The 242,153-nt window shown below is 50.6% G+C and overlaps 14 protein-coding genes and 6 long non-coding RNA genes across 39 annotated transcripts; 9 read left to right on the top strand and 11 right to left on the bottom strand.

Moving 5' to 3' along the window:
• The first annotated feature begins 16,333 nt into the window (after positions 1 to 16,333).
• CD34 (CD34 molecule) lies at positions 16,334 to 28,224 on the top strand. 2 transcript variants are annotated; one of them, XM_084498202.1, is made up of 8 exons: positions 16,334 to 16,594; positions 21,220 to 21,351; positions 22,083 to 22,372; positions 22,812 to 22,889; positions 25,109 to 25,256; positions 25,570 to 25,610; positions 26,379 to 26,543; positions 28,035 to 28,224. In XM_084498202.1, the coding sequence occupies exons 1-8, from the start codon at positions 16,516 to 16,518 to the stop codon at positions 28,200 to 28,202; spliced, it is 1,101 nt and encodes a 366-aa protein (XP_084354328.1). In that variant the 5' UTR covers positions 16,334 to 16,515; the 3' UTR covers positions 28,203 to 28,224. The 2 variants fall into 2 exon arrangements, with proteins under 2 accessions (XP_084354328.1, XP_084354329.1); XM_084498203.1 differs by lacking the exon at positions 28,035 to 28,224 and adding an exon at positions 26,854 to 26,939.
• A 7,127-nt stretch (positions 28,225 to 35,351) lies between these two features.
• LOC311423737 lies at positions 35,352 to 64,516 on the top strand. Of its 2 annotated transcripts, XR_014685839.1 has the most exons (3): positions 35,364 to 35,812; positions 37,283 to 38,416; positions 63,241 to 64,516. It is a non-coding gene; the product is annotated as an uncharacterized lncRNA (long non-coding RNA). The 2 variants fall into 2 exon arrangements; XR_014685840.1 differs by lacking the exon at positions 63,241 to 64,516 and having other exon boundaries at positions 35,352 to 35,812; positions 37,283 to 38,786.
• On the bottom strand, positions 50,072 to 77,515 carry LOC311423736 (membrane cofactor protein-like). 6 transcript variants are annotated; one of them, XR_014685836.1, is made up of 14 exons: positions 77,350 to 77,515; positions 76,334 to 76,525; positions 76,036 to 76,132; positions 75,283 to 75,368; positions 74,920 to 75,126; positions 74,253 to 74,435; positions 73,049 to 73,237; positions 72,235 to 72,426; positions 71,870 to 71,896; positions 71,067 to 71,133; positions 56,364 to 56,514; positions 54,922 to 55,460; positions 53,434 to 54,513; positions 50,072 to 51,170 (listed from the first exon to the last, which is right to left on the bottom strand). XR_014685836.1 is itself a non-coding variant. In XM_084498114.1 (12 exons), the coding sequence occupies exons 1-11, from the start codon at positions 77,456 to 77,458 to the stop codon at positions 69,208 to 69,210; spliced, it is 1,440 nt and encodes a 479-aa protein (XP_084354240.1). In that variant the 5' UTR covers positions 77,459 to 77,515; the 3' UTR covers positions 65,586 to 67,514; positions 69,194 to 69,207. The 6 variants fall into 6 exon arrangements, 3 of the variants coding, with proteins under 3 accessions (XP_084354240.1, XP_084354242.1, XP_084354241.1); XR_014685837.1 differs by having other exon boundaries at positions 52,291 to 54,513; positions 55,271 to 55,460; XR_014685838.1 differs by having other exon boundaries at positions 55,271 to 55,460.
• On the top strand, positions 52,689 to 54,978 carry LOC311423738. The gene is made up of 2 exons (XR_014685841.1): positions 52,689 to 52,827; positions 54,702 to 54,978. It is a non-coding gene; the product is annotated as an uncharacterized lncRNA (long non-coding RNA).
• Positions 77,516 to 77,993: 478 nt separating the features above from the next.
• Positions 77,994 to 100,752, bottom strand: CR1 (complement C3b/C4b receptor 1 (Knops blood group)). 2 transcript variants are annotated; one of them, XM_084498112.1, is made up of 43 exons: positions 100,578 to 100,752; positions 99,319 to 99,501; positions 98,515 to 98,697; positions 98,209 to 98,388; positions 97,897 to 98,082; positions 97,216 to 97,398; positions 96,910 to 97,089; positions 96,601 to 96,783; positions 96,130 to 96,351; positions 95,638 to 95,829; positions 95,290 to 95,389; positions 94,858 to 94,943; positions 93,711 to 93,905; positions 93,223 to 93,405; positions 92,925 to 93,116; positions 92,647 to 92,746; positions 92,391 to 92,476; positions 91,581 to 91,763; positions 91,065 to 91,244; positions 90,362 to 90,544; positions 89,954 to 90,136; positions 89,512 to 89,694; positions 88,842 to 89,033; positions 88,557 to 88,656; positions 87,921 to 88,012; positions 87,536 to 87,730; positions 87,124 to 87,306; positions 86,811 to 86,996; positions 86,279 to 86,470; positions 85,854 to 86,045; positions 85,477 to 85,576; positions 84,840 to 84,925; positions 84,060 to 84,239; positions 83,606 to 83,653; positions 83,260 to 83,442; positions 82,890 to 83,066; positions 82,198 to 82,380; positions 81,668 to 81,850; positions 80,313 to 80,492; positions 79,654 to 79,683; positions 79,428 to 79,503; positions 79,097 to 79,181; positions 77,994 to 78,288 (listed from the first exon to the last, which is right to left on the bottom strand). In XM_084498112.1, exons 1-42 carry the CDS (start codon positions 100,648 to 100,650, stop codon positions 79,100 to 79,102), a joined length of 6,459 nt encoding a protein of 2,152 aa, XP_084354238.1. In that variant the 5' UTR covers positions 100,651 to 100,752; the 3' UTR covers positions 77,994 to 78,288; positions 79,097 to 79,099. The 2 variants fall into 2 exon arrangements, with proteins under 2 accessions (XP_084354238.1, XP_084354239.1); XM_084498113.1 differs by having other exon boundaries at positions 86,811 to 86,993.
• Positions 100,753 to 101,162: 410 nt separating this feature from the next.
• LOC311423733 (complement component receptor 1-like protein) lies at positions 101,163 to 112,383 on the bottom strand. 3 transcript variants are annotated; one of them, XM_084498109.1, is made up of 14 exons: positions 112,127 to 112,383; positions 111,824 to 112,009; positions 111,097 to 111,193; positions 110,291 to 110,373; positions 109,238 to 109,429; positions 108,401 to 108,583; positions 107,807 to 107,992; positions 106,918 to 107,011; positions 106,507 to 106,592; positions 105,394 to 105,579; positions 104,496 to 104,589; positions 104,084 to 104,169; positions 103,698 to 103,721; positions 101,163 to 103,440 (listed from the first exon to the last, which is right to left on the bottom strand). In XM_084498109.1, the coding sequence occupies exons 1-14, from the start codon at positions 112,176 to 112,178 to the stop codon at positions 103,397 to 103,399; spliced, it is 1,593 nt and encodes a 530-aa protein (XP_084354235.1). In that variant the 5' UTR covers positions 112,179 to 112,383; the 3' UTR covers positions 101,163 to 103,396. The 3 variants fall into 3 exon arrangements, with proteins under 3 accessions (XP_084354235.1, XP_084354237.1, XP_084354236.1); XM_084498111.1 differs by lacking the exons at positions 104,084 to 104,169; positions 104,496 to 104,589; positions 105,394 to 105,579 and having other exon boundaries at positions 112,127 to 112,305; XM_084498110.1 differs by lacking the exons at positions 106,507 to 106,592; positions 106,918 to 107,011; positions 107,807 to 107,992 and having other exon boundaries at positions 112,127 to 112,305.
• A 456-nt stretch (positions 112,384 to 112,839) lies between these two features.
• On the bottom strand, positions 112,840 to 127,544 carry CD55 (CD55 molecule (Cromer blood group)). Its single transcript, XM_084498108.1, has 16 exons — positions 127,321 to 127,544; positions 126,892 to 127,080; positions 126,235 to 126,426; positions 125,400 to 125,499; positions 123,806 to 123,888; positions 123,171 to 123,365; positions 122,903 to 122,962; positions 122,651 to 122,779; positions 116,450 to 116,641; positions 115,844 to 116,035; positions 115,525 to 115,621; positions 115,273 to 115,367; positions 114,844 to 114,945; positions 114,323 to 114,349; positions 113,574 to 113,628; positions 112,840 to 113,382 (listed from the first exon to the last, which is right to left on the bottom strand). The coding sequence occupies exons 1-16, from the start codon at positions 127,454 to 127,456 to the stop codon at positions 113,304 to 113,306; spliced, it is 1,923 nt and encodes a 640-aa protein (XP_084354234.1). The 5' UTR covers positions 127,457 to 127,544; the 3' UTR covers positions 112,840 to 113,303.
• Positions 118,189 to 123,476, top strand: LOC311423734. The gene is made up of 2 exons (XR_014685835.1): positions 118,189 to 118,292; positions 121,946 to 123,476. It is a non-coding gene; the product is annotated as an uncharacterized lncRNA (long non-coding RNA).
• Positions 127,545 to 128,623: 1,079 nt separating the features above from the next.
• Positions 128,624 to 134,219, bottom strand: LOC311423731 (membrane cofactor protein-like). Its single transcript, XM_084498107.1, has 8 exons — positions 134,018 to 134,219; positions 132,338 to 132,514; positions 131,982 to 132,161; positions 131,334 to 131,516; positions 130,632 to 130,820; positions 130,205 to 130,384; positions 129,797 to 129,996; positions 128,624 to 129,556 (listed from the first exon to the last, which is right to left on the bottom strand). Exons 1-8 carry the CDS (start codon positions 134,091 to 134,093, stop codon positions 129,386 to 129,388), a joined length of 1,356 nt encoding a protein of 451 aa, XP_084354233.1. The 5' UTR covers positions 134,094 to 134,219; the 3' UTR covers positions 128,624 to 129,385.
• Positions 134,220 to 134,606: 387 nt separating this feature from the next.
• LOC311423730 (C4b-binding protein alpha chain-like) lies at positions 134,607 to 142,522 on the bottom strand. The gene is made up of 14 exons (XM_084498106.1): positions 142,345 to 142,522; positions 141,081 to 141,221; positions 140,414 to 140,602; positions 139,852 to 139,951; positions 139,680 to 139,765; positions 139,100 to 139,312; positions 138,503 to 138,685; positions 137,629 to 137,817; positions 137,082 to 137,279; positions 136,674 to 136,856; positions 136,253 to 136,441; positions 135,826 to 136,005; positions 135,565 to 135,734; positions 134,607 to 135,373 (listed from the first exon to the last, which is right to left on the bottom strand). The coding sequence occupies exons 2-14, from the start codon at positions 141,175 to 141,177 to the stop codon at positions 135,218 to 135,220; spliced, it is 2,133 nt and encodes a 710-aa protein (XP_084354232.1). The 5' UTR covers positions 141,178 to 141,221; positions 142,345 to 142,522; the 3' UTR covers positions 134,607 to 135,217.
• A 1,532-nt stretch (positions 142,523 to 144,054) lies between these two features.
• PFKFB2 (6-phosphofructo-2-kinase/fructose-2,6-biphosphatase 2) lies at positions 144,055 to 160,174 on the bottom strand. Of its 7 annotated transcripts, none has more exons than XM_084498102.1 (16): positions 160,056 to 160,174; positions 159,409 to 159,534; positions 159,223 to 159,319; positions 158,525 to 158,591; positions 158,294 to 158,368; positions 158,132 to 158,188; positions 157,325 to 157,449; positions 156,755 to 156,962; positions 156,421 to 156,567; positions 155,461 to 155,565; positions 154,827 to 154,956; positions 153,930 to 153,992; positions 153,200 to 153,273; positions 151,199 to 151,390; positions 149,787 to 149,850; positions 147,181 to 149,309 (listed from the first exon to the last, which is right to left on the bottom strand). In XM_084498102.1, exons 1-15 carry the CDS (start codon positions 160,126 to 160,128, stop codon positions 149,824 to 149,826), a joined length of 1,566 nt encoding a protein of 521 aa, XP_084354228.1. In that variant the 5' UTR covers positions 160,129 to 160,174; the 3' UTR covers positions 147,181 to 149,309; positions 149,787 to 149,823. The 7 variants fall into 7 exon arrangements, with proteins under 7 accessions (XP_084354231.1, XP_084354228.1, XP_084354227.1 ...); XM_084498101.1 differs by having other exon boundaries at positions 149,828 to 149,850; XM_084498104.1 differs by lacking the exon at positions 151,199 to 151,390.
• Positions 160,175 to 160,461: 287 nt separating this feature from the next.
• On the top strand, positions 160,462 to 163,503 carry YOD1 (YOD1 deubiquitinase). The gene is made up of 2 exons (XM_084498148.1): positions 160,462 to 160,707; positions 160,986 to 163,503. Exons 1-2 carry the CDS (start codon positions 160,500 to 160,502, stop codon positions 161,690 to 161,692), a joined length of 915 nt encoding a protein of 304 aa, XP_084354274.1. The 5' UTR covers positions 160,462 to 160,499; the 3' UTR covers positions 161,693 to 163,503.
• Positions 163,504 to 168,808: 5,305 nt separating this feature from the next.
• Positions 168,809 to 175,213, top strand: LOC311423721 (specifically androgen-regulated gene protein). 3 transcript variants are annotated; one of them, XM_084498089.1, is made up of 4 exons: positions 168,809 to 169,048; positions 171,513 to 171,649; positions 172,990 to 173,158; positions 173,619 to 175,213. In XM_084498089.1, the coding sequence occupies exons 2-4, from the start codon at positions 171,557 to 171,559 to the stop codon at positions 174,875 to 174,877; spliced, it is 1,521 nt and encodes a 506-aa protein (XP_084354215.1). In that variant the 5' UTR covers positions 168,809 to 169,048; positions 171,513 to 171,556; the 3' UTR covers positions 174,878 to 175,213. The 3 variants fall into 3 exon arrangements, with proteins under 3 accessions (XP_084354215.1, XP_084354213.1, XP_084354214.1); XM_084498087.1 differs by having other exon boundaries at positions 168,809 to 169,225; XM_084498088.1 differs by having other exon boundaries at positions 168,809 to 169,298.
• Positions 174,340 to 180,475, bottom strand: LOC311423722. Its single transcript, XR_014685804.1, has 2 exons — positions 179,890 to 180,475; positions 174,340 to 179,810 (listed from the first exon to the last, which is right to left on the bottom strand). It is a non-coding gene; the product is annotated as an uncharacterized lncRNA (long non-coding RNA).
• A 2,441-nt stretch (positions 180,476 to 182,916) lies between these two features.
• Positions 182,917 to 192,853, top strand: LOC311423593 (polymeric immunoglobulin receptor-like). Of its 2 annotated transcripts, XM_084497811.1 has the most exons (10): positions 182,972 to 183,667; positions 186,438 to 186,546; positions 187,122 to 187,463; positions 187,650 to 187,979; positions 188,084 to 188,413; positions 189,054 to 189,474; positions 190,800 to 190,912; positions 191,529 to 191,664; positions 192,110 to 192,155; positions 192,571 to 192,853. In XM_084497811.1, the coding sequence occupies exons 2-10, from the start codon at positions 186,510 to 186,512 to the stop codon at positions 192,607 to 192,609; spliced, it is 1,794 nt and encodes a 597-aa protein (XP_084353937.1). In that variant the 5' UTR covers positions 182,972 to 183,667; positions 186,438 to 186,509; the 3' UTR covers positions 192,610 to 192,853. The 2 variants fall into 2 exon arrangements, with proteins under 2 accessions (XP_084353936.1, XP_084353937.1); XM_084497810.1 differs by lacking the exon at positions 192,571 to 192,853 and having other exon boundaries at positions 182,917 to 183,667; positions 192,110 to 192,536.
• Positions 192,854 to 194,459: 1,606 nt separating this feature from the next.
• On the top strand, positions 194,460 to 207,911 carry PIGR (polymeric immunoglobulin receptor). Its single transcript, XM_084497809.1, has 11 exons — positions 194,460 to 194,755; positions 200,981 to 201,076; positions 201,301 to 201,633; positions 202,010 to 202,339; positions 202,965 to 203,288; positions 203,699 to 204,013; positions 204,928 to 205,225; positions 205,757 to 205,875; positions 206,055 to 206,180; positions 206,289 to 206,347; positions 207,167 to 207,911. The coding sequence occupies exons 2-11, from the start codon at positions 200,995 to 200,997 to the stop codon at positions 207,296 to 207,298; spliced, it is 2,118 nt and encodes a 705-aa protein (XP_084353935.1). The 5' UTR covers positions 194,460 to 194,755; positions 200,981 to 200,994; the 3' UTR covers positions 207,299 to 207,911.
• Positions 194,913 to 200,947, bottom strand: LOC311423595. Its single transcript, XR_014685751.1, has 2 exons — positions 198,842 to 200,947; positions 194,913 to 197,116 (listed from the first exon to the last, which is right to left on the bottom strand). It is a non-coding gene; the product is annotated as an uncharacterized lncRNA (long non-coding RNA).
• Positions 207,375 to 214,400, bottom strand: LOC311423594 (interleukin-20-like). The gene is made up of 6 exons (XM_084497812.1): positions 214,160 to 214,400; positions 213,282 to 213,490; positions 213,109 to 213,174; positions 212,284 to 212,436; positions 211,818 to 211,892; positions 207,375 to 211,718 (listed from the first exon to the last, which is right to left on the bottom strand). The coding sequence occupies exons 2-6, from the start codon at positions 213,438 to 213,440 to the stop codon at positions 211,641 to 211,643; spliced, it is 531 nt and encodes a 176-aa protein (XP_084353938.1). The 5' UTR covers positions 213,441 to 213,490; positions 214,160 to 214,400; the 3' UTR covers positions 207,375 to 211,640.
• Positions 214,401 to 217,263: 2,863 nt separating this feature from the next.
• On the bottom strand, positions 217,264 to 230,068 carry LOC311423535. Its single transcript, XR_014685737.1, has 5 exons — positions 229,774 to 230,068; positions 223,891 to 223,982; positions 223,192 to 223,274; positions 220,093 to 220,208; positions 217,264 to 217,608 (listed from the first exon to the last, which is right to left on the bottom strand). It is a non-coding gene; the product is annotated as an uncharacterized lncRNA (long non-coding RNA).
• Positions 227,477 to 232,257, top strand: IL10 (interleukin 10). Its single transcript, XM_084497638.1, has 5 exons — positions 227,477 to 227,710; positions 229,027 to 229,089; positions 229,311 to 229,463; positions 230,104 to 230,169; positions 230,459 to 232,257. The coding sequence occupies exons 1-5, from the start codon at positions 227,552 to 227,554 to the stop codon at positions 230,549 to 230,551; spliced, it is 534 nt and encodes a 177-aa protein (XP_084353764.1). The 5' UTR covers positions 227,477 to 227,551; the 3' UTR covers positions 230,552 to 232,257.
• The last annotated feature ends 9,896 nt before the right edge of the window (positions 232,258 to 242,153 follow it).

Below are 242,153 nucleotides of genomic sequence, written 5' to 3'. Positions count from 1 at the left end.
AAATCCACTTTAACAGATAAATCAAAGGATTGCTTTGTTCGTGGTCTGGTCTTCCTGCCAACACAGGTAGCAGCAGGAGGATGGCCCCGTGGCTGCAGCAGCGCTGTGCTGGCTGCGAGGCTGGCACCGAAATTACCGCCCTGGCCAGCAGCTCCTGGGTTCACCTGTCCCACTACAGCCATATAAAAGAGCTCGGTGCTTCGAGAAGATAAAGCCACCCCTGCTGAGCTGAATCGCCCTCTGGTGCTGCTGCAGATCCCTGTCTGGCACACGAGAGCCTTGGGTGTCCCGCTGGGGCCGGACCAGCTGGGTGCTGCTGGGGCTTGGTGCGCACTGGCACAGCATCCACAGTGGTCTCAGTGCTGTGCTAATTGCAAGCATCAGCCAAAGCCATCATTCAGGCACACAATACATCCACTGCCTTTTGATACGGAGCTGCCAAACGGGGGCTCTGCCAGGAGCTGGCTCCCAAGGCCTCACCTCTGAAACGGTGCAAAGTCCTCCTCCATCTGCAAGGGAGCAGCGAGGAGCTGGCTGGGGGGAGCTGATACCCCTGTGCATGGGCTGGAGGATTAGCTGCTTGGTAATGACTCTGAGTTGAGTAATAATCTGTGGAGTGATTAATATGGATACGATCTTTGGATTAATAAGGATGCAGCAGAACTGCCCGCTCAGGAAAGAAGTTTGCAGTCACCAGTCTTGACAAAAACGCACCCACACGCACCTCCGATGGGTTGTGTTTTCCCATCTCTGTTGAGCCCTGCAGCTGAGGGTGTCCTCCTGGCATCAAAAGGTGCTTAAACCTGCAGCTAGCCCCCTAGAAGGGAAGGAGCCCTCCAGCTGCCTGGTTCCCTGTCCTGCAGCCCAAAGCTACAGGCCACATCTCCCTCAGTCACCCTTCCTGGCTGTCAGGACAGAAGTGCTCTCTGGCAGAGGGGACAGGAGCACCGAGGGGCTGCAGATCCTCACGGACAAGTACCACGGGTCACCCTGGGAGGGACAGAGGGGACCTGCCACCTGCCCAAAGCCACCCCACCCCACACACCTGTGTGCACGCAGGCACATGCCCTCTGCCTGTTGTAAAACATTTTTTTTTTTAATTTTCTGGTTGGTTTGGCAAATCACAGCTGCTCCTTCCCCAGAGCTCAGCAGAACATTTGCCTGGGTTGCCATTTGCATACAGTGGGGCTTTTAATTTCCTTCTCACCGTGTGTTTCACAAATAAGCCACCTGAAATATTGCAGATGGCCAGGACAGGAGCAGGGTGTGGGACACGGCAGGGCTGAGGAGCACAGCTTGAGGTTTGCTGTGGCTGGAGGAGTTCACCAGGTTCACTTTCTGCTTGTTTTTGCTTTAATTCTGTGGCTTTGCATTCACCAGGGCTGAGCCAAGGTGCTTGAGTATTAATTGATTCTTGCTGCTGAGTGAGGCTCATTAAGCAGCAGCTTTGGGGTGCAAGTGGCAGCTCGCAGAGGCCGTAATGAGCAGGACGAGGTCCAGGATTAAAACTTTTCTCTCCTCCAGCATCTGTTACCGCAATCACAACCCAGAAACGCAGCAGCAGCCACACAACACACACACCTGCACAAAGAGCCTCATTAAGCCATATGGCTCTCGCCAGAACCTCCCATTCAGGGCAAGGAATGGGATTTCTCAGCGGGGCCACCTCCAGCCCCATTGGGGAGCTGTGTCCGGGGGCCGGGTGATGGTGGGCGGTGCTGTGGGGTGCTTCACCTCTGGAGCAATGATGGGTTAACCGGTGCATTCAGCTGGTAACTGCCCAGCCTGCTTGCTGCTGTTCTGGGGTTCCCAGGGCCCGGCTCAGCCGTTCCTGGGGGGTCCCGGGCGTTTTGCAGAGAGAACCGAGCCCCGGGGGTGCTGCGAGCGCAGGCACCGGGCAAGGGGAGCGCGGGGCAGCGCGGCCTGGCGGCGGCTGCTGCTGCTCCTCCTACTGCTGGTGGTGCTCCTCCTGCTCCTCCTCCTTCTCCTCCTTCTCCTCTTCCTCCTCCTGCTCCCCACCGCCCTCTCGCGGCCCCCCGAGAGGTTCCCGCAGCCCTGCAGTCGCTCCCTGCCTGAACCAGGCGAATAAACAGCAGCTGGCGCAGGGTTCGTGTTTTGCGGGGTGAAATGGGACCTCTATTCCTAAAGCACGTTGCTGCAGGATGTTTGCCGTTGTCCAGCTCTGCTTTTCCCCGGTTTGTGCCCGCCTTGGCCGTGTGTCTGCCCCCCCTGTCTGCAGACAATGAAACACAATCCTTGCACAGCCCCTTCTGTGCGGGTAAGGAGATGTTAATGATGGGCTCAGGGATTCATGCAGAGCGAGCCGCGTGCCATGGCTTTAATCCTGATAATCCCAAAGATTAAAATAATAATAATAGCCTGAATTTGGCAGTCCCCTCAAATAACGAGAAGGAAGGTGTATATGAGGGACTATGTGAAAAACAAGCAAACCAAACACTTCTGCTTCTACATCCCCAGATAAATAAGTTTGATCTGACCATGCTTTCCTCATGCTTCTCTGTATATAGATGAGTGTCTGTTTGCTTAGATGTCTGACAAAAGAATGGCTAACTTGAATAATGCTGAAAATTGCAGTATTCTCTACCCTCTCCTTCCCGTTCTTTCTTTGAAAGAGTCACAGAGATGAAGGGGGCTGTGTTCACTCCTGTGACCCGAGATGCTGTCATTGCAAGATGCTTGGGGTCTGACTTGTAGCTGCACACCAGGGCAAACAGTAAATGAAACCAAAACATCATACGGAGGGGCAAAGGATCATAAATAAACTGGCTTTAGAAGTATTTGAATTTTTCTCTGTGAAAGGCTTGTGCTGTGTTTAATGCAAGCTGGGAACAAGGCTGGGACATCACAAGAAGTGATGGCTGGTGCAGCACGAGTGAGATGTGTCCAAGCGGTGGGGTAAGCGTGTGTTGGGGCACCAGCGTCCCCAGGGAGCAGGCTGAGCACAGGGAAGGTTCGACTCAAGTCTGCCCTGGTGATGGCTGCTCCTCTCTACTGAGGGATGTGAGCCTCAGAACTGAGTCTGAAGCAGCTTGAATTCCCTGAAGGGAACATGCTGCATGAATGTACAAGAATCCTATTTCGAGCCTGGCTTCGTGGTGTGTTATTAGCAGAGGCTCTGAGAGGCACAGACATCAGCGTAAATGTGACCATCTTAAAGACAGCTGATGATGCAAAGGTCAAAAAAGTGATTGACGGGGAGAAAAGTACATGCTAATATTTCTCCAAGAGGAGAAAGAATTACATATAATGGGTGTAATATTCTAAGAGAGCTAGCACATATGGTGAGTGATGCCAGCATTTTAAAGGCACTTAAGCCTTAAATTTCCCCTTGATAAAAGTTATGTCATTCTTCCACCGTGCATCATACTGACATGTTTTGTGGGCAAAGTGTCATGCAAACATACCCAAAGGAGAGAGGAAATGCCAGCATAAACAGCAGTGCTGCAGGAGGAGCAGGCGGGGAGGTAACCTGCTCCCTGCTCGGGACTGGCAGCTCCCGCAGGTGGAAGCCTCTCGGGTCCCCTGGGTTTTTCCTTGAATGTAAGAAAGCAGGCCACAAAAAAAAAAAAAAAAAAAAAAAAAAAAAAAAAAAAAAATCCCTTTCTGCTCCCCCTCAGGCACTTGGCAGCTGGGTCTGACAATTATCCACAGCATCACTCCCTGAGCTTGGCATTGCCCAGTGGTGGGACCCCACCTCATAAATCCTCAGCTTGCCTTTTGTCCGAGCCCGACGTCTTTGTGTCAGAGCTCTCTGTTGCTAATTGAGGAGTAGAGGCTGGCATGAATTCAGTGTGTTGGGCAGAACCGGGCGCACGATGCAGGGCAGAGGCTGCGGCAGCGTGCTGGGGCACCAAGCACCACCTGGTCAGATCCAGGTTTTTGCATCCAGGGGCAGAGACAGAGCACCAGAAACCCCCACGGAGATTTATTGGCTTCCAAGCTGGATGCACAAAAAAAGTCAGGGTAGTAATCAAAGTGATAAACTTTACTCTTCTCTATCACAATGAAATAATTGTTCTGCCTGAGCATCATTATCCTGCCATTTTTCTGCTCCCATGTCACTTACTGAAAATAAAGACTCGCTTCTACTATTATAATGAGCTACAATTTCAATAATTCACAAGGATTTTTACTGGGCTTTATTTTTTAATCTTCATCACAAGGTTATAAAATTTGTGCCACTCTAAGTATTACTGAAGCAGTGGCAGAAGGAGAAGGCAAGCACAACTTTGCTGCAGTTCAGTTAGAGGGATTTTCTTATATATTGGAACACCTCTGAATTTTCTGCTGTTATTGTTCCCCCCAGTAGGAGCTATGACTAAGTCTGGGAAGACAAATATGGATGTGGCTTACTGTGAGATCTGGGCAACAAAGATGCCATCAAGGCTACTGGTTTAGAGGCTTTTTGTATTCCTGGTTACTTTGCTAGCTAGAGAAGTTTCTGACGCACTGTAATCCTTGCACAATTTTTCTAGGCTAAAGAGTTTTTCTATCCCACTTCCATTTCTTAGCAATTTTGATGTACAATACGTCCATATATGCTCAGGACATACATATTTAATTTTCCATATATAAATTTCCATATATAAAGTTCTGTCTCTTTTCAGGAAAAGGGTATGGAATTTTATTGTCATTAATCTGGTAGCATCTTGAATTATGGTGCTGTTTCTGAAAGCTTTCTTAATACATATGAAATTATTATTTGACAGAACAACATTCAATATTGTTGGAATAATTATTATGCCTGTTTTAATACATCAATTTAAGCTGTTATCATGGGTTCTTTGAAATGCTGGATAATTACATAAATAATTATAAAACATTCTATCAATGCATCTTAATGCAAAGTATTGTTGTTGATCATTTATAGACCCAGAAATACAAATTGCATTTGTGAAAGGGAGAGGGAATCTGTGGCGCCGTGCCGAGTGGGTTGTTTCCCTCGTGCACCTATCTGAATACCAGGCGATTCCAGCATCAGCTACGGACAAAACACATCTTTGCTCCTGCTTCCCCTCTCTGCACTTTTAAAAATAAAGTTTCAGTTTTTTTTTACTGGTGCTGCCCAGGTACATAGCCAAGAGCCACCTCTTGCTGAACATTGCTTCCCCACCTTCAGAGGCTGTTGGGCATCACCCCGTGGGTTGAACGGTTTGTCTGGTTGGTCTCTTCTCTCCAAAGCTGATTATTGAGGTGGCAATGGGGACTCTGAGCAGCATGCCAAACTCACTGCTGTGCTGGTGGTGGTCCTGGGGGCAGTGGGAGCCCTGGGTGGGGGCTGTGGGCTGTGCCAGCTCCTGTGCTGCTGACAAAGTGTGTCCCCAAAACCGCTGGGTGTCAGCTTGTGGCCGGGCCCCCTGCTCCAGCGAGTGCGCTCAGCAGAGTGCTGTGTTGGACCTGGTGCTGCAGGGCGTTGGGCAGGGCCTGGAAACGCAGCAGTCTTATTGATCTGTGTTCTTCTGGAGGTTTATTAACACATTATTAATTAGCACACGAGGCCAAGGGGAGGTTTGTTAGCACTTCCAGCTGCCATTTCTAAGCTTGTCATCACTCTCCTCTATTTGCACTGGCACTTAAGAAATGGCTTTATTATTATTATTATTATTATTATTATTATATAATTTTTAAACCAAACAGATGTATGGGTTGAGCGTTTAGCAAGCCTTAAAAGAGGAGTTGTGAATTTGGGAACAGTGGGGGAAAGGAGGCTCCGCTGCCAGCTCAGCTGTGGGCAGCGCTTCCAGCAGTAGGTTTTGCAATGACGCCTCACTGCTTCGGATTCGGGAGAGTCTCAGCTTTGACAGAAAAGAATTTTCCTTTCCTTTGTTCAAACCTGAGCACGGCGAGGGGGCGGGAGCAGCCCCTCCAGCGGGAGGCAGCAGCTGGTGCTGGCGGCTGAGCAGTCCGTCACCGCGCCGCTGCCACGGGGAGACGCGGTGGAACGAAAACAAAAGACGTGACAAATTTGTCCTTTTCTCTTTTATAATTAACCAAAATATCTCGTTGTGTAGCAAAGCATGGCTCCTAATTAACAGACAGGCGAGAGGCTATTTTTAAAACCCAGACCCCCAGTAATTATATTTGCGGCAGAGAATGATATTTCAGTCAAATGCGACAGACAGTGAGCCAAGCTCCCATGTGAGGCAATTAATATTTCACACCTGCCAAGCAAATCAGCGGTGGGGAGAGGAGGGGATGGCATTGAAAAGGGGCTGCTGTGCTGGCGGGGGCCGCAGCTTTTGACACAGACCAAAAATCCTTTACTTGGGTGTATGGTGGCTGGTGAAGGAGCACTCGCTGCTGTGAGACTTGCAAAGAGGAGCTGGACAAATCTGGTGTGGGCAGAGAGGAGCCTGAGCCCTGCAGGAACCCCATGCCCAGTCCCAGGGCAGGAAAGGAAAGGGAAAGACATAATCAAAACCTCAACAGTAACTTGGTTTATGTGGGAAAACGGGTTGAAAGCTTTCTCAGCTGGCAGCACAGAGCCAACTGCCTGGCAAGTGTGGGCAGCGCCTTCACCGCTGCTCTTAAACAGGTGCGAGCAGGATTCTCCTGCAGCCCTTCAGAAATATCTGAGGTTCTACACCAGGAAGAAGCCTAGCTGACAAACCACAGGCATTTGATCTAGTTCACAGCATATGGTACCTGGGGTGCAATTTGCCGTTGAATTCTCCATTGGCACGTGGTCATTCCAGACGGAGTATTTCTTGTTTGCATGTGGTGTTTGTTCTTTTTGGCTGTGCACGTCCTCCCAGTGCCTCCAAGCTCTGCTGCTTGTTCTCCACGCTCATCACAGACATAGCTTCACCTCTCCTGTGAGTTGTACATATTAGCGTGTTCATTTTCCCTGTTATGGAGACAAAAGCATGTATTTTCCTTCCCACTGTTTTTGCTGTTCAGGATTAATCTGCCCATTAATGGATAATCTGTCAGCATTTAGATGCATTGAAGTTGGGAGGAGATTTACAGGCTTGTGATACCATCTGCTTTATTAGAGCGGGTTGAAAACCTGACGTTCAATTTGCTCTGCGGGATTTGACAACAGATTATTCTCTAGATTCCAAAATAATTAACAAAACCGAACACCAGAGAGAGTGGAGACGAGAAGGATGGGGAGAGGGAGGGGAGCAGGCTCTTGACCTGCCCTCTCTGTACGACTAACCTCAGCAAAGCAGCCTGGGGCGCAGAGGTTTCTGCTCCTCTTTGTTCCTGTCCTTGGGAACAAAATGTCATCAGAAGCATGGTTCGGAGAGCATTTAGCTAGAAATCCTGAGGCTGGAGAGCAGCAGAGCCCAAATCTGTCCATTAGGCCTTGATATTTAGTAGAAAGCTTTTGTGCTTGAGGAGGAGGCTGGCAGAGGGAGGTGGCTGCGTGCTCCGTAGTGCTCTTTGAAAGGCAGAGGAACAGCGGTGAGCTCAGGAATGGACTCTGAACACTGCACATCCCAAAGTTTCCCTTTCAAATTACGGACAAATCTCGCTCAGACAGGGGACTCTATTGACCTCCTGCCACTGTCCTAATGAGAAAAGATGATGGTAAAACTCCAGGGTTGGGAAAAAAACACAAATCTCCTTTCCTCCATAAAAACAAACCAACAAACCTGTAACAATTAATCTGAAACCATCTAGGAGAGGTCTCAGGAGAGGGCTCGCATTTCCAAAGCGCTCTCTGAAGCACTTCTTATAAGTAATGGAGCCTCGGCCTCCGTGTATCGATCGTGTGCCCCGTGTCGCTGGAGCGCTTTAGCTAAATGATGCGGCGTCACTTCTCATCTCCGATGCTCTCCCGAAGATTACAAATGCTGCTGAAGGGGCCACGTCCCGAAGGGTCAGAAGTTTTTGGCAGTGGGGGAAAAAAAGTAGACTTCTGGTATTCCTCATCCAAACAAACAGGGTGAATCGCTTTGGTCTTCTCACTGCCCCGATGCCGTCCTGAGCAGCACTGAAAGCTGTGCCCATCGTGATCCTCCCCATGGGGTGTGATGGCAAAGCAGTTCCTGGTCCTTACGGGAGGTTCTGCACGCTGCTGGGCTCCTCACGAAGCTGATGTTTGCTCTCATGTCTCCACATCATGCATGAGCCATCCTGCTCCTCTCATTCCCATGGTGGCATCTCCCCAGCTCTAACCACAGTGTCCCCCAGGGCCTCCCCTTGTCCCCTCTGAGCAGAGCCCTGCCTTCTGCCTGTATAAAATGCTCCTTCCTAATAATTGCTTGAGATCCTTGCAGAAAAGACTTTCTGTAAGCACAGAGCAGAAATATTTGCACATTGGAGAGTCCTGCTGCTCACAAAGCAGCTGACAAAGGCTGTTCTGCATCATGCCAGGACCTTCAGCAGGAGTGAGGCCTGGGTGGTACTACAGGAGAAATGCATTTGAAGGGGCTAGGAATTAAATATCTGAAGGAAAATGTAACTGGAAAAACCAGAGGGTCTGTTATTAGTGATAGGGTGGAAGGAGGCAGCCCACCTGGGTCAGGGTCCCAGTGTGGACCTCCTGTAATGCCGGTCAGGCATGAAAATGCACACGTGTTGGATCTCAGTGGTCCCCAGCATTAAGAACTGATGGATCAGGGGCCTGTTGTGAGCCAGCCACACTCTGCTGGAAGGAAAAGGCCAGCTGGTGGGTTATATTGACAGGAGAGGCTTGTGGTGCTGCTAGTTTAAGCGCAGCCCGGCAGTTGGCTTGGCTGTGTGCGCACAGCCTCACCCCCAGATATATGGCACTGCTGTTCAGCTTGGGCTCAAACCACAGAGAAACGGGTCGGTCCTGCAGGAGGCTGTTCCCAGCAGAACCCCAGCTGTGGAAAAGGAAAGAGGCCAAGGAGGTGCCATCCTGAGCATGGGCAGGACAAAGGTGCTGTGCCTGGAAACTCCGCTCGGGGCTGAAATCCTTCCCGCAGCTCTGGGATAAACCAGGCTCGTTACCTCTCTTACTCCGGGAAGTTTCTTCATCTTGCTTATTTCTAATACATCTTTCATTGCCTCATAAGTAGATATTTTTTCCCCTAGATCATCATAGTACTGGGAATGCAGGTTTGGGTTTGTACCCACAATTCGGATGTCTTCCCTGTGCCTCATCCTCAGCTGGACCTTATCCATAGCACTGTGTCAGATAATCTACAGTTTGTGTGGTGAAATATGGTGAAATAGCACATATAATTTTAAGATCTAATATTGTTGGCTGCTTAGATTTTAATGCAACTGTCCTGTAATATCCATCTCCTCCTTTGGCAAGAGCCAGGCTCATAAGATGCCCCTCACTCCCCTTCCCAGGAGGTTTAACTGGATAGCATCTGATTGCATATGCGCTTTGATTTTCAGTGATACTGGAAGCTTTTTGTTCTATTATTCACTGTAGGTCTGTGTTGTCTGTGCTTATTATGTGCCATCAGAAGGTACCTAGGAGTCTGCAGCCTTCCCAGCCACTCCTATTGTACAAACACATCAATAAATAAGTGGTGTCTGAATTTAGCTGTGTGCTTGGAACTGTTAGCAGAGCCCTGTCATTTTTTCAGGTCATCTAGCACAGAAGTTGAAATAGTTTTGCTGTTGCATCCTTCTCTTCAGGAGACAACCAAAGAAGTGGCTCTTAGATTTCTGTTTCGTTTTATTTATCCCTCCAAGACCATGGAGACGACTTTAAAATCAGAACAAAAGGCTGTTTTGGAGGAGGGCTGTTACTGCTTCCCGTGCGGAGGGTCAGTAGCAGCAGGAGTTGGTAATGACTGGGGATGCTCCTGTCTGTGTATTTGAACAAACCCTCCTTTGAAAAATGGAAAGACTCGTACCTCTGGGACCTCATTTCCCAGGTAGAAAACAGCAGCACTTTATTATCAGCAATTGCCAGGGTGGAGATGAGAACCCTTTCCAGTCCTTTTCCCCTGGTGCTTTTAAAGCTGCCTTTCATCGCTGCCACTGATGAGTTTTACATCTCATCTGATGCTTCAGTAACACCTGGCTCTAACCTGATATTTACTCAGTAAAAGCCAATCCTTTATTTCATAATTACAGTTTGGGTTTCTTCTCTGAGAAATACCATCCTAGTTTTTAGGCTGGAGGGGCTGCTCTCCCTGGACACGGAGGCGATGCAGAGCTCTAGCCCCCTCCCTGTGTCCCAGCCCAGTGACCCCCATTCCCTGTTCCATGGCCAGGAGCCACCCGTGGTGGGGCTGAGGGCTCCCTGGTAGGACCATAGTGCTTGTTCGGACTCAAAGCTCACTCCAAGCATCACATCTGTCCCTGGTGCTCATCACTCGGAGCATCAGCAGGACTGGCTCGCAGCCCTGGTGATGGATGGAAGGCCTGAGCAATGAATCCGGCTCACATGTTTATATGACATCCATAAATGGGAGAAATAAATTGCAATCAGCAATGTGTAGATCTGGATGGAGAAGCTAATCTTTGTACTAAATTGCGAGACTTATGCTTTAATGATTTTTATTGGTGTTTTGTGGTGCCGCTGTTTATTATAGTTAAGTACCTTGGATGGTGCTGCAATGAAAAGCAGTCAATGAAAGCAGCCAGGTTAATGAGACTCTGATTCAGACCCAAAGTAGTGATGGATAGTAATAGGAACATGACTAGTTCATCTCTGTCTTCTCCTGTTCCTTCTCTTGCATTGCTGCAAGAAATGCCCCTCGGCCCCTTTCTTTCCACCCTTTTCCAGAAATACAAAAATCAGACCTTGAGGACATCTCATTGCTTCACAGCACAGGCAGTAGTCACTTAAAAACATATTTCTGTGTGTTAGGCTGCACTTAGCTCAGAGAAGGGGAACAGCAGTGTCCTGGGCAGGCATGTAATGAGCTAATGTTCTCTTTCTGAGTCATTGCCATGACGTTAGTGAAAGCAAGTTCTCTTTGACTGACAAACCCGGTGTTACCAAGACTTTTCAGCTAGGTTTCGTGGCCGCTGGTGGTTTTTCTTCGCCCTGCTGGCTCTCGCAGGCTCCCTGAGCGCTGGCTGCTTTCCCTTGAAGGCAGGGCCCGGGGGTGCTGCAGGGCTCCTGCACTGCTGCTTCTGTCCGGCCGGTGGCGAGGTGCAAGCTCCGTGCCTCTGGTTGTTCCATCACGGAACCGGGAGGATTTACACTCAAATACAAAGGTTTTTATTTAGCACTTCTGCCGGGGCAGCGCTGAGGCGGTTGCAGGGTTTCTGCCTGCGGTGCTCACGGTTTCCAGGTCACGGCAGCAGCTCCGGCCAAGGCCCTGCTGGCCCTTTGCCCATCCTGTGCTGGAGAATTGCTTTCCTCCCAGTCAGGCCCCTGCTCTTGCAGCTGAGGAGAGCTACAGCATTTTGGTTTTGCAGGTCCTCGCCTTGTTTTCCATAACAATTCTTTCTGACTCGTTCAACCTCCCGTATTGCTGTGGAAAATATGCATCTAGGGAGCGGTTTTCATGGAAAATGCTTAAGTGTCTTGATTTACATTGCAGCCTGCCCCTTAAAACTAGATTAAGGACCTAGTAATACCCTGCAAAGCGCTGAGCAGACAGAAGGTAGTAAATGAGCGTAGCCTTGATTAGATTTGAACCAACAATCTTGAAGTAAAAGTTTGAGGCATAAAACTGTTAAACAATGTATTTGCCATATGGTTTGTTGAAATGTAGTCATGTGTATGCCTCATATCCAGTTATTATTTGAAGATATTGATTTTTAGTGGAGTAATCATACTAAGTGATTTGTTTTAATACACCATTTTTGTAAGCAGTATGTTATAGTTAAAACAACCATGAATCTTATTTTTTCAGATTTCCAAAAGCTTTTTAAAAGAAAATAGATGATCAATGAATCAAAACACTTCTTGGTGTTTGTTTATTTTTTTTCAGCTGTCTCTCTGAGGAATAGCTCTGCTGAGTGTAAATGAATAAGCAGTAGCTGTGCAAGGGCATAATAAATAACAAAGGCACCCATTAAATGTAGTTGCAGGGTTTATGAAGAGGCAGGGCTTTGCATGAGTTAAAATATATACATATATACATGCACACATACTATATATATTTTTATATGGGCTTTAATTCTGAAAACTGTACTTAAGACTTGGGAAAAGAATGCAAACACAGATAAATATATAGATAAATGGTGGTGTAGCAAGGCAGTGCTCTGTAAATGATGGTTTTTAACAGCTCTGTGGACTCTGAAAGTGAATCTAGGAGCACAGACAAGCCGAGCACTTCTTGCTGAAGCAGGAAGTTTTCTTCTGAGGTTACAAAGAAGGGAGGAGAGGAGGAACCTTCATTTAAGGTTGTAGGGAAAGGTGAGGTGAAGGGGCAATGGAGGTGTTGTCCAGCACCCTCTGCTAATGGAGGGCAGCATCCCACGCAGCCACAGGGGTGTCACTTCAAGGGTGAGCAGCTCCTACAAGACTGGGGGACACCGGGGACTCCAGGGGTTTGGGTGAAGCTCTGATGTGGAAATTCAGGCAGTAATCTCTCGAGCAGCCCTTGCACAAAGGGTGCCCTGCTAAAACTCTCAGTCTCTAGCTGAAACGCTAATCAAGGAAGCATTTCCTGCACCAAGAGTTACAGAATAAATATATGTGTGAAATCAGAGATAAAACAAATAGATGACAAGATTTTAAGGAAATAGTGATGAGGGTGATCAGTACTAGGGAAGCATTTGGGCTCTTTGCCCTTCGGATCACAATTGCACTCAGGGCTGTCAGCTCAGAGCAGTGTGCTTACATCCTGTGCTCATGGACAAGGCTGCCCCGTGCCTCCTGTTAACACAAAGGCAGTGGTTGTTCCAGCAGCATCTTGGAAGCTTTACGAGGAGAAATAGCCCAGGCTTCACTCAAATACCATTTCATTTGCACCTTTTTACACTGCTCTGGTATCCCACCCAGTAGGGGTGCAGGGTGCTCTGCTCAGCACCCCTCCAGTGCAGGAGTTGGGGTGCAATTTCCCCAAAGCACAGCTCTGTCTGGGCAGAGCAGTGGTTGGGTTGCTGAGGCTGAGGACTGAGAGGCAAAAATTTGGGGTTTTGGCTGTGGTGTGGCACTGCTCCAGGTGCTTCCACATGCCTCTGTTCTGCCTGAGCAGGGGGAATGCCGTGAGGTGCTGACACTCGCCTGCTGGTGATTTAAGTGGGAAAGTTGTTGAAGTGCTTTGAAACTCTTCAATGGGAATGCATAGGTGAGGGTAAGATTTGGTTCCTTTGATGGGTTTTTGTACAGAAATTGTTCTCTAACACTGCGCATCCTCTGGGTCAGTAGTGCTGGTGTCTTGGGAGGACGGTGGGAATTTAATTATTTCTTCTGTCCAAAATAGCAACTTTTAAGAGGTGGGGAAATGACTACACCAAAACTATTGTGTGCCATCTGCCTGTTAAAATACTTATAGAAAACATGCTTCCTGGCATATAACTTCCTAGCCATATGTCTATTGCATCATTCACAATTAAATTAAATCACCCTTAAATATTTGGACAGATTCCCAGCCTATGTGAACAAGTCTTCATCACTGATATGTTTGAAATTTGGACACTTGATCCTATAAATGGTTAGGTCAAATTGCCTCAGCCATTGTTAACCTTAGACAGCTGATGCTGACTACTTCAAGATAATTCAAGTGCGCGTTCCCCATTTTGGTCCTTAAATTTTCAACTGTAAAAATGTTATAGGTCTGAAAGGAGGAAATAATTTTGCACTATTCATTTGCAATGTGCTCAAGCCCCTTTAAGCAGAGGTTTAAATGGGGACTCATGTTAATGAGAAAAAGTATTATATTCTGCTCATTGAGTAAACAGAGGGAAATAGCTGAAGCAGGGGGTTACAGCTGGATATTCTGAATACCCAGCGTGTGCTTGGGGGTGTGCACAACCCAAACCACAACCAAGGAGCTTGCCCATGCCATGGGAAGGGACAGCAGACACCTTGACCTGACCTGTCCCTGCTCCAGCTGGTGGTGCTGTGTGGGTACCCAGCGGGTGCACACAGTGATGCCCACCTGCAGGCCCTATTTCTGTGCTGTGTTATAAAACCAGACTTCTGAAAATTGAGTTTTTAGCTGACTCTTCCCCAAGAATGTACTTGTCTTCAGTGTCTCGGCAGCCTGGATGGGTGGAAGCATCCCTAGGTAGCCCATCTAAAACCCTCCAGGACAGTGCTCTCGATTACAGAGAGCCCTTCCCAAGCACGTCAGCTTTTTCTTCGGTTCCTCCTTGCCAGGATGTGCTCGGTTTAGCCGTTGTGCCACACAAAGCTGAGTCACCGCCCTGAAATGAGTTGTACGGCGTGATCTGACACACTCGGTGCACGCAGTGGCAGTGGGGATTAACAAAAACCTACATCTTTGTCACGGGAAATTTCATTTGAACGCAGCCTGGCTTCCACTGGAAGCTGAGCAGGCTCAGGTCGGTGGTTCCCAAGCTCGCCGTCTGGCAGCCCCGGCCGTCGCCTATTTTTAGCCCCGCTCGCTATTTTTAGTTTGTTTGTGAAAGGTGAGATAAAACCGGCAGCCAAGCCCAGATGATGCTGTTGGTTTCTTTCATTGACGAGCCCCGAGCAGCGCTGGAGGAGAATGGCAGGAAGCGGGGCCGGGCGGATGGGAGAGCCCCGTGCTGGGCAGGAAGGGGCTGCCGGGGGCTCGGCGGGACAGGGGGCGCCGGGGGGCTGCCCCTGGCTGGCGGCACCACTTAATTACATTAATTCAATTTAACTTTACTGCAGCGCAGAAGAATGCTGCTTTGTTTTACTCTTTCCCTACAGTTCATTATTTTTTTGTGTGTACTTTCTGTGCATTTCTGAGTGTTTGCTGTGTGGGTGTGTGCAGTTTGTTTTTTTTTTTTTTTTTTCCTTCATTGCACAAGAGTGGTCCCGAGCCCTGCTCTGCCAAAGGCAGCTCAGCAGCTTTTCTTGACGCTTTTCAGTGTGGTGGGATTCTGGTCCTCACCAGATCATCTCTCTTCCTAGAGGCTGGTACTTTGAAACTTCAAGTTTTTATTTTCAGTTGTACCACTCAAGCCAAATGCTCACTTAAATGGTAATAATAATAGAAAGAAAAAGTTAGACAGTGTAGCAGGAATCTTTATATAGAGGTTGGAGCACATTTCTTAGCTACAGATGTTTCCTTCCAAGAGACTTTTTCCTGTCTAAAAACAAAAGCTACTGGAATTTTGTCATACCAATAAATGCATATAATGGAAGTGCTATTTGGGGATTTCCAATAATATCATCATTTCTTTCTTTTTCTTCCATTTAATCCCTTTTTCTGACTGGAGCCATGTGACTGCAGAGTGTAGTGGGGCATCCACAAAAAGATAACACAGAGTTTTATTGCCCTTCCTCCCGTGGCTGTTCTCCCAGCCACCTCGTTTTCGATTTCCTGCCGGCAGTGACTCCCACAGTGACTGCACCGTTTAACTGTACAAGGAAAGGAAGAATTCTGACTTAACCAGGGTTTGATTCCTCAAATGACCAAACCTTTCCTTTTTCCCCCAAAGGCTGAAACAATTACCCAGACATTTCCATTGTCTTTGGATTTAAAAATCAAGAAATGAGAACATCAAAGCATTTTTAATGCAAAAATCAATCATTTTGGACACAGTCATGCTTCCAAGGCCACGTTCTGTTGCCTGTTGCATAAACCCATGGGTCAGGCAGTGCCAGGCTGGGCAGAGCTGCCTCCTCCTGGGGCAGGAGCGGTTCCCACACCAGTACCGCTCCCAGCACTGGTCCCAGTTCCCCCCAGTGGTGCGGCCGCTGCAGCACAGGGCCAGGACTGGCTGCTTGCACACAGTGATGTTCAGCCTGGTAAGAAGGGAGAATTCGGTGTTTCTGTACTGGCATTCATGTTTCTATAACGTGTGCTTAATGGGGATGAGCTCCAGGAAGTTATTTATTAGTCTCAAGTCCCTCTTCTGCTCCAGGTTTTACGCGGAGTAAATCCTGTGAATCCTGCTCTCCCCCAGACCTCCCCTAAACCACCCCACTCACGCTCTCTGTTTGACCGAAGTAAATTTAGTGAAGCTAATGGAGTTACTTCTCTCCAGGTCAGTGGTGATTTCACATCCTTGAGTTCCTTGCTTAATTTGCTGAGAAAATCTTGGATTCAAAAGCCAGTTTTTGGAGTTTCCCTCTTCCCATGGCACAGCTGGTGCCTGGTGGCTGCTCCCTGGGGCTGGGGCTCTCAGGAGTGGGGCAGCAGCTCTCAGGAAAGGGTTAAGCATGGCCAGGGCTTTGGGCTCCTTTGCTGGGGGAGACGGTTGCTCGTTTGTTTGTTTGGAAGTGCTGGCAGGAAAGCGGGGAGGAGAAAATTACCTAAGTGATAGTGAGGTTGCCATGAACTATATAAAACTGTGAAATCAAATCAGACAAAACTCCACCTCGCAGTCTTGAACCAGAAGCACAACCCCTGAAGAGAAACCCACCCCAGCACTGAGTGATCTCAAGGACTTGAACTCAAACCAAGCTATATGAGCTCAGCAGAGCTGCTGCAGAGCTGAAAATCCAAGTGCTGTCAAAGCAACCTCCAGTTGTACTGGGAGCTGCGAGCAGGAATGCTGTTCTGGGGAAGTTTTAAAATAATGAAGTGGAGGCAGCTTTTCTGGATTGCATTCTGTGTTGTGAAGTTGTCTGGTGAGTATGGACCGCAGAAAATAATCAGGGTTACAGTCACCGAGGAATAGCACAGCATGGGGATAGTGCATGGGGCAACTGCTTTGTAACTTCTGAAAGAGCAAGTTTGGGGGAATGCATTTTAATGAGTGCTTAGTGGGACTGGAGCAGATTGCAATTTCACATAAAGAACTCTGTAATGACATTTTACAGAGCAACGCTGCATTAGACATCCTGCCCAACACATTTACAGCAATGTGCTGCAAACAGAATGCTGCTGATTTGAAAAGGAGAGCAATCAAGATATGAGAGCTCCCTAAAAGGAGACATATTCAAGATAACACGAGGGGATGCAGGCGCAGCGTGCGAAGCTGTGGAGTGCATCCACAGTTCAAGTCACTCCTCAGTCTGCATTGGTGTAAAATTAGCCTTGCTTTTGTTTTGTGGTGGGAACTAAACATTTTCTGAAAATTAGATGAGTCTCTATAAATATTAAAATCTCCTATTTCAGCTCTTCTAATATTCATCATATGAAAAAAAAAATAAATGAATAAAGGGCTATATTTTATGGAAATATTATCATTTTTGTCCCAAACCCAACAACCATGAAGTAATAAAAAGGGACTAAAATGTGAAGCAGCACTCCATGTGCTGCATAGTGTGCTGGGACAGGAGCCAAGAACCTGCGGGTGTCTCGTCAAATGCAATTTTTCCTTACTCCCGTGAATGTGAGTGACTGGCTCTATTGAAAGAATTTGCTATATTCTGTTCTTCTGTTTCGTGGCGCTCCTTTCATGTTCCCTTTGCTGCCAGGGTGGATTGCTCACCCAGCCATTGTGCCTGACCTGCCAGTCTATGTTAATTTTACAGGAAGGGAAAAACAAAGCCTCTCAGGTGAAATTCAGGAATATCTGGTGGTCTGCAGTGAGCGAGGTGTGAGACAAAAGTGTTTACCTGAAATGAGAAATCTGAGTTGCTTGTAGTACAAAGCAGAAGTGATACAATAGTGATAAAAAGCTTTGTCTTTGCAAAGACAGAGCTACTGGGCGACAGGGGGTTGGCTTAATGCTGCAAAATGTCATTCTTCTTGCTGGCACAGGCAATGTTCTACATTTCTATAGGTTATGGCATTGCTTTATTAACACTTCCAGCTCTCCGGCAAGTCGGGGAGGTTGATTTCTGCCCGGTGTAACTGCAATGCAGAGCAAGGGAAATGAGGAAGCTCATCCCAGGAGCTGTGCGGGCTCCTCACCCCTTTGGGGAGCCCGAGGGAATTCAGTGAAGGCTTCAGTTGTGCAGCTCCCAATGGAAACCCTGATTCTGGGGATTCTGTGCTCAGGGCGGCTCCTGGCAGCACCTCTGAGGGTGGCCCTGTCCCTGGGATGCCCTCCAGCACAGCTCTGGCTGATGCTGCTTCTTTTTACGGAAGAAAAAGCCCTTTGCCAACCCGGGGCTGCTGCGGGTCTTCTACAAACACCTCTGTAGGTGCGGAGCGAGGAGGATGAAGCCCTGTGCCTAACATCTGCCAGGTGCAGTTCGGCTCCAGAGCAACAAGCAGCCTTGCCGAGCCTCAATGGGAGCAAATTGCCTGTGAAATGCTCAGTGCTGGGCTTTGCCTGGTCCTTCGGGGAGCTGCTGAGCTGCACTGAAGCTGCAGAGAAGGAGGGAAGGTGCCACAGGACTGGAGCCACTGGAAATAGGGTGCTGATAAACCACATGGCTTGGCTTGATGCCTGTATGGAGAAGAAAACTGTGTTCTACTTGTTCCAATATGAGCACTTTTGGCCCATGTCATTTTTATTAATTTCTGCCAGGCTTGATGTTTTTCCTTCTTAAGTCTCCTGTCACTGTGAAGCGTTCTTTCTTTCCTTATTTTCTTTTGCAAGAACTAGAAAAGGGTTGAAAATCAGGGAAGCAAAAGGGATTTTTGAAGCCCCAGTCATGCAAGCACCATGCCCTGCGGAGGGCTGCACACCATGGCCGTGCCAGGCAGGGGTAGCAGTGGGCACCAAGCGAGAACCAGACCCAGGCTGCTCATGGGGAGGCCGTGGGGGGAGCCCCCAGCTCCCCACAGCCCCTCCGTGCCTCGGCCCCACACCCATATCCTGTCTGGGGCTGCCGGAGAAGGGAACGGGGGCGGGAAGGGATTTTATCAGATATTTCCAGAGGGAAGAGGGCTCCGCCCGCCTGAGTTCCTGCCACATGGCTGGGAGCAGTGAAGCTGGAAACGTGTGAGTAATGCAGGCTGGAGCCCTCCGAGCAGCGGCTCCGAGAGCTGTGCCCTGCTCCGTGCCCCACTGGATCCCACGGCGCTGGCTCGCTGCGTCGGGGATGCTCAGCTGCAGCCCTGCCCTGGGGATGGCTTTCTCAAAGTCTTTGTTAAACGCAGAGCTTGAGAAGCGACCGTGCCAGGAATTCTGTGTCAGAGCACTGAAGTAGGCACCCCACCAGCAGCAGGTTCACCAGAAGAGCTGGTGGCAGCGCGGAGCAGCTGCTCTCAGCACAGAGTCTGGGGAATGTCCCGGGGGCTGCCCCTTCTGCCTTGTGGGATGCAGGTGCAGGGGAGAAAACACTGCCGTTAGTTTGCTGGGGGTGCTAAGTAAGGCACAAAGTATGGAAACTTGTCTTGTATTTTCTGAGTTTTTGCCATTGTGGAGTTTTGCCTTCTACAGCGGTATAGCACCGCGGGATGAGTACTGGACCCAGTCATCTGCTTTAACATCTATAATGTTGCCTTTTTTCAGCTGATTTGAGCTGGGATCATTCCTAAACCCCATTATTAGCGTATCATTAACAACAGTAATGTACATCAGAAGCATTTACCTTTTTTAACTTATTTTACTAAGAGGTAAATTAGATACTATGAGGTATGGTTTTCTTCCACATACGTACAACCTTTCACTCGTGCATGTGCTAGCACTACCAGGTGATGATTTCTCTGAGGTTAATAAATGGCTTGGCTTAACCTCTCAAACCCTTAATACTAACAAATTGACAAAGTTTAGCAAAGCTAGTAAAAATGTATGGTGCAATAAATGACCCACTTTAGTGGAGCACCATGTGGATTATCCAGCTCACATCTGGATCATTATTTATCTCATGAGTCCTAAGGCTTGAAAAAAAACTTAGCCCTGTTTTCTATAAAATTGCCTGCATATGCTACAATAAAGGGAAGAAAAAGAAATGCTATGCAACAAGTCTTCTTGCAAATTGCACCGAGCAGTAATCCAGGCTCCAATTTATGATATTCAGTGGTGAAAAGGCTTTGATTAGAAATACCTCTGGTTCTGTGCAAACATCTGGAATAGTTCAAAGGTGCTTGGGTGGCTGTGGCTCTTTGGGAGGTCAAGTCCAGTTCCAATGATGTAAAGTTTCCGGCTAATGTCCATGCAAACACAAAGCCGTATGCAAAGAGTGGATTTCACTTCGTGCTACTTACAGTTCTGGGCACGCAGTCATGCCTCCTGGTTTTGATTTGTTAAAATTCATCAGAAAAACGTGGTGACTTAACCGGCTGGAACTGAACTGCCTGTGGAGGGGAGAGAGACCCCTCCCTTAAACAAGAGCCCTGCCAGAGCCCCGAATCCCAGCTCCGGCCCACCTGCACCGGCCCTCGGCAGGGCCCCGCGCTGCAGCCCCACAGCAGCGTACGGGCTTCTCGCACACCCCCGGCTCCTTTGGGCCTCCGCCAGCACATTGCTGATATCTCCATGTAGAAACACAGCAGCCAGGGTGCTGCCGAGGTGCCTGGTGCCGAGGTGCCCAGCACCCAAAGGCGCGTGCGGGGCCTTCGGCCTGGCGCTGGCCAGGCTGGTGCCGCTCGCTGTCGGGAAGGGTGAGGTAACGCTCCTTGGAGCGCGGGCCGCTGGGCAGTGATACAAGTGAAACAACGCGTTTTATATTATTTTCTCTTTAGCGTCCGGATAAGAGTCTTAAGCAGAAACAGCCCTGGAGTAGGGACCGAAGCTGCTTGTGAAAAGTGGGAGTAGATCTCGGGAATGTAAAAGGTTAACAGATGCATTTTCACTGACTCATAAAGTTCACGGCAGAAGGGAAAGCTGGAAGTGTCATCTTTGTAACATACCAGGAAGCAATATATAAACTTTAAGTTAGAGCAACAAGCGATTCTCCAAACATTCTGCTTTTACCTCCAAAGATGTTTTTGCTCATGAGTCAGAGCCTGATCCCAAGCCAATGGGAATGTTTCTATTTACTTTGAGACTGTGCCTGCAACTGCAAATCCAACTTATTTTTCCTGAGGCACACAAGTGATCTCTTCCAAGACCTGAGTCTTCCCTCCAAGGATTATAAACTCCAACTGCTGTACAATCCAGCTTTGTGCTGAGCTCTGCTCGCTTGTGCATCCCTTGATAAGGCCGAGGATGCACAGGCCAGGGGCAGAAACGATCCTGCCCTCCTCCAGCGCTGCCCCCGGAGCCTCTGCAGGGGCTGTGCTGAGCCTTTGATGCTCGCCCCGCTGACCTGTTTAGTCTCTGGACTTCCCCCATGCAAGCTCAAGGCAGCCTGCCATTTTGGGGCAAGAAGAAAGCGAATCTGTGAAAGCAGCTGACCCCTCCCTGTGCTGCAGGCACCCAGGGGCCGGGTGGGGGCCGGCTGCAGCCCCTATAACGCTCCCTCTCCTCTAGGCACCACTGCTGACAGCCTGATGGAGGCCCCGGCTCCAACATCCCCATCCACAGAGACAGAACTGAGCGGAACTGGCAGCTTGGCAGCCACCGGCGCCCTGGGCAGCACCCTGCCAACGTCGGAGAGCCTGGGTAATTGTGCCCCTGCATTCCCCATAGCAGCTGTGGTGTTGATCAGGTTTATTTAGTGCACAGGTGCAGCAAGCCCTAAGTAACCGTGCGGTCAGGGCGTGGGTTGTGCTCTCAAAAAGAGGCTGCTAGGAATGTGCAATGCTTTATTGACATACAAAAATCACACCTGGGCAGTCTGGCGTTGTCTGTATTCAGGCCTGGTGGTGGCTTAGACCCATTCCCTTCACTAAGCAGCCAGGAGGTGATGGGATGAAGTGCTGGTTAATCTTTTATCCCAGCGTACCTACAGCACGCTCAGCAAATGGCACCTGTAAGAGGCCTGCCAGCCTTGCTGATGAGAGGCCAATGCTGTGGCGGGCATGAAGCAGAGACCCTCGAACAGCTGAATGTTGTCTGTCACTGTGATGTCAGAAATTGGAGCAGCTCTTTGAGGACTCTGGGTCAAGAGGGTTGGGGGGGAAAGCAGGGAGGTCAGGCAATGGCATCTTCGCTGTGTTGCAGCGTGTGCCCAGGAAATTAGGCAATTGTAAACAGATTACAAAGTGCATGTAACAATTAGGTAACTGAAGCAAGTCTAATGTGTGTTTCTTATACAGCCAGTAACATGTTCTGGTGCTGCTGGCTATGACAAATCGATATTGTACTTCAGTCATCGCAATGCCACGCACTGATTGTACAGGACTTAAGCTTTCCCCTGCATCTTTTTTCACTGCATTTCTTCCAAACTGCAGACACGGCCAGACCCGCAACAGCCACCCCCAGCTCCCCAGGGCTCAGCACTGTTCAGACGAGCCCGCAGCAGAGCTCACAGCCCAGCAAAGCCCCCACGCAGGTGCCGGCCACCTCCCCAGAGGCCGCAAGCATAGGGGTGCCCACGACACCGACCCCAGAGGTTGATGCCAACACAACAGAAGCCACCCAAGAAGGCACACCGGCCCCGCTGAGCTCTACGGCCACCTCTGAGCTGATGCCTGTCTCAGAGGCCAGCACAGAGCCACACGTGGCAAGCGGTGTCCCCAAGGTGAGAGGAGGTGGCTGGAGCTGCAGCTCGCTTGCACCTCTTGCACTGGTCCTGACTGGTGCTCCCGCGCAGCAGGGAGGGTGGGTGGCTTTGCCTCAGGGCTGTAAGTGATTAAGAAGCCTTGCTCCCAGCCCCGTCTGGATGTGTGGTGTAGGCTGCGTGGTTAGGTGGGGCTGAACCTCGGTGAAAGCCAGTGACGGAGCTTGTGCAGCCCGGCCTGGACCAGCGGGCACCGCAGAGCCCTGCAGCCGGCAGCACCCTGCATGCAGGAGGTAACTGGGGACTTCAGCATGAGCTGGGGCTTGCAGCTGTTGAGCGGGGGTGAGACAGGCACAGGCTTTCTGGAGGGTCTGTCTTTAAAAGCATGCAGCTGTGCGTTTTGGACATCATGCAAAACCCCAGCAGTTCACTAAGCCTAGCACTGCTTTTTGCCTTCCAGCCCATCACATGCCACAATGTCAAAGATGTGAGTGACACTGGAGCCATCTGCTTGCGCCTCAACGAGTCCAACACCTGCGTGAGTTCAGCACCGTGTTTCTAAGGGGGTGGTGAGCAGGAGGAGATGGGGGGCAAGCAGACACCAAGGGCAGGGTCCTGCAATGCTCTTGGGCTGGTAGCAATGGGGTCACCGTACCTGGGAGTCGGTCTGGGGTGGAGTGCTTGCCCCATTATTTGGGCTGTGCCCAGCTGACTGAGATGGGGATGACTGCAGCAGTCTCAGGAAGATCCCAAGGGGACAATCGCAGCAGTCCCAGGGGAATCCAGCCTCCAGGTTGCATAAAGCCTCCTTTTTCATCGTTAAGCTCTGGGGACGATTTAGCTTCTGAAGTCTCTTCAACCATGTTCAACGGGAAATCGCCTTTGTTGTTGTTCTTCCTCTTCCCCATTGGGAACGCAGTTGCTGTTTTTTGTCTTGCCAGCTGCCCTAGGAAGGTGACCAGGCCATCTGAAGGAGCACAGCTAGCAGCGCAGCGTCCCCATCCGTGCTCCTTCCCAAGGGAATCCCGGGTGCTCTGAACTGCCCTTGGCTTTTTGCACAAACCCAAACTATTTCTAAAAGCAAGGCAGGGTTGGCTGAGGTGCTGCTGAGGGTGGGAGGAGAGAAACCTTTGGTGCAGGAGGTGGAACCCGCAGCAGGGGCCAGATGGCGTTGGACCTTGTTGGACTTGGCGATGCTCTGGGTGTGGAACGGCAGTGATTAATTTTACTTCTGCTGGCCAGCCGTGCTGCGACCGCTTAGGATGAGTGAATTCCTACTTGCCCTCTCTCCGTAAATGGCCTGTTAAATAAAAGCCGTTTCGGCTTGCTCGTGTTTATGGTGGCTGCGGTTTAGCGAGGATTCGTATGGAAACCCCAGCGGGAGGGAGAGGCCCGATCTCAGCTGCCATCTAGTGGCAACGGCACCTCCTGGCTCAGCCTTGTGGGTGGCAGAGACAGAGATGGGTGCGCACATACCATGCAGAATGTCCCGTGTCACCGTGTCTCCTGTCACCACGAGCTCTTAGCCCTCCTTCTGTGCTCAGGGAGCCCAGCAGCCCCGCTAAATCCATGCGTGCGGGGCAGCCCTCGCCCGCAGCCCACCTCCCGGTGCCCCCCAGCTCGTGCCCCGGCTGTGGAGGTGGCCTCTGGACCTTGGAAACTGATAAGAGCGTCTGAGAAGGGGGCAGATAAGAGGGACCGGCCGTGTGTCTCTTTCCTGCTGGCCTTTCCCAAAGCAAATGAGCAATGAGCTGGCACCCAGCGGTGCTAATTGCAAAGGGAAATTCTGACACGCGGATGAGTTCTTTCCACAGCGGAGAAAGGAAAACACGCGCCCGAGCCTCTTGTTCCATCTTGGCCTTCCTAGCTCCAAGCCAAGCTTCACAGAGACAGCTGAAACTGATTTGCTTGTTATTCTCCCCCAGATAGGTCTCTGCAGTTCTGCATGCTACGCGTGCGTGCCGGCAGGGGATCCCGAGGCCAACCCAGGGGGCACGGAGCTGTGGGGCAGCAGGGGCTGCGAAGCCCCCCATCGCTGGGCAGGTCGAGGCCAGGGCAGGGCAGGGGGTTCGGCTGCTCTGTTAGCAGCTGGGGGCTGTGCCTCCGAAAATAGATGCGAGGAGAAGGCCTGTCCTGTCTGAGGCAGGGACTGCCCCTGCAGCTCCGCTCCACTCTTCCTCTTCCACCCCAGAGTCGGTTCAGCTCTAAAAAGTGAGAAATTTGTATTTTTTTTTTTTTGACTAGCCTTTGATCAGCAACCTAGCAAAAACACTGAAGACATTTCCTAAACAGGAAGGCTAAATGCTTCTTTGTTATTTCCCTCCTTTCCCAGCCCCTGCCTGGGATTCTGAAACAATAGGGCTCTTCAGGCTGCTTGCTCTGTCCAAAAACTGGAGGGACTTGCCTTGCAACACAGATCCTAAATTTAGCTTTGCTTAAATGCCGCTTGGAGGATTGCTATTAATGTCTTAATTTCATTTATTCTCATTAAGTTAGGAATCAGGATATAAACATCTCTATTTTTTGGCTGTCGGTATTGGGGCACGAAGCAGCGTTGAGGTGGGATTTGAAGGTCTGCCACCCCGGTGCTGTTTGACACCTGTGACTGCCTCTGCTCAGCTGTGCACAGCACAGATAAGCCACCAAAACACAGAGGGTGAATGCGCCTTACAACGCAGAGGCACATCACAAGTGTGGGTGGGATGGAGGCGTAGTCGCGTGGCTGGTTTAATGGCTGTGTGCTTGAAAATTTTGCAGAAACAATTTTTAGAGATGAAGGGGTCGGACTTGTGGAGTGCAATATGTGAGGAGAGCACCCACCCCGTTCCCTCCCCCTGCCACATTAAACTCGCTAAGTCTGAGGTGGACCACGACTGTCTGCTCCTCATCCTCGTCAATGAGACAGGTGAGTGGTGGTAATTCCTTCGGCTGGTGGTGCTGCTGCGTGGGCCGTGGGAGAGGGGGTGGTTTGTGGGAAGGGGCTGGTGGTCTCTGCAGGACACAAATCCTCACTCGCAGCCTGCGAGGAGATGTCTCTCTGCAGCCACGGATCTTTCTTCCTGGGTTTTGCTAAAGCCACAGAGCTGTGGCATTGCCTCCAGCACGGTGAAGGGGCTCAGAGCTCCGCTGTGCTCAGCACCAGCCAGGCTGTCCAAGGCTGACGTTACCTGCAGTGTTACCTTTGGCATAACGTGCTTCTCCTGTGTTAAAAATTGCAGATCCTGCTACAGATATGCTCCAGGAGTCTCACTGGGAAAAGGTAAATTCTAGGGGTGTATCTGGCTGGAGGGGCTGGGTGGTCTGAGAGGCTGGGGAAAGGAGACCTTGAGGCTGCAAGTTGAGCCCAGGGCAGGTTGCTGGTGCCCACCACGAGCAGGCAGCACTCGGCCCTGTGCTGGGCAGAGCTGAGCCTGCTGATCAGGACATGCCATCCTAAATTTCTGCACACAGCAGTGCTCTCAGACCACTGGTACAAGCACTGAAGGCAGAAATGCTAGAAATAGTTGTCATCAAATTCTGTAGTACTTTTTTTAAACAGGACTGGTTCCCAACAACAACTCTTAGGATGTAATTGGCACTCTGCATCTTCAAAGTACCACGCTGACGTTAATTAATTCCTTCTCTCAACACTGCAGTGAGGCTGCCATCGGCTTGTAAAGCTGAACTCCAGGTGCCTATAGAAATGGCAGCCAACAGAACTAAACCAGCAGTGCACAGAGAGAGTTCCCCTGTGCAGATGCATGCCCTAAATCTCCGGGCCTGAGCGCTCCTGTCCGAGGCAGAAAGCCTGGGTGTGCTGCAGCAGGTGCTGGGATGGGGGTGAGCCCACGCAGCCCCCCCAGCTGAGGATGCACGAGCTCACAGCACAAGGGCAAAGCTCTTCTCTCGGGCAGTGAAGCCCGGCTCTGTTTATGTGCAGTTTACAAGGGAGGTGAAGAGCAGCATTGTTTGAGGGCCTGGTGCCTGTGGACCAGATGCACACGCTTCCTGTTTGGGAGACTCTTGGCTCTCTTTGGTGTTTTTCCAGTTCGGAATAAAATCCCTTCAGCGAGGGAGTGTGAGGAGCCACCAGGACTTTTCTCGGAAGACCCTGACTGCTTTGGTCACTTCTGGCCTCTTGCTGGCGTTCCTGGGCATGGCCGGATACTTCCTGATGAAGCGGCGGAGCTGGAGCCCCGCGGGACAGAGGCTGGTTAGTGCTTACAGGTGGCAAAATGCCCGATAGCGAGGAGCCGGCGGGGTGCCCCTGGGTGACCCTGCACCCTGCGGTTCCTTTCCTTCAGCCCCTGTGTGTCCCCAGCGTGGCAGGACAGCCACCGAGCCAGCCCCGGCTGTCTGCCACCTGGGGATGGTGGCTCGAGGCTGGGTCAGCCTGGGCACGGGGACGGGAGTGAGATGCAGGGCGAAGGGAACCCGCTCTGCCCTTCAGGAAGGAGCTCCCTGCTGGGGAAAACCGCCCCTTCCCTCCCGTGCCTCTAGGTCTAACACTTGCTTTTGCTCAGCAGTCAGAACTCATCCAGCAAGACCCCTCCAGAGACACCGAAACCTTATGAATTTGTCATTAAAAGTGACACACTTTAACTTTCCATTCGCTGCTTTTGAGTTGTGTGTCTGTCTTGTACCGATGCTGTAATAAAGGCTATCTCTCCCCTCACATCACAAGAAATGGTAATAAAATATATCAAGAAAGAAAGAAAAAATACTTTCTCCTGTATTCCCCCCTCCAGGCAGGCTGTGCGCTCAGGGCCCCACTTTGCCAGTAATTCTGGGGACTCCGCAGCAAGGATGGGCCGGGCTTTTCCCATGTTGCTGCTCAAGCCGTTAGTGTTTCATTGCCAGGAGGGACTTGATCCAATGTGCAGCCGTGGAGTCGAGCACGTGTGCAAGATGTGAGCAGCACAGCCTGGGCCGTGGTCCCCTGGATGCCGGAGCCAAGGCGTGCACGTGGCTGGGAGCTGCCTGTGTAGATGCGTGGCAGTGTCAGTCCGGTTCCCAGCACAAAGACCTCGCTGCCACGGGCATGAGCCTCAGCCAAGGGCCCTGCTGCTGCTCCCCCTCGCTGCAGAGGAGATGAAGAGTTAATGAAGGGCTGGGAGATGCAAGTGGGGTGTGTGGGGCTGGCACCCAGCTCCCTGTTCTCCTCTGCTGCCGGCCGTGATCTTCACCCACAGTCCAGGGCCACCAGTGCCTGCTGCAGCATCACGGCTGTGTGGGTAACGAGCTGCAGAGCACAGCTTTGCATTTATAGCTGCACACATCTCCAGCCTTCGGCTGCTGGAGAGCAGTCCCGAACTGCTAGCGTGCTGCTGTGAGCTGCAAACCTGTTTGCAATCTGAAGGACAGAAGGACAGGGAAAGGAAACTAGGAAGTTCCCTCAGCTTTAATTCCATGACGAGTCTTGGCCAAGGTGGAAGCAGAGCAGGTCTGTAGGAGGTAGCTCTGCAGTCCTGAGGCAGGTCCAAAGCCTGGTTACCCCAAAATAACCTGACGGCTTCTTTTTTCAGGTCCAGGAGAAAAAGACAAAGCAGCTTGTGGCTGGCATTCTGGCTTGGAGCACGGCGTGGCTCAGGCCCTCTGCTCCCATCCCCGTGCCCGTGGGAGGCCACAGCTCAGCGGCAGAACTGGGTGCTGCCGGCCCTCATCCTCCTCTAACGCTGCCTTTCTTATCGATGCCCCCGTTTAGGACGAAGACCAGTACGACATGGAGGACGGCAGCCAGGGAAGCCCCGCGCTGACGGTGGCCGGCCCCGAGCCGCAGGAGAAGCCCAGCCTGAACGGGGCGCAGGAGAACGGCGCCTCCCGCAACGGCCGCTCCGCCGCGCAGCGCGGCCTCGCCGACACCCCGATGTGACCCCGCGGACAGGGGCTCCGGGGGGTGCCGGGGGGCAAAGGGGGGGGGCAGGAGTTTTCTGTGGACAGCGAGGGACTGCAGACTATTTTTTTTTTTTTTTATCTATGCAATTTCTGTGAAGAACTTTCAAATCCGCCTAAAGCACGTTAAACTCCAGCGCTACCCAAGCGCTGCTGCTCTGCTGCCTCCCACTTCTCCTGATGACCACACAGGAAACTTTTTTACTGCCGTTCTCTGCTTTTGTTGTTAAAAGCACATAATGAGAAACGCAAGTGCACTTAGCCCCCGAGCAGCTTCTCAGCAGAGGCAGGCTGAGGCCTTGATCCAGGCTCCAAACAGCCACGGTTTTTGGTGGCAGAGTGATAGGCTGATTAAAGCAGTTAAATCGGGATTTCAGTGACACAAACCTCTCAGGTTTCAGGGAATTATGGTTAACAGAGTTGTTTTTATCTCATCTTTAAGTGCAGGACTTCTTCCTCTTTCAAGAACATCAGGCATTTAATCCCCTCCTTGTGCTTTGTGCCTTCTTTAGCATTTCCTTCTCCTGTAAAATCTGCTGAAGCTCTGTGTAAAACTTTCCATGGGGAATTGGAGGCTGAAGTGTGACCAGACCTTGAACTTGTTTTTGTTAGTCCTACCACTGTGCAGGTAGTTGTTTTAGAGTGACGCCTTCCCCGGTCTCCTCATCTCCCGGCTTGGAGACAGCATTTGATGAGACCCAGCAAGTATCCCGTCCCTGGGGCGCAGGGGAGGTGCGAGCAGCTGAAATGGCTCTGGACAGCTCTGCCTGTGCCCAGGGGCATCGCCCTCACCCGGGCACAACCCTTGCGTATAGGACATTGGGAATAAAAAACACCAAAGGGCTCTGTCTGACAAGCACTAGACAGAAACCCTGGTTCTGCTGCGGATGTTTCTCCTTCTGCATTTGGCAGCGGGTAGGTGGGGGGGGAAAAAAAAGAGAGAAGTATTTTCACTTCGGTAACAAAAGGCCAATGCTGAAATGCCAACAGCGGGAGCGAGTCCTCCCTGGTTCCGCTTCTCTGCAAGTTGCTCCTCTCAAACCTAATTGTTCATAATCTCAGTGGGGAAAAGGAAAAAAAAAAAAAAAGTGAGTGTTTTAAATGAACTTCTCGGCCGTGTCCTTGGAACAACAGCGTGTTTATCCCCCTGGGACGCGTGGCTCTGGCTGCGCCGTGTGCCAGCACGGCGAGCGGACAACGCCTCTCGGAGACCTTGTTTTCCAGCAGCAGCGCGATGACTAAAAGCTGTGGCTTGTTCTGTGCGCCTTCTCCCCGTCTTTCAACAAACACGTTTGCAGGACAAGTGACGTACATCAAATTATTAAACCTCGTTTGTTTGATTTTCTGATGTTTACGATGTGCTGCTAATTCCTGGATAAATAAACGAGGCTGCAGTCTCACGGCGTGATCCCCTGGCTGAGGGCTGACCTGGCAGCAGGGCTGTGCATGTGTGTGTGTGAGTGAAGGTGAAGGTGAAGGTGGAGGCTTCCTCTGGGCACTCAGGGAGTTGTGATTTCACTGGGTTTTCCACCTCCATCCCTCCTCTATGCGGGTGGAGGGGCTGAGCACCTGGGGCAGACCCGTGGGCAGTGACCAGGCTGTAGGGTGCTGGTGCAGGGGGGCTGCTGGCTAATTATTTCCTGAGTTAACACTTGGTGGGTGATTTGTCTAATGATCCCAGCTCAGACCTGGGAGCATTGCAGCTTTGACTCGGTTGAGCTGAGCAGCTCTGTTTGTTTGCTGGTGCCCTGCAAAAGGGCTGGAGCAGGGCAAACAGAGGCGCTCAGCCCCTGGCCCTGGCTCTGCCAGCAGGGGAGGAAGAAGGGCTAGCTCCTCCCTGTGCACTGAGAGGGAAGAAGTCCCACAGAAGCAGTGGTATTTATTTTTTTTTTCTCTCAGTATATGGTTAGGAGGCTTTGTTATTTGGAATTGCTCTTTGTGGCCCCAAGAGCTGCTGTCTGATGCTCGGTGTCTGGCTGCAGGAGGAGCTGGCTGGGTCCCTGCACACCCTGCCCCAGCAAAAAGCATGCACAGTGGTCACTTAAATCCCTTCTTCCTGCAGCTCCCGTGCCTTCTCACATTTTTTTCTCACATTTTTTACACCAAATGATTTTAATTGCTGTGCAGGCGGTGCCCTCAAAGGTACTGGTAGGGCTGGCCAGGGTCATGCAACATCCCAGCGATGGGCTGTGGGGAAATGAAAGGACTTTCCTGGGAGCCCCGGCCCCTGCAGAGCACAGGGGACACTCTCCTGGAGGCTTCATTGTTGCTGCAGCACAGAACAGGGGTAGGCGTGCACTTTTTGTGTGTGAGATGTGTTGCTGTGTTGCTTTTTTTTTTTTTCTTTTCCCTTTTGGCAGCTGTTTATCTAATCAGCACTATTTGCTGCATCACAAGTGAGAGATCTAATCAAAAGTCAGGTGCATTTTTCACAGCTCAGGGTATGTCCGACAGCCAAACCGAGACAATAAAACCGCGGTCAATTGATGTGGCGAAACAAAAGCATTCTCTAAAACATCCTGACGGGAGGAAATGCTGAGTGCGCCGTGGCCAGGCAGGGAGCGAGGGAGCGAGCCCGGCGGAAAGGGCTGCACAACGGCTCAGGAAGCTTTCTGCTCATGTGCAAACACAGGCGGGCTCAGCCCCGGCCAAACCGAGGGCTTGTTGTTATTCCTTCCTTATCAACCCCCTCGCATCCCTTCCTTGCCGGCCCCGCCGCCAGCCCTTGCAGGGCCGTGCAGCTGCTGCGCTGCCGCCGGCTTTTCTTCTGTTAGCAGTCGCCAAATCTGCCTCGGCTTCCCCCAGCACCTCGCTCGGCCACCAAAGAGCAGGGTTCAGGGCTGTCCCTGCTTCGTGCTCTTGTCCTGCTCATCTCCGGTGTGTGCACGGTCTCTGTAGCTGCTGGGAGCTCTCCTAGCGGCATCAAGTGCCCCGCTGAAAATAATCGGCATGAAAGCATCCTCTGGGAAAGAGGGGTGGCAAATGTAAATACAAGGTGTTAAATACAAATATAAATATCTCGTGTTGCAGCTTAATGGTGGCTGCATTTCAGTGTCAGCTGGAGTGACATGAACGACATGAGCAAGTGCCAGCAACATAGGGAGGGAGCATTAAAAACTGGGTGCAAGTTGAGTTTTTTCTTTGTTTTATTCTACGTGTATTACCTCCGTCCTAGTGCTTTGAAGTGCTTTAAGCCTCACAGAACTTCTGCTGAGTATAGATGGAGATACTCCCCCATTTATGGGTGGCTCAGCAGTGACACAGCCATTAAATGTCATGTCCGTGTCCCAGCCTGAACCAGAGGCTCTGGCACCCATCCAGGCAGCCCCAAGTCCTTCCCGAGGCTGAAATCGCAGACTTTTTTCGGGAGTAAAGGAACACCTTTGTATAGGAATGGCCGTAAAGTGCTACTGAGAACTTTATAGCTTGCTCTGTGCATTGCTGAAAGCAATCAAATTTATCAGAGCAAACAAGCTTTAATTTAACAGTTGGACTTGATGATCTTAGAGGTCTTTTCCAACCTAAATGATTCTGTAACTCTGTAATTGTATTATTAACTATATCTTCCAGGTCGAGCACAGTAAAAACAGCACAACCCTCTCAGGTGAGCAGACTCCTGCCCATCAGCACCGCAAACCCTTCACAGCAAAGCAGAAAGTCCCAGGCCATGGAAAATCATCTTCCTTTCTCTGCTGCTGGTTCTTTATTTCTTTTTCATTGATGTAGCATGGGGAAGACCCGTCCTGGCGGCAGAGGCCCCTCAGTGGCAGGATCTGTCACACACAAGCACGTCCTCATGGTGCTGTCCTGCAGCACCCACCAAGCATTCGTCTGCATCTTGTGCTGAAGTTCCTGGTTAAGGGTAGGAGCCTCCCATGCCCATTGCACTGTGGCAGCCACCAAAACCAAAGCCAGATCCTGGGAAAATTCCCAGGCACCGCTAGGAAAATGCCCAAGATCTAGGGCAAAACTCGTGTGCAGATTTTCTCCCCCTGGGAATGCACATTCCTCTGTTCGAGGCAATTTAGTTTAGAGGGTGCAGAAGTACTATTCCTCATTAATTTTAACAGGTAAGCGTTTGAAGCCCCAGCACATGCTGCAGCCAGATCGGATGCTTGCTGTGTGGCTGCCCACCACAGAGCGGAGCCAGGGCTCAGGCCATCACTGAAGTTCCTGCATGACTTTGAAACCGCAGCAGGAGCAGCCTGAGGTATATACATACATATGTATAGCAATGCTGCTATCTGCTGGCTGTGCTTTGCTAAAACATTTAACGCCTTGCTCTCGAATGGGGCTGGTACTTGGGCAATGGTGTACTTGGTACTTGGGCCCAGGCAGAAGCAGCACCCACTCCTGCTCCACTGTCTGCTGTGCCCCGGGGAGCAGGACATTCCCCCCAGAGGTGGCTGTAGCATATGAAATCATGCAAGAAATACACACATACAACAGGCTTTGAAGATGATGTTCTAGGAGCTGCAAACACCTGAGATGAAATTTCTAAAATGAATTTCCCATCGATGCATTTTTACACCTGCTTGTTGTGAGCCGTGTTCTGCAGGAGTGGTGTGGGAGGTCTGCGACGGGCCCCGCGAGCTTTGCAGCCCCAGCACCGTGAAGGCAGAAATGCAGGCGGCTTCCCAAAACGTCCTGGGTCCAACTCCAGGCGCCTGACAGAAAAAAACAAGGAGCCAGCCAAAGAGGAGCGTGGAGGTTCCTGTGACCGACCAGCCCTGGGCACGGCGCTGCAGCCCCTGGGTGCCCTGTGTTACACCACGGTTGAGCCGTGCAGTGCCGTGAGGACCTGCGTGTGGTGAGACAGCAGCTCTGCCTTCACCTTCAGGAGCAGCGTTTGTGTGGAGCTTTTCCATCCCCTAGGAAAAAAAATAATTATTATATTTACAACTATTGGTGTTGCAAGCGCCTCACAGGTGTTTTAATTCTAAGGCTTTAATCTTAGCCTTCAGATCCATTTAATTTGCCGGTGTTTTGATTTGTAGTAGCAGACATAAATGAGATTATCTGTCCCTCGAGATAAACTGTCAAAGACGAACGCTGAAGAGTTGGGCTTTAAAACCACTTTAGCACACTGTTGCTGTGAGCCCCGGCACGGAGCCGCAGCTGAGCACAGATCGGTGTAAGGCGTGCATCACCCCCCCGAGCGGGGACAGAACAGGGCACGGGACAGGGCTTCTTGGAAAAAAATTGTTGAAAGTTTATCTGTTATTTTTTAATAGAAAGCTATTTTGTTTTGGAAAAAGGAGCCTAGCTCTGTCTTCTCACTCTACTTGTAGAAAACAAACAGCCTGAAGACAGCTACGCTTCTTTTGTCTTGCGTAAAAGCTGTCCCGAGGGCCTCTACAAGGCAAGTTTGTTTTCAGGTTGCACTTTTTTTATTTTATTCCTGTAAATTAAACAATGCTTTACTTAGCCTGCATTATTTATTTGCTATTTCTGGTTCTTTTAATTGTGATTATTATTTCTTCATTTTTTTAATTTTTATGTTTGCATCTTCCTTCTTTTCTTATCTTTTGCCTGCCCCAGAGGCTCATTGCTGCTTTGGCAACATGTTAACGTGTTTAGGAATGATAAGACATCTAATTAATAGTTTAATTAACAGTACAAGGTCCTAATAGCTTATTAAAGGAAAATCATTCAGAAAATTATTTTTCTTTCCTTGTGTTGGTACACTATAATTTATGAGCAAATGATAAAATGGTTTTGAACGGTGTTCAGACTTTCAGTAAGGAAAGTGGCACTGGATTCCAGATTTCATGGGGGATTTTGCACCACTAATTCCATTATTTTTTCTTGTTTGAAAACAATTTAACAGATTAACAGAACCAATTCTGAAGGAACAATGCTGCTCTGGCATGGCTGGCAGAAGTCTGATGCTTCTGAGAGAGGAATTAAGTAAAACTGCCCTCCCTACTGCGGCGTAAAAACAAATCCCGGGGGAAGTAAACTTGCTCTGGAAGAGGCTGAAGGGTTGGAGCTGGGGCAGCGTGGAGCCCACGGCTCTCCCCGGCCCTCTCAACCTTCTCCACAAATATGCATTAAAAGTAATCATTTGTACCTGCAGGACTCCTTGGTTTGCCATCTCCAGAGGAGTTTAGGAAAACCTGAAAGCCCTGAGGGCCCTCCTGCTTTCCCAGCAAGGAGCTCAGCACGAAGCCCTGGCAGAAGGCAGGAGCACCGAAGGGAACCAGGCCACGGCGCCGCAGCTCGGATTCCAGCGGCCGCGGTGTTTTTCCTCTGACCCACACAAAGATTTCTTTCTAAATTTATCTCGCCGTTCATCGACAGTCCCACTTAGCAGCAGATTACGAGGCCGGGCAGGCCGGGCCAATTCAAACGAGGGCAGGGGAGCCCGAAGAGCCCGCGGCCCAGGCGGCAGCGGGTGCTGCAGGAGGCTGGGTGGGAACACTGGGGGCTCGCTGCGTGGGGGCTGCAGCACCCAAACCCCAAGGATCCCGGAGCCTGGTTTGTTCTCCCCTCTAGGATTTTTGCAGGGCTGTGAAAGGAGCTGAGGGACCCTCGTGTGCTTCCATGTGAATTGCCAGGCGTGAAGCAGCGCTCGGCTCCGGCCATGAGTATTGGCAGGGGGCTGTGCAGCACCCACGCAGCCGAGCATCCCTCGGTCCCCTGGCTCCACACCTGCATGGGACAGACCCGAGATGCTTTGACACAGCCTGGGGGATCACCAAGACTGCTATTCTGTGCTGAATATGCAGCGTGGTGTAACCCGTCCTGCCGTGAATGCGTGGGTGCCAACGCTGTCCGCGTGTTTTGCAGGCAGAACTGCAGCCCGACACGGGGAGTTTGCTCCGTGTTTGGAATCACAGAGGGAAATTATGCAGTTACAAGGATGGCATAATTGAGAGAATGCTTGACTAGCGCAATTTTCTTATGTGCCTGTCAGCAAATCACTTAATCTGTGCTGTGCCAAGTTTCCCATCCGTTAAATGGGGAATGATTATCCCCCTGCTTCCTAGGAGGGAGCGCGAATAATACCCACTAATGACTGTGGAGGTGCTGGAAGGTGGCCACGGAGACGCGCGGTGACACACGGAGTAGCTGCAGAACTGGAGAGAGCGAGCAGCGCTTCAAAACCAACCTTCACAAACGGATTCCTCCTCCTGCTGCTCTTTTATTTTTATTTTTTTTTTAAACGTATTTATTGAAGAAGATCCCAAAATAGGTTTGCCTCTCCCGCTCCGGATTTTTGAAGCTTTCTCAGGCATTCCTGGGCCAGGACACCCCGGGTCCTATGTGCAAGAACAGGAAAATGCGGCCGAGAAGGAGCACCCCGGGCAGCGAGGAGCTCTGCCTCCGCCCGTCCGACGGCCCCCCCGGCCCCCCCATCGAGCCGGGCCCGGGGGGGGGCGATGCCCGGCGCCTCCCGGGAGCTGCAGGCGGCGCGGGGTCACCTTGGCCGCATCGAGCCGGGGTTGGGGGGGCCCCGGGGGCCCCGGGAGGGGTCCCGCTACCGCCCCCCCGCCTCCGTTCCTGCTCCGGCTGCATCCTGCACGGCCAGGGGCAGCCGCTGCTGGTTCCCCCCCCCGGAGCCGTGGGGATGCTGCGAGCAGCCAGGCAGGTACCGGGGGGGCATTGGGGGGATGTGGGGGGGATGCAGGGGGTGCACGAGGGGGAATGGGGCTGTGGGGGGGGGCGGCTGCGGCACGGCACAGCCCGGGAGCATCCCGGGTGTGCACAGCCCGCGCACATCCAGTCCCAGCCCACCCCCTGCACGTCCCATCCCATCCCATAACAGCAATAATAATAACAGATATACATAATATACATAAGAATGCAAGTAATGCATAAGAATAATATATATATATAAGAATAATAATAAAAAGCTAATTATCTTGCATTTAATATAATAATAACAATTATATATAAGAATAATAGGTATACATAATATATATAAGAAGAATTGATATGCATAAGAATAATATATAATAATAATAATAATAAAAGCTAATTATGTTGCGTTTAAACACGCGGACCTGCACAGAAGAAGTCTCGGACAACTCTGCCCAGGCTCACTCCTTCCTACCGGATCAGTGGGACCGTCCATCTGGGGCTAAATGGGAGCAGGAGGAGGGCTTGAAGGGGTCTCTCACTCATTTCTGCTTTAACGGAAGGCCACGGAGGTTGAAAGTGGCTGCTTTGCAGCTTTGTGCTTTCTCTGCTTTTCTATTTAGGGATAATTGTTCCATAAAGCATTGTATGTTCTAGGCAATGGGTTGTTATGTTCTTTTTTTTTTTTTTTTTCCTTTCAGAACGTATGATGTCGTTTCTGTTTGTAGACTATTTTAATAGCGAGGTGGCAGAGACAAACTTTACTCAATAAAGTTGCCTTTCCCTCGGGCAGCTTTAGCCCAGATAAACAGGCTTTAAAGTCCCGGTTTAGCCTGGGACTAGGACTGTTTACCATTCATCATTGTTAGTTAATTGCTGTTTGGCTAAATATTTAGTTTGGATTAAGTTCTTCTGTGCTTTTTTCTTACAAAATAATAAATAAAGGTGTGCTTAGTAACATGATAAAGGGCTTTCTAGAAGGCTTTTTAAAGATACTCTGCAATAGAAGAGCTTCATAAAGTTATTTTCTATATTTTTCTTACTTGTAGTTTGTTGTGGTACCATTTGCAATTAGCCAAGCTAAAGTAGCAGGGGTATTTGATTCCTGCCTACTTTTTCTCCTAAAGTTATGCCAAGCTGCATTTCTCACATTATTGTGTTGTTTTCTGGAGTGTTTCTAGAGACTTCATTACCAGTTTCATTCCTTATTCTGAAAAGAAAAAAAAAAAAATACAGCTTGCATCATTGTTTAAATCCACAAAATTGAACTTGTGGTCTACAAATTGACCTGCTCGATAGAAGAGGACAGTGCAACAGGACAGATTTGAGAAAGGCGCTGAGAAGGAACTGCACTTAGCACCTTTAGCAGCAGCACGCCTGCTTTTCCAACCCTTTCACCCCAGTGGAGGTTTTAATGAGCAGCAAGGATGAGGATCGGTTTTAGGGTTAATTCTCAAGGCAGCCCTTTGTTTGCAGGTACCCAGAAGACCTGGATCCCCGCCCTGCAGAGGTGGAGGGCAGCCGAAACCAGCTGGATTTGTGTTTGGAGGTGGCTCCGGAGCAGCTCCCTGCCTGCGCAGAGCCCGGCCGGCGTTGGAGCTCACGGGGTTGCTGTATGAGACCACGCTGTGCAGGCTGAGCGAGTGGATCAGGTGTGGATATTAACGGGGCAGGGGGCCCGGGAGAGACAGAAATGAGCAGAAATCCCCCACTGCAGAGGCTGCTTCTGCAGGAGACTCGGTGCCCCGTGGAAAGGTCTGTGCTTCGCAGTGCCTTTTTTGGTACAATGCTGCCAACTCCCGTGTTCTGCTGCAGTGACCCAATCGTTATATAAACAAGGGTTTAATTTTGGAACTTTAATATTTAAGAGGCTTAAGTTTCTTTTGCTCAGACTTATTTTCATACGCTGCCCATCTGACAAAACACTTCTTACCTACATTATCAGCTGCTAACAAAGTATCCTGCAGCTGTGTTCATGGTCCATTTGAGCGAGTATTTTACTTGAGATAATTCCTTGCCTTAGGATCGCTGTCAGACTGGAGCAGGGCTTAGAGGACTGCATGGCCCTGGCTGGCCCTTCTGAGTTCTCAGCCTGCCTACCTCCTTTGAAAAACAAAAGGCAAGTAACACAGAAGGGTGTGCTAATGCTAAGAGCAGCAAAGGCTGACACGGATGGTTGCCTATAAAAATATTACCCTTACAAACCAGCATCCTTTGGAGTATAACCACAGGACTCCTTCCTGAGATGGGACCTCTACTAGAAGCGACTTGTGTAACTCATATGCACCGGCTCCTGCAAGGAGAGAGGCTGGAGCAGCGTTGATCCCTTCTTGCTGTCTTCTGCAGAAGAGTAGTTTGCTTTTTTCTGCAGTCGGTAAACATTCAGTTTAGCGATGGTAACACAGATGTCTCCCTGGTGGGACAGAAGCTCAGCTCATCACGTGCTGTCAGAGACGAAGATGTAGTTTCTCATCTGCCGTCCTGCTGCAGGTGTGCTACCAGCTCTCCAGCCTTGACTGTTCTGTTCTAAAGCCTGCAAAGAAGCTAGAGGAACAGGAAACAACTTAAAAGTGCTTTGAAGGAAGGAGTTACCATGGAAATGGAAGCCAGGTATTTTTTTCACATTCTATTAGAAGGCAGTAGGTCTTTCTCAATCAAACTTTCATGCCCTTGATAACATGACTTCTGTCTCTTTTTCTTTGCAATGGTCCAAAGTTGTAAGGCATCTGCATGTTGTTTTTAGGGCTCTCCAGTCATTGAACGACTAAATGTGCAGTGCTGAAGCTCACTGACACACTAACCCTGCACTACTCAAAGTAGCTCCCTTCAAATACCAGTTACCTAAGCGTGATAGATTTCCCCACCTCGTGGTCGCTGTGAAATGGGTTTACAGAAGGAAGCTTTTGTTCTTTGTTCCGTAGGAATTACACTAGTTTTCTGGGAAATAAATATCTGCCTTTAAAGCAGGACTTCACATTTCTATTACGGTCCTATGCTTTCTTACCTGGGTCCACTTTCATGTGGTGGCCTTTCCACAGCATACCAGTTGTACAACGTTGATGGAAAGAAAGTACAACTTGCACCCTTTAAAATGTTTTAATGGTGCTGGCTATGCTGGACTGTGAAATGAGTAAGACCTGGGGCTGGATGCAACACAAAGCTGCTCTCTGGAGTGTTTATCCAGCGTCCTGCAGTTTCACGGTGCCCTGTGGCCGTGGACTGTCACGCTGCCTGCTCAGTACAGTTCGTCACGTAAACAGAATGATGCAAAGGCAAGAGTTAGCCCTGCCCTGCTGGGGCTGCACAAATCCATCATGCCAAGAGCTGGCCTTTTCCCCTGCCTGGCAGGGAGCACCTCGGGAAGCCGGCAGGCACAGCGTTTATCTACCTATCTACCGTCATTCCCACATCCCACTTGGAAGCCTTCAGTTAGGGGTACATTTTTTAACCTATCCCTTTGAGCATGCCTACAAATTCTGAAGTCAATCAGTTCGTTTTTTTCCCCAGCCCACTGCCTATCGTGAGATCCTTCCTTTACTCCTCCCTGTTTTATTGTGGATGAGCCCCGCTGGTTTTGTACCATCGCTAAATGCTGCCAGCTCATTCTCCACACCCTGAATGCTCAAGTGACTTTCAGCATCCTGGCTGCGTGTTAATGCACACTCCAGCACCCAGCATTTCGGTTTTCCCCTCTGCCCAGGGTCCGGTCCAAGCACCAGATTGTCCTTCAGAGCCGGCTGCAGGCCACAGTCAGCTCCCATCTTGGACGACCTCATTTTAACCTCCCCGTTTCGAGGCAGCAGTGGCATTATATAACCTGGATTTCAGCGGGTTTGGTAGTGAGGCTGTGCAGAAACAAATGCGCACTCGCAGGAGTCAGGGCAAAACGGGCGCCTTCTGCTGCTGCCCTTGCCCATGTGCCCCCTCCCAGCTGCTGGAGGAAGCCTCCAGCTCCCAGCTCCAGCACGGCAGCCGCAGGTCTCCAGGCTGACATTGCAGAAAGCATTCGCTGCATCTCGGGGAGGGCATTGCTAAGGAGGGAGGCTCTTAGCAGCTCAAAAGCAAACCCTCGGGGAGCCCGGGGCTCCCCCAGGTAGCCTTGTTGAAAGCGCGTGTGTCAGAGGGAAGGCTGAGACTTAGGTCTCGCTCATTCTTGGCTCGTTGATGTGCAGCTCTGATGGCCTTATTTTCACCTGTCATATCCAAGCTGTTTCCCTATATTCCCCTTCAGCATCTCCCTCTTCTCACCCAAGGCTTATTACTGATGGAAACAGGGTATGCTAAATGCCAGAAGACAGTTTCCCGCACAAGCTTCCATTTCACAGACTCCTTGACTTTTTATAAATACCCTGGACCTTTTACCCTGCTGTAGATTTACCTCTTTGAAAGCTAACTGTCCTACAGATGTGGGCAGTAAAGTGAGACAGTTTTTCCAAAAGGAGAGAACCTCTGTTACTAGGCTGTGGTCGTTTGGGGACTGTAGGAAAATGATCAAAACAGAGCAGCAAGGTTAATGCAGATGCTGTTGTTGGAGTCACAGCTCCCCTCACTGCCCCGAAGCATGCAGAATTTCCTTGTGTCCTTGCACTGGGAGGCAGAATTACCACCATATGCTGACATGCCACTCTTGCGTGCCTCATCCAGCACACTGTTTCCCCAGGCATTGCTTGCTTTGGCTGCCAGTCCTTCAGAGTTAATAGCCTGGTCTGGGTGCCCATCGCATCTCCTGGGCAGCTCTGCTGGTGTGTAGGTGATGCTCAATAGCTCATTTACATCAGGCTTTGCTTTTCTGTGCAATCCTTTGCCTCAGAGATGAAACCAACCCCTCTAGTACTGTTGTGCAACAAAGAAACGAGTATGGAAACTATGTTTATATGTTTACAAAAGAATATAGGTGTGTTTTTTGTCCTCCTTCTTGAGTAAGGTGAAATATTCAATTTAAAGCAAATTGGAATTCAAGTCTTGGTGCCTCAATGCAACCAGGACAGTTGCAGTGTAAGACTGTCAGCTCAGCAGTCCCTGACTGCTCAGAAATGACTTTTCTTCTAATATTACTACTGAGTTAGAATCCACTCAATAATAATTTTAGAATCCATTTTCTTTTCATTATTTAAGACGCGTGTGTGTCTCTTCCCTTTATCTTGATTTAAAAGAATTTATGAGGAAAACTTTTAAAGTCTCTCTTTGGTTTTGACTTTGCTTTTTAACTTCTTGGGGCTGATAATTTTGTGTACAATGCAGCAGACTTTCCAATGATTTAGGTCTCAGGAAATCTGGAGGTCTTTTCCTCTTTTGAGGAATACCGTTTGTTAGGATCGAGCCAATCCGCAGCACCTCCAGAGCTGTGGCAAGCATGAAATCCCTCGGGACAGCCTAAATGATGGAGGCATCTGTGCTGTCCCTGGCTGGGTGAGACGGCTCCGTGTAGGCAGAGGGTCAGGACAGGCAACTTTCTTTCTGGTGAACCAAGTGCTGTTGCTTGAAAAACATTTTCTGAGAATGGGCAGCAAGGGACCTGACGCTGTTTTATAACGTGCTCGGTGGGAGGTTGCTTCCAGGTGTTACTTAATTCTTGCCTTTTATGTGCTCCATGGCAAAACCAGGCGAGCCGTACTGGCCGTGAGTTTCCTCTCTTCTGGAGCTGTTGCTGGGGCTGGCGTGTTTGTGTCCCATCCCCTCTGACACACCTTGCTCTCGTTGCCAAGTAACTAATCATATTGCTGAGAGCCAGCATTGTGCCTGAACCGCTCTGGCATTCCTACTCTTCCTCTTCCTTCTCCCCACCTCCCGCTCTGCCCTGGCTGGGATCGTGTTGTAATGGCAAAGGCGACCTCCCATTCCGCACGGCTTCAGGCACCTCGGATCCGCTGGTGAGCGGAGCGTGCCCAGCGGTGGGCTTCGATGTGCGGTTGCGGCAAACAGGGCTAATGCACACCTCTGCGAGATAATTTGGGTTACCATGGTTACGTGTGGAAAATAGGGCTGTGGGTGAACCCAGGACAGCAGCGCATGAAGCGCACCTCACGCCGTGGCGAGCCCTCGCCTCACGGCACACTGAGGTGATGGAGGCCGAGCGGCGGCCATCTTCTGGCCTGCAGCAACTCCCCCAGGCTTCCCGGCCCATATCGGCCTGTATTGAGGAGCTGGCCAGGGGCAAGGGACCCTCTATGGGCTCCCAAGTGACCCCCAGGTGGCTCCCTGGCCTCCATGTGCAGCATGGGGACCTGAGCAGGAAGGTCCATGCTGCAGCACTGAGGTCTGTGTGTTGAGAGCGAGGGTCCAAGTCTGCTGGAAATGTTCGAAACCACAGCACATAGATCAGAGGGGAATGTTTGCTATTGCTGTGGGAAAAGAGAAAGCTCACCTATTCCTCCAAAATAGAGTTCCTTCAGCTGAACTCTGAAGCCCTCATAAACTATCAGCCCATGGGCATCTGCTGGCCCTCAGTACTGTAGCAAGCTTCAACAACCTATGACAGAAAACCCAGGATGAATATAGCATCTAGAAACGGCTTTAGTAGTGCGGAAAGACAGTGTTTGTGTGACTGCTGATATGAGCTGTGTGCTGGAGGCAAAGCAGATGGCTTCAGCTGGGCTCAGGAGAGCTCGAGGTGATGCTGTGCAGAAAATGGTCCCCACCTTCCCTGGAGGGACGGAGCCAACGCAACCCATGGGATCTGCCCAACCCGCAAGTGATGCAACGTTTCTGGCAGCCCTGAGCGTACCTGGAACACAATCATCTCAACGACTTGGTGAAATACCTTCCTGTTGGAGAAAAACCCATCAAAAAAAGGGGCAAATGAAGCCTGGAGTGAGCTACAGTTTAAAAAAAAAAAAAAAAAAAAAAAAAAGTGCAAAGTTCCTACACCAAGCAGAGCTTTTACTGACAGAAGGTTTTGGAAACTCCATTAAATCACGTCGGGACTCGGCTATTTATCTTTCACAGTAACCTACTCAGAGAATGCGGCAGTGGATGGCAGCACAAAAGCCTCACAAGGCGAGTTTCTGCCAGGCTGGTTTCGGTGTGTTAAAGTGCACCGAGCTATTGCTGACTTCCAAAGAGAGAAACTGCTCAGCACAGGTATAAATGAGAAGGAGGTAAAGGCCTGCTAGAAATACTACTCTTGTCTTTTTGAAGTATTAAATGCCTCCTTTTCCGGGCCCGGTTGTGAGGAACACAAAATGACAGTGTGGGAAAAAAATTAAAAAGTGGTGGCCTGTGTCCAGCACAGCCAACAGGCAAATAAATCGTGTTCACGCTATTAATCTCTTAATAATATGGTTGATCTTTGTGCTGTTCAAAATAGTTGTTTAAAAAAGGCTTCAAACTTAATATATTAGTTACAATATATTCTTAATGCTTTATTTTTGGGGGGAGAAATAGCATTAGAGGCTGGCTCAGAGGCTTAAACCCTGTCCTTGCTGTCCCGTTGGTGCTGGCGCTGCCAGCAGGCTGACCGCTCATCCTCGGCCGTGCTTTCCCCTTTAAAGCAGTAAAATGATACAGTCCTGTACAGGCTGAGAAGGGGCTGGGTTGTTTTTTGTTTTCTTTAAAAAGAAAAATAGTTGGCAGGGACATGAGCAAAGCTGAAAGTGTTTTCATCTGTTTTGTTTTGTAATGTTTAATTTTTTTTTTCTTTTTTTCTACTTTACGAATTATCCAAAGCACTCAAAGCAAAGGTATCCCGTTCTGGAAAGGGAAAAAAAATCTACAGGCAGACTGATATGGCTAATCAGAATTGGTCAAATATGAATAATGAAAATATACTGAAAAATACTATATCTATTTTTTCTTAGGAAGAAAAAATTAGAAAATTCAACTTCTAATCAAGAGTGGTTTGCAAAATAGTTCTGGGCTGGGAAAAATAACCAGCTCTTGCACAAAAATATTTTTGTGATTTATTTTTATTCTGTTAATGGTAATTTGGATTTTAGAACTTAATTGTGGTATCCAAATGAATCTTGTTTTCTAAGTGCAAAGTACCCATCCTAACTTTTAAACTGTTGTGCACCCTTATTTTAAGAAAGGCTACAGAAGAGAACTGACAAAAAGACAAGCAGATTTTTAAAAATGTGTTGGTAGTTGGGGGAGAGAACAGATGGGAAATGAGTCTCTTCTTGCTTCCTCTTTTTAACAAGTATTTTTAAGAGATAATACCTTATAATTACTTATTTTTAGAAGCGGTGAGAAGCCTCAGCCGGGACCCAGGGGCCAGAGTGGCTCAGTGCTGTACAAGCAAAGGCAGTTTATCACCAGCCAAAATAATTTACAATCCCAGTTTCAAGGACGAGACAGCAGGAAGCTACAAAACTCAGGCAGGACTTGCCACCATCTGAACCAGCGTGAAAGGCAAAAACGCCCCGGTTAGTGATGGTGAGGGTTTATTCAAATGAAACCACTCTGAATATCACAATTTCATTCCAGGCAGGGGCTGGCATATTCAGTGAGAGGAGCCCTCGTGTTCGTTGGTCTCTAAGGCACCACCAGGCTGCTTTTCACTCGAGCTGCTTTTCTGCTTGGGTATCCTGCAAAGCACGGGCAGGAGGCAGAGGTCTTGCTTCAGGTGAGGGACGGTGATGCTGAGAAAGCTGCCTGGGAAAGTCCTTAATCAGAGGTTCCCCCCCCCCACCCCTCCTTTTTTTTTTTTTTTTTTTTTTTTTTTCTTTTTCTCCCAACTGGAAAGTTTTGCTTTGTCATGAAGGTTGGTTAAACTTTTAATAGGTATACAGGACGTAGCCTCAGCAAGTTGGGAGGAGGCAGCAGGACTGACAACCCTGGGCTGCAGAACAGCCAAAAACTGCTACAAGGGCAGCCGGGACATGGCAGACTCAATGCGTGTGGCCATCTTGTGTGAGAATCAAACCAGGGACGTGCAGATGAATTTCTGTCAGCCCAGGTGAGCAGCCCTAAGCCCAGCAATACGGCCGTTCTGGAGTCGGTATTTCCCATTTAATGAAAAATGTGACAAAGCAGCCCTGAATCCCAGATCTTCGCTTCAGTGGGGAGATGAGTGCCAAAAATGTATAATGAAATCTCTCAAAAGCTGTTAAGAAAAATAATATTTACCAATGCTCAAAACAAGGGAGGTTTTCCCAGACAGATGCCTGCCTCCTTCCCCACCAGAATTTCTCTCCGCCCCGGTGCCGCCTGCCCGGCCGACCTCGGCGTGGTGCTGACAGCGCTCGGATCCTGCCCGCTTTGATGGCTGCGTCCTAAAATTTGTCAGGACTTGCTCTATTTTTTCTATGGCATCCAAACAAGCTCAGTTAGGTGCTTTGAATGGAATCCTCGGTGTTTCCCCTGTAGTTGTGGGAGCTTTGTTTCTCAGTTATGTAAATCCTTTATATTGAGGAAATGTTTGATGAAGTTTTCCCTTGTTTTAGTGGCCCAGAAGGGCTTTCAGTTGCTGGCTGTTTGTCACCACAGAGGCGATCTGTGCAGACCCAAATGCATCCCTTCTGCTCACCTAGTGATTACTGCATTAAGTCCTGCTTTCTGATAAAACTACGTAATTATAGCAATACATTTTCTGGCTAAATATTTAAATTGGTAATTAGCAGACATCTTCAGGATAGGAAAATAGTTGTTTTCCATAGTTTCATTGGCTTTATGTGAGAAAAGAACTCCTGTTGTTTGGAAAGCAGAGTCTTAAGTATGTGTATTTTTATCTAAATATTTTGTAATTCTGCTTATGAGGTAGTAGCTCGGCTCTCTATATGCCTGCTGTCATAAATAAACAAGCAGGGATTTACGGACATTCCTCTGGAGTCCTATGGGATGCACTGGCACCAGGGACCCTCCTCGGGGCTTTAACCACGCCGTGCAACCCGTCCCAGGAGCGTAATCCTCGGGGGGCTGCGGGCAGCACAAGAAGCCTGCAGGCAGGCTGTGATCTTTTACATTTCCAACCCCAAACCCGCATGTTACCTGACCCTATTTTCCAGCGGTTTGCTTGGGCTGTTTCTCCTGCTATTGCCAACTGCAAGAGCCGGATTTCCAGGGCAGGAGGCTGAGGCCAGACCGTGTCAGCCCGTCCCGAGCCGGGGCAGCCCGAGGTGGGTGAGGAGGGGGCTGCCACCAACACCCGCTGCCCCCCGAGGACGGTGCCCGGCTGGAGCCCGGCACAACCCGGCACTGTGTGACCCCGGCCCCCTGTCCATTCACAGCCTCGTGTCCCCATGTGAAACGGGAAACCCTGCAAAAGTAGAAGTGTGGCTGTAATTAGGATTAATCTATTTTTAGCAAGTCTGTCTGCTGCCCTGTCCGTGCTCCAGCTGCGATGTTTAATTCTGCCCAGCTTGACTTTCTGCAGTTGCACCCGGGACTGATACGAAAGAAATCTTTTAAATTTCAGTTTGTGGGGTTTTGTTGTTTTTTGTTGTTGTTGTTTTGTCTTGGGTTGGGTTGGGTATGGTGTTTTTTACAAAACAGTTTTTTTTTTTTTCTTTTTTAATTCCATGTACAAAGGCCGGGAAAACCCAGCACTAAAGCAACACAAAGATTGCCGCATAAAAACAGTTGTACAACTTTTACTATCGTTATTATTCATTTTACTATGCAGTTTGGAATCCTAGTCATAGATCAGGAATGTGTTGTACCCAGAGCTGCACAAACAGCACGAAAGGAAAATCGCCTCTTACAAACTATATTGAGGAAAAACACGAAGTGGTATCGCCACGGTTTGTCCTGAGCAGCACCGGGACACGACGGTAAAGGTGTGTGTGAGCCGCCAGCCCAGCACCTGGTCATTTACCAGTCCTGTATTTAAATACCTGCCGTTCGTGTGTTTAACCATTTATCAGGTATTTGTAAAGGGAACTTTAAGTGAGATTAGCAGTTGGGAAAACACAATGAAACACAGCTGGACCGAGATCACTCGATTCCCCCGCCCCGCCACCCCTTCCCCGGTAATGTTTGGCTTTTGCAAATATTCGAGAACCACCGAGAGACGGAGCCCGGGCACGGGGCTGAGACCTGGGGGGGCCACACAGGGCTAGGGCCGGGCTGCCCCTTGGGTGGGCTCGTGCTGGACATCTGCTGGGGCAGGAGGATGCCCTCCTTGGTCAGAAACGCTGCTCTCCCCCCAGAACACCCAGCGTTCAGCCCAGGGGCATGTTCTGCTCCGCATGTACGGGCCGGGGGTAATTTCCTCTCCCCCTGCCCGTCCCCCCACCATGTATTTTGGTGACTCACGCAGCTTCAGAGTGCTGAGCGTGGAGAGCGGCTATTTCTGGGCTTCCACCGCCATCCCTGCTACCTCCAACTGTGCTGTCAGTGCACCTCAGCCATGCACAGCACCCCCGCGGGCTCTATTCTTAGCAGCTAATAGCTGAAATAATTACTTTTGTCTCAGCTCCTTCGCTTTGGAACCGAGCACAACCTGCAGCTCAGGAGCCTGCCCGCTCGCCCCTGCCTGGACCTCAGCAGCCTCCCTTCCCCGGGAGGGCTACAAGGCAGAGCTGGCGTCAGGATGCCAAATTCCTTGAACCCAGCTTCAGCGTGGGGCACACGCTCTGCTTGGAAGCAGCTTGCATGCTGACATGGTGCCACCCCTCTGAAAAGGAGCTCGGTTCTTCCAGCTGGGATTTTCTTAGACTTCGCAGGGAAAATGCCAGGACTGCAGCTCTCCGGAGGGGCGGCCAGGTTTTTCACCTGCAGGTTTCCATTTCGGTGCCTGCTTTTTGTGTGGGCTGGATTGCTACAGAGCATGCAAGTATTTTATGCAAATCCAACTACTCAACACATCCCTGACGGTTGTTGGGAACTAATCCACGCCTCTCGTTTTTGATCTCAGTGCCAGCTCCTTCCCCTGGGCCACCCCTGGGGACTGGGCACCCACCCCAGCAGCTGAACGGCCCCGCAGCAGGGGGAGAGCAGAGGGAACTTGTGAGCAGTCAGCTGGGCGCACCTGAGCAGGTCAGAACCAAGTTTAAAACTGCTCCAGAAAGGGGTTTTATTGCCATTTTTATGCCTGCCCGTTCTTCCTCCTGCCGGCAGGGACCACAGCGAGAGGATCAGCACGTGCATGTGCTGGGCTGGCAGAGGTGTGTGAGGCTGTTCGAGCCACTCAAAGCGAGGAGTTACTGAAACTACCGCAGAAGCCATTTCCCTGGCATTACTAATGAAACTTGTCTGGGTAACAATAAACCTTTCAGGAAAAAAAAAAAATACACACACTGAACCTAAATGTTTGTTGTGACTCAGTAGCTTTTCTATTATTGTCACAGCATAAAACAATGCACTGTGCATGTAGAGAATATTCCCTCACGAACTTTGGTGGCTGTGTTAGCAGACATCATCCCTGTTAGGGAGCTGCACGCTGCCAGCTTCCCAAAATCCTGCAGGTTTTGGGGCTCACTGGGACGGCGCTGCAGGACTGCAGCTTGTCTGTCGGCGTCAAAGATGTATTTCTGCTTTTCTTCCAGAAACTAAGGAAGTACCTCCTCTAAATAATTGTTTCCTACCAATTTCCTCCCAAAGCCACGCTGCTCCGGCAGCTCCTCTTTCAGATGGCGATTAAGTCTCGCTAATTGACTGGGGGCCTTCTGGGCAATAAGGAGTGTAATTAAGCAAGAGGCACAGCTTGAGTAAAATCTGGGAGCAAGGAACTCCCGAATTTCTGTAGAGCTTTATTCCACGTACAATCTGGGTCAAATTATTAAGCCTGTACTTAATTCAGCCTTCCCATATGCAAAATTGTATTGATTTTAAATAAGCAAACATTAAAAACTTGCCAGTTTCCCTAGGCTAACAACTACCATTACTTCACTTGCAGTTAACTTAGAGAATTGTTTTACTACAGCAAAGAATTAAGTAGTTTTGTCGTTGCTGATGATTTTAAGGCTGACTTACAACAAGCAGATTAAAAGAATTTTAATGAATCACCTTCTGGTTGGTGAAGGTTAGGGGAAGCAGTCCCAGCAGATGAGCTATCGTGGTATTGTTTAAGGGGGTATTTCTTGAATCAAGCTGGCTGGGAATTCTGTGCTGAAATAGACTTTTGTTGGAAAACATCTTGCTGAGGGTTTAGCATTTTGAGAAGCAGCAGCAGCTTTGACAAATTTCACATTTGGAAAAAAAGCTTTTAAAGTAGCCAGGATCCCGTGTAGGTATATGAAAAACGTTACCGGTTTGCTTTCAGTACAATGGTTGGTAAACTGAAGACCTTTGTGCTAAGTGATACTAGTCAGTAAATTTGGCATTTACCTGTCCACATTTGCCTGAGTCTTTGCGTCATCAGCTTATAACCAGCTGCTCCCCAGGGTGACACGCCGAGATGTCACTTACACGATCGAGGTCGGGGCGTTACGCAGATCCACAGCTGTGCAGACTTGCAAAGTCCTGGGCAGGAATTCGTTTGGCATTGCCGAGGCCGTTGGCTTATTTGATCTCAACCTTTTAGTTAAACAGGAACATGCCCTGATTTTAACAATCGCAGTTTCCTGCAGTCAGGAGGAAGGTGTGGCTGATGGCATTTAAACCGGAGCCGGAGCCAAGACTTCACCAGCAGGAAGCCGAGAGGGCCGTGTAGTACCACCGGGGCTTCATTCGTCACTAAAAACACCAAGGAGATTCCTCTGTGGCCAGCCAGAGTTATTTTATCACCCACAATACCACAAGGCATTAGATGACGTTCGTGAGTGTTAGATTTTCGTAACTCCAGACTCGGTATGTTATCCCTATTAAGGTCATTGTAGCATGACAGCAGAGAATAACAGGGTAGGTGCCAGGGAACCGAGGATGCACATTTATGTACTGCTTGCATACAAGCAACGGCAAGCCTGCGCTCCTCCGTTCTCTGATGAGTTGCTTCCTGACCCTTTCATGCTGCTGGGGTCCCCACACACCCACCCCAATTTAGAGTGGACACTGACACAACCGTGTGTGTGCTGAGACTCTTCTCCCCTACCTCCCGTCACCCCTGCGGACTATTTCCATCTCCCAGGCTTGCTTGCTACCCTGGGACTTTGCTTATTTCTTTTTCTTCCAAAACCAAAGTTCTGCCTCCTGCTTGGGGAGGGGGAAAAAAGAAAGGAAATAGTGAAGAAAAAACAAACAAACAAAAAACCACAAACAAACAAACAAACAAAAAAACAAAACAAAACAAAACAAAACAAAAAAAACCAGTAACAAAATACGTACACAGGCTCCACTTAAACCAGGAGCATTGATTTCTACCACGGAATCATAGTTTGTATTTCAGCCCTTTGCTTGCTTCAGCTCAGAGACCATGCCAAATTCTAACCAAAGGTTAACAAATTCAACTACGTGAGCAGATGACTTTATTTTTTCTGGGCCCCACTATTCGGTTCCGACTGATGAAGCTTTCCCTTATGTTCTGTTTTTTTCCGTTACGTCCCTGAGTGCTTCCCAGGGCAGCGTGGCTTTGATTCTTCTTGGGAGCTTAAGTGCTGCCATAAAGTAAATACTTATGATCAGGTAAAGACAGCTGGTAAATTTGGCTGGTAATTTCCAAACAAAAGTAAACCATAAAACAAACGCTGCCTTTCCCCTGAAAACACCCCAAAGTACAGTGTTTTAAATAAATCAAAGCTCTGTTTTACTTTCTTCATATACCCTGGGACTGACACAGCCGCTGGGCGCTGACAGCACCAGCCGAGTGTCCCACTTCCGAGGCTCCTCGTCTTTCAGCCCGCTGCCAGCGCAGCTCACGGCCGCCCTCGGCGCTCTGCTGGGTCCAGCCGTGTGGCCGCTGCCCTGCCTCTGTCCTGCCTCTGTCCCCTGGTGAAAGCAGCAGCACGCGAGGGGCACACGGGGAACGGGGAAAATCCGCTCCGATGCCGCGTGGTGGTGGAGCCTCTGAGATAACCGAGGGGTAACTGAAACCAGCAGGCTGCATAACAGCACCCAAACCCTGGCCTACTTTAGAGCATCGCTGCCGAGTGACTCATTTAAGTAGCCGTGGCACTGTCACAATTTTACCTTCGTTAACTGAAAGAGTTAATGCTTGCAGCTTTGGCTGCAGAACATGTATGTGAGGCTCGAAGTCCCATGTGCTTGGTTGCATAAGGAACCCTGTCTTGTGGCACCGAGTCAATCGAGCACTACTTCTCTTGGTCACACAGAGGTCTGATTTCCTCTTGCATCAGACAGAACAAACCGTTTACATTTCTTCTATCCGTGTCTGACTGCTCAATGCACAAGGGTCAGCCTCTTCACCCCCGCTGAGAGCCTGCGCTGCTCTCCCACATCCCTGGCTCATACGATTTTTTTTTTTCTTTTTGGTAGAATCCGATCTGAGAAACCGGGAGCCTGCAATTCTCCTCATTTGTGTCTGCGTGTAACAGGTGTCATTTTCAGTGTAGTACAGACAAATCCCAAAATAGCTCAGGCTCTTCAGACGCTGTGAAGAGAAAAAAAAATAGTGGTTACTTCAGCTTTGGTTGTAGTGAAACACCCGAAGCTCCCAGCCAGCTCCGGAGTCCAGAATTAAAATGGCAGATGCGTCCGTGGAGCAATCCCTCTCCTGATGCTGTCCCTCGGACGGCCTGCTGGCTCTCTCGCCGTGCCGTACGCGCAGGCTGACGCATGCACTCCCTCGTACAGCGCCGGCTTTCCATTAGCTGCGCTTTGAGTCCCAGCTGCTCCATCTACCACTGATCCTCCTCCACATTTTCCGGTTTCGAGGCTCCGGGAGCTTCCCCTGCCTCGTGCTGCAGGTGCCTGCCCCGGATCGATGCGAGGGATTGTCCTGCGGGGCAGGGGCAGGCAGAGGGGGCTCAGTGGCATCGTCTGTGTGCCTGGCTCTGCTGCACTGAAATACGGAGCTGCTGGGGAACTTTCTGTGGCAGAGATGACTGGATTCTGGTGACTCCCAGAACGCAGCTATTAGTTCCCCTGCCTACACTGAGCGTTTTGAATCTGTGTGTGTGTGATAACACTTATTAATACCGTCCAGATTAAGAGGAGCCTATACCTTCCCAGCACTTTCAGTACCTTATCTGACACAATGCATCTGCCCAGCGGCTGAACCACATTCTGATCAATGTCTTGTGGCCAGCAGAGCAGGGGCGTGTGGATCCCACAGCAGTTTCGTGCTTTTAGGTCCAGAAAAGCGTGTCCTGGTGTGAGCAGCTCCTGTTAAGTCGCGTGGTGCTACCAGGCAACTGCCGGCCGAGTACCTGCAGGACGTGGGCCTAGATCACTTTATTTTAGGAGGTGAGGCAGTGGTTCCTGTCACCGAAACAGTTAATTGCGAAGCACTAACTCTCTACTGGAACGTGTGTGTGTGTGTGTGTGTTTTTGTTTTTTAGAGCCAAGATGATTTGCTTTGGGTTTTTTAAAGCAGAAACCACCACAAAGTTGGCTGTGGTTTCAGCTGCGCTTGTTCGAGATTTGTCCTGCTGACTACCAATCCTAAAAGAGTTAACCTAGCGAGCGTGACTCAGAAACAGAGAAGGAGATGTGAGGCTGAGCGGCTCGGAAGGCAGCACAGAAGCCGAGGTGAGGAACATAATAATTACCAAAAAAAAAGGTGCAGAGTCCAGGAGCGACGCTCCCCTCGGTGTGCCTGGCCCTGGCACTGCTGGCACGGGCTCCCTGGAAGGCTGCAGTTCCGCTGTTATAACACAGGGAGCAGGCTGGAGAATTTAGAGCTGCGTCACAGAGCTCAGCGAGAGAGCGAGAGAGCAAGCTCCGTCGATAGGTCTACCAGCAACAGCCCTGCTGCAGCAAGAGGGGAGAGAGGCAGCCAGAGAGGGAGAAAGGGCTCAAGAAAGAGAAGTAACACCAACACCAGGGACTGGGCTCCTGTCACCATCCGGAGTCATTTAGAAAGCATATTTGGGCTCGGTTGGCGTAGGAGGCTTCGCCCTTTGACGATGCTGGAGACCCGGCGCGCTTAATCCCACGGGGAGGGAGAGTGGGCAGACACCGAAAGGGTTAACGGAAAGGAAATTTCTGGAACCTTCTATTCTGCGGCGCTACACAGCAAGCGGAGGGCTGAAGACTGCGCAGATGGTGCACGGGCAGAGCTCTTCGGTCCGGTTCGTCTTTCCCACGTACGTACCCTTTGATCAGGATGGGGCTCGAGCTGCATCTGCGTTTTGTGATTGTTTGCTGGGTGTCCCCTTCCCCCCTCGTCCCTCACTTCGGCTCCCCGAGTGCCTTTATTATTATTTTGGCTGGGTACGACTGCTCTGCTCTGCGTCAGAGCTGTTTTCTCAATGGAGCGACGGCGCAGGTTGTACTAACGCCACTCTCGCCGGCATTGCCGTAATGCAGAGGAGGGAAGTAGTCGTGGGGGAAGAGATGACAACTTTGCAAAGACTGCTGCTTCCCTGCGCTGCTCGGGCTTTTTATTCCCTCCCGTCTCCCCGAGGGCTGGCGTGCCGGCGAGGATTTGGCGCGGGGGTTAACAGCCGCCCTGCGCTCCCCAGCTCGCAGCTCTGTCACTGCGCAGCTCGCTGAGCGGGGAGCGCTGACGCAGTGAGCATTGCAGGGCACGCCGGGCGGCTTCCCCCAGCCCCCGGGGGGGGGGCACACAGGTAGGCGCTGCCTTCCAGACGCTTCCACGCCGGCCGAAAGGGGTTAAGGGGCCGAGTCGAGCCGGGAAGGCAGCGCTCGGGGATTGAATGTCATCATTTTGGCGTTGGGGAGTTGTTTACCTTGCTCGCGCCGTGTCTCCGTGCTGGCAGCCGCCCAGCTCGCATGTGATCGTCCTGCCCCGGACTGCTGCATCATGAACCGGGGGCCGGGGCCGGCTCCCCATTGGCCGGGGGAGGGCTCTGGGCGCCGAGGAGCCCCGCGATTGGCGGAGGGAAGGGCTGGCAGGTGAAAAGCCCTCGCGGATTGGACGGCGCCGGGGTGTCAAATCTGAATGTTGGCTGCGAGGCTGCGAGCGGGGCGGCCGGCTGCGGGGAGGGGGGGGCAGGGGGAGGGCATAGGGAAGGGTATAGGGGCAGGTATAGGGGCAGGTAGGGGTGAGGGTAGGGGTGCGAGTATGGGTGTGGGTATAGGTGCGGGTATAGGTCCAAGTATAGGCGCGGGTATGGGGGAGAATCTAAGTGCGAGTATGGGTGTGGGTACGGGTCCAAGTATAGGTGTGAGTATAGGTGCGGGTATGGGGGAGGGTATGGGGGAGGTTATGGGTGCAGGTATAGGTCCAAGTATAGGTGTGGGTATGGGTGCAAGTACGGCTGCAGGAATGGGTGCGGGTATAGGTGCGGAATGGGTGTGGGTCTGGGTACGGGTACAGGGTACAGGTATAGATCTGGGTACGGGTGCAGGTATAGGTGGAGGGATAGGTGCGGGTATAGGTGCAGGTGCGGGTACGGGTGCAGGGATAGGTGCTGGGATGGGTGCGGGTATGGGGCCAGGCACAGGGCCCTGCCCGCCCACGCGCCCCGCGTCACCCCGTGCCGGTGCCGGTGTGGTTTCGCTTTGCTGCGCGGCTGTGGCGATGACGTGTCAGAGCTGCCAACCTCGGCCAGGGGAACTTGCTCGGGTTTGGGGCTTTTGTTTTTCTCCTTTCTCTCCTGTTTTCTCTCTTCTGTCGGTGGGAGTTGAGTGCTGGTCGCGCTGTGAGCCGCTCGGGGCAGGGACCGAATGTGGCAATCGCGTGGCGGGATTAACGAAGCGGAGAAGGCTCCTGCCCAAACGCCGTCATGCTGCCCGGGCAGGAGTTGGTTGATGTGGGCGAGGCGAGGGAGCGCTGCCGGCAGCCCCGAGCCGGGGCTCTGCAAGGTCTGCAAAAGGAACCAGAGCGTTAGGAAGAAGGCAGGCAGAAAGGACGACTGGGACAGGCTGGGGAAGGAGGGATGGGAGACCGCAGACAGACAGCGGCTCCGGCAAGGATGAGGAAATGAAGATGAGGAGGAGGACGTTTTTCTCTCTTAACCATTTACTATACTATTTTTTCACCTCTCTTCTTAAGTGACCAACAATGAAGATGGGCAACTGTGCCTGGAAGTTCTGAGGACACAACCAGCTTTGAGCTTGGTCCCTCTGGCTGAGGAAGTCGCCTGGTTATGCAGTGGAGTGGTAACTTTGCTTTCTCATATAGCAGGGAACATTATTCCACAGCCTTTCATCATACCAAGGCTTAAACAAGTTTAAGGCCGTGCTAGCATAAGCATTTAATCTATATTACTCACTCACTGACATCGCAGGCGTCAGGTCTGGTTGTTTAGCAACAACCACTGGGTTTAGAACCAGCTCAAACGAACTGCGGGTGTCTCGGTTACTCCGGCAGGAGCCTGTCCTCCGAACGGCAGGCGGAGAGGGGAGAGAGGCCGTGTTGACACACGGACACCCGCCCCGACCGAATTTTGGCTGCTATAAAGGCCATACGCGTTGCAGTTTTATCCCCGACCGTTTCTTTGCGCAGTAACCCAGAGGGGAGGATACCGTTTCCAACGGCAGTGCGGTGGCAGGAACAGGGAGGGAAGAAGCAAACAGACAGTAGGTGCCACTCCCCAGATCCTTCCTCTTTCCCATCTCTACCTTCCTTGCTTCCCCTCCTTTCCTGCCGGATTCCGTGGGGAGTTTCAGGCTCTTGCTGCAGTCGTCACAACCCCTACTGACTCAGAGCCCTCGCTGGCTGTAGCTGGCTCCCTCGGAGCATCCTCGCCTCCTGCAGCGCCAGTTCCGCAGAGCAGGGGAACAACGGGAACAGCAGCAACAGCGGTGGTCCCTGCAGCAAGACGGACAGGCAGAAAGACACAGTTACACAGGAGCAGTGCAAGGCAGCCGCGGAGGTCAGTGTGCACGGCCAGGAGCTGGCCTAAGAAATGATGCTTGCTTTTCCCGGGAGAGCGGAGGGTTAAGTGGGTCCGAGCGGACAGCCCTTTGCATTCCTCCCCACCACAGCTGCGTGGTGGAGGCCCCGTTAGTTTGCAAAGGTAGCGCTGCGTAATGGCAGTTCTCAGCCCTTTGGACGTAGGTGCAACTGGCAGCCAGGCACACGCATAATTTGAGTATCAGTGTTCAGTGTAGGGATGTGTTTATTTTTGCTCCTTTCGCTACCATCTTTTGGCCACGGTGATAGTTTAATTGTGACTAAGCACAGGCAGGAAAAGGAGACCGAGAGACGAGAGGTATTTCAATGTTAAACTTTAGCTGTAAATGTCATTATTCGGGAATTGAGGTTACTGTCAGCAGGTAAATCTGGGGGAATTGCAAGAAACAAGGCTAAGAAGGGGACACGGCATATTTCTGTAGGACAGAAGCGATTTTGTGCATGTGATACTGTATGTGAGGTCTACGTGGCAAACTGTTCCGTAATGTTTTTCTGTGTATTGCCTCGAAAGGACTTGGAAAAGCTATGATTTCTTACTCCCTCTGACACTCAAGTGTGTGATATTGTGTAAGCTGATTCATTTCTCAGTATTTTGGTTCCCTTCCTTTGTAAAGTAGGGTTTATTCTATCTCCCAGCCTTGGTGCGGCATTGTGACGCAGTGATCGTTAGTGCTTTGGGTCTGCTGGCAAAATACGTGCAATTTTCCTGGGAGTTTAGACTGTTCGAGGATGCAAAATTTGGTAAAGTTAAGAATTGCAAATGCTCGGGACATAAATTTAAAAGCAGGAAAGCATTACCAGCTTATTCTTCTGCGATACTGAGAGAAAGCTGTCGGAGCGATGAGACAGCCATGATATCTTTCTGCACTTGTTTTGCCGATGGTCATGTTACAGCTGTGACGCAGTCCGTTTTTGCTGCTCGTTCCTGTCTCTGCTCTGTGGAGTTGAGCTGATCAGGGCACAGGCAAGAAGACGGTTAGAAACATTAATTTAATACCGATGTTAAAGTTTGCAGCCCTACCTGACGTGGCAGGGATTTCGGCGTCCACCTATTTTACCACCCACGATCGGTGAAGGAATTCAGATGAACGCGACAGCACCCCTAGCCATTTTGTTGCACGCAGAGTAGACTCTAAGCCTGCAGTGCTGCTGCTGCTGTTAATTTCCATGTCATACAAATACAGCGCTGGGCTCTGTGTCAGGAGCTTTACTGATGCTGTGAAAAGCTTGCAGTCTATGAGGAAACGTTTCTCTTTTCTTATTTGGGAAAATTCGCTAGAACGTCCAGATGCCAAGTATTGCATCCTCACTCCTCTTACAAATCACTTCCAGACCTACTCAGAAAATTCACGGCTGCCTTGCATGTTTTCTAAAACTTGTTCATGGCATTTTCTTACAGTTTAATAAGGGTGTGGCTGGGGGGGAGGCTGAGCTTTAAGCTGCATCAGTTCAGTATCGGTATTACCGATGCTAACGGAGAGTTGTATACAAGAGCTAGCCGAACTGCTGCTATTCTCCATATACCTGTCCATAGATCCAGAGAGTCCCAAGCCCAGGTGACAAAGCTGCCCTTGTTATAGCACAGGAAGCAATACCCTACCCTGTTCTCACGCACTCAAAAGTTTTGGTGCAAAGCCGGCATAGAAATGGCCAACCTGGGAATCTCACAAAATGGTTTCAGCAGCGCTGCGAGGCACGCGCCGTTTATACTGGCACGGCTCCGGGAGAGGGACAGGCGCGCTGCAAGGTCACTCCCCTGCCTCCTCGTCACTGCCCACTTGGTCCTGGAACTCCAGCTCCCTGGTTCTTAAAACAGTGGCAGTACTGGAGCCCTGAACCTGGAAGTGAGGCTTGAAAATTAATGCTACTGCGGGAGGGGGTACACCGGGTCTGAAAGTATAGATCCAGAAAAATCCTGGATCTCAGAAGCATTTGAAGTTCAGATCTGTAATTTGCTTCTTGAGCAAACTACAGAAACTTGCTTGAAAAGGCTTCCTCTGGCCTGCTGGGAGTTGGGAGTAGCATATTTTTAAGGACTACGCATCAACTCACACCATGTTCCAGACGAGAAAAAAAAAAAAAAAGTCTCTGCATATATCCGAATTTCTGTTCCCGCAGTCTTTATCAGGTGGACTCCGCAGGCTGCTCGGAGCTCCCCGGTGTCTGTCTCTCCTGGGCTTTTAGTTTCAGGCACCACAGCTCCACGGCTGCCTTTTTCCCTGCCAGATTTCCCCATTTTCTCAGGGGTTTCTATCTGTCCACATCGCTAGCATTTTCAGTGGGTGCAAGGCAGCACCAGCCCTGGGTGTGCTGCGGGCAGCACCGCGCGGCCAACGCCTGGAGGATCTAGGGCAGAATAACTTTGTGCCACCTTTGCAGTAACAAAGTTCAGCTCAGGGGCACGTTCTCAGGTCCTGTTACAAGGAGAGGAACACGGGGCTCCAGCAGAGCCAGCAGAGGCCCAGCAGGGCTGCAGGGGGACCCTTCCCCCTGGCAATTTTGCCGGCCCCCTCCCCAGCAATCCTGCCCCAACCGTGCTCAAAGCCTGCTCCAGCCTCCGGTGGCATTATTCTCTAGTTTCTCTCTAGTTTCCAAAGGAAAAGAACCTGGCTGCTAATCCTGATGCCAGTGACGACTCTTCGCCTACAGGGAGGCATATGTGATAGCTTGTCTGCTAAAAACTGAGCCAACACAGTGTGATTCAGACCTTCAGCTTTCCAAGGAAGAGAGCTATTTCTGAGTTAAGCACATCTCTTCAGCTCCCCACACAAACAATCTTTACCCAGTGCAAATGGTGCACAGTGCGTGTCCACCAGCAGCCGAGGGGTTTGCATTTGGCTGCACAGCCCAAACGCTTCCTAAACACCGAGGAGGGCTCCCAAACACAGCGAAGCTGCTGTGAGAGGAAGGATGATGGAAATTGTGGGAACAGACACAAACCAAACAGCTCAGGTGCTGGGGGAGCCGGGTCCGTGCTTTTCTCCAGCTTTTTTTGCCAGGGCCTCCTGCTGTGGGTACCGAGCATGCTTTCAAATGTCAGGTTTAAGGGCAGGTTACACTTCTGTAAACATCTGGCAGTATCCTCGTCCTTATGCTCCTCACTGGCACAGGACATTGTTTTCTCTTTTCAATGACAACGAGAAGCGTGACTTCCCTTGACATTACCTAGAACTGCAGTGGTGGGGAAACACCATGTTCCTGCACTGCCTATACAAATCACAACAATAACCTCCCTGTGACTTCGTTCGAGACCTGCAATCAATACTTTATATTCCGAGGTGATGCTTATGTACAGAAGTTAGGAACAGAAAATTACTTTCCTGGTTTCAGCTGCCTCAGTGGGGAATATTTTAAGGTAGTTAGTGCTGTAACGTGCTGCTCAAACAAGCTGTGTGTAGCTAAAGCTGATGAGCTCTCAGAGCTGCACTTTCCTACCGCTCTCCCATGACCCAGGTCACGGAGGTGCCAGCCTTCCCTTCCCTTGGGTGAGTTTGCCCAATTTCACCTCATCGTTCCTTGTGAGATCTGAAATCCTCAATAGCGCTCAGTGGTTCAGTACTTCCCGTGCCCTCCGAACAGGCTGTGGCTTTGCCTAGGAACTCTCATGAAAGCAAAGGTGGAAAAAAACCTGCCTGGCTCCAGGCAAGTCGAAGCAATTTCAGATTTGCAGACAGGAAGCAGATTAGAAACTGTAGCCCTAATGGCTTGTGCTCCCAGAATGGTCACTGAGCTGTTCCCTTCAGTTAGCTTATGGCAAAGTAATTCCAAAGAATAGCAAGTAAGTACTACCTTTCACTTAACAGTCTGAAACAAAGTTCTGGGATTAAAAAAAAAAAAAAGTCTTGCAAGTAAATCCTAACGCTCTTAGTGGCATTGCACTGTTAAGAATCCACAAGATGTTCCAAGAGATCTGCAAATTAAAGGTTTCTTGCATTTTTTTAAGCTTACTTCATTAGACCGAAGCACAGAACAGCAGATCAGTAAGGCAGAAGCATGAAACGAAGACTGGTACAGCCCACCCCGACAGCCAGCGTGCCTGGCTCAGCCCTCAAACTGAGATCAGCCGCAGCAAAGCACCAGGGCGATGCCCACACTGACCGCTCAGCACCATTTAGGAGAACCCAGGTTCTCCCCAAACCCTGCTGGGAGCCAGCTCCAAAGCTCACCCCAGCCACACACCAGCACATCCCAGCGAGGGCCCCTGCGAAGGGGAAGGGCAGCGGTGCACCCCTCGGGCCTGATCGCAAACCACGCTTTGGCCATCACTGCTGCTGCTGTCAGCTGGCCTGCCCTAAATAATCTGGAAAAGAGCTACGTATGTCAAACAGGCAAGCATAAAAATGGTCTTTCCCTATCCCAAAGTCTCCAACACTCAGGCTATTAAAAAAAAAATAAAAAAAGGATCAGGACGATGGGCAGCTCGTTGTCCCTTCCGCAGTTAGACAAACGCAGCGAGCGCTCTGCCATCGCCGTTATGGGACTGGAAATCAGTGCCCCAAAGGCAGGCAGGGCTCACACAGCCTGTGCCCCAAGGCCCCACAGGCTCCTACCCCCAACACGCTGTAGCCCAGGGTCCAAACTGCTCTTTTCTGTTGGTGGTGGGGCACAGACAGCAGAAGGCTCATAGACCCAGAGGGCCTGGGTTTTCACTGTACCGTTTATACTGCAATTCTCCGGCTGCAGTAGCATTAATAGATTAAAGGAACAGACTACGTTCGCTCAGGAACGTCATCTGGAGGTTTTATTCTGTTCCTAATGACAGAGAAAAAGTCTCTGTTGTGCTCTAAGCTCCCAGGGGACGCGCGTGTTGGCGCTGCCCCGAACAGCAGTAGCATCTCCAGAGCCACCCTGCAGTCCCGAGCACCAAACCCAGGCAGCAGCAGCAGCAGCAGCGACCCTGCCTCTCCTCGGCCTCGGTCAGCGCTGCTGCAGCTCCAGAAAGCGCTGCTCAGCGATGAGCTCAGGCTGCAAGTCAGGGCACATTTGTCCATACCTGACCTACGCAATACCGCGCAGTAACAGAGCAGCACAACAAACAGATGCAGTTACACGCTCCCCCGAGCTGAGGAAGCTTTTTTTTTTTTTGAAACCTTAGAAGTTCACTCACTTCAATTCCCCTTACAGGTCACCACTTGCACTGTCACACCCCTCTGTCCTGCACCTGGCCCTGGTCTGACTCATTCCTCGACTGGGGGATGATGCATCGAGCCTCTCTGCCTCAGATCCGAATGCAAAATGGGAGCATTTCCTCCAGGGGAGACCGGAGGCCGATGAACCACGAGTTTCATTCCGGCTTTTCAAAATGGAAGAAAAAATTTACGATGCACACAGGGTCATGCAGAGGGCTTAGCTCACTGTAGAAGCCCCAGAAAGTGCCTTAATGTACAAGCTGTGGGCTCTGAAAACCAGGTCTGCAGCACCTGGGCTTGTCTGGTTCGTGCAGACTGGATTAAAGGTCGGCAGCCAGGGAGGAGGCTCCCTTTCATGGGGGAGGCAGGGATTTCTTCCCTTTTTTGACTTGTCTAGAGGGCATAAAGCAGTGTGAAGTCCATGAAAGGCTTTGAGATGCTCCTCAGAAAGAAGCTATAGAACTGTACTGCTGCTAAAATGTGTCTGAAAAGGAGAAAAAAACCAGAGTGATAGGGCTGCACTTGCTCTGCTATTACTTAGCAAAAACTCCAGGACATTTTGGCAAGGCCAGCTGTAGCTGACAGGATCTGCCTGTCTCTGTACACGTGTGTGTCCCCACAGGTACATGTTCAACACACGCAGCAAATGCTTGAGACAAGCAGGTTTTTTTTTCCCCCCTGCATGCACATTACCAGTCGAGCACTGCCTATCACGTGGTCCTGAACTGCTCTCTTTTTCTCCTTCCTTCTGCACGCTGCCTGCCCCGGCACGCCACTAGGTTTGGAAAGAAGAGCATATGCTGTCAGGGATGTGTCCCTCGTGAGAGGTGGATCTGCAGTTCAGCAGCAAGGGCTGACACCTTCTGGCTGCTGGGAGGGCAGGGGAGCTTGCTAAGGCAGAGCAGGATCTGCAGGTAGCCTGCAGGAGGGGCAGCAGCATCATCTTAATCACGCTGAAAGGAAATCTGTTTTTAATCAAACTATAAATAATGAATGAGCCGCTGGTCTTCAACTGCTGCACGATATTTCTGGAAAGATTGCTGTGCTCTGGAGGGTGGAGGGGAAGGTGCTCAGACCCAGCTCCTCAGAGGCACTCAGGGGCTCTCCAGGCCTTGCACCTCCAGAGCAGCTTGCATTTTCTGCAGCACACCTGACATTCCCAGCAACTTCCTTGAAAACCTTATATAAAGATTCCTGTTTACTGTTCAGGCACGTGCTTAATACTGAGAAGAAGAAGAAAAAATACAAAGCAACCCTCACTTGGAGCCTGTTTCCAAAGGATGCTGCTGGGGTACTTCATCTGTGCCACAACGAACCTCTAGCCAGCAGTAACTCTCAGTCCGGCTTTTCAGTAGTAAATCTTTATGCTGATAATATAGGATGCCTCATAAATAACCGTGCCAGCAAGATGAACACTGGGGAGGGAACCTGCTTTCCACTTCTCTTTCACCCTGCTGCCCTAGTTAATGGATTTAGAAACTCCAGTAAATACCCAGACAGCAATCTAGTGCAGTTCTCCCCCCGCCCCTTCTTGGAAGGACGCGCTGTGTTCCCTGAGCTTTCCTCTGCTGTCCGTGGGTGTGCATTAGATGTAGGCACTGAAGCAGATTCTTGGATCCGGTTACAAAACCGATGCAAGGAGTTGCCAAAAACCCAGGGCATCGATAAGTAAAAGCTCACAACTCCGCTCCTGCCCAACTTCATTCCGTGTCGCAGCAGCTTCTGCATCAGCACAGGTCACACACGGCGGCCAGGCTCTGATAGCTCCCAAATGACCCGTGTGTAGTTGTTCACAGGCCTGAAGACACCCCGTATGCTCCCACGCACTCGCTGCAGGTTAACCACCACGGCTGCGCCGTGCTACGGTGCTGCTCACACCTATTCCCTTCCCAATAACCGTCAGCCGCTCATTTTCACACTCTCCTACCTCCCTGGCAACTTTTGTTGAACCAGTTGCGGTTATATTTGCAACTGCTCCCTTTTTAGGCTTCGTTCTGGCCCACTGCTCAAAGTTGTTTCCATGTCATTTATTTTCATTAAATGTTATTTTGTGCTCGCAGGATTTAGAACTCCTCACAAAAATCTGCATCTCCTTGCTAATTAAAAGCATGCTTCTTAAGAGCCACGGGATAAAGCTGACAAAGTGCCACAGTGACAGTCAATTTCCTTTCCCTATCACAAAAGCACCCAACTTCTCTTCATCTAACCGTCCTCTCTGATGGCACGGAGGTTATAGCCTGGCTGTGACTGCAATAGCATCAAACATTGCTCCTGTACGACACAAGCTTTTTATTCCTCCTCCCAAACCAGTAGCATTCTCTACACTACAAAGTCAGCCCTTTTTTTGCCCCTAGCTGCTAAGAGCTTTGCTTTACCTGGCTACCAGAGGAAACTGCACTCACTGCTACAGCAGTAGGCTCCTTCATCACGTCTCATTGCTCCTATATCAGCCTCAACTAATGCCAAAAAATGTGTCAATAAAATACCTATCCTGAAGTTCACTGTCTCACTTTCTAATAAAATGAAATCAATTAATTTTTCTCTAGGTACGCTGGAGATGGAGGATTTGCTCTTTCAACCTGCAGCCATGCACAAGATCTGTCTTCCTCTGGAAGCTGGTTTCACATGGTGGCTTAGATTTTCCCACTTTGTATCTAGCACCATTTGAAATCAGTGTTCTAGGAGCAAGAATTACAGCGTGGGAGGAGATCAAGCAGCTGCTAACTTCACTGACAGCCTTTACTCCTTAAAACAGCACTTTTCCAATCATTAATTGTTCGACACCCATCCATTTTGTAACATCACCTGACTTCTAGACACTATGCAATCACTGTACGCACCCTCTCAAGCTAGGGCCACAGCAGCAAAGTCTTCCTTCAAATGTATTTTACTTAATAAACAATGGCTGTGAGTTAAAGTTGTCCAGAGTAAAGTCATCCAAAGGTTGCATGGAAACCAACGCAGCGCTTCTTGCACGTCGAGAGGCAAGGAGCACATCCCCTTCCTGTACAGTCACTAGGACCCCAACATGTAAGTTACTCTGAGTTTGATCTCAGCAGTTAACAAACCAAACGTGACTTCAGTAATCGTGCTGGTCACACCAATGCACACACAATCCACTCCTTTCCCTAAATTTTTTTTGAAGTTTACTGTTGTTGCCTTCCAGTAATGTTTTGTTAGACTTCTATACCTTTGCATCCAAACCACTAAACTGAAGCTGAACTATTTTTGCCTGACCTCACCTGCACAAACATGCTCACATACACAAAAGGATGCTCGCTGTGTGGATGAAGCACTTGATCAGACCACTGAATAGTCTTCTTTAAAGAATGCGTAGCTGTCATCTGCAAGAGGATTCTTCTCTGAGCCAGGAAAATGTCTCTTACACAGGCTGACCGATTTCTCTTGGTGTTCAGAGTCTCAGTTTTTGTCTAGCACCATTTGAAATCGGTTATGATGTAGGGGGAAAAGCAACAATAATGGAAAACTTCATTCCCCCCGCCCCCAGAGTCCTTATAAATAAACACCATCCGAAGGCTGCTCGTGCTTCACAAACACGACTGTTATGCTCTTCTGTTCTCTGACCTGAAGTTACACCTCCAGGCCGAACCACCCGCACAACAGGAGGACAGTCAGCATCCCGTTCAACTGGGACGGGTGCTTAAAGAGAAAGCCAAGCATCTGTTCAAACACCTAACAAAGATTCTTCAACTCAAGCAAGCCAGGGCCCTTGCGACCAGCGATATTCCTTGTGCTATGTTTGCCTTAACCTGTTATTTACTCAGACTTCTTTTCTTTTAAATAAACTTGTGTGCTACTTGGTATTGGGCTCTGTCTCAGGTAGACAGATTACGTGCTTCCCTGCTGGACGAGATCCAGTTGCTTCACGTATTTCAGTCCCCAGGTTCACACCCAGCACACTGCACGAACCACGCTCAGAGGCGAGCATTCACACCGATTCTGTAGCCCCGAGAAGCCTCCCAACCACCACGCAGAGCTGCATTTACCAGTAGATGGCAACACGAGGGCTTTGTTACACCCGGCCTGTTTGTTAGCACAAAGTTCACGTGCTCACAGTGCAACGTGCCTTGCTATTGCCAGTTCAATTCTAAAACAAATCACAAAGTGATAGAGAATTCATGACAATCAGGACAAAATCACTTCTAGTATTGATGTCAAATTGCCCAGTAGCTGCCTATCCTCCTACCCCTGCTCACAGGAATCCCCAAACTTTATATATAGCTTCTAAGGCTGTATAGTCTACACACTGTCATCGCTTGCAGTCCGTACCAACTAACTGGAGAAGCACAAATTAAAAGATAGAGCAAATCATTTTTCTAGCCCATCCTCTGCAAGTTTGTGCCTTTACAAGGCAGCTGACTACACATTTCTTTGCAAAGAAAATAAAGTTCATTTCAAGCGTGAACCTCACACAACTAAAAACAATCACATTCTACTTAATATTTTACTTAAAAACACCCAAGCAATATTTCCTTAAAGATTACAGCTATCACCCCCTGGACAGAAGTGCCAGGGCCCTCCATGGGCTTTGCTCCTGACGCAGGGTTACATCAGAACAGCCACACAATAAGCTGCCTCTTCCCCATCAAGTTTGGTAAAAACTGAGGTTCACAAGTGAACACTTCGGTTTTGGAGGTTCTAGGAAACCCTCTGCTCTTCCAAAAGAGGATAAAAAGACCACAAACTGCTCAGGAAATTAACGCACATTCTCTATACTATGCATCCAGGTGTTTTAAGTAGTTTTCCACACAAAGTGCAAACTTCCATCTCAACAGTTACCACCTACTGCAAATTTGGTACATGAAAAATTATCTTCTAGAAAAATGGAAAGCAGCTGTGTACCACACGATGAATGAAAGACAAACACGGCTAAAAATACATTTTTTTTTATTTGCAATATTACAAACCATCACTAGTCTTTACATTGGGGAAAATATAAAAATAAAGCCACCTTTTACAGTTATTTCACTTTAGCGATAAGTGCATTTCAGCGTATTTTAATATTGGAGATGCCACACAGAAGCTGGCTAACAACCGGCACGCTCAATTCCCAATATATTATAATATCAGAGTAATTACAAACAATTATCAAGCTAGGTATCAGCTATTCAAACGACTACAAACAAGTGCAGCCAAAAGCCCTCTTTAAATAACCCGCCACTGTTACAAACTCTAGCAATACAACTGCTGGGATCGACCCAAAGCGCCTAAGAAACCCTAAATAGTTTGATGATGTTGAGACAATCCGTTCACCACCGGGGACAGCAGCGTCAATCTACCACAGCCGAGAACAGTTTAATGCTGCCTCGGCCATCTGCAGTGAGGCTTTTTTTTTTTTTTTTTTTTTTCCCTGGGAAAACTGGTTCTTTTTCCCACAGATTCACAAAGCCAAAACCTGCCCTAATTTAGCTGTTGATTTTCATGATGATCTGAAATAGCCAGTAGGCATTTAAAGTAACAGCCAGCAGTGCGTGTCTGAGCCTCGGTTCAAGGCAAATTCTGTGATGGGAGCTCCTGGAGTCACCATCTCGACCAAACCCTTTCATAGCATGGCTGGCTACCTAAAGACAGAGCACATCTGCCCACATCACCAACATACCCGTTCCTTCGCTCCTGCAACTAAGGTGGCTTGGTCTTCCCTTACCGTGAAAAGGGAAGGGAGCCAGACAGGGACAGGCTCGTGTCTCAACAGATATCCACACCACCTGCATTACAGAGCTCGACTCAGCATAGTAGTCTGTCTACAGGGATTTGAAATGCTGTTATATGGAATATGTGATTATAAATAGTAATTAAAAAAAAAAAACACAAAAAACAACAAGGAAGCTAAACCCACACGGCACCCTTTCTATCCTAAGAAACAACATAATTATCTCAGAAACAGATCAAAAAAATAAAAATTAAAAAAAAATCAAGCATCGCAATGATCTTAGAGGATGGCTACCACAGATTTCAAAGCAGTTTATGGTTAGGCACCTTCTGTCAACAGGCCAACGAATTCAAAATCAGGGGATGCTCCGCTATGGAATTCAAGTTTCCTTCAGTTTCCCATTGCAACAAGTCCATTATGGTGTTTCTGGGACTAAGCCAAGGAGCCAGGAATACAAATGGCTTTTTTCCTTCTTAAAAGGCAATAGAAAAGCTATAAAACCGATTCAAAGGCACATTTTAATCCATTAGATATACAGAAACGACCTTGGGCAAACAAAAAAAAATAGCATATACAAGATCTAAACTGATCATTTCAAGCGGACAGAGCCTTAAATGGTACTTATCTCTTCAGGAAATAATTAAAACATTTCAGAATACAATAATCATCATTTATACCCCCCTTGACCGTGAAAATGAATGAGAAGCACATGAGAATTTTAGCGAGCAGAACTAACATTGCATAGTCTTCCGTACGGAAAGAGGAGCACTGCAGGCGGCGGGCAGCAGCAGCCGGTACTGTGACAGTCCTGCTCGCAGCACTCCCGCCGACACAGACACTGGTGCATGCGACACGAGGTGCCTTTAAGTCCATTTCACATGCACAGAAAAGATGATAGGAGTGACCCACAAAGGACAGCAAGGATGGATATTCTGATTTTTTTTTTTTAAATCCTATTAATGATCTTCTACTACAGTTAATCAGTAGTATATAACAGTACAAGAGAGATTTATCTGCAGGAAGTTAATGCACTCATTTTCCATTTCTGATAGGCACATTCAACTGCAAGTTCCCCTCCCACCCTCAGAAAGGGTCATTCATGCTTTACAGCTCGTATATTTGGCAGTACATGCAGTGCTGTCACTCTTCCTACAAACAAAAAAACAAGGCAAATCAGAGAGTTTACATGTAAATAGTTCTTACATTTATTCTGAAAGCACAGCCTTAGTTTTATTAAATCGACACGTAAAATCATGAAACTAAATCATTTGTCCTCTTTTTACTCAGCAACCGACAAACTGAGATTTTTGCTTCATTTTCAGCCACTAGGCTACTAAGAATGACCTGACTGAAAAGCATTTGATCCAATTGGATCATTTCAAGCGATGAAGAGACCATGCCCGAGTATTATCAGGAGCTTAGAACAGGTACAGGATTCCTAACTCATTTGGAAGCTGCGCCACATGCAACCCTTATATTATTTTATGCACAGTATGATGGTTAGTACTTATTTTATAACTAGAAGCCAAGTATTAGTGAGAATTTTGATTCTGTAGCCTGCTAACAGCAAACATACAATATTTAAACATGAGGATTAAAATTTATAGTCACATCCACAACTAGTTATACCCATAGGCGTGTATTTTCACATTCTTGAGTAACTCATCTCTTCTTTTACAGAAAAAAAAAAAGAACAACAAAACTCAACCAAAAGCAACAAACCTCTGCACTATCGCTTGAGGTCTCCAAGGAGTTGTAGATACAGGAAGAAAAACTTGGGAGCTAACAGCGTGTACACATACCAGCTGGTATGGCAGAACATTAATTTCTCCTATTGCCATGAACAAAAGGGAAGACCGAAAATAAGAACTTGATTCCTTTTTTCTCCCTACAAAAAGAAGGCCGACTAACCCAGAAAACTAATCTCATCTCTATTACGTACATCTTATTTCATAGGTAAATATAGTATTTATTCGTGTGCACCATCTCAAACTTATGACAAATACTCAAAAGTCACTTGGTCTTTAAAAAAAAATAATTTAAAAAGGCCATTCATTTGAGAAGACCTTCATGTTAAAACAGACATTTTTTCAATCATTACCTTCTCAGAATTTGTGCAATGGAAAAAAATCAACACAAAGACACAAGTTTATAAAACCATTTATAGAGCAAATTCTAGCCATTAATATAGTAATGACAAAATGCCAATAAATACCAGTCAAATTAATCTCTCGTCTTAAATCTGTCCTACTGCAACAAGGTTTAAAGAGTCAGATTTTTAAAAGAGCTCGTTTGGACTCCAGACAAGTGCAATTCCAGCCATCGTCAAATGCACCTGACTACAAGACTAAGTGCTAGTTTAAAACATGAGAGAAAACTCAACTCCAAACAAGCAACTGTATTTTGGCACTTTTCAGGCCCACAGAACTCTAAATTTGAAAAGAGAAACTGCCTTTTTATAAAAGGTCTAAAAAGATCGTTTGCACTTTTTGTAATGCACTGTTGTAGCCCATTTCATATTACTGAAAGAGGCACAATGTTCCACTGAGTCCGTACGTGGCTTCAATCACACAGAAAAACATTACTAATTCTTTGAAGCCAACCCAAAATTAAGATTTGTGATATGCGATCAGCGGAAGCTACCATTTATGGCACTGAATGACAGTTCTTCCAGTAACACATCCTGTTCTCACAAAATGAACAAAGTATAACCTTTCCTATAGGAAACTGAGGTGTACTGGATTCCATGCTTCCCCTGAAATTGAGTAAACTGTAAAAAAGACACTTAAGCTTAAAGCAAATGTCCAAATGAAACGGAAAGCATGTACCTTTTAAGATTCAATTAAGTCATTTGTGCAGTTTCTTCCATCTCAGCTGGCACATTAGTTTTTAAAATACATGTTTCCTTGCAATTCTCATCAACTGTATAGGAGCTGAACAGCAGAAGGGGAAAAAGGTCTAATTGAATATATCCTATAAAACTGACAGACTGGACATACAAGCGACAGAGGGTGAGAAAAGATTTGTGCTGCAGTTTGAAGACAAACCCAGTCAGTGTGAGGTACTAGAAGCACAATGGGTCAGAAAGGCTCGACCACGTCAGGAATCCAGGAAACTAAACAGTGAGATCTAGGCCTTAGTAAAAGGAGGTCAGGTTGGGCTTTCAGACAAGAATGCGATTTAATAGATGCTCACAGCGATGAAGCTTAAGGAAAGCACTAGGTGTAGTAGGATGTTTCACGGCGTGGGATTTTCAAGAATACAACATTCTTTTATTTTTGATGATCCCTTCTTCGTTCTCCACACATGAAGAACACAAAGTGCTGCCCTAACACTCTTAACTCCCCCTCGGACTATCCGGGTTGCAAATTATCCAAGCCATGGGTGGTGAAAAGCAATTACTCAAAAGCACCGCAGTGCTCAGCAGTGTGCAGGTACGCAGCCTCTGCCACTCTGCTTACAGGGCCACTGTGGCCCTTATAAAGATGCCACATTGCCTACATGGAAGACACTAAGGCTAAAACCTTGCTGGATGTCACCTGGCTTCAGGAGTCTCCCAGGTAGGACTGTGTGTACTGTACTATGAACACAAACTGCAGGAATATTTCCTCTGGTGGGCTTTATTATAAGAATCCCTTCCTTCATCTCACATACCCCAAAAATCTTTTAACAAGATCTGCTGGAATTTAAGTCAGTTCAGATGAGATGCATATAGTATGCGTACCGCCCAACTTGCTCTGTATTTTCAGTATTTTGCCTGTTACAAACTATTCCTCCACTTTTTTTTGAAGAAGGTAAGATAAGAAATCACTACAAGAAGCAATGCACAGTGAGGCATTCAAATCTCCTGCCAACCCCCTATGAGAAAGCATACATTAACAACTACCCGCTTTGAAGATGAAATTTAAAATGCCCTGCGTTCCACTAAAAACAAAATACTACTATTTATGCATTTGATATTTTACAAGTCTGTAATGTAGGGATACCAATCACTGCTGCTGCAGAAGGAAAAACTGAAGTGGATCTACACATTATACATTCCAGTTGCAAAGCCAGCTATTTGCTTTTTCAAACAGTACAGGAGGACCATTTTAGGTCAATTTCATGTGCTTTTTTTTTCATTGTAATTAAGCCTGTGTTATTTTAAGGTGTTTCTGATCCAAAACACAGTGGTTGTCCAGGTCCCCTCACTACCATTGATACATCTGTAGAAGCAAGGAAGCCCCTTAGCTCACCTCCAAGGCTTCCAAGCTCATTTCAACCCCTCTAGCTCTTAAAGCCTATGGAGACCTCTAGTGATGCCAGATGCTTACTCAGGCAAGAAAATAAAGCAGGTGAAGCCCACCCAAGCCAATACTACCACTGTTTTTAAGAGAAAGTGGCATGTTTTAAAGCAGATGCAAAATTACTTTCTTGGTAAGTGTACCTATGTTAAATATAAACCCAAGCACAGTTTTTCCTTCCCTAAAAATAGCACAAGCGTTAATTAGCAGCTTATTTGAATAAAAGATACAAAAACAAAGTCAAATATGTTGTTAGGCACTTTAGCTTCCCATCAGCTGCTAAGCTTACATATAAACATTAGGCATTTGAAACAGAAAAGGCAGATAAAGCTCAAGAAACTTAAATATATGTTAGCATTGCTTTTGCTCAGTCACAGAAATTGGCAATAAAAAAAAAAAAAAAAGCAGGCTTACTCACCCTTCTTGTGAAAAGCATTTCTTATAGACCCAGAAGGCTGCCAGGAACACCAGAACTACTGTAATCACTTCAGGAAAAAAAAAAAAAAAAAAAAAAAAAAGCTTTAGAGTGACAGTCACTAACTCACAAAAAAAATACAGCCTCAAAAATTAGCACTGTCTTCACCCAGAGTCCTGTACAACTCCCTCTTCTTACAACACTTAAATTTTCATGGCTTATTTCACGTGTTTGATGCTTTACTCAAGACTCTTCAAGGTAGATCTGCTCAAGAACAGTGATCATCAAGATGGCAAAACACCACCAGTTCAGGAACATTAAAACAGATGTCACAACAGCCTAACTCTACTTTTTAGAAATAGTTTACAAGGAATCAGTGGTAGAAAACCACATTTGTAAAAATGTGTTTGTTATCCACTTTTCTAAGCACAAGGACAGAAAGATGGAGTAAGCACTTCAGTTCACTGGCAGTTATTTATCTGTTCATGCTTTCAGTACACCCAAATGTTGAAGAGTTTATGAAAGTGACAAAGTCGTGGAACACTGCCTTTGAAATCTAATTACATATATGAAAAAACATTTTACAAAAAAAATGACTTATAATTGCTAAGTAACCTTAACTTTTTTTGAATTCTGCAACTTCAGTAGACATTTCTAAAATTTTAAACACTAAAATAATTTTAAAACAATCAAACCTTTAAAATCATTTAACATTACTGTAGTCAGAGATGAAGATGACAATATCAATTCCACAAAAAAAAATGAAATTCACATTGTGTATTGTTCAGGTTCTAAATGATACTTACCACAAATGATGGCGATAACATAGGCACCTAAAACAAAACAAATGAGTGTTATGAGGAACACATCTTGTTGAAGATGTTACACAAATGTATCTTATACAAATACTCATTAGGGTATTTCAAACAGGTCAAGCATTTTTGCCAAGACAAGCCTTGCAGCAGGTCTGTTTACATGGCAACTTCTATTTATTTTAAAATATTCCTATTCTTGAATGGACTTTTACCGAAACCTTGTTTTCTTACGTCAAAATAAAGATGGAAGTTTGCATTAAATGACTTCTCCTGAATATAAAGGTATGTTCCCAAGAAGTAAGTTTTCTGTTACATATACTTTTATCCTGTGAGAAATTCTTGCAGTTCATACTTACTTAAGTGGCAAGTTGGGACTTCAGGACTCCATTTGCCTTCTCCCATATACACAATATGATCTGCACCGTGTAACGTGTAGCCTGCGTAACATTCAATTGTAATAGTATCCCCTACAGCATACTCAGGTTTTTGTCCATAAATTACTCTGCCATGACTAATGACTGGAGAGGAATCATGATGTACAGGCTTACCTGAAAAAAAATAAATAAATAAAAAAAAAATTAAGAATAGAGCTGGTACATGGAACAGATCAATGAATGATGTTGCCAACAAAAAGCCCGTGAAGCCCCTACAGTTGTGTAAATATAAGAAGCTCAGTCACCCTCAAGACATTTTACATGGAAAGGCTGCCTGCTTCCTATAAGCCGTAGGTACTTTTGCTAATGGACATGTTTCAGACACATTAACAGAAATACACATCCCAACTCCATCAGGACAAGCTGCTGCATCCAAGTAAGAACCTCTCCGTTTATAGTATGAGTGATCACGTGATGCAGAGTGAAATGAGCATAAAGTTTGTCATCAAAGGAAGAATCTTCAGAAAACACTCCCACTCCAGACCTTTCAAGCAGACTTTTGAATTTTGTCAATTTCTATACACAAAGCTAAGACTAAACTAGGACTCCAACCAGGCACAGAACTCTCCTCACCTGCTCAGATCACAGCCCAGGACACTCACCACCTATTAACAGAACCCAGCTGTGCCCAGCTGGGCACACTGACAGGTACCTGACTTTCAGGGGCTGCACACTGTTATGTCAGACATTTGGAACTTGTCCATCCTTGATTTTACTAATTATGAATTCTACTCACATGCACAGTTTTGTACAGAGCTCCATCTATTTTGTCCTTCACACGTTACTGTGATCTCTTCAGCACCATCAGGAAAAGCACAGTGAAGATCGCACCTTAACTGAACAGACTCTCCTTGTTTGTATTCGGATTGCAGCGGAATCACTTGTCCATGTGAGATCTTTGGGGCACCACAGCTGTCTTCAGTAACTAATACAAGTATTAATTAGTAACTCATACTGAAATACACACAGTAGCTAGCACTGAAATTTAAAAGCGTAGTGATAACGCACTTTAAATGTTTTATTATTCATTAACTCACTCAGTATATATAAATTGCCATTGAGAAAAAGAAATTAGTATACCTGAATTGCTAAAACTTCTAGCATACCTTCACAATATTAAATGCAAATTTTTCCTTTAGAAGACTTAATGAAACATCACCGTAGGTATTTGTTAGGGTAGTATGATCATGATATAGCAGCTGAGAAATCCATATCTGTTGGTTAATTATTTTCCTAAGAATCATCCCCAGATGCCTTGTCAGACCCATTCATTAAACAACACTCAAGCACACCTTTGCCAAAGTGGTTCTCGTTCTTGAGAGCTCATTACTAGAGTATACATGTAGGAAATCCTCTCACTGTACTCTGTGGCAACATTCCCCCTCTCTCTAGCACAGAGAAAGGAACAAAGTTGTAGAAAATCCTCTGCCATGTCCCATGCAAATGAGTCCTAAAAATAATTGCCTGTCAAAAATCTAACAACATACTGCACACTATACAAGGTGCCTGGAAAGCAAGAGTTGAAGGGCTGGGTGAGAACACATTCAGACATGATGATTCTGATTACTCTAGGATATTACGAACTCCCTCATTGTGCATAACCCTCATATTTTCCATCACGATTCAGAAACACACCTCTTCCTGTATTTCTGTATGAAATCACTTGAACAAATAGCGTGATGCTATAATGATGTGGTAGCATCACGGGTAAGTCCATGCTGCAACTTCTATAGGCAAATCTGCAATTCAACTCATTCTCACCCAAAAATTGTCAAGAACCATGTGAACACCTAAAACAGCGTCCATAGAGGAGGCTCAATGTCAACTTCCTCAGCTTATGATTTCCAACTACAGTATACTGACTTCAAATTTTAGCTAAGACTTACAGCACTCCCAACTTACAAGAAAAGTTGGATTGCTATGTCTATGTAACGACTTACTTTTTTCACAAGTCGGTTTTGGCGGATGCCAGGTGTTATCTTCTTGACAGGTAATTACATCCTGTCCGATCATGAAATAGCCTGGATCACATTCAAACCTAACCGAGTACCCATAGCTGTACAGAGGTCCAAATCCAGTTACTTTTTTTCCATTTTGAACTTTTGGGTTTTCACATTTGACCACTGAAATAGGAAAGAGGAAAGCCAGTTCTGAAACATTTGTTAACAGTATCTTTACAAGTCACAGCTAGTCCTAACCTAGCTTCCCCATTCCTGCTCTTTACACATTCTTTTATCAGATACTCAGGCTTTATGGTCTGAGTTTCTTCACTTTATCCTTGTCACTTCTACCAATTGCATACAAACTGATGGGTTTGCCCTTTTTTTTTTAAAAAAAAAAAAATAATAAAAATAAAAAAAATAATAAAAAAATTTTATCTTAAGTTCTAAGCCATTCTGTGTCATAATCAATCAAATCAATCAATACCCACAATGTAGTTTATCCGACCTCCATCAGAATTACATCAATTTATAGCAGAAGATAGAAGTTCCTCCTTTTCTATAAGAAAAAACATTCACCTCCTCACTCAATTCCAAAAAAGGTCAGATACTGAAGCTTTGGAGTCAGACAGGCTACAATAAAGAAATATATTTTAGAGCTAACAACCTTTACATTGTGGAGGTGGTCCACTCCAAACTCCATTTAAGTCTCCATCAAGCGTGCAGAAAATAGAAGGTGTACCAACCAGCGAGTAGGGATCTTCACCTCTCTGTGCATCATTGCACCTATAGGTTACTGTTGTTTGATAAACATACTCAGGTGCTTCGGTGTAGTACCCGTTGGCTATACTTGGTGGTGGTTCACAAGGAACTCCTAGAAATAAATCACACATTTTAGCTGACAGAATTTTGTTACCTTGATCATCTATGTTACCATTATTTCTTATACATGAAAGTGTACTGCACAGGTGCTTTAAAATAAGCTATCACCATCTGAATACAAACTTAAATGTGGTCCTAATTTACTTACGTTCACAGAAAGGAACAACTCCATCCCAGTCAACAGCTTTATTTTTAACTACACAGGTAATTTCACTACTTCCACGTATTCTGAACCTAGACAGGTAAAAACATTTAAAAGAGGTAAAACATAAGAAACCTCATTTCTCAAGGAAGGAGCTAGAAACTTTGCTTGCGTAATTCCATAATTCTGACTATGGGGATGTGACATACCACACTTCTGTTGTAACGAAAATGGTATCTTAAAAGAATCTATTTTGCTAACAGTCTCCACTTTGAAAGTGAGAGAGAAGCAAATGAGATGTCACTAAAGGAACGGATGGAAACCTTTCCATGTACCCTCTAACACTAATACCTTCAAGTTACTAACACTAAATAAATAAATTGTAAAAGGAAAGGAAGAAAAAATCCTTGTAAGAGGTTAGCACTTTTGAGTTCATTTGCTATATGCAGACAGGTGGGTTGTTATTCAATAAAGCGCAATGAGTGGATGTTTGCTCCCTGTGCCACAGGAACATTAAAAAAGGTTGTTAGTGGTTAACACTGTAGTATTCGCTAAAAACCTTAAGCCTCGGTTGATGCAAACAGCAAGTAAAGCCAGGGAATTAAGTTTAGATGTGATTTTATTTGCCCAAGGTATAAATCTGGAGATATTTCAAGTCAGAACTGGAATGAAACCTACATAAGAAAGTTCGGTTTTGGTTCAATCCTGGTCTAAACAGGAAATAAAAAAAAGAAATGAAAACTTCACCAAAACACTCACCCTGTGTGACAAGAAAAGGTAGCTTGTGAACCAAACGTAAGATCTGTCACATTAACAATACCGTTTTCCAGTTCTCCTGGATGAGTACATTTTCTCGCTGGGGAGAAAGGGGAAAAAAAAATAAGTCTACATCTTTGTAGTTATATACAACGACTAAGTCTTTGTCGTATGCTGTCCTTAAAATCACTAGTATTTTTCAAGCTTCCTTTTAAATTGTAAAAAACATTAATTCTCATTTGAAAACAACTGAAATCATCAAATCACAAAGAAGAAAAGCAAGAGTTTAAGCACATGTCACCTGTACAGAATTCCTCTGTTTGCGACCACCTTAAGTCTTCACCACACGTTCGATCTGGCGACTTCCCAGGTATTTTCATATACCCGGGGCGACACACGTATGTCACTGTGGTTCCAACAGGAAAGCTCTGCTTTGCGCTGGAACTCTCCGTCAGCTCCGCGTACTGCAGTCTTTCTGGAGGCATACACTCCTCTGCCAGAGCACAAGGGAAGAAAAAGCAACACTTAGATTTATCAACAAGGAAGGAGACAAGCTGAGGGCAGGCTAGTGTGGTAGGTTTAAGGATGCATCAAAAAATGAAAGCAACAACGTTCTTAAAAGCCAGAACTACTTATTTATTGAGATTTCAGGTTTTCAGTTCGTATTTAGAGCACATCCAATGCCCAACTCCACGCTAGCACCGGTTAATCCACCATTCGTTTGCTCGCCTTGCTCTTTAGCGTTCTGCCTAGGCAACGCGTTGCTTCCTAGCGGCTATTTTTTGTGTTTGCCTCATTCTTGCGGTTAGATACAGAAAACTTAACCCCCTGCGTGCTCACGGGGAGCACAACACCCGCGTGGCAGGCTGTGGGGAAACCGCAAGGGCGGAAAGCAGCAGGGTGGCAGCTGCCCTTCCCCTGGACAAAAGGCCGCTGCCGCAGCGCCTCGGACAAAACCCTTTGTGCTCCTTTGTACTCACCCACCGCGCTAGAAAACAGCGTTAAACAATAAAACCACCGCCCCCCCACCCCGTGAGGTAACCCCCAGCCCTGGGGCTGAACCAGCACCCACCGGCACCAAGGGGGCCCCACGCTGCGCTTCGCAGCCAGGTCTCGCCCCCCGCCCTCCCTCCCCTCAGCTCCCCTCGCCCTGTGAGGCGACGAACGACCCCCGGGACCCCCCCGAGACCCCCCCGGTTCCCCTCAGCGCCCCCCCGGCTCCCCTCAGCTCCCCCCCCCCGGTTCCCCTCAGCGCGGCCGCTCCCCCTCCATGGCGCCTCACGTAGAGGGCTGAGGGACAAAGCGCCCGTTCCTCACCCTCCGCCCGCGCCTCGCCGAGCAGCACCACGACCACCGTGACCAGCAGCAGCAGCAGCCCGAGGCCAGGCGGGCAGATCCCCGTCCTCGACCCCGTCCCCGTCCCCATGGCCGCAGCCCCGGCAGCGCCCGCTCCGCGCCTCTGCCTCAGGAGACGCAGCGCGGGGCTGGCGGCGCATGCGCCCTGCGCGGTCCCCGCAGCGCGGCGGGAGGGGGGCGGCCGCCATGGCGGGGCCCGGCCCTCCCCGGGAAGGGCGGTGCCGCTGCCCGGCCTGAGGGGGCCCCGCTTCCCCCTCAGGAAAGGCTTCAAAGCGTGCTCAGTAACAAAGTGAAAATAAACGCTTCCGTGTGCGGATTTTTTTTTTTTTTCGTTAAAAATAAACCGCGGGTAGGGCTTGTCTAAGAGAAGGGAACACTAATAAGCCGAGATCTGTTGAAATGGGGGGCGAAAGGAGGGACAAAACCTAAAGCATTTGTCTTTTGTTCACGTTTTTTTTATTAGGTTAAGCGTTTGTAGAGGAACGCCACGCGTGAGCGTTCCTGGTGTAAATTATAGAGCAAACCATGCTGCAGGCATGGGCACGGCTACCGCTAACAAAGGAGATCTGCGGGCCAACACATCCTGACCGCATGCTGCAGGAACGCCTCTGTGGAGCCTGCTTAGCTCAGGGTTTGCGAATAGAGAAGGAAATAATCTTTGTGAGGTGCCGTGTGGGAGAGAAGTCCCTCTAATGAGCTTCTGTACTGTGCGCAGCTTGAGCTTCGTTAGGCCCTTGGGGTGGTTAATGGGAGCAGGAGCAGCGTGAGCGTTGGTTCTGCAGTAAAGTGCCTTTTTCCACACAATTTCAGTCTCGACACGAGCAGTGCTTCCGTGCAACCCGCTGCTGCTTGAGGAAGAATGTCTCCCGTGCCTTACTAGAGGCAGCACAGGTCGCCAGTCTAGGAAGAAGACAACATAATGGTGTTAAAATTAGATTTTCCCTGGCTTTATACTAATGTCTAGAGATTATGTCATCACTCAGGAAAGGAGGAGGGCATACCCTTCTGGGTAATGCTTTGTTTGAAAGAGGAAATCATCGCAAACCAGCCTTCACAAAAGGAGAAGAAAAAAAAAAAAAAGGCACCTAAATTTACAGATGCCATTTTGTAGTCAAAATGATTGCATTCGGATTGCTACTAAGAGTGAATATTAATTATTATCTGCAATAGATTCAGCATGGAAAATAGACTCACCTGTAAATAAAACTGGCATCGCAGTAAATGCAAAAACAAGCCAAAATAAATAAACAAAAAAGAAAAAAGGCCCAGTTCAGAGTCCTTTCCTTACTCTAGTGCTGTTATAGCAGTTGTTTGGAGAGCAAACTTTCCTATAATTCTTACAAAGAAAAGCAAGTTTCTGCAAGACATAAGGCATAGCTTGAAAGCCTGACCAATGAACGCCATTTATTTGGATTACGGAAAGGAAATGCACACATCAAGGACAGTGTCTGGAACATTATCTGGATTTAGTTCTCCAGATTTCAAGGGAAATATGTGAAATTTAAGATAAGTTTTACATGGTGTTAGCAAGAATAGCACGTTTAAAGAAACAGCATGTTTAAAACACTGTCTCTTTTATATATTCGGCAAAGGAAAGCATCTTACCAGAAGTCTGAGGGAAGAGAATTTTCTACTTGAATTATTATTCTGGGACAACTTAAATTTGCAACTGTAACTGATATTTTATATAATTAATAAAAATCCATACCTGCTATGCGAGACATGAGCATTTCTTTTCAGTTATCTGGTCCAGAGCGGTTTTGTAGTTGTAGTTTTCATATGTATGATAAAAGCTACATGAAAAAGAACAGGACACAGTAAACTCAGTCAGTTTGTAAAGACCACTCAGGTTTCCCCTAAGGAAGAGTTTTGGAAGTGAAACAACCACATGATTCCAGGTTGGTGTGCATTGAACAGTTTGCAACTCTGAGCTCAAGACACAAAATTAAAAGATCCAGTCACACTCTGGCACAAAATTTAAGCATTTTTACTGCATAGGAGTCACACCTGGGCAAGAAAGATCCAGCAGACTGCCTTACCCTTGCTTCTGCTTAGAAATAATTTTCCAGATAATGCCTGCACCCAGGAGAAGCAGGACTGCTGCAGCTGCGACTCCTGAGAGGGAAGAGCACGTATTATTTTCACTGTATGTTTTAAAACATATCAGCACAACAGACATAACAAGGCATATCTTCAAGTACATAGAGGAAAATAGTGACCCTGAGGCTAAAGATCTGGCCACAAAAATGTTTCTGAGCTGCTTACCTAGGCCTACTGAACCAGACTTGCGTGAAGCTGAAGGGAAGAGAGAAACAAAAGTCAGTAAACTATTCTAAAATAAAAATAAAAGGCAATGTTTCTCAACTGTAGCTAACCACTTCATTAATACATGTATGACTTTTGCTGCCAAGGCCTACAATACAGAATTTCTTAAAAAAAAAAAAACAACACATACATTTATATACTTTTTTCATACAGAAGGACATTTGCATTTTTAAAAGGGAGATTGATGGTAATAACAATCTTACCCAGAAAAGAGGAGTGCAGAAAGACGGAGGAACAGAGTTTTGAAACTGCCCTGCTACAAATGGCTACTTACGGTTTTCTATTTCCCTGGTCAAATCGGCTTTAAACAGACCTAAGAGGCCCTGGGAGCAGGTCGCACAGACAGTTAGGGTAGAAGAATGACACCGTTGTTAGAAATCATCTTTCTGTTGTTAGGGGGGATCTAAAGCTCATGGAATTTCCTTCTATTCTCACCTGAAGGGTTCATGAACACACTGCAAAAAATGAATTGATCTAGACCTTGTCCAGTCTGCCTGACTAGTAGCCAAGTATTGCAAGCTTTTAAGAACAGAACAGAGGCTGCATAAATGCACTTGCATTTTTCTTTTTATTCTCTGCTTCATTTACGTATCACTTACTTAGTTTACAGGCTGGCACAGGAGGGTCCCAGCTAAAGTCCTCTTGGCACTGAATCTGACTGATGCCTTCCAACATGTAACCATCATCACATTCAAGAGTAATGTTAGTCCCAAATCGGTAAGTGTTGCCACTTGTGGCTTTCTTAACACCTTGAACTTCTGGGAATACACATCTGATCTCTGAAATTAGAAATAACAAAAAAGGGAATTAAATGAGAAGGAACAGGAAATATTATAAGTACAACGGAGTTATTTAAGGCATTGTTCTTGAATTCTTTCTGAATAACTCCTACTCCTAAGGAAGAGCCGAGACCAGAGGGGTAACATCAACATGTAAATTTTGACCTCTGTTTTATGCCTTTCTTATTTTTACCATTCGTAAAATTTTTCACCATGCGTAATACTTACTAAGGACAATTCAAAACCATGAGAATGTCAAATGACAGGGAGAATTTTTTCCGTGAGCCTGCTTTCTCTAAATAGCTACTGACTTATTTACATAAGCATTTGGTTTGTTTCCTCCTTTTGTTACCCAAGTGCGTTTCAATTGAGTCACTGTTGTGGTGCAACTCCACTGAGGAAGTGCCCTGTGAATTTATTCCAGTGAATGCCCATTTTTCCGTGCAGGGACACCCACACTAGGAATCTTGTTACATTCATGAAATAGCTGATAGTCAAGGTCTGCCTGATGGCCGACCTTCACTGTGTGCTGCACAGAAGTGCCAAGTCACAGGAACAGGGGCATGTTCCAGAAAAGGAACAGAAAGGCTCACATGTAATTTACAGGTAGTCCATCAGGGAAAATTCATCTGACATAATCACTTCCTTCTGTTCCTTCTAGTGATAACAGGGAGTGAGAGACACAGAAAGGGAAGGGGAGGAAGGAAATTTCTGCTTGTCAAAGAGAAAAAAGCTCTTAAAGGGGGAAAGTTAATAAATAGCTCACTCACAGCAACAAGGGCAGAGATGCAGAACATGTGAGAATTAACACTGCCTCCCAGAATTGCCCCTACTGCACTCGTATCCTTCTGGCTATTAACACAAGCTGGTTCCCATCCTACTTCTCTATAACAATATCATATTCTTCCCAGTGATCCCAAAAGTGGGCAAATCGATAATTAACATCACTAGCTCTGACGTGGAAGTGGTTCCCAAGTGAAATAAGGGGGTGGAATTCGGTGTTAGCAGCTGCAGAACGTTTTACCACTTTGATTTTGGCCCGTGTATCTCTGAAGCTTTCATCTCCCAAAGTAAAACGTGTGTGTCAGCATGGCTACATGGCTCCTCAGCCCAGTTCTGGGGATGTCTCCCACCAGAACATCCAAGCAACACGAGCAGACGAAGCTCACACACACCTTCACACCGAGGGGGAGGCTGGCTCCAGGTCCCTAGTGCCGTGCAGTTGATGAAAGCGTTCCCAGCGAGCGAATAGCCGGCATTACAGCTGTAGGATACAGATGCTCCGTAGGGGAAAGTGTCGGAAATGTTGCTTTCAAGCTTCCCGTTGGTGATATTTGGAGGAAGAGGACACTTCACAGCTGGAAAGTCAGGGAGAGACAAATGATAGTGTTGAAATGGGAATCCTTGTGGACTTCCAGAGAACAGCTAAGGCCCTGTACCTTTATAGCCTTGTTTGTTTCCTTTTAATTTTTTTTTACCTAGCCTCAGCAACTGATTTTGTAATCCTATAACTCCACCAGGTTTTGGAAATGCGTGTAAACTATCTTGATCTTATTACCCATTCAGTAGTAAAGGACTCAGATTTAGTCTTTATTTAGTATTTTTTTTAGAACTTTTTTTTTTTTTTTTGATCTTTAGACCTTTCCCTAAGGCACACCAAGTGTTAAATGTCCTTTCTTCTTAGCTCTCTGCAACAAACACACACCTTGACAGACTGGAGAAGGATGGCTCCAGGCTCCAGACTCAGTACAATGAATGGATGCCATCCCAGTGAGGGCGAAGCCGGGCTCACAGCTGTAGCTCACAGATGTTCCAGGAGCAAAAACCGCTTTTGCCAGGCCACTGTGCCACCCGTGGGGGATAGCTGGAGGCTTGGAACAGCGCTTCACTAAAGAGAGGGAAGCCCAGATTAAAACACAACTCGTACAGGGAGGAGGAGAGGCTCCAAGCACCCGTGTGTGGCTGCACGCCCATCACCACACCACTGGCACCAACGCACGGAGCCAGCCCTGCCCAGCCCCATGTGCTCACTTCACCCCAAAACATCTACAAAGTGTGGTGTCACATGAGTTTCTTCTTACGCAGGGGAACACTGCCCAGCAGCATCTTCCCTGAGGCATCAGATAGGTTTGTGTGTATAATAGGAGCTGCCCGCTTGTAAGAGCACCTTACTGCAACATCCGCACGGGTCCCTTACGTCTGGCACAGCTGGCCTGAGCTCGCTTTTAAGGAGTTTGTCCTGAGAAACTGAGACACCAGCGATAAGAATGGGAAAAATTAGGATCTTCAGAGCTAAACACTAGATGCCAGGACTCCTCTCAGCCCCTAAATATCCTGCTACATGCTACGAAGAGTGGCAGGGTCAGCAAGGAGAGGCGTCTGAGCACAGGCGCTTACCTCTGCTACAGGCAGGCAGTGGAGGATCCCACGTGCCCCCAGGCTGGCACTGGGACTTGTGGAGGCCTCTGGGGACATTGACAGCATTGCACTCAATCGTGATGATGTCTCCAGGCCTGTAGAGAGACTCCAATCCGATCGCCTCTCCGTTCCCGACTCCCGGTCTCACGCAGCCAGCTGCGGACAGGGAGGGCAGAAAGAAGCCTTTAGGCTGTGAAGCTCGCGTGGGATAGGGATGGGCATTTGGCCACAGGGACCTCATTCTTTCTTTAGAATTTGCTGAATCACATCAAGTCCTTACCCAAATGTCACTACATGCTTAGCATATTTAGCAAGGCGAGGAGAACCAGTGACAAGCGCACGAACACACCTTCGCAGCGAGGAAGGGGACGGCTCCAGGCTCCGTTGGGCATGCAGCGGACAGACTCGTTGCCAATAAGGACAAAACCAGTTTTGCAGCGGTAGTGCACGAGTGCTCCCACACCAAACATGTCCGAGGAAGGGCTGCTGTGCTCCCCGTTAGCAATGCCCGGAGGAGGCAGACACATCACCGCTGACAGGGGAGAGAGGAGGAAGGTGAAAAGGTGAAGTTAAACCATGAAAAAAGTGATAACGAAAGACTAAAACAGTGCAATTACTCCTCTTCCCCTCAAAAAGCAGGATGGGGGGAAGAACAGTTAGCATTTAGTAAATTTTGCCTTGCATCATAGACCTACCTGGGCTCACCGTGGTATCAGGATGATGATAGCGTTCTGCCACCCCATCTAGATGCAGCATTAGGAGTTGAAAACACACATTTGGTTGAACACATGCAATGCACAAATGCACCTTCATTTTCTATCATCTTTCCTTTATACTTCCAGCAAAAATCACTCCCCTCTGATAGGCAATGTCCTGCCATGTAGCTACCAAGTTCCTGACTTTCAGAAAAGGAAGAATGACAACATGGATTATGGGCTACAACAAGCAGGGGGAGCAAAGAGGAAAAAAACACAGAGCACAGCCTTCAACCTGGCACATCTCCTGTGTCAGAAGAGAGTCACAAGTGAAAGGAACCATAGCTGCTTTTTCCTTAGAGCACTCAGAGCAAACAGGAAATGTAAAAGCAAAATTGGCTTCAGCAGCAATCAGGGAGGATGCGCGATGTCAGCGGGTCAGCGTGATGCTCACCCTGCTCACAGACGGGCACAGGGGGGTGCCACCTCCTGTTGGCTGAGCACTGGGCCATGCTGTGGCCTCGCAGGGTGAAACCTTCATGGCAGGTAAAGTTAACGGTGTCCTTGTACCTGTAGCGATGTTTAATACCAGATATCTTCCCGTTCTGGATCTGTGGGGCTGGACACACCACCTCTGAAAGAGAAATTCCTCATCTCAGAGAGGAAGCCGTGTGCAGGTGTTAGCTAATGACCACCTTATTGCATATTTAAACACAGTTTTGTGCCTGCAAGCAGAATAATGCAAACACATTCAGTAAATACACTGAATGGTGTAGGAATCCATAAGCACTGTCGGGCGTTCTCATGGCTGTTTTACTACACCAAGCTCCTGCTTTCCAAAGCAACTCCACCCAAAGGGAGGACCACATCCACACTGCACCGACCACCCCCTGCGAGACAGTCGTGTGGCTTGGACAGCAGTGCAGGACACAGAAGGTCCCAGTTTAGTTTTACTACTCTTCTCCTGCAAGACACGTTTCCTCCTCCTTTTATTGTGTTTGTGAAACAAAGGGGACACGTCCCTAGAGGCATCTGACAACTCTTCATTCTGCATAACTCTGCAAGATCACAAGCTAGCATCTGGAAGATTTTCAGAAGAAACCAAACAAATATGCAAGCAAAACAATCCTAGAGGAATATTACACTTAAGAAGGCTTATTCCTCAAGGCTCTACTTATGTTAAGGAAATGGCACTTTTGGTTCTAAGGACCAGATCTGGTCATGACCCACTTACTCTGACAAATGGGAAGATCTCCACTCCATGCAACGTCTGCTCCAAAAAGCTCACATCGCCTCAGAGACAGCCCGACCAGTCGGTGCCTGGAGTCACACAGAAGGAAACACCAGCTGGCACCGGGGCACACAGCCTGGATTTTGCACTCCCTCCGTCACGCTGCCCCCAGAGCTTCCTTCTGCAGCCTCCTGTGGTCACCGAGGTGTCCCTCTTGGTTTGGCACATGGGAATGAAGGACGCCAAGCTCCTTCTTCCTGGACCCAAGAGGAACAGCGGTGATCCCAAGGGACTCTGGATTGGTTTGTTCAGGTGCCAAACCAGGGCTCGGACCCAAGGGATTCCCGAGCCTCCTTGCACCATGTGCTTGCCTGCACCCTCGGCTCCTGCTGGGTGGCTGTCTGAGAAGACAGCCTGAAAATGAAGTCTGCAAAGCAGCGGGTTGAGCACAGGCAGGGAAAAATAGGAGATGCTTCTCCCTTTCCTGAGCAGGCACCAGTGGCATAACTGGACCCAAAATGCAGATCCTGGCTTGCTGTGGAGAATGGCAGGAGCCGAGGAGTGTGCTGTGCCCCTTTGCTGTAAGTCACCCAACACCGAGCTCAGTAAATGGAGTCAGCAAAGGCAGCGCGGGACTCACCCTTCTTCACACGTGTGGTTCACAATGGACCCAAAGAGGAGATCTGTCAGAACAACAACTCTGCCATTCTTTGGTGCTTCTGGATAATGGCATTGTTTCCCTGGGAAAGAACAAGGCCAAGTTTAAACTCCTCTCTTGCGGTCTGGTAATGCGCTATGAGAAAATATCTTAAGGATCTGTCCACATTCAGACACCAGTAAAGAAGGCATTCGTATAAAAACCAAACCAAAACAACAGCTGCCCAAACTATGTGACTAGTGAAGCCATGTATGATTTTTTTTTTTTTTTTTTGGTAAAGATTGCTTTTAGAGACCCAGAAATTTGTCGCAATTGCGACAGTTTTCAGAGACCACCACCAAACGGATTGAGCTATTCACTTTTGCAGAACGCCCGCGCTTCAGACCACGTGTGGTTGCTGAGGCACGTCAGAGCTGGGGGCACTGTGGGGTGCCGCGAGTATCCCGGCCGGCAGGCGTATCGCACCGTCCTCCCCACGGGAAATGCCGTCTGGTTTCTGTGCTCCTCAGTTAGCTCAGCAAAGCTGAGTCTTGGAGGTGCGCCGCAGCCACCTGTGGGGGGAGAGAGCACAGGGAAACTGGGACATGTCCTTCAGCTCCGTCAGGTTGTGTTAGAATTTGCATCGAGTATGCACAGATGAAAGTTTGCAAGCAAAACTGACAGCAGAAGGGAAGGACTAGGCGATTCAGCGTTTTGGGAGGATTGAGGGAAAGGGTCAGTCCCACGGGCTGATGGCAGAGGTTGCCAACCCTTACCCCAGCCCTTAGCTGCCCACCCCGCGTACCTGCACACTGAGGAGGAGGCAGGCTCCAGTTTCCAGACTCGGTGCAGTAAATCGATGCCTCCCCCAGGAGGCTGAAGCCAGGGTCACAGCTGTAGTTTACGACCATCCCGGGAATGAAAACTTCCACCTCCTGGCTGTTGTGACTGCCTCCTTCAATGCTTGGAGGTGAAGGGCATTGCAGGACTGAAGAGACTGAAAAAGAGTACGAATGGGGTGATGTGAAGCAAGGATTACACGCACAATGCCACCAAAGCGAGCAGAGCATGCAGCACGTGTTGGAAGCAAGCTTGGATGCATGGGGGACGCTGGATTTGCAGTCCCCCGACTCTGCAGGTGGCAATTTGCTGACTCCAGGAGCAGACATGCAGGCAGTGCCTGGATTTGGAGCCTTTAAATCCCTGCCCATTTGCTCCCCCATGCCCAAGAAATGTTGCTGCAGCTGCTGCCGGGAGCCCCTCTGCATGGGGTGCTTCTTGTCGAGCCCCCGCGATGGTCTCTGCCCTCTCATTGCCCACCACATCTGGCAGCTCACCTTCACACCGGGGGTGCGGGGTGCTCCAGCTCGCGTTGTCTGTACAGTGCAGGCTGGATTTCCCAACAAGAGAATAGCCGGGGTCACAGCTGTAATTGACGGACTTCCCAGGGCTGAACACATCCATGGCCTTGCCGTCGTGCTGGCCATGGTCAATCACTGGTGGGGGAGGACACAGCTGCCCTGCTGGGAAAGAATTTTGATTTTTCTGTTTAGTTTCCTTTTTATTACTAGAGAATAGAGCCTGTAAGTTTGATTAAGTTCTCCCCCAATCCCTTTATATCACCGCCAGGTCCAGAGGTGAAAAAAGCACCTTGACACCGCGGGGCAGGGGCACTCCAAGCTCCGGCAGAGGTACAGTTCAGGTGCGCCTCTCCAACCAGAACAAAGCCGGGATCACAGGTGTAGCTCACGGACATGTCGCTGCTGAAAACTGCCAGGCCTTGGCCACTGTGCCTTCCGTTGGCAATGGCTGGAGGGGGAGGGCACTGCGACTCTGTGGGAGAGGGTAAAGCCATAGATCAGTGCCGAGAAAGAGAAGGAAAAGGGAAAAATGAAAGGACTCGGTGCGGAGAAACATCAGAGCCGAGCCGTCAGCCTGGGCCGGGTGTCCCTTGGCTGCCCTCATTGCCGCAGCCCATCCGGGGGGCTCAGCTCATCTGGGAGCACAGAGGAGGGGACGCTTGTCCCCTGTGAGTGCTGTCCCCGTGCCCCACACGCCCTACCTCCGCAGCGCGGCGGCGGCCCGCTCCACTCGCCGTGCTCCCCGTCCACCGTGGTGCAGAAGATGGAGGCGGCTCCGGCCAGCGTGTGGCCCGGCTCGCACGTGTAGGTGACCACGGCCGCATAGGGGAAGGTGTCCAGCGAGTGCCCGCTGTGTGTCCCGCGGGGGATGTCCGGGGGCGGCTCGCAGACGATACCTGCAGCACGCACAAGGCGGGTGTGAGCAGGACGCACGCTGCCGGGATGGAGCGGGCGAGGGTGAACCCATCCCAGCATCACGCTGTCTGTCGTTGCCTTGGGAGATCCTTCCCAAGGAGAGCACCCGTGCGAATCTCTTTGTGCTGTGTTTGGTTCATCACCAGCCTCTGCTCTGCTCAGTGCACTTACTCTGGCAGACGGGAACGTCTCCGGTCCAGCCCACGCGTGTCCCTGAGTCCAAAATGACGCAGTGCCGCTGGGAGGCTCCGACCAGCCGGTGCCTGGGGTTACACCAAGGTGCTGCTGTTACTACGGGACTGTCTCTGGAGGTGGCAGCTCACAGCCACCAAGCACAGCCTCATCTGCCATCGCATACTGCCGCTTTACGGCTAGAAATGCCCTCTTTGATGGAGTCTGTTGTCAGCCAAAGCCTTCAAAACGAAGGTCCCTTTTCCCCTCGCGCACTCAGGTGGTTGTGCCCTCTAACTGACACTTAAATTTATTAATAAATCCCCTTCTCCACATTTCTGCTGCCAATTGGACTAGCAGTTAGACTAGAAACAGACCATGGTGAAGACCAGAATTGCTTCGGCCCAGAACTGCTTTACAGCACCTGAAGGGCTGCGAGGTGCACCCTGGCCACGGGGACCATTTCAGGTTTTGCTCAGCACCTGCAGCGGGGGATTTGGGTTCCTCCCCAGCATCAGTGCAGGTGCCGCTGGTGCTCTGCTCTCCAGGGAACACGCACTCTGCCTGTGAGCTGCAGAGAGCAGAAGTGCAGCTGATTCAGCTGCAGATAGGCAGAGGAGTGTGGCTGGGACTCACCCTTTATCACACGTGTAATTCACTGTTGACCCGAAGAAGAGGTCTGTTGTAACGATAACTCTGCCGTTTTCTGGTTCTCCTGGATGACTGCACCTCCTCCCTGAACAGAACAAGATCTGGTTTTAGGCTTCTCTAACTCAGTGCAGTAGGAGAAGTGGCACAAATCCTAGGAGCCTGACCAAGTTCCTAGGGGAGGGAACTGAAAGGGAAAAACCTCCACCGAGCTACAAGGCTTCAGCTGCCACACCACTATTTAAACAGAACAGAAGCGTCCACCCAACATACGTTTGCAAAACTTCTTGACCTCTGACCATGTCTGATTCTCAAGGCACGTAACAGCGGGGGTTATCTGTGGGTGTTTAGCGTATCCTGGCCGGCAGCTGTACTTCACTGTCGACCCAACGGGAAACTCGGTCCAGTTCTTATACTCCTTGTTTAGCTCAGCAAACAATAATGGTGGTGGTGTCCCACATCCAGCTGCCAAGAAACAAAAGGGACATGAGAGAAATCGGTGCTGGCTGTGAAATATGGCTAAAGAGAAACAAGAGCATCGGTAGGCACTGCTGCTGTATTCACCTTGCTTGTATTCTGACATTTACCTACATCAGTAACACTTAGCATGCAAGGACACATGCACCCAATTTATAAAAACCCTCAGTTTAGCCAGTTTGGTGTTTTCAAGCTCCACACATCCCCAAAATGCTGAGGGATCATTTGTGGGCCTTGGAGCACAGGAATCTGCTGTCTCAGATGTGAGAGCACCGAGACCATCTCCCGGTGGGAACACACAGGCTCTGGCAATGCCACCAGCTTATTCCCTAAGCCACCAACGCCAGCACCTGGTGTGTGCCAGCAGCAAACCTAGACCCGTGGGGGTCTCTGGGTGTGCAGTCCCCCCCAAAACTCTCCGTGGGGCAGCTCGCTGGCCCCAGCAGCATCCACGGTGGCCCCTCACCTGCGCAGCGTGGGTACGGGCGGCTCCAGTTCCCCGCGGCCGTGCACCAGATGGAGGAGGCCCCGAGCAGGGAGAAGCCGGGCTGGCAGCTGTAGTTCACGGCCATGCCGCTGGTGAAGTTGGCCCCGAGCTCCGCGCTGTGCGTGGCGTGGGCGATGACGGGCGGCGGCGGGCAAGGCAGCGCTGGAGGAGAGAATGGGGTTGGAGGGGTTTTGCCCAGCGGAGCAGCACGTGGAAGACAACAAAACACCTCCACATCTGGGGCGATGTGAGCGAGGGAGAAAGCACCAGCCCTGCAGCACGGCCCCAAGGCTGCCCCTTCTGATCCCTGGGTGCCCCTCTGCCCCCCACGGCAGTGCCCTGACCCCTCGGATGCTCACAGCTGGGGGGTGCCCAGCCCCTGGGTCCCCACGGTGCCAGGAGCAGCCATGCCCGTGCTCACCTGGCTTGCAGCTGGGGACAGCGGGGACCCAGCGGCCGTCGGGATGGCACCTGGCCTCCTGGCTGCCCTGCATCGTGTAGCCCGGGTGGCAGCGGAAGGTGACAGTAGCCCCAGGGAGGTACTTGGCTTGCTGCCCTTCAGCCACTTCTCCATCCTGGATGCTGGGGCTCATGCAGGTGACAACTGGAAGCGGAGAGCAGCAAAGTGTGGGCTGGGGGAGCAGCTGCCAGAGCCAGGGCTTCCCCCGTTGTTTTTATGAGGTTGAAATTCAGGGAGAAGCCATGCAAGGAGGAGCGCGTGGGCTCGGAGCCTTCAAATCCCTGCCTGTTCGCTCCCCGGTGAGTGCAGCCCCTGCCTGCAGCCTCTCTGCTGCCTTTTTGGGACACCCTGATGGCATTCACAGCTCACCTTCGCAGCGGGGGTAAGGGATGCTCCAGGTTCCAGATGGCAAACAGGAAACGGTGGTTTTCCCCGTGAGGACATAGCCGGGGTCACACTCGTACTTCACCGACATCCCGGGGATGAACACTGCCACGTCCTTGCTGCTGTGCTGGCCGTTTTTGATGGTCGGAGGGGAAGGACACTGCAGCACTACAATGAGGGGAAAAAAATCATCAAACCTAGTGAAAAGCAGGTTCCACAGCCACCCCCTGTGGGATAAGATAGCATCTTAACTTGTTTCCCATTACCTTTTCCCGAGTAGCTAGGGATGTCAGTGCTGGAATGTGTTTCAGCCCACACCTATCTTCCTGCATTCATTTTTTTTTTCTAGCTTATTGACATGAAGAGTGGCCATTTCTCATATTTAGGCATTTGCAGCAGTTACGTGGCACTAACATTTGGCACTAGCAGCTGGCTCTGGCCCTCCCATGGTTGTGAACAAGCTGATACAGCAGCCTGGCTCTCCCTTTCTGGATTCGTTTAAGGAGGCAAAAGCCCTACCTAACGACGATCTGCATGGGATTATGAAGGTGGGAGGATGGATATTTGCATGCATTTCCTTTCCAGTCCTGGAGAGGGGCTTTTAGGATCCCTTTACCTCCAATGTGAGGCAGTTGCACCCTGCCAGGGTGGCTTCAGAAGAAATCCCCCCCACCCTGCTTACACTTACTCTTTTCACAGGTGGGGACAGGCGGGTGCCACGTGCCCCCAAACTGGCACTGAGACTCCTGAGAGCCCTTCAGGGCATAACCAAAATCGCATTTGAAGACAGCGATGGCCTCAAGCTTGTACACGGCCTCCAGCCCGGTTGTTCTCCCGTGCTCAATTTCTGGTCTTTTGCAGCCGATTGCTGGAAGACAGGAGCACAATGTGCTGCTTGGGACATGAAACCCACCCGGGGCAGTGCCTGCTGCCAAACCTTGGCATCACTGGGCGTGCCAAAATTATTGATTCTTATTCTTGCATGAAAAAAAAAAAAAGCCAGAAACATCATTATCCAGCTGTGCTGGTGGGTCTCTCCTTACTGGCGGGGGGGAGAAAGGGAAATCTGGGAGGCACGTGGAGCTTGTTCTGCCTGCGTGACTTTCACTGGGGATTTGGTCTGCAGTGACCGAACCAAGGCAAGAAGGGAGTGAGGACCCAGGAAAAGGCAGCCGACACAACCCAAACCCAAACCCAACCCCACCTTCACAGCGTGGCACAGGCCGGCTCCAGGTTCCCTCAGCGGTGCAGTTGAGGGCTGCGTTCTCGACGAGGGAGTATCCGTCCTTGCATCTGTACTGAACCACCGAGCCTGCCAGGAAGGTGTCTGAGGGCTGGCCGCTGTGCTGCCCGTTGGCGATGCCTGGAGGGTGAGGACACCTCACCTCTGCGGAGGGGAGAGAGGTGAGAAATAAGGAAACCAGAACAAGCCAACCTTTGGAAACCAAAGGAGGGAGACGACGGACTCCTGTTGGCCCCGTTAATAAATCCCTGCCATGTCAGCTCCCTTCCTATCTCCACTCCCTGCTCCACTCCCCGTGCTCCCCGTCTGCCGTGGTGCAGAAGATGGAGGCGGCTCCGGCCAGCGCGTGGCCCAGCTCACACGATAAAGTGACCCGAATTGGCCTGAGACATAAGGTCCTCCGGGAAAGGAACCTGTGCCCTCCTGTGAGTCACTTCCTCGCTGCCCATGGCTGGAGGTGGTGGGACTGATCTTACCTCCCTTTCCATAAGCACTGCTGACACATGCAGACAGAGCCTGACCACACGTTCCTACATGTGACCAGTGAGAAACGCAGGCTACAGGAACCGGGAGTTTAAAATATCAACATTTTTTCCAGGTTGGGCCAAGATAAAAGACCTTTGGAAACATTTTCAATAAATATCCAAAATGCAAAGAAAAGAGGAATGAAATCTTTTGCAATAAAATCTGTGCCTTAAACGATTTCACCCCTTTCTGTTGCCAGCACCAGGGCAAGCCGCCCCCCAGGACCTTCTCTGGTGGCCTACTTACGCTGGCAGACGGGAGCAGCTCCGCTCCAGGAGACACGGGTGCCAGAGATTTCACACGTCCTCTGAGAATGCCCCAACAGCTTGTACCTGCGGTCACACAGAAATATTATTTATTTATAGGAAGAACCTTCAGATTCCTTTACAGCCCTTGTAAGTGGCAGCCAAGACATCTGACTTTGGAACCAGGTTCCTTCACGTAAAGCCATTTTGCCACTTAAAACCTGCTTTCCTCTTGCTTGGCCAGTCGCAAGGCTCACCCTTTTTCACATGTGTAATTCACTTTGGACCCAAGGAGGAGGTCGGTCAGGACAACGGCTCTGCCATTCTCCGGATCCTCGGGGTTCTCACACTGCATCCCTGGAAGGGAACACCACCACCCTCAGCGCTCTGCTGCTCACCGGCGTGGTGCGCACAAATCCCCCGGGGATGCTCACACAGACAGCAGGCTGCCCCAAACAACTAAACCCATAAAGCCAGAGGGCTTCACACCCAAGAAGTGTGATTTTCCAGCCAAGCCTGGCACTGCAGGACGCACTTTTACAGAACTCCAGCGCCGCAGACCAGGTCTGGTTCTCGAGGCACACGATGGTTGCCGACATCCCCGGGTGCGCGCTGTAGCCGGGCCGGCACACGTACTCCACCGCCCTGCCCACGGGGAAGATGCTCTGGTTCCTGAACGCCTCCTTCAGCTCGGCAAACACCAGGCTGGGGGGAGCACTGCAGCCAGCTGGGGGAGACACAAAACAGCCCCTTGGTTAAGGACAAGCAGGGGGAAAAGCGGGGCTGGGGGTGTGGGGTTGGGCTGGCACGCAGGGCGCTGCCCGGACACTTGCCCTGCTCGCAGGATGGCACGGGCGGCTCCCAGGTGCTGTTCAGCTGGCACTGCACCACGCTGTGCCCGCGCATGGTGTAGCCTGGCTCACACTCGAAGGTGACGGTGTCCTTGTACGTGTAGGTGACGCTGGGAGCTGACACTACTCGCCCATTCCGGATCTGTGGGACGGGACATCTCGCCTCTGGGAAGGAAGCGCAGGGCCTCAGAACAGCTCTGCAGCTGCGAGCCGCTTCCAGCTGTGATCACTTTTAAGACTCTAGCCTGAAGATAACTTTCCTATAGACACTGTATTGCCCACCCTACAAGAGCTGTGGGGGAGATCCACCTGGACGGGGAGGCTGGAGATGCCCAGAGCAGCAGCTCCTGCCCCAGCGGGCACCCAGGCACAATCACAGTCATCCTGAGGTCCCCTCATTGATCCCAAAAATGAAGCAGCGAGGCCAGGGGCTCACACGCAAGCTCTCCCAGCCACCCACCCACCCTTACCTCCGCACAGCGGTGGCGGCCCGCTCCACTCCCCGTTCATCCCGTCCCTGGTGGTGCAGAAGATGGAAGCCTCTCCCCGCAGCGGGTAGCCGGGCTCGCAGCTGTAGGTGACCGACGTGCCGTAGTGGAATTCGTCCAGCAGCCGCCCCGTGTGCTTCCCGTGGGGAATGTTGGGCGGGGGCGCGCAGGGGATACCTGCAGCGGTGCAGAACGAGCCTGCTGAACGCAACTGCAGCACCGAGGTACCCGAAGGCCCTCAGTCTGTGGGGCACAAACTCTTGTCCTGCTGACGGAGTAACCACAATGATGTGGCCTCCCCAGCAAGACCTTGTAGGCAGCCAGATCCCATGTCCCTGAGTATTTCTGTGACAGAAAGCACACCAGTCGGACAAGCCTCTCTTTAGAGGAAGCATCTACATGCTTTGTGCTTTCTACCATTTAAGAAATAAAAAGAGAAAAATTTCTTTTGTATCGCCCACGTAAAATGCTGTTTTTTCAGCTGCACACAATGCAAAGGCTCGTGCAGGCAGTGATTTTCGTGTCACCTGTTAGGTTAATGTGCACCAGGAGAGTCTGTAAAATGCTTTAAAATGAAGGTGCCTGTAAATGTTTCCTTTCTGTCCTCAGGAAACAGTCATCAACCTCTACGTAACCAGCAGAGACACGCTAAGCTCTAATTGCTGAGGTGTGCTACGGCAGCGCTGGGCACAAACGAGCTGTCTGCGCATGCAGGGAAAGGGAGAGAGCCCGAGGGGTGTTGGGATCCCATTTCTGGCTGATCCGCAGACCTCTGCGTCTCCTTACAGCAGTGACTTGGTCTCTTTGTGTCTAACATTAATCCCCCTGAGCTGAACATAATATTTTCCTTTCCTCTTACATCAGGGTTGTGTTGTTAGTCAGAGCCAGGGCACACAAACAGTACTGAGAAAGCACCGGCTGAGACCTTGCTTTCTGTAATCCATTAAGCTCTGAGGTCTTGTACCTTTTCCCAGAATATTTTCTTATGACATCAAAACCTCCTGATATTTTGCATGCCCTCAGCGCAGAGAAATTCCCCGTTAAAACTTTGATTGGGAAGATTTGGCAGCCTGTGCTGGGAACTATTCACCAGAGCCATGTGAAGCCCCCGGGGCTGTAAGCTACTTACGCTGGCAGGTGGGGATCTCGCCGGACCACGCGACACGTCCACCAGAGATCTCACAGCGCCTGCTGGACTGTCCGATTAACCTGTGCCTGGGGTTAGGAGGAGTTCACATTAATCCCGAGTCGCCTCGGTTTGAGCTGTTACCTCCTCCTCACCAGCAGACAGCGCAGGCAGCCCTGCTGGCCGCAGAGCCCTGACCCTCTGGGAGAAGTTTCCCCCCAGCTCAGCACCCGGTACCAATTCCCCAGCATAAATGTGTACACAGAAGGAAGGGAACACCCCGCGTGCTCCCAGAGGTACAGAACCACGCGATGGCTTCTGCACAGAACCCACGTTTTGGGAATGAATGAACAGGAGGGGAAAAGGGAGCCTTACCTCGTGCATCTTTCCGTGGCTTTTTAAGGAGCAGCAGAACCAGGACCTAGCACCACTTACCCCTCTTCACAGCTGTAGACCACGGTCGACCCAAAGAAGAGATCTGCCAGGAAGGTGATCCTGCCGTTCTCGGGTTCCCCGGGGTGGTTGCACTGCTTCCCTGCGGGAGACAGAAACTCGCTGTAGGATCTGTCTGCAGCACGGCCCGGCAGATACAGCTACAACCCCAGCAATCTGCCCACATCTCCAATTAGCCCCAAAACGGGTTTTGAACAGCATAAAGGTACATGGCTTTACTAGTCACATATTGTTGGAACACCAGGATAACGGTAAGGTTTGTGCAGCACGGACAGAACCTAGCACCTAATCCTCCTCGAACAACAGACACCAAATCAAGGAGCTATTCACTTTTACAGAACTCTAGTGCTTCTGACCACACTCCGCTCTCAAGGCATGTAATAGTAGGTGACAGTCCTGGGTGTTTAGCAAATCCAGGCCGACAAGTGTATTTCACAGTCTTCCCAACAGAAAAATCAATCTCATTCCTATGCTCCTCCTTTAGCTCAGCAAAGGGCAACCTTGTAGGAGCACCACAACCACCTATTGGGAAAGAAAAGAGATACGAGAGTCAAACAGGGCTGGCGTGCCAGGTGCAAGCACACAAACAACACTGTTGTGAGCAAAGAGGTTTGGTTTGCCTTGAAAAAACGTTTATTTTGATTAACACAGCCATTATTAAACAAAAACAACATATTTCCCCAAAGGATTCCAGAGGATCAGGTTCCTGTTCCCAAAACAACCTTAAATCTCCTACTCTCTTACAGGATTTAGGCACCTTTTGGAGGGGGGTTAAGGGATATGAAGGAGCAGCAAGCCCTTGGTGGCCCCGTCAGCGTTTACCTGAACGCTCGGGTCTGATGGGCAGCATCTGGTGATGGAGCAGGTCGCAGAGGGGTGCGGGAGGCTCCCAGCTGCCGTCCTCCTGGCAGAGGATTGTGGCTGTACCTTGCAGGCTGTAACCGTCCTGGCACTGAATCATCACTGTCTGCCCAGGGCCGTAGATGAGCCCTTCACCATCGACTACCCGGCCATTCAGCACATCCGGCTTGATGCAGATTGTCGCTGGAAAGGGAGATGCGCAGAAATGATGTGCAAAAGGAGTAAAAACAAGGAAAAAAAAAAACAAAACAAAACAAAACAAAACAAAAAACAGCTAATATTGCAACAGCAAAATCTACGTGAAATCTATATAAACTTCCCCATCCCCACCTTCACGACAGGAGGGCTTGATGTTAATTTCTACCATGTGACATTTTACATGGGATTATTTTTCTTTCAGGATTTGGTGGTGAGGTGACCACACGGACACACCTTCACAGCGTGGCATGGGCTGGCTCCAGTTCCCCGAGGCTCTGCAGACCACCCGAGCATTTCCGACGAGGTAGTAGCCGGGATCGCAGCTGTACATCACAGACATCCCCGTGGTAAAAAAGGTTTTGCCGTGCCCGTCGTGTTGTCCGTTGCTGATCTTCGGGGGCATGGGGCACGGTCGGACTGCAAGAGGGTGACAGCAAGTTCAGGTGAGCAGGAGAGCAGTGCACAGGGCAACGAGTGGCTGCAGGGCAAGGGGATGGGTGAAAACCCCTGTGGGACCATCTCAGCACCCCTGCCCGCACTCACCTCTCTCGCAGGCCAGCACTGGTGGGTCCCAGGTGCCCCCCGGCTGGCACTGAGCCCGCTGGGGGCCCTCTGTGGCATGGCCAGCATCGCAGTCGAAGCGCAGGATCTCCCCAGCTTCGTAGGTGCTCTCGTGCCCGTGCACCTTCCCGTTCCGCACCTCGGGTCTCTCGCAGCCGATTGCTGCAGGAACATGGACGTGGCCTTTACACATCAGTGCCTGGACCACATCCTGCACGCTCAGCCCCCTTCCTTCCCTTCCCAGCAGTGCCGTGAGCCCTGCAGTGCCATGGGGATGCCCTGACCCACCTTGGCAGCGTGGCAGGGGCCGGCTCCACAGCCCGGCCTCCGAGCAGTTGATGGAGATGTTCCCGACCAGCGCGAAGCCGTCCTTGCAGCCGTAGTACACGGTCGTGCCCTGGGGAAACCTGTCCATGGACTGGCCGCTGTGCAGCCCGTTGGCGATGTTCGGTGGCCGGGGACACGTCACCTCTGCAGGGGGGTCAGAAGGGCTCATGAGGGGTCTGGAGGAGGTGATGCTGGGGAGCTGGCACAGCTTAAACCAGTACAACACCCAACGTGGGGAAGGTGGAGGTGGGGGGCAGAGGGCTGGTACCCCAGGTACTGCCCATTTCCTGGCAGCCCTCTGTGGCTGCTCTGCCTTTCCTCTGGCTTTTCTGGCTAAAAGGGGTGCTGACTGATTCAAGGAAACCCATCCAGCCTCGCCTGAGGCTGTGCAGGAGCTGCTGCCCTGCAGCCCCTCTGTGTGCATCGCACGCTGACCATGGGCCAGCTGTGGGCATTGCGCCCGGCCGTGGGCTTCATAAATCCCCAGCTCCGGGTTCATGGTTATAAGATCGCTCTTTGCACGTTATAAAACTGTATATATACATAATCAGGGAGAGCTTAGTCCCTTACTGAAGGTCTCAGGGCAATGGGCAGGGCCTGCCCCGTGCCAGTACCACACAAGGACACCACGCACGGACGAACCTTCGCAGCGCGGGCTGGGCTGGCTCCAGTTCCCCGAGGCTTTGCAGAATACGTGCGAGATGTCCTCAGTGAGGTAGTAGCCGGGATCGCAGCTGTAGGTCACGAACATCCCCATGGTAAATTCTGCTCTGCCGTGCCCGTCGTGATCTCCATTGCTGATTTTTGGAGGCGTGGGGCACGGTTGGACTGCAAGGGGGAGACAGCAAGTCCAGGTTAGCGGGAGAGCAGTGCACAGGGGAAAGAGCGGCTGCAGGGCGAGGGGATGGGTGAAAGCCCCTGTGGGACCATCTCAGCACCCCTGCCCGCACTCACCTCTCTCGCAGGCCAGCACTGGTGGGTCCCAAGTGCCCCCCGGCTGGCACCGAGCCTCCTGAGCACCATCTGTGGCATGGCCAGCATCGCAGTCGAAGCGCAGGATCTCCCCGGCTTCGTAGGTGCTCGGGTGCTTGCGCACCCTCCCGTTCTGCACCTCGGGTCTCTCACAGCCGATTGCTGCAGGAACATGGACGTGGCCTTTACACATCAGTGCCTGGACCACATCCTGCACGCTCAGCCCCCTTCCTTCCCTTCCCAGCAGTGCCGTGAGCCCTGCAGTGCCGTGGGGATGCCCCGACCCACCTTGGCAGCGTGGCAGGGGCCGGCTCCACAGCCCGGCCTCCGAGCAGTTGATGGAGATGTTCCCAACCAACTTGAAGCCGTCCTTGCAGCCATAGTACACGATGGCTCCCTGAGTAAATCTGTCCATGGACTGGCCGCTGTGCAGCCCGTTGGCGATGTTCGGCGGCTGAGGACACGTCACCTCTGCAGGGAGGAGAAATTACCCCATAAATCCACTGCTCCCCATTCTGCACACTAGGACAGCTGCCCAGGGTAACATCCCGAATCCTGCTCAGTCTCTGCTCTGTTTGCTGGGCCAAAGTATGAGTTAACCAAAATTAGAGCAGCGCCAAGACTACAATCACATTGTGGCCAGAGGGAATTACTAACAATAGGGACACCCCTGAAAGGGGAACTCGTGTGCACACCACAGATTTGGTAGAAGACGAACGTGAACACGGAAGCAGCAGAAGAGTGGGAAGCTGTGATTGCTTCCCGTTCCAGGAGGAAGAAGGAAACATCCCCGATCTGACTGTGAGCAGAAGCAGGGAAATCCCCCGGGGAGGCTGCTGGTGCCATTCCCCACGGCTCGTTGGCATGCCTGGGGGTTACAGTCACTGGCCACAGAGCATCGCAGCCCCATCCTCAGCTTCTTCCCATCCCCCTGCGAGCCCAGGGCAGGCTGCAGCAGCCTCATTTCCCACCCTAGATCCTCCTGAGCTGCTTCTCTCTCTCTGGAAGCACCTTGCTTTGGGAAAGGCAGCAAGGACAGATGCCTCCTGACTCCCACGGCCGCCCCACTCGCACACCCACAGGGACACTTGCCCTTTTTGCACTCTGGCACAGGTGGGCTCCATCTGGAGTCAGCTTGGCAGATGCTGGTGGGGGAGCCCTGCAAGGTGTAGCCTGGGTTGCAGATGAAGCTCACGCTGGCCCCAGCCCTGTAGACGTAGCGAGCAGCAGACTTGCTCTTCCCATTCTGGATGTATGGGGGCGGGCATCGGATAACTGGAAAAGGGAGACAGGGAGCAGGGTGTTCAGACAAGGAGCACGGCGTTCAGCTGCAGCCCTTCAGCCTTTCCTCCCTGCAACGGGTGCAGCGTCGCTGCTCTCCACGCAGCTTCTTGAACCAAAACAGCAGGGAAGCCGCCTGGATCACGGAGCAAATATTTGCACTAGATAGGGGCACGTGGAAAGAAGGTGAAATGCCTCTTGGCATTTGGAAGGTGAAATTCCCCCTGGATCGCCAAGCAGAGGACCACAGCCCCTTGCCCCATCTGCTCCTCTGCACCCCACGCACTGCCAGGTGTTAACTTAGCAATAAGTTCCCTTTTTTCCTTAAATCCTTTGCAGTTGCTGATGCTCGGCTCCAAGCCTGGCACTGAGCCACCTTGGCCAGCGAAGACGGGCAGGGTTCAGCCTTTGCTATCTGAGGATGCCCGAGAATAACAAACACGATCAAGGGCATCAGCAGAAACCCCCACACAGCACCAAAGCCCTTCCCAGGCCTTGTCGGGGCAGCCAGGTCACAACATCTACACTTACAAGACGGGAAGGGGCAAACAAAGCCCCACTGCAGAGACGGAGCCGAGTTTCTGTGGGTTTTGGCTGTGCTGTCCCCGCCGAGGGGACGTGGGGCTGCCTGCCAGGCTGCGCACACCCCATGGGCACCCAGCACACCGAGCAGCTCAGCCTGTGTTTGCCATTGCACTCCTCGCCTGCCCCATCCCAAGTCATTCCTATTTGACATGGCAAGTTTCAACTTGACAAATCCCAAACACGAGCTATTATTACAACAGGCTCCTCGCCCAATTTCCATAAGACAGTCATAGCCTGCTTTACCATGGCACTTCAAACACACAGATCAAGCCCCTTGTTCCAAGAAGCTGGGCGGGTTGTCGAGGACTTCCCACAGCCTCTGGCAGCCCCATCACCCCCATCTCCCCCCTCTCCTTTTTCCCATGCCGCTGAAGGGCACGGGGCAGCCTTGATGCTGCCCCACAGAACATCCAGGACACGCGAGGAGGCAGAGGAGGGTGGCAGGAGGAAGGGCACAGAGGCACAGCCCCGTGAGTCTGCCTTACCTTGAGCCCCAGCCGTGGCAGCCAGGAGCAGAGCGGAGCTGCCCAGGAGGCGGAGGGCGAAGGTGAGCACCATGCTCCGGTCCCGACTGCAGCTCCTGGGGGCCCACGGGCTGATATGGGCACCCCAGTTCCCCCAGGCTTGCGGAAGGAGCCGCAGCTGCGGGGCTTCCCGGGGCCATGGGACAGGAACCCGTGGGCTCCCCGCACAGCATGGGCACCAGCCCCAGGGTGGTGCAGGTCCCCACACGCTTCTGCTGCTGCTATTTTCGCTCCCACCTCCTCCTCCTGCCCCATGCAGGGGAGGGTGGCCCCCTGGGACCCACTGCGGTGCCCAGGGCAGCTGTGACAGAGCACCCAGGGGAGCCATGAGCTGGATGAGGCCCTTGCAGAGCATCCTTGGTTATGGGAAGTGGCCTTGCCTCTTCCCCAAACCCCCAGCAGCCCTTCCTAGGAACCAGCTGAGCCCTCACATACGGGAAGGGAAGGGCAGAGGGGGCATTTCCCCCTCCTCCCACACATGGGACCAGGGCCAGCATAGCTGAAGATGCTCTCCGAGCCTAGAAGAGGCAGCAAGATGTCCACTGCTCAAGTCTTTCTTATCCTTTTTATTGACAGAGACCTTCCACAACATGCAATTTTGACACGTAAATACTGGGTATGCATTAGATTCTTTACATTGAAATCATAAAGTTAAATTATACACAACTTAATTCTATTCACATATAAACACAGCACACAAGTGCTCTTCAACCGTAAAATTTGGTGACCCCATCTGTAAGCTATATGACAGCATTTACTGTTCCTTCCATTGGGAAGAAGGTAGGTCACTTCAAGCTGATCCTTAAAATCAGAAGCTAAACCATTTGCACGACACATTCTGGACTAGGAAGTAGAAACAATTGTGCTGAGATTAAAATAAAACCAAACACATGACTAAGGTACTAGGCTTTCAATTTGTTTTGATCACCTGGGCAATTCATGTGGCTTACAGTAGTGTTTCTCATATATATACACACCTGTATAGTGAAATATATATTCACACATATATTTCACATATGTGTATATATATATATATATATATATGTAAAATGCATGAATATGAATGAAAACACAATCTGCAACTGCTTATTTTGTAAGATATACTTCCGAAAATTGGATTCTGCTGTGCCACAGTGACAGCTGAGCAGGATGATGCTCTTCTGGTAAGGGGAACTTTTCTATTTGAGGCTAACACGCTGATGGAAATTGTTCTTTGTGTTTTTCCCTCTAATTAGATGCACGTTCCTGTTAGTAGAGAAGCACGGGTAAAAATGCAGAAACAAAAAAGCATGTACTAGACATTTTGAAGGCTTCCCTTTTCCACCTGCTCATGGTGTAAAGCTCACAGACTGGTCATTTAACCCTCTGCATCAGAGCCCTCAACCTTAAGCCTGTATCCTCAGTTTATACAGCAGGTGAGGTTCCACCACCAGCGCTGTCCTTGTGGCACTGCCAAAGCCAACAGCAGGGGTCACAGCACGCCCAGCTGCAGCACGCTGCCTCATTCAGCTGCAACCTCATCAGTCCTCCTCAGCACAGGGACCAGGCAGGACAGGTTCGACAGGATGACAGAAAAGCACACAAAATATGCAGCATTTGTTCCCCACGGATGAGTAAATTAAGGCTTTGGCTTGGTGTGCATCTGTGCCAACTTTCAGGTGCAGCAGCTGCTCTGCGCACCAGCCCTGCTGCCAGCAGAGCAAGAAGCCCTAACCTGCTTTTCCTCCCTCACCATCGCAGCAGCCCCAGGGCCTCCTATTCGGGCAGCACTCGAGCAGAAAGTGAAAAGGTTCACACCCAGCAACTTTCTGACGTTCGGTGGCATCTGCAGGGACAGCTGCAAGTTCCGCATTCGGCCCCGAGGCCACCTGCCCTGCTGAGCACCCACCCTGCTGCGGTTCCTCGCGGGGCTTTCAGGCACCCGACTGCTTCACCACTTCCACAGCAGCACCGGGTCACTGCACCGACAGGAAGAGTATTTCTGCAAGGCACTCTGAGAAAAACCTTGATGTATCACAGAAATAGTTTTTGAATCTGCCATGGCACTAACTTTAGTGCATACAGGAAGAGTCAGAGGAGTTGTTCTTTGTAAGAAGCCTTTCACAGTTTTATTCTCTCTGGTAAAATTGCCCATCTGTGAGGCTGGCTGTTTGCACAGTGGTTCAGACTTGCCTTGAAGTAAATGCTACAACATGTGCTTCTATACGAATGTTTTCAGTGCTTTCAGTACTGACAGGGAGCACCTGTCTTACACAACCTATACATATCAAATCTAATTTCTTCAAGCACACACTCACACAAAGGCACACACACCTTTTCCCATCAGCTCACTTACGACACCCAAAAACCCTGATCAGAGCCAGGCACAACGTTACCTCAGCGGGGCAGTGGCAGAACACACAGAGGTACCCAAAGTGCCCAATTTCCTTGAGTCCAGAGCAGCACAGCACACAAGTTTTTGGCACTATTGCAACTTCACGTGGGGATAACTGCGCTTGGTTTCCGAGACACAGACCTGGCAGGGTGGCAGCCAGCTGCCAGCACAACGCACGGCTCTGGCAGACAGAAGCGTGAGCAGTCCAGAGCAGTGAGAGGGAGCATTTGGGGGTAAAGTTCATCTTTTTTTCCATTGAAGATTCGTTGATTGCTATTGTGAGGCCAATCTCAGCAGAGGGCAATGCAGAGCACGGGGATCAGTGCGATCACGTCCCACCATCTGTAGGAGTTCAGAGCTCCCCGAGGAGCTGATCCGGGCATTCCCGCTGCGGCTGCACCCTGAGCTAGAAGCTCATAACCAGCAACGCCAGGAGGAGGGGCAGGATACCTGCAGGAGACACAACAGATTTCAGTCTGTGCTCCAAACACATTCACTTGCCCTTTCCCTCCCCAGCCACAGGCAGAGCACCTTTACCTTCCTCCCCTCTTTTTCACATAATCTTAGATCAACAAAAATATAAACGTGACAGACTGTAGTGAAAGGCTCTTAATCTTTTTTCAGGTTTAAGCAGAATAATTAAGAGACAGTAATGTAAAGATGGGCAAGAAAGGGGGGCACAGAGATCCAGGGTACATGTTACCTACCAACAATGATGGTGGTCGCTCCATCTGGAAAGGAAGCAAGCCAAAATGTGAACCTGAATGTCCAGGCAGCACAGTTCAGACTATACAACGAGCATCTCAAATGAAAGCCAGTGCACACGTGAGACAATTCAAACACATAGAAGATCCCTGCATAGCCCTACACCATGGATGTATCCCTGAAAATACATCTGGGTTTAAACAGAGGAGCAGTTGCAGCAGCCTGTAAGCCCAACCCACAACCCAACCATACACTGCTGGCGTGAGATTTTAACAGAAGCTGTACCAGGCAACATAAAAAGATTATGGCACACAAGAGCAGCCCACGCCCACCACCAGAGCAGATCAGGAGTTGTCTGAATGGCTTTGTGCAGAGCTTTTCCTCTTACCTTTACAGGTTGGGGGAGACACATTCCAATGAACTCCATTTCCTGATGCCACACATTGGGCAGAAGATGACCCCTGTAATTTATACCTAAAGAAAGAGAGGAACTTGAGTGCTTTCGCAAAAACACCCCAGAAAGGGTTCTCCCCACTCCTCCCGGCCATCGCACGGATACAAGTTGTTAACCAGAAGCTGCCACTGCCATGAAATGGGGTCTGGACGCACCAAAGGCTGCTTTGATAAGGGCACGTAGGTGGCACAAGGCCAAACTGAAGAGGTTGCTGCATTACCAGTCAGCGTGCATTGCCATGTGCTCATCTCACCACACAGCTCATACACAGCTGTACTGGGAAATCAGGGCAGGAGGACGTCTTCTGACCCCCAGCTTCGGCCCTTCTAACCAGGGATCCACTCACCCATCACGACAGGAGAACTCCACAGTTGCCCCAAACAGGAAATCTTCCCCTTTTACAAACCCGTTCTTTATCACGGGGGGAGTACATTGCTGTCCTAGAGAGAAAAAGAGGTTATTTCACCTGCTTTGACGTGCTGATGCTGTCAAACAGTAACGTCTCAGCTTGGTCTGATGTTACCAATGCCTCAGAGTTTTGCAACCCTGCCAGAACCCATCTGTGAGGAGAGAAGCCTGGGAAGGACTTGACCACCTCGCCTCTGTGGCAGCAGGAGGCTCAGCCCTGTGCTTTAGCACCACGAGTGACTTCCACATCACGAGCCAGTGCAGACGAAGGGCACCGACCTGTGCCAGGTACAGCACGGCCTACGCCCATCCACACGCCTGGCTCCTGAGAGATGGGGACTGCAACGCAAGCGCCTCTCACTGGGGCATACAGCAAGCGAGAAAGGCTATGAGCAAGCAGCAGGAAGGAGTAAACCTCGTGGCACAGGCTGATCAACTCCTCTGACTGTCCTCAAAACGAGTTTGATCACAAAGTATGAGGAAAAGCTGATCCACCAGAAGAGTCGATTCCAGCTGCCTCGCTGGGAACAGCCGCCTGAACTGTGGGGGCCTGGAGGCACAGCGCAGCTGTTCAGTTTGTTCAGAAAACAAAGCACTCAGCCCATGTACATAATAAACGCACTTTGAGGCATGCAGAGCCTGTTCTCAGTTCCTCGGAGTAGACCAAAATGCTAGATTTGCACACATACACTTCAAACGAGTTCAGCAAGAAAACTCTAGGTGTGTTTGGTTCATATCCAGCTTTGGGTTTGCAAACTTCAGAGCAAAGAACATTTTGAGCACACCAAGATCACTTGTACAGTCAGCTCAGCCAGGAGAGGAACAGAGATACGCACGTGTACATGACTTGGAGCTTACAGACCAAGTGGTATTCTCCAGACAAGTGACTTCCAAAGACGTTCCATCTCCTGTAGCATACCCCGGGTTACATCTGTACTCCAATGTGGTTCCAGCAGGAGAGCTGCTACTCACAGTCCCCACTAACTCAGCAAAAGGGATGCTGGGAGGACGACCACAGTAGCCTAACAATGGGAGACAAAAGCAAAGTCAGCTACAGAAGAGTGCCCAGAGGCCCAGCAGTAACGCTAGCCAACTGCGCTTTGGAGCACACACTGTCTTCACCTGTTTGAGTTGTGGTGCCTGGGATACAGCTTCCATTCTACCCACTTATATACTACAGTTCGCTCCAGACTCCACGGTACTTATCTCTTACTGTACAGTGAATAGAGGACCCTCCAGCCAGCATGAAACCATGATTGCATTTATAAACTACAATAGTTTATAAACTCCCTGGGCAAACTCCCCCTTTGTGCCATTGTGCCTCCCATTGGCAACTGCAGGTGGCTCTCCACACAGAACAGTCAGCTGTCCTGCAGCTGGAACATCAACAAGAGTGCTTCAGTACTTCTGCTAACAGAAAATTTACACAAGGTACATGGAGAGGAGGAGCTCTAGCCAACCAACACACGTCTAGAAGCAACTTCGAGCTTTCTCACTTGGTACCGGGCCTCAGCTACTGCTGGTAGCCCAGCTCCAGGCACATCACCCCATGAACTAAGCCATGGAAGTACCTAATCAGGCTAGAAGCAGCGTTTCCACCATCTTCAGCTTCCCATAACACTATGCACTTTAGCATTACACCAAATTAAGTAGGCAAAGCTCTAATGTTCAATCATTTGGTAACTACAGAGAATGAAAGTTTTACTCCACTTACAGATCACATCAACATTTTTCCCATAATTTCATAGATTTTCTGCTCTTCCCTTGCACCCACAAGTTTGTCAGCATAGTTTCTGAACTGGATGAGAATATTGCACCTCAGCCCTCACAGCAAGAGTTAGCTGAATTTTACGGTCACTTGAGTTATGGCACACAAGAGCAGCCCACGCCCACCACCAGAGCAGATCAGGAGTTGTCTGAATGGCTTTGTGCAGAGCTTTTCCTCTTACCTATACAGGTTGGGAGAGACACATTCCAATGAACTCCATTTCCTGATGCCACACATTGGGCAGAAGATGACCCCTGTAATTTATACCTAAAGAAAGAGAGGAACTTGAGTGCTTTCACAAAGACACCCCAGGAAGGGTTCTCCCCACTCCTCCCAGCCATCGCACAGATGCAAGTTGTAAACCATAAGCTGCCACTGCCATGAAATGGGGTCTGAACACACCAAAGGCTGCTTTGATAAGGGCACGTAGGTGGCACAAGGCCAAACTGAAGAGGTTGCTGCATTACCAGTCAGCGTGCTTGCCATGTGCTCATCTCACCACACAGCTCATACACAGCTGTACTGGGAAATCAGGGCAGGAGGACGTCTTCTGACCCCCAGCTTCGGCCCTTCTAACCAGGGATCCACTCACCCATCACGACAGGAGAACTCCACAGTTGCCCCAAACAGGAAATCTTCCCCTTTTACAAACCCGTTCTTTATCACGGGGGGAGTACATTGCTGTCCTAGAGAGAAAAAGAGGTTATTTCACCTGCTTTGACGTGCTGATGCTGTCAAACAGTAACGTCTCAGCTTGGTCTGATGTTACCAATGCCTCAGAGTTTTGCAACCCTGCCAGAACCCATCTGTGAGGAGAGAAGCCTGGGAAGGACTTGACCACCTCGCCTCTGTGGCAGCAGGAGGCTCAGCCCTGTGCTTTAGCACCACGAGTGACTTCCACATCACGAGCCAGTGCAGACGAAGGGCACCGACCTGTGCCAGGTACAGCACGGCCTACGCCCATCCACACGCCTGGCTCCTGAGAGATGGGGACTGCAACGCAAGCGCCTCTCACTGGGGCATACAGCAAGCGAGAAAGGCTATGAGCAAGCAGCAGGAAGGAGTAAACCTCGTGGCACAGGCTGATCAACTCCTCTGACTGTCCTCAAAACAAGTTTGATTACAAAGTATGAGGAAAAGCTGATCCACCAGAAGAGTCAATTCCAGCTGCCTCACTGGGAACAGCCGCCTGACCTGTGGGGGCCTGAAGTCAGAGCGCAGCTGTTCAGTAAACAAAGCACTCAGCCCATGTACGTAATAAGCGCACTTTGAGGCATGCAGAGCCTGTTCTCAGTTCCTCAGAGTAGACCAAAATGCTAGATTTGCACACATACACTTCAAACGAGTTCAGCAAGAAAACTCTAGGTGTGTTTGCAAACCCAGAGCTGGATATGAACCAAACTTCAGAGCAAAGAACATTTTGAGCACACCAAGATCACTTGTACAGTCAGCCCAGCCAGGAGAGGAACAGAGATACGCACGTGTACATGACTTGGAGCTTACAGACCAAGTGGTATTCTCCAGACAAGTGACTTCCAAAGACGTTCCATCTCCTGTAGCATACCCCGGGTTACATCTGTACTCCAATGTGGTTCCAGCAGGAGAGCTGCTACTCACAGTCCCCACTAACTCAGCAAAAGGGATGCTGGGAGGATGACCACAGTAGCCTAACAATGGGAGACAAAAGCAAAGTCAGCTACAGAAGAGTGCCCAGAGGCCCAGCAGTAACGCTAGCCAACTGCGCTTTGGAGCACACACTGTCTTCACCTGTTTGAGTTGTGGTGCCTGGGATACAGCTTCCATTCTACCCACTTATATACCACAGTTTGCTTAGCCAGAGATAAGGTGAAGATGCGACAGCATCTATGCCTCTCTGACGCTACTTCCGTGGCCACCCACCCAACTTGCAGCATCAGCCACAGCTGAGCTCAGAAACCAAACATCCCCACCAGGAAGCAAGCCCATCAAGCACTGAAGGCAGCTTCATCTCTCTTTTCAATGCACTTCTGGATCATTTGTAGTTCACAAATGCATCATTCACTGCAATTGCTTCAAAAATCTAAGTCTGTACTCACGTTTTTCACACTTGGGCAGAGGTGGATTCCAGTTACCGTCTGCATCACATTTAGCTGTATGAGAACCATTCATAAAATAACCAGGAAGACATTCAAAGGCCACTGTATCTCCATACGTGTATTGTTCAACAAAACCAGTTAACTTCTTCCCATTTTCCACTACTGGATTTTCACATCTCACCACTGGAAGTGAAGGCAAATCAGTAAGAATACTTGTTATAAGAAAAAAAAAAAAAAAAGCCCTACAGTGTCTACAGAAGTTTCTCGTGTAATGCCTCTGGTAACAACTGCCACCCTTCTGCTTTACAAGAGGCAGGTCCCCTGCATGCCACAGGTACTCTGTGAGCAGAGACACCATTAAAAACTGCACACAGAGCTTCATTTGCAGAAAGCCCTGGGCACAGGCAGAGAGAGGACTGCTTCTCAAGGACTTCTGAGAGTCCCAAACAAATGATTCATGTTCATTTACACTTTGTGGAAGACCAAAAGGAAAATAAGTCTGGTTACTGCTGCCAGGAAAAATGCAGACACAGCCTCTTGGCCCTTTCACACAAGCTGTAGTTTCCCACTTTATCTTTTTAGCCTTATCTGGTGGAATGAGGCAGTGTTGCTTATTCTCGTTCAATCTAGGTTATTAGAGTGGCTTTCTATGTGCTGAAGAATCCATTAAACCAAGCCCTGCTTCTGACTGTGACTTCAGAACCACTGCATTAAGTCTGGGAATCATTTTATACTCAAATCAACCTTCTCATACTTGGCAGCTTACCAGAAATAATTCACATGGGAGAGGAGTAAGAAACAAAGTGAAAAGAGTAAGGAGAGAAAGAAAACATCTACCTTTGCATTCAGGGGCTGGACCACTCCATATTCCATTGGACTCAGCATCCGCCGTACAGTAAATCGTGGAGCTTCCAATGAGAGAAAAGCCTTTATCACAGGTGTAAGTTACAGCTAAGCCGAAGACGTACTCTGTTTGTGTATTGCTGAACTGCCCATTTGCAATTACAGGAGGTGGTTCACAGGGAATAACTGCATGGGAAAGCAATAGCAAAACATACAAGAACATTTCCATCATATGTGGAACTGACATCTATCTATTAAACAGGAAAAAAAAAACTACTAAGTAAAGCCAAAGAATGGGTAAGTGGCCCTAAATCAATCATCTTAACCTATAGTATTGAATGCTAATGCCCCTTCAGACTCTCAGCTTTTTTTTAATGGGTACTAAAATGGCAGAGCAGCAGCTATTGTCCAAGAGGAGACATTAAAGACAAGTCCTTCTGGATGCACCACACATTGTCTTGCTAAGTAGCCTGGCAACTTCACCAACTGGTGATACCAGTCCCTGCTTTTGCTGGGAGGAGGCCAGAATACTTCTGACAGACACAAACCACCCAAGCTATCCGCAGCTGATGGCCAGTTGCCTACTGGGTAGGAACAATGCCCAAATGAAGAAAACTCTTGAAATTCATCTTCCCTTCTGAAAACACGTATTTTGGATGTTGTCACATCGAAAGCCATCCCCTGCTGATCAAAAGCTGTGCTTGCAGTTCAGCAGTGCCCGGCTGATGAGAAGTGCAACACAAGCAATGTGGGGCCCACACCAGCCTGGCCAAAAGCCAGGAAAAACAGCCCCAGAAGCTGCTCGCCCTGCAGATCTGACTCACGAGCTTCTGCCAACATCCACAGATCCTCCTTAGTATTTAATTTTTATTCTCACTTTCGCTGTGAGCTCTTGTCTGGGGGAGAGGTAAGGGATAATGTCTCTAGAGACTGATGTAATTTGCATCAGGTGCCAGGAAGACAGAACCCACCTGCTGCTCCCAGGACTATAAGGGATATGCAGTAACTTCAAGAAAGATGGACACAGAACATTTAAGATGTACTTACTCTCACAGAATGGAACATCATCCCAAGTAACGTCATTGTTAATAAGTACACATTGTGCAGATGGCATCCCAACTAATCGGTACCTAAGAAAAGAGAAGATTGAATCTCTTAAAAACTGAAAAAAAATGAAATCCAGGAAACAGTTTCTTGTAGCATTCTCTGGAGGTGAAACCTAGGGGAAAAAGAGCCATCCATCCTGTGAAATACAGCTTTCTCAGTACCTAAAGAAATGCATTATTTGATGCAGTTTAGGGAGACATTATACTTGTAGCAGATGGGTAAAAGCTCGCAGGAGCATCCCCACCCTGAGGCTGCGCAGCAGACCCGAACAGGGCAGGGTGTCACTGGCATACCCAGGCTGCTTAGACCCAGGCCACTAGACCTATATATTTTTTTTAAAACCTTTTTTTTTTTATTCCCCCTCCCCCCCCCCTTCTCCTGCACAACAGCGAACACCCCTGCAGGGCACCCACTGGGCCTCAGATAGAAAATGCACCAAGCATTAACCAATGTAAAGGAAACACCTGAAACATTGATAATTACTAATAAGGAACGACAGGGAATGAACAAATTCCTTTTCAAAGCAAAGTTGCAAGCAGCTTGCAAAGAACATGATCTCACACCCAGAAAATAACCTGTTCTGATAATAAGAACAGGAGGGAGCCTGATCCCCAGGGCTGCCTGCTCTCAACACCTCCCACCTGGCCCGTGCTTGCCAAGGAAACGGCCCCCAGGCATTAGAAGAGTCCCCAGGGTCTCCCAGCCTCAGCTCCCTTGAGTCACCAGCAGCCCACGCAAACTCTTACCCGAAATTACAGGTGAAATTTATCGTCGCCCCAAACCGCAGGTCGGTTGAGTAGTGAAATTTGCCATTTTCTATCTCTGGTTCACGGCACAACTTTCCTGGGGGGGGGGGCAAGCACTCAGCATTAGCTGTATTTTATTGCATTATAACGAAACACAGGTGACAGTGCTGCTCGGAACCGTCACGGACGAGGTAACCCTTTCACTTGCACCTGCGCTTCCTTGAGAGCAAGTAGCGGCACTTTCAGAAAAGACACAAATTACCCATTAACTTCGGAGGAACTAATGGTTAAACAGCTCAGGACAAATGAAAGAACTCTTAACGAGGCAGGAAACCAATACAGACACGAGGCTTTGGGGAGAAAAACAACAGAAAGGAGAAGGGGCGGGGAGCACGAGCGTGTTAGCCCTGTGACAAGGGATGAGTGATCCCGCTGCCCCCTCTGTACCTTGGTTTTGTGGAAACCTGCCTCAGCAGACGTGCTGTATGACCAGGTGGCAAAGCAATTAAGTGGGACAGAGATCATTTCCAAGAGATTATAGTGCCTCAGCTCAAAGGGCAACCTCACGCAGACACCCTGGGAAGATGCTTGCTGTCAGCACCCCCAAACAGAGCACCCCAGGCAGCACCCCCAAACCCACACTGAGCCCCGAGCGGCGCCTGGGGTCCGCACCCCCTCACCATGACCCCCTTATAGCCCACGGCAGCCGGCCGGGGGGGGCACTCACCGATGCAGAAGTCGGGGTCCCATGTCCAGGTGGAGTTGGGGAGGCAGGTGACCAGGAAGGACTTGTCACTGACCCCCACGTACCCGGGGCGGCACCTGTAGGGCACCTGGGACCCGACGGGGTACGACGCGTTGGGGGGGCTGCGGGGCTCGGCGAAGGAGAACCTCGGCACACCCTGGCAGTCACCTGGGGAGGGACAGGGAGATAGCGGGGGGCAAACCGAGGAGAGCCCTCACCTGCAGCCCCCCACCTCCAGCCCCCCACCTCCAGCCCCAGCCCCCCGGCAGCCCCAGCCCCGCTCACCCCAGGCTCCGGGCAGCGCCAGCAGCACGGCGCAGAGCCACAGCAGCCCCATGCCGGTGCCGGTGCCCGTTCCCCTGCTGGTGCCGGTGCCGGTGCCCGTGCCCGTGCCGATCCCGGTGCCGTCGGAGCGATGCGCAACGCACCCCGCCGGCACGGCCCTTTCCGGGGTGGGCGGACACCGGGCCGGCCTCAGGGGAATTTTCCGGCTTCGTAGGAAAATCAAGGGCTCGGCTGAGCCCAGCCCCGTCACCTGGGAAGCCTCTCGCCCTCCTTCCGTGGATGAACAAGAAGGGGGCGTGCGGGGCCGGCTGCGGGAGCCCTCGCCCCGCGCCCGCCTCCCCCGAGCGGCTCCGCCCGGCCCGGGGGCGCCTCCCGCGGTACCCCCGGTAAATGTGTCCCCGCGTCAATGGGAAAGCAAAACAAGTGCATGAAGGCACTGGGCACGGCCTCCCTTCCCGCACAGCCTCCTCCCCGTCTCCCTCCTCCCTGCCTCCCCGACGCAGTTCCTCGGAAGCGCCGCGCCCCTGCCCCGGGCACAGCCCGGACATCGCCTCCGCAATCACCCCCCGCAATCATCCCCCGCAATCATCCCCCGCAATCCATCGCCCCAGCCCAGCCCCGGGCAGATAAGGAAATCGCAGCGCCATTTGCAGCGCCCTGCGAGAAGGTTTGAGCATGAACAACGACCGAGGAAGCATCCCAGCACGCCAGTCTCGCTTATCCCGTGAGCCTTTTATTTACAAAACGGTTTTGCTATAAATACTGTCGTTGTCAAAGTCTTGTCTGCATGCTAGGAAATGAACCTTAGCAAAAAATTAGCAAAAAAAATAAAAATAAAAAAATAAAAAAAGTGGTTTAAAAAAATACAAGTGGGTCTTTGGAGGATGTGCAAACAGGGCCTTTTCTATAGAATCATTTTCCTAGTGGAAAGAAACGTTTATTGAATGTTAAAAGCCTCACTTTAAGAACTGCAAAAATGTTTTCAGTACTAAAAAAAAATATAAGAAACATGTAGGCACTAAAATGACAGGGAGCTGAATTCGAAGTAGATTTGCTTCTCCTGGTGCTTCACAAAGAAATTCTTGATTATGAAGTAAGAAACTTGATTTCGTATTGCCTTACTGCACTCAAAACTTCATCACTGACGGTGTCAGGAGCTAGCAGTAGCTGTCCCTTCTCACGGACCAGTTTTACGCTCCTGGCAGGATGGTCCCTGTTCTTCATCTCCTGCATTTGTAGGATTTGGCTTATATGTCCTGAAGACATGGAAAAGAAACGAGAAAATCTATGGAATAAGCAACAATTTAACATCACGGAAAGACAGTACTAAGCCACACAAATACGTACCAAAGGTTATTACCATCACTCAGAGCTTAAAAGGAAACACCCAGTTAAGAAAAAGCTGACGATGGCTGAGGAATGCTGAGCAGCAGCTCGGCTCACTTACCCTTTTTGCTTTATACCACACTTCTTGATGGTCCAGATTACAATTACAACAATTCCTTGGGAAGCAAGCAAACAAACAGGGAAAAACAAAAATGAACAGCATATTTGGTTGGCAGTGTAAGTGAAATACAGCAGTTTGGTAAGAGACTGACAGCAAAATTCACTGCTCTGTGGCAGCCTGTCCCCACCTAGAGGCTCCTTCTCAGCCAGAACAATGCAAAATCCCTCATGTAGCTCTGAAAAATGAGCCCAGAAACCACCAAGTGTAGTGCCATGCTGACCTTTCTCTAAAGTATGATCCTCATGTATTTGGTACTTTTATAGACAGCCTGCTGTTTATTTTGTATTTTAGACACTCCGTTTTTAGTACTCAATCTCTTTTGCAGCACGGATGTTAAAAGTTTCATTAATCTCTTATATTTCAAAGTCTGCCAAAGCCTTTTAAACCAATGTCATCAATTAAGGAGTGCCAGGATGTACAATTTTTGGTTGGCTTCTTACATCAGCCTCTTTGGCTTTCATTTCATCCACAATTAACATAATGTTTTCTACCAAAACAAAGACAATTCATCCATAATGCTTGTGGTGCTGCTGCATTATCCAGCAGCAGAGAAACCCAGGAATCCTGTCCGGAGACACTCAGCACAAGGAGCTGTAAAATGAAGAGGCCAACAACACCGCCTCCAGATGTTTAGCAGTAAATAACAGCTTTGCATTAGGGAAGTATATTTTCAATTGTAAATTACTCACCAATGATGCAAGGGATGATGATAAGTGCTAGAGAAGAAAATAATGAAACTGGTATTAAAAAAAATGAAACCCATGATGCTGATAAACAAAGAGGAAAACTCCTTAATCTATGCTTGCACAACGGTGTTATTCAAATCCACATAACCATAGCACTGCTGAGAAGCAATCTAAAGCAATCATCGTCGATTAGTAAACATGTTGTGATGCTCTTCTTGAGCCCCTCACCCCATCTTTCCCCACTGCCAGAGCTGAGGTCCGTTGCTCCAAGCTGTTCCCCGCCCAGCAACATCCAAACATAGGCAAGGTAACGCCAGCAGATTCTGCTGAGATGCTCAGAGGGATGCCAGCGAGCTAACCTGTGCAAACCCCTCAGAAACTGGAAGATGGGCCCACCAAAAGGGTTGAGAAAGACACAATGAAAGCAGAAAACCAACAGTGCATGGAGTCAGGGCTGCCCAACATGGGTGTAATTCTAGCAACTACAGGGGTTGCAATGCAGGAAGCCTTCCCTGAGCCCTTACGTAGGATGTAGCGATACTCTGATGTCTTCTCTTCCAACGGTTTGGGTGCGTCTGTCACTGCTGTAGCGCCAACGGTAGAGGTCGAAGGTAAAGGAGAAACACCTAAAAGAGGGGGAGTGAGAGAGCGGTCGTGGGGTCTAGCTGCCCAGCACGGTAAAACCACCACACAGTCACAATTGTATTTTACGTAATATTCCATTTATACAAAACATATGTAAGACTGCAGCGAGCATCCTCCAGCAGGGCTCAGCCCTGCACTCGGGAAGTGCCCTGCAGGAGGCACCACCAATGCTGCTAGGTATGCCCTATGTTTTTACTCCTGGTGTCTACTTTTCACCTGACTTAATTCGCTACAACCAACACAGAGTTCAGTGGTTTTTAATAGGCCTATTCGATGTTTCCAGTCAAGCCCTGGATAAGCTCACTTACCCTGGATACGGTGACAAGTTGGAAGCGGAGTCCAGGCAACTCTATCGTCGTGTATGTAACACCGGATGGAGGGTGGCCCTGGCGTTAGCTCGTACCTAAGATGCAAAAGGCACATCCCCAGCTCAGTCTGCTGTCACCAGCCAAGAACTTGTCACCCCAGAGGGGTGCCACGGACTCGACAGGCAGAGCCCCATGTCCTGTGCCGCACGCTGGGGTGTGGGCCAGCCAGCACAGCAGCCTGCTTCCACTCACCCATCGTCACAAATAACATCTGCCTTTGAGCCAAACAGGTAATCTGTTGTAACAAGTGTACCATGCTCTGGAATTTTTGGAGGACCACAAGTTTCCCCTAAAAAAGAAGACTGTCCTTAGGATGCTGCAAGGACAGGAAAGCAAACAAGCCAACCACTGACATGCTTTTCACAACAATGCAGCAATGTCAAACTGGGCATCTGATGATAAACATCATTTAAAAAAGCCATTCTAGAATATAAATCTGAGGTGGAACTCCAAACGCAGAGCTAAGGGTGTACAATGCTGGAGAAAAAGCAGCTGATGCAGGGACACTCACTTTCACATAACTCGGGAACCTCTGACCACGTTAAATTTTCAAGACAAGTGCTGGTAGGAAGCTCGTCAGTGCTGTTCTTGTAGCCTGGGTTACAAACGTAGCTCACCGTGACACCAACAGCATAAAAATTCTTGGTTTCATCTTCCACTGATACTTTTGCGAAACTCACACGAGGTGGGCTTAAACAGCTGCCTAGTGATCACAAGGACAATTGAAATGGACAGTTCCAAAGCAAAAATGACAGTATGCTGCACTCAGATACGTATAACCATAAATACAAGTCGTAATAAGCAAGCCTCCCTCACAATACTAATATTACAAATATTTTTAATAAGATGATTGATAATTTCTATAGCTGTAATAGAAAAGATTTCTAATGGTAAACGTTGCCCTCCTAGAACTGCGCCCGAGGTGAGCGCTGTCAGCCTGGCCACTTCCACAGCCCAGGGAAGTCAGGAAGAAGGGACAGGGAAAGGTTCTGACAAACAACTTGCTCACGCCTCACCCCTGATGAGGAAACCCCCTGAACAGCAATTGCTAAAGCAGCAAATGCTTTCGCAAGCAGCCCGCATCTCCGAGCAACTTCAGAGAAAGTGCACTACTCACGATCACAAAACTCCGGGAGGACGGACCAGAGGGCGTTCTCCAGGCACTGTATTGTGTCAGACTTCAAGGGGACCTTAGCAAAGCCTAGCACGCATCGGTATGTTATTTTGGTTCCGATGGGGAAGCTTTGCTGATCTTTGGAGTCCTCTGGAGGCTCTGCCCCGGGTAGCTGGGGCAGCGGCCCGCAGTCCCCTGCAACAAAACGAAGGGATTCAGGAGGGTCCTGCTGCCTTCGGGAGCAGCCTGGCAGGGCACAGGGCAGAGGACAGACAAACAGCCACAGGCACAGACACACAAACGGGTACAGGCACAGGGACACGGACACACACACATACACGGGTACAGGCAGACAGATATGGGTACAGACACACAGACACAGCTACAGACAGACAGACAGACAGCCACAACCCCCCAGGTACAGACAGACACTCAGACCCCCCCGGCGTACCCCCCCGCCCTCCCGCGTCTTCCCCAAGCCGGAGCTCACCGCGGGCCGCAGGCACCAGCACCACCAGTACCACCAGTACACCCAGCACCACCAGCAGCCAGCGGCACCGCCCGGAGCCCATCGCTGCCGAGGGGCGCCCGGCTCCGGCCCCTCCCGGCCCCGGGATGCTGCCGGGGGCTCCTCGCCTCCGCCGGGGGGGGGCCGGGACCGCCCCGGGGCGGGCAGCGCTCGCCCACGGCCACGCGTGGGCAGGCGGGGGGGTGGGTTGGGGGACACGCCCGAGTGCGGTTTGCTGGCCGGGAAGCCAAAAATGGGTTTTACTCCCCCCTCCCCGAGGCTCCCTCGGCACCAGGAGCCCCCGCCTCGGCCTCTGGGCACCTTCCAGTAAGGGCACACCTCTTCCCGCAGCTATCGCCTCCCCAGCGGGGACAAAAAATAACACACACACACAAAAACAAACAACAACACACAAACAACAAACAAACAAACAAAACCAAAGCAAACAAAATAAAACAAAAGAAAAAGAAAAAGAAAAAAGAAAAAAAAAACAACCAAAAGTGCACCCTGCAGGCTTTGTTGGCTGGGAGCCTGCAGCGTGCCCCGCAGCCGGGAGGGACAGGGCAGGATCTGATGTCCCCACCCTCAGCGGGTGCCCCCAGCCCTCACCAACAGCCCCCAGCCCCAGGCTGCTGCCGGGAGCACGGAGCAGTGCGGTGGTGGCACCTGGCCCTGCCAGCATCCCCACACCCCCGTCAGAAGGGCACCAGCCTGTCCCTGGGGACAGACCTCCATGCAAGGAGAGGGGGCTTTCCTCCAGCCCGAGGGGTGCAGGGGGGACCAGAGGGCTGTAAATCTGGAAGTCACTAATTGGGCCACTTCGATTAATGCCTATGCAAAAAACTCAACGCGGTGGGGATGCCAGAGTTCCCACTGTAACTCTCCAGTTGAACACAATCCCTTCACATGAGGCACTGTCAGGGATGGGAGCTGTTTGCCCTGGCTCGGTGTGGGGGTGTGAAAGTGGAGCTGCTTTGGGATTCCTGCCCAGGCCCTGCCCGCAGGGCTCGGGGGAAAAGTGGATGGCAACGTGCACGGAGTCTGTGCTGCCTGTCCCCAGCTGCTGGCAGCACTGCCAGCGAGGGGCCGGTGTCAGCCAGCCCAGGGCAGGGCAGCCAGCACCTTCCTGCCTCCCGCTGCCCCTCTCATCCTGAAAGCAGTGGTGTTTCCACTGAGCATCTCGGTTATCTTCCATTATCTTTACTTTCTTTTTCACATTATTACTCTTATCAATGCAATTTAAGCTCCATCAAAGGCATTCCGCGACGAGGCCAAGAGGTGTTTTCTTAAGCGAGGAGCCAAGCAGCCGGATGGCGGGTGGCTTTGCAGTACGTGCTGGTGAGTGTTGATGCTACACGGAGATGACTTGGCCACTGGTCGCCTGCGGTGTGAATGGGAACGGTGGGTGTAGAAGGTAAAAGGATGTTGCCAACAGGAAAAAAATGCTTTCAATGCTGGGAATTCTCTCCTAACAGATTACAGCCGTGACCTCAGTGCAAGATAAAGTGTTAAGAAGTATTTGGCAAGGAGTTGCTATCTCAGACAGACTCCCCGGGGAGCAGCCTGGCTCACGTACCCATCAGAAGCACAAACCACTGCAGTTTTAACTCAGAAAAATGCCCCTTGCTCACAGAGCTCAGATCAACCCCTTGAACCGGCTGTGTTCCTACCTGAGGCTGTGCCCGCATCCAGCAGAAGCAGGAGGAGCCTGTCCCTGCTGAGACCAGGCTCACACCAGCCCTGTCCCTCTGCAGCTCTGCCTCGTGCAGCCGCAGCACCCGGCCGAGCATCGGGATGTCCCAGCCAGGAGCTGCCCCAGGTGCTCACACAGATGGCAGCTGAGCCCTGTGATAGCAGAACGGCCTCTGCTCAGCTGCAGCCAGCTCGCTTTATCTCGCTCTGACATCCCCTCCCTGTAGGACAGAAATCGGGCCAAGCAGATGGCAAAGGCCGAAGTGAAAGCACGCAGTGGTGAGCGCGGCTGCTGCCGTGCCATGCACCGATGCTGCCAGAGGCTGAAGCACGACCAGGCTCTGGCTGGAACCAGACAGAAAAAGCATGCGTGGGACTGCAAGCACCTCTCCTGGCCTCCCACATCAGCATCCCCTCTGCCCCCACTCCTCCAGGGTCAGGGCAGCCAGGCTCCTTGCCACGGCTCCCCCAGGGCCCTGCAGGGCTCAGGTCTGGGGCTGGCAGGTGGGGTTCAGACAGGTTCACATCCCTCCAGACCGCTCCCCTTTCTTTTCCAGACCACCTGCTGGAAGTGCTCATATTCCCAAGTGCTACTGCACGGAGTGTTTTTCTTTCTTTCTTAAACTAAACTTGCATAAGAGGTCATTTAGAAAATAAATATGGAAGAGTGCTTATAAGGAACCGATTTCACAGCAGACCTGAATAAAGTCACATTGTTGATACCCCTAAAAGCCAACACCTTCCTAAACAGAGCATAGGATGAAGAAAAGGAGCAGGAGGCAGTTGAATTCACAGGCGATCCTTTGGAAACTATTGCCGTTTATTATTAAATGTAAATAAAGACCCAGGAAGCCACCTAAACATAAGGCAATTAATGTACTGCATAGACAGACCTAAGATAATAGTCAACTAACAACATAAAACGGACGATTCTGGTGTCTCTGTTGCAGTATGACAACACTTGAGAGCACATTTAACAGCCGTATGCGTCCCTGCACAGCCAACCTGCTGAGCCTGCAGCAGGGCTGAGCTGCAGACCCTTTGTGGCTGTTGCCTTACATGCAGTCCCAAGAGAAATACCAGCGGCAAAGAACCAGTATTTATGTTTGAGACAAAAAGACTTTTGCTAAAGACAGTGCTAACAGTACTGAAGATCTAAAGATCGACGTTCAGTTTAATGTGTCAAGATTTCCTAACAGAAATGAGCACACAGCTTTGCAGGACAAGGAGGTCAGGATTTCGGTTTCGGCAGAACCCTGCTGACAGCTAGCAGGGGCGTATCTGCAGCTGAACCACTGCTACAGCCACAAAATCCTGGGAGTTAAGGCAGCAGCTCAGCCCAGCAGAGATGTTTGGGTCTCCTTTACAGCCTAACTGGGTGTTTCTGTGTTTATGGTGATTGCTCTGGCAGCAGGGCTGTGCTGCAAGTGAGAAAGGAAATATGCGGTTGTGGAAACTCCTACTGTAACCGATTGTGACACTGCGGAACCGTGAGCAAAATTCTGCAGAAAGGTTGAAGGGGGTTGGAAAATGACACAGCCTCGCCCTGAGCCTGAGCAAAGGCTGGTTAGATCAGGATCTAGGGACTCCTAACTGGATTCGTGATATTAGAAGGAAACTAGCGAAAGAGAAAAACTCAGATGGGAAAAGCAGCTATGGGAATTGACCAACTCTTGTACAAGCAATTTTCATGGAGTTTCTTGGAATGTTAAAACGTATCACAATTTAGAAAAACACATTTTGTACGCGTACCTAAGACATGTCTGAAATAGCTTATTCTTTGTTTTAAACCAAAGTGAAGGAGTCCTAATGAGTACAACCACTGCAGCAGGCACTCTGAGAACACGGTGATGGATTTGCATGGCTTGCACTTAGCAGGGTTATTTTCTTTCAAAACGAAAACAATATATTTAGACAGTGGCATCCCATTGAACTGCCTGTGGTTTATGTCTGCAGTGAGGCATCAGGAAGAGCAGCATGAGAAAGTTGTCTGTGCAACCATGCAAACAAGGTGCAAACGCCTGCTGGCAGGGGATTTCTGCCTTGGGTGTCCCTTTGTCACCGTGTCACCGGAGGAGAGAAGCCACATCCCACAAAGTGCTCCAAAGCTGCAGGAAAATCTTTCTGTGCTCTTGCCATCGTGCTTCCCATGGGCCATGTGCGCAGCCTGAGGGAAGGAAACGCTCACATGAAGGCTGGCCTGGCTGGAGGTGCAAGGAGAGTTGAGCTTTAAGCTTTCTGCCTGGTGACTCTTGCCCAGAACATTAAAGAACACCGAAGCCACCTTTAGAAAAGCCAAAGCAAACCCCTCCCTTGAACATCAGAGGCTGTTCGCAGGCTTTGTGCCACTTTCCCTGTCTCACCACTTGCTCCTGCCTGCTGGCCCCGACAGGCTGACTGCAGAGGGCTCCTGTTTTGGGGCAGGAGGGCCGAGCTCCTGAAGCACAAAGCAAAGCAGCGTTTCCCACATTGCAGCCAGGTTTAGAGCGTATGTCAAGCTGCTGCTTTTACACAATATCCTGGAGAAGTGCCAAGAGTGACAAAACAGTAGAAAAAAGGAAAACCAACAGGAAGAGGTTTTTAGATCTCTCTTCCCTCTGAAGGCATATGATAGAACAACGTAGACATTTTTAGGAAATAAACAGGACAAAGCTTGCCCCTTTCGTTCCTCGTTGCATTATTTAGGAGGCTTTCAGCCTTTTTTTTTTGGTTACAAGGCCCCAGTGCCCCCAAACTTCCTCTCTGTTAAGGGCTCCAGAGCCCTTCTTTGGATCTCTGTCCTCTGCGAGTACCCAGCCATGCAGCCCAGTTCCCCATGTTAGCCCAATAGGTCAGCTCCCTGTTTAGCAGTCTAGGCAAATACACCGAGGTTTTGGTCAAAGCTAGCCACCAGCCTGGCGATGCTAACAGGATGGAGCAGCACTGCATGGAAAAACGAACAAACAAACCACCTTTGGGAAATGACACAGCAAGGTGCAGATCCCTCCTGGCCATGCTGTGCCAGCACAGGGGAAATTTCCACACCCAGGCTTCACCAACCACCTTGCCACGTTCCTGTAGCAGCCCCAGCATGTGTGGGGCCATGCACAAAATCCCTGCAATGGGGACAGATTTTCCTTTTTTTTGACCCCAGGGACACAGCTCCAGCATGGCCCAAGTTCACACTGAACAAAGGCTTCTCATCGCACCGCTGGCTGTGCAGGAAGCCCTCCTGTATGGCTGTGTCATTCCCAATTCTGTGCTCACGGCTCCCACCCTGGCACTGCTTCCAACACAGCCGACACTCACCCTTTTTACAGGTAAACTCCTTTGCAACGAATGGGAAATCTGTGGTAGCAGCACTTCTGCCACGTCCGGGTTCTCCTGGCTGCCCACGACCGTGCTGGCGTGGAACAAGGTAAGCGTTAGCTGGCTGCTAACGGGGACAGAAAACCCAGCACTCCTCAGGCTACACCGTATAGCACGGCTGGTTTTCAATACGACAAAAAAACAGGTCAAGCAAAATCTCAAAATCTCTAACAGCAGGGCAAGGAAACGACTGACGCATGAGAATACATCGCAAACAAAACAAAGCTTCTTTAGGAGAAGGTCGGTGCAGTCAGACCTGAACTTTGAACCTGGTGCCCAACCAGTAAAAATACAAATTACCCCAAGAAAACTTAGAGAAGATGCCAAGAAGACAAATAAAACACTCACTTCCACAAAGTGCTGCAACTTTAGACCACTTTATGCTTTCAAAGCAGCCAGCTTGGGGGAGAATGCCAGAGATCCCCATGTACTTTGGAGGACACAGTGGTCCTCGGCTGGTTCCAGGAGAGTAGTAGCTTTGGGTTTTGTAAAAAGGCACAACAAATCTGAATGCTGAGGTAGCACAGCTCCCTACCACGGAAGAGAAACATGGGAAAGAGTGAAAGCTCCAGATATGGGATTGAAAATAAACTCTGAGCCCTATGAATGAGCTCCCCCGAACTCCTGACGAGTCTCAGGAGACGTGCTGGACTCACCTCGTGGCCAGGAGAAGGAAGCAGAATGGGAGAAGGAGTTGCTGCTTTGGAGTGACTCCTTATAAAGGCTGATTTTCATTTCCTTTGTGAAAACCTTTTTATCTGTTTGGATGCCATTTCCCTGGAAATCTGAAAAGAATGAAGATCACAGCATGAAACTCCTTGAATGGCTTTTTCATAGAAATGTCATAAAGGGGCAAGTTAAGTCTGGAAATGTGGGGCTTAATTCAACGCAGAGTCATCTCAACTCACTTTGGGGCGGAGTGCTCTTTTCCACTTCTTTTGCTCCAAGTTTGACAAATGTGCTTTTCTCTGTAGTAAAAAGAATAAGTATTGGTAAAAGCTCTCCATTCCAGGCCGTCCACTCCCTACTCACTTAGCAGCACTGCATTTTTTCTTTTTCAAGTTGCAATACGACTCCCAATTGACACATCTTACACTAAGCAATCAGGGTATGTTTAACTGGTGTATACTGAATACTGAACTCATATTACAAGTCCTAAACTCCAGGGAAAGTCACCTTTACATTTAGGCGCTGCTCCACTCCAGACCCCATTTGTTTTGTCTGTACTTGTACAGTGGATGCTTGCTTTTCCGATGAGTTGGAAGCCAGAGTCACAGCCGTAAGTTACTGTTGAGTTGTAAGCAAATTTTTCTACACCTTCACCATCGTGCTTCCCGTTGCTAATTGGAGGAGGTGAAGAGCAGGTAATTACTGCATGAAAGAAGGTCGACATGAGTGTTGCTAAAAGCAATGGAAATGCAAAGCGTTTCTTAAGAGTTCACCTAAGATTTTTGGAGAAAATAAACCTTTTGGATGAGTGAAGATGGGTCACTAGCACTACCTTCTGTTCTGATCATCTCTTTTGTTTCTGAAGTGTTTCTTCTGTCAGTTCCTTCTCCCTCTCTCTTCCCATGTCACAGAAATAAACAGGCAGCTTGTCATGGGCTAGAGCCCTAGAAATCTCATTCCATCACCCTCACTGCTAATCGTAGCTCATGAGAAAATATTTTGATTTTGTGGAAACAAAACTGCTGAAATGCAGTGTCAGCAGCAAAATGGATATTTCTCAGCTGCAGTGTGGGTGACAGATCTGCCACATAATACAAAGACAAACACCCATGAAGGCAGGCTTGTACTAGAATCAGTCTTACATTCACAGGTTGGAAGTTTACTCCACTCAACGTCATCTCCTTTCAGCCAACATTGGATGAAATTCCTCCCATTTAGTTTGTACCTGAGTGAAAACACAACAAGAGAGAAACGTGTGTAACTACCCAGAAACTGAGAGCATTTCCCCCTTAGTGCCAGTGTGACCAGGAGCAGAGAAAAGGCAGCTTTAAAGCAAGCAGACGTGCAAATACGAGCTGGGTAACAGCAGAGCTCCTTCACCTTGCTCTCTGCTAGGATCCTTGCTAATCTGCTTGTAGGTGACTCAATGCAGAGCGCTCCTCCCAGTGCAAAGAAAGGAGAAACCATGGCCAGCGTCCCGAGGTGAGCACAGGGAAGGTCGGGCAGGGCTGTGGGCAGGCGTGGATCCCCACTCGGATGCACTGGGCTGGGATTTGTTAGACCAGGGAAGCCTGAAGCCTGCTCAGCCCCTGCCTGCTCATGGCAGAGCTGTTGCCGAGGGTAGCTGGATCTGCTGAAATCCTTGCCACTAGCAGTGGCACCTCCTCATCTGCACATTGCTTTGGGGTTATAAGGCTGTAGCTGTTTTGCTAGAGTGTTGCCAGAAAAGCAGAACCTGCTCAGCTCATCTCTGCAAATATTCAAATGCATCCTCTGCGCACAGCAGGGACAGGTGGGGAGCAATGTGAACCCACAGTTCACTACAGCGGCTTCTGGATTTGCTTGCTGGAAGGTGAGACATCTTTTCCTGACAGCACTGACACCTTCCCAGATCTCTGAATTTTCAGAATGCAAGGGTGTAATTCATCATTTGGATACAAGTGGTGACATCTGATAGTGCTTCAAGGAATAACACTATCCCTCCACCCTGATGGGTATTTCCAAAGATGAACAGAAGGGTGGAACGTGCTGTCATTTCTCCGAAGTCCACTCTAAGGGAGTATTTGGAGAAAAATCTCTACTGTAATTGAAACAGCTGCACAGAGGGATGGAACAAGCCAGACGGTGACAGCAAGCTCTTGCTAGGGAGGAAAGCCCTAGCTTTTCCAGCCCTAGCTGAGTACTAGTCAAGGGTTTGGGAGCTTAATTTTGCAAGTCTGCAAACAGTGCGTGTGTGCCCTGATTGGGAGCAGGCAGAAAGCATGACTCAGAGCACTGACTAATGGAAACTGTGTTTCACTGCAGTGTTCTAGCTGAAAATCCAATAAGTTTTAAAATTCATACATAACCCCTTCTTGTTCAATATATCATGAATATGTTAAGTTGAAGTATTTCAAGTAGCCTGTTTTGAAGTCTGTAGGTACGAACTGATGCCACAAGTAGTCCTGTTGGGACAGACAGCCTGGGGCAGTTGAATTTCCCCTGGATGACACCTGAAGGAACAGGCTGCCATAAACTCAGCTCCCCACCCCTGTGCTCTCATTCCTTCCCAGCACAAAGCTCGAACTGAAGGGAAAAGCACTCAGCTCTCCGCTTGGAGCAGCGCTGCACCACGGTTAGATTGCAAAAGAGCACCCAGCAGGTTCATTGCCCGAGCCCTGAGCATGTTACAAGATGTTACACATCTTATGTGTAAGAGCAGAGCCTGCAACCCAGCATCAGCACCCCGGGACTCACCCTTCATCGCAGACCACGCTCGCTCTGGCACCGAACAGAAAGTCCGTCAGGGCGAGGGTCCTGCCCCTGGGCAGCACCGGTGGCTGCCCACAGGACTTCCCTGCAGGGGAGCAAGGCCAAAGTGAGCGGCCACGGCTGCTGCCATGACGAGGAATGCTAACGGGGATAGACTGAGAAGGTTGCACCCGGAGGGAGCCGAGCTGTGCAGCCCCAGAAGGGCTCCACGCTCACAGCCGACACCTGTAAACACTTCCCTGGACGGCAGAGAGGAATATTTGCAGGGAGATTTCCATCTCGATGCTTTGGTAGCAAGTGAAAAGTGCGTTGCTGCCACATCGTCTGTCTTAATGAGATACAGATTTCATCAGGAAATATGCTTTGTCTACATTCTGAGGTTCAAGGCTAGAAATACTCCCTGCAAACCGATGTTTGTCCTGTGCATGGGCTGTGTCCAGATGTGAACGTTATGTGAAAATGGAAACATATCTTTTCATGCCAACAGAAAATAAATAACACTCTTGATACTCTCACTGCAAAGTCTTAAAATCATAGAATCACAGACTCAGTAAGGTTGGAAAAGCCCTCCAAGATCACCTGATTCAGCCACCCCCCTACCACCGATGTCACCGCTAAACCACGTCCCTAAGCACCACGTCCAACCTTTCCCAAACACCCCCAGGGTGTTACAGGTAAATGTCTAGGAATATCCACCTGCTTTTGGGTTAAGCATGCGGCTGTTGGGGTTTATTGCAGCACACAGGCAAGGAGCAGGTGCCTGGCTGCAGGCTCCAGCCCTGGGGGCTGCTCACCGACAGGCAGGGGCAGAGGTACTCACTGCGGCACAACTCAGCAACCTCTGACCACGTCAGGTTTTCAAGACAAGTGCTGGTGGGGGAGCTTTCCGAGATGTTCTCGTAGCCGGGGTGGCAGACGTAGCTCACAGTGGACCCAATAGGAAAGAAATTTATCCTCTCGTCCACCTCGGACAGGGCAGCAAAGCGTAACCTTGTCGGGGTAGAGCAGCTCACTGGCAATCAAGGAGAGCAGGTCTGAGAGAGATGGCCAGCAAAGGGGCGTGAAAAACAGAGCTTGTAATTGCAGAAATGCTCCTGCTACGGCGCTTTTGGAGAGCTCTGCGTGTTCATCGCAGATTGCCTCTTCTCTCTTACCAGCTGCAACCCCGCTGAATGCATCCTTAGCAAAGTGCAGCTCAGGATGCTCACACTGCACAGGCAGAGCCGTCAGCAGGTCAGAAGCCGTGCGCTGCAGCCCCCCGTGAAGCCAGCCCCTGCCAGCCCAGGCTCAGCACAAACAGCGGCCCCAGGGGCTGCGGCCCCCCTTACCCCATCACCAGCAGGCACAGACCCCGCACCCATCAGCAGCAGCTAACGGAGGCGGCTTTGCACCTAAGGGTGCCATTGCAGAGCAGCTGCACAAAAGCTTTAATTAAGCAAAAGAAAGCTGAAGCTGCTTCGGAGGAAGGGATATTTACGGCCACAGGGCTCGGGCAGCTGGGACCAGCGGGACCCAGGCAGGCACTGCACCATGTCTGCCCGCCCAGGGATTTTGATGGCGCCTTCGAGGCACGTGTAGGTGACCCTGGATCCAACTGGGAAGCTGCTGGGCTGCTCGGCCACGGACGGCTTGGAGTGGGTCATATGGGGTGGGGGCCCACAGTCACCTGTGCAGGAGAAAAACCTCTTTGGGTGAGGATCCCATTCCCCATTCCCCGGCCCCAGCGAGCACCCCAGGAGGGCAGCTCTGGATTTCCCTCTGAGCAGAGGCACCGTGCTGGGCTGCATCCCTGGGAGCAGCACGGTTTGAGGGTGGTGCCATCGCCCTCCCCAGCCCCCAAACAGCGAGAGGGGAGCCGGGCAGGTCTCACTGCTCCCCACAGTGCATCCTATGTGCCCGTACTCACCGTGAGCTGCAGGTGTGCCCAGGAGCCCCAGCAAGGCCAGGAGCAGCGTGGGGCAGCCAGATCCCTGCCGCATGGTGGGAGCCCAGCAGCTCAAGGTGCTCGGGTGCTTCCCCTGCCCTGGTTCTCCAGGCTTCATCGCAGCGATTCCTGCGCTGCTCCACCAAGCACTATTGGCTCCCAGCAGCTCAGAAAAAAAATATCTGGGAGGAGATGCAACAGCAGCCAAGCCTGTGGAGCAGTGGAAACGTGTCCAGAACACACAGGGAGCTCAACCCTCCCACAGGGACGAGGGGTGCAGCCAGGGGTGGCAAACAGCAGTCACCCGGGGGGCCCAGGCAAAGCCTCCAGGTCCTCCTGCCCCACACAGGGGCTGGGGGGGGGGGGGGGGTAACTCAGCCCTTTTCTTTGTCCCAAGACTTGCATTAAGCCCTGACTAGCATGGATATACCAAAACCAAACACTACCAGGACAGAAAAGCCCTCCACGCCTGCTGTAACTAAGGCAGAAAAATGCCTGCTTAGTCATTTGCTGGCAGGTAACACAGCACAGCTCCTCCATGTCGGCGAACTGCAAAATAAAAGTGTTACCTTTTTTTCCTGTTATCTTATTATCTGATATTTTTTCCTAGCTGCCTGAGTCAGGCGCTGTGCAATTAGGACGGGCTGTGAGCGGATACATCTGTGCACTGACTAACGCTCCGAAACATCCCCTGACGTCTGTTAGGAGCACTCCGGCACGTTGCTAGAAACTCCCAGCTCCCTCCTGCTGACGCGTTTCGAGCACCGCCCGTGGCGATGCTCTACCTTTGTTTGCAGCCAGAGGTGTGCAGAGCGTGGGAGGAGCAGGGTGCAGCAGCAGGGCGCAGCATGGCTTTCCTGCTGGCACCGGGCTCTGCCCCCCGTTATCGTGTTCCCTCGCCCCACCTCGGTGAAGCACAGGATGTATGATCGAGGCACCCTTCTGTGCATGCTGTGGGAGATGCCATCTCCTCCCAGGGCATTGTGCATTGGGCTCTAGTAACCTTGAAAGCAGAGCTGGTAACTCCTAAAAGCGTGCGACTCACCAGGACGTACCGCTGCAAATCTCTTGGGCAGGAGCTGAGCACTTCCCAGCTCCCGCTGAGCCCTGCTGCCTGCCCCGTGCCCTCCCCAGACACCAAGGCTCGGCTCTCAGCCAGCAGGACTGCTTGGCCACAGCAAAACCCTGCCGGCCCTATGGCCGCTGTGAGGGATTACAAATCGCACACACATCTCCATTTTTATCGTACACCTGAACAGAAAGCCTGATTCCTTCACCACGCGGGCACAGCGAGAGGATGATCGTTTATTGAATAAGAAAAATCATTGCTGTCTGATTCGTTTCACTTAAACTTACAACATCTATTCTTAGCATTTGCTTGCAAACACAGGGATGTGGAAGATGACACCAACCCAGCTATCTGTCAAGGGCAGCACCCTGCCAGAACCTGTTGCCTCTTTTAAATCCCAGGGATAAGCAAATAGGCTTTGCAAGCCTCCTCTAACACACTTAAATATAACTGCCCTTAGCTAGACGAATACATGTAGAAGCCGTGACCTGGGTCACCAGGAAATGACGCAGTTAAATATTCACTCCCGGGCTATTTCTGGGCAGGTGAGGTGTGCTAACGCCGGGCAGTGGGCAGGGGCTGCTGGGCAGCAGCTTGCTGCAGAGCCGCCTCCAGGGGCCGGCAGCTCGGCTCTGCCAGGAATTTGCTTCCCTGGGCTCCGGTTCCACTGCCCTTGGCCTAGCACGGTTTATTCCGTGACTCAAGGAAGGTCAACATAACACCTTATTACGCTTGCTAAAATGAAAAGTGAAAATGGTTTGTTATAGAGCAAATCAAGCCTGTGGATTTAAGGAACAGAGCAAAACCCTCCCTGAGCTCTAGCACCTAGCGTGACAAAAGCAACCTCCCAAACACTATTTATTATTTCTCTGGTTCTGTGCATACAAGCATGAACTATGGAGTCACTAAGAGTCTTCTTATAGATGCTCTGACTGCGTGAACTGTGTCTAAAGGAAAGGTGATTCATTACAGTGCGTGTTACAGGATGATCTTATTTGAGAGCCCGAGTTCGACCTTTAGTTTTTGAATCTCCAGGAATAGTTTTTGTACTTCCAGCAGAGTTCTCACTTCCTCCATAGGCACACCGCACTCAAAGGCCGCTTTAATATGCCCAGCCTCTTCACAAATATCAGCCTCTCCTTGCTTCTTCTGTAAAAAAGTGGAACAAAAAGCAGAGACAGGCGTGTATGATTGCACGGCGGTGGACAGAGAGCCAAACACTGCAGCTCTGAGGCCGCGTGTCTGCCCAATTTGCCTTGCATTGCCCTAATGCAGCCTGCATCCCACATCACGGCAATAAAGCCAAAGCCTTTAAGAGGTTCATACCATAATTTTTTTATATCAGGAATCAGGCAGCACTCACCCAGAAACTCAGACCATGCCACTTACACACTTGGGCAGCGGTGTCCAGTTGCCATCAGCCAGGCACGTGGCTGTCTCGGTGTCTCCGAAAGCAGCAGGTCCTCCATCAGAGAAGTGGTACCCATGGAGGCACTCGAAAGTAACAGTCGTGTTTGCTGGGTACCACTTTTTACTGTCACGGGCGTTTTTCAGCCTTCCATTGACAACTTGCGGTTCCGGACACTGAACTGAAAATAAAGCACACAGCAGAGGGCAGCACAGCCAGGGGATCATCGTTATGTTGGTGGAAAAAAATATGAAATTAGTGAAGAATGAATCAGTGCAGGTGAACTTAAGTCTACGGAGTCACAAAACCAAACATTAAGGCAAAGTTACACCCCCAGGGTGTGCAGGAGGGGTTGACGAAGCCGTGCTGCACCCCGATGCCAAACCCACCTGGGACGCAGGAGGGCAGCGGCGGCTGCCAGGTGCTGTCGGCCGCACACCAGGTCTCAGCATCGCCAAGCAGCATGAAGCCTTTATCACAGGAGAAGCGCACGGACACCCCGTAGGGGAACGTGTGTCTCGGCGGAGCCATCCTTCCGTGCTCGACATCAGGCCTGGGGCAGCGAACCACTGCGGGCAGAGCGCGCACGGCTGCGTCAGACCAGGTGCCGCCCTGCCCCGGGACACAAAGCGGGGCTCGCCCTGAGCACTTTGGGGCACCCAACGCAGGAGAAACGGCGTCTCCTCTCCCCATGCCGACCCCAAAGTGCCGAGCTCACACCACAGCCTGCAGGGGAAGCAGGAGGAGCCGGCAGCCCTGCTCCAGGTCGCCCTGCGCACCCAGGTCCCAGCGTGACCCCATGGGGAGGCGACTCACCCCTGCACTCCGGGGCAGGGCCGCTCCACACCAGGTTCTCCCCGTCGGTGGAGGTGCAGTAGATGGACTCGTCCCCGATGAGGGACAGACCCGTGGCACAGCTGTATTTCACTTCATAGCCGTAGGGGAAGAGGTCTGATCTTGAGGCCGTGTGCTGCCCGCTGGTGATTTGAGGAGGGGGGTCACAGACTGCAAGAGGGAGGAGAAAAGAAAAGTTAAGCTGTTTTTCAGCCCGTCACCAGGTGGAGAAGTGCTGGCAGTACCAGGAGGAGCCAGGTCTCTGTATTATGCTTGGCCAGGCTCTGCTCAAAGTCTCCCAGCTCCTCGCCAGGTTCAGCCCCAGCTCTGCCGGTGCTCCCACATGGAGCAGCCACGCACCCTCACCCACCAACCCCACACCACAGCGTGGGTCTCCATCCCCTCCACTCCCTCATGATAAAAGAGCCTGCTCATAAACTGGGTCAGGGATTTTCCAGCATTATAAACCCCTGAACAGTCCTCTAAGAAAGTGGCTGCAGGCTCGTTACACAGCACCTTGATTAGAAAGCAAATACATTAAAGCCATTTAATGCTGTGACTTGGACCCCTTCTAACACAGCCTTCTCCGATCAGAGATTTCAGATTTATATCATTTTTCTAACTGCTCTTCCCCAGGAGATGCAGTCCCCAGCTCCACCCCAAGCAGACACCGCCCGGACTCACCCTTATCGCAGAACGGAATGGGGGGGCTCCATGTCCCGTCAGATCCACACTGAGCCCTCCGGCTGCCCCACAGCACGTAGCCAGGGTCACACTGAAACGCTGCCTGGCGCCCGAAGGTATACTTGGTGTCCTTCACGTTGATCTCCTGCCCGTGGCTGATGGTGGGGTTCGGGCACTGCACCACTGAGGAACACCGGCATCAGAAAGGTTCCAGGGATGGGGTCACACAGTGCTTACAGGACATATCCACACCAGGGTGTTCCCCATGGGGGTGGCTTGTTAACCCAGGGACCCTGCCAGACGTCCCCAGCCAGCCCTGGCGTGCTCAGGGACTGCAATTATGGGATAACAGCCATTTCTCTTGGAAGGCAGAGCTGTATGAACCCCGCAATTAGCTACAGATGGCACTGACGGAACGACGTTACTGTCATTGTTTGAAAGACTAAATGATTAGAATGAGATTCAGATATTTCTTTTCATCCATGCCACCCATTGAACGGCAAAATTATTATCACTGAGAGCCAAAACACTGCTATATAGCGCTGTGCCTTGTGGCACTGCACTGCTGGTGGATGTTTAGAAAATGATGGTATTCCCCATCATTAAATAGCTGCTTTGCTGGTGAGGCAAAGAAAACGGGGCACTTACTCTGGCAAAGCGTTGGGATTGAGGACCAGGTGAAATTTTTGAGACAAGTAATTGTCGGAGATACTTCAGGGATCATAGTGTACCCGTTTCTGCAGAAGTAGGTGACGGTCGAACCGACCAGGAACTCGCGCTGAGGGCTTCGGTCGGCGTAGCTGAGGGCAGGAGGCAAAGGGCAGCGACCTGGTGCCGGGGCAGGGAGGACGCTCAGAGCCACCGGGGCTCCCCAGGACCCACTGGGGATAGGGTTGAGCCCTGCCTCTGGCAGGACCCATCCCACCCCAACACACTTTTAGCAAAATAAGCTCGCAAAATGACACATAGGAGATGAATTAGGGAGAAGAGGAACCTGCACGTACCTGGGACACAGGCGGGCACCCGTGGCTGCCACCTGCCGCTGGACAGGCACCGCACGGTGCCGGTGCCCGCGGGGACGTAGCCAGCGTCGCACTCGACCATGGCCGCGCTGCCCGAGGTGAAGTTCTGCACGGGTCTCAGCCGTCCGTGTGCGATAAGTGGGACCTGACACTGAAGCTCTGCAGAGCAGAGGACAGACAAGGACTTTGTGGGGGTGTTTTTACTGATCGCAGCTGCGGTGACCTGCGGTCACTGCACTCCCACCTGGTAAACTGATCAGGGTAACAACTGCAGCAATCAAGGCAGAGAGATTAAGGGTTAACGAGCATGCCTGAGAAGCTGTCATCACCAGGACTGCAGAGGTGTAGCCCTTCCATCGCTCACAGACAACCGATCTCTATTTCTGCCTGTTCCTAACACCACTTGCTCCGGCAGCTTGGGGTATGACCACGCTGCATGCCCTGGGTGGGCGACCCTGCTGTGCTGGAGCCCTGCCTCCAGCTTTAAGGCACACAAACAACACTTAACCTCCAGCCCATGTGTCCATCACTGGCGCCCAAACAAAAACCTTCTTTGGCTACTGTACCTGCCATGAGAAACATCCTGGGGCTGGTTACAAACTGTAATAGCAGGGGAAAAATAAAGGTGGATAAACCTAGAGTTCCTTATGCACCAGCATACCTGCCCTCGATACCCTACCCAGCCTTGCACTCAGTGGAAAGTCCCCATACCTGCTTGTTTCTTCCCCAGATCTCAGCTTAGGTATCTGCACCCCAGTGGTGAGGTTTGGCTGGGGCAGGGGGTGTCTGAGAATCACCACGAGTTAAAGAAAACAGGAGCAAAGCAGTGCTCAGCTGGGGGCAGCAGCTGCACAAGGCAGAGGAGGCAGTGGGGAGCACTTGGCACAGCAGAGCAGTTTCCTATAAAGCCTGTTTTCAAAGCAAATGTCAACTTCCAGGCAGAAACTGCGAGTTATTCCTCTTCTGAGGGTCATTAGCGAGCAAACCTCCACTTCTCACGCCTGCAGCCAGCCTGTGGGATGCACGACAACAAGGGGCCAGCTGCCTTCAGGATGTCTGCAGGCTACCTCCGTGCTTACGCATCAGCCTCGCTCCTGACACTGCTCAAACTGCAAACTATGACCCTTGTAATTAAATGATACAGACTATTACTTCTTTTTGAGTCTCCCCAACTTACCTTCATCTTGAGCCTCAGAACATCAGGACATCCTCTGACCCTGGCAACAACTTCTCGGCTACCACACAGATAAGTGAGCCCCAGGCTGATGCGCTCACTGCAATAAAGTCCTGAGCTTCAGCCCGTGAAAAGCTCAGCAGACAAAGGACCTGGCCCTGGGCTACCCCGGAGACAAGCTTATAGCCCCTGAGCTGCCTTACTTTGCAAGGGTGCGGGCTGGGGGGAGCCAGACTACAGGAAAGCATTTGGGAATTTTGCGTGGCTCTTTGCGAGCATCCAGAGGTGCAACTGAGCGGAGAAATGTGCAGTTAGCAGGAGCACTGGGCTCAGGGCAGCTTTGCCAGAACATCAGAAAGAAATCAGCAGCACCTCCAGCCAGAGGCAGGTCTCCCGCTGAACTTTCCCGGCCTGATGATTCCCCATTTGACTGAAAAGCAAAGCTGAGCCATGGAAACGTTGGAATTGGGCAGGGGAGCGACACTCACCGAGACTCCCAGCGGGCTGCAGCACGAGCACGGCCACTGCCAGCAGTGGCCCCATCAAGTCGCGAAGCACCCGCATGGTGCAGGAGCTGCTGGGCGAGCACCGACTGTGCCGGGGAAGGCGAGGAGCCCCGGGGAAGGGGAAGCAGCTGTAGGAAGTCGGGGCCAGGCCAGGCAGCCACGCCAACAGCACAGTGGTGCTTCTGTCCTGCTCGGGGTGAGGGCTGCCCACCCTGCATCCTCCAGCGAGGCTGTAGTAAGGGAAGGAACGCTGCTCTGCCTTCTTCCGCGGTGGGGACAATGGGGAATAAAGCTAATTTGTGGCTAGAGCTGCTCTGCACCGTGCTGGCCTCGTTTCTGGAGCAGAAGGAGCTGCTGATGGGCATGCAGGGAAGAGCTGTGTGTTCCCTTTGCCTTTTCACCTGGACCCAGGAGGGGCAGTGGGACAGGCAGCAGATGGCCTCGCACACCCTGTTCCAGGCAGCGCTGTGCTTGGGAAACAGCAGAACTGTGTCTGAGCAAGCAGAGAGTACGGAACGTGCCCTTGCTTTAGTGCAGAGAGGACAGAGTTATTGAAAACAAGACACAGTTGTCATCAGAACTGCAGCTTTATTTTAATCTGTCAGAGAAGGAATACTGCTCCGATCACAAGATCCATGTCAGTGGAGCACTTCCCCTTTGCTGGACAGTGCAGAAATTAAACTGTAAAGAAAGAAGCAGCTGAAATTATTTCCAACAACTGCTCTTGGTGCAAGGGGGGACACACAAAGAAGCAGCAAGTGGCACTTCTGCTCCATCAGAACTGTCCTGCTTGGGCTTCTTGTTTTGCTAGAAAACAGGCTATGAAGATTTCCTCATTGTACCAGTTCTGAAGGCTGTAGATAACTGGGCAGTTAAACACTTGTTCACAGCAATGCACATAACGTATGTGAACAGAGGCTAACAAACATACCTAAAAGTAAAGCTTTAAAGTGTATGAAGTGATGTACAAACCTAACCCAGTGAGCTGTAGCAGAACAAGACAAAAGACTTTCTGACTCCTTTTCTGGAAAAAAAATAAAATCTATTCCTTCACCAACTTTTTTTTTTTTTTCTGGCTACTTAAGTATTAGGGTGAATTACAAGGTCATACAAAATCCTCAGTCATCACGTTATTTGTCACGCAAAGGAGGAGGTTCTCATGAAATCAAGCAGCTGTAGTAGTCAGCTGCTGCTTCTGCTTCCCAGCTCCTTCTCCAGCTTCTGGATCTCCAGGTACAGCTTCTGCACCTCCAGCAAAGTTTTCAGTTCATTCAGAGGAACGCCGCACAGGAAAGTTTCTTTGATTTGCAGAATCTTCTGGCACGTGAGAAGCGTTTTCTTTAAAAGAACCAAGACAGAGGGTGTGAGGCTACACGGCAGGGACCTACGCAAGACGCATCCCCCTCCTAATGCAGCCCCGCCACCGTGCCAGCCCTATGGTAACGAGGCACATTAATGAAGTCAGACCGGTGTTGTTCCAGGCTACGAATGGGGCAAAATGCAAAGCCTGGGCAGAAAGTGGTACTCACACACTTGGGTGGTGGTATCCACGTGCCATCAGCTGAGCAGGTGCTTGGAAAATTTTTTGGAGGATACCTATCACTCCCGCAGGGGCTGTACAGGATGTCATTCACCTTGTACGTTTGCTTATAGGAGGGCAAATTCATATGCCATTCAGTCTGTGGCACGGAACATTGAACTGGAAGGAAAACAGGTGGCAAAAATGATGTAACAGGAGGAGAAAACGCCCTGCCAGCTCCAGGGTGGTGGATGCGTGGTGCCGGACCCACCTGCAACACAGGAGGGCAGCGGCGGCTGCCAGGTGCTGTCGGCTGTACACTGGGTCTCAGCTTCGCCGTGCAGCACGAAGCCTTCATCGCAGGAGAAGCGCACGGACACCCCGTAGGGGAACGTGTGTCTCAGTGGAGCCATCCTTCCGTGCTTGACATCAGGCCTGGGGCAGCGAACCACTGCGGGCAGAGCGCGCACGGCTGCGTCAGGCCGGGTGCCGCCCTGCCCCGGGACACAAAGCGGGGCTCGCCCTGAGCACTTTGGGGCACCCAACACGGGAGAAACGGCGTCTCCTTTCTCCACACCAGCCCCGAGGTGCCGAGCTCACGCCACAGCCTGCAGGGGAAGCAGGAGGAGCCGGCAGCCCTGCTCCAGGTCCCTCTGTGCACCCAGGTCCCAGTGTGACCCCATGGGGAAGCGACTCACCCCTGCACTCCGGGGCAGGGCCACTCCACACCAGGTTCTCCCCGTCGGTGGAGGTGCAGTAGATGGACTCGTCCCCGATGAGGGACAGACCCGCGGCACAGCTGTACGTCACCTCCGATCCGTAGGGGAAGGCCCCTGATCTTGAGCCCATGTACTGCCCGCTGGTGATTTGTGGAGGGGGGTCACAGCCTATGAAACAACAGGAATTGATACAAAATAAACAAAACTTAAAAAAAAAAATGTGTGATTGTCGCATTCAGGTGAGAACCAAATCAGAAATCAGTGCAGGGGTCAACTTCATGCTTGTAAGAACAAAAACACACGTGGGGTCACTGCCCAGCTTCTTGCTGGGTCAGGCCCCAGTGCAGCCCCTTCCACCACCCACGATTTCTCCTTGGCGATGCTGCTGCTGTGCTTGTACCTTTGTCACAAAACGGCACCGAGGGAGTCCAGTTCTGGTCAGCCGTGCACTCGATCTGCTCGTCGCCTCTGAGGACGTAGCCTTCATCACACGCCATCCTCACGTGGGTCCCGACGCTGTAGTCGTTTTTGCTCTTATAAACCTCTCGCCCATGGTCAGTAACGGGCTGTGGGCAATGAGGTTCTGGAAACAGAAGAAAATAAAGGATTTCATATATTTTCAGAAAGAACTCCAGCGAAGAAGCTTTCTATGGAAAAGACAGCTATCAGCATCTAAGGCTTGTAGATTTCTGCACACGTTTTTCCAGTGCTGGTAGCAGACAGGGACACCGTACAGGGTGACCCAAATCTTTGCAGAAGGCAGAAATCAGCAGTCAGCCAGCCAACACGCCCCGCCAGCGCTGCCTACCTGAGGTGCACTCTGTTACTGCCGGATCCCACGTGCCTTTGTTTGTGCACTGAAGCACAACGTTGCTGCCATAATTCTGGATAGCATAGCCTTCGTTACACCTGATATTGACGGTGTCTCCATACATGTATTTGACGGGTTTATACCACACATTTACATGCCTTGCGTTCGCGACTACTGGATCCGGGCAACTAATTTCTGAGAAATGCTGAATATTAGCAAGAGAGAAATCATAGCAAAGGCTCTGTAAGACAAACAAATGTCCATTTTCTGACACTCCTAGAGGAAGTTTTATTTTCTGGGCATACACAACAAGTCATCACATCCTCCCACAATAGCTGACGGGCAAGGCAGGCCCATCAGGAGCTCTCCTGGACACACATTCCTCCTCCTCCTCTCCTGGGGGCCCTGGCAGCTGCTGGTGGGGCAGCACCAAGCCAGCCCATGCCTTAGACGTGGTGGTAAATGAAGCAGGTTGCAGACTATTTATTTGGGAACGGCTTTGCCCAACCACTTGGGAAATGAAGCTGAGGGGATGTGTACTCACTGTTGCAAGAAGAGGGAGCCTCACTCCAGGTCAGGTCTGGCAGGCACTTAATGTGCCGCGTGTTTTCTCCAGGGCTGAACTCGTAGCCCGTCTCACACTCGTAGGTAACCACAGTATCAGCAGGGAACAAATTGCCCGCGAGTCTCGCTTTAACAGCCCTAAACACGTCAGGAGGGTCATCGCAGCTGCCTAGGAGTGAAATCAGCCATTTGAGGATGTTGCCAGCGATAAACCAGTGAGGCCCGTAACAGCATGCAGAAAAGAGAATTTGGGGAAAAACGGGGCTCACGTTGTTCTTTCTGAGATCCACTTAAGGCAATTGCCTGAGTTCAGTGATGCTGGAGAGTGAATGCAGCAGAAATAAATGAAAATGTACAAATAGTTTCAGACCATGCAGTAATTTACACTACTATGTTATAATGAGGTGAGATTTCTAACGAAGTTTATACTGTGTGAGGCTCTGCCCTCACCTGCCAATGACCTTTAAAAATATTAAACATAGAAAGGTCAGCTTAGTTGCTTTGAATTCTACTGAGAAATTCTACCAGCTTGAGCAGGACAAGACTCTAGCTTTTATGGCCCGAAGTTGTAAATTCCTACACCTATGTTCCTATATCCCATTCCTGTATCATCTCCAGCATGCTGCCAGGAAAGAGGAAATCAAAAGCCACCGTGGCACAACAGATTTGCTAAGGAATAAAATAAAAAATAAAGTAAAGTGAAGTAAAGGGAATTAAAGTGAAGTGAAGTAAAATAAAACATGAATACATGAATACAATAAAACAATAAAACTATGAAAAATGAAGTCCTGCCAGCTGATGCTTGGAGGCTCTGCTGTCAGCCCTGCACACTGCTGTGCAGGTCGGGCACTCACTGCGCTGGCAGAGCGGCAGCGGCGGCTCCCAGCTCCCGGCCTCGCTGCAGGTGGAGGTGTCGCTGCCCAGCAGGGTGTAGCGGAACTCGCAGTCGAACATGACGGTGTCACGGTACGTGTACTCAGCCCTGTACCCGCTCAGCAGCTTCCCGTTCTCGATCCGGGGATGCTCACAGCCCACCACTGCAGAGAAACGCCAGCGCTCAGCCTGCGGGCAGCCACGCTTACAGGGGAGGTTATTAAAAGCATTTCTCGTAGCGCACATTTGTGGAAAGGGCTGAAAATGGACAGGACAAGGTAGCAGGCTGACATGATATTTTTGAACTCTTAATTCTATATTACAGCATTTTATATTTATTTATTTTTTTTTTCCACACATCTATTAAGGCAAAGCACAAGAGCAAAGGAAAGGCAGCAGGCACCACAGCAGATTTCTGAATTCTTTGCTGACACCCTGTTTCTTCCCAAAGCTCAGATAAGACCCAGAATCACAGAATTGTAGGGGTTGGAAGGGACCTCAAGAGATCATTGGGTCCAGCCCCAAAGTCCCCAGCCCCAGCTGGTGCCGCTGCGGTGCCTGGGCACTTTGCTGCTCACCTTTGCACTCCGGGGCTGGCTTGTTCCAGACGCCGTTCATGTTATCCACAGTCGTGCAGAAAATCGAGGGATCCCCCACCATCGAGAAGGCTCTCTCCCCCCTGCGAGCAGAGTTGCACTGGTAGGTGACGGAGGATCCGTAGCTGAAGACGGCAACGTCGCCTCCGTTGTGCTCTCCGTTCTCTATTTTTGGAGGGGGTGAACATGGGATTGCTAAAAAAAAAAAAAAAAAAGGTGAAAGACTCCTTTTAATCCTTTTAATCAAAGGTCTGGTAAAAGAGAAGTTGAAATACAATGAGTGAGGGGTCAGAAATTCAAGGCAAGTCCCCTACGTGCCAGGCCCTACTCAGCAGAGCTCTGCCTCGCAACTGGGTGGCTTTGGGGTAATCCCTCTTACACGCAGCTGCCTTGCTTCGACTTTTTCACAGGGTGACACAGGAATAAAAACACCAAGAAAAAATGTTTTTCCAGGCTTCACCAGGCCATGAATTACGAAAGTCCTCCGTGGGGTAAAGCGACTGCTTCTCCTTGCATCCCCAGTACCATCCAAAGAGCAGCTCAGCTGGGGGACTCGACTTACGCTCACAGAAGGGAACGTCTCCATCCCATGTAACTTGCCCATTTTTAAGCACACAATGAAGTTGGGAATTTCCGATCAGTCTGTACCTGTGTGAAATAGAGGGGAGGGAATTTCTTGTCAAGCTCAGTGATGATTTTTTTGATTTTACCTAAAACATCAGCTGCTGGCTTACCCCATGTCGCAGCTGTAGTTGGCTATTGAGCCAAAGGTGAACTGCTCCATTTCCACAAGTCTGCCGTTGGCCAGGTCTCCGGGGTAGCTGCATGGCTTGGCTGAGGGACAACAGGACCGGGGTGAGGGCTTTGGCTCCTGAAGGAGCAGGAAAATCCAGCAGGAGAGCAGAAGACCCCTCCAATATTTAACAAGGGGATGGACGACCCTCATGCCCTAAATCCTACCCTGTATCACGACCTGCAGTCAGCCTCTGCAGCCTAAGGGAGGTTGCAGGACCTCTGCCAAGCATTTCTTTACAGCTAAAGGGTTCTCTTACAGACAGTTTAAAAAACCTGTTTTGAACTAAGAGTTACTAAGTGCCTGAGCAGAAGAACCTGCCTTTGAATATAGTCAGAGTCAGTGGTCAAAGGCAGCAGATCTCAGCTCTTGCTGCCGTTGCTGGTGCTCAGCAGAGCACTGCCGGTGCTGTGCCACCCTCGCTCAGCTCCTGCCACCCCACACAGCCCCTGGGATGCTGACAGCACCTGCACAGAATCAAAATCAACTGAAAATGTACTCACGTGAACAGAAGTCGGTCGGTCCTCTCCACCTACCATCCTCTCCACAAACAAGGCTGGCCCGGAGCTTACTTTTCGTGTAACCTGGTCGGCAGGTGTATTCCACCCTGTCCGAGTAGGAAAATTTGGTGATGTGCTGGTAGCTCTCCTTCAGTTCTGCGGATGGGATACGTGGCGGAGCACTGCAGGAACCTGCCAGCAGAAATACCCTCAGAAAAATGTGGGGAAAAAAATGGGAGTTCGGGTCTGCCTTGCTCTGAAGGTCCAGGCGAGGAGGCTTTGGTGGCTTTAACACCCCTTAAAGCTAGAGGCAAAGAGGAGGAAGGGAGTCTGTGACTCAGGACAGCCACAAGGGAAAGGGAAGGAGCATCACCCCAGGTGTTCTTCGCTCCTCACACTTCATCCAGCAGTTTGAAAGGCTGGTGCCAAAGTCCAGACTCACTGCTCCCTATCTCCAAACCAGTGCCCCTTTTTAAGCTAGAGTAACCTGACAGCCATTCTGCACAGGAAAGAAAAAAAGGCTGAGGAGGATGGATTCTGACCAAATCCCCAAAATGCAAAACAACGAGGAAATGAGGAGCATCAACGGTCTGTGAACCTTGGGAAACAATTTCCCTCTGAGGGAGCTCAGTTTATCTGATGGGCTCTCTCCCCTCTTATGTTCACTTACCCTGCACGGCCACAACGAGGGCAGCAGCGAGGAGCAGCCTGAGGACAGCGGCACGGCCCCTCGGCCTCCCTGCCCCTGGAGCTGGCGTCATCCTCATCCCAGCCTGCAGACGTTACCACATTCTTTTTCTAGGCCAACCACCTGTGAAAAATAGCAGAGGGGGGAACGAAGTTCTGTCTCCATGCAGTGCTCATAGGGCAGGAGGGAACGAGGAGCTGCAGATGCCCCAGCAGGGGACAAGAAGCTTGGCAACAGCCCCTCACTGGCCCATGACCAAGAGGCAGCACGGGAACAGGGAAACCAATTGTGGATGCTAAGCATCCCGTAGGCTTTCCTCCGCTAGTCCTTCATTCACATTGTGTGAGAAGCTTTGAATTAAAATTTTTTAAAGATAGGGAAAAAAAAAAAAAAAAAAAAAAAAAAAGCTCCACTTTGATTGTAACAAATGTTTCATAGCCTGTTGGATTTACTTAAGAACACTAAAACCTGTAAGAAGTTCTTCCCAGCCAAACAGCCAAATTAATACCTGCAGGGTCATTTGAATTCATTTATCCTTCCAGAAAAATCACCTTGAAACTTAACTTAAGGACAAAACATTTTGCTTTAGCAATAAATCTCCGGGAAGCAAATCCACACACAGGAGAAATCCTCCTGCTGTAGTCAATTCAATCCGCTAGTAACAAATTACATGCAGAGAAAGGAAAAAAATATCTAAACAGAAAGCTACAAGTATATGCACAAAAGGGTTGCGCAGATTGTCACATTTTACCAGTTGAAGGAAGGCTCCGAAGCATGCAAGTCATTCAGGAGACTGCTTTTCGGAACAGAATTTAAGTGCAATTTGACTAACCTGGCTGTGCTGGAGATCAGGCAGAACCCTCTCTAACTTTCTCTAATATCTAACTACCCAGCATCATCCTTTATGAACCTAAATCTTCCCAGCACTGTGCAGTGAGTGCCTGCCTTCCTTCTGCAAACGAGGCAGTCTTTCTTGATGCTTTCTACATTGCACAGGTTTTGACCAAAGGTGACCCTTACAACCAATTAGTAACTAAAAGAAAGGAAAGCACCTCTTTCTAATCAGCTTGCACCCCTATTTTTTCCACCCCTTCACCCTAAACCTGACACTTCTGGCTTTCCCTCCGTCCTTACCACAGCTTTTGGCTGAATTCCTTCATCCTTGTGCCCGCTGGAGCTGCAACAAAACTCCAACACAGCTCTGAGAGCAACAGCACCCGAAGCTGGGTGGCTCAACTCATCTTACCTGGGGGTCCGTCAGTGGGGGAGCCGACCAGCCTGGGCTCCTTGGAGGCAGAGGAGCGAGTTCCTCACCGCTGCCCCTGACACCGGGCAGTGCCGAGCCGCGGGAGGTGTCGCGCTACGCCTACACGCGCAGAGACGGCCGCACGCAGCCGGGGCCGAGCTCTGCAGACACCGGGCTTGTGCCAGCTCGCCTATAAATTATTAACTCTTCCAAGCACGAAGGAAGTCGTTTGTTCAGCCTACGAAACGAAAGGCACTGTAGGCAGCTGAATGCAGCCCACTCGGATGGTGAAATCGTTTGCTTTCTGCGCCCAGCTGCCAGCGCTGCGCTGAAATGATCTGGAGGTGAAGGCACCCAGAGCCTGGCACCGCTCCACGGCCTCCTCGAGAGGCTCACCCCAGCTCCACCACGGCTTGTGCCTCCTGACCCAAAAGCCTCACGGCCAGCCTCAGAATTAGGGTTTCCTCAACCCACTCTCATCCCACTGAAGTCACAGTGGCCAAAGAGCCAGCACCGGACTCAGCAGCGCTCGGGGCCCCAGGGAGTGCCCAGGTCAGCGATGGGAAGCAGCTGAGCCCCGCTGCCAGCCCGTTTTCCAGTAACAGTCCTGGCAGAGGCCACAACCATTTGCTCCTTTTGCACTTTGGCTGCACGGTTTCGTTTAGGATTGCATTGCCACCACGAACTCCACAGTGGCCGTTACCCTGCATTGCATTTCTTGCACTTAGCTGTTTGTTCTGTCAGATCTGGGCTTTTTTTTTCCCCTCGAAAATTTACTGCATCCCCACTTTCAGTGATGTACATGTATGTTACCTTCCTGACTTTCTCCTGAGCCCAGGCCGTAACACAAAGCAGATCTGACTCTAAAACCCACCCAAACGCTGCCATCCCATGCACCACAAGCTGAGGCTTGCTCATGATGCGTACCCTGAGCACGCAGTGACTTCCACTAACCATTTACAAGAACCCAGTTAATCTCAAACCCAAACACTGGCTTGCCTGATTTATTTCTCCTGGACGGCTCAGAACAAGCCCACCCGTGCATGCTGAAAGCTCAGCGGCTCCGTGCCCGTCACCTCCCCGGGGGCTCTCAGCCACTGTGAGCACCAGGCAGGGCGCAGCAGCACCCGAGGCACCCCCTGCTCCGAGGCACAGTCAGGGTAAGCAGGATAAAAGGTTTTCTTCCTTGACCACATCCATGACACACCACCTTGCTGCTGCTGCTCTTCAGGCTTTGGCTAAAATTAAAGGTGGAGGGACTGGATGGCTGGACAGGCTGGCTTCCAGCTGCAGAGGCTGGAAACCAGAGATTCATAACACCAGTTAACTTTCTGATGGAAGACAGATGTGTTTTAAGGAATTAAAAAAAAGGAAAAATATGTTCTTACCGTAACAGCTCCATAAGAAACCTGAAAATGTGAATTTCAATTGATCCAACAGAAAATAAATAAAATAAAAATAATTAAAAAAAAAAACACTTTAAATTGGTTATTTAGTAAAGTGGGCTGGCAGCAGCAGCAGTTCTAGGGTAGAGCATCCACTGCCCCCAGCCCACCTCTCCTGCTCCCAAGGGCTGGGGGCACCTTGCTCCCTACGCAGCCTCTTCCTTCAAACGCTTCCCACAGAATTCCTGAACTCGGTGCTATCTCCCCAAAACCATCACACCACAGGTAGTTACAGCAAATATCAGTGGAACACAGGAGGAAGCAGTTTGGTTTTTAATCTCTTTATTGTAAATAAACGCTCATGGGATATTTCTGCATAAACGCAAAGAATACACAACGCACAGCACAGGTTTGCATACACTGCTTTTTTTCCTAAAAAGCTTAAAAAAAATAATCATTAGAAAGCAGTAATGTAGCAAAATGGCAAGTAAACATGGAACATCCACCTCGCCATGCACGCCACGCAGAGATGCAGCTTGCGAGCGGCGCTCAGCGATGCAGCAGCAGCGAGGCGCAGCGCTGCCAGCACCCCGAGACCAGCACGGGGCAGGGCCCCAGCCCAGCTGGCAGCAGAAATTGAACAGATTTTGCACGGGTGATGACATTTTTCTCAAAACCAGGACGTAACACTGCTGTGACAGCAAGTGCCCAGAGCGCAGGGACGGCATTCACTGAGGCAGTGCTCACTGCCACCTCTGACACTGACCATGGATGAAAAAAGACAGGGAAATACAGAAAAATCACAGAATCACAGATCTAGTCTTGGTGCAACGCTCATGAAGCAGACAAGTCCACTTCCACACACCTACACTCAGCCCTTCGGGAGCTACTGGAGTGCTTTGAACAGGGCTTGGATCTGCTCAGCCAAACACAACAGCTCTGCTATGACCAACAGCACAAGCCCCTGCTAATCTTAAATTCATGTAAATTGTGCAATCTTTGTGTATTCTGGGGTATTTGCGTGAATAGTGCCAAGGAAATCAGGTGGTTTCAAGGAAATACCTGGCACCCACCCGGCCGTTTGGGCATGGGGAGAGGCATGCGCTTGCTGGCATCACCTGTACGTGGTCTCCACAAAATTTTCCAATGCCTTGCTTTACAGACACACATATTTACACCTTTTACAAGTGCAAAAGCAGGAGGAGAAGCTATAATTAGGCTTTAAAGCACTGAGGCTCGCATCCTGACTCCTGCGGGTGGGTCTGGGAGGCTCCATCCTGATTTTTAGCAGTGATTTAAAAGTTGTGACTGCCAATGTATTAGCAGCTACATTCGTGAGTTCTGGCAGGTAAAGAGAGACATCTGTCTCGGTACACTCATTAGCCACTCACTGATACAAACAGAATTAACTCCTTATCACCGTGTGTAATGACAGCGTGCTGTGCGTAACGTCTCAGTGTTTCCACGGGCTCCTCCCGTGCAGCAGGTTTGCAGGGGCAGGCAGCCCATCCCGGCACCACTTTGTGCGTTTAGGGGATTACTGCAGAAAGGGGCAGAAAGCATCAGCGAGTGCTGCTATGCTATGCAGGCTATAAACCTCTTCCTTCATTTTTTTTTCTCCCCCTTTCCGTCCCTCCCTTTTTTTCTGGTGTATTTCTAAGCACCGTAACCGTGGCCCTCTCTGTCTCAGCTTTAGAGAATTAAAGCTCAGGGAATGTTTAAAATAACTGGCTCTGAGCTCTCCAAATCCCCAGGTAAACCTCAGGCTTCGGGCTGCTGAGCTCTGTGGCAGCAAGGGCAGAGAAAGCCTGCATTTCTGGGGCTCAGGTGGGGTGTGCCTGGCATTTATTTACGCCTTTACAATAAGCGGCCTGGGTCCCAGAGGTTGTTCACACAGATCCTGGAGTTACTGGAAGCAGCAGGTCCGTAACAGCCTCCTGCTTGTACCTAAACACTCATTTCTTCACCTAACCTCGGGACTGCAAGCCTGACAGTTCTGTCTTTGTTATAAAAGACAGCAGGAGTCAGAGAGCAGCAGGAGTGAGACAAATGGAGTTTGGCAAACACCAGCCAAGGCTCGTGGGACAAAACTGAACATCTAGGGGGTCGCGTGCCCCCCAGCTCAGCAGGGTGCTCCAGCAACTGGCAGCCAGCGCCGCAGGAGTTGCACCATGTCCTAGGTACTAAAAGAGCTTCAACCCTCTGAAAGGCAGCGTTAACCAGCAGTAACTTTCACAGCTTAATCGTGTGCAAGTTTAGAAATGTGCAGCGGGCCTAAAGCTTGGTACAAGAGACAACAAATAAAAAACCATGTGCTGCTTACAACCCTGCACGCATGGCCTCCTCCTCACCTCACCCACAGCCTCTGAAAACAATAACTTGAGAAATAGGAAATGTTCTGCAGAATTAATCTTACTCAACCTTGGTCTACAAAGCAAGCCCCGTGGATGCACTGCTCGTGTGCGAGCACGCAGGGACAAACATCCGAGCTTATTTTGAGAAGTTTTGGCTAAGGTAAAAGAAACGGGACATTAAATGTGGAATGCAGGAGCAAGATAGTGCAGGGCAGAGAGAGGATTTTCTGTTGCAAGAGAGAAAAGCATCCACAGAGCCCAGCAGAAAGCAGGATGGGGCGAGGCTTGCAGCAGGGGCAGCAGCACTGGCAGCTCGGCTGTTCACAGAGGGCAGCGGGCACTTCTGTCCCCCCACTGGGGGCTTCTCCCGGGATCAGCCGACCCCATGCACACCTTCTGCATTGCCACGTGCAAAAAAAAAAACAAAAAACAACTTCCCAAACCAAAGGAAGAGGCTCAGGTCTGGGGATTCAAATCAGCAGCCACAAAAGCAAAGTTAAAATGGATTAGGCATGCTGAGAACATCTTCCAATAAAAGCTACTTCAGCAAGTACAGAAATGTCCAGAAAACAGCTTTGTCCTCGCACACGCTGCAGATACTCACGGCATCCGACGGGAGGAGAGGTGCAGGGGATGACCCCGACCCCCGCGGGGCCGAGCAGCACGCACCTCTCCCAGCAGGCTCGGGGATGCGCTCGCTCCCGCGCACACATGCACATTAAAAGAGCTTTAAAAATCTTCGTGATAAAATCTCCCCAGTGTCACTGGTAGATGTTTCAGCATTTGGAAGGACAGGACACAGAGGCTGCGAAGCACACGAGCGAGGACACCACTGGCCGGAGCGCCCAGGGCTCACTGTGCTCCCCGCGGTGCCGCCGGCTCCAGGCTCCCCGTGCTCCTCCTGGCTGCCTTCGAGGTGAAGCCACTGGCCTCTACATGGCTAAATCAGCCATCCTCTGTGAATAAGAGAGAAGTGGTAAGGGTTATCACACGGCTAAAGAGCCCAGGATGGACACAGGCACTTTGCAGCAGTCTGACAGCACCACACAGCCCTGCTACCTGGTAGATCTACCCGAGGCAATAATGAAGCCATTTGGTACTGGAGGTTACTTGGTTTTATTCACCTTCCCCACAGGAAATTACACTTCCAGGACAGATGTAAGAAACATTACAGTAATAACTTTGCATATTAGCCACGATAAACACTTCTAGTTCTGATAAAATGCCTTCCACTGCCTCCCTGAGGGTCGGAGAGAAGACGAGAGCACACTCGTGTCAGTACAAGTGAGGTGGATATGTACAAACGCACAAGCACGTAGATTAAAACCTGGCAGCCAGGATGGCCTAAAGCAGCTGCTGCTCACTCCATGGCTTGGAGCAAAGCAAATGATCTCAAGGGAGCTGAGCTACAACGCTCAGTGCCTGCTCTGCTCGGCTGCAGCGTTTTTGGAGGCTGCAATGGATGTGCCAGCCAGGACGGGCAGTTTGTCTTGTAACCCAACCGGCGCTGTTTTGCAATAAGGAAACAGCAGAGCTGTCACGCTGACAATTAACAATAAGCATCAGCAGTTTGATCCAGCATTTAGGAAACTCAGACCCCACATTCTTTCCATTTGCAATTGGAAAAAAATAAATAAAAATCTGAACAGCTTTCCTGACAGCAACACCCAAAACCATCCTCAGAGTTAATTCACAAGAACTGCTCACATGCTGTTTTCTCAAGCAAAACACCAAGATAAAGACGGAATTTGTACAGGAATCAAGGAAGTTGGACCAAGCTCCCTTCCAAGGAATCTTTTTTTTCTTCTTTTTAACAAAGGGAAAACAAACACTTGAAGCACAGAGTTAGAAAAGTAATTTTTCAAAGCTGGCATGTACATTCATTTTCTAAACACAGCTCCTTTTGGTTCAGAGTATAAAGGCAAAGCTGAGTGGGTCAGTAAGACTCGACTTTTGGCCTGTAGGCATTTTTCTCTTATTCGATTCTAAATTAATGCTACTCAGCATAGGAACAATCTGATGACTTATCAGATTTATTGCCGGCTCCCCCCACCCAGGTTCTTCCTGCTTTTCCCCCAGTCTTCACCATTAACTCTGAAGCCTGTGGAGACAGGCAGGGTCAGGAGGAAGGTCCCAGAGCTCGCATCATGACCCACTGGGCAATTCCAGGGAAAGCCCCAGCACTGTGCGAGGCGCTACCCCAACACCCAAGCTGACGTTTTGTGCGCTTCTGCAGCTTTGGCAGGACAGTCCTGCTGCTTCATCATAAAGACAGCTCCTCTGCAGCATGGTTAAGGATGTCATAAAGCCAGGGAACAGGAAAGATACATTTAAGATCAATCGTCAGATCAAAATTGGCCCTTTTTATCCCAAGAAATGCATACAGTTACTGGCTGTGCAGAAAGGCCGGGGGGTATCATTGAAGAACAGTTGGAAGAGCTTCACTTTGAGGATAAAGTGCAAAATCTGACTTTTGGCAAAACCAAAATCTGTTCATCCAAATCTCCAATTACATTCCAGCAGGAGTACTGAGACGTGGAGGAACACCACCCGGGCAGAAACCTTTCTCCCTCCATCTCAGCAGAAGCCATGTCTGGGTTCCCCCAGCCTCCAGGCAAAACCCAGGCACAATCTCCCAGCCGAACCTTAATCTTCTTTTCTTGATTCGCCAGGAAACGGGACTGGCTACCACTTTACTTTCTTTACACTAAACTCAGTTCTTCTCTGAATTTGAAGGCAACGCACCAGCAGCCAAGAGGATTTGCTGGCAGCCCCAGAGCAGCAACACCCAACACCCGCCTTTGTGGCAGCATGGGTGCAAAGCCCAAAGCCTACCAGGGCCACAATGTTTCCAAGGACAAGTAAAAGCAGGCTGGAGCTTGGGGGGCATCCTGAGCACACGGGGAGCAGCATGGCACTGTGCAGGGAAGCCAGGCACGGCGCCTGCCCAGAGCCATCCCACGGGGAAACAGCACGCTGTACAGTCAGGTCCACAGAAATAAACGGCGACAAACTTCTACAAGACAGAAACATCAACGCTGCACGTCCTGCATGGGGAGAAGCATCTGCTAAGCCCAGAGAGGGGTCGTGTCGAGGGAAGGCCTCGAGGCCAGCGGGCGCGCAGCGGGGCACGGGCACCCCCGGCAGCAAAGGTCTCCTCCGCCCGCCTCACTCGGAGGCCGAGAGCGAGCCCGGGGTCTCCTGGGTGATGCTGGCTGCTGGCTCCCTGGAGAGGGGCGACAGACAAGAGAACGTCCTCCCGTTGTGGTAGGAGAGAAGCCAGCCCTGCCCTGCTCACCCCAAAGGTGCCCCCGCGGGGCCGTGACAGCGAGGAGGCGGTGGCGATGCCACCGGCACAGTGAGGCTCGTTCACGAAGCTGCTTTCCAAGCGTGCTCCCCACGGCACAAACCAGAGCCCCCTTGCCATGCAGCTCACTTTGAGACGCAGGCATGCAGCACCAGATGCCTCCTGCGAGGCCCCGTTACGGCAGCACCCTAAGGCTGACAGCGGGGACAGGACATGGACAGGACTCGGGGTGCTCAGGGCAAATTCCAGCTCTGGGGCCATGCACGTGCACCAGTGGGAGCCCTGCAGAGCAGTGGTTCCCCCTCCATGAGGGATTTTTACACAGCCAGACCTCCTGCCCCAAGCAGGCACCTTTCCCCAAAGCTCTTTCCATGCACCTCAAGTCCAGAGGCCTACCCGCTAACCACAACACACAAGCTGCTGTCAGCGGTACTCACAGGCAACCATTTCCCACTGGAGGCTGCAAAGGAAAAAGAAACAGCACAGGAGAGCTCGTAGTGCATTTTCAAGATGGTTTGGGAGCAATAGGAACAGCACCGAAGCCGGTGAGGAATGAAGTGAAGCAACCCGAGGGGCTCAGGGCAGGGAGGGCGCCGCGGCCTGGTGGGACAGCCGCTGCCACAAGCCATGCACGCCGCCTGCTGCGGCACCCGCTGCCTCCACTCAGGTGAGAGGCTCAGAACAGCACTCCCCATCCCCACCCACACCGACTCCAGAAGGCTTTGAAACGTTTTTTGTTTTTTTTTTTTTTTCTCAACACTGTGCTACGATTGTAAGACTGCCAAGAGCGGACAGCCAGAGCAGGGGCAGCTGCGGGGACCTCCAAGGAACCTGGCCCTTTTCCCTCTGACCACTTACTCTACTAATCGGAAGAACAAGAAGCAGGGCTGGCTGAATAGCTTGGAAAACATCGAGCTGAAAAGTATCCAAGATAAGAATTGTTCTCCGTTATCTTAAAAATTAAATAAAACCCCTTACAAAAGAGCCACCTCAGGCTGTCCTGCTGCAAGGAGCTGCACCGAGGGGAACCCAGCCAGGAGCCCCGTGCATCCTCTGCCTCATGTGAGGGGAGGCAGCGTGCAGCCTGTTCTGCCTCCCAGGCACACAAAGACTCCTAACTGAGCAAAGAGAGACAACTTTTAATGAGCAAAGAAGCAAACAGGGCTTCACACACAATCCCAATGAGGTCTTACGTGCTGGGCCCAGGAGCTGGACTCAATGATCCTCATGGCTCCCTTCCAGCTCAGGGTATTCTGACTCCATCGTTCTTTCAAGCCAAAAGAAATGCCAGCTGCCAAAAACCAAGCAGCCCCCAAACACCAGAAGCCCAAACATTGCTTAACCACCTACTGATGGGATCTGTAGGAAAACGGGCTCCATCACTATGAACACAAAGCCTTCCCAACCTGCAGTGCTACAGCTAGAGCAACACTCGGCTGTCACTGTTAAACCCTACCAAACCTGGACAGAGAACTCTTCATCTGTAACTCTTCCCAGACAAGTTCTTGCTGGAAAGCAAGATGCTACCCAGAACCAACCACCCTACAAAAACCCTGTGGTGCTGACAGGAACTCGCCTGCATGGAGCCTGATTTTGTAACCCTCTGACACCACAATTCTAGTTTCGTGGGGTGATTTATTATCATTATTATTTTAAACAGGGCACCTAATCCAGCATGATTTTTGAGGGGAATCAGTGGCAGCATCCCAGACCCCAGCAGGGGATTCCAACCAGGGCCAGCGCCATGGCGGGGTGACAGCGGTGGCACTGGGGGTGGCCAGGGAGGGGTAGCAGAGGCAAGGTACCACCTGGACAGAGGCTGGCAGCCGTGGCCGACCAGATCCACCTCGAGCTTCCAAGAAGGGGAAGGGCCCCAGCGGGTCGGGGGGCTTGCTCCCAACGCTGTGATGCCGCGGGCGCTGCTCTGTGTCCGCGCTGGCCCGCGGGGTGAGGCTGCTCCTTCTCATCCTCGCCGGGCTTTGGCTGGCGGGGAGGTTGTTCTGAGCAGAGACAGAGGATGTTGCGAGGCATGGAAAAGTGGAAGCAGAGTTTACAGCCACGTCACGCACCTGCAGGCACCTGAGAGCCTCCAGCCACTGCCACAAGCAGACGGTGGCCAAACAGCGCCGGGCACGCGGTAGGAAACGACCTCTTTGTCGGCTGGGCAAGCCCAAAGTCTGCTAGCAGTCTGCTTTTTCAGCAGTTTTACTTCTCTCTGGGATTCTTTATTTTTTGCTTACTTATTTTTACCATCAACTTCAGTTAAAAAAAATCAAGTAGAAAACTTCCCTTATTTGTACTTCTGGCCTCGAAGCAGCTGCGCTCCCAAGTAAGCACAAACCACCAGGAACAGCCTGCGGCTCCTCAGAGCAAGCATCAATGACTGCAACGCAGGAATCACACAGAAGTAGCTAAGCAATAAATGCCTGACGAGGCACCACCAGAATGGGACCACAAAAATCTCACTGAACATCCTCATTTTGCATTTGGCATCTTAGCTCTGCAAGCCCTCCAACTAGAGACGCATTTTCCAGGTTTTCCACCTATTGTTTAGGATTCCTTTAGCATACAGGAGCTCCTGACTCTGCCCTTTTTATGCCAGGACACAAAAATAACCGTATTTGAGGCAACTGGCAAATAACTTTTCACCTTTAGAGATCTTTATAAAACCTCCTACAACAAGAGGCAGCAAGAAGCCTAAATGCACCAAAAGAAAGCAAAACGTGACAAATTAAATCAGATCTACTCATAGCAGTGAGCTGGTTTGTGGTGTTTAACCGGGGAGCCCAATTGTAAGCAATTCTTAAATTTCATTCCCTGACACCTGCGCGTGCTCCGAGCTCAGTCCCTCTGCAAAACAAAACCATGCCTGCAAAAGCGAGCACCGAAAACAGCAACTCCACAGATTTGGCACATATTTGGGGGCTCTGCTGAGCCAGGCAGATGGCTGAACAGTTGCCCGAGTCACTGCAAAGGCAAGGCTTCCTCAACAAAACCAGCTACTGACTGGGCTGGAAGCACTGCACGTTCCCGCTGCTGCTGCAAGAAGATCCACAGAGCATGGGAGGCAGCACGGACCTCAGCTCCTGCTCCCTACGCTTTGGACACACGTACAAGTTTAGCAGCAGCACAGCTGTAACCTGCACGGGAACCCTGTACAATGCAGCGAGATTTGCAGAGACGAGGCAAAGAAAGATCCTCACATCTCTCAGCAAACCACAAACATCATCACAAACCGAGGGATGAATCCTGTGCTTCCCACCGGCATGCACAGCAGCAACCCTGTCCTGGGGGCGGCCAACCCCACCAAAAGCCACCCCAAGGCACCAGCCCAGCCTCTGTGCCCAGCCTGACGCCGCCTGTGACTCTCTGAAGGAGACAAAGCTGACGAAGACAGCAAGAGGAATTCATTTGAAATACTCTGACATGTCTTTTGGGAATTACCACAATCAACACAAACAGACGTCAACAAACGCTTCATTAAAAACCGAGAACAAGACCTGTAAATTAAAAAGTACATCCTGACCACACTGACTTCAGCTTCTCTGTTCTGCTCCCTAGAACAATTCTTACAAATATCTCCCTCTTGTTTGGGAAGCACGTGCGATTCTACCAACCATTAGTCCTACTTCTGGGGGCTATTTCTGAAGAAAGTCTTTCTGGTCACTGAAAGCAGCCAGTCACTTCCAGCAGGTATTTAAGAATCTTAAGAGTTTAAGAAGTTACTGTTTCACTTTAGTTGTATTCAGAGAAGGCACGTGTTTGGTGACTGCCTGAACCAAAAGCCAAAATTCTGCACCAGGACTTACTGAGTTCAGAGAAGGTTTGTCGCGGTGGGTGTTCACTGCTTCCACGTTCAGGTTAATTGTCTCCACTTTACAACCTTTGCCAAAAAGACAGAGAAGTTTACATAAGGAACTGTAATTTATTTTGTACTCTACTTTTTAAAACGTATTAAAAAGAGCATGTCAAGTGAGCAGAAGTAAGCTTGTTACTTGTTTAAAAGAAACAAAACAAAACACCAGCCAAAAACTCGTAAGCATTTCATTCCAAATTAACTGAGAATTTACACTTAAATCACTCTCTGGCTTTGACCTTCACTGTCAAAGCACAGCGACACCTTGCAGGCAGCCACATGTCAAGTGAACTCCAGGCTTATTCAGCAAAGCTGCTGTTAACTCACTGCACCCAGAGGCAAATCCCAGCGTGAGGGACAAACAGGCCTCTTCATCGACAAATAAAGCCCAGAGACAGTTGTAATTCATTTAAGAGAGAAGCTGTGGGAGACCACTTGTGTCCCCACACGGATAAACAAAACCCCCAAACCATCCACCCCCCTTCCCTTGGCCCCCCCAGACCTCCCACTCTTCAGTGCCTTTTTGTGTTCAGAACATCACCAGAAGCACTGAGAGCCTGTCCTGCTGACTGTGCGTACAGACAGCGCCATCAGGTTCATATAAACCAGGGAAAAATAATAATAATAATAATAAATAAATAAAACCGAAGGAAAAAAGAAAAAAAATATCAGGAGGCACGTACCATATGCAACCGGGGTGAGCTTGAGGATGGTGTGCAGGGGGCATCGCAGGTAGGGCAGCTCGTCTGCAAGAGAGGCAGGCGTCAGCCCCGCACCTTATCCCCTTTTCTTTCCAGTAACAACTATTTCAGCGCAGCCACCCGGCCGCCGAGCAGTGGACACTGCCATCCAGAGGAGCCTGCCCCAACAGCAGCGCAGAGAAATGCCTCGGCAGAGCACAGCTCTGGCCTGCATCACGGAGCGGGGGCACGCACCCTCCGCTCCCCCAGCCAGCAGCAGCCTCGAGCGACGCCTCGATTTCTTAGGGGCTGGGGTTTCAGCTGCCTGATCGTTTTCTTGCTTTGAATAATGTTAAATAGTACTTTCCCCCCCACACTATTTATATCTCCAAGCCAATCGGTACATTTCACCGTTTGCAAAGCAAGGATGAGCAGTGATGAGAGCTTTGCACTGAATTTTACAGGTTCACTGAGTTTTAACAGAACACCTCGTCTCCGGCACACCATGCGCTGGATCAGCACCACTCAGAGGTGCAGGACCAGAGGCAAGCCCTCACAGACTACTGATGTACCAGCAAACTGTGTCCTTATATGAAAAATTAATCCCATTGAGATTTTGGGAAGGCGACTGGTTGAAAAAGCTGCAGAAACAAGGGGTGAGCAGAAAAGCAGGCATCAAAAGGACAGCTTTCTGCCGCTGCACCCATCGCAACCAGAGGTTCCTGCAAAGCCCTGCTGAAATGCAACAGTTAAAGCATTTCACAAGTGTTTTTATTTCCTTTTTAAGCAACTCCTCTGCCGTAAAAATCAAAACAGCAATTACAAGCCACCCTCCCAAAAACTCTGAGAAGGAAGCAGAAATAGAAGCCAGCCCCTAACAGCACGCGCTTATTTTTGTACCTGCGCTCTTGTCAAGAAAATAAGCCAAGAGGCACCTCATAACTGCCTGGTGGCAGATAACGAGGACGTTGCCTTGACGTTCCAGCTCCATAATTACCGGCTCCAGGCGCTGAACCAAGTCCTGGTAGGACTGAAAAAACAAAACAGGAGTTTTGCAAGGGGTTTTATAAACAGACGCTGAAAGCAGAAGTAGCAATTAGCACGGCTTCGCATTTAGGAAAATATCAGTTAAAACAAACTGCAGAAGTGATCCAGTAAATACAGGGAGGAAAAAAAAGGAAACAGCACGAGGTGAAATGGATGTCAGCAACCCTCAGGTTACTGGGAGATTCAGATTACCGGTAACTCCATTAAAATAAAAAAAATAAATAAAAAAGTAAATGATACATTTAACGAAGGTTGTGAACTAAAACCGAGCACCGAGGGACTCGAGCGGCCCCATTAGTACAGCATCATCAGCACAGCGCTGTAACACACCAAAATACCTCTCCTCTACAAGAGATTTGGGGATCCGTGGTTTCAATTCCTAACACAAACAGTGGGGACAGAAAGCTGAAACTAAGCAAAGCCCTTCACACATCAGGTATCTGTCGGGCACACACTGTAGCTCATTGTTTTTCCTAAGTGCTTTCACCTCTCCTCCAGGATAGCGATAAAGGTATTTTTCTTGATCCCTCAAGGCAAACTCGTCGGGATACTTGGCTTCAATTTCTGCGTAGGTCATTTCTTCACACACCCCCTGGAGGAAGCAGAACTTGTTACAACACAGCTTGTTTCAACAGAAGTACAGGAAAACAAAGCATGCAAACATGCACAAATAGCATGGGACCGGTATCAGAAATCCTGTTTTGGGATGAGAATTTCAGAATCAACACCATGTTTGTGCATCACGGGTCCACGGTGGCTTAGAAATGACAAACCACATACACCTGATGTGCTTGCAGTATTGGCAAACATTGAAATCTCCAAACTCTGCTGAGTCCCAGAGCTGAGCAAGGCGGTTTCTGTCCCCCTGACCCCAGCACGAGGTGCAGAACGAAGCAAGCAGCCCGAGAGCACAGCACCAGCAAATTCAGGGAGCTGGAAACACCAAAGAAATCACCCAGCACAACTGGTAGATGTGCTGTAAATTATTACCACTCGTTTCCTCATTTTTAATTTGAGATAACATACTGATATTTCAGGGCCGTGGGCTTTGTTTTTATTGCAAATTGTTTGCAAAGGATGAAAATGAGCGTTCATTTCCACAGCAACAATCTTGCAATTTCTTTTGCCTGAAAGAACTGGAGTGGGAGTGTTAACCTTTGTCCACCCAGGACAGCTTTACAGCCAGGGCCACAGAGGCGTGGGATGTTTGGTGCTGTTCTGTTTCTCAACACCAGCTGCTCTGCAGCGAGGTCTAACGCTTCCAGACATTTTCAGCCCTGCACCAGTGATCCTAAGCCTCCCGATAATGGCTTGAGTACGTTACACAGCGCTGTAGCTGTATAATAGTGCATAAACCCACTCTGTGGGTTTGTTTTTAACATCACTTTCCATCTGGGAAAGCTGAAAGCTGCTGGCAGCGTTGAGCTCCCCCCGTGCCCTCACTCACGGCATCGATCTCGTTGAGGATCTTCCACTGCTCGTACGTCACCCCCAGCGACTCGGCCGTCTGGATCGTCCTCTTCAGCTGGCTCGTCCAAACCTTCAGGTCGACGATTTCCTGCTCCTCGATGAACTTCTTCAGAGCCTGGGCAAACTGGAAAAGGCCAGGGGAGATTAGCAGAGCGCAGGAAGCATCGTTTTGGGGCCCGCCGACCCCTCCGCTGCCGCGACAAGATCCAGCGCCGCGGGGCCGTACCTGCGCAGAGCCAGGTGCCAGCCTCGGACCGTGCTCGCACGACACTTTAAACAAACAGCAATCCGGCTGGTGCCAAAAAACGTACCTGCTTCCCTCGTGGTGACAGACCAGAATCCCCACCAATCTTGCCAACAAGATTATATTCACTCTCACCGTGTCGGCAAAGGTAGATGGTACGCGGCTGGACATGAATGTTCATTAGGTAATAGACGATTTTACTCTGGATGTAATCCTGGACTCTGTTTACTAGGAACCGCTGTCCCACATTGATCACTTTAATGAAGGAAAGATCTCTGGAGTCAACATAAAATAAGAACACCCACACGACTGGTTTTAAAAATGACACATGTGCATCTGCGGGTGTAATCTAGCTATCTACCCTGTGTTAAAGGCATCAGTGCTACCGCTGGGCTGCCTCAGCAGGCAGGAGACACACTGAGCTGCCGTGCTAAACAAGGAGCAGCGCTTTCAAATCATCCCTCGGGGCCCGAGGATATCACCTTCACGCGAGCAACCTCGCTTTGGGAGAGCAGAGGCTTCAGCACAAGCACTGCAGCACCTCGAGCCGGAGGACAAAAGCGACAAAGCAAAGCAGCTCACGCCTTCGTGCACCGGAGCGCGAGGACAAAACGCAGCCCGGGGCCTTGCTCCTTACTTGTCGTACTCGTCGGGATCCAGGGGCTGGTAGGTGACCTTGTAGCACTCGATCCTCTTCAGGAAATCATCCATCACGTTCTCCCTGTTTCTCTCTGGGTAGTCGGGGCTGGAAACTTTCACCTCCTGGCCAACAGACAGTGCCACTCCGTGAAAAGTCAAGCAAACTCGACACGGAGCAAAAGCGCTGCTGAATAACGTTATTCTTCTCTTCTGAAACAAGTAAACATTGTCTCAGGCCGCCCTGTGGAAAAACCTGCTCCTGGCAAGGCAACAAAAGGCGATTCTGGAGGCACGCTGCAGCGCCTGGCCCCGGTACAAACACAGCTGGCTCGCCATCCACCCGGCCCCGCGAGCCGCTCGCTGCCTGCCCTCCCCTGACAATACAGCCACGCTCAAGGTCAAACATTTCTCAGCTCCCTTGGATTTCCGGGCTGAAGAACTGCACCTTTAGTTTCCGCCAGCCCACAAACCTTAACTGCTCATTTGCGAGGTGGGAGGCAGGAACCCAGACCGCCAGCGTTTTTAGGCACCAGCCCTCCCCGCGCTTCCCACGGGCTGCAGCGGCGAGGTGACAACCGCAGGGCTTTGGCCTGTGGCTGCCCTCCAAGGGAGGCACCGGCTGCCCAGCCCCGAGCAGAGGCGGAGGGGATGTTCGCAAGCTGCCAGCCCGAGCGGGACACAGAGCTCCCTGGTGCTGGGCACACCCCTCATGCCGACAGCCTGCCGGCGTTCCCGTAAGGCACCGGTGGCCTTGCACCGATCTCCTGCGGGCACGGGGAGCAGGGCCAGGAAGAGCCACACGCACCAGGATGTTGGCAGCGATCACCTCCGGGTCGTCACAGACGGACTCCACGAAGAACACCTGCGAGGGAGGCGATGAGATGTGGCTCCGAGAACCGGGAGCTCTGTCCCGAACCGGGATCGCCCGAGGGAGCAGGAGCGGCTCCGGTACAGCGGTTCCAGTTACCTTGAAAGCGTTTTCTTTAGCAAAATTTAAGATCAGGTCCCGTCTTTCTCGAGTTGTGTTGGTCGCATCAAACACCTGGGGAAAATAAATGGCAATGAGCAAGTTTATCTACGGCTTTGAAACCAGCCCCAAACGAGCCAGGATTACAGGCGGGTTCCCAAATGCCCTGGGCAGCTCCGAACAGCACAGACATAACCCCCCAGAGGAGCGTTTAGCTGAGAAGAGCCTTACAGCGATCTGCCCGCACTCCTCCAGGAGGTAAGCCTTCACATCTTGCAGAGCCACCAAGGCACAGCGCCTGCAGGAGAGAAACATGTGCTGCCACAGCAGATGTACAGCACTCAGATTTCGGCTCCTCTGAATCACTGCTCTGGCACCGATACAGGGAGAGATCCAAACACCTCTCTCCCTGCGTGGGGCTCGCAGCCCTGCTGCCTCCCGAGTCCCTGGGGCTCTGCAGAGCTGAATCCTGTTTAAATCCTATGCCCACATCCCTGCTCTAGGAACGCTCCCATTGCTCCCTCTGCCAGCCGAGGCTCCCCGCAGCGCCCAAGCCATGGCTGCCCTCACGAGGCCAGCTCCCACCAGAGACCCTGAGGGCACAAATCTACACCTGGTGAGACCACAGGGGAGTTGTACCCAGAATTTCATGCACCTCTGGGCACCCAGAGCATTACATTTCATGCACCTCTGGGTGCCCAGAGCCTCACTTTTCATGCACCTCTGGGTGTTCAGACCCCGTTCTTCGCGTCTGCCTATTTTTCCTGAAGTCGGTGACAAAATTCCCCCAAGGAGACCCTTCGGCAGGAGCCCTGCACGGGCTGCACTGCCTCCCGGCACGATTTCGTGGGCACTAACCGCTCCTTCGTGCACGCACACGGGCTGCCGACACCCGATAATAACCAGACCTGCGCAGCGCCCCGACTTACTTGCGGATCTCCATGGCCTCCTTGTTATCGTGCCTGAAGAAGTCATAGGACTTGTAGGACTTCACCGCTTCCCGGCGGTACACCCCTAAATTAAACACTTCACACACACACAGGGCACACCGGTGAGGGCGGCAGCGCTCGGCCACCAGCCCCCGGCCCCCCCCCCCGGCCCCCCGAGCCCCTGACCTCGCGTGGGCACCCCGATCCAGTTGAGGTAGCGCGTCAGCTTCTTGGAGACGTAGGTCTTGCCGCGGGCGGGCAGCCCGATCATCACGATGAGGGTGGGCGAGTTGGTCATGTAGGACGCCCAGGCTGCGGGGACGGCAGGGGGGCAGCGCATCAGCGGGGGGCTCGGCGCACAGACAGACAGATGGACGGACGGATGGATGGACGGACGGATGGACGGACCCTTGCAGGACACCCAGCGGCCGTGCCCCCGCTGCTAACGCCGCCGCCGGCAGCCCAGGAGGCGATGAGCGGGGCTGCACCTGCCCGCAGCACCGAGGGGACCCCGGCACCGGGGGGCTGCAGCCGGCACCGGGGGGCTGCAGCCAGGGACACGCGGCGGAGGGAAAGGGCTTTTTTCCCTTTTCCTTTTTTCCCCCATTTCCCCTTTTTTTTCCCCTTTTATCCTTTCTTTTTTTTTGCTTTTTTCTCCCCTTTTTCTTTTTTTCTTTTTTGCATTTTTCTCCGTTTCCCCCCCATTTTCCCCTTTTTTTTTCATTTTTTCCCCTATTTTTTTATTTTTTCCCCTTTTTCCATTTTTTTTCCCTCTCCCTTTTTTCCCTTTTCCCCCCTTTTTCCCCTTTTCCCCCATTTCCCCCCGCACTCACAGCACTGTTTCTCCCCGCCGCGCAGGGCCCCGCTGCTGCCCCGCACGGTGCCGCCCGCCCGCGCCGCCGCCATGGCCCCTCCGCGCGCCGCATGCAAATGAGATGCAAATGGACCGCGAAACGCGCGCCGCCGAGCGGGCGGCGCGAAGGCGCCCCGCGTGACGTCACAAAGGGAGGCGTGCCCGCCGCGCGGACCAAACCGAGGCTCGGCCGCCGCGCGCGCGCCCTCCTCCCCCCCCCTCCCCGCCGGCCCCGCGATGGCGGCGTCCTGATTGGCCGCAGCCCCGCGCGGGGCCGGGTGCCGGCGTCGCCCCGCGGCCAATGACGGAGCGCGGAGGGAGATCTCGCGAGAGCGGGCGGGGGAAACGGGCCGGAAGCGGAAGCGGCGGCCAGTCGGGGCGGCGGAGGCGGTGGCGGCGGCAGCGCGGGGCGGCCCCGCGCACGATGCTGCGGCTGCGCTGCAAGGCCCGGGGCGGCAGCCAGCCGCTGCCCGGCCTCACCGCCCACTCCCGCCTCCGCGACATGCAGGCCACTCTCGCCGCCCTCACCGGCGTCCCCGCCCCGGCCCAGCGCCTCCTCCTCGGCTTCCCCCCGCGGAGCCTCGACCTCAGCGACGGCGAGCGGCGGCTGGGAGACCTCGGCATCCACTCGGGTGAGAGCGGGCGGCGGCGCCTCGGCTCCGCGGGCCTGGCCGAGCTGCTGCCGGGCCGGGCCGGGCTCTCTTCCTTCGGGGCGGCTCCGCGGGGCCAGGGAAGGCGGGCGGGCTGCGGCCGAGGTGCCTTCGGAGGGGACGAGGCAAGAGAGCACTGTGACGGGCTGCTTGGGTCTCCCCCCGGTCCCTTGGGGTCCCCCCCCGTCCCTTGGGGTCCCCCCAGCAGCATCGTTAGCTCCCACCCGTGTGTCCCTCTCAACTCCCCTCTCTCCTGACAGGGGACACGCTCATCGTCGAGGAGGATCCATCCAAGCCCGGCGCTGACCCACCTGCAGTTGCGAAAAGACCCATGGCCAACTCAGTCAGGGAAGCGGTGCCGGTGCTGGCGCGGAGGGTGGTGCCGGCAGATAACTCCTGTCTGTTCACCAGCGTGTACTACGTGGTGGAGGGGGGTGTGTATGACCCCGGCTGTGCTCCAGAGATGCGCAGCCTGATAGCGCAGATAGTAGCGAGCGATCCCGAGTCTTACTGTGAGGCCGTGCTAGGGAAAACCAACAGGGAGTACTGCGACTGGATCCGGAGAGAAGAAACCTGGGGAGGAGCCATCGAAGTGTCCATTTTATCCAAGTTCTACCAGTGTGAAATCTGCGTGGTGGACACGCAGACCGTCCGAATCGACCGCTTTGGGGAGGATGCAGGTTACACCAAGCGGGTCCTGTTGATTTACGATGGGATTCACTACGATCCCCTTGAGCGTAGGATCCCCGACTCGGACGTTCCTCCCCAGACCATTTTCTCTACCACTGACGATGTTGTTCTTGCACAAGCCTTGGAGTTAGCAGATGAAGCCCGACGGAAGAGGCAGTTTACCGATGTGAACCGCTTTACGCTGCGCTGCATGGTGTGCCAGAAGGGACTGACAGGACAAGTGGAAGCCAGAGAACACGCCAAGGAGACGGGACACACCAACTTCGGGGAAGTGTGACAGCTGCATGAGGATGGGTACAGCTACTACCTCACTGATCCGGAATAAAATTCTGGATTTCCAGATAAGCTGTATGTAATCATAAAATTCCGTTCACAGAGCTTGAAAAGCATTAACTTAACGATGGCCGAGGTGCACAGGTTTGCTGTGGTTAGTGACTTTGCCAGCTGGTTTGAAATAGGTATCTTCTCGCATGCTAATTTATAGTACTCTGGCAGGTGGTATACACTGGCAGCTAAAACCTGATTCCTGAAATAATCTTTCCTTTGTGTGTCTGCTCTGAGCAGACACACAAAACCAGGCTTCAACACTAACATAACAACGTAGCCTCTCAGTTACAGAATTAATCTCTCTGCGTTATGTTTTCAGGGTAATTAAATTGATCTAAGGGTTTGGGAAACATCTATCGGCATTGTTTATGCCAAAAAACAGACTCTGCACATACAGGCAGACCTCACGGGGGAAACTGCTCACCTTGTGCACAGTTTTTAGCGGAAAGAACATCTCCAAAGCTGCCCTATGCTAAGGTACCATCAGAAATAGAATGTATTGTTTGTGTGAAGTCATGGCTTTAGAGAGAGAAATGGCCTTTAAGCTTTAAGGTAGCCTTCTTAAAATTAACGAGTAGTTGGTTAAGTGTTGAATAAACTTATTAATCCTCCATAGGTAGTTTTTAGTTGCTTGAAAAATAACTATCAACCCCTTGGTGTTTACACTGCATCGGAACATAGGCATGTTTCTTGAAATTCTTGGATTCTTCTTTAGAATATCTCAACTTCTGGCAAGAGGGCAATAGAGTAGCTAGGGAAGTAACTTAATTTGCATCTGTTACATACATTCAAACAGATTTGGCTTGGGTGTAGCTGATCTCACGGCCACAGTGTTACTGAGCTGTAGCAGATTCCAAATACTGTAAATTAGCACTTTAAGGTATGGTTCTCATTCTTTCCAGGTAAGACGTTTTGCCCTTTTTACAAGGGCAGAGTGCTAATCCAGAAGGGAGGCTCAAGGTTTCTTCATCTGCATTCTGCCTTAATGCGTTTGATTTGTCACTGATGACTGTTCAGCAGCAAGACTTTAATTCTGATAATGAAGGGTGCAGTTTAATTGCCAGAACAAAACAAGCTGGGTAAACTGCCCTACTTCTCGTACTACTCAGAATCAGGGAGGTTGGAATTGGTTTAATAAATCTTACCTCACAGAAAGGTTGTGAGGCTTAACAGTAAGTGCTTTGAGGTCTTTTAAAAGGTGCTGTAAAGGTGCATATTACTGAAAGGGATTTTCTTTTTAATGCCTGTAATACGTGCTTGTTTTTAATGAATTTTAAAGTACTCTTAGCCTTCTATTCTTTGCCACTCTGTTTTGAGTTCTCTCTCTTGCACTTCTCCAAATGGGGAGCAAAGAGGTTCGTTTTCATTTTGAGGCAGAAATAAGCCCACTTTCCTGATGGGATCAGCCTAGCTAGCTTTAAGGGCCTCTGTTGGGTAAGGCATCTAGCTAAACTCCTGGTGCAGCAAAAACTTACTTTCTGCAGGAAGCGTGTTCCACTGAAGTTCTCAGCTGAGCTTGAAATACCTTAAAATACCGAAGGGGTCTTACTGAAAATGGAACGTAATTATGTAAGTGCTTTGCTAAAGCGAATCATGAATAATTAAGGATTAATTGCCAAAAGCACTGAGGACCAAGTTTCTTTTCAATTCAGTATTAAAGTAGATATTCACACTGTTGGGAGTTCCTGACAGAAAATCACTTAGCTTCCAGTGTTAAACCCCACTTTGCTTTAGCCTATCATGAGGAAAAAAAATAAACAACCTGTAGAAGCTGATGCTTTTATGAACCTAAAGAAATAACCTGACAGTTCAAAGGAACTTGAAGATTACACTGTGTTAAAACTACTTGAGATGCAATGCTGTCTAGGAATGAGACCAAGAGACTATCAATCCTAAATCATGTTCTCAGCTTTCACACTGAAGAGGTGAGGCGCCTTGGACAAGGAGCTGTTCCTCACCACTTGCCACCTGTAAAACGGACAGAATACCTACCTCAGAGAGGTGCACAAGGTGACTATCTTTGGGTGTCTTTGAAACAAAAGTGCTGTAGAAGTGGAAGTATTTATTGTCTGCCATGTTTGCAAATGTGTTGACGTTTGGGAGCAACATTTAGATTTTTTTTAGCTTTGTATCTTGGATGGATTTCTGAAAGTGTGTAAAAACATTTTTTGGGATATTTCTCAGTTGCAGTATTTTTAAATTTAAACTTAGTTTTATTTAATCCAGAGTGTTTAGCTTTGCTTTATTGTATTTGCATAGCAAATCCACTAACAGAGTGCGAGTTCCATTTGAGGGCGATGTGTCAGTATCACTGCGTGGATGTTTTCCTTAGTTGCCTAGCCAATAAAATCTCTTTGGTTAAAAAAATACCAACTGAACTGCTGTAATTCATCTGTGTAAAAGCTGATGCTGTTACAGGCTGACACACTGTTCCAAAGGACAAGTAACAAGGGGATAGTGGTGGAGTTGGAAAACCTTGTGTAGTTCTGAACTCTCATGAACAGAATGCATTTAAAGGACAACTCCCCTTTATAAAAAAAAGATTGTGAAAGTTAGGGATTTTTTTAATATCTCTTTACCAGCATTTACCTGTCCTTAATGGTACAATTATGGAAGTGTCACAAAAGCAGCATCCTGGTACTAATAGGATGGATTTCTAAACATCGCTAATACATTGGCACTGAACAGTTATTAATTGTGCAGCAAGGTCTCAGTTACAGGTGTTTAAGAGCAGACGCCTTGTGGGGCACAGGCTCAGTCCAGAAAGCCTGCAAGACATGGCTCTGTCCTTACTGTTACCACTTATTCCCAAAAAAATTTAAAGCAAGCACTAATTTCCTTGCTGAATATTTCAGCACATAGGTCAATAATTAAATGGGCCCTGGAAACAAATTTTTACTTTGGGGGTTGGTTTGCTGAAAGCTGGGTTATTAATGCTGGTTTACTGGGCAATACAGGTGTGGTTTTTTTTGCCTAAATAAAGAATTTCAGTTTCCTGCTGCTAATCTGGCCCTTTCACCAGCACTAAATTCCTTCTTTAACTAAAGAGGAGCTTAACACACTCGAATCACGTGGCCTTTCACGAGCATTTTATATCGTATGAAGAGATGCACATCTCATGGTCCTAACAGCACTTTAAAAGCCTGGCCGAGCTGACACGTTTAGCAGACGTCGAGCAAGGACTTTCACTGGTGTTGGTAGCGCGTGTTCCCATTGCAGCAGCGAGCGGTGTGAGCAAATGTTCCTACAAATCTTACCGATGTAACCCAGTGGTATAACCTTCTGCTTTGTGTCATCAGCACGGATCGTTGGGAATAACAGATTTCCTTAAACACGTACCCCGAACTGCAGAAATTGTTGATGCACCAATAAACGACTGATGCATGCATACTTGTTTAGTGTAGTCTCTGTCTCAGTTCTTGAATTTCGTTATTTTGCCCTACTCACTCCTGTTCACCAGTGTATTTAAGGCCTTCACCCCTATATAATGCAGTCTTGGAGTAATTTACGTCTGCTTTCCCCTGTCTTGTTCCTTTTATCCTTTGACACTGAGAGGCAGTCACATCGGGAGGGACTCAGCCTCGCAGCCTGCTCAGGCCTTCTTCTCTTTCAACTTGCTCAACAACAGCATTATTTTTAACAGTAAAACACTTCCTCTGTGTACCCTGTCAGGCATCAAGAAGAACAACTGAAGGTTTTACATACCTCCCCAGTCATTCACGCAGTTACGTGTATAAGTCATTAAACAAGAGTTCAGGAATTTTCTCTTTGTGACATTCCCGTGCATTTCATGGAAGTGATCGCCCAAAAGGCCAGCCACAGGAGGAAGTGGGCACAGCTCTGAATTCCCCAGGCGCTGCTGCCAGCAGGTGAGTTGCTGGCTGCCTGTGCGCCTCTATGACTTGGATTCTAGAAACAGCTCCTTTGCCGTGCCCTTAACAAGTACCAGTTCTTTATGTTTCTTTCAGGGAAAGGGAAAAAATGCTGCTAAAGCAAAATAGAGGAATTTGGGAATGGATTTTTGTTGTAGACTTCAAGGGATATAACAGCAGAGCATCAGGGAACAGAACAGCATGGGTGCTGCCCGTTACCCCAGGGAAACACAAGGGATGCTGCCCATCCTCTGAGCTGATAGCTCCTGACTGCCTCCCATGTTCCTATTTTTTTTCTTTGAGAGCAGAAATTACACACGGTTCGTGATAGCGACCGCAATGTTTTCGTATCAACTCGACAAGCACACACAGCAGCAGAGAGAGAAATTGGATTCCTGAGTCCTGAGTGAAGTTACATAAAAAGGACGACTGGGGAGAGGAGGAAAGGGCCAGCTCGTGACGTGGTACAGGAGCAGTTCCTCCATTCTCATCTCCTCGTGTGCACTCACAGCAGGGTTTGCTCGTGGTGTTTTTGGAAGCGTGTCCCGTGTGCCCACCCCAGCTTTCATAGTGACCTTTTCAGGGCTATCACAGCGCAGTGATCGTGATCAGCTGTGGGGTGACAAAGCCCTCGTCAAACTGTGCTCCCAGCCCAGGAACACAGCAGGCATTGTTCTGACCGCCTGTGACCTGGGCAATGTCATTATTTGCTCTAGGATTGAGGAAGCAGGGGCGAGGGCACGGGCACAAATGAAGGAAACTTCTGATTCCTTGCAGAATGTCTCTGCTGACCGCCTTTAGCGCAGAAACCCTGGTGTTGGTGGATTTTGGGGATTTCAGACCTGGGTGCAGAGCTGATGAAGGCATCTGTCTTGGCTGCGTGGCCCAGCAGCCCTCCCCCTGGCAGGGAAACTCGTTAATAAGAGGCGCACAGAGTTTTCAGCTTGTTTTTTTGAAAATTACAGCTCTGTATCCTACAAATTAAACGTCTGCCTGTGCCTTGAACGCAGCTATGCCTCCAGCCTCAGACCTGCCGTCAGGTTTTGCTCCGCTCCGGACAGGGCAGAATAAAATGACTTTAAATTTGCGGAAATCAAGGTTGCTTTTTTACTTTTCCAAGTCTGAGCACCAGAATTCTGTAATGACAGAATAGGGGAGTTCACAAAATTAGGTTGTCCAGGACCGCGGTGCCCCTGTCTATTATTTTTAATTAAAGCCTAGGGGAAGGTGCTGGGGAGCTGTGTTACACAGTAAGCCCTGGCTCCTGGTTTCTCAGGCAGAGTTAGTGCTAACCAAGCTGTGGAAACAGACCCAGACCACCTCGGTTCTCTGCCCCTCTCCTGTAAGATGGGGATCATAAATAGGGCTCCCTGCTTGGTTCACAGCCTCGCCAAGACACAGTTACTGCTCCGCACTGCTGCGAGATATTGGTCACCCAGGGTTTTTCATAATTAATTTATCAGCATACACAGCACTGTACGTACAGCTCGGTGTGAGGGAAGTGTTCAGCAGCCCTACACAGACAAATGGACGTGGCTGTGCTAGCAGGGATCTTATCTGCGACGCCGCACGGATGCGCTTCCTTCAGCGCCAGGACTGAATCACGCCTGCCCTGTTGTTTATGCAGAGGGTGAGGCTCCAGGGGCCTGTCAGCATGCCAAAGTCCTTCCGTAGCCCTGCCGAGAGTTTTCTTTGCATCACTTGACTACTTGCATATGCCTCATACCACGTACGTGAACTCATGCTTTATTTTGGGTAGTCGCTATTTTTGTTTGTTGGAGGAAGAACACAGAGAAAGACCAGGTTCTTTCCGGGCATCCAGTTCAGAGAAGCTGAGCTTTCTCAGCAGCTCCAGGCTTCTCTGAATGGATCAGGATGTTTTCCTTGATCTATATAGAGCCCACACAGCAGCTCCACATATCCTATTGCATAGGTTTAGGTCCCGGTGCTATCAGCATCATGCTCTCAGAACACGCTTGCCCTGCCCTGGGGCGTTCCTTGCCCTCTGTATCTGTACATACAGTACGGAAATATCTGGGTTTGATTTGCTCCCTTGTTACGAGTAGGCTCAGAACTAAACACAACTTCACAAAAACCATCAGAAACCCGACCGCTTAAACCACCACACCACCGAGCACCACACCAGCTACCACTTCCAGTGGCATTTGGACTAAGCCTGGCACCTGGCTCTATAACAACAACCGGTCAGTGCCCTGCTGCAGCTCTGGACACATCCACACACGTTCACACCTCTTAACTTTGCTGCAGGCCAGGGTGAAAGAGCAGGGCAGAGCAAAGCAGAGCTGGCACAAGGCTCCCAGGAGCCCCCCATTTGCTGTGATTTGCTCTTTATCCCACCCAGCCCTTTTGTAACCAGGCACAGCTGCAGCTTGATGGGGCTGGCGGCAATCTCGGGGCTTCCTGGCTCATCGCTTTCCATCCATCCTACCACAGCTTTAAATAACTGATGTTTCCACTTCCCTGTTCTGTGTAGCAGGGCACATGTTGCGACACGATATTTAAAAAAAAGAAAAAAATCACCAAAGCATGAAAATGTGAATGAATCTGGTGACTCTATCAGATATGGGAGTTTGCTGCAGGGATTCTGCTTGAATATTTGGTTATTTTTGGACTCTCTCTCACAACACCTTGCAATGAAACATTTCCAGTATGAGAGCTGGGGGTGAGCCTGCAGAGGGGCTCCACATCGCTCTGACCCTGCTGCAGGTCCGCAGCTGTCTGTGTGAGCTGAACATACCTGGGCTCCTCACCCCTCCTCTAACAGGCAAATACAGGGCACTGCTGAAGCTTTCCTTCCAAAATGGCTTTTTATCGTGGCAGCAGCAGCAGGCAAATGTTGGGTTTCTGGGATAGCTTTGGTGATACGCGACTCTCCGTCGGTTTGGGCAACAAATCTGTGCTTTTGGAGCTTGAAGGAACCCCGAGCTGAGGGACCCAAACGAGGGAAGGGAATCAACCTGCTGCGAGGGAACGCATTCGGCAGCACCCAGCGCGGGATTTAATTACCATGTGCAAAAAGCGCTTGGGTCAGGGCTGCGCGCGCGACTCCTCCAGATGTCAGCGAGCAACTATGCAGCCGAACAGGATGTCAGATTAAGGAGTCTCCGGTGAAACCCGTGCCGAGGCCGGCAGCCGGAGCCAAAAAGGGAGGGCTCTGGGTGGTGCCGAGCACCCGCAGCCGCTCGCCCGCCTCTGCCCTCCCGGGCACGGGGTGCTGGCGTGGCCGCTGCGCCCTGGCAGAGCTGCTCCCGCGGGGCTACGACGCACGCAGCCACCGCGCCCCTCCGGGGCTGAGCACGGTGCTGGGCTGGGCCGTGACCCCAAGCCGGCCCTGCTGCTCCTCCTGCTGCAGCAGCGCCCGGCAGTAAGGAGCTCGCCGTGCTGGGGATGAGTTCGGCTTGGCGTGGCTGCAGGTGAGGAGCTGGCTGCTGCCACGCGTGCCCGGCGAGCCCCGCGCAGCCTTATCTCTGCTGGGAGGGCGAGTTAATGTGTAACCCGGCCCTGTTTGGTTAGCACGGAAAAGTAAAGAGGTCCTGGGATAGGCACGGCCAGGACAAGGATTTGGGCACCGCGGAACGACAGCCATCCTGGTAAAAGAGCCCGACGATCTCTGTTCCTTCTCGCCCTCTGCTTTCTGTCCTTTTCCTGCTGAACGCGGCCGCGGTGAGGAGCTGGGCGCCTCTAACCCCGGGGGGACACGGGGGCTGTGGGAACCCTCACGGCTGCTTTGTTTTGGGAGGAGAAGGGTGGCAGAGCTGTCACACCGAGGTGGCACTGGGGAAGGGACGGGGTGGCCGCAGGAGGTGGGGGGGAGCTGGGGAGACCCAGCGGCTGCTGGTGGCCGTGCTGGTAAAACTCGTACTCGGGACAGCAAAGTCAGCTCGGGGAAGTGCGACGTGCACCCGATTGATTTGGTTAAATAGGAGGAACTGGGACCTGCTGCCATTGCCTCCTCGCTCTTCTTCGTGTTTGGAGCTGGCAGGATGAGACCCTCTGCCAGCAGGTGTAAGGCACGGGGTGGAGCCGCACTGCCTTGGGCAAAAAACCCACCGACGTTCCCAAACATTGCTGCAGAGCTGCGACTGAGCACTCGTAGTAACTCTGGGCTTAAAAGAAAGTGGCCTCTTCACTTAAAGCAATTAGCATTAATTGCTACCCAGCGCCTCTTTGATGTTTGAGGGCTCAGCAAGCTCTGTGGAGGACAGTTAGGGCAGCTGTTGCAAAAGCTGCCCAAACTAGCTTTTATTTCAGATAAAAAGTGGCCTCTTACAAAAGCATTTTTGGTGGGGGAAGAATAAATCACCAGAACCAGCTTTTCAGAGACCACGACTTTTAATTTAAAGGCTCGGTCATTTTCAGTTCGTGGTGGAGCTGTTGTTGTGTGAAAGGCAGGAGCCGTAAAACCCTCTTGAATCCTAAAAACAGATTTTTTTAGGGCTGGCTTCCCTTTCCCCTCTCCTGAGTCAGATGAATGTGTCAGAGCCGTAATCTGCTCGGAGAACCAGCACAGAGCAAAATGAACCTCTTGTTCCTGCACAGATCCCGACGTGCTCTGTGCTGAACTTTGCCTCCTCCTGGTGCCCGCGCTCGGGGCTGGTTTTGCAGCCCCTGCACATGGGTGGGCTCGGGGTGGGGGCTGCCAGCCTCTGCTCCTGCAACATCCTTCGAACGAGAGGTGTTTCTGCTGACACTCCAGCTGCGGGCGTCAAGTTCAAGCAGGACTTTCGCTTCCCTGTGCCCGCTTTGCTCCCTGGGGTTTGTGCGGTGAGGAGGGAAGCAGCGAGGAGCATTGCAGCAATCCTGCGGGTCCCGAGCGAGCAGCTGAGCACCAAGAGGTTGCTGCAAGCAGATTTCTATTTCACATCACAAATGTTTGGGTTCACAGCAAAACCACGCAGCCTGAAAAGCCCCAGACCCACACCACGTCCCTGCTTCCTGACAGCTGAAAGCTGTGACCTTATCCAAATTCAGAGAAATGAGGGTGCTGCTGCTCCAAAACATTGCTTCCTCAAATGCGTCCTGGGCAGTAAACACTGCAGAAGTGAGGCTGAAACACTCGGCTCTTCCTGGGTGGAAGCGTTGGATCTCTCGGGGCGTGGGCGGTGAAATCTGATTTTCGCGGCATATCCCAATTACAAAGGAATTCTTTCAGGGTCCGGCTCTCTCAACAAGGAGCCAGTTCTGCTCGCTTATCGCCAGATCTAAATCCCTGATCCTGCTTCCATAAAAAAAAAAAAAAAAGCAGCAGTGTGCTGCCGTGCGCCACGGCCAGGTTACGGCACAAAGAGCTCCTCTGTCTGCTCCCGCGTGGGACGGGGAGCGCTGGGGGGGGCGTTTGTTTGCTGCTCTCAGCAGCCTCCGCAGCCCAGAGCCCTCCTGGAGGACGGGCGGTGCGAGTGAAGAAAGCCCCTAATTGGCAGCGGTGGCGGTAAATTTTGGAAGATTACAACTTCACGGCTGTAATTATGGCTTCTGTAGGCTGCTCGGCCTTTCTCCCAGGCAGCGAAGCTCTCTTTGCTGGGCGCCCTGTGAAGATAAGCGGCTGGCGTGGGACCCCCGGGGTGGCGTGGCAGGGAGAAACCCCACTCAGCTCGGCATCGCCTTCAGATGGCACTGCTGGTGGGCTGCCTGTGGTATTGGCAAAGCAGGGGACATCAGGGGATGCCAGCACATCGCTGCTGCCCATCGCCTGCCCAAACGCACCCAGGCACCCTCCTGAGAGCTCCGTGGCTATGGAGGGAAGCACGCAGCAGCAGGGCAGCTCCCCTCTGGGAGCAGCCTAAGGACGAGCACCTTTGCACCCTGCAGCCCCCCTGTGCTCCCTGTGGCCCCACAAGCAGCCTCACAGCCTAACACATCTCCTTCCTTCTGCTCCAGCCGGGCTATCCCAGCCTGTGCCGGCCACCACAGCAGCCCGTGACATGCCTGGGAAGGAGCTGGGGCTGGGGATGGCTGGCTGCAACTCCGACAGCTGTGACAGCATGGTCAGCACGGCCTCCAACCACTCGCAGCGGGTAAGTCACCCCATTGCGCCCAGCCCAGGCACAGCTCACTCCTCTCAGCATGAAATTTGGGTCTCATTTCTACTCTCCTCAATTTCTGTTCTGCTCAAAACCTCTCCCTGCAGGTGCTGTGGCAGCGCCCAGGGAGCCCGGTGCCAAGGGCAGCACAAGGGCCCCAGGAATCCCTGCCCCAAAGTGCTCAGAGTCCTGCATGGCAGCGATGGAGCAGACCTCACTGCAGCTCGGATCCCTTGGGGAATAAAACCGAGCTGCAAGAGCTGCCGAAGGGGCAGGGGCGGGTTGTCCTGGCACTGGGCAGGAGGAGCCTGGTGGTTCCTTCATGCAGGGTTACACCAGCTGGAGAACTGGGTCAGAGCAGCTCCAGCAGGGTGACTTCACCTGGAAGAGACACCGAGACTCCTCCCCAGCTGACAGGAGATTGATTTAGGAGTTAAGGCAGGGACGAGCTGGGGTGATGGGTGTAGATGCGCAATTTTTCATTATCTGTTTCTTAAAACTTGTTTGTCTCCAAACACTGATTCCAAGATTGATGGCCTAATTACATCCTGTCTGACTTGGAGCATAATTGATATGTGCTAGTGCAGAGCTCAGTCCCGAACAGGTTTTCCATTTGATGTATGGCAAACCAGAACCAAACCCTCTAAAATTTATTAGGGATGGACAAACTGGTTGCGATATTGCATGGTAAAGGCTTTGGGTAGGTGCCTCTGCAAAACAACTCCACCTGGGACAGCTTACCCCCCAAGCTTGTTGATCTGATGCACTCTCCATCCTTTCCCCCACTCCAGCTGTTTGATGATATATCGTTGTGGTGCCTTCTGACTTGGCACTTCTACAGCGATCGTATCTCACGAGGCTTGAAGTGCAACAATAATTAAGCAGGATCTTGCTGTACGCCTTTCTAGGCTGGGGTACAAATAGGAGAACAAGAGACCACCCTCCCCAGGGAGCCTTCAGTATTTACTACGTTTAGACAAGCTTCTAGGATTCAGCACTGCTGGTCAGTACAGACGCCAGCATCTACAGACCACCCACGGTACCAGCCCTGTCCTATTTCAAAGGAAAACAAAGAACTGAGAGGTGGAGGCCAAGTTTCCAAAATGAGAATAACCTGTCTAATGATGCTCGCAGTAGGGCGATGTAAGAGTGTCCCTGCAGCACCATCCTCATTAGAGGACATTCTCTGGTTGCCTGCAGCTGCTCAGCACCCACCTCTAAATAGTCACTGCCCAAGTCCCAGGGCCAGGACTCGTGCCCCAGGTCTCCCCTGAGCTGCTGGGGCTGCGAATAGAACCCATGTCTCCCATCCTCACCGCCTTGTTCCTTTTCAGAGCGATAACAGCTACGACTACTTGTCTGTGGAAGAGAAGGAGTGCTTGATGTTCTTGGAAGAAACCATCGGCTCGCTGGATGCCGAAGCAGACAGCGGGGTTTCCACCGATGACACCGACTACGCGGAGCCCCCCAGGCCACGGCCCAGGAGAGACGCTGCTGCCCGGGGTGAGCTGGGGATCACGCTCCTACCTGGGGTGCACCTCCTTATCAGGCAGGGAAGGAGCAGGGCCCCGGTTTTATTCACATAAGCAAAAGCCAGCGGGTTTCCATCACTCTGTGGGTGAGAGGAGGCTGCAGGGAGCCATAGGTAGGGCACCAGCTGCCTCTTCCCAGTTGTTGCATGCAGGAGCTGCCAGCAGCTGTCTACGAAGGCAAAGAGCACTGCATCTTCTCCTGTGCTCTGAACACACGTGCCAAGTTAAGGCTCCTCACCACGTGTGCTCTGTCTAACCCGAAGTATCTGACCTTTACAGCCAGAGCACTTTAGCTGGGGTCAGGGTAAACACTGGGTGCAAGCACTCCGTTGTACTGCACTGGTTTAATCGGGCATGGAGTGTTCTGTAGGCAGCAAGATATCCTGCGTCCATGTGCAGAACGGTGCATGACTTCTCCTCTCTCTGCCTAGATTTGGAGAACGGGGCTCCCCCTCCCAGTGCAGGCCAGCAGCGTGCAGCTGAGCAGAGGGGTGGCGAGAGCTCCTCCGGCTCAGCTCCAGCAGCAGTTCCAAGCCCAGGCTACTACAGCCTTCCAAGGAGCATCACTGCAGCGAGTGCACAAAGAGCAAACCAGGCTCCTGATGGCAAAGCAGCTGCACGTGTCGTGGAGGACCCAGCGCCACCGGGTAAAGCTTCCCAGGAGACGGCTGAGGAGGACAGGCTTGGCCAAGGCAACCTGCGAACCCAGGCGAAACCCCTGCTTATCCCCCCTCCAGCTGCCTTCCAGGATGACGTGGTGAGCCATGAACAGCAGCCACAGAGGAGCAGCTTGGATGCAAAGTGGGAAAACACGGAGGAAAGCTGGACACGGGCTGTGCCACCCCGGCCAGCCCCAGAGCACGCGTCTGTCCCCGATCTCACATTGCCACCACACCAGGAGATGGGGAGGGAGAGCGCAGCGCTCCCTCGGGGCCCGCTGGAGCAGCCGGCACCCCAGGAGGCCCCTCAGGACCCTGAAGCCAAACGTGGGCCTCCAACAGCCCCCAAGCCACGCAAACTGCCACCAAACATCATCCTGAAAACCAGCAAAAACAGCCCGGTGCTGCTCGCCACAGAGCCTGGCCAGAAGGTGAAAATCCCCCCTCCGGCACCCGCAGGCTCTCAGCCCGGCTCCACCAGCGATTCCACTGCAGAAAAGGCAAATTCAGGGCAGCTCGACCCCAAGGAGCGGGAGAAAGCCAGGCGGGAGGCGCTGGAGAAGCTGGGGCTGCCCCAGGACCGCGGCGAGCCCCGTGCCCGTCTCGGCCCTGCCCCTGCTCCCCGAGGGACAACGACAGAGAGCACGGCCCCGGCGGGCGCACGGGCGATGCACTTCAAGTCCAACACCCTGGAGCGCTCCGGTGTGGGGCTGGGCAGCTGCATGGCCAGCGCCAAGGAGCCGGGCACCAAGAGCAGCGGCTCCCTGGGCAAGATGTCCTTCATCGAGCGCCTCGCCCCCAGCTTCCTCCGCAGCAGCCGCCCCCGGCCGGTGTCCCTCGGCGCTGGGAAGGACTTCGCGGCTCTGAAGGAGCCCCCCGAGCCGGAGAAGAGCAGCAAGCGCAGATCGCACCCGCTGCAGAGCTTCCCCCGGCCGCCCCGCTCCTGCGTCAGCGTCAAGATTTCCCCCAAGGGAGCCACCGACGAGCACCGGCGCGAGGCGCTGAGGAAGCTCGGCCTGCTGAAGGAGTAAGCGAGACCCCCGGCATGAGGGGCTCGCCCCATGGGGATTTCCTTGGGGTGCGGCCAGCAGAACCTGCTGCCGTGAGCCCAGCACCTCAGGAAGGGGGACATCAGGTCCTGCGGCCCCCAGGGGTGTGCTCTTGCCAAATAAAGCGGTGCCACCTGTACATAAGGTTTTGGACGTAGCAAGGAGCAAGTCATTTAAAGAAGCTGGCAGTCAGAACTTGGATGGGGTGGATTCTCCTGCAATGTCCTTAACGCCTCTGGGGTCTGTTACAGCGGGGAAACTGCGGATTTTGCTTGTTTTAACATGGGTTGCCTCTGGATAAAAGCTCTCTGGGGAGAAGTGCTGGACTCTGCTGCTCACTTTGGGATTTTATGCGGTTTTGGTTTTTGGTTGTTTTGTTTTTTTGTGTTTTTTTTTTTTTTTTTTGTTAAATTAATCAAAAGCCTCCAAGGCCCGAGCGCTCACCTGCCCCATGCATACCCCTCCCCAAAGCCACGACTGCCACACGCAGAACTGCCAGGCTGACGGGAGCTGGAGGCACGCACCAGTGCTCCTCAGACAGTGACTGTGCTCACAGCCGGCCCTGATAACCCTGGGTACACCGCTTAGCAATAAGCCACACACATCAGCGTTCATCACGAAAAGAGAGTTAGGAAGTGACAGATGGTGTTTTGGTGGCAGAACCAGAAACGCTGCCCCAAACCTGAGAGATGCAAATCAGGGAGCACCATCTCATTCCCTTCCAGCTCTCCCCACATCCTTGAGACCCAAAATTTACGCTGTGCACCTTTTATGACAAAGGTGCTTTACTCCTGTAATAAAATTCATGTGATCGTAAAATAACCCCGTGGTACAGATTTACTCCTGTGTGGCAGTCAGAGCTCTGGTGAGCTATGAGCTTTACCCATCAATGTGCCCCCACCCCACCTGCGTCACCTCCTGGCTCTGCAGGGACGTGGCCCATGGTGGTTAACAGCAGCTTGGCTTGAAAGGGCCATTTTATTTTCTTCCCCCCCAAAAAAAAACAAGTCTTTTATGCGACCCTGGTTTTCAGAGCTGGACTTTTAGAAAGAGCCTTTGCCTAATAGAGCAAGTGCCTTTGTTCCTAGCAGGAGATTTAATTTCCAAACTAACGCAGGCTTGTTTTGGAAAGAGGGGCTGACCCGTGGAGGCAACTGCACGAAACAATTTACTGATGTTAATTAACTGCTGGCATTATTAAGATAAAGTTGTAGTCTACCGTTTTCCTAGCTGACCTTGCAGTACAATTACTTTTTAAAGACAGTGTTGTGAATACTAAACAGGCTCATACCACAGAACCCAGAGCTGGGTTTCTAATTCCTCTCTGAACAGGCATAAGCAGAGCTTTGGTTTTGCATGGGAAGGGGGAAAGCATCCCTCTGCACGAGCTGCACCATTTCTGAACCCCATGTAACAGAGGTGTGCACGGGTGGTGGGAAGAGTACAAATTAAAAGCACTGACCCACATCAGGAATCCAAGGAATGCAAGAGAATATCTGATTAGCTGCACTTTACGAAACCAGGGAAATGCTTGTTTGTAGTTAAGCAAATAGCTTAATTAGTTTGGGGCTGGCCAGCAGTAATGCAAACCTAGAGAGGAAGCCAGGAGATGCATGGGCTAAGGTCCAACCGAAAACTCAGTGTTTTGCTCAGTAAACACCATGCTGCAGGGGCCGGGCAGGATTACAGCTCCTTGCAGTGAGAACTGAGCAGGGTGCAGGTCCCATGCACAGCACCTTGGGCACACACAGCTCACAGTAACAGGGGTCAGAGTGAAGGTGTGCTCCGTGAAAATCGGTACCCTTGGCCTTGGGAAAGGAACAAAGAGCCGGGGATGCTCTGCTTTCATGATTTCGGTGCTTGCATCCCAGCTGTCCCACCCCATCCTCCCCAGCCAGCTGCCTGCACACAGGGCTGAGGACACCCCAGCCGGAGAAAAACGGCAGAAAGCACAACTTGGCTTGAGAAAACCCCTCCCAGATATTGCAAAAGGCTCCGCAGGCTGCAGCTGCACCCTCCCTGTAACAGCAGGATCCGTCCCCGTGTCCGCAGCAGGCCCAGCTCCGGGCAGCACCATGCACCCGGTGGCTGCTCTTGCGCAAGGAGTCACACAGCCCGCGGGGATAAACACCTTCCCTTCCCTTCTAAGGGCTGCAAACACACCTCTCCTGTCAATTGCTGTATTTTTGCTCGCAGGATTACATAGCAACGCCTGCTCTCAGCAGGGCTGGCCCAGGGTGAGCGATTACACCCAGAGGACCCAAGGCCAAGAGAAGCACTTCGCCCTGGGAAGAGGCACAGCTCTGGGAGTTCAGAGAAGGGACACCACTCATCCGTGCAGTTGCTTCAATTTATTCCCTTTTGTTTGCATTTCACACCATCTGGGCCACGTGCACAGCTCCTGTAAGCGACCATCGCTCCTGTAACTGACCATCACCCCATGCCATCGGGGCTGAACATAGAATCTTTAAAGCGAGTTTTCTGCCAAGATAGCCAACCAAAACTTCTCCTCTTTCATTTAGGCCATGAAAAGGCCACTCCTTTAAAATCAGTCATTTGCACTTGAAAGTCAAGGGCCTGGGGAGCACAGCACCGGGTGGAAACCTCTCCTGCTGCACCCCGGGAGGCAGCTGCAGCCCCTGGGAGCAGGGCTGGGGGCCAGCATCAGCCACATCAGCCCTGTGCTGGCAGCCTCCCAGGTGATTTCTCCCTCCACACCAGCCAGTAAAGACCACAGGGAGCAGAGATCTCCTGCTCAGATGTAACCCGTAATCCACAGGCTCAAAGGGAAGCTTTACCTCTGCTCCAACCCAGCCCACGCTGCTCAGCAGCAGTCTCCAGGATGAGCTGCTCTGCAGCCAAGTGCCCACAGCATCCCCGCCATCACCTGGTGCACAAGCTGCCCAAACAGCCCCAGTTTGCAGACTGGAAGGAGCCCAAGCAGAGCACTTCGTGTCTCTTTTATAGGGCACTGAGGTCAGGTGCCTGGCTGCTGCCTTCATCAAGCCCAAAGCCTTGCCCAAGCACAGATGGTGTGAGGGGTTGTAGTGATTGCTGCTCTTTGCACATAAATGTGGTCATTTTTAACCTAAAAGTACTGACACAGTGTGCACAGAGACTCAATAACATGATAAAAAGCACTTGGCAGAGCTATGGTGGGTGCTTGGCTTTCTCAAGGTGTCCGGGAGATGAGCAGGAGAAAAGAAAGAACAAAACCAAAATCCACATTCAACCAGACTCCAGATGAGTTCCTGGGCTCCTGTCTGGGTACCTCTGAAAGCAGACTTGGTACCATTTAATTCCGGGCATAATGTTCCTGAGTTGTGTCTGGAAGGTAAAATTACAGCAGACCCTAGACAAAAAAGTAGCCATGAAGAGAGAACGTAATATTAAAAATGTAACATAAAGAGTTGGCAAATGTACCCTCAATGCCTGGATTATGCAGGCTGTGTTTACACAGTGCAACAATCTCAGTAAGGATCCAAAGAAAACACTCAGCTTTGCATTTTGCATGGACTATTTATCCACTTTTTAACTATCAGTCCCACACTGGCTCAGACGTGTCATTTCCATGTCTATGTGAGTCTGTCGAGACCTGCTAGCCCAATTAAAGCGTTCTTGCACACATCTTTCATTACAAAGATCACTTTCAGGAGAAGTGGTTTGTTAAATTCTGGTGGTATCAGGAAGCTGCCTTGTCCCTGCTCTGGTCAGGATGTGACAGTTCAGCCCCAGTGAGCCCCTGCATCTCCCTTGGCAGGACGGTGTGGGTGAACACGCTGCTGCGAGATTTCAGCTCTTTGTTTTCAAATGCCCTTTAGCTTTGAAGTTCAGTAAGAGACAGAATGGGTCGTTATTGTTCCTGACACAGGGGTTTGTGCACAGCGATAACGTATCCGACTTGTTTCAACAGCGCTGCCCTAGCTCCAATTTAATCATTAACTCCCATGGACGCTGCAGAACAAGCAGGGGGTGCTGGGATTTACTGGTAACAGCTCTGAGCACAGGGAGGCTGTGCGGAGATGCTGCCAGAAGCCTCCAACGCTGCTGGTTGGGAGAACACACACCGGGTCCCAGCACGATGCCCATCCGTGTGGCACGGGGCCACTGCTCAGGGGGAAGAGATTTGCTCGCCATCGCGTGCTCATTACAGGAAGGAAGAGAAATTTCCTTCACAGGCGTAGCTCAGAAGAGCAAATTCTGAAAGTCAGTTCTTGTTTAGCAATAGGAGAAGCTGCAAGGCCGTGAAGCAGCCACCATCGGCAGTCCCTGCCTCTTGCTGTGGTCACTGTCACCCTGCCATGGCGTTCTCCTCGCGTCGGGAGTGATGCTCTGAAAATGTCCCTCGCTGCTCCAGAGCTGCTGAATCTGTTTGTTTTTCTGTCTGAAGGAGGTGGAGAGCCCAGCTGTCCAAAAGCTGGGGTCAGCTCGGGACACCCGGGACCTTGCGCAGAGAGCAAGGTGAGCACTCCCGCCCCGGGTGAGCGAGGAAGCAGCTCGGTGCTAGTGCTGCTTGTTAGCACCCCTTCACAGCATCTCTGTCACCGCCAATCTGCCTCCACCCACAATATCTCGCCACCTCACTGCTCTTCAGAGTGACTCAGGACGTGTTACCCGGCCCGACCGGCTCCTCTCGGGAGAGCTCGTCCGACAGCAGCCGCTGCCTTTGATCTCACCAGGAGCTCACCCCGCTGAGCTCCTTCCCAACGCAGCCGTGGCTGCTCCAGCAGCTCCTGCAGTTGAGGTGGGGACAGCTCCCACTACTGGGGCAAACCAGCCCCTATCCACAGGGCTGGGATTCTGCTGCGACTTTGCATATCATAAGTCCTTCTCCTTATCCCCCAGAGGTTGCTCTTTTCTCCCAGTTCCCCAGTGATTCTGCTCGTTTCCATCCGCACGCAGGCTGCAGCACTCCCTGCAGGACATAGCAGCCCCAAGCTGCATTCATTACCTTCCGTAAGGAGCCCATGGGATGCCAGGAATTGGCGACTCACCTGGTGGCAGCAGGTTTTGTCACCCATGGATCTCACCGCGCCCCTGCAGCAGGCTGGCAGCACACAACACCCCAGCACAGACACCCCATGACAGCGACTGCTCCTGGTGCTGAACACCCTCAGGCTGAACAAGGCAGGGAGCAAAGGGAAAAGCCTTAACCCCTCCCGCCCGGCCACACTTTGCTCACACACCTCCCTCCCTTCTCTGTACTGAGGTACAGAAGTGCCCCTTTCTGGACTCGGGGAAATGCAGAAGCGGAGCCAGGTCCCACCCACGTACCCAGAGAGGTCAAGAATTTGCATCCAAATAAAAAAATAATAATACAAAAAATAACTCTCTAGAAGACCTGTTTTCCAAAAAAATGACTCTCTAGAAGAGGTATTTTGCCAGCTGTGGCCTGGAAACTGGGGGTCTCCCTTTTGATGTTACCAGAAGTACCATCGGGCAGAGCAGCTTTCTACCATGCGCTCGGGTCCGGAGGGAGCAGCTCCCGGCACCAATCCTGCGGGCTGGGAGCCCCGACAGCAGCCCCTTAGCCCGGGTTTAAGGGCAGGTGGCAGCGCCGGGACTTTTCTTTGCTCCCGGCATCGTTCCCCGCGGTGCCAGCAAGGTGTCGCCAGGGCGCAGCGGCGACAGCTCCGCGGAGCGACGCGCGGTGGCACTGCGCGCCCGCGGGGAGCGCCGCCCGCCCGGGCACGGCCGGGGACAGCCGGCACCCGTGCGCTCCCCGCACCTGAGCTGTGCTGCGAAGGCGTTTTCAGCCCAGGAGCCCGGAGGCGGCCGCGGCTTTTTGCTGCCGGCAGCGCAAAGCGGGCGCTCCCCCGACCCCCTGCCAGCCCGAGCAAGAAGCTGGGCAGGGACGACCGCACCAAGAGCCGGGGTCTGGCCCCACAGAGGGGACTTGGCCTTTCCCAGCACTACGGGCAGACGAATATTTAGGGAAAGGTAACGAAAGCCAAACATGGAGCAGTTAACCCAGCGCCACAGTTAAAATGAATTATTAACAGGTGTGGAAGTAGGCTTCGTCTTAATGGGGGCAATAAAACAATTGTGAGAGCAACCTTTGAGCATGCCAAGTGCTTCCCGAACTGGGGACACAAATCTGCACCCAGGCCCCTTGGACCTCCTGAGCCCAGGTCTCTGCACCGAGGCTGCAGCTCCTGCAGTGCTTTGGGTCCCAGGGGACACTGGTGCTGTGCAGGGCTCACCAGCTGAGGCAGGCACAATCTCACCCAAACTGTCAGCCAGGTGAGGACAACTGGGGTGACCGGGCTGTTGGAGACCCTCTCAGCCCCAGGATGTTGTTTCCCCAAGGGACAAGAAGCAGCAGCTCAGCTCCCATCCTCAGCTCACCCTTGCAAATCCCACTGTGCCCCACAGAGGTGGCATCAGCTCTGCTCCTCCCTCAGCCCTTGGACACAGACCTGCAGAGGGGTCCCTGGGTGCCGAGGGAAGGAGCTGCACCACAACCCTCCAGCTGCCCCTTCAGCACGGCAGGGGCTCCCCAGAGAGGGCAGCTTGTCGTGGGCTGAACATTTCAGCCACATCTGCTGCATGGATAAATAACACTCAACAGTCCTAGGCGTTTCTTATCAGTTTTATGCATCGCATTTTATTGCTAGTACAAGGGCAATCCGCTTGCTTTGCTAACAATGCGGTAAATAAAAACATCCTTAGAGAGACCAATATCATTGCAGTAAAATCAATATTGTGAGCTGGTTATTGCACAGGTTTGGAACAAAACAACAAAATTTACTGCAATATAAGTAATCATATCATGATAAAGAAAGCAAAACTACTTGATAGAGATATGCCTTCAGCCAGGGAGATTCCAAAGTGCTTCAAACATTGACTCACACAAAACATGATCGCAGCCTTCAAAGCATGCCTGTGTACAAGGAGTGCAGGAGTCGGACCTCTGAACCCTGGCAGCGCTGCACCGGGGCAGACAAAAGCCTTCCAGTAAGTGGTTTCTATCAGCCCCGCTGTGAACGCTCTGAACCACATGCTATTTCTCACACTGCGATATCTTGCAGCCCCTGCAGATATGCAGAGAGGCAGGACCAGCCCAAGGTGTTCTCAGAACTGACACAGGGAGACTTTTTCAACCAACCTTTTTTATTTGAAAGAAAAACAGAGCAAAGTCCCCCCAATAACACAACCATTACCATGCACACCTAGCTTTGAAGTAATGAGCACCACATCTAAGCTTCAGCCAATTAGGATGACTTGGTCAGTGTGGAAGAGGAATTGCATGTGTGCAGGAACGAGCAGCCCTTAGCCACATCTCCAGCCCCTGCAAGGCAAGGAGCATGGCCATTGCCACGTGAACCAAGACTTCGGGCTTTGATTGCACCTCGACAAAGTTCTGGGCTTAGCAAGGAATGACTGTGCATTTCTTGAGGCCCTGCAACCCCCTGACTGCCTGACTTTAAATATGCAATGGTTGAGGCATAGCAAAATGAGAGAGCAGTTAATGACTACAAAATGGCAAGTTACTGAGCGTAAAGGTATTCCTGAGTCTGTGCCTTACTGACACGCTGCTTTGATTTCTCAATGTTGATCTACTTCACTGATTGGCAATTTGGTTCAGTCGGGCTATGTAGCAATGCTCCGATATAATTTTCTTCAATTAACATGATTGTAACTGAAGCTGCCTACCTGGGAATCACAGCAGAAAGACGGCAGTGTTTAGCACTGGAGAGCTGGGCTGGTTTGTGCTTCTTGGGTACCAGGGCCCTGAGCTTCCCAGAGCCAGCTTCTGGCCGCTTCCAGAGCTCCCGGGGTGACTTCTTCAGGCTATTTGAGTGAAGTGAGGACATGGGGTGAACCTGTGGGATGGAGCCCTGCAAGCAGAGATTAGCAGTGCATGGAAAACAAAACAAACCAACCCCACAACCCCTTAAGAAAGAGTCTGAACATTCATTTTATAGAATTGTGAAGGCTGAATAGAGTTTTTCTGGTTATCAAGGTGATGTCCTTGTGGAAGAGGTATCTGAGTATGCTCTGCAGTGCAAAGGAATTACTAGAGGGAAAAAAAAAAAAAAAAAAAAAAAAAAAAGAAGAACAGACCAAAAAACAATCAAACATGTTAGTTAGGCAGGACTTTTATCAACAGGACATCACTTGCTACGTTCTTCCTACTTGGATAATTTTATAACAAACATCGGGGCACAAAACAGCTTTTAATCCTGTATTCGTACAGAGCATAGCACCAGAGGACAGGCATGAGCTGATTACTGCAGTCAGGTTCATTCAAACTGCAGAAGTTTGAGGTAACACACACAAAGTTTGTTCTTTATGTTAAGTTCTGCCTGGGAGCAGTTCCCAGCAATCACATTTCACTGCTAGTGATTAGAAGCAGTCATTTGGTGTTAAATCTTTGCAAGTTTTCTGTAAAACAGGGGAACTCCTCTCAAACTTCACAATTTCTGCTCCTGACCTCTTCATTATTTTTCTTCCATGATGTTACCCACATCACTTGGTGGCTAAAAATGAACATTTTTCAGGTTCCACGTTCAGTACATTGGTGGCACTTCTACCATTGTCTAAGTATTTTGGCCATCTCCAATTTGCTCGGCAAGGCATGCCTGGATTTTAAAAAGGGAATACACTCACTTTTTTCTTAACTCTGGACATCAGTATATTTTAAAAAATAGTTTAACATCAAGAACTGAGCAAAGACCATCTGAGCTGCAAGATACTTCATTAGACTAAATCCAAACCGGAGTGCAGTGCAGGAGAAAACTTCCAGCAGCAGAAGCATCTTAGCCTCAGGTGGGTGATCCTCAATTTGTTCTTAATTTACTATTTACTATTACTATAATGCTATCAGGCAGCATTTTTATGTGCCACTTTGATGGATTTCCCTTACAATGTGCATCAGATCTGATATTTAAGGTGATTATTTCTATAGCAGTAAGTGTAGCGTAAATCATTTATGCTGAAATATATATTTTTTAAGCTGGTGTAACCAATTTTTGTAAGTTATAAATTATATTGGTTTTTTGTTTTTGTTTTTGTTTTTACAAAGAACACACAAAAAAAAAATGAGGTAGATGAGGCAAGTTCTTCTGCAAACCTACACAGGGAGACCCTTTGTCCAGTTAGCGCATAACAGCAGCTAGCTTACTTCAGATGGTAGCAGGGTAGTGGCTTAATCAGATAGGTGAAGAAAACTGTGCATATAAACATTTTCACATAACAGAATTGAATTTAAGTCAGGAAAAAAAAATCCATGCTTCTCAGTAAGGCCTGCTCTTCCAGGATTTATAACTCTGTCTCTCTTTTCACTTTCTGCTGTTACTGGGGTGAGAAATGCCTATTTTGCTGGTTAAAAACAAAACACCCTCTCACCTAAATCCTGAAATTATAAGAATTTAAAATTTAGCTGACAGCTCTGTGTCATCAATAGGAAACCAAGTCCACTCTCCCACATCAGTACTCCCCCTATTGAGGATTTTTCACAACAGACCTCACAGAGAGCACAAAAAAAGCAGCCCAGTAACCCAACAGTGCTGCAAGCACAGACAGGCAGGTGAGAAAGACCTCACTGAAGGTGCTTTATTTTAGCTTCCATCTAATCCATAAGTCATTTGCAACGTGGGCTAGCTGCCTGCACACCAGCCAGCTATCTCCTACCTGCAGCTCCCTGCCAGGGGATGCTGTAAATAACCCCCAAAGCACACATTTCATGCTGAGGGCTGAATGAGCAGGGCTGGCACTCAGCTGAAGTTACTCAAGATAATTGGACCAGCTTTTCTCCTGGAAAAAGTGAAATCTCCTTGTTAGCAGCTTGAAAGCCCTTCATGGTGGTCCTGGAGGGCACGGCTCAGGCTCTTCGCTAACACCCTGCCTGTTGCTGAAGGGTGGGAAACGGAGGAGTGAATGAGTGGGGTTGTGAATTAATTGTCCCTGATCTTTAGAGATTGCAGCTGGGTGATTGTGCAAGTGTGGCACCCACCTCTGAGCGAGGCAAGGAGCTCTGTGGGCTTGCAGACACTTCACATCTCAGTTGTTCGTGGCCTGATGCCAGAATGAATTTAGCACATTCACACCAGCACAGAATTCATCTGCTTAGGAAAACAAGGCTTGTGTGGATGCTAACCTGAACACCAGGATCACAGCAGCTGGGCCAGCTAAATGATGGAACTTCGGCCTCTAGTTGGCAAAACCAGCACCTTCTTCATTAATTTTGGGGTGCTAGGACTTCTCTTCATGTCCCCAGCCCCAAAACAAGGAAAAGAGCAAGGTGCTGGCTCAGCTGTAGTGGTTTATAGTGGAGAAGCTGCCCCACCACAGTGCTTCTGCCTGTGTTGAAAGGGGAAGAGCCCGTTTCTGCTGCCCTGACCCACACTTCCTACCAGCAGCGCGAGAGCTGAGGCCAAGAGCTGGGTGGGAGCCAGGTTTGCAAGCCCAGAGCCCACGGCTGGGGAGGGTCGCAGCTCCAGGAGAGATGCACATCACCCCCAAAGCCAGGCGTAGAGAGAGCATGAGAGCTGCGTGTTCCCTTGTGCCCTGCAGACCAAGGTGGGCAGCAGCTGAAGCGTGGCCCCCGCGGGCACCCAGCCCCAGACACCGCCACCAGCGCTGGCAGCCAGGGCTCAGCTCTGCACCGTGACGGGGAATAAGGCCCACGGTGGCTTTGTGCTTCTGACATTTCCTTGTTCGTATCTCCAAAACGCTTTGAAGTGATCTCAATGTGTTAACAAGCACGAAATAAATCACCTGGTTTGTACCTACCAAGGTTTTAACCATGGTGGGGGTTATGCAAATCTTAAACAAAGAATTTTAGTAGGGAGTCTTTGGGATAAAACTGCAGTAATTAGAAGTCAATTTTTAACCCAGACAAGGAAGTAATTCCTTTCCTAATCAGAGACACTCAAACACCGTTTCTATTCAGATCTGAAAGCAGATAGCAGCAATCTGCCCAAAGATTTTCTGCAGGAAGTTGCAGGGAAGAAAAATAAAAAGGGAGGAAAGATGATTGCAATTCGGTGGGAGGTGTTAAAGGAATGCTGTTGGCATTCCCGAGAGCTGCAGCACGTTTGTTGCACTGGAAGAAAAACAAAATAAATAATAAAATAAAATAAAATAAAATAAAATAAAATAAAATAAAATAAAATAAAATAAAATAGCATGATGCCAGTAGGTCTGGCTGCAGGAGGCTGGCTGCAGGTCCTGGTGAGGTGTTGTGGCTCCTGGTGCTGCTTTGGCAAATGCCACCATGGTCCTCAAACCCCTCCGTGCGTGCCCACCCTCAGCCAGTGCTCACACGCCTGCGGTGCCGGGTCTGCAGAGTGGTCCCTGAGCATTGGCTGCCCTTGAGTGTTCATTACCAGCAATGTCTGAGACCATCCTGCCCAAACAACAGGGGATTAATGCAGGATGGCTACGAGCACTTGTTTTCTTTTTAAAATTCTCTTATCTTGCACTGCGCCATGTCCCGGGGTGGGAGCTGTGAGGGACGTGGGTGGTCTGCGTCAAGGGGGTGCCAGAGACAACCTTGGCAGATCACTGCCACAATCTCTCTTCTGTTTGGTAACAGAGACATCAGCAAAATCCAGCGTCCAAAGTGAGATTTGGAAGTTTGCTGAGCAAACATTTGAGGAAGGTGGACATGGAGGTTCTCCTTCTCTTTGTAGCTTTGCTGCAAGGTGAGTCGCCAAGAAACCCTCCAGCCACCTACCATGAGAACAGACAAATCTGGAGGTGCAGGGGACAGGGGCACAGCTCCTGTTAAATCCCTGCTAGCAGCAGCCAACCCCGGCTGCAGAATGGGGCCGGGTCAAACCCTGCTGGCACGGGCTCGGCCCCGGGCAGGACCCCGCTGCTCCACACTTCATGCGGCCGCCTGCGCAACGCCACTGCAGGGGGAAGAAAGCTGCCAGAGCGGGCAGTCTGCAAACACCAAAGGTCAGCGCTGGCTGTTTGCTGTTGACTGCTGCCCCTGACACTTCACTCCGGGCAGGAGGGTCAGGGCTGGTGGGAGCTCTGCCCTCGGAGGAGCTGGACACCCTGCTCTGGAGGGTTTCCCCACCTGCACAGTTCGTAATGGGGCAGTCAAGGAAAGTAAAATATCGTGTCCAAAATGAACATTGGCCTTTCGGAGCCAGGTATCACACCAGTGCTGCTCAGAGCCCCCCACTGACACGAAGGCATAGGGCTGATTTTGCCAGGGGAGAACCTGCCTGTCTCTAACAAACTTCTGTTTCCTTCTTTCCCCACAAAGAGCCGGTCTCGAGTACCTTGTTTGGGCCCCGGTTTCTGACAGGCACAGTTGGCGGGTCGGTCACCCACCAGTGCTTCTACTCAATCACATCCAGCAACAAGCACGACAGAAAATACTGGTGTAAAAAAGCAAGCGATGGAGTTTGCTACACCATCGTTTCCACAACTGGCTACGTCTCCAAAGGCCACATGGGCCGGGTGTCCCTCGAGGACATCCCCCAGAACGGCACCTTCATGGTGACGATGATGGAGCTGGAGAGCAGCGACACGGGGACCTACCGCTGCGGCATCGGCAGCACCAACAAGGACCTCTACGTCAGCCTGAACCTGACGGTTTCAGAAGGTATGGCAGCTGGAACAGGGATAAAGGGTGACCCAGTCCAAGTTTGGTACCCAGTTTTTCTGCCCTTTGCTATTAAGCACTCGGGAATAAACCCCCAGGTGTGACTGTGAGCAGCTGCTGACCCACACAAAGGGGACCACCATGCCTGGCTGTGTGTGACAGCACCCACCCGCTCTCTCCCCACAGACCTGGGTGCTCCAAGGCTGGCCGAGCTGCTCCACGGGGAGCTCCGTGGCTCCGTCACCGTCTCCTGTCCTCCTGGGGACAGCCGCAATGGCACAAAGAGGTTCTGGTGCAAAGTGGGGAGCACCGGCTGCACTCTCATCGCCGACACCCATGGCTATGTGGCGAAGAGCTACGAAGGACGAATCTTTATCACCCCTCAGGACAGCTCTGGAGTATTCAAAGTGCAGATAAATGATTTAAGAAAGAAAGATACGGGGCTGTACAGGTGTGGGACGGGCAGGCTGGGTGGCCAGGACAGCCTGCAGGACGTGGCTCTGCAGGTGACCACAGGTAGGATAGGGCACTGATTCCCTGGGGGCTCCTCATGGCCTCTGAGCAGGGCACAAAATGCTAATTAATCCACATTAATGCTGATGGCTTATCCCAACCTGCAGCCTCCTCCCGGCCCAGGAGCCCGAAGTTCCTGAGCGGCACGGTGGGAGGCTCGCTGTCGGTGAGGTGCCACCACGACCCCCAGGGCAGCTACGAGACGAAGTATCTGTGCAGGTGGAAGGCGGCCAGCTGCTCCCTGCTGGTGGACCTGGACGGCTTCGTGCACGAGTCCTACGAAGGGCGCATACGGATCGCCAGCAGCGACCAGGAGAAGGGGACGTACACCGTGGTGATGGGCCCCCTGAGAGAGGACGACGCGGGGTGGTACTGGTGTGGGGCCAGAAGCGGGCACACGGAGCACACGTCTGCTGTGAAGCTGCTCATCCAGAAGGGTAGGCCACGGGGCAGCTAGGAGCACTATAATCCCTTTGGGTTTTTTTAATCATTCTTCCCCCTACTCCTTCATGGGCACAAGAGTAGGTTTTGCTTTGCTCTGTGCATAAACGTCACAGCGCCATGAGAAAATTCTGCTCTACATTTTGCCTTATGAGCAGGTATTGGCAAGTAACCGAGAGGATGGCAAAGTTTGTAAAGGTGGGGCTGCAAGCTGAGCTTTCAGCAGGAACTTGGTTTGTTTGAATTATATTATTGATTATTTATGAAGCAAAACCCAGCATATGACAACCTGAGCACAGCGTGTGCACCGTGGAGACAAATGCTTTGCGCTGCAGACAAGCTGAGCGTTACCTTACAGCTTTAGAGACTGCAGCACATAAATACATAGGTCCATGTCACTGCTCAGCTGTCAAAGACAGAAGTAGTGGGGTGGAAGAAAGAATTTTTGCCAAGTATTAATGGTTTTTCATTAGCACTCCCAAATTGCTTTCCATAATATAAATGCTAGAGTTTGGTCATATCATGCTGCATACCTTTTCCATCAACTGCAAGGTGAAATGCACAAACTTTTGGTAAATCTAGAATGTTCTCTGCAAAAAGATGGGTATTCAAGCCTGAAAATCATTTTCTTTGCAGGAACCTGCACTTCACAAAACCCAGAAACATACACTCTTGTGAACCCCATTTTGCCATCCAGCCTGGCAGCCTACAGCACGCCAACACAGAGGAGCACTGCGGGCACTGCGTACACTGCAGGCGCCACGTACACTGCAGGCACCGCGTACACTGCAGGCACCAAGTACACTGCAGGCACCGCGTACACTGCAGGCACCAAGTACACTGCAGGCACCGCGTACACTGCAGGCACCAAGTACACTGCAGGCACCAAGTACACTGCAGGCACCGCGTACACTGCAGGCACCAAGTACACTGCAGGCACTGCGTACACTGCAGGCACCAAGTACACTGCAGGCACCACGGGCACCACGGGCACCCAGCTGCCCACTGCCCCCCCTGGCACTTCGGTGACCTCCCGCAGCAGCATCTATCACAAGAGGTAAGCTCACGGACACTTTTCTCCGAGACACAAATTTGGTGGTTTGCACCCGTCTGCCCAATTCCCCTGGCCTCTACTTAGGTTGTGCAGAGGTTGCAAATTATAAACTCTGATAGAAAATAGGTGTAATTAGAAAAGCAGATGGCAAGCTTATCTCATGTCCATCTGTGGAGAGGATCTTTGAACTGGTCTCGAAATCTTCTGGTGCTGGTCAGTCCTGTAGATCAGCTGCCAGAGTCAACAGATGTGCTCCTGTCTGTTTTCCTTTGGTTAGTGTGGAGACAGGACATTAGGAAACATTAGGCTTGAGCAATAATGCTGGCAAATCAGTGGCTGCTACATACTTCATGGCGCACCTCATCCCAGTCATCATGGGCAGCCAGTACCCAGTGCAGTGTTTGGGTGCTCTGCATTGCATAAGGACCTATCTTTGGACATGATTAATCGAAAAGCTGTGAGCTATTTTGGCCAGTTATTATTCCATGGGACTTCTCTAAAAACGCCATGCCGCTCACCCTGGAGCCAGTTTGCCCCTGGTGATTTTAACTCTGGGTTTCCTGTTAGCCAGTACGGCTGCGAGCAGCCCTTAGACCCTTCACCCCGGCTATGGCCACCATCCAGTACCAGGTAAAGTGATTTGCATAGCTGGCAGAGATGTATCAGATATTGCAGTATCAGTCATAACTGAAGAAATACCACAGTCCACAAATCCAGCTCAATGTCCCGAGCAGCCCCTCTGCACGCTTGCGTCTGCCCCCCCAGCATGAAAAGCGCTGTCTCTACAACCCTGTTCTCCCCATCCACTGCCTCCCCCAACCACATTTAGCTACCATCCAGCCAGCAGGAGCATGCTACCTACCTACCTTAAGTCACGCTCTTGTATAAAGGGTCGGATTTTGCACCGTTCCTGGCAAAGCTCTATCCGCATGTTGAGCTCTGATAGCGTTTATGGCATTTTCACAAGGAGATGGCACGTAGACACCCTGCAACAGCATGACAGCCTCCAAAAACTTGCAAAGAAAGAGTCTGAACCTTGCTTGGGAGTTTGTATGATGAAAAAAGCACATTTTCCTCTTGGAGGGGATAATTCATCAGGCAGCATAAGCCCCACATGGCTGAGCAGAGGTAGCTGTAGAAATTACTTCCTCATAAGCCAAGCTCCAGATCAAACAATTTCATTTCTGCTTGATTTTGTTGACTGTTCTCCTTTGATTCAGTCTGTTTATAACTCTTTTGTGCTCTTTGGTGTAAAATCTACAGCCTCCATTCAACCACCCGGTCTTTAACGCGAAATCCAATTTAATTCCGACGGTTCATCTTTCCAGCTCATCGGGTGAATCACACCTGCTCCCAGTTGTGCTGTCGGCTCTGCTTTTGCTGATTTTCATCACTATCGCTATTCTCGTCCTTGCCAAAATAAAGCTTCAAAAGGAGACTGGTAAGTCGGCCAGGCACCACCTTTTGGGTTGCAGCTGATCCTTTTGCAAGGGCTTGGCTCTTGCCAGAGTGTGACTCACTGACGATTTCTGCCTCGAGAGACACGCATCCATTTTGCTGGCGGTGTGACCGAGGTGGGTTTTAATATGCTTAAATGAAAAGCAAAGGAAGGAAACAGAATTTGTGGAGATCTACCAAAAGCGTGGCTGTTTTTTGTGCATTGGACAAACAGTTTTACAGCTCCAAGAGTGCTCGGAAATCCTGAGCATAAAGGGCAGGGACCTGTGCTGTGCGAGCAGCTGTGAGCCGGGCAGCTCCGCGGGGCCGAATCCAGCCCATTCAGTGCACAGCTGAAAAAGACATACCCAAAACTCTTTGTTAAAAACTGTCAAAAAACTATACATATACATTATTCTACAACATGCTGTGTCTCTGGTTAGAAATTTAGGGCCAAAAACCTTCAGTGGGAACAATGGTGAATAAAAATACAATTATTTACAAGAACGAAACCGGGAAACAATGAGACTAATCCAATGTCTGTTACAACATGCTCATAAATGTAAATAGGCTTTAGAGGAGCTTTTGCCTTCCATTGCAAGCATATTTTTTTTGTTAAGGACAAGAAAGAAGCACCCTGGGACATGCAGAAGCTGTGCTGGTTCAGGCTGGTCTAAACCCCGCGAAAGAGAAAATGGAGGAAACTGGGAGCCCAACTGAAGCGAACGGATGCAAGACAGACTCAAGCAAATGTCGGTGGGTGTTTTCTGAAACTGGTGCTGCAAATGTTGGCTCCCTTGGTAGAAGAGAGTAAAACCATATTTTAGGCAGAGTATCTGCCACTGAACGTGTAAAATGTCTCCACGGGATAGACGTTGGGTTTGCAGTCCAGGAATTGCAACCCTGCAATCCAGGATAGATGATTGGATGTGGAACTGTTGTTCTTATTCCTTACCAACAGACATTGAGCCATAGATTTCAAAATAATTTGATTTAATCCTTTATGAGCTTTATAAATTTATTATAGCATTGATGATAACTTATTGCCTACACATAGTAAGCATGTTATCACTCTTCCTGCTTGCTTGTTCCAACAAAATCTGATTACTTGGAACCTCTTGCAGTATTACACAGAAGCAATTCTTGTTCATTATGTTGCAATCATATTCTTTTTTTTTTTTTTTTTGCCTTACATCTGCAGGATAATCTATGCTATCCTTGGAAGGTTCAGGAGGACCAGCTTATGCGTAAGTGTCTGTCTTCTGGCAAAATATGAAAGCAGTGGGGCTGTCATGGAGCTAATCTTCAGCAAGAATCTCTTACAGAAAACACCTGGGAAGATAATTTAAAATATCCACAATTCATAGAAACTCGTATCAGTGAAATGCATTCTCCTCCATTAAAAAAAATAATCAGTTGGTGTAATAGTAGTTCAAAAACTTTGGCTTAACTGCCCTCTTAAATGGAGTATGAGGGTGGATTCCAGAAGTCCCCTCCCACCCCGTGCTTTTTTTTTAAAAAAAAAAAAAAAATAGTTTGTGTTCTCAGGACTTCCTGAAATATCAGACCCATTTAAAATACCTGGTTAGGCATAAAAACAAACACCATTAAAAATATTGCAGAGGCAATACCAGGGTAACAGCTTTTCTTCTGTTTTTACAGGGATCCTGTGAGGAAAAAAACACTTTTCAGCACAATTGATCAAGACTTGAGGAAAATAAGGCAGATCCCCCTGCTGTCAATCCGCTCCATACATAAGACCAGAGCTTCTTTATCAAAAGCTGAGGCATCGCAATAAACCCCAAAGCACACAGCACCATATTTTCCTTGCTCCCCATTCAGAAGCTGAGTATCCCGTGCAGCAGGTCCAAATCTGAATCACTGCAGGCTGCCCAAATGTCACTTGTTTGTGGTTTGTAGAGAATTAAACAAGGCATCTAACCAAGCTACTCCTGTGTGCAGCCCTTAATGCCTCTTGTAGCAGCTGAGCTTCCTGGTGGGAAGGAAGCTCAGACCAAACCAGTAGCTTTGGTTTGCATGCTCAGATTACATCCCATGCTGTAAACTGCGCTTTGGCTCCTCCAAAAAAGCAAGGTAGGGGTTGTTTGTTTTCTGGAGATGCCAAAGTGCTGTGGAACCTGTGACTTGGCAGAAGGACATTTCCTTGTCTGTTAAAGCAAGTAAATATATTTGCGTAATTCCATCTTGTTTGGAGACAATGGATCAGTTTTACCAGAAACTTCAAGGGCGAAGACAGTGGCTTGCTTAAAGAAACTGTTAATCCCCACCTGGGACTACCTCTTCTTGCCCGAGATTCACAAGTGGCTGCAGGTCCCCATGGGCTGGTTTCTGTCAGGGCTTCTTCCTCTGCTCACGGCCACGCCGCCTTCCTTGGTGCTTCTGCACATCTCGGGGCAAACTGCAGGGCCAGAGCAGCCGGGTGGGGAACTCCCTGGCATCCAAAAGGGAAAGGCGCCCTCAGGAATGGGAGCTGTAGGAAAGGCAAACACACCTGTGTTTATCATGGCCAGTTGCAACTCCATGCCCAGGAACTCAAGCCAGCCATGCCAGCAGCAGCCAGAGGAGCAGTGGTGGGATGGACACGGCTTGCAAAGGGACGGGTGTTATTCCTGCCAGGGAGAGTGACCACGGCTGGACCCGATCCCAGACCCCACAGAGCACCCCGTGTGGGTTCGGGCACGGCCGTGCTCACCACGGCAGCTCCTGCCCTGCCGCAATGGCTGAGCTTTCCTGCGGAGGAGCTCGGCACCCTCGGCGAGAGGAAAGGTGCTTCCAGATGGCTGTAGGGTCTGACAAGCTGTAAGATGTCCCAGCCCCAGGTCAGGATCCCACCTGCTCTCATCTAGGGCAGGATTGCCCAGAGGTGCCGTCCTGCTTGAACTCCTCAGCTTTCCCTACGCGTAGAGGAGAAAAGCTTCATGTGACCCCCCCAAGTTAAATGAAATGGTTGCTTTTGAATCATTAGTACAAGGATTAGTACAGGATAGCAAAGCAACAAAGCTGAAGATGGCAGCAGAGCACCTGCAGATTTTTCATTTTGAAGAATTTGCCGTGTTCTCTTTTTGCACAGACGAAGCCAGCCTTGGCCCACCTGGGCTCCTGCTCTGCCCACGGGGCGGTGGGGAGGCAGAGGGGCTGGGGGCAGAGCTGCCCTCCCAGCGAGGCCAACCTGCTCTGCCAGGAGATACAACGAGCCCGGGCCTGCTTAGGACACTGCTTTCCAAAAAACAAAATGGAAAACCAGTGGGAAAAAAATGGTTTTGCACAGGTTTTCCCTACAAAACTATTGCTCTGCAGGCAGGGCAGCCACAAGCTGCCTTGCGGGTACCCACTGCCAGCACAGCAGCAGCCTACCCATGTTCCTGACCCCAGACCTGGCTGCGTTGGGCAAACATCCTGCCCGAAGGCAGTGGAAGTGCCAGGGCAGCGCCCACGGCCGAGGCCAGAGCCCACTCTCGGTTGCACAACGGGAGGGTGTAATCAGGAGGCAAACAGCGACGTGCGCCCGCTGCCCTGCCAAGTGTCAGCGGTGCCGGGACGGGCATTGGCTGTCCCCGCTCCCACGTGGCGCCCCGTGCACCTGCGAGGCTCTCGGATGCTATTCCTTTAAGGCACAACAGGTGGGAATGCATGGCTGGAGGTACGAGGAGTATTTAAAACAGGCTGGCACTGCCCGAGCTCAGTGTCCAGCCACAGCGGGAAGGCAGGACAGACAGACAGCCACACGCAGCCAGGAGGTCCTGGGGTCAGCTGCCACGGTACCAGCAAAGCCAGCCTGAAGGAGAAAGCAAGAAGTGCAAAACAGTCTGCAGGAGTAACCTGAAGTGTGAGTAATGATTCTTCATTTTCCTCCTAAAGCATGAAATCTTTTGCACTGTAAGATGTAGAAGGAGCAGAGCACAAAGCATGGGGCAGTTCAGGTCCCTTCCCCTCACATGTGCGCAGGGAACTTGCTTTGAAGCAGCAGTGAATGGACGTGAAGCTCTTGCTGGTGAGGAGAAAGAGTTTTATTTTAGAAGACAGTCAGAGAAATAGGATCAAGCTTGTAATTTTTACCTTTTCTTCTTTGCCTTAGACTTTTAATCTTCCCTTTCTGGCTATAAGGTAATTATCATTACAATATTTGCATTATGTTTTAACATAGAAAATGACAAATGTTAGTAAATACGACTGCAATAATCTGAACTGCTGCATCTCAGTCTGTGGTCATTATGGCTTTCTGTATCACAGCACTGAGATGGTCATAAGGATACGGATTTGAAAATTTAGGAAGGGAATTGGTAGGGCTAACTCCTGAAAGAGCTCTGAAAATCTACCAAACGTGTACAGTTAAAAGGCAGATAAATAGATATCGCAGCATAAGGGCATGGGGTGGACACAGAGCCCTAAAACAGGAGAGACAAAGCTGACAGACTCCTCTGCCTTGTACCACAGCAACGGGGTGGGTTTCTGCAGGCCCAAGTTCTTACTCTGGAAGGGAACTTTCCTGAAGGACCTGATTTATTTTGTCTGAAGTACAGTGAAAAAATACCTCCTAACTGCAATTGTGCTGCTGCTAAGGTCGGGTGCTCTGATGCTTTCCATCCACCCAAACTTCTACAGCACACTCCGTAGCAGTACAGTAATTGCCTTTGGGTTAGCACAAATTCCAGGAATATTAATAGTTTTACGCTACAATAACAGTTTAATAGTGCCAAAGTTGGTTTCACTTTCCAGCTCAAGAAACAAACAGTAAGAAACGAGTGAACCATGAGAATCCTATCTGAAGAACAACAGATCAGTAGATGGTGCATCTAACAGCTTACGGGAACTTAAAATTAGGTTATCAGGACAACCTCAGTGGAAATTTCAGTCATTAATAAGGATTATCTGGCCAGTCTTTTCCATTTGTTTTCCAGAATATAGTGCTCGCTTAGCACAGCATTTAGCTGGAACAAACACAGACTCTTAGCTAGGAAGGTTACAGCACTGCAGAAATTCCTAAAGACGGTTGATTTCATTGTAAGTCCTGATAACTTTTGATCAGATCTGCCTAGCTATCTCTGCTCAGCCTATCATAAAATCAGCACATCCTGTTTACTCTTTCCATGTTGCAAAGCAGGAATCAGCTTGGAACCAGAAATTTTCTGCGTGTGTTTAGGTCAGCCTGATCTTTTATCTTCAGGAGCTCACTGCTCGCTCACCTCCACAAAGCACAATGAGCGTGTGCTATCCAAGTGGACGGCTGGCTTTTCCCCTCCCACTCCAGCAAATAACTCTGGCAATACGGCCGCCAGTGCAGCAGTTTAGGAGGATGTGGAGAGCCCCGGCAGGACGGCTGCTGCTGTGTCCTGCTGCCAGGCGCCTCCACGAATCGCCCCAGCGCCCCTGTCCCTCCTCACTGCCCGGTCCTGGTGCTGCTGCTCAGCGCCACGTACGTCTGCAACAGTTTGCATCCGTGCAGCTCGCTCGTGGTGTTAGTGGGTCCGTCTTTAAAAGGATTTGAGGGGCAAAAATGCACATTGCTCCATTCTGTCCGCTGTTCCCTAAATGCAGGAATACCAGCAGACTTTCCGCAAAGCAGAAGGTTCCTGCAGTGAAATCAGAAGTGTGGCAGCGAACTCTTTGTGTTTCATTGGTCCCATGGCACATCCTTGACACTGGTCGTTGTTAAGAGCAGTAGTTAATGGCTAATAGATTGGCCTGTTGATCCCTGGCAAGCTGCACTGTGAGAGCGCCAGTTTCTCAAAGCTCAACCCAGCAGCTGAGACAGCAGAATTTGGGAACTGATCTGATTTTTTTTTTTTTTTTACCCAGTCAGAGCAGCTGCTTGCTTGAGTTTGCATAACTCCGTTCAGGTCCCAATCTCCTCTGCACCATTATATATCTGAAGACATTCCTCCCGAGCGCTCAGAGTTGCAAAAGCACCGTGGAAACCCAGGGAAGGTCTTGTAATATTTAGAAGAGCTAAATAGAATGGTTTGAGAGCCCCTACTCCCCCAGCATTTTATGCCAGGAACCTGAAAGCATCATTTCAGAATTCAGGCCTGCCATACAGCTGGAGAGGAAGGTGACGGTCCCAACCCTGACAGCCCCTGCAATGCTTTCGGCACGGGGGATCCAGGGAAGTGCCCACACGCGGTAGACCAAGAAGCCAAGCCCAGGGATGCCTCAAGCCATAACTACTCCAGACCAATGTCCCAACACCCTGCAGCAAAGCAAAAAAAGGCCATTAGGTTGTAAAGGACCTTGCAATTGTCCCATTTGCACTTTTTTCACACCAAACCCACTTTGCAGCACGTCCAGATCTAATTTCGTGCCAACCAGCAAAGCCTGACTGGCACCTTCAGTGCAGCATGTGCATGCACCAAGCTCTCACGCACTGAGGTGGTAGGGAAAAACCAACAAAATCCAAATTATGGAAGCAGGTCATAATGAGTAGTCAGTCACCTGTTGTTGTGGCATAGGTATATTTAGGTTTCGAGTGCTTGCATGCTTTAGATTTCTCTTGCACTCGCATGCCTCTGCGGTTGGCCTCTGTGGGGTTCTGAGCAGCTGCTCGAGCTCGTGGTCATGTACACGGCCACTCCATGAGCATGTAAGGGGGCAACTAGGGGAGACTGTAACTCCATTTACCTGATAACGGCTGTATCTTCTGCTTTAAAGCATATTACAACTAAATATCTTGATTGGCTAGAATTAATTTTGTTAATAATTAGCCTGTCCTGTTCTCAGTTTGTCCAACATAAATCTTTGCAACCCCTGTTGCATTACACACAAACAGCAGCACACTGGAGCCAGCCCTGCCTGGCAAAGTGTCTCGGGACAGTCCCATTGCCCTGATCCTGGGGACTTTGGAGTCCTGAAGGCAGAATCCTGCCTGCTGAGTTCAGTTTTTGTACTGTAAAACTTCAATACATTGCTTTGGGACAGGGAAGAGGAGGAAGCCAGCAGTTCTGATGATGCAAAATGAGCCAAATCCACTTCAGAAAAACAAGATTTATCTAATAAGATAGAGGAAGAAATGAGTACAGCCCCAGCACACAGCTGGTACTATTCCAAAGACAGCCACCATTGCAACAGAGCTAGGGGTTTGTGCCAGGGAGGGGGGCAGCCTTCAGACCACAGCAGGGACGTCTGAGCACCGGGCACACGCACACTCAGGCAGCCAAAAGCTTTCCCCTTGGCTGTTTCTCTGCTCACCCCGTGCTGCAAAGGGTATGGAAAAGAAGTAGGATGCTTCATCATTCCCAGCACCCCCAGCCCCCATCCCAAAGAAAAAGCCCTTCTCCTGCATCGACAAAAGCAGCAGGGATATTATCCCCCGTGCAGGGGGATAAGTGGCTTCTGCTGGAAGATTCTGGGAGCACTGCACGAGCCCCACGCTTCATGTCAGACCTCAGACCTCCCCCCAAGGACTCGAGGGCCCTCCCAGGACCAGTCACAGCATCACTGCCTGGGGTGAATTTCTGCATTTTCCTTGAAGGAGCTGTTGCTGCCAGACACATACAGATAATGTGGGGGCTGTATCTGGAGCCCAGACTGAAGCCTTGCCTCCACTGCTGGCTCCAGGAAGCATTTCACCAATATATAACAAAGCAGCACTACTTTCCCGCTCTCTCCCCTCTGGAAAAGCGAGGACAGACCCATGAGGGGCTGCAGCCAAGTGGCAGGAGCAGCACAGGGCTCTGCTCATCCGAGCCTCTCCCAGCACTGCCCCAGCTTCAGCCAGCACCATCCCAGGCACTGCAGAGCCTCCGACCCCACGTCCATGCCATAAACTCGCTTCCCAGATACTCTGCAGGCAGCACACACTCTGCTTCAAGCCTCCTGACTCTCTCACAGCCCCCTGCAGCTATTTGCTGTCCCATCTCCTCTCTAACACCCCCCACCAGCAGCAGCACTAACGCAGGTCCCTTGCACAGCCACTTACTTGCATGCCCTTTCACACCAGCTCAGCAGCCTTTCCCTTATCTAGGCTCTGAGGTTTAAGTCTCACGCTCTGACTGCAGACAGCCGAGGCAGCAGCAAAAGTTCTCTGAAAGCAAGGAGGAGCAGGAGCTGTTTTAGCAGCAGGCTGGAAGGAATTCTGCCCCAGCATCTCTGGCGAGGCCGGGCAGCGTCACTCGGCGTGCAGGGCAGGGGGTTTCCACTCGCCCCGCTCAGTGGGTTTTTGTGCAAGTGCCCGGCAGATCTTTTTGCGTAAGAGGCGGCTGTTCCTGCTGGGACTTGCTGCCTCCATTCAGCGAGCAGGGAGGGCGTTGGTGCCAGACAGCAGGACCAGGGGCAGTCGGAGCCACACGTTGCTGGTGGCAGCACGCACGAGCTGTCACTCTTGCATAGGCACAAATTGGAGAAAGATGCCCAAATCCTGTCCTGCTCGCACACACGCAGACCTCGCTGCCACCACTCTTGCACACGTCTTTCTGTGTTCTTTCACACTGCTCGATCTTCATTTCCAAGGGAGGTCTCTGTAATCCTTCCCTGCCTGGCAAGATGCTGCAGTCGGTAACCCTGACACAGCCGGTTGCTTTGGGAAGCAGTCAGAGCAACCGATCACACAAATTTTACCAAGAAGGGGAAAATCTGGACTGGGACCTGTCCTTGCCCCTTGCCACCATGGCTGGCAGTGCCCAGCGGGGGCGGGAGGGCAAAGTGGGCCCTTGCTGTGCCGCACTGTTTGCTTTTGGCACAGCATGCTTTGTTTGCCTTGCTGGCTACCTCTGGGATATGTATGAAAAAGCATTTTTCATGCTCAGTGAGTAAATTATTAACCATAGACAAGTGGACACTGAGCAATTAGAAATCACAATACAAGGAAGAAAGAACAACAGAACACCTTTCATCTTAACACGGAAGCGAAGGCATTTTTCTTCTGCTGGGAATTACCCCTCATAAAATAAAACCTGTCACCTGATGCCCTGAAATCAAATTCCTGTGAACATTCATAAAGACTTCCCTTGGCATCTGTCATCTCTAGAGCTTGGAATAATAAACAGGTAGATCAACACTTGTGCTCAGAAATGCATCCTCTCACCACAGCACCACACAGTGTCCTGCAGCACTCTTGGTTCGGGCCAGGGAAAACCACTTAGGGAATTAAAAGCCTTGGCTTTCCCTGGGCCATCAGTCAGAACAAAACATGGAAAGATCAGAAATATTCATCCTGCTGGCTAGGGACACATTTCAAGAAACAGGCAGCTTGGCTTGGCATTCCCACCAGCCATCACTTTGGCTGGGATTTAGTTTTGGTGCAGTAGTTTTGGTCAGATGTTCTGGTCTGATTCTCTAGGGGGTTTAAATCTCTGCGCCCTAACTTTATCAGCAGCCAAGGAAAGAAAAACCCAGTGTTTCCATGTTCTTGAAGAAAACAGGGAAGCAATGGTATGAAATTAAATACTGACTTCGGACAGGAACTCTGCTCTACAAAAGCAGGTTTTCTCAAGGAGTGGTTTTGGCACCCAGGCTCAGAAGGGAACAAGCCTTCCTTTCACAGCACAAACAACAAACTATTTCAAGTGGCATTATCCTGGCAAGGCAGCGAGCAGCCTAGCTCCGAGCTACCACCTGAACTCCCGGCCTGCTTGGGCTCAGCAGCTTTTGGGCCATCTTTGGACTTCAGCCTTGTGATGGGCTGTTCTGATTCACAAACCAGATGTCACCTCCGACTTGGAATCAGGTCTCTTCTGGTTTGGCCAAAAGAGTTTCTTGTGCTGCTCATATCCCCACCGTCCCCAGGGCATCCTGCTCAAATGGCTACATCACTGACTTGCAAGCCTCGCATTAACTGGCTTTGTGGTAAAGGCAGGTCCCTTCGTTTTACATGGCTGAGGATTGCTGCCTTGGTTTCAGACCCCCAGGCAGTCGCAGTGCCATGCAGCAACACGGGCAAGCACAGACATCAGCTCCCCGTTGCACATTAAATGGTTTGACTAAAGTAATTAAATGTGGTGTTTTTCCCTAGCTCTAATAGCCACAGCTCTTACCCTCCAGGCGTATGGATTATTAGGTGACTCGATCAGTTAATCCCTTTACAAGTGTGACTATTCGCCAACTTCTGTGCCTTTTCCAGGGAATGTAAGCAAAATGACTTCGCTGGCGTTCATCTTCCTGCTCTCCTTCCTCTCAGCTGAAGCTGCAAGAAGCAAATATCCTCCCAAAGCAGCAAGTAAGTGCAACAGGTGCCTGTGTGCTAAGACCAGAGGGTGCTTTTCTAAGGGGGAAAGAGGGTTTGGGGTCACATCTACCCTCTCCATGCCCATCGCTGCCGTGGGACCTTTCAGACACGTGAGGCTGCACAGCCCCAACCTACACCAGCCCCAGCACACCCTGCTCAGTCCCTTCGGGAGTAGCAGCACACCCAAAATTTACAGGCGATGTGCTTTCTTGCAGTCTCAAGCCCCGTGTTCGGACCACGGCAGGTATATGGCCTGACTGATGGGTCGGTTACCGTGAAGTGCTTCTACCCGCCCACCAAGGTGAACAGGCACGACAGAAAATACTGGTGCAGGGAATCGTCCCGGAGCTGCCTGACCGTCGTCTCCTCCAACGGCTACACGTCCCCGAGCTACCGGGGCAGAGCCTCCATCAGCGACTACCCGGAGCAGGGCGTCATGGTGGTGAACATCTCGCGGCTGCTGCCGTCAGACAGAGGCACCTACCAGTGCGGGATCGGTCTCAATGGCAGAGGGCTCTCCTACAAAGTCAGCCTGGACATTTCTGAAGGTAATTACAGTATTGAAGTATTGCTTTTCTTCTACGTTTTTTTCCCTTTTTAATAGAGCTCCACAGGATGCCTGCCCAGGCACGGCGTCCAAGAGCTCAGGATGTTCCCTGCCTTCGGGAAGCAGCAGGGTTTTTCTCTGCTAATGTTTTACAGAACAGATTGCTGTCTGACCAAAAATCTGGCATAAAAATCCTAAGAGATAAAACCCAATAATGTCACAAACCTTGCTTGGAAACTGCTGAGTGCAGGATGGCACGGCAGGGTACAGAGAAACAGCACAGAGAAACCCCGTGCTAGGAAAAAAAATCCTTTGGAGGCTTGGGAAGTAGCACTCGGCTACCAACCAAGCAGCCGCTGAGCGGTCTCTTTGCACAGGTCCAAACGTCCCCGAGGAGGCTGAGCTCTTTTACGTGGAGCTGCACAGCTCCATAACCATGACCTGCAGCTTTGGGGCGGACACCATCAGCATGAGGAAATACTTGTGCAAGATGGAGAAGGACGTCTGCCGCAACATCATCGACACGTATGGGAAGATCGATGAGGACTTCACAGGGAGAGCCCTGCTGAGCAACGAGAACACCGAAGGCGCATTCAGCATCATGATAACCCAGGTGAACTGGGAAGACGCAGGCTTGTACCTGTGCGGGGTTGGCTCCTATGGGGAGTCTGGAGAAACGAAGGAGCTGGATTTGCATGTCTACGAGGGTGAGTGAGCTATTCCCGATGTTTTGTTTCCTTTCATCTCTGCTTTTGTTTAGAAGCATCACTGACTGCCTCACGTTATTTAACAAGAGTTTTGTGGAGCGCTATTATGCTATCCTTTCATCTGGGAACTTCTATCTGATGGTGCAGCTACCAGCAGTGTATGAAACCATCACTAATAAAGCTCAGACTTGTGTCAGGACTCAGCTTCCCCAGCAGTGCTCAGCCACCTGCCCCAGCCCAGCGAGCCCAGAGCTCCCGAGGGCAGATTCTGCCTGCAAGCTTCAGACAAGTGAGCTGCCTCCTCAGGCCTGTCACTTTGAGATTTAAGATGCTGGAAGGAAAAGTCTGCCTTCCCTAGCAAGGGGAAGGAAACCGAGAAATGATGATACACAGAGACGACAACCACCCAGTGAATTTAGGAGAAGGAAAGGTCTGACAGACCCTCGGGGGTCAATTGCTGGCAGTGCCAGGATGCTCTCCTGTCGTCTGCACCCCCCAGCACCACCTAGCTGTACTTTAGCTGACACCAAACAGCTTTGTGTGATCTGATATTTATTCTCTTGGGAGAACGCAACGTGGGCAGAAGTTAGACATGTATAAATGCTCATTGTATTTTTGTCTCCAGGGTCAAACGTTCCTCAAGGAAAGAGCACAGTAATCGGAGTCAAAGGAGGTTCAGTAACCATTGATTGTCACTATGATCCCGCGAAAAATTACTCGCTCAAGTACTTGTGCAAGTGGAGAAAGAATGGGTGTTCTCGGATCATAGAAAACACCGGCTTCGTGTATGACACTTACGAAGGAAGAGTGGCCATGTTCGACAACCCGCAGAACGGCACATTCAGCGTCATCTTGAACCAGCTGCGGGACAGCGACAAAGGCTATTACTGGTGCATGACGAACGATGAAAGGGAGAGGAAGTCATCGAAGGAGCTGAAGATCGTAGAAGGTACGAGCTCACACATTGCTGGTTCTCTGCTTGCTCCGTAGGAATGAAAACCTCCCAAGCTCCACAATGGAGCAGAGCTCACTTTTTTGGTAAAGACATTGAGTTACGATTTTGAACTCATCTCAAGGCAAAATATTGTGACAGTCCCCCCCCCAGCAGTCTTAGAATGGAAATGCAAGGTTTCAACGTTATGCCTTGCAAAAAAAAAAAAAACAAACAGCTTTCACCCAGAGATGTATGTTCAGCATCCCTAGTGTTAATTTAGCAATGTAAGGAGCAGTTTCCCTCAAAGAGGCATCTCCTGGTTCACAATCTAGAGATAGATGGTGAACAGCCCCGCAGCCTGTTGACTACAATTCCCACTGCCAAATCCCCCAGCATCATCCTCGGTGTTCTGTTTGCCCTCACAGGAGAGCCTGGATTAAAGGGGAAGGAGGACGTGCTGGCAGAAGTGGGCTCACGGATCGATTTAGCGTGCTCTTACCCATGCAAGTACTACTCCTATGAGAAGTACTGGTGCAAGTGGAGCAGCGACGGCTGCTCCCCCTTGTCTGCCTCTGACCAAAGCCAGCCGAGGGTGGACGTCAGCTGCAACACCGCCAACAAGACACTCGTCCTAACCTTCGACTCGGTGACCAGCGCGGACCAAGGGTGGTACTGGTGCGGGGTGAAGCACAACGGCCACTACGGGGAATCGCTGGCAGTGTACCTGCAGGTGGCTGGAGGTGAGCCCCAGGGGAAGGGTCGCTGGGGCTCTGCTGCTTCTCTTGGTGTGAATCACACTGCCTTCTGCTGAGGGAAATCCTCTCCGCATCCACTAGGTTGCAGCACCTCAAAACAAAAATGCTCCCTTCCAGACAGCCTCCCGGACCAGTTGCCACCAAGATCACCCTGATTTCGTGCAGCACACCATAGGTGTTTGCATCCGCTCTGCCGTTTCTGCCCCCACCTTGTTCCCTGTTAAAAAAAGCCCTCCAGTCTCACATTTCCTTCCATACAATTTTCAACCCCATCCTTACTAATTACTGCTATTATAATTCGTAGCATCACGCAGATTATGCATCATCAGACACCTGTCACGTGAAGAGCTGCATGTCACTCCAGGGAGCTCATTCATCTTCACAGGGAAAATACTAGGCAAAATACTAAGAAGGGCTGTCACCAATTCCCCTTGGACAAGCAAGGGACTCAGCTTCAGTGGAGTATTTTAGACAGAATACATTTTTCTTGGGAAGGGATATTATTGGAAGCAGAGCAGAATAAGTACAGCCTAGTGCTAGAGATCCCACAGGCAGCTGTCCCAAGTGGATGGTAGTCAAAGTGAAAACAGAGAAACAATCTTTTTTCATTGTCTTTGGTGGGCAAAGAGATAGAAACAAAAGTAATCCAAATATTCAACATTTGTTCTGGAAATACTAGAAGCAGGACTTAGAAATGCCAGATTTTTTTAGGAGAGTACAGGCATGGAGATCCTGCTTGAGATTTTTCCAATAGATTATTTGGAATAAGATTTCAGATCTCTAAATCTCCTTCTAAAATAAGAGCCTCATAGGTACAGCCCCAACCCACCACATTTCCACATGCACCAATATGTTCCCTGCAAGACTGCCGCTTGCAACTAATCACCCTTCTTCCCTAGGGGATGCAGAGAAAGTTGCCGAACTCAGCCCAGGGCTCCTGAATTTGGACACTTCCAGCAATGCTGCAGCTCCCAGCAATGCCGTGGCTCCTGGTGATGCTGCAGCTCCCAGCAATGCTGAAGCTCCCAGCAATGCCGTGGCTCCCAGTAATGCTGAAGCTCCCAGCAATGCCGTGGCTCCCAGTGACGCTGAAGCTCCCAGCAATGCCGCGGCGCCCAGCAGTGCCGACCGTGGCGTTGTTCCCCAGGGGAGAGCCTTCAGCGATGCTGGGGTGCAAAGTGCAGCTGCCTCCGAAAGGTCAGTCCTTCCCAAGCCTCCCTCACTACTTAGTTTTGCAAAGTTTACGTTAGTTTGTTGCTAACACACTGCGTACCACATGTGTAGTTTAGCAACAGATAAATTATGTTTCCCAAAGAACTAAGCTCAAAATTTCAGAAGAAAAGAAGAAAAAAGTCATAGCAAAAGGCAAGACTTGAAATTAATATCTAGCCCAGGTAAAGATATCATTTCAGAAGGGAATGACTGGAAATTCCAGGTAGAGAAGAAAATAATTAAAAATGCTTCTGTCAAGATTAGAGAGGTTTCCTTCGCACATTTACAACCAAGCTGCTAGTGTAGCCATTTTGGCACTACCTCCATCCAACATTTGTACTTATCTCCTTATGATGTCCTTAGATGCAGTTCATAAACTGAACTGCATTGTGCTTACTCAGATTACCATTCTATATGGAGTTTCAACAGTTAGAAATTTACATGTTATTCAGTTGTGAATGATCCCAATAAAACTGCTTCTCACAGCTTAGTGATCCATCTTTCCCTCCACTGCAGCTCTGAACAAAGTTCTGGCTCCAACGTCCTTACTGTAGCCCTGGCCTCCTCTGGCGCAGCAGTCGTCGTCCTCGGTGCAGCTTTTGCTGTGTTTAAATACCGGCAGCTCAAGAGATCAGGTGAGCCCCTGCCCTTCCCAGTCCCTTGGGACATTTGGGACATGGCCCCAGCATTCAGACAAAGGCAGCAGCGGCTGCTTGCAGCAGTCCCCGCGTGCTGGGGCTGCTCCTGGCGCTGCTGTGTGCAGTGGCTGGGTGTATGAGGGCACGTTGGGGACTCATCGCTTCCCTCCGAACAGACCTGGTGTCCGTGGGGAGCTACAGAACCAACATCAGCATGTCGGACTTCGAGAGCGTGAAGGAGTACGGGGCAAACGATAACGCCTGCATGAAAGCGAGCCAGGAGACTCAGCTGGGAGGGGACGGTACGGTGCTGGCGCACGGGCTGCCCCCAGCCTCGGGGCTTGCAGAGCCTGAGAGCCCAGGAGCCACCAGAACATCACGCCCTAATGTCTCCCTTTCTGTCTGTGCAGAATTCATCACCACCACAGCCAGCGTTGAAAGCGCAGCTGAGACAAAGAAGGCAAAAAGGGTAAGAGGTAGAAGTGCACCCACTGACCTGGCAGGCACCAGCACAGCTCCAGCCCCGGCAGCATCACCAAAGGAGCTGCCCATGCCCCTGGGCTTCATTTATCAAGGAGGTTCCCCATCATGCCTGGATCAGGCCACCTGCCTCCATGGGCCACCTTAATCCTTTCCTGACCCCATGTGTTAGCAGAGACACTAGCAGCAGTCGCTTTGCTTGAAACTACATCAAGCCAGCCTCAGGGAGCACCAGGAAGGTCGGGGTATGGTCCTTACTGTAGCTATAAAGCACTGGGACAAGCACATGGCCAGAGGCCAGAGCACTCCCCAGCCTCTCCCCAAAGCAGGGCTCCCACGCAGGCAGTGCAGGCAGGGGGGTCTCTGCCTTTGCGAGGGCTGGGGCTCGCTCCAGTGTCCCCAATACTCCCCTGCCTGCCCCCAGCTGCCCTCCCCGCAGGAGAGACCATGCTGGTGCAGCACCACTCTGCACTAACACACGGTGCCAGGTCAGAGCACTTCTTTTTAGAAGTCCCTAACCGCAGGCTATGTACAGGTGTCAGTGCCAAGAGCCCAGAGCTGAGCAATAAAGAGGCCCTCATCAGAGCCAGGCTCCCCATGCTTTTAATTAAATCGCTTTTGCTGCCATTTCATGCCTCGAGAATCAACAAGGCTGGGCATTTTTGGTCCAGCCTGTGCGCATCATCCCCGATGGGAAATGCTTTCTGTGTGCACCCGCCACGTGCTGCCCCCTCCCCTACCACCCACCACCACGTCCCTCACCGTGTCCCTCACCGTGTCCCTCACCTTGTCCTCTCTCCTTCTGCAGGGCTCCAAGGAGGATGCTGACCTTGCCTACTCCACCTACCTCCTCACCTCCAATGCCATCGCCCAGGGCTGTGCCCCCGGGGACAGCGCGGCTCCGACCGCGGCCCCCCCAGCCTGGGGCGGGCAGGTCTGAGGGCAGGGGACACGGGGACGCGGCAGCGAGGGGGTGGCTCTGCCATGAGGCTCAGCAAGCTGCGCTGCTTACTGCTGTCACAATTTGCTATAGCTTGATCTTTTCCTGTTTAAATTCAGCTTCGAGCGGTGATTTTGTCAGAATTGTAGAGGCCCGAGCGCGGAGGTGCAGTGGCAGGAGCCCGAGGGGCTGAGGCCAGCCAGGGTCCCTTGTGATGCTGTGGGCTCCCAAAGACCAGAAGATGTTTGTTTGTTTTTGTTTTTGTTTTTAAATCCCATTTTTTCCTAACGGTAGCTGAAAAACCCTTTACAACAATGACTCGCGCTTTTGATCCCTCTCAGCTTTCTCCCCCAGGGGCAGCGCTGACAGACCAGGGGTGCCTGCAGCGGTTTTGTTCACGACCAATAAAGAATACAGGCGGCTTTCAGCAGACCGGGCGGGCTCTCATTCTGTGGCAGGGCACAGGGAAAGCACCTCTGAAGAGTCACAGCAAGGGCACGCGTGGGCAGGGACTTTCTCCTCACCCTTGGGACTGGTGTTGGGTATCCATCAGCCCGCTGCAAAAGCAATAGGGTCCAAAGTTTGTCATGACAAATATACTGGTGTGTTTTTGGTTTGGTTTGGCTTGTATTTTTTCCAAGTGCAAGCAGTCTGCTTTAGCCTGTCAATGAAAAGTGCTGCTGAGAGCTGCCACCCAGCAGCCCCAAGAGCCCCATGCCCTCTGCCTGCAAAGAGCATCTGCAAAGAAGCATTTCCCCTCTCCGTCTGTGCCTTTCCTTTGATTTCACCTCCTTGTGCTCTGGCTTTCTCCAGCATGTTTGACACTTGCTGTTGCAAACGGCACAGGAGGGTCTGAGCCCCACAGAAGCGAGGGGCAATGGAGAAGAGTGGGGAACGTTCTGAGTAATGTTCCTCATATGCATTTTCGTCGACAGCAGCAATTTACCACAGAATGGCATTAATTAATACGACGGCTTGTTGAGCAGCCTCTATAACGGATTAGGCAACAGGCATCGGTGGTTGCTGCCCCCGGCTGGTTTCATGTTTGTCCGGGCAGAAGTAATGATGGCTGTAATTAAAAAAAGTGTGGTCTCCTGGTCTTATTCTCAAGAGTGGGTGACCAAACAGAGAAAAATGATTTGTTGGCGCATGGCTTTCGAAACAGTGGCACAGGCATTGCTGTCTGTCAGTCAGGGGTTGGTACAGAAAGCTGAATACCCCACAGATAAAGCAATTTGGGAAGCAGCGAAGATGAAGAAGTTGTGACAAAGCAGAGAAACAATTTTCCCTGAACACAAGAGTTTCTGCACGTCACAAGGAAGGAGCCAGAGTGGTGTCTGCTCAGCTGATGAAAGGCAGACGGGGACAGAGGAGAAAGGGCAGAAACAGCACAGACAAATTAAATTCCCTGAGTCTGTCTGGGCTGCGTGCATCCCTGACAGCAAACCATAAAATATAAAGAATAAGGATCCTTACCCTGGCTAGAGTCCAAGCCGACAGCGTTGCAGTAACACCATGAACACACTTCTGCTTTAGTAAAATATTAGCTACATTTTGAAGTGAAAACAGGACAATAGATCATCAAGGTCAGACAGTGGTTGTTCACATTACCCTACAGACACCGAGTTTTCATCAAGAATGAAAGCCGTATAGCCAAATTATTCCTGCATCATGGACCTCCCTGGAATATGAGCTGAGACAATTTTGGCTCAGGACAAGCAGGAGGGCAGCAGGTCGGCTGGTATTTATTTCTGTGTTTCCCCTCCCAGCCCTGCAGTTTGGTTTGCTGTTCTCCCTCCAGCACAGCAATTGCTATCACAGGAGCTCAGATATCAGGCTCTAGCTCAGCTGTCCTGGTCTGCATCCCCTCTGTATGTGGTAGGAAGGGGCTCGGGTGCTGCAAGAAGCAGAGGGGCCGGGACAGGTCTGCTCCTGCCCGCAGTTGCTGGAAGTGAGCGGATGATTCTGGTGCAATAGGAAAGGCGTGCGCTCGGAAAGTGTCCCCAGGGGCTGAGCAGTAATAAAGCTGCAGGAGAATGCTAAGGTTTCGAAACTTCCAAGAGGAGAAAACCCCACTCTCTCTCCCTTTTGAAAGTAGCTTCCTCCTCCACCTGCCTGCAGGCATCCTTTCCTCTGCACCGCTCCTCCTGCACGGCGCTGCCCCTGCACGGGAGCGAGATGCTGAGCTCCTGGAGAGCAGTGAAGGAGGCAAAACAAATGGGTGCAGCATCCTCCCCGCCAGCTCTGACCGTGACTGCACTGTGGTCCCAGCTGCTGACCCCCTGCTCCTGCACCTCAGTGCATGAGGGGCCCATCCCTCACCTGCTGCATGCCTTTGCAAGGGGTGAGACGTGAACTTACCACTCCGTGGTAAATCATGCATGCTTTGAGGCACAAGACCCTCTGCACAGGCTACAAAGTCAATGAAATTGGATAAATAACGGTAATTGTGACAGCACAGGCTGAGGATGTGCAACAGAACCCAGCTTCTGCCCCAAGCTGTGGACCAAAGCCCACCCTGATCAATGGAGAGGTCCTCACGGACATCACCAAGCAGCCCCAGCTCCTTCACCACTCAGTGACACTGCTGATTTCCTTCGGTCGGTGAGGAGCTGTGTCACCACTTCATTCATAATGTTTTCTCGTTAATAGAAGGTTGTGGAACATGGAAAGTATCTGTCATCCTTAAATGGCTGATTTCGAGGTGCTGATGTTGAAAGATCAGCTTCCGTGAGCACTGACAGAGCAGGGAGAGCCGTGTGTTCACCCATTCACACCCTGGCACCAAGGCAAATGGACGTCACACTGCAAAAACCTAGTAACGGGAAAGGAAATTAAGGGAAGCAAGGCCCTGAAGAGCATAAGCAAATATTTGAGCAAGGTTAGTGAGCAATCAAGGAGCTCTTTCTTTGAAGTGAATCACCAAATCCCGCTCAGCCAGAAGCATGTGCACATGCAGGCAAACGCTGACGAGCGTTTCGGTCTCAGGTCTCAGTCTAATCTCAAGACTGGGTGGTCGGGGGAACAGATGAAGGCTCTCCTCCTCCTCCTCCTCCTTTGCATTGCTTCATTTTTCCAGCGCTGGATGTGGCAGATGCTGTCCTCACGCAGGGATGCTGGCATGATCCAGGAGTCCTTGGCCAGGCACCACCTGCAATGGGTGAAGCCGCAGCAGGAGCTGGCTCCTCCTTGAGGGCACAAGGAGCTCATTCTGAACCAGCACCAGGCTGTGAAGGAGCCTCCTGGAGGCACCCGATGGCAGTGCCCTCCCTGCCTCTACCCACGCACACACGGGCTGCTGCCCTAGCCAGACACCCCCAGCCTGATCACTCCTGAACACAGGGAAATACACAAACACGTCTGCTTTCACTTGAAAATACACAAAATAAGAGCTCCTAAGCCTCGTACTTGCTGACAACTCGTACAAATAAAAATAACCCAACATTACTTGTTGGTTTCTTTTTCTTTTTTTTAATCACTAGCATGTAGGGACGTGCTCACAGGCTCTGGTGCACATCTGAATGCATGCCATTGCCAGCAGGGACTGCATCTGCTACAAAAGGACACCACGCTGAATTCAAACAGTTTCACCGACTAGAAACGTAATTCCTCAAAATTTTGACACACACAGACGCAGCACAGTTTCAAATTGGGTTTATTTACAGTAAGTGCATCAGACTTCCACAAAATGTGCTACTGAGTGTCAGTAAATTACAATAATGCACACAAGAAGTTTTTTTTCTATTCAGCAACCACACAGTAAACTTTTTTTGCATAGTAAACTTTTTTCTACTGATAAGGCAGAAAATACCATCTGGAAAGGAAACACAGATTTCTTAGGCCTGCAGCACCTGTGAGGACCTATTTTCTCACACAATGCACCTACTTTCAGCCAGAGAACAGCAGCAGAAGCAGTCTCAAAAGACTGAAAACAGACTTGCGAGCACTCTCTGTAGCATCAGCTGTATCAGAGAAGTTCCTACCAGCCATTGGCGCTCGTGAATATACAAAGAGTTTATAATTTAAACAATACTTTTGTTAAATTATCATAGCTTATGTCTGCAAGCAAGAGAAATACAGAATTTTCCCTTGTAAAGTGTCCTTTAGTAGAAGTCAGATATGTGAGTGCGAAGCTGATTGGAACAAACTCTGTATTTCCATCGAGATGCAAGACCCTGCTGGCGCATTTCCCTGTTCTCATGGGTAGCAAAACACCAGGAGTTTGATCCAACTTCAGCTGCAGCCAGTGGGATTGCTCTGGGACAGGACGTTATTGTCCTATGTACCACGGGGGCTGCAACCTGCCAGCAGCCTCGTTAGCGGACGGTTCCTGCCTCCTGCTTTAACGAGATTTCTCCATCCAGTCCAGAAGGATGTCCAGCTCGCCCAGGGATTTAATTGCTGCAGATGTGATATTCAGCTGAAAGGGATATAAGGGAACAGGTTGATAGTGAGTACCACGGAGCCTAAGGAGACTCTGAAAGGCTGCATTAATTACTGGACATAACCATCAACTTACCCCTTTGTAGTTTGCGAGTATTTGCTTAAATTTCTCAGTGGATTCCTGCCCACACAAGCACTTGTTTTGATTATGCTAGAAAAATAAAATTGAATTCATTAGGCAGGGGGGTCATTTTTAAAGATATGAAATTGCTTTCTAGTTATACTATCTAGTTAAACTATTGTATAATATACACTGAGATCTTGTTCAATTGTGCAGAAGGCTGCAGGACCTTAAATCAGACTTCAGCTTAGGACACTTGGGTGGACAGAGAGACAGTTTTTGAGAGCCACCATGGGAGCTGGCTGATGAATGGGCAAATACAAAAATTTCTTAGTGGAAACATGAAATATTCATATCATACTTCTTCACATTCTTGTTAAAACCTTTTTTTATAAATAAAGATTTTGTAGATTACGAAGCACTTAGGTTTATTTACACAGCAGATACTAACAGCTGAAACTGAACGTTAGCACCAACTTACACACTGCTCGAGTTTCTTCTTGATGCTGAGGAAGGAGTTGGCTATGCTGCTGATTTTCCGGTTGATGTATGAGTCCTCGGTCTGGCAGTGCTTGAAGACTTTGTCCATGTAGAAGTTGAAGAGGTTGTGGATGATGCAGCATCTATCTGAAGACTTAAGTAACAAATTGTACTTTTAAGAGGTCTTCCAGAGTTCTACAAACCCGTAGTCACCCGTCCTTTTCTCCACAGCTACACCAAGCCGTCTCTGACACTAAACACAGAAGCTGACAGTGGGATGTCCTGTGTCAGGAAAGCTTTTCCAGCCCTGCTTGGCATGTATTGATAACATGTATGGACGGGTATTTTAGGCTGATTTTCCAGATCCATCCTTAGCACCAAAATAATCAGCTGATTTTGTAGCTGGGTATTAGAGGCCTGAAGCAGTGGCCTGTGCCTAGTGCCTTGGGGTGTGAGAGTTGCAAAGACCTTGCTTATATTTCTCAGGAAACCAAGGGCCACCACGACCACCCGGCAGAAAGGAATGGGAGCAGGGCGAGCACCAGCAGGCAGCTGCCCACATTTCTAGAGAAAGGCAGCCAGCTCAGCGAGCCCACAGCGCGCAGGAACTGCAGCAGGACACCCACCTCTTTTCACATATGCGATCCGCATCACTTTATCCTCCCTGACTTGCTCTTTCTGTCAGTGCCCGTGTTTCACAGGAACTTAGAAATGGCACTACTACGACTCTCCAAACCCTTCTGAACTGGCATTCTTAATAACTGGTGTTAGCAAGCGAGCTGGTCAAAATTAGTCAGAGAAGTGGAGGCACGGTAAGGGCGCCTACCTTGACCTTGTGCAGAGACTGCGGGTGCGACAGGATGCTCAGGGTCCTGATGGGGTCTCGGGCTTGCTGCATGGGAAGAGAAGACGTGGTGATGGATGCACCAGCTCCACAGGGCTTTGCGAACTGCTGGCTGCACAGATCCTCAGCTCCCCAGGAGCCCAGGCAATACTTACAATGTTTGCTTTAATTGCAGTGAAGCCAGACCTGATCTCGGTGACACTCATTGAAATCCTGCAGGGTCCAAAGTGGAAGATTTTGTTCTCAGCTGCTGGCATCAGACTCAACCAGCAAGTCACGGAGTAGAGGCAGAGAAGCAAGTGGGAGCCCTTCATGCTGCTGCCAGGGAGATCTGCTCAAGCCTGTGGTTGCAACTGTCTCTTCTCTAAAAACCACAGAAGAAAAACAATACAACAGTTCTTATTAAGATTTCCAACAAATTGTTTAATATTCATTGCTCAGCTCATTGTGATTTATATGTAAAAGACTAGGTGGGGTCACAGGAGTAAATACATCTGACAAGTACGTTTGTATGTATGTGCCATAAGCTAAACAACACAACCATATTTCTGAAAATATACACATTTTATATAGCACTGGTTGCACACATACAGGTATGTATGTGTAAAAGCAACATGCTGATTGGTATCTCTTAACTATTTCTTCTTTCTTCCCCAGGTGCCAAAGAAAAAAGTTATATAAGAACAAGCATTTATTAAAAGATCATGAAAGAAAGAAAAATATAAAATGCCAGTAAAAGATTGCATGTAAACAGACAAAGCTCATCTCCACAATTTTCAGCAGAAAAATAAGAGCAAATAAATTAGATATTTAAAAGTCTACTGGGCAGCTGGACTGAAGGTAAGTGTGAGTAAAAGCAGCAGATCCCAAAGGAAAATGCTTTCTCTCTGAAACAGCACCGATACCCCAAATGTAGGTTTTGTTAGCACTGGAAATAAAGGCTATTCATAAATAAAAACGTCACAGCAGCTCGGTATAGGAGAGCCAGGAGATAAAATGGACGTGCAGCAGAAGAACAAAACCAGTACCTTACCTTCTTTGCCACGGGTTCTCCTGTCTTATCGACGTCTGACCTGGAGAGCTCCGAAGAACGCGTTTTTATCCAGGTACCGGGAGGAAATAGCTCTCGGATTAACTTTTGGGATTTTTCTTGCTTTTCCCAGCATAGATTTCCCTTTGCAATTCCAACTCTTTCACCCAGAGGTGTTTCCCTCGCATCTGGAGGCGGGAAATCCTGGCATTGCTGCCGCCCGGGGTTGGGAAGCCGTGACCGAGGGGTGGGGGCGGCATCTCTGCCACGCCGCGCTCGGGGCCGTGGGTCCCCCAGCACGGTCCTGGTGATGCCACCTGGTCATCACAGGGGGAGTCAGGAAGCTGCTGAGGCCATTCTCCACCGCTGTCCTGGTGTGTGGGACCTTCATCTTCTGGTTTTGGGAGACCCTGCTCTCAGGCTTGCTGTGCGGATGGGCGGATGCTCGCCTCTGTCTGCGTGTGCCGGGGTCTGAGAGGGCAGGGCTTTGGGACAGCAGCTCCCACCTTGGGGCTGCAAGAAGTCCTTAGGTTTTCAGGAGCACTGGTAACTTAGGTGAGCACTACACACAAACCAAAGCTATCAGCCTGCAGAAGGGGATGAAATTCACTCAAACTTTTAAAATGAACCAGCCCAGTGGCAGCAGGGCAGTTTTACCCACAGACTTTGACTGCAAGGTCCATGCTCACACCGCTACGACCATTACCTGAGAAATACCTGATGGTGCAGCCAAGGTCCTTGAGCAGAGCTGGCATCTTCTCACACTGGCATTTTGGACACACACAGTCCCCTGGGAGCAGAGTTTGCCAGCTGGGACATGCTGTCATGCAAAGGGGGCAAAACCCAGGTGGGCTCACCAGGCTTTTGGCTCTGAGGTTAGGTTGGTTGTTTCTGTAACCCTTTTGGACATAGCCAAGTACAGCCTGCAAACAAAAATGAGCAGTGGAAAAAAAAAAATCTTGGGCTCCCTACACCCAGTAGGGATGCTCAGAGGGACCAGAGGGGGCAGAGGTGTCCCTGCAGCCCCAAAAAAACAGCAACGATGCTCTGGGACAGAGCAGGAGCCCAAACATGGCTGTTGCAATGCAGGTCTTCTGTGTGAAAGTCTGTGCACGGGGGCTGTTATTTCAAGTTTTGCTGAATGAGTAATTTATTGATAACCGAGCTCAATCTTGAGAGTATATCTATCATCACAGTAACACTAGGCAAATAGATTTTATGCCCAGGCTAGTCACAGTATTGCATACAGCTGAAATCACCACAAATGCACCCAACATGCCTCCCTCAGCCCCGTGCCTTAGCACTATCAAAGAAAACAGCCAAAAGACAGGTCCAAATCTGCAGCAGGTTGCATTTGCTCTTGCCAAGGTGTTGGAGTGCTCGGCAGCGTGTGGCATTAATCTGCGCCTTCCTCCCCAAATTCCCAGCTGCTGCATGGAATTGCAGCAAAAGGTGCGCTCGCAGCGGAGGAAGAGGCACCCGAGGGCCCTGCAGCTTTCCCAGGCAGCCGGGTGCACACCCAGCCCGGGTGAGGAAATGAGGGAAGAGGCAGCGAGTTCTTACTTCATTATGTAAATTGCAGATGAGAAGAAGGGATTTCTCTTTTCAGTTTGGTAAGTGAACGTCTTCCTTTTTGGTAACTGATGCCCTAAAGGCAGGTCACCAAACACCAGCAGGCAAGACACGGTCAGGGGTTAAAATCTGCCCAGCAGCCCACTGGGGGGAAGATGAAGGGGAAAGAGGGGACAGGAGGGAGATGTTGGACTGGGGGGCTCAGGGCTTTGCTCCCCTACATATTCAGCATGGACCTGGGGGTCCCTTGGCCTTGCTGTGCTTCCACTCACGAAGCAGCAGCAAGAACGTGAGCCTTGCCTCAAGAGTGAGCGAGAGAACAACGATGCTGGAGGGGGGGGGACAGGATCCACATTTTTCTTATTTTTTTTTTCAAGTACATGCACAGTGATGGTGTTTGATTGCCAGTGCTGCATCTCTGAGGGTCCCCAGCGTGTGCCTTTTGGAGACGACGGGGCACAGTGTGCCTGCCGATGGCACGGCCGGATTTTGGCAGGCGTTGGACCAGCTCCTGGTTGAAGCAAATCACCTCAGCTCAGCCTTCCCCGCACAGATGCGTAACAGAGGCTCTCATCTGCATGCCAGCTGCAGCAACAGGAGAACATCCTCAATAAAACAGCAAGCTGTGTCTCATACGCTCTGGGAAGGAAGAGGAAAGGAACAGGGATTTCTGATCCACGGCAGCGTGACAACGCGGGTGAGATCAGCTGGGAATTGACTCCCTGAGGCATTTTGGCATCATTAAGGCTTTCATGTACGGCTGCACGCTGGGACGTGGTCCTGTCCCCCATCCTCCCAGGCTGCCCGCGGCAAGTGGGGGGCTCCTCCCCAGGGCTTTCATGGCAGGCACGGTGGGATGGGGCACCCAAAAAACAACCGTGACTTAATAACACACAGCACAGAGGGCTGTTAACGGTCTGACACCATGATAGGGGATTAAAAGGTAAGAAGACAAGCCCTGGACATCGCTAGCTTGCCTCAGCGTTATTAATAAAAGTGGCAAGCAGCCCTCCAAGGGGCTGCAGCATCCCCCTGGAGAGCCATCCCTGTACATGCCACGTGCTGCCAGCCCCTGAGCCTTGCTCGCTGGGATCCACCACTGATCCATCAGCTGTTCAGATATCCAAAAAACTTTCATTTCATCCAAAAATAAGAATTAAAAAAAAAAAAAAAATCTCACCACCAACAAACAAACAAACAAACAATAAAATAACTTTGAAAAAAAACATCCATCAGCAAGACATCGTGATCTGAATAGGAGCCGTGCTGTCATGAACTGGCCACACACACACATCAACACTAGATTTCCAGTAAAGGATTTCAGAGTGATAAGGTACCAGTTTCAACAGTGCATCTCACTGTAGTTTCATTCTGTAAGGAGATCTGATAATGCTTTGCAGACCATCCTTGGTTTGCCATTCTGTAATATATTACTCATAGTTCACAGCAGCTTTAGGTGCTCCAGCATTTCAGATCTGAAGCTGATAATGGTTTGTACACAGATCCCCAGAAATAGACAACATGAATGACAGAAATGCCTGTAGTAATTTTAATTAAAAAATAAAAAAATCCAAACTTAACTGCAAAGACCAGAGCTCGAGGAGCTCTTCATGACACGCTTCAGCAGAAAATCCACAAAAACCAACTCAGCCACTTGACAAAAACGTTGGAGAAAAGCAGTTGGTAGGATTTACCATCTCTCTTGGTGATACTGTAGCTAACCAAGACCCTTGTCAAAGGATTTCCACAGGCAGAGGAAAACATATTGGCTTCCTTTTTATGCACCAGAGAAATTCCTTGGGTGCTGCAGCACGGTAGTGCCGGGAGCTGATGGGATGATTAATTGCAGCCATGCTGCAGCTCTGGGTGGTTCTCAGCCCCTGAAAAAACAACGGTTTCAATGTCAAGGAACCACCTGGCCCTCAAACCTGGAGCCCTTCTCGAGCCTCACTTGAACAAGTGCTGATCCAGAGCGGACCTCCCAAAAGGCAGGGGTTTGCCCCGGTGCCCTGAGGACAGTCCCTGCCTTGGTGTCACTCTTTCCATTAGCTTCTGCACCGGTGCACGCCGCGGCTCGTGGTGGAAACGTGTTGCCATGCCCTGTCCCGACCTCCTAAATCTGGCTGTTCTGTCTCTTAATTAGTGCAGTTCATTATCGACAGAAACCAGGGACCTGTTATCAGAGCAGCCTCGCCGCCTGCTCAGCCGCAGCTCTGCAATGCTGCTGACAAAAGTAGAAAATTGTTTTTCTCGGTAAACTCATCAAATGACTCAGAAAGGGCTCTGTGAGGAATAATCGGCTGCTAGGTGTGGTACATTATGTGCCCTCTTCTCAGTCACGTTTCTAACCATAACCACTTTAATAATTCTGAAAATCGAGCTCTGAGTCCCGCCTGTCGGGGAGCGGCAGGCTGGGCACGGCTCAGCCTCACCCGGCGCAACTCCTGCTCGGCCAGGGACAAGCAAAGCCCCAAGCCCATGGTGCCAGACCCCAGATGATGCCAGGATTTCCAGTGGGGGGCTGGTGGAGGGGTTCTGCCTAGCCCCGCTCCCAGCAGGGCTCAGGAGAAGGGCTCAAGACCTGAGAAAGGTGTCCTAAAACCTTAATTTTCCTCCATCCAAAGCTGCTACCCTAACGCCCTGCAAGGAAACACCCTGCTTAACGCTGCGGATGCTCCACTTTGCCAAACACTCTTCTTTCCCCAGGTTTAATTTCTCCAGAGCTGCTTTTCCACAGATGCCTGGAAGAGCCTGGGACCAGGACCCCTACGGGGGCAGCCCGGGGCTGTTGTTGCCTCAGGGGGGCTCCAGGAGAGCACCCCGAGGTGTGACACCGCCCTGAGACATCTGAGCACCGTGCTTTAAAGCATCCTCTGGGTGGAGATGTCACCTCCTGTCCCTCTGGAGCTGCTTCTGCCATTTACCAGCAGCATTGGGAAGGGGACAGAGCCGTGGCCGTCCCCGGGGAGCAGCTCCTTGCCGCTGCAGTGGCCCTGGGCTCACGCTGGCCTCGCTGGACATCCTCAGCTCGTGGCTACGCAGGGCTGCACGTCACAGAAAGTGCCACTGCCTCAGCCACCGCCTTCACAGAGCAGATGCAATGTCATGCGTGTGACTCACCGGTGGCAGGGCTGCCTGCAGGCCAGGATTTTACCCAAAGAGGATATAAAAAAAGAGAAAAAAAAAAAAAAGTAATTTTTTTTTTTCTTTTTCCCTCTAAGATTCATCTTTGTGGAAGGAGGAAAGCGTGGTGGAGGATCTTGTACACCGACATAGCTCTTCTGCAGAAAACCATTCATTTAGTCACCGGTGTAGGGGGGTGGGGGGTGTTGAAGGTTAAATAGTTGCTTACCCGGATTTGATAAAAACGTGAACTCGTAATTTGGTTATCATAAATGGCATCTTCCTCAAAGGAAATGCACATTTCAGGTCTTTGCAGTGTCATAGCACAGCTAAAGAGTAGCTCCTGCTAGCTTGTTCCAGCTGCCCACCACCCTGTGCCTGCGAGGCAGGGGCCCTTGCCATGCCCGGAGCAGCAATTTTGGGGATTGCTCCCTCTGGGGATTGGATGGAGAAACGAATTGCACTTGGCAAGTCTTCCTCCCGAACCTGCAGCAGTCGAGGAATTTTCCATAAGGTTTCGCAGTCACCCTGCTCGGGTGCCCAGTCACTTGTGATCGTTTCTGCAAAATTTCGCAGCCAGAGAGTGAGCTTTGATGATTTTCTTTTTCCCTTTTCCCCGCTGTGCTAAGGAAATTGGCCATTTCAGCAAAAATTGAGGTAAAAGTGCCTGAGAAGAGCTTCCTTGCTATTGAAGATAAACGAAAGCTTCCACTAACGAATGATGCAAAGCCCAGCAGTGGTGCTGAGCTAGGCACTAGCCCTCAAACACACGTATTTCAAAGACTCAAATCTACCAACAAGACTGAACACAGGTTCTACCAATGAGGCTTTTTCAGTTTCCAGGAGGTTTCGGAAGCCTTTTGATGTGGGCATCCAACACATTAATAATTGGGCTCCTGTAAACAAGTGGTGACACCAGTGTACGGGGGAAAAAAAACGACAAAGAAGAGCTGTGACCTCAACCCACGTCGGCAGCGCGGCGGTGGCCTGCAGGGCTGCACGGGGCTGCAGGACCAACACCTCGCAGAGAAACGAAACTTTCTTGAAAGCTCTTTCTCGAGGGAGAGAGCTGGGCTCAGTGAACACGAGAAACGACAGAAGAGAATTGACTTCCACTTTCAAAACCCACGAGAAGCCCCCCACATCTTCCCTGCAGAATTTAGATTTGTTTACTATTCTCAGTTCTAATTTTAATCCCTTTTCTCTCTTGTAATTAGAGCTGCAGTTGCTATTTGCATTACCATTTATTGCAGTGTTTCACTTTTTCCTGCAGTCCTGGAGGGCTCCCGTGGGGATGCTGCCGAAGGAGCAAGTGAGCACCTTGGGAAGGGGGCAGCTGGTGGCAGGAGGTGGAGATCTGAAGGGGAGACAAGAATAAAAATAGCCAACCCTGGAGACAAGTTCTTCACTTTGAAAATTCAAATGAACAGACCCAGAACATGGCATTGCTTATCAAGCTCTGTCTGGAGCAAATAGAGATTTAAAAAGAAAATGACACAAAATAAATAAATAAACAAATAAATGAGAACAGCACATACACAGGTTTATTAGGGCTCATTACCACTACTTCTGGATGAGCAATAGCTCACCAAACACTTTCAAATACACTAGGTGCAGCCAGTGAGGGAATTGTACCCAGAGGGGCTGTTTCTCTATGAAATACCAAACCACCCCTTCCCTCCTTGCGAGCTTCAGGCAGACAATAGCTCTGAGTGGCATAGCTTTTAAAATGATCCGTAATGCCCAGGAGAGAAGGGGACCAGCCGCCAGGTGCAGCATTTTTAGAAAGCTGCTCGGCCTCGAATTTGGGCGAGCACTGGAGCGGCCTGTCCCACGGCGCTGGGGTTTGTCCGAGAGGGTGAAATGTGCTGATGATGCAGGCACTAAATGATGCCTAATAAAGGAGAAACTGACTGCTCACTGCTACTAGCTCCATTTTTGAATTATCTGGGGAGCAAATGAATCACTCCGATAGCCAGGCAGAGCTCTCATCGATTCACCTTTCACCAAAACTGAAACACATGTTTCAGTAAATTAGCTGAGGAGTCTGTACATAGCCCATCTCTTAAAGACAAGTTTCGGTTTTCGCTGGGTTAATATTGCCTTGAGCATGCACTAACTCGGGACTGGAATCGGTCTCAATTTCACAACCATGAGGTTTTGTGCCTGATAGCAGAGCAGGTCAGCCTGCGGACACAGGGTGAGGGCTCCCCAGCTCGAGAAGAGAGCACAGGAGGGGAGGAAAGCAAAAGGGCCTCTGCCAGCCCCTGGCAGCACCTTGGCTCTCCCATCTCCTATGTTATTTCTTGATGGAAACCAGCAAAAACCCAACAAATCAGCTCTGCATCCCCTGGAAGGGTTATCAGGAATGATTCCTCCGTGCAAGGCTCAGACCTGCACATCCCAAGAGAGCGCAGGGTTTGTCCCAGCCCCTGTGCCAGGGCAGCCCGGCTTCGAGGCATAAATTCCTGAAAAGTGATGGGCTCTGTCCCTCGCAGCACGCTGCTCCTGTGCACAGAGCCACCGGCCCACGCAGTGGCAGGCTCTGAGCTGGGATGCTCGGGGCTGCAGCTCCCGTCCTGCCCAGCCCCGAGCCGCAGGCACAGGGCCAGGGACGTCCCGCTGGACATCCCATTTCCAGCAAACCTGCTGCTACCCAGAAGGAAAGGCTGATAAACGGGTAAATGGCAGGGCTCCTCTTCCCTGAAACAGGAGAGAAAGCTAGCAGAGGGCATTTGCTTCAGATCTTGTTTTCTCCCTTTTTTTTTTTTTCCTTCCTCTTCTTTTTTTTTTTTTAACACCAATTTCAGAGAGGGGGGTTTCCACATTCGGGTTCATCTGCCACTTCCTACTTATGGCCATCCCGAGTGACATGGAGAGCAGCCAGAGGGAAAAGGGACCTCAGCGCCTGATCCTGATGCTGAAGAGGATCTTCCACTGGCTGCAATGAGAAGACAACTCCCGGGCACGGTGTGCAAGCAAAGGCAGGGGCAGCTCCCTCAGCCCCCTGCCCACAGCCCACCCTTCTGTGCTCCCAACAGCAACGGGAGTGCAAGGACACCCTTCCCATCCCTGGACGCTGCTGTTCTCTGCACCCAGGCTCACTTCGCCTTTGCATCTTTGCAATTAAAATACCTTCCAGGAGTTATCTTATATTTAACAATTAAAATTTGAATTAACCACAAATTAACTAAAATTTATATTTTAGCAGCAATAAGTAGATTTTAAGATGTTGAATTAGTAATAAATTTAACCACTGGAGGTATTTTATACATCCAGATTTCACCACCAGTTCTCCGAGCACATGGAGAGTTGTAAACAAACATTTTTTTATCAAAAATCTCCACTTACGCACGTGAGATCAAACTCAGATATTTTTTTCTCTTCCTGCCAGTGGCACAGCCCTGAGTTGAGGTGCCACTTTCTGACCGAGGCACACTTCATCGTTTTAGAAAATGTGAATAGAAAAGCATCTGCTAATTACAAATCAACTGGAAACAACCAAACGCAAGGCAGGGGGAACTTGAGCGATTCTGGTTCACTGCATTTTTCTCTGAAGCAGCAACAGCCTTGGGGGGTGAGCAGTCTGGGAACCTGCATTATGAAACTCGTTTCTCTTGTCTTGGCTTTTCGGAGGGGGCTCAGAAATGTCAGACCTAATTCCTCCTGGCGTTGCCACCGCATCACCCAAAACCCGTGCTGAGCCTTCGCAGCACTCTGCTTGCCGGGGAGTCCCCACGGGCCACTGTGCTGTCCCACCAATGTTTCAGGCTGGTGGCAGCAGCGGGGATGTAGGGGGAAACCCGGGGGCTCTGGCAGCCGGGTGACTCCACCGCATGCGCCCACGCTGCCTCAGCGCCTGGCACGTGCTGCTCTGCGTCTTACGGGATGGAAAAGAAAGCCCGGGATTTCTCAACCGCTCTGCGGCATGCAAATTATAATAATAATAATAAAAAAAAAAAACAACTGACTGCTTCTCAGCCCAGCAGCTGGCATGCCTTGGGGCTGTGAACTTGTCTTGGTATCGCCGTGCCCAAGGCCACCGAAAAATGTGATAACCAGTTTCTTTCTTATGACCATTCATAACCATGAATGTTTCTTCTCTGTATTATTGATCATAGTGATGATGCTAAATCATGACAGAGACAATCTTCTCCAGAAGATCCACACACCCCAGTAATACCAAGAGTAGAAAAAAGAAACTCATCAGCCAGCAGTTGTGAAATGAACTGTAGAAGAAAGAGTTGTTCAAAATTGGCTCGATAGGATGTTCAAGATAAAATGAAGTCAAGCTGGACCACGTTTAGTGTATTTTGCATACTTTTACCTTCTTAACTTACCTGCAAACATACTGCTTTCTTCCAAAGAAGCCCCGTTGGCTGCCCTTGCTTGCTCGGAGCACACACTCCTCACTCCTTCATTTCTGTAAGGACAGAAATAGGGTGGTACTGCTAGCACAGCTCCATCTTCTGAATTACCTGGGGGCACCCTGAAACCCACTGGCAGGCCATGAAATAAGGATGCTGTTCCCTATCCTTATATCTTATAATAATAGGATAATGATGTATAGTACATTGTATTAATATATATAATATATAATAATAAATAATAGATACTATTATATCCATTTTGTGATTCTGTTTAGAGTCTACTTGGAAAAATCTTATATCTACCACTTGAGAGAGACGGTTCCTTGATCTAATTGAACAAGACATGGCAAGCTCCAAATATTGGAAGTTTTATTTATGCAATTTAAAAAATGCAAGTATTTCTTCATTAAGATTAAAATGAATCTATAGACCAGAGGAAGTCTCTGTTACCTAAGAATTTTAGGTCAAGGTTCCAGCTTGGGTTATGTCAGATGGAAGTTATGGACCTACTAAGAAAATGTTATGTAAGGATCTTTCTATGTGTCATATTAGAATTCATAACAATGTCTTCCGTTCATGATTAGTAACCTATTCCTGGACACTTAGATGTTACATGACAAAACAATTCATGACATTGGTTAAATTTCCAAAGAGTAATTTGGGATTTACCTGTTGATATGAGGTTGATATGAGTCACATCACAAATTCCGACAAGGGTGCTAGAAAGCAGGTTTCCAGAAGTGAAAAGTCCAACGTCATGCCTCGACAGCAAAAAAAAAAGTCAAAAAAAAAAAAAAAATCAGTCCACTTTATGTTTCACCCATCAGGAACTGTTAGTCATCAGAGAGGGTGCTGCTTCTGAGAGCAAATGAAATTGCTTCAAAGCTGCTTTCGTGTATGGTGAATGAAGGGCCACAGAGTCTCCCATTTCCCCAGTACGTCACAGACAGCAGTTCTCCTGAACCTGAAGGGATGAGAAATGGGGAATTTTGGGAAAGAAAACAAAGAAACACACCATGATGGCAGCCTGGAAATCTAGGGGATTCTTCAAGCTGTATCTACAACAGTACATAAAACACACAATGTTCCCTTGTCCGAAGAAGGTGACTGAGACCAAGAGGGGGGAAATAAAAGGAAAAGCTTTCCCCTGTGGAAGCTTGCCAGCACGAGAAAACCCTCACGGATGGGCAGCACCCCGGTGAGATGCACAAAACACCACCAGCTCCAGGGGGATGCTGGAGATCATGAAATGCCCCCAGCCCTGTTGGCACGGGGACAGGCTGCCCAGGGCCATGTCTGAAGCCTCTCCTCACACACTGCGTTCACCTCAACACCTCGCTTCAACTGCAGGAAGCAATCCTGCCCTCCTGCCGACTACTTCTTTTGAAGCTGCAGCTCCCAGAAGCTTGTGGGAGGTGGGGTAGAAGCGTACAAGTGGCTTTTGAGTAACGTGCGCTCCTTCCTGAAACGATCTTCTTGGCAACCGTGAAAGCTGTTTCCTAAAGGTTTAGAAATACACCCACGTCCCCGGACACTCTTTAGGAAAAGGTGCTTTATTCATTCATGCAAGCACTTCGTAGTACTGCAGAGTCAATGCATTTCCACAGCAGTAAGCAAGGGTGAGTCAGAGCGAAACTGCACCGTCAAGATCTCTGACACGGCGAAGGAAACCCAGGTAAACACAGCCGAGTGCCGTGCGTGCGCAGGACGGTTTCCTTTGTGGAATGGACACATCTGGCTTACGCCCTCTGTGTACCAAAAAAAACAACACAGGTTCCAAAACAGGGAGGAGGGAATTGCACAAGAGCGAGAAGCGCTCTGAATTGTCAGGGTGTCGAGCTGAAATGACTTCATGGAGAGCCACCGGTTGCCCAAAATAAGAGAGGTTTGGAAACAAAACTCAGCTCCTGGGCAGGAAGGAAGGCAGGTGGCTGCTGTGGAGATGACCCCAGCCCAGGAGCCCCTTGGCCAGCACAAGGGCTGGAGCTCCCTGCATCTCTGAGCAGCAAAATGGAGCTGCCCAGCAGCCCCCTGCGAGCTGATGCTCGCCAGCAGCACCAGCACCTCAACCAAGAGCTAAGACCTGAGAGCAAAAAGCAACGCCCCAGAGCAGGGGCAAGGTTGGCAAAGCAGGTCCTGAGGCTGCATCGTTCCCCAAATTGCACCAATCCACACAGGTTTAATCCACTGCTATTGCACCAGATGCACCCTGCACACACAGGGACCACCTTGAGGTGCTTGGGGGATCGCAGCCTGCCCCTTCCCTGCTCCCCAGCACAGAAATTTCGATGGCCCTGTGAAATTTGTGCAGTCATCCAGGTCCTGGTCGTGCAGCTCATTGACCTGAGGCAGATTGGAGTTAATCCAAACTAAAACCTCGCCGTGTGGGAGCCAGGGTTGAAAGCACCGGTAGAAACGGGTTATGTCCAATGCTACTCATTTTTGCTGCTCTTTCTTCTCCTTTCTCACAGCTTCTCTTGCTGTTCAAGGGAAGAAACCGCATTCAAACAGGGGAAGAAAAGCGGGGACTGACTTCATGACACATGCTGTGATTCACATAAAACTTCTGGTGTCCCTGCAGTGATTCACTAGCAGAATTCACCGGGAGGATTCTCCCTCGTGTCCCTTGGAAAAGCAGCAATATTAACATCAAAGGGTAAACAAATCAGAACACAAAATCCCACGCTAGTACTGTATTGAGAAGTTACCTCAAGGCCTTCAATTACTAATAATTCATCACTTTCCCCTTACTCATGAATACTCTGACACAGAACATTCCTCTATTTTGCTCCTAAAATAATTTAAAACATCTAAAAAAATAAATACAGGGCAACAAATAATATTTTGCATTTTTCCAGCATTTTTTTGCAACTAGCTCATTCGCAGATGTTTGCAGGCCCACATGAAAAGAGGTTCAGTGCAGTGAGGGAGGTGAGAGTTGAAGGGATGTGTCCAAAGCAGCAACCCGGAGGTCAGCTGGGAGGGATGCACTGCTCCAGACTAACAGAAAAGCTTTCAAAGGACCCCCATGGTCACTCTAAGGCCAAATTTATCTTCACTTTCTCTTTCTTGAGCAACAGATTTGTTGCAGAAATCTTTATCGTGAGGAAGCAGGGGCCTGTGTGTATAGAAATATGTGGAAAGAGAGTGTGAATGAGAGGAAAACGGAAAGGAGAGACGTCAGAGGAGTTATCTTCAGCACCAAAATGGTAGTTTTATCAGCTGGGACAATGAATCTCAGCTAGCAGAGCACATCCAGTTCATGGAGCCAGCGCTGGGTGGCTTGGACGAAGTTACTGTCTATTTCTAGGAAATACAATAAGATTCAAGAACCAGAAACAAAAATGTTCGTGACCTGCTTGGATACTTGGGCACCACACACCGGTGTGCAAACAGCTTCTCCCATGACACAAACCCAATTAAAATCACAGGCTGCTGCTAAGAAACACCTTAAAAAGAGACTGATTCTCTCCTTACTGGTGGGGAAGCAGGCAGGAGAGAGCCCTAGCACCAAGCTCCGAGCTCCAGCTCCTCTCCCCTGCATGGGACATGAACAGCAGCGCAGCCTGAGCCAGGCTGAGCTCCCCCAGCACGTCCCCAATGCACAGCACCGATCGTGTTAGTGCCCTGGTGAAATCCCAGCTGGAGCTTGGAGCATTCTCCTGAGCCTGCCGGAGCCTGTACAAATTCATGTTGATGTCAGCAGACATAAGCATTAACTGAATAATAAACAGAAAAAGATTTAAGAGTGCCATGTATTTGCATCGGGGTGATAAATGAGGAGACAGTGTATTTGAACAAGTTCATTGAAAACAATGCTGCTGCATTATCCATGGTGCTGGTGATCCTAAGTGGAGGCTTGACTTGGAGATTTAAAAATAGAAACACTTTTTGCCTCACAGCATTCTTCTAAAAATAAAAGAGTGGCTGTGAGAATGCAGAAGTAACCTCACAACCTCACACAGCACCTTTTCTTCTTCTCATTGTATCTGAAGCTTTCCTCTTTAGCCACATTTAAATTTACAAGAAGCAAGCAATGAAAAAAAAATGCAGAGTCTAAGCACAAAAGATTTGATGGGGTGTGAGGAGGGGAGGGGGGTCAAGAGAACAGGAAACCCAAGTTGACGGGAAACCCAAGTGACATTTGCTTTTAATGAATGACTTATAACCCTAATATTGCTCGTCAGGAAGCGGGGAGAGGAAACTGAGAGATGTTTTGAGAGTATAAATGAGGGGCTCCATCAAGGTGAAGACTGCAGATCTGCATTTTACCCTCCAGTGAAATTCAACCGAGAGCTGGACTAAGAGGAAAGGAACTCATCCTCACAGCATGAGAACCTGCTGCGTGGCGCTGCTGCTGCTGCTGGCTGCCAGCACCCAGCCTGCCAGGTGCTTGCTCACCGAGTCCGGCTGCCTCCACTTGTCTGACCTCCTACCAGCGAAGCTCAAGGAGCTGAGGATGAAGTTTGAGGAGATTAAAGACTACTTTGTAAGTATGACACCAGTTTGTCTCTCCTTGTCTCTCTCTTTCTCTTTTTTTTCTTCTCAGAATTCAGTGATTTGGATGAGGGGACAGCAGCTTCCTCTGGGCAGAAATTATTTGGTTGTGCCTGGTGTCATGGGCTGCTGCATGCAAGCAAGAGAAGTTGTTTTGCTGCTTGCTGAGAGACAATACGCAAGGGTTTTCTTCCTAGTTTTAGTTGTAATGAACTTGAGCAATTTCATAATGAACCCTGAAGACCTCGCTGGGCAGACTTCCCCCTGAACGCTGCAGAGCAAATTATTCACTGAATTAGTAGGAAGGGACCAGACTCTTCCTCAGGGCCACGAGGTCCAGCCCTTCTGAAACCAATACTAGACGAAAAGGGAAATCTTTTGCTACCGACTTTTCTTTGAAAGAGCTGCAGAAGCATGACCAAAGGACCGGAGCACCTGACAGCAAGGAGCGCTCGGTTGGGTGCCTGTGAAAGGTCACAGCTCCGCACCGCAGGGACGGGGGCACAGGGGAGAAGGGTGCAGGGCCAGCAGCATGAGGCACTCAGAGCATCCATCTGCCTCTGCACGGGGCTGACAGGGGTGGTTGCTCACACCCAGGTTACTATTTTAGTTGGTGTCAGTACAATTTAGCAATAAAACGAGAGAACTCTCCGGGTTCGAACCCAGACTGATGCTGTGGTTTGTATCAAATGAACACTGCCGGGGGGATTTAAGACTTCAAGCCGGCTGTAAACCTTTCAGTTAATGTTAGGAATGAATGTTCACCTCTCAGAAAAGCTTCCGAGTGCCACAGGGCAATGCTTTGGGCACTGTCAGCTCACCCCCTGCACCGCCCCAGCCCCCCAGAGCTGAAGGCGCAGCAGCAGCACCAGGAGGCGAAGCCCCCTTGGGGTGCCCGGTGCCCCAATGTTTGGGGACCCTCAGGTCACCATCAGAGGGCTGGAACCATCCTGTCCCTGGGAGCACACGAGCAGCCAGGCTGCGTGGGGACCCCTCTTCAAGCAGCTGCCGTAACTTTGACACCTATCTGGGGAGCGGGGTGGTGTGGTTAATGAAATCTAACGGAAAAATCAAACTGGCATTCGAGATTTTGTGAGCTTGCTGCCGCAGCCCCACCAAAAAAAAATAAACAAACAGGGATTTCTGTACGTTGTATTACTGAGCTAGAAACTGAAGGAAGGGTGCTCTGTGCCTCACCACGGTGAGACCATAAACGCAAACAAGCAGAACAATCCCTCGGCGCAGCACAGGGGGAAGCGGTACCGCCTGCCTCCGTAAAGCTCATCGTTCTCTTGCATTCTCCTACAGCAATCCCAAGACGATGAACTCAGCATCCAGCTGCTCAGCTCCGATCTGCTGGATGAATTTAAGGTAAGAATCATAATTCTCACCTAAGCCCACTACCCTCCATCCTTCAGCCTGTGTTTTGTAAGAAAGGAAGCCGACCCCAGGCGGGGGCATTCCCCAGTGTCGGCTCTCCAGCTGGCTGCGGCAGGGCTGGCACACGGCCACCCCCGTGCTGCGAGCTCTCTGACCACCATAAAGGCACTGGTTTGTGCTGCCACCAACACAGCCCCTTCCTCTCACCCCAGGGGAACTTCGGCTGCCAGTCGGTGTTGGAGATGATGCGGTTCTACATGGAGGAGGTCCTGCCCAGCGCCATCAGGAGCAGCGAGCAACACCAGCAGAGCGTGGGCGACCTGGGCAACCTGCTGCTGAGCCTGAAGGCGATGATGAGGCGCTGTGTGAGTGGGCTCAGCACCGCGGCACGGGGTGCAATCGGGCACTCAGGGGAGAGGGGCTGGTCCCAGACCAGCAGCAAGGCAGGGAGTGGGAGCTGGGTGTCCCCACGGGCAGGAAAATAGGGGCAGGAGCCAGGTGGGGATGCATGGGGAGGGGCAGGGTCTGGTGCTGCACGGCACAGACTCCACGAGGATGCTCCCCGTTAGACAACCAGTACAACAGCAGAGATGCCCAGAAGCACCCTTTATCTGCATCCTGACAAAACCTGGGTGAAGAAACAGCGGGTGGGGGGCAGGGGGATCTGTCCCTTACCTGGCTGCCATCTCGGTGACGATGCCTCTCGCTCCCTCAGCCGTGACCCCGTCCCCAGACGTAGTCTGAGTCAGACGGGACCAACCCTGCCCTCGCCGAGCCCTGGGGCTGGAAGGAGGGAGGGAGGGAGAGCACGGGGCTGAAACTGGGGTCCTGGCAGGCTCCGATCTCAGTGCACAGCACGAGGCAGCCCCGGTGCCCGCTGCGGGAGCCTGGAGGAAAAGCTCGGGCACGCACGGGGAAGGTGGAGACCCGCAGCGGCAGTGACGAGGGACCCGCACCAGGAAGGAAAACTGCTGAGTTAAAGCCGTGGTCTCCTTCCCTTTGCAGCACAGGTTCCTCACGTGCGAGAAGAGGAGCAAAACCATAAAGCAGATTAAGGAGACGTTTGAAAAGGTGAGTGCCTTGCTCGGGCGGGTCAGTGGGGTTTACCGCTGTCCTCACACATCAGGGCAGGCGTCAGGAGCCGAACAGGCAGAAGCCTTTGATTATGTGAATGCTTAATACGGAGAAATCCAGCGAGCGAGGCTCAAAGGAGCAGCTGCTGTGTTTCCGTGAGTGGGTGGGGAGAGAGAAACTGGAGCTTTCGGTGGAAAGAGAACATTTCTAGGGATTCTGCATCGCGTACGCGCTTGAACTGCAGCGGTACCAGTGAATTAAAACACCAACTGACTTCCACCTGCAGATGAACGAGAATGGCATCTACAAGGCGATGGGGGAGTTTGACATTTTCATCAACTACATTGAAGAATACTTGCTGATGAAGAGGAGGAAGTGAAAGCGCCCGCGGGGCGGCTGCCACACCAAGTCCTGCTACTTCTTCAGAAAGCACATTAGGCTGAGAGACTAAATTATGCTAGGGCTCAGGTCAGGAATTACAGGTCAATAGCAACTTAAAGTTTAGTATTGTATTTAAAAGTTATTTTTTTACTAATTGAATTTAATATTTATTATTCCTAATACCTCAGTGTTCATGTTTACACATTTTTATTTTGAGAGAAGTATAATGACCTTGTAAACTACTATTTATTGTTCAGTATTTTATGCTGTTTATGATAGCGCTATTTTATTCATAGCTTCAAAACACCCAAAGCAGCATTCTTCTGCCGAGCAGGTAAATGAGCTGAGTTTATCCTGAGTGCAATTGCTCTGAGCATGGTCGCTTGGTCAAGAGCTCTTCCAGCTCTGAGTTGAGCAAAGTTTAATTGCAAACACCCTGTGAGTGAGCGCTCTGCTCCTATTCTTGCCTATTTATTTATCTGCTCCTATTCAGCTATTTAGTTATGCAATCAAATGTTTCCTCGCATAACCATGTCACTAGCTCTGGTTCTGCAGTTGGAATTTGGCACTGAAATATTCCAAATTATAGCATGGCCTTGCACTGAGAAAAATAATCATAAAATTAACCAAGGGCAGGATTATTTTTCCTCCCTTGCGAGGAAAGTCGTGCACTCCAGCAAATGCGATGTGACCATGCCTCAGCAATAGCTCGGTTAAAACCCACCTCTTGACTTCAGCCTATAGATTAGTCCAGGTTAAAGAAAAGTAGTGATAGGAATTAAGCTTTTGGTTCTAATAGAACTTGACTTAAACGTTGCTGTCAACTGGCTTCCAGAGCCGCTGGGTCAGACACTCTGCACTTTTAAGAATTAACCTTAGTATTTTCCAGTCTTTGATTGGGTTTTACCTACTGTTTGTTTTTTCTTTTTAGAAGCTAGAGGGTATTTAATTAACCACCATTTTAAGGTGGCTTGGGTAATTTGCATTCAAATTCTTGAAGCTGCACGCAGCGCTGGCAATATTCGGTTTTGCTTCTAACTGGCCGCACGAGGAGCTGCAGCAGACTGGGACTGGGAAGGAGACTGTAGTGGGGCTCCACTGCCCCCAGTGAGACTCTTGTTTTAGGGGTCCTCACCCGCCTTGCCCCAGTCTCCTCCATGCCCCACGTGCACCACAGGACCCCCACCAGAGGGAAATCCAATAACGCCGAGGCATTTGCTTCTAATATTTAGAAGTATCAGGGCACCACGATGATGAAACACTGTCTGTTTGCTGTTTGCTTTCCTGTCATTTGTAAGTTTCCTCTGACTAGGGTCTATTTATATGCAATTTACTCCTTTTTGACACGTGTGGGGACAGAAGGGCATTCCTGCGGGCAGCATGCCCGGCACCACAGCAGGTCCTGCCCCGCGGCAGGGGTGCTGCTCAACTCAGTGCCACTGGCTCGAGGGCAGTGCTGGAGGCAGATGCTGCAAAAATCCATGTCATCTTCTTACTGGGTGCTCTGGCCAGCTCCTCGCTGCTTCTCCACTGAGCTCTTTGCCTTCAGGGTGGCAGGGAGCTGAGCACAGCCCCGGTGCTGCAGCGCGCACCAAAGACACTGCGCCTCGGTGTAACACTGCTGTTACTGCATCAACTGCTCCACGTGGATTGTATGAAAAGAAACCTTTTATTTTTGCTAATAAAGACCTCATGACAAACAAAGCCTCTCTTCTGTTCTTCTAAGCTGTTAACATGTTGTAGACCAGCAGCAGTGTCCAGATGCCGTGCCCAGCAGGGCACGGACCCAGGCAGGCAGGACCACCACGCAGGGGATGCATGCACCAACAGGCAGGGAAGCAAGGTGACCCCTGGGACATACATTTAAAAGCAAATCTCCAAGGAGGCAGAAATAGTCCCTAGAACAAACTACCTGCCAGCGATTTCCTAGCCTCTGAGTTACAGTGGAGAAACGCTGGCCCCAGTGTGTGTCCCTTCAGCCTCTAACTCTCACAAGTGTTTCAGCAATTGCCCTTTTCGGAGCAGCTTTTACAGTTAAATAACAGCTCACATGCCAAATGTCATTGCTAATCCCCAGGACTAACATCCCTGCCCCTCCCTCCCCTGACTGACAGCAGAGAGCACTGCTGCCTACTGAGCTCTTTTTAACTTTGCATTTGTTCTCCATCAGGACGAGGCTTTGATCCTGGATCAGACAGGAGCTACCAGCTCCATTCTCGGCTAATATTAGTTTCCGACAGACCTGCTTGCTTTTCCTCCAATTTGGGATCACATCTCCACGCACATCCGCGTGCATACACCGGCAGAGGACCTGACTGAGGAGGGGAAGGTGTGTGCACACGAAGGCACAGCTCCATCACCTCCAAACCCGGGCACAGCCATTTCCAGAGCCCAGCTCTCACCGACTCCAGGAGCTGCTGCTGGGGGCACCCACCCAGCACCTTTTGGTTTCAGTTTAGAGCCTCTTGTATTTTCACTGCTTGTATATCTTTGCTTGCCAGTCAGAACACTGAGTGCTCACTGGCAGCTGTGGTTTCTTTCCTCACTGTATTATAAATAAGAATATTGAACATGACAATTTTGAAGCCAGTTTCTGCCTAAACTTCACTCCAGTGTCGATCAGCGTGACTGCTCTATTTGCCCAGGAGATTCCTTGCATTCCTGGCAACAGCTGCCCAGTGCCTCAAAGCCTCATCCCTGCCCTGCCCTGCCCTGTTTACATTTTCACCCCTTTTGCACAACTTTTCTTCCATGGGGACAGCACCCAAGGCACCAGCTTGGAGCAGGAGCCTGAGAGCTCTCGTGAGTGAGATGGGTGCTCAGCACCCTGCCCCGGGGAAAAGGCAGAGTCAGCTCGGAGGCGGTGAGTTTTTCAGTAAAGCACAGTCACTCTGGTTAGAGTAACCACAGGAAGGAAGCAGATGGGATGCCTCTTGCTGTATGGAGAACAAAGGTTTCCAGTTACCTGGCGCTACAGGAGCCGCTTGGTGCAGAAGGCGGCCGAGGCAGAGAGGTCAGCACCCCGCAAGGGACGCTGCTCAGGGCCACCGGTGCAGAGGTGCAGCCCTGCTCCTCCCAAACTGGGTGAGGAAGCAGGGGGCAGAAAGCTGCCACAGGGCTCCCAGACCTAAGCACGGGTTGACTCAAGGGAGAGGGAAACAAGTGGCAGGGCACCGAGCACCAGGTCTCCATACACGCTGTGTGTGAACGCGTCTGTGCCATTTGTCACCGAAACGCGGGGAGGTTTGCATCACGACATGGACCTGGGAGACAAAAGCACACAAACACACCTATGACTAAACGCATGCCTCATCTCCAAGAAGGTTTAGGAAGGGTGTTCTGGAAAACCCAGCAGAAGTTGCCTGGGCAACCAAAGCCAGCGTCTGTCATAGAGCAATAAGGGCCAGCGAGGGAGCGATCGCCGTGATTCACTTCTGGCCGTGTCCTCAGGCAGCCTCTGCAGGGTCAGCTCGGGACACAATTGTCCCTCCCTCCTGGGAGGCATGACCTTAAAAATAAATAAAAACTGGAAGGGAAAAAATACAAATAAAAATGAAAACCCCAGGTTTTTGCATGGCAGCTTGCAGAGAGATACGCGAGGCACCGCTCCAAGCCATCCCCTGTGGCTCATGGCTCAGACCAGCAGCACCCGGGCTGTGTCCTGGCCTGGCATTTGCTGCATGCATCAGGTGCTGCTGTGGCCACCCTGCAGAGACACCGTGAGTCCCATTGTCAACCAGCACACACCAAAACCATCAGTGTTTGGGGGGAAAAAAGACAATAAAAGAAGTTTGTTTTTTTTTTTACCATGGCGGAGGGATGGCATCGCAGCATGAGCTCCATGAAGTCAGAGCTGGTGTGAGATGAGCGGAGCAGCGAGCCCAGGGCACGGCACCGGGGCCAGGTGAGCACAGGATGAGGCCCTGGGCACTGCACCCCGTCTGCAAACCCAAACGGGACAGCGCTCCCTGCACACCATTTTGCACGAACAAGGCAAACTCAGACTGTGAAGGCGATGTTCCCCAGCAGGCCAAATCCAGGCTCTGCTGACAGCTCAGAGATGCCTTCAGCATGGATCTCCCTGCCCGCAGCCCTGTTCAGCTGAATTCACCCTCACGAATGTGTCCCTCCCCGTGTCCCTGTTCCATCCATCGCTTCTTAATCTCTGGTGCACAAAACCCAGCCCTGGGATGGGGGCAGGGAGCAGCCCCGTAGGGTTGTGCTGGGCTCAGCAAAAGTGCTGCTCGTGCACCCCGAAATCTGCTGCACCAGAGGCAGCGGCACGTTATCCCACACCACGTAGTGCTGAGGTAGTTCCTGCCAATCTCAGCGTCAGTCTGCGTGTTACAGTAACGGCGCAGGACTCTCACAGATCTCAGAGATGGCGGTTTTCTCTTTGTTGATTTTTTTTTTTTTTTTTAATCCCACAGAAGGAAATGATTTCCTTGCTGGGTATCTCCTTCCTGATAGCTTACCCCGCTGCCTGAGCGGCTTCCTGACACGCAGCCCCGCTACCTGGGAGCCTGAGTCAGCCACGTGCCGACTGCTCACCCAAAGGAGCCCGAGCTGCTCAGCGGGCCCAGCGCCGCACCTCCTGGCTGGCAACACAGGGCCACAGAGATTTCGGTCTGGTGTGGGTTGCACGTGGTTAAACCACTTGTAGGGTTAAATATATATTTTATATATATATATATATATATATATAAACCCTGGAGGAAAAGAACTGGAGATCTGGTCTACAACCAGGGGAGGTTTACCAGACCTTCAGCTCCCAGAGCATGAAGCAAGCCAGGGGTCAGGATCTGGCCAGAACACGAACCCAGCAGGAGCGCTGCGGCTGATCCAGCCTGCCGTAACACAGCACGAAAACCCACGCCTGGCTCCCATCATGACCCATCCTCCAGAGGCACCCCCTTCCTTTAGGGGGTAAAGCCAAAAACAAGCTCCCAATTTCTTATTTCCCTTTTTAAAAAGTCCAGCCGGTGGCTGCTCAGCAGAAGCTCAGCCCTTGCTCCCTGCAGCCCCACAAACCCAGGGTGCATGCCATGGCACGGGACTGGGACAGGAACAGCGCAGCGGGGCCGCAGAAGTCCAGGCTTGCACAACCTTGCCATCACGTAGGCAGGGATTTTCATGGTGAAACCAGCTGAGCCGCAGCAGATGAATCACTGCCAGCGGGCACAGGAACAGGCTCGCCAGCCCAGCACCGGCGGCTCTCCGCAAGGTGCCGCGATGGAGGCAGTCGCTGCGTCCTTCCACGGCTTTCATCAGAGAGATGCCCAGTTCTGGGAGAACGCAGAGCCCAGGCAGAAAACTGACAGAGCACACACGCAGGGTTTGCACAGACAGGTCAGTGGTTTCAACAGCACTTCAGTCACGTCACTGCAACTCTTGCATGAGCACACGCACACAGGGATAAAGCTCCTGAGGACTTCAGAAGTGCCCGAGCTTTAGCTGCTCGTGGCTATAAATTTCACTTGAAATAAGGAACGTGCCAAGTGTGGCAACTCATCAGAGAGCATCTGCCTCCTGAAGGAGCAGTTTCTTCTGCTTTTTCTTTTTTCTCTTCAGAAAACTTCCTTTTGGTGGTACAATGGTGCTGAAGCCCTAACAGGACAAATCCAAATGAAACAAGCACTGCTTGTAACAATTTTTAAATTGCAGAAGCTTTCAGAACTTTCCTGATTTCTGCTGTGGTTACAGTGAACACTTGTTATTTAACTTTTTTAACAAGTCAGGCCACTAATGCCTCTCTGCGCCCTAGATTTCAGCACCACGTGACCCTGAAAATGGGGTTTTTGTCATGAAAGAGGTCAGGAGCAGCGAGAGCGCTGAGCAGGGCGCCCCAGCGCAGCACACGCAGCACTGGAGGAAGCGGGCAAGGGGCTCACGGGCTGCCACTTTCTTATTTGTGCTGTGGTGGCAAGAGCCTGGCTCACCCGCGGTGCAGTGGGGTTCCTAAAGCCAGCAGCAGAATGGCACCACGCTGCTAGTGCTCAGGGCCTGGTTTCTGGGAAGGGCTCATCCTTATCTCCAGTGCCAGCATCCCACAGAGCCGCCAGTGCACGTGCACGAGACCCGAGCATCCTTTTTGAGACAGGGCAAAGCCTATGAGCAGGCATCAATCCCACCCCACTCTGTGGGGCTCCACTTTCAGTATTTCGACAAGTGAAATCTAAGCTCAACGCCTATTCATCTGTGCTCCAGCATTACCCGTAAGATGGAGGAGCAGCGGCTCCGGCTGTCTCATAGCGAGAGGCTTGCACGGGCGGTGGTGCTACACCCTGTGGCGCAGGGTCTGACGCATGGGGCTGTCCCTGCAGCAGCCCTGCCCGCTCTCGGGATTACGAGCTGCCTTTTCACTCTCGGTCTCAGTGAGGTGACGAGCAGGGCTCTTGCAGGGGTGGCATACGAGCAGATGCTGCTGCTCCCAAGGACCGGCGATGTTTGCTCCGGCGTGTGCGGGCAGATGCCTGCCTGGAGACAGGGCCCTGCATACCAGGCACCCCGCACAGCTCCAGGCTCTGTAGGCACAAGCCTCACTCCTCGCTTGGGGATTCAAACAGCTTGTGCCCTGCAAAAGCCCAAGCCATCCGTTTTCTGTAGACTTTGAGATTTGAGGGCAAAAATTTTGGGAGGAAAGATTTCACCAGCTGCCCCAACAGAAGGGTTTCTCCTCTAACACTGTGCAGCAGACTGTGTCCTAGCCCTTTTCTGAGCTCTGTGGGTTCCTATCACAAGCTCCTCTATTCCTCCACAGCAAGGCAAAAAGAAAAAAAAGAAAAAAGAAAAGAAATGTGCGTTAACACCCCATGAAACACCCCTATCAGAAAACAAGCACGTCAATCATTGGTAAAGCCCTGCACCTGGCCATTTCCATTTTGTTTCTCCATAATTACTGTTTACCAGCAAAGCTCCACTGTAATAAAGCTTGAAGAGCCACCCATGTCCTTTTCCATGTCCAGTGCTACTGTAAACATGTGGAAGCAGAAAGGAGCAGCACCACCGCTGCCTCCTGCGCTCCGTCTCAGGCTCTCATGCCCGAGGGGCGCACACAGTCAGTGGAGACAGGCATCAACCCCAACACACCAGGCTGGAGGAGCCCCTGCACAGCTTCTGCTGCTGCCCCAGAAACTGCACAGAGCAGACAGCAAATCACGAGCAAAACGGCCAGATAAAAGGAGCCATGGGATGTGCAAAGTGAAGCGATTCCTCCCAGCGCACCTGCGGCTGGTGCACGGGGGTTGCGCGGGGAGCTTCGGGAGCGAAGGGGCCGGTTCTCAGCAAGGCGGCCGCTTTCAGCGAAGCTCCTTTCCCATGCGGCGTGCCGGGCCCTGCACGCCCGCGGAGCCCCCGGTGCCCGCCCCGCAGCGGCGCCCAGCACGCTCCGCGCGCCGTCTCCTCCGCACGCAGGTGGTTTCACAATGACTAAGGGCTGGTTACCCTCAGCAATACAGAGACCAGAGGCAGGCTGGCAAAGCAGCCACCTAACAGGAACAGCAGCCACTTGCTTTCTTTTTAGCTCTAAATCACTTTATCCTGATACATCCTGAGGGTTCGGGGAGGATTCGGCGTTTGGTGTCGAAACCGAGCCCCGGGTGGTTCACAGGAGCTGTCAGGGTGAGCAGCAGGCTGACATAGGACAGAGAGATGCACCCCGTGACCTTTTTTTGTCCCATTCCAACTGTTAACCCGTTATTTTGTGAAAGGGTCAGAGCACAGTTCAGGTGCAGGGACTCACCTGGTTAGACAATGATACGGTGGAAGGAAGGAAAATCACCAGATTATTTCCCAGGCACATCAGCTCTTTTGATGCCCAAGTCTGAGTGCTTCCCTGGGCTTTCTGATTGAGGAGGAGATGGAGATCCCAGCCCACAAAGTCAGTACAAAACCTTGGTTGGCTAGGAATGGTAATTCAGTTGTCTGCACCAGCCTGTTCTCATTTCGCATCTCTGCTTTCCGTGCTGTGCTGCCCTTTGCCTCTTGACAGCTTCCCTCCACCATTTCATCACACCCTGAAGCAACAAAATCTTCTTCTCCACTCCAAACAATTCGGTATTTCAAGGCTGGACTACAAGGTTCATTTCTTGACAGTGCCAAGTTTCTTTTCCCCTGAGTTGAAAAGTCATTTCCTGAATCTTTTGCAATGCTGACCCCAACTCCTATGATCAGCACATCCCGCACACCCTCTCTACAACCTGCTGACAGCTTCCCACTGCCAGCACCTTACCCATACTGAACAGCTTGCTTTAATGCTCCTGGGCATGCTACTTTTACAGCTGAGTTTAAATTACCAGTAAGTCATCATTGCCTTAACCTGTGCTGCAAATGTCCTTGCCCAAAGTCTCTGATTTTACAGCAAGCACTCAGCAGACTTCGTCTAACCACAGGATCAAGCAAGATTAATGCTTGGTCCTTTACTAATTTGGCACTCGTGAGCACTAAGCGACTAGCTGTGCCAACACTGGTTGTTCCAAGCACCACAGCAGGAAATCCTGACAACCCTCTGATGACCCCAATCCCAATTCTTAGAAAAATACTACCATCACCTGATTTCTCACAAAGAGCTTTGCATTTCTAAATCATGCAGCTTACCACCAGCTCCTGATAACAAGGTCTGACCCGTGAGGTCTGAAAGGCAGCCGGGGCAAGGGCAGCCTCCAGTTATACCATGGAAGAGACATCGCAGCCAGGCTTTGGAGCAGGCACTGCAAATGGAGTCAGTCCAGGACTCATGTAGTGCAGCTTCCAACGGGACCTAATGCTCCCAGAGGGAAGGCTGAAGCTCTCCCTTACCTCCTGGCATTAACTCCAGGCTCAGTGCTACAGGGGCTGTGGGGTGCTGGGACAGAGACATCCATATGTCCCCCAGCACAGGCCACCAGCAGGTTGGAAGCTAACAGAACAGCTCTGAAACATCACCAAGGCAAAATCTAGGCGTTGCTGGGGTACCAACAGACTGGAAATATAACATACTGCAAAGCCTACATGGCCAACAGAAGGCTATGGTTAGCTTCCACTACACTGAGAACAGGTTTACCAGTACTGGTAGTACACACGTGGAAAAATATCTACTCTAACTCACTATCCTTGTCATAAGAAAAGTAGGGGCATGAACAAAATGGTCTGTTATACAAAACTGCTTGGTCCTGCTCCATTCTGATCCCTGTCTGCATCCCTTGCACAATGTGTCTTCCTGTCCCGTACGGCCCCGGCGGCCCTGGGGACAGCGTGTCCTCGTGGGGACGGCTTGTCCTCGTGGGGATGGCCAGTGTTAGCCAACAGCAGCAGCTGCAAGCTCCTTGGGCCCCGCTTCTGTCCCTGCAAGAGCAGCAACTACTTCTGGCATCAGCAGACAAGGAAACGAGATCGTTGTGATTCATCTCTCAGGTAGTGGCAAACACTGATCATCTACCTGGAGCAGAGCCAGGTTTTTGATCAAAACCAATCCCCTCAATGGTGTGAAATATATATATTTTTTTCCTCAGCAGGAAGTTTGCTGCTAAAAATAAGAAGGTGGGGTGAGGAGAGAGCGTTTATTTTCCTACCAACTACTGAAAATTTAAAATGATGCAGTGAATCTTTCACATATTCCTTCAGAGTCAGCAGGTCACACGTACAGTCCCTCGATTTTACTCAAAGTGCTGGGCAGCTACGTCATCACACATATGTACGCCATGGACAAGAACCCTCAAAGGTTCAATAACACCACCTGAAATCCCGCAGCTTCAGCTCCAGGGGCAGAAGCCCAGCTCCAGCCTCACAGGAGACAGGGCAGAGGCCCCAGGGCAGGACGGGGTGTAACGTGAAGGAAGGAGGCACGGGGGAGTGAGGCCGTAAGCCAGACACACAGGAGAATGGCTCTGAGCCCTCCCCGACGTGTTCAGAGGCAAGCCCCACGTGAGGGAGGCCTCGGGGAGGAAGCTGCCTCCTGGTTTTGTCACTGTGCTCGGGCCCACGCCTGCTCTGTGTCCGGAGCTACAAAACGCAGCCCTCGGAGCCCAGGGGTGCCCTTTGCAGCCTCCTCCAAGGCTGAAGACCCAGGGCGATGAGGGAACAGGCCCTGGGAGGACGTCCAGCTCTGATTCTGGCTCTGGGAAGAAGCAAGAGCAATGGCCAAGGAGCTGCTGAAGGAAGGGACACCGAGGCACGCTTTGGTGGCAGGAGGCCTGGCTGGGTGTCCCCATCGGGCCGGGACAAGCACACATTTCCAAGGCACCAGCACCTCGGAGCTGCCCGTGGTTATCAGTCCGAGGTGCTGACAGTCTGCTCCAGGGGTGGGGGTGAGATACAGCGCTTATCTGCCATCGTCTGTGCTACCACTCCTGGTTTCCAGTTATGTTTGAGGTGTTTTCATAAAGAGTAAGCATGCGAGAGTATCTCTTGCTCATCACGTTGCCCTTTATCATGGTGGCTTATCTTCAGCTTCTAGTTGAAATTAGCCATCTGTGTCTTCTTTAAGGCCAAGCAAAGGTCAGGCTGCACTGTTTGACATCACTACAGGTGTACGGAGATCGCAGTGTTGGTATTTACCCGCTGAAGCGACTGAGGAGCAAACAAAGACCTTCACAAATTTGGCTCCGGACAACTTCCTCCTGTTCCCAAATCACTTGCGTCTTCAGAGCATTTCCATGCTGAAAAGTGGGAAGAGAAAAACACGTTATTGAAAGCTCCAGTCTGTCCCAGTCCCCCTGCCAGTGGCCTGGGTCCCCACCAGCAGTGCGAGGATGCTGCAGGATTGTCCTGCCCCAGGGGAGCTCTCTGCTGCCGAGACAAACCGCAGCTCCCCACGGGAGGAAGGTCTGTTACGACAGAGCCCAGGGGAGAGCAGAGCAGCTCGCCAGCCTTGCCTCCCCACAAGTGCCCCCTTTGCACCCCGCAGCAGTGGCTGCTCACACCCTGGGGTGCAGGGGAGCCTCTGAGCTGGGGCCGGGACACATGGTGTGGGGGCTGCAGGATGTCACCTGCTCAGCAGGGCTGAGGGGAATGGAAATATCGCCCTGAAACAGTGACTGGGCAATGCTTGGCTGACTTGCAAGGTAACATGGGATCTGACCATACCAGAAGGCTCGGGTATATCCTGCATGAGGATTAACCCTGCACCTTTGGGTGCTGGAGAGCCCGAGATACCCAGACTGTGGGTACATGGAGCTGTGGGGGCACCCACCCACCGGGGGCACTGGGATCTCCAGAATCCCAGCCCACCACCCTTGCCCCAGCCCGGCCCAGGACACCCCCACGGCACCCATGTCACCGGGTTTCTGTGCTCTGCTCCCACCACAGCTGGAAGGGTGTGCAAGGAGTGGCGGCCACCACCTCTCCCTGCCCCGCAACAGAGCCTTTGCTCAGCGATTTTATCTGAGATCCCCTTTGAGCATTTTTACTAAGCATGACGTAGAGAACTGGTCTCGTCTCTCCCCAAGAGCTGTATTCCTTCACACTGCTTTTTTCATTCTCACCTTGCACGGGAGAGCAAACACCGTCACGCATTTCCCCAGCTCATGGCTGCCCTCTTCTCTCCTCTACAGCCTATTTATTTACAGCACTTTGTGAACAAATCTGTCTAAAAATTTTGCTTTCAAACCCGAAGCAACAAAATA

Source organism: Aythya ferina (assembly GCF_964211825.1).
Source record: "Aythya ferina genome assembly, chromosome: 25".
In the NCBI taxonomy this organism is placed as follows: domain Eukaryota; kingdom Metazoa; phylum Chordata; class Aves; order Anseriformes; family Anatidae; genus Aythya; species Aythya ferina.
Note: the sequence above shows the minus strand (reverse complement) of the source record. Positions and strands in the feature narration are given on the sequence as shown.

What these genes read in the sequence shown, in the direction of transcription:
- CD34 (XM_084498202.1), top strand. Translation starts at nt 16,516, where the DNA reads ATGCTGTTCTGGGGAAGTTTTAAAATAATGAAGTGGAGGCAGCTTTTC. An exon ending in TGGCAAGCGGTGTCCCCAAG is followed by an intron (nt 22,373 to 22,811) that starts GTGAGAGGAGGT and finishes TTTGCCTTCCAG; the next exon opens with CCCATCACATGCCACAATGT. An exon ending in AGGAGTCTCACTGGGAAAAG is followed by an intron (nt 25,611 to 26,378) that starts GTAAATTCTAGG and finishes GTGTTTTTCCAG; the next exon opens with TTCGGAATAAAATCCCTTCA.
- LOC311423736 (XM_084498114.1), bottom strand. Translation starts at nt 77,458, where the DNA reads ATGGGGACGGGGACGGGGTCGAGGACGGGGATCTGCCCGCCTGGCCTC. An exon ending in AACAGAGGAATTCTGTACAG is followed by an intron (nt 76,133 to 76,333) that starts GTGACATGTGCT and finishes CTTTCTCCCCAG; the next exon opens with CGAGAAAATGTACTCATCCA. An exon ending in AAAACCGACTTGTGAAAAAA is followed by an intron (nt 73,238 to 74,252) that starts GTAAGTCGTTAC and finishes TACTTGTATTAG; the next exon opens with TTACTGAAGACAGCTGTGGT.
- CR1 (XM_084498112.1), bottom strand. Translation starts at nt 100,650, where the DNA reads ATGGTGCTCACCTTCGCCCTCCGCCTCCTGGGCAGCTCCGCTCTGCTC. An exon ending in AGTGCTGGCCTGCGAGAGAG is followed by an intron (nt 98,083 to 98,208) that starts GTGAGTGCGGGC and finishes TCCCCCTTGCAG; the next exon opens with TCCAACCGTGCCCCACGCCT. An exon ending in TCCCCTTCCTCGCTGCGAAG is followed by an intron (nt 83,067 to 83,259) that starts GTGTGTTCGTGC and finishes CCCTGTCCGCAG; the next exon opens with CTGGCTGCGTGAGACCGGGA.
- LOC311423733 (XM_084498109.1), bottom strand. Translation starts at nt 112,178, where the DNA reads ATGGGGCTGCTGTGGCTCTGCGCCGTGCTGCTGGCGCTGCCCGGAGCC. An exon ending in TCCAGCCCCTGAATGCAAAG is followed by an intron (nt 108,584 to 109,237) that starts GTAGATGTTTTC and finishes CTTCACTTCCAG; the next exon opens with TGGTGAGATGTGAAAATCCA. An exon ending in AGCGACCACCATCATTGTTG is followed by an intron (nt 103,441 to 103,697) that starts GTAGGTAACATG and finishes TGTCTCCTGCAG; the next exon opens with GTATCCTGCCCCTCCTCCTG.
- CD55 (XM_084498108.1), bottom strand. Translation starts at nt 127,456, where the DNA reads ATGAAGCCTGGAGAACCAGGGCAGGGGAAGCACCCGAGCACCTTGAGC. An exon ending in TAAACTTCCAACCTGTGAAT is followed by an intron (nt 123,366 to 123,805) that starts GTAAGACTGATT and finishes TCTTTCATGCAG; the next exon opens with TAATTACCTGCTCTTCACCT. An exon ending in CCTCCCGGAGTTTTGTGATC is followed by an intron (nt 116,036 to 116,449) that starts GTGAGTAGTGCA and finishes TGTGATCACTAG; the next exon opens with GCAGCTGTTTAAGCCCACCT.
- LOC311423731 (XM_084498107.1), bottom strand. Translation starts at nt 134,093, where the DNA reads ATGCGGGTGCTTCGCGACTTGATGGGGCCACTGCTGGCAGTGGCCGTG. An exon ending in GGTGCCCGCCTGTGTCCCAG is followed by an intron (nt 132,162 to 132,337) that starts GTACGTGCAGGT and finishes CCCCGGCACCAG; the next exon opens with GTCGCTGCCCTTTGCCTCCT. An exon ending in AATCCCAACGCTTTGCCAGA is followed by an intron (nt 131,517 to 131,981) that starts GTAAGTGCCCCG and finishes GGTGTTCCTCAG; the next exon opens with TGGTGCAGTGCCCGAACCCC.
- LOC311423730 (XM_084498106.1), bottom strand. Translation starts at nt 141,177, where the DNA reads ATGAGGATGACGCCAGCTCCAGGGGCAGGGAGGCCGAGGGGCCGTGCC. An exon ending in AGACGTTCCCTTCTGTGAGC is followed by an intron (nt 139,313 to 139,679) that starts GTAAGTCGAGTC and finishes TTTTTTTTTTAG; the next exon opens with CAATCCCATGTTCACCCCCT. An exon ending in GCTGCCGCTCTGCCAGCGCA is followed by an intron (nt 137,818 to 138,502) that starts GTGAGTGCCCGA and finishes TTTCACTCCTAG; the next exon opens with GCAGCTGCGATGACCCTCCT.
- PFKFB2 (XM_084498099.1), bottom strand. Translation starts at nt 160,128, where the DNA reads ATGGCGGCGGCGCGGGCGGGCGGCACCGTGCGGGGCAGCAGCGGGGCC. An exon ending in GAGGCCATGGAGATCCGCAA is followed by an intron (nt 158,592 to 159,222) that starts GTAAGTCGGGGC and finishes TCTCTCCTGCAG; the next exon opens with GCGCTGTGCCTTGGTGGCTC. An exon ending in GCTCACCCCGGTTGCATATG is followed by an intron (nt 153,274 to 153,929) that starts GTACGTGCCTCC and finishes TTTTTGGCAAAG; the next exon opens with GTTGTAAAGTGGAGACAATT.
- YOD1 (XM_084498148.1), top strand. Translation starts at nt 160,500, where the DNA reads ATGCTGCGGCTGCGCTGCAAGGCCCGGGGCGGCAGCCAGCCGCTGCCC. An exon ending in AGACCTCGGCATCCACTCGG is followed by an intron (nt 160,708 to 160,985) that starts GTGAGAGCGGGC and finishes CTCTCCTGACAG; the next exon opens with GGGACACGCTCATCGTCGAG.
- LOC311423721 (XM_084498089.1), top strand. Translation starts at nt 171,557, where the DNA reads ATGCCTGGGAAGGAGCTGGGGCTGGGGATGGCTGGCTGCAACTCCGAC. An exon ending in CCTCCAACCACTCGCAGCGG is followed by an intron (nt 171,650 to 172,989) that starts GTAAGTCACCCC and finishes GTTCCTTTTCAG; the next exon opens with AGCGATAACAGCTACGACTA. An exon ending in GAGAGACGCTGCTGCCCGGG is followed by an intron (nt 173,159 to 173,618) that starts GTGAGCTGGGGA and finishes CTCTCTGCCTAG; the next exon opens with ATTTGGAGAACGGGGCTCCC.
- LOC311423593 (XM_084497810.1), top strand. Translation starts at nt 186,510, where the DNA reads ATGGAGGTTCTCCTTCTCTTTGTAGCTTTGCTGCAAG. An exon ending in GAACCTGACGGTTTCAGAAG is followed by an intron (nt 187,464 to 187,649) that starts GTATGGCAGCTG and finishes CTCTCCCCACAG; the next exon opens with ACCTGGGTGCTCCAAGGCTG. An exon ending in ACAGACTCAAGCAAATGTCG is followed by an intron (nt 191,665 to 192,109) that starts GTGGGTGTTTTC and finishes TTACATCTGCAG; the next exon opens with GATAATCTATGCTATCCTTG.
- PIGR (XM_084497809.1), top strand. Translation starts at nt 200,995, where the DNA reads ATGACTTCGCTGGCGTTCATCTTCCTGCTCTCCTTCCTCTCAGCTGAA. An exon ending in CAGCCTGGACATTTCTGAAG is followed by an intron (nt 201,634 to 202,009) that starts GTAATTACAGTA and finishes CTCTTTGCACAG; the next exon opens with GTCCAAACGTCCCCGAGGAG. An exon ending in CCGGCAGCTCAAGAGATCAG is followed by an intron (nt 205,876 to 206,054) that starts GTGAGCCCCTGC and finishes CCCTCCGAACAG; the next exon opens with ACCTGGTGTCCGTGGGGAGC.
- LOC311423594 (XM_084497812.1), bottom strand. Translation starts at nt 213,440, where the DNA reads ATGAAGGGCTCCCACTTGCTTCTCTGCCTCTACTCCGTGACTTGCTGG. An exon ending in AGTCTCTGCACAAGGTCAAG is followed by an intron (nt 212,437 to 213,108) that starts GTAGGCGCCCTT and finishes TTGTTACTTAAG; the next exon opens with TCTTCAGATAGATGCTGCAT. An exon ending in TACTCGCAAACTACAAAGGG is followed by an intron (nt 211,719 to 211,817) that starts GTAAGTTGATGG and finishes TATCCCTTTCAG; the next exon opens with CTGAATATCACATCTGCAGC.
- IL10 (XM_084497638.1), top strand. Translation starts at nt 227,552, where the DNA reads ATGAGAACCTGCTGCGTGGCGCTGCTGCTGCTGCTGGCTGCCAGCACC. An exon ending in ATCTGCTGGATGAATTTAAG is followed by an intron (nt 229,090 to 229,310) that starts GTAAGAATCATA and finishes CTCTCACCCCAG; the next exon opens with GGGAACTTCGGCTGCCAGTC. An exon ending in AGGCGATGATGAGGCGCTGT is followed by an intron (nt 229,464 to 230,103) that starts GTGAGTGGGCTC and finishes TTCCCTTTGCAG; the next exon opens with CACAGGTTCCTCACGTGCGA.